This window comes from Trachypithecus francoisi, unplaced genomic scaffold (genome assembly GCF_009764315.1).
Source record: "Trachypithecus francoisi isolate TF-2019V2 unplaced genomic scaffold, Tfra_2.0 Lachesis_group10, whole genome shotgun sequence".
NCBI classification, from domain to species: Eukaryota; Metazoa; Chordata; class Mammalia; order Primates; family Cercopithecidae; genus Trachypithecus; species Trachypithecus francoisi.
Window position 1 is genome coordinate 82715211 of NW_022681455.1, and position 232490 is coordinate 82947700.

At 51.7% G+C, this 232490-nt stretch overlaps 12 protein-coding genes, 3 long non-coding RNA genes and 3 pseudogenes across 30 annotated transcripts; 9 read left to right on the forward strand and 9 right to left on the reverse strand.

Annotated features, from left to right (window-relative positions):
* Window positions 1-3123: 3123 nt before the first annotated feature.
* On the reverse strand, window positions 3124-5007 carry NUPR1 (nuclear protein 1, transcriptional regulator). Of its 2 annotated transcripts, none has more exons than XM_033218004.1 (3): window positions 4587-5007; window positions 3783-3932; window positions 3124-3451 (listed from the first exon to the last, which is right to left on the reverse strand). In XM_033218004.1, exons 1-2 carry the CDS (start codon window positions 4696-4698, stop codon window positions 3796-3798), a joined length of 249 nt encoding a protein of 82 aa, XP_033073895.1. In that variant the 5' UTR covers window positions 4699-5007; the 3' UTR covers window positions 3124-3451; window positions 3783-3795. The 2 variants fall into 2 exon arrangements, with proteins under 2 accessions (XP_033073895.1, XP_033073894.1); XM_033218003.1 differs by having other exon boundaries at window positions 3783-3986; window positions 4587-4847.
* Window positions 5008-22696: 17689 nt separating this feature from the next.
* LOC117087599 (SAGA-associated factor 29-like) lies at window positions 22697-66261 on the forward strand. The gene is given in 12 exon segments (XM_033218011.1): window positions 22697-22794; window positions 53958-54048; window positions 58748-58823; window positions 59484-59556; window positions 62957-63021; window positions 64557-64686; window positions 64757-64788; window positions 64791-64902; window positions 65114-65149; window positions 65256-65418; window positions 66062-66095; window positions 66098-66261. Coding segments are annotated over 11 exon segments (876 nt in total). The 5' UTR covers window positions 22697-22794; window positions 53958-53973; the 3' UTR covers window positions 66178-66261.
* Window positions 66262-66415: 154 nt separating this feature from the next.
* Window positions 66416-71606, reverse strand: LOC117087598 (annotated as a pseudogene). Its single transcript, XR_004438859.1, has 8 exons — window positions 71451-71606; window positions 70235-70386; window positions 70005-70130; window positions 69818-69915; window positions 67912-68038; window positions 67723-67816; window positions 66735-66915; window positions 66416-66613 (listed from the first exon to the last, which is right to left on the reverse strand). The product of XR_004438859.1 is annotated as a sulfotransferase 1A1-like (transcript).
* Window positions 71607-73503: 1897 nt separating this feature from the next.
* On the forward strand, window positions 73504-76934 carry LOC117087603. The gene is made up of 3 exons (XR_004438861.1): window positions 73504-75221; window positions 76659-76788; window positions 76859-76934. It is a non-coding gene; the product is annotated as an uncharacterized LOC117087603 (long non-coding RNA).
* Window positions 76935-80013: 3079 nt separating this feature from the next.
* On the reverse strand, window positions 80014-84120 carry LOC117088571 (annotated as a pseudogene).
* A 6102-nt stretch (window positions 84121-90222) lies between these two features.
* Window positions 90223-91458, forward strand: LOC117088572. Its single transcript, XM_033219836.1, has 4 exons — window positions 90223-90345; window positions 90607-90851; window positions 90922-91068; window positions 91290-91458. The coding sequence occupies exons 1-4, from the start codon at window positions 90223-90225 to the stop codon at window positions 91441-91443; spliced, it is 669 nt and encodes a 222-aa protein (XP_033075727.1). The 3' UTR covers window positions 91444-91458.
* A 3343-nt stretch (window positions 91459-94801) lies between these two features.
* On the reverse strand, window positions 94802-108658 carry LOC117087602 (annotated as a pseudogene). The gene is made up of 8 exons (XR_004438860.1): window positions 108541-108658; window positions 97373-97524; window positions 97143-97268; window positions 96956-97053; window positions 96013-96139; window positions 95823-95917; window positions 95119-95302; window positions 94802-95001 (listed from the first exon to the last, which is right to left on the reverse strand). The product of XR_004438860.1 is annotated as a sulfotransferase 1A1-like (transcript).
* LOC117087597 (sulfotransferase 1A3) lies at window positions 103840-108673 on the reverse strand. Of its 2 annotated transcripts, XM_033218009.1 has the most exons (8): window positions 108541-108673; window positions 107002-107153; window positions 106772-106897; window positions 106585-106682; window positions 105349-105475; window positions 105159-105253; window positions 104478-104658; window positions 103840-104356 (listed from the first exon to the last, which is right to left on the reverse strand). In XM_033218009.1, the coding sequence occupies exons 2-8, from the start codon at window positions 107147-107149 to the stop codon at window positions 104244-104246; spliced, it is 888 nt and encodes a 295-aa protein (XP_033073900.1). In that variant the 5' UTR covers window positions 107150-107153; window positions 108541-108673; the 3' UTR covers window positions 103840-104243. The 2 variants fall into 2 exon arrangements, with proteins under 2 accessions (XP_033073900.1, XP_033073899.1); XM_033218008.1 differs by lacking the exon at window positions 108541-108673 and having other exon boundaries at window positions 107002-107183.
* Window positions 107224-114155, reverse strand: SLX1A (SLX1 homolog A, structure-specific endonuclease subunit). 2 transcript variants are annotated; one of them, XM_033218013.1, is made up of 6 exons: window positions 113726-114119; window positions 113189-113240; window positions 112753-113094; window positions 111014-111141; window positions 110758-110845; window positions 107224-107261 (listed from the first exon to the last, which is right to left on the reverse strand). In XM_033218013.1, exons 1-6 carry the CDS (start codon window positions 113911-113913, stop codon window positions 107253-107255), a joined length of 807 nt encoding a protein of 268 aa, XP_033073904.1. In that variant the 5' UTR covers window positions 113914-114119; the 3' UTR covers window positions 107224-107252. The 2 variants fall into 2 exon arrangements, with proteins under 2 accessions (XP_033073904.1, XP_033073903.1); XM_033218012.1 differs by lacking the exon at window positions 107224-107261 and adding an exon at window positions 110551-110678 and having other exon boundaries at window positions 113726-114155.
* Window positions 113531-115078, forward strand: BOLA2B (bolA family member 2B). Of its 3 annotated transcripts, none has more exons than XM_033218014.1 (3): window positions 113531-114463; window positions 114540-114637; window positions 114936-115078. In XM_033218014.1, the coding sequence occupies exons 1-3, from the start codon at window positions 114203-114205 to the stop codon at window positions 115033-115035; spliced, it is 459 nt and encodes a 152-aa protein (XP_033073905.1). In that variant the 5' UTR covers window positions 113531-114202; the 3' UTR covers window positions 115036-115078. The 3 variants fall into 3 exon arrangements, with proteins under 3 accessions (XP_033073905.1, XP_033073906.1, XP_033073907.1); XM_033218015.1 differs by lacking the exon at window positions 114936-115078 and adding an exon at window positions 114741-114929; XM_033218016.1 differs by having other exon boundaries at window positions 114139-114463; window positions 114578-114637; window positions 114936-114986.
* A 3476-nt stretch (window positions 115079-118554) lies between these two features.
* CORO1A (coronin 1A) lies at window positions 118555-124619 on the reverse strand. Of its 2 annotated transcripts, none has more exons than XM_033218005.1 (11): window positions 124005-124619; window positions 122312-122510; window positions 120906-121028; window positions 120681-120810; window positions 120403-120587; window positions 120128-120247; window positions 119801-119905; window positions 119543-119688; window positions 119388-119445; window positions 119058-119273; window positions 118555-118772 (listed from the first exon to the last, which is right to left on the reverse strand). In XM_033218005.1, exons 2-11 carry the CDS (start codon window positions 122507-122509, stop codon window positions 118668-118670), a joined length of 1386 nt encoding a protein of 461 aa, XP_033073896.1. In that variant the 5' UTR covers window position 122510; window positions 124005-124619; the 3' UTR covers window positions 118555-118667. The 2 variants fall into 2 exon arrangements, with proteins under 2 accessions (XP_033073896.1, XP_033073898.1); XM_033218007.1 differs by lacking the exon at window positions 124005-124619 and adding an exon at window positions 123471-123489.
* LOC117087605 lies at window positions 122510-125251 on the forward strand. The gene is made up of 2 exons (XR_004438862.1): window positions 122510-123581; window positions 123959-125251. It is a non-coding gene; the product is annotated as an uncharacterized LOC117087605 (long non-coding RNA).
* Window positions 125252-178227: 52976 nt separating this feature from the next.
* MAPK3 (mitogen-activated protein kinase 3) lies at window positions 178228-187420 on the forward strand. 2 transcript variants are annotated; one of them, XM_033218017.1, is made up of 9 exons: window positions 178228-178497; window positions 179522-179704; window positions 182973-183162; window positions 183346-183462; window positions 183724-183838; window positions 184222-184353; window positions 184504-184613; window positions 184709-184863; window positions 186819-187420. In XM_033218017.1, exons 1-8 carry the CDS (start codon window positions 178328-178330, stop codon window positions 184829-184831), a joined length of 1140 nt encoding a protein of 379 aa, XP_033073908.1. In that variant the 5' UTR covers window positions 178228-178327; the 3' UTR covers window positions 184832-184863; window positions 186819-187420. The 2 variants fall into 2 exon arrangements, with proteins under 2 accessions (XP_033073908.1, XP_033073909.1); XM_033218018.1 differs by lacking the exon at window positions 184222-184353.
* Window positions 187421-187911: 491 nt separating this feature from the next.
* GDPD3 (glycerophosphodiester phosphodiesterase domain containing 3) lies at window positions 187912-196092 on the forward strand. Of its 2 annotated transcripts, XM_033218019.1 has the most exons (10): window positions 187912-188205; window positions 188481-188523; window positions 188765-188900; window positions 188991-189036; window positions 189137-189255; window positions 189338-189427; window positions 190038-190171; window positions 192528-192587; window positions 192696-192747; window positions 195891-196092. In XM_033218019.1, exons 1-10 carry the CDS (start codon window positions 188067-188069, stop codon window positions 196026-196028), a joined length of 957 nt encoding a protein of 318 aa, XP_033073910.1. In that variant the 5' UTR covers window positions 187912-188066; the 3' UTR covers window positions 196029-196092. The 2 variants fall into 2 exon arrangements, with proteins under 2 accessions (XP_033073910.1, XP_033073911.1); XM_033218020.1 differs by having other exon boundaries at window positions 188048-188616.
* LOC117087608 lies at window positions 192063-196676 on the reverse strand. Of its 2 annotated transcripts, none has more exons than XR_004438865.1 (3): window positions 196396-196676; window positions 194608-194718; window positions 192063-192871 (listed from the first exon to the last, which is right to left on the reverse strand). It is a non-coding gene; the product is annotated as an uncharacterized LOC117087608 (long non-coding RNA). The 2 variants fall into 2 exon arrangements; XR_004438864.1 differs by lacking the exon at window positions 196396-196676 and adding an exon at window positions 195867-195959.
* Window positions 196677-207502: 10826 nt separating this feature from the next.
* On the forward strand, window positions 207503-211487 carry YPEL3 (yippee like 3). 4 transcript variants are annotated; one of them, XM_033218061.1, is made up of 5 exons: window positions 207503-207767; window positions 208329-208511; window positions 208617-208660; window positions 208830-208971; window positions 211003-211487. In XM_033218061.1, the coding sequence occupies exons 2-5, from the start codon at window positions 208395-208397 to the stop codon at window positions 211090-211092; spliced, it is 393 nt and encodes a 130-aa protein (XP_033073952.1). In that variant the 5' UTR covers window positions 207503-207767; window positions 208329-208394; the 3' UTR covers window positions 211093-211487. The 4 variants fall into 4 exon arrangements, with proteins under 4 accessions (XP_033073952.1, XP_033073949.1, XP_033073953.1 ...); XM_033218058.1 differs by having other exon boundaries at window positions 207504-207666; XM_033218062.1 differs by having other exon boundaries at window positions 207506-207666; window positions 208863-208971.
* Window positions 211488-211614: 127 nt separating this feature from the next.
* TBX6 (T-box transcription factor 6) lies at window positions 211615-218380 on the forward strand. Its single transcript, XM_033218063.1, has 8 exons — window positions 211615-212729; window positions 212813-213047; window positions 214584-214851; window positions 214955-215101; window positions 215179-215249; window positions 217323-217396; window positions 217452-217662; window positions 217737-218380. Exons 1-8 carry the CDS (start codon window positions 212612-212614, stop codon window positions 217948-217950), a joined length of 1338 nt encoding a protein of 445 aa, XP_033073954.1. The 5' UTR covers window positions 211615-212611; the 3' UTR covers window positions 217951-218380.
* A 387-nt stretch (window positions 218381-218767) lies between these two features.
* PPP4C (protein phosphatase 4 catalytic subunit) lies at window positions 218768-227838 on the reverse strand. 2 transcript variants are annotated; one of them, XM_033218043.1, is made up of 9 exons: window positions 227708-227838; window positions 227325-227485; window positions 222513-222564; window positions 221552-221602; window positions 221239-221340; window positions 220526-220699; window positions 220312-220438; window positions 219301-219490; window positions 218768-219223 (listed from the first exon to the last, which is right to left on the reverse strand). In XM_033218043.1, the coding sequence occupies exons 2-9, from the start codon at window positions 227420-227422 to the stop codon at window positions 219094-219096; spliced, it is 924 nt and encodes a 307-aa protein (XP_033073934.1). In that variant the 5' UTR covers window positions 227423-227485; window positions 227708-227838; the 3' UTR covers window positions 218768-219093. The 2 variants fall into 2 exon arrangements, with proteins under 2 accessions (XP_033073934.1, XP_033073935.1); XM_033218044.1 differs by having other exon boundaries at window positions 222513-222623; window positions 227708-227799.
* Window positions 227839-232490: the final 4652 nt, after the last annotated feature.

The following is a 232490-nucleotide window of genomic DNA, read 5'->3' on the forward strand; positions in this document are numbered from 1 at the left end:
CTCTGTGAATGTCCTTGGGTCCCCAAGAACCACTGACTCCAAGTTCTGCAGTGTGGGACTTACGTGAAAGGGACAGGCGAAAAGGAAACGGGCTCTGCCCGGGGCCCAGTCTCAGAGTTTTCTCCCCCAACATCTGTTGAGTCTGCGTGTGGGCAATGTTTCTTGCTAGCTTCTTCCTGCATTCACTCTCTCTGGTTTCCTTTCATCATAAAACGCTGCCATTGCCCAAGTTTTGGCTACCACGTGTCTAAGTAGCTAAATGCTACATTTCCCAACCTCTCTTGTAGTTGGGTGTGGCCCTGTAACCACATTCCCAGCAGATGTGATGTGTTCTACTTTTAAGTTATGCCCTAAAATTGAAGAGGTGTGGCCTCCTCTGTCTCTTGCACACTCTGTTTCCACAGGCTGATATGCAAATATGATGGCAGGTCTTGTAGTAGCTATTTTGGGCCTCAAACTGGAAGCCATGTTTTGGGTGTGGCAGAACAATGAGTAAAAACAGCTGGACTCCTCAACACAATGGAGCTTCTATTTGAACCCAGGAGGACTTGGGGCTAAGTAAGAGAGGAGTACCTTTCTATCCTGTTTTGATTCTTCATAACAGCAACCCAAACCTGTATCTCAATCAATAAATCATCTCAGCTCCAACCACACTTCTTGTTTGCCCCATATTTTTCTGCAACTCTGGTCCTGAGACATAGCACTGGATAAGAATCTCCCTCCCCCATCTCACTTCCCAGAACCCTGTCCCACAGCCCCCTTTGGCCTGGGGACCCACCTCACATCTGAAGACAATAAGATCCCTGAATATGAGCCCTGAGTGAGCAAGGGCAAATCCCTCAGTATTTCCTTCCCTCCCTCCCTTCCTTCCTCTTTTTTTCCCTCCTTCTCTCTCTCTGTCTCTCTCTCTCTTTTTTTTTTGAGATGGAGTTTTGCTCTTGTTGCCCAGGCTGGAGTGCAATGCATGATCTCGGCTCACCACAACTTCTGCCTCTTGGGTTCAAGCAATTCTCCTGCCTCAGCCTCCCAAGTAGCTGGGATTACAGGCATGCGCCACCGCGTTCAGCTACTTTTGTATTTTTAGTAGAGACAGGGTTTCTCCATGTTGGTCAGGCTGATCTCAAACTACCGACCTCAGGTGATCTGCCTGCCTGGGCCTCCCAAACCAAAGTGCTGGGATTACAGGTGTGAGCCACCGTGCCCATTCTCTCCTTCCTTCCTTCCTTCCTTCCTTCCTTCCTTCCTTTCCTTTCCTTTCTTCCTTTCTTCCTTTCTTCTTTCCTTCCTTCCTTTCTTCCTTTCTTCCTTCTTTCTCTTTTTTTTTTATCCTTTTTTTTTTTTTGAGACGGAGTCTCGCTCTGTCGCCCAGGCTGGAGTGCAGTGGCGCGATCTTGGCTCACTGCAATCTCTGCCTCCCGGGTTCACGCCATTCTCCTGCCTCAGCCCCCGGAGTAGCTGGGATTACAGGCGCCCACCACCTCGCCCGGCTAGTTTTTTGTATTTTTTTTAGTAGAGACGGGGTTTCACCGTGTTAGCCAGAATGGTCTCGATCTCCTGACCTCGTGATCCGCCCGTCTCGGCCTCCCAAAGTGCTGGGATTACAGGCTTGAGCCACCGCGCCCGGCCTCTTTCTTTCTTTCTCTGTCTCTCTCTCTCTCGCTCTTTTTCAATACACAGTTTCACTCTGTTGCTCACACTGGAGTGCAGTGGCACCATCATGGCTCACTGCCGCCTCCAATTCCTGGGTTCAAGGGATCCTCCACCTTCAGCCTGTGAGCAGCTAGGACTACAGGCATGAGCCACCATGCTTTGCTAATTTTTAAATTTTTGTAGAGACAGAGTCTTGATATGTTGCCCAGACTGGTCTTAAACTCCTGGCCTCAAGCAATCCTCCCTCCTTGGCCTCCCAAAGGCTGGGAGGCTGAGGTTGGCAGATCATTGGAGGTCAGGAGTTAGAGATCAGCCTGGCCAACATGGTGAAACCCCATCTCTACTAAAAATACAAAAATTGCCTGGGCGTGGTGGCTCACACCCGTAATCCCAGCACCTTGGGAGGCTGAGGCGGGTAGATCACAAAGTCAGGAGATTGAGACTATCCTGGCCAACATAGTGAAATCCCGTTTCTACTAAAAATACAAAAATTAGCCTGGCGTGATGGCAGGTGCCTGTAGTCCCAGCTACTCAGGAGGCTGAGGCAGGAGAGTGGCTTGAACCCAGGAGGCAGAGGTTGCAGTGAGCCGAGATCACGCCACTGCACTCTAGCCTGAGCAACAGAGTGAGACTCTGTATCAAAAAAAAAAAAAAAAAAAAAAATGTGTAGAGATGAGGTCTTACTATGATGCTCAGGCTGGTCTCGAACTCCTAGTCTCAGGTGATCCTCCCACCTCAGCCTCCTAAAGTGCTGTGATTACAGGCATGAGCCACTGCTCCTGCACTTTAGTTTTTTTTTTTTTTTTTTTTGGAGACAGAGTCTCCTTCTGTCACCCAGGCTGGGGTGCAATGGCACGATCTCGGCTCACTGCAACTTCTACCTCCCGGGTTCAAGTGATTCTACTGCCTCAGCCTCCTGAGTAGCCGGGATTACAGGCGTGCACCACCATGCTTGGTTAATTTTTGGTATTTTTAGTAGAGACGGGGTTTTGCCATGTTGGTCAGGCTAATCTCAAACTCCTGACCTTGTGATCTGCCTGCCTCAGCCTCCCAAAGTGTTGGGATTACAGACATGAGCCACTGCGCCTGGCCCTGGCCTTTAATATTTTAAATCTCAGTTTTCTCCATCTTTTAGATGGTATCCATAAGTAGCATTCCCGTCTATGAACAGGACATAATCAACAAAAACAGGCGCTGGGGAGGGCCGTGTTTCATGGGTAGTATCGCAAAAAAGCAGAAGAAATTGTTTTCCACTACGTAGGAGCCCACAGAAATGTATGCACTAAAATATATGCAAGCAGAAACAAACGAACCAAAAGCCACATTCACAGCGTAGACCCATGTAAGAGCAGGAATACTCCCTGCCCCAGATACATATACCAAACACTAATACACATCAAAGATGCTCTCCCGGGATCATGCATGTGCAGGCACAGGCAGGCACACACGTGCCCGGACAAAACACAGAAAGAGCAAGGGTGAAAACACACCCAAGCTGTGGCTGCTGTGCGCGTCTATTTATTGTTGCTGCCGCCCTAGAGGAGCCCCAGTTTCTTCTGTAGCTTTCTTTTCTGGGAGTATCTTCCTGGCTCTGCCCCTCCATTCCCTTCCTCTCACTCCCCATCTTGCACTTTTGCTGGGGTTGGAGGTGCTTTCCTTGTAGCCCCTCAGAGACTCAGTCAGCGGGGATAAGTCCTAGGGGTGGGGGCTGTGGCAAGCTGGCCTGGATCCTCTCTTGGTTCTTCCTTCCTCCACAGTCCTGTCTCCATTGCTGGGTGTAGTGTCCATGGCTCGGCCTCATCTGCGGGGCGAGGAAAAGCAGGTGATGAAAGGGACAGAGATCTGGGTTCTAATTCTGCCTCTCCCACTTACTTGATTTGTGACTACAGGGAAGGACCCACCCTCCCCAGCCTCAGTTTCTGTCTCTGTAAGTCAAATTTCCCTCCAATTGGAAAGGTTCTGTGTTCCCCTTTGCTCTGGCCGCTAGAAAACAGTCAAACGTGTGTCTCATTTTATTCTGCATTGAGACAACAGTTGTCTGATCCCTCCTCCCCATCCAACCGCGCACCTTCCGGCTGTCCTTCATGGCAGAGGCGCCACCTTGAGCTCTCTGGGCCCCACCAACTCCTTACCTCCAGCTCTGTCTCAGCGTCGTGCCCCTCGCTTCTTCCTCTCTGAATTCTGCAGCTTGGTCACCAGTTTCCTCTCGTGCCCGCCAGGGCTGGGGCGGTTGGTGTTGGCAGCAGCTTCTCTCTTGGTGCGACCTTTCCGGCCTCCACCTCCTGTAACCAAGGCAGGAGTCAGAGGTGAAGTGGGCAAAGGCACGATGAGAGGCCCTGTCAGAGGAGAGGCAGGGGGTTGGAGCTGCGGGGATGGGAAGAGCAGGGGGAAGCCTGCTGCTTCCCCTCTGTGGAATGTGGGACCCCAAATGTGTGTGAGGTCCCAGGCTGAGTAACACAGCACTCTTGGGATAAGGGACTAGACAGGGGTGACATGAGGGTCCAAGGAACAGGCTGGCTAGAAAAGGGTGAGTGGGCTGGGCAGGGTGGCTCACTCCTGTAATCTCAGTGCTTTGGGAGGCCAAGACAGGAGAACTGCTTGAGCCCAGGAATTCGAGATCAGCCTGGGCAACATAGTGAGACCCCACCTCACCACTACAGGTGGTGCATACCTGAAGTTCCAGCTACTTGGGAGACTGAAGCAGGAGGATCACTCGAGCCCAGGAGTTTGGGGCTGTGGTGAGTTGTGATCACACCACTGCACTCCAGCCTGGGTGACAGAGTGACTCTCTCAAAAAAAAAAAAAAAAAAAAAGGAAGAAAGAAACGAAGAGGAAAGGAAAGGAGAGGAGAGGAAAGGAGAGGGTGGGAAGTCCATGGAGGGGTCCTGATTTCGGGAGAGGAGGAAGGACCGTGGAGATGGCTGAGTGGGCCTTACCCAGGTAGGAATGGGCCAGGCTGTAGAGGTCAGATTCATCCAGGCTGGGGTCCTCGTCCTCTGGGCCTGGGGGCTGCTGGGGGGCACTGGTTGCTGGTGGGAAGGTGGCCATCGTGCCTGGCTTGTCCTCCCTGCCTGTCTTCTTCTCCTAACCTCCCTGCCTGTCTTCTTCTTTGTCTTTCTCTGCTTTCCTGGCCCCCGTACCTCTCCACTCCCAGTCCACTCCCTCAGCTTATAAGGCTGTGTCTCCTCCTCAGACCACAGTCTGGCTCCAGCCCATCGTCTGGCTCCAGCCCATCAGGCCCTGTCTGATGCAATCTGGCCCCTTCTCAAAATCCAGGCCAGTAAACACAGTCATGAGACGGGAAGAGTTGGTCCCTGAGTCTGGCCGCACTCACCTCCTGCCTCCCAGGCTCGCCCAGCTGGATGTTTTCCGTAGAGGAGGTCCCGCTTCTCGGCAGAAAGCAGGGAAGAGGCAGGATCTGGGCTTAAACACTCCTTGGGATCATGGCCTAACCTGATCGAGGGCTTCACCTGGGCCTGGGATGATGGCCACACAGCTAACCCCAGCACGCCAATTCTCGCTGAGATGCAGGACGTGAGGAAGGAGGGGGAGGGGATATCAGCACACCTGTGCCAGGGACAAGTCAGCGGCTTCCACCCAGTCACACTCAATATCTTGTTTCTTTCCTCTTTTTTTTTTTTTTTTTTTGAGATAGAGTCTGTGTCGCCTGTCTGGAGTGCAGTGGTATGATCTCGGCTCACTGCAACCTCCCCCTCCTGGGTTTAAGCAATTCTCCTGGCTCAGCCTCCCGAGTAGCTGGGATTATAGGCACCTGCCACCACACCTGGCTAATTTTTGTATTTTTAGTAGAGATGGGGTTTCACCATGTTGGCCAGGCTGGTCTCGAACTCCTGACCTCAAGTGATCTGCCTGCCTCAGCCTCCCAAAATGCTGGGATTATGGGCATTAGCCATACCCCCCCTTTTTTTTTTCATAAGAAACATCTTGGAAAACCCCTTAATATCCTGAAACAGGGTCCCCAGTAATGTAATCTCCCTCACCTAGGAGGAGGGTGGCAGAGGGTTGGAGAATTCAGGGTCTGGAGCCAGATGCCCTCGGTTCAATCCCCTGACCCACCACTTTCCGTGTGACCTTGGGCGAGTCCCTTCACCTCTCTGTGCCTTGGTTTCCAATTCTGTAAAACAAGGATGATAATAATTGTATCTTCCTCCTAGAGTTGGGGAGAGGATCAATGAGATAACGTTTGAAAGACACTTGCCACAGTGCCTGGTGACAGAGGGAGACCCTGTCTCAAAAACAAATTATTATACAATAACATGTATTTCAAAATATGGATTATACTGAGGCAGAAGACATGAGGTCAAGCGCAGTGGCTCATGCCTGTAGTCCCAGCACTCTGGGAGATCCACAAGGTGGGTGGATCACCTGAAGTTAGGGGTTCAAGACCAGCTTGGCCAACATGGCGAAATCCCATCTCTACTAAAAATAAAAAAATTAGCCGGGCGTGGTGGCAAGTGCCGGTAGTCCCAGCTACTCAGGCGGAGAATCGCTTGAACCTGGGAGGCAGAGGTTGCAGTGAGCCAAGATGGAGCCACTACACTCCAGCCTCAGCGACACAAAGAGACTGTGTCTGAAAACAAAAACAAAAACACAAAAAGCTGAACTTCTGCTTGTGTTTCTCCCTTGCCTGAGCTGGAATTGAATGTAGCCTTTGTTTTCCCAGATTTGGATGATGTATGAGTTCCGTAACACCCAGGAAATGAAAGTGAAGACAGGATACTTGAACGAAAACAAGGTTGGGGCAATAATAACAGACCAGGTGATCAGAGAAAGAGGAAAATAATATTAAATCAAGCAAAGATCGGCCTAGTACGGTAGCTCATGCCTGTAATTCCAGGGCTCTGGGAGGGTAAGCTGGGAAGATTGCTTGAAACTGGGAGTTCAGGCCGGGCGCGGTGGCTCAAGCCTGTAATCCCAGCACTTTGGGAGGCCGAGACGGGCGGATCACGAGGTCAGGAGATCGAGACCATCCTGGCTAACACGGTGAAACCCCGTCTCTACTAAAATATACAAAAAATTAGCCGGGCGAGATGGCAGGCGCCTGTAGTCCCAGCTACTCGGGAGGCTGAGGCGAGAGAATGGCGTAAACCCGGGAGGCGGAGCTTGCAGTGAGCTGAGATCCGGCCACTGCACTCCAGCCTGGGCCACAGAGTGAGACTCCGTCTCAAAAAAAAAAAAAAAGAAACTGGGAGTTCAACGCCAGCTTAGGCAATAGAGCAAGACTCCGTCTTTTTTTGTTTGTTTGGTTGGTTGGTTGGTTTTTTTTTTTTTTTTTTTGAGACGGAGTCTTGCTCTGTCGCCAGGCTGGAGTGCAGTGGTGTGATCTCGGCTCACTGCAACCTCTACCTCCAGGGTTCAAGTGATTCTCCTGCCTCAACCTCCCAAGTAGCTGGAATTACAGGCATGTGCCACCACACCTGGCTAATTTTTATACTTTCAGCAGAGACGGGGTTTTACCATGTTGGCCGGGCTGGTCTTGAACTCGTGACCTCAGGTGATCCGCCCGCCTTGGCCTCCCAAAGTGCTGGAATTACAGGCGTGAGCCACCCGGCCAGTATCTTTTTTATTGTTTACTTCTCCATTGTTTGTCCCCACTGGCATGCAACCGTTGGTTTAGTTTAGTAAATGGTTAAAGGAGTAAGCTCTGGAACAGGGCTTCCCGGGTCTAAAGCTTGGTTCTACCCTCTAGTTAGCTGTGTGCCCTTAGACAAGCCTAGCCTCCATGTTTGTTTACTCATCTATACAATGGAGTTAATGGCACCTAGGCTGGGTAAGGTGAGGCACACCTGCAATCCCACTGTTTTGAGAGGGTGAGGTGGAAGGATCACTTGAGGCCAGGAGTTCAAGGCTGCAGTGAGCTATGATCGTGCCACTGCACTCCAAAAAGAAAAAGAAAAGAAGGCCGGGGCCGGGCACGGTGGCTCACACCTGTAATCCCAGCACTTTGGGAGGCCGAGGTGGGTGGATCATGAGATCAGGAGTTTGAAAGCAGCCTAGCCAAGACGGTGAATCTCTGTCTCTACTAAAAGTACAAAAAGTAGCTAGGCGTGGTGGTGTGTGCCTGTAATCCCAGCTACTCAGGAGGCTGAGGCAGGAGAATCGCTTGAACCCAGGAGGCAGAGGTAGCGGTGAGCCGACATCGCGCCACTGCACTCCAGCCTGGATGACAGAGTGAGACTTGATCTCAAAAAAAAAAAAAAAAAAAAAGGCTTAGTGCAGTGCCTAGAAGATAATCAGTGTGCAATAAATGTTTGCTATTTTAATTATCGTTATTCTTGGGGCAGGAATCTTGCCTGACATATTGTATTCTCAATGCCTGGCACTCAGTCTGAGCTCAGTAAATGTCTAGTTGAATACACAAGGCTTGGCTAAGATCAGTGTTGCTTGTTCAGCTTCCACCTGCTCTGCAATGCAGGAACTGAGAGGCCAATTCTAGCCTCAGAGGGGACCACAGAAACACTGTGATTCTCCCAGATGGAGCCAGGGAAGGAGGTCTCCCTGGCCTTGATCTTGCAGGTGCTGGAAGAAGGAAGCCTACAAGAGAGAAGGAGGCGGTGCATGGTGGCTCACGCCTGTAATCCCAACACTTTGGGAGGCCGACGAAGTTGGGTGGGTCACCTGAGGTCAGGAGTTCGAGACCAGCCTGGCCAACATGGTGAAATCCCATCTCTACGAAAAATACAAAAATTAGGCCAGGCGCGGTAGCTCAAGCCTGTAATCCCAGCACTTTGGGAGGCCGAGACGGGCGGATCACGAGGTCAGGAGATCGAGACCATCCTGGCTAACACGGTGAAACCCCGTCTCTACTAAAATACAAAAAAAAAAAATAACTAGCCGGGCGAGATGGTGGGCGCCTGTAGTCCCAGCTACTCGGGAGGCTGAGGCAGGAGAATGGCGTAAACCTGGGAGGCGGAGCTTGCAGTGAGCTGAGATCCGGCCACTACACTCCAGCCTGGGCGACAGAGCGAGACTCCATCTCAAAAAAAAAAATTAGCCGGGCATGGTGGTGGGCACCTGTAGTCCCAGCTGCTGGGGAGGCTGAGGCCGGAGAATGTTCTGAACCCGGGAGGCGGAGCTTGCAGTGAGTCGAGATCGCGCCACTGCACTCCAGCCTGGGCGACAAAGCGAGAGAGAGAGAGCGAGAGAGAGAGAGCGAGCGAGAGAGCGAGAGAGAGAGAGAGAGAACTGCTGGAATCCATCTGGCATGGACCTGCATGGCTCTAGACATGGCTCCATGGGAAAAATAGAGGTGTGCTTTTTGTTACAGGACCAATAGATTTGTATGCCCGCTTCCCTGTCACAGACCTATTACACTGGACAGCAGGGATGCTGTAGAGAGAGTTTCATGATCACAGGGCACTGTGTGAGGGGATGGGAGGAGACCTGCAAATGCATCTCCCCAGGAAATTCTGGGATGGGGCTTTTAAGGGGATTATGGAGGGTGAGGGGCTTGAAAATTGGGGTCACTGGTAATAGCAAGGGAGATGAAATCATCACGATGTGAAAAAGACATTTTTGGGGAGTCAGCTCCTGGTGGGGTTCTTCAGGTTGGCAGAATCAGTCGCTTCACTGGCACACAGGACCTGAAGGAATTTCTCAAAAGGAACATTTAATGTTCATAATGTTCAAGTTGCTATCTATAGTGCAGTTAAGGGGAACTATGATCTTGTAACCAGGTCTACATGATTCTAGAACAGCAGGCACCAGACAACTAAGAGGAAGCAGATCAGGGGCAGCTGACCTCATGGTCAACGCTGGGTGTGCTGCAAGCCTGGCTTGTTTCCATTTCTCCTCTCTGTTCTCTGATTAATTTCATGAGGTTTACAGGGACGGTCTCATTTTCCCAACCTCAAGCCTCCAGGTACATGTAAAATCTGCCACGAGGAAGTTGATTTTCCTCCTGCTTAGGGTGATACCTTCGTGACGCTGCTAGGCACACCCATGACAATGCAGCGTCATCATCCTGGAGTAAACGCAGAGCTCCCAGGAGGGCGCCTAACCTCTCTGGAGACAGGGAGATGAAGGCACACTTCCTGGAGGAGGTGAAGCTTGTTTTCTAATTCCTTTATTTTTAAATTATTTATTTATTTATTTTTTTAATTTTAATTTTCTTTTCTTTTTTTTTTTGAGACGGAGTCTTGCTCTGTCACGCAGGCTAGAGCGCAGTGGCGCGATCTTGGCTCACTGCAACCTCTGTATCCCGGGTTCAAGTGATTCTCCTGTCTCAGCCTCCTGAGTAGCTGGGATCACAGGCATGCACCACTACACCCAGCTAATTTTTGTATTTTTAGTAGAGACAGGGTTTCATCATGTTGGCCAGACTGATTTCGAACTCCTGACCTCAAGTCATCCGCCCGCCTCGGCTTCCCAAAGTGCTAGGATTACAGGCATGAACCATCGCGCCCGGCCTGTTTGTTTATTTTTGAGACAGGTTCTCACTCTGTTGTCCAGGCTGAATACAGTGAAGCAATCTTGCTCACTGCAGCCTCGACCCCTAGGGCTCAAGGGATCCTCCCACCTCAGCCTCCCAAGTAGCTGGGACTTTAGGCATGCACCGCCATGCCCAGCTAATTTTATTTTTTGTAGAGATGAGGTCTCCCTGTGTTGCCGAGACTGGTCTGGAACTCCTGGGGTAAAGTGATCCTCTTACTTTGGGCTCCCAAATTGCTGGGATTACAGGCATGAGCCACCACGCCAGGCCTGGAGGCAAAGTTTGAATAAGAATGGCTGTTTGTGGGCCAGGTGCAAAGGCCCAGCACTTTGGGAGGCTAAGGCAGGAGGATTGCTTGAGCCCAGGAATTCAAGACCAGCCTGGGCAATGTAGCAAGATCTCATCTTTACAAAAAAAAAAAAAAAATCCAAAAATTAGCCAGGCAGGGTGGTGCATGCCTGTAGCTCCAAGTACTCAGGAGGCTTAGGCAGAAGGATGACTTGAGCCTGGGAGGTTGAAGCTATAGTGAGCCGTGATCACACCACCGCACTCCAGCCTGGGCAACAGAGCGAGACTTCCTCTCTGTTGGATAGCCTGAGGGATGTGCAAAGTCACTAGCTCAAAGGAACAGAAGCTTCCTAGGCTAAAGGCAGGATATGTAATTAAGGCGGATTGGACATTGCTGTGTTCCAAGAGGACACAAGAAATCTAAATGAAATTAAACAAAATATATCCATATGATCTCACAGCCCCATTCCAGATAAAAATGTCAAATCTCGCAGCTGCATTTGGATGTTTTCTTGGCTGTGTGATATCATCGTTTTAAATGTCAATGGATGCTGTCTTATTTTTTTATTTTTTATTTTTTATTTTTTGAGACAGAGTTTCGCTCTTGTTGCCCAGGCTAGAGTGCAATGGCTCAATCTCGGCTCACTGCAACCTCCACTTCCTGTGTTCAAGCGATTCTCTTGCCTCAGTCTCCCTAGTAGCTGGGATTATAGGCAGATGCCATGATGCCTAGCTAATTTTTGTATTTTTGGTAGAGACAGGGTTTCACCATGTTGGTCAGGCTGGTTTCAAACTCCTAACTTCAGGTGATCCGCCCACCTCAGCCTCCCAAAGTGCTGGGATTACGGGCATGAGCCACCACACCTGGCTGGATGCTGTCTTTAATGGGTGGTTTGGCAACATTGATAAGATTTTGAAATGCTCATATCCCCCTCATATTGCAGTTCCACTTTCAGGAGTCTCTCCTACAAATATCCTCCAAGCGGTGAGTAAAGAGGCAGGTACAAGGAAGTTCACTTCTTTGCAGTAGTGAAAAACAGGAAACCCAGCCTGGGCAACATAGCGAGACCCCATCTCTTAAAAAAAAAAAAAAGGCCTGGCATGGTGGTGTGTACCTGTAATCCCAGCTACTCAGGAGGATGAGGCAGGAGGATTGCTTGAGCCATGATGGTGCTATTGCACTCCAGCCTGGGCGACAGAGCAAAACGCTGTCTCTAAAAAAACAAAAAATGGGAAACAACCTAAATGTCCATCAGTAGGTGACTGATCAGTTTCCTTCTGTGAAACACTAGCCATTCAATACTCTTTAGAGAGAGTCTGTATCTCTATCTCTGATGAGGAAGTTGTCCATAATACATTGTTAATGAAAAACACAGGTTGCAGAACATCATGTACACTACAAATTATATTTTTGCATTAAATATATAGATAACTATGAGTAATACACAGTTTTCACCATAATAGAGGTGTGACACTTTTCTCCTGACAACTAAAATAGACAGATAGCCAGATAAAACACAGTAGTAGAAAAATCTAGAATAAGGCCAGATGCGGTGGCTCATGCCTGTAATGCCAGCACTTTGGGAGGCCAAGGCGTGTGGATCACCTGAGGTCAACAGTTCGAGATCAGCTCGACTAACATGGTGAAACCCCATCTCTACTAAAAATACAAAATTAGCTGGGCTTGGTGGCACATGGCTGTAATCCCAGCTACTTGGGAGGCTGAGGGCGGAGAATTGCTTGAGTCCTGGAGGTGGAGGTTACAGTGAGCTGAAATTGCGCCATTGCACTCCAGCCTGGGCAACAAGAGTGAAACTCCGTCTGAAAAAAAAGAAAAGAAGAAGAAGAAGGAAAAGAAAGGAGAGGAAAGGAGGAAAGGAGAGGAAAGGAGGAAAGGGAGAAAGGAAGAAAGGAGAAGGAAGGAAGGAGAGAGAAGGAAAGAAAGAGAAAAGAAGGAAGGAGAAAGGAAGGAAAGGAAGAAAGAGAGAGAATGGAAAAATCTAGAATAATAAATTATATTACTGATGTCTTTTGAGAGATCAGCAAATCCGATCCCATTTAACAGAAGAGGAAAGTAAAGACCAGAGAGGCATGCATTCTCTAGTCTACAAATGTTTAGGGTACTAATGATGTGCCAGGCACTGGCTTGGTGCTGAGGCTATAAAACTAAACATGGGGCTGGGCGCGGTGGCTCATGCCTGTAATCCCAGCACTTTGAGAGGCCGAGGCGGGTGGATCACCTGAGGTCAGGAGTTCGAGACTAGGGTGGCCAACATGGTGAAACCCGGTCTCTACTAAAAATACAAAAAATTAGCCAGCGTGGTAGCAGGCACCTGTAATCCCAGCTACTTAAGAGGCTGAGGCAGAAGAATCACTTGAACTCGGGAGGTGAAGGTTGCAGTAAGCCGAGATGGCGCCATCACACTCCAGCCTGGGCAACAAGAGTGAAACTCCATCTCAAAAAATAAAAATAATAAATATAAACTTGGGCCAGGCGCAGTGGCTCTTTCCTGTAATCCCAGCATTTGGGAGGTCGAGGTGGGAGGACTACTTGAGGCCAGGAGTTTCAGATCAGCCTAGGCAACAAAGCAAGACCTTGTCTCAACAAAAAATGAAAAATAATTTTTTTTTTTTGAGATGGAGTCTCACTCTCACCCAGGCTGGGGAGCAGTGGCAGGATCTCAGCTCACTGCAACCTCTGCCTCCCGGGTTCAAGCAGTTCTCCGACTTCAGCCTCCCAAGTAGCTGGGATTACAGGCGTCCGCCATGGTGCCCAGCTAATTTTTGTATTTTTAGTAGAGACGAGGTTTCACCATATTGGTCAGGCTGGTCTCGAACTCTTGACCTCAGGTGATCCACCTGCCTCAGCCTCCCAAAGTGCTGGGATTACAGGCACAAGCCACTGTGTCCAGCCAAAAAATAAATTATTAATAGCTGGGTGCAGTGGTACGCTCCTAGTCCCAGCTACTTGGGAGGCTAAGGTGGGAAGATGACTTGAGGCCAGGAGTTTGAGCCATGATCACACCACTGCACTCCAGCATGGGCATCAGAGTGAAACTCTATCTCTAAAAAATAAAAATAAAGTAAACAAAACACAGTACCTATTGTCAAGGAGTTCGCAGCAGAGTGGATGACAATGCGCGACGAGCAGGACATTATCATACAGCTTAATGAGTAATGAGAAAAACATGTTCAAGCTGCAATGCGTACCTAATCTAGGCTTGGGATCTCCCAGAGAAGGTCATGTTTGAGCTTTCAGACCTGGAAAGAATAAAAGAAGTCATATTAGGAGGTCAGGGAACAGTGTCCCAGGAAGGCCAAGGTGAGAGAGGACACAGTGCATTTAGTTAACCAAAGGATTTGGAGTACAAGGGAATTTTAGTCCTGAATTTAGGGGACAATAGCTTCCTGACTCCCAGTTCGGTACTGTTTTCAAAATACTTCGTGTCGGCCAGACGTGGTGGCTCACGACTGTAATCCCAGCACTTTGGGAGGCTGTGGCGGGCGGATCACCTGAGATCAGGAGTTTAAGAGCAGCCTGGCCAACATGGTGAAACCCTGTCTCTACTATAATTACAAAAATTAGCCGAATGTGGTGGTGCATGCCTGTAATCCCAGCTGCTCGGGAGGCTGAGGCAGGAGATTGGTCTGAGCCCAGGAGGTGGAGGTTGCAATGAGCCACTGCACTCAAGCGTGAGTGACAGAGCAAGACTCTGTCTCAAAAATAAACAAAAACACAACAACAAAAAAACTTCCTGTCTCTCTAGGTCTATTGACAAGTATGTGATGATTCAGCACATATATCAATACTCTTGCACACAAAAAAAGGAAACAGCTGGACCTAGTGTTGTAATCCCTGCAATTTGTGAGTCAAAGGCAGGTGAATGGCTTGACCCTAGGAGTTCGAGACCAGGCTGGGCAACATGGCGAAATTCCCATCTCTACAGAAAACACAAAAGTTAACCAGGTGTGGTGGCTCATGCCTGTGGTCCCAGCTACTCAGATGGCTGACACCAGAGGATCACCTGAGGCTGGGGAGGTCACAGCTGCAGTGAGCGGTGATTGTGCTTCTGCTCTCCAGCCTGAGCAACAGAGTGAGATCCTGTCTCAAAACAAAATTTAAAAAAAAAATTTTTTTTTAAAAGAAGGAAAGAAAAGGGGAATATGCATGGCTTGTGCTTACCAGGTGTAGACATAAAGATTTTTCCAAACCCTCTTGCTTAAAATATATCTTTAAAGAAACAGTTACTTCATAGTTTAGATTTTCCTTCAAGCTAAAATGTTTATAGCAATTGGGTCATGCCATAAAGCTCTTAAACATCTGGAAAGAATTTTAAGGGAGCATTTTGGGACAGGGCAGTGGGAGCAGTCCCCCACCCTGGTCCAGGCTGTCTGTAAAGAACTTAATCATGGCCGGGCGCAGTGGCTCAAGCCTGTAATCCCAGCACTTTGGGAGGCCGAGACGGGCGGATCACGAGGTCAGGAGATCGAGACCATCCTGGCTAACACGGTGAAACCCCGTCTCTACTAAAAAATACAAAAAACTAGCTGGGCGAGGTGGCGGGCGCCTGTAGTCCCAGCTACTCGGGAGGCTGAGGCAGGAGAATGGCGTAAACCCGGGAGGCAGAGCTTGCAGTGAGCCAAGATCCGGTCACTGCCCTCCAGCCTGGGCGACAGAGCGAGACTCCGTCTCAAAAAGAAAAAAAAAGAACTTAATCATTAAACTCATCCAAATCATTCTGCCTTTTATTATCACTATCAATTCCCAACAATGTCAGTAATAAAATATGCCTCCCTGCCACTGCGAACTGCTCCTAGGGACTCCTCCTTACCTTAGTACTGTTAAAAAAAAAAACGAGGGCAGGCATGGTGGCTCACGCTGTAATCTCAGCACCTTGGGAGGCTGAGGAGGGCAGATTGGTTGAGCCTAGCAGTTTGAGACCAGCCTGGGCCGCATGGCAAGACCTCGTCTACACAAAAAATACAAAAATTAAGACTGGGAGTGGTGGCTCATACCTGTAATCCCCACACTTTGGGAGGCTGAGGCAGGCAGATCACTTGAGGTCAGGAGTTCCAGACCAGTCTGGGCAACATGGTGAAACCCCTGTCTCTACTAAAACTACAAAAACTAGCCCAGCATGGTGGTAGGTGCCTGTAATCTCAGCTACTCAAGAGGCTGAGGAAGGAGAATCACTTGAACCCCAGGAGGCAGAGGTTGCAGTGAGCCGAGATCGTGCCATTGCACTCCATCCTGGGCGACAGAGCAAGCCTCTGTCTAAAAAAAAAAAAGAAAAAGGAAAAAAAAAAAAACCCACCACACACAAAAAGCAAAAATTAGCTAGGCATGGTGGTATGTACCCGTAGTCCCAGCTACTTGGGAGGCTGAGGAGGGAGGATCGCTTGAGCCGGGGAGGCAGAGGTTGCAGCAAGCTGAGATTGTGCTATTGCACTCCAGCCTGGATGACAAAGCAAGACCCTGTCTAAAAAAAAAAAAAAAAAAAGAAAACCCTGAGGTACCCATATTAGCCAATGATTCAGCCCATTCACTTTCTTTCTTTCTTTTTTTTTTTTTTGAGACGGTGTCTCGCTCTGTCACCCAGGCTGCAGTGCAGTGGCGCGAACTCGGCTCACTGCAAGCTTCGCCTCCTGGGTTCAAGCAATTCTCCTGAGTCAGCCTCCCGAGTAGCTGGGACTACAGGTGCCTGCCACCACGCCTGGCTAATTTTTTGTATTTTCAGTAGAGACGGGGTTTCACCGTGTTAGCCAGATGGTCTCGATCTCCTGACCTTGTGATCCGCCCGCCTTGGCCTCCCAAAGTGCTGGGATTACAAGTGTGAGCCACCGCACCTGGACCAATTTCTTTTATAGACAGTTTGATTAGTCAAGATCATACTTATAAAAAAACCCATAAAAATGTCTACCGTCCTAAACTTACGATATTTAAGCTCCAGTGAAAATTCTCAAGTCTCAAATGTGTTTGCAGCTGGGGCCACTGACATCTGATGTCCAATGCTGTAACTTCTGGGTTTTCAGGTTCCTGGTCATCTTCTCCACTGGGTTGTCTGGCCCATGCCCCACAGGGTCAACATGGAGGGGTCTTTAACGCCCAGGTGTATGTCAAAAAAACAGGGAGGGCAACACTGCACTGTAATTTTTGGTGAAGGCTTTTTGATTGGGATAGCAATTCAGGTTTCATCTGCTCTGGCTGACTTTCTGCCTGAGCGCCCCTGGATGGAGGCACGCTCATCGTGCCGCTTGGTGGGTACTGGGCTTCAAAAGTGGAGTTCTGCTGAAGGTCAAGAGGATCCAAGGGCTTGGTTAGGGGGACCTTGGAGCTCTGCTTGGCGGTTTATCTAGCCTGCAGCATCAGTCCATCCTCTTAGGGAAGATGTATTCAATTTCTTGCAGGTCAAGTGCGTCTTCCTGGTGTCCTGTCCCTAACACGATGGGTGGACCTGGGCCGGCTCCACTGGGAAGCGGTGTGGGTGTAGACAGGGTGCCCTACAAACAGTGCGTTGTCCCACCCCACCCACCCCTGGGCCACAGACACCGTCCCCTACTCTCCCCCTCAGGCCAAGGGGCCGTGCTCCCTACCCCATGCCCCATGCCATGTAGAATGAAGCGAACCCAGACATCATTGTTGCCCCTGGCAACGGCACATCTATGCTCCTATTTTTGTAAAAAAAATTATTTTCTTTTTTTTTTTTTTGAGATGGAGTCTCACTCTGTCTCCCAGGCTGGAGTGCAGTGGTGCGATCTCGGCTCACTGCCTCTGCCTCCTGGGTTCAAGCAATTCTCCTGCATCAGCCTCCCAAGTACTGCGTAGCTGAGATTACAGGTGCGGGCCACCACGCCTGGCTATTTTTTGTATTTTTAGTAGAGACGGATTTCACTATGTTGGCCAGGCTGGTCTCAAACTCCCGACCTCAGGTGATCCCCCTGCCTCGGCCTCCCAAAGTGCTGGGATTATAGGCATGAGCCACTGCACTCGGCCAGAAAAATTATTTTCATTATTGAAAATAAAAGTGGAGGGGGGGCAATGAGATGTGAACCAAACTCTCCAAAGTGGTTATATCCTAGACTGGGGTTCTGGATAATTTTTACTTTCTCCATTATAGACTCTAGATCTCTGTAGTATTGGACTTTTGCAGAATGTGTATCTATTTTATGATCAGAAAAAAAGGCAACATTTAAGAGTTAATGTATTTCATCTCCTTTTTCCCTTTGGATTGCAGGCATACTATGCCACCTTCTGGTCATGATATGGCTACATGTGCCTGCAGCAGGGACAAAAACCATTAAATTGTGAATAGTTACAATTTCCTCTTTGCCATGGGAGGTCAGATCCTGAGACAGCTGTGTGTGTGTGTGTGTTGTGTGTGTGTGTGTGTGTGTGTGTGTCTGTGTGTGTCTGTGTTCTGAGAAATGGTCTCACTCTGTTGTCCAGGTTGGAGTGCAGTGCAGTGGCATATTCACAGCTCACTGCAGCCTCAACCTCTTGGGCTCAAGTGATCCTCCCGGCCCACCTCCCTGCCCCCAACCATACTCGACTGATTTTTTTTTTTCTTTGAGACAGAGTCTTGCTCTGTCACCCAGGCTGGAGCGCAGTGGTGCAATCTCAGCTCACTGCAACCTCCACCTCTCGGGTTCAAGCGATCCTCCTGCCTCAGCCTCCCGAGTAGCTGGGACTACCGGCGAGCATCACCGTGCCCAGCTAATTTTTTTTTTTTTTAATGAGGCTGGAGTGCAGTGGCACCATCTCAGCTCACTGCAACCTCCGCCTCTTGGGTTCAAGCGATTCTCCTGCTTCAGCCTCACCAAGTAGCTGGGATTACAGGCATGTGCCAGCACACCCAGCTAATTTTTGTATTTTTAGTACAGACAGGGTTTCACCATGTTGGCCAGGCTGTTCTCGAACTCCTGACCTCAGGTGATCCACCTGCCTTGGCCTCCCAAAGTGTTGGGATTACAGGTATGAGCCACCCTGCCTGGCCTGATTTTTAAATTTTTTGTAGAGATAAGATCTCACTCTGTTACCCAGGCTGGTCTTGAATTCCTGGGCTCAAGTGATCCTCCTGCCTCCATTTAAGTAGTAGTAGCTGGGACTACAGGTGCGTGCCACCATGCCTGGCTAACTAAAAAGAATTTTTTTGTAGAGACAGGATCTTGCTATGTTTTCCAGGCTGGAGTACAGTGGCACAATCATAGCTCACTGTTGCCTTGAACTCTTGGCCTCAGTGATCCTCTAGCCTCAGCCTCCCAAAGCAGTGGGATTGTAGGCATGTGCCACTCTGACCAGAATAGATGAGGGGAGATCATTTAAGACGGCATTGCTCAGTCTCACTAGTGGGCATACATCTCAGAGAAATCTTCACATAGACCACAGGGAATGAGCATGAGGTTGTTCACTGTGGCATTGTTTGTGGTAGCCAGTAATAGCTGGCGGCAACTTACAGGTCCATCATAACTAAAATGTGAGTGCCCACTTTGAAATACTGCATAGTTGCTGTAAGTCATAGGTAAAGTGTGCACACAGTAACAGGTGTTGAAAGCAGAGGGCTGAGGCCTGGCACGGTGGCTCATGCCTGTAATCCCAGCAACTTTGGGAGGCTGAGGTGAGTGCATCACCTGAGGTCAGGAGTTTGAGACCAGTTTAGCCAACATGGTGAAACCCTGTCTCTACTAAAAATACAAAAAATTAGCTGGGCGTGGTGGCGGACGTCTATAATCCCAGCTACTCTGGAGGCTGAGGCAGGAGAATCGCTTGAACCCGGGAGACAGAGGTTGCAGTGAGCTGAGATCGTGTCATTGCACTCCAGCCTGGGTGACAAGATTGAGACTCCATCTCAAAAAAAATTTAAAAAGGGAAAGAAAGCACAAGGCTGAGTAGAAAAAGAAATCAATGAGGTTTATAGCACAATACCATTTAGGTAAATTGAAAATACACACACACACTAAACAACACGTTTTACAAGGACATTCCCACACACTTGGCAAAGGGGTGAGGAGAGGAGGAAAGGGTTAAAACGACATAAATATATAAAACAATGCCTGGCACGGTGGCTCACACCTGTAATCCCAGCACCTTGGGAGGCTAAGGTGGGAGGATCATTTGAGGTCAGGAGTTCAAGACCACCCTGGCCAATATGGTGAAACCCCCATATCTACTAAAAATACAAAAATTAGCTGGGCGTGGCGGTGGGCGCCTGTAATTCCAGCTACTTGGGAGGCTGAGGCACAAGAATCGCTTGAACCTGGGAGGCAGAGGTAGCAGTAAGCTGAGATCGTGCCATTGCACTCCAGCCTGAGTGACAGAGAGAGACTGTCTCAAAATAAATTTAAATATAACAAATAAATAGGCCATGCAGAGCCCAATGACAAAGCATGTCATTAAGTAGAAATAAGTAACTCAACCTTAGTACCAGCGATTAAAAAACAAAAAGCCTTTGGCCAGGCACGGTGGCTCTCATCTGTAATCCCAGCACTTTGGGAGGCCGAGGCGGGTGGATCACAAGGTCAGGAGATCGAGACCATCCTGGCTAACACGGTGAAACCCCATCTCTACTAAAAATACAAAAAATTAGCCAGCATGGTGGCAGGCACCTGTAGTACCAGCTACTCGGGAGGCTGAGGCAGGAGAATGGTGAGAACCCAGGAGGCGGAGCTTGTAGTGAGCCCAGATTGCGCCACTGCAGTCCAGCCTGGGCAACGGAGTGAGACTCCGTCTCAAAAAAACAAAACAAAACAAAACCAGAAAGCCTTTGTAGTTGTTTAGGGAAGGTGTCCCTACCTTGGCCTAAGGTAGATGTGGTAGAGATGAAAAGTAGGTGGATTGTGTTATATGAATGAGTAAGTGTAAAGGATTTTGAACCCGGTGCATAGCAAGTGCCCAACAAATGCGTTTTTATATTGCAGACGTGGTGGATTGAATGAGGAAGGGGAGGCAAAAGGTGATGTCAGGGATAACCCCCAGGTGCTGGCTCAGGACATTGTACTGAGTAGGAGGCGGGACATGAAAACTGAGTATAGATCATTCTTTTGAGAAATGCGGATGTGGAGAAGACAGCAATTCCTTACATGTGGACAACATTCTAAAACACTTTTTAAAAAGTTAATCAATATATGTTTATTGTAGAAAAATCAGAAATTAATACCTTTTTAAAACAGAACAGAAACCAAAATAATTTTAAAAACAACTGTGACCTCCAAATCTCTCCCGATCAGTGACTAGGGTTGATTTTTTAAATTTATTTTATTTTTTATTTTTTGAGACAGTCTTACTCTGTCGCCCAGACTGGAGTGCAGTGGCGCAATCTTGGCTCATTGCAACCTCTGCCTCCTGAGTGATTGCAACCTCTGCCATCCATCGACAGAGATAGGGGAAGGGGAAAGGGAAAGAGACAGACAGAGATTCAGAGAAAGAGAGTAGGGCAGAGAAAGAGACAGAGACAGAGGGAAGGCGACAGAAGTAGTGGGAGGTGCGTGCCACCACACCTGGCTAATTTCTGTATTTTTAGTAGAGACACGGTTTCACCAAATTGGCCAGGCTGGTCTCAAACTCCTGACCTCGTGATCCCCCTGCCTCGGCCTCCCAAAGTGGTAGGATTACAGGGGTGAGTCACCGCGCCTGGCCTTGGGCTGATATTTAACAATCAGGAGAAAGAGCCCCTAAGACCTTTACAAATGCAAAATTTACAAAATCCCTCGAAGCATAACCTTCATAAAAAGAAGTAAGTGAAACTGCTGCTGGGTGGGTGGGCATGTCATTCACTGACCTGCAGCCCACAGAAAAAAATGCAAGTGTGATGGAAAAAAATGACGCATTAATTTTTGGATTAAAATAGTTTCAGTGCTAATGCCTGAGATTCTCTAATAAACAGAAAAATACTGACAGGGCTGAGCATGGTGGTTCATGCCTGTAATTCCATGACTTTGGGAGGCTGAGGCAGGAGGATCGTTTGAGCCCAGGAACTCAAGACCAGCCTAGGCAACATAGCAAGACCCCCATCTCTACCAAAAAAATTTAAAAATCAGCAGAATGTGCTGGTGTGCGTTTGTAGTCCTAGCTACTCAGAAGCCCTGATGGCACCACTGCACTCCAACCTGGACAACAGAGCCAGACCTGGACAACAGAGCAAGACCCTGTCTCAAAGAGAAAAAAAAGAAAAAGAAACGTGATGGCCAGGCACTGTGCTAGGTACTAGGAATACACAGGTGAACACAAGATGATCCTAATCTCATAGGACTTGCAAGTTTATCAAATAATCAACAAATAATTACAGACATTTGTAGGGTTATGTAAGAAATTATAAGATAACAAGATGGATTTCGATAAATACCATTGAGGCTACGCGTCCATTGCACATCCATATCATTAATACTTTCCTAAGAAGACCCCCTAAAAGTGCTATTTCTGGGTCTAAAGGTCGCTTTTTTTTTTTGGTTTTTGGTTTTTTTTTGAGATGGAGTTTCCCTCTTGATACCCAGGCTGGAGTGCAATGGCGCAATCTCCGGTCACTACAACCTCCGCCTCCTGGATTCAAGCGATTCTCCAGCCTCAGCCTCCCAAGTAGCTGGGATTGCAGGCACCCACCACCACGCCCGGCTAATTTCTGCATTTTTTAGTAGAGACGGGGTTTCACGATGTGGGTCAGGCTGGTCTCGAAGTCCTTAACTCAGGTGATCCGCCCGCCTCAGCCTCCCAAAGTGTTGGGATTACAGGCGTGAGCCACCGCGCCCGGCCTGTTTTTAATTAATTTTTTTAACAATAGACTTTATTGACTTTAGTTTTTAGGGCATTTTTAGGTTCACAACAAAATAGCGCAGAAAGTACGGTTTTTATATTACCCCTGCACCCACTCCCCTCCAGCAAGCAGCAATCTGTTCGCTTTCAAGTTGGGTTTTTTTTTTTTTTCATTTTGTTTTAAATACAGTCGGGGGAATGGGAGAAAACGCTGAAAACGCACAAGCACTTTGGTTGGTTAAATTAGGGTTCCGACAAGAGCCGGAGCGGTGTACCAAGTAAAAACTACATTTCCCACCGGGCAGCGGGTCACGTCACAGAGGAACGACTGCGCATGCGTTCAAGGTCCTCCGCGCGCGACTACGCTCATAAAAGGAAAAAAAAAAAAAGCGTGTGCGGTTCTCGACGTGCCGCCAATCTTCGAACGCAGGTCCGTGATCATACGCAGGTCCGTGATCATCCGCAGACTCCGAAAAAGCGTTCAGTGAATGCGCCTGCTTCCCTCGTCGCAGTTTCCAGCCCGAAGAGCTTGTTTTCTGCGAGACTTGGTAGGTGGGGACGGGCCGTGGCCTGAGACCTCCGGCGAAGCGCGGGAGCGAAGGGCTAAACCCTCCCTTAGCGCCGAGGCTCCCGTCCTCCTTGAGGCAGCGCTCTGGGGACGGTGCGTACGCGCTCTGAGCAGGAAGGGGGCGGGAGGGGCGGGACTCGGCGGTGGGGCGGGCCCTGCGCCCAGCTGCTCGAGGTCTGCGCGTGCGCGCTTCCATCCCGGGCTAGGGTGGGAAAGGGCGTCACGCCGGGCTCGGCAGGGACGCAGCCCCGAGGTCGGGTACGCGGCCCGAGTCACGAAGATGCGGACAGAAGATGGGCCCCGAACTCCAGCACTTATTTTATTATTTGCACAAAAATTATAATTTTCATTTTTTGAAGATACACTAAGAGCTCGTAATTTGCCCAGGGTGGTCTCGAACTCGTTGGCTCAACCTCTCGCCTCGGCCTTCCAAAGTGTGGGGAGTATAGGTGTAAGCCCCCGTGCCCAGCCAAAGAATGCCCATCCTAAGAACAACAAAGCAGCCCCCTTCACCCTCCCTGTCCTCCAGTTACCTCCTCCTCGCCTCCGGTTTGCAGCCAGAGGCCTCAGTCTACCCTCACTAGTGCCTTTTCCCTTCAAATCTTGAACCTTGAGCCTCTAGTCAGGCTTTGGTCTCCACCACTCCACTAAAACGGCTTCTTGTCAAAGCCACCAGTGATCTCTAGATGGCCAAATTCGTTGTTAAGTTAGGTCTCAGTCCTGTAGCAGCATCTGGTGCTGTTAATCATTGCCCTTTCTTGAAACACTGTTTTCATTTGGCTTGCTGAATGTTCTCTTCCTTTGCCTCTGCTCTCTCTGGCTTCTCCTCTGCTGATTTTAACCTAGGCATCTCACTTTTTTTTTTTTTTTCTTAGAGACAGGTTCTCTGTTGCTCAGACTGGAGAACAGTGGTGCTATCACAGCTCACTGCAGCCTCTTGCAGCCTTGAATTGCTGGGCTTAAGCAGTCTTCCTAACCAAAGCCTCCCCAAATGCTGGAATTACAGGCATGAGCCACCACAATCCCAGTTTCACATTTTAAATGTAAATACCGGCCAGGCGTGGTGGCTCACACCTGTAATCCTAGCACTTTGGGAGGCTGAGGCAGGTAGATTGCCTGGGCTCAGGGGTTTGAGACCAGCCTGGGCAACGTGGTGAAATCCAGTCTCTTCTAAAAAAGAAAAATTAGCTGGGCATGGTGGTGCGCACCTGTAATCCCAGCTACTTGGGAGGCTGAGGTACAATAATTGCTTAAACCCAGGAGGTGGAGGCTGCAGTGAGCCAAGATCGTGCCACTGCACTCTAGCCTGGGTGACAGAGCAAGACCCTGTTTCAAAAAAGTCCTAAAGGTGGAAGAAAATCCACATATAAGTGGACCTGCACAGTTAAAACCTTTATTGTTCAAGGGTCAACTGTATAGCTATATTGAAAGAGATTTATTGTGATGGATTGGGTCACACAATTATAGAGACTGAGAAGTCCCGAGATTTGCCTTCTGCAAGCTGGAAGCCCGGGAAAGCAAACCCTCCGGAAACTCACAAACACACTCAAAAGTATTTCACCAGCTATCTGGGCATCCTCTAGCCCAATCAGGTTGACATGTGAAGTTAACCATCACATTTCCCTAGCTTTGTTTTTCAGTTGCCTCAGTCATCATTTTACTGGTGATACTTTGAGTGTTGTCATAATAGCCTAGTGGTGGTTTGGCAGCTTCCACTTCCATGATCTCTTTTACTATTGAATATGCTGAAGTCCTGACAAAACTTGGAATTGAGAGGAAGAGCAGAACTTGCAGCTGCAGCCCCAGCTCAACTACCTATTTTTCCTGAGTTACCTAGCATAACCTATCTGAACTTCAGTTTCCTTACTATACGTACCATTCTGTTATCTATTTTATAGGATTGCTGTAAGGTTTAAATGAGAAACACTGGCATAAGTTGTAATACAGAGGCATGAAGGAAAAAAATTGTCTTCTTTTTTTTTTTTTTTTTTTTTTGAGATGGAGTCTCGCTCTGTCGCCCAGGCTGGAGTGCAGTGGCCGGATCTCAGCTCACTGCAAGCTCCGCCTCCCGGGTTTATGCCATTCTCTCGCCTCAGCCTCCCGAGTAGCTGGGACTACAGGCGCCCGCCACATCGCCCGGCTAATTTTTTGTATTTTTTTAGTAGAGACGGGGTTTCACCGTGTTAGCCAGGATGGTCTCGATCTCCTGACCTCGTGATCCACCCGTCTCGGCCTCCCAAAGTGCTGGGATTACAGGCTTGAGCCACCGCGCCCGGCAAAAATTGTCTTCTTAATGTTTCTTTAACCAATTGATGAATATAGATTCTATTTATTTATTTATTTATGAGATGGAGTCTCGCTCTGTCACCCAGGCCGGAGTGTAGTGGTGCAATGTAGTGGTACACTGCAACCTTTGCTTCCCGGGTTCAAGCGATTCTCCTGCCTCAGCCTCCTGAGTAGCTGGGATTACAAGCGTGCACCACCATGCCTGGCTAATTTTTTTTTTTTGAGACAGAGTTTCGCTCTTTGTTGTCCAGGCTGGAGTGCAGTGGCGCAATCTCGGCTCACCACAACCTCCGCCTTCTGGTTTCAAGCAATTCTCTTGCCTCAGCCTTCTGAGTAGCTGTGATTACAGGCATGTGCCACCACACCCGATTAATTTTGTAATTTTAGTAGAGACAGGGTTTCACCATGTTGGCCAGGCTGGTCTTGAACTCCTGACCTTAGTTGATCCACCGGCCTTGGCCTCCCAAAATGCTGGGATTACAGGTGTGAGCCACTGCGCCCAACCTATTTATGTTTTTTTTAGAAACAAGGTCTTACTATGTCACCCAGGCTGTAGCACAGTGGTGCCATTGTAGCTCACTATTCCCAAACTCCTAGGCTCAAGGGATCCTCCTGCCATAGCCTCCTCAGTAGCTAGGACTACACATGTGTACCACCATGCCCAACTAATTATTTTATTTTGTTCTTGTAGAGACAGGGCCTCCGTGTGTTGCCCAGGCTGGTCCTGAACTCCTGACCTCAAGTGATCTTCTCATTTCGGCCTCCCAAAATGCTGGGATTATGGTCGTGAGCCACTGCACCCAGTTTGCAGATTCTCATGGCCAGTGACTGGATTGAGAGTGTGGGATCTGAGTGTGGGGTATTAGGTTCCTCTTTCCCTTTGACCCAGAACGAAGTTACTGTTTTAAGCCCTGTGGAATTAATCTTAGAGTGGCTTAAGTGTAGGATGTTTGGATTTGTTTACTTGGGGCCTTAGATGCTATTATAGTAAAAGGGCCAGCAATTTTAGGCTAGGTATTAGTGGTTAACACACGCTTCAATCCTGCAGCCTTTGCCCCTCAGAATTGGCTGTCTCTTCAGACTGTGCTTAATGAAAGTTCTTCTTATTAGTCAAGCTACTCAGTCGCAGATAACAAAAAGCTACTCTGACTAGCCTAAGCATGAAAGGGGTGTTTGTTGACTCTGTGATATTGTAAAATATATGTCTGGTCTGTATCCCAGTTTGGAGCTTCCTGGAGGGTGGTGTGTCCGGGCAGGGCATGGAAGCTCCTCACTCCTTCACACGTGCTTTGCCCTGTGCAACTCTTCCTTCAGCTGTATCCATTGTGACATCCTTTATAAGCCAGTAAACCTAAGTGTTTCCCTGAGTGCTGAGAGCTGCTCCTGCAAATTAATGGAACCCAAGGAGGGAGTCATGGAAACCCTGATTTATAGTCAGTTGGTCAGAAGCACTAATAAAGCAACTAGGGGCTTGTGACTGGCGTTGAAAGTTGGGGGGACATGCTCGTGGGACTGAGCCCTCAACCTGTGGGGTTTGACACTCTGTCCAGGTGGATAGTGTTGGAAATAAACTGAATTAGAGGACACCCAGCATGTATCCACTGTAGACTCGATGGATTGATTGTTGCTGGAGAGAAATCCCCATGCATTTGGCCACAGAAATCTTCCGTGTTGATTATTGCACATTGTGACAGCAGAGGAGAAAATTTGGTTTTTTTTCCTCAGACTCGAGCTGAAGAGTCTTGGAGTAAATCAGCTTCAGGTGGGACTCTATCCAGAAGCCTAAATTATGTCAGCAGTATTTTGTGTTTTTCTTCTCTCTCTTTTTTTTTTTAAGAGATGGGGGTCTTGCTGTGTTTCCCAGGCTGGTCTTGAACTCCAGGCCTCAAGAGATCCTCCTGCCTCAGCCTCCTGAAAGCTGGGACTACAAGAGTCCACCACTACACCTGGATACTGTTTTTTTTTTTTTTTTGAGACAGAGTCTTGCTTTGTCGCCAGGCTGGAGTGGTGCAGTGGTGCAATCTCTACTCACTGTGACTTCCGCCTCCCAGGTTCAAGTGATTCTCCTGCCTCAGCCTCCCGAGTAGCTGGGACTACAGGCGTGCACCACCATGCCCAGCTAATTTTTGTTTTTGTATTTTTAGTAGAGATGGGGTTTCCCCGTGTTGGCCAGGCTGGTCTCGACCTCTTGACCTTGTGATCCGCCCGCCTCGGTCCCCCCAAAGCGCTGGGATTACAGGCGTGAGCCACCACACCTGGCTGTACACCTAGGTACTTTTTATTTTTGATAGAGCTAGAGCCTGGCTATGTTGACCAGTTTGGTCTTAAACTCTTGGGCTCAAGCAATCCTGTGTACTTGGCCTTCCAAGGTGTTGGGATTACAGGCATGAGCCACTGCGATCTGCCTGTTTATTGTTTTTTGTTTGTTTGTTTTTTGTTTTTTTTGAGATGGAGTCTCACTCTGTCACCCAGGCTGGAGTGCAGTGGCACGATCTCGGCTCACTGCAAGCTCTGCCTCCTGGGTTCACGTCATTCTCCTGCCTCAGCCTACCGAGTAGCTGGGACTACAGGTGGCCGCCACCACGCCCGGCTAATTTTTTTGTATTTTTAGTAGAGACAGGGTTTCATCGTGTTAGCCAGGATGGTCTCGATCTCCTGACCTCATGATCCACCCGCCTCGGCCTCCCCAAGTGCTGGGATTACAGGCGTGAGCCACCGTGCCTGGCCTTATTGGTTTTGTTAAATGCCTTGTCATGAGGCGTTAAAAAGTCCATCATGGAAAGAAAATAGCCCCACAGAAGAGGTTCCAAATTCTTCATATAAAAGTCTTCCCCAACCGCTCAAATGTCCATCAACAGATGAATGGATTAAAAACCAGATCTATCCATACAATGGAATGTTATTTAACCATAAAAAGGAATGTAGTTACTGATACATGCTGTGACATTGATGACCCTTGGAAACATGCTAAGTGAAATAAGCCAGTCACATAAGGTCACAGAGTGTACGATTCTATTTATATGAAATGTCTAGAATAGGCAAATTTACGAACATGAAAGTAGAATAATGGTTGTCAGTGACTGAGAGGAGAAGGGAGTGGGGAGTGACTGCTAATGAGTATAAGGTTTTAAGGAGAGTTGGAGAAAATGTTCTAAAATTAGATAGTGGTGATATTTGCACAACCTTGTGACTAACGTAACACTGAATTGCACACTTTAAAAAAGTGAATTGGGGTGGGTGCGGTGGCTCACATTTGTAATCCCAGCACATTTTGGGAGGCTGAAGCAGGAAGATGGCTGTCTCAGATAGATAGATAGATAGATGATAGATAGATAGATAGATAGATAGAGAATTGTATGGCATGCGAATTATCTCCATTAAGCTGTTTTTGTTGTTGTTATTGTTGTTTTGAGACGGAGTCTCACTCTGTCACCCAGACTGGAGTGCAGTGGTGTGATTTCAGCTCACTTTAACCCCCGCCTCCTGGGTTCAAGCGATTATCGTGACTCAGCCTCTTAAGCAGCTGTGATGACAAGTATGCGCCACCACACCCAGCTAATTTTTGTAATTTTTTAGTAGAGACAGTGTTTCGCCCTGTTGGCCAGGCTGGTCTCAAACTCCTGGCCTCAAGTGATCCGCCCACCTTGGCATCCAAAAGTGCTGGAATTACGGGCATGAGCCACTGCACCCAGTCCATTAAGCTGTTATTTTAAAAAATCTGCCTAAACCTCTGAACGAGACAAACATGGGGCACATTCCAAGCAACTTAGCCAAGTGTAAAAGATGAGTACAGATTTCAGCTGATGCGTGCCTCAGGGAAGCTGGATTTGGAGTTTGAGTTCAGCTGTGATTAACTGCTTGCTAACAGAAACAAAACACCAAACTAACTCTCAAGAACATAACAGAATCCAGAGTCTACAACACATCATCTACAATGTCCAGGATATAATCCAAAATTCTTAGACACAAGAAATGGGCTGGGTGTGGTGGCTTATGCCTGGAATCCCAGCACAGCACTTTGGGAGGCTGAGGCAGGCAGATCACTCGAGGGCAGGAGTTTGAGACCAGCCTGGCCAACATAGCAAAACTCCTTCTCTACTAAAAATACAAAAAAAATAGCTAGGTGTGGTGATACTCAGGAGGCTGAGGCACAAGAATTGTTTGAACCCAGGAAACAGAGGTTGTAGTGAGCTGAGATCATGCCACCACTCCAGCCTGGGCAACAGAGCAAGACTCTGACTCAAAAAAAAAAAAAAAAAAAAAGGCTGGGTGCAGTGGCTCACACCTGTAATCCCAGCACTTTGGGAGGCCGAGGCGGGTGGATCACGAGGTCAGGAGTTTGAGACCTGCCTGACCAACATGGTGAAACCCCCTCTCTACTAAAAATACAAAAATTAGCTGGACGTGGTGGCGCACACCTGTAATCCCAGTTGCTCAGGAAGCTGAGGCAGGAGAATTGCTTGAACCTGTGAGGCAGAGGTTGCAGTGAGCCGAGATTGTGCCACTGCACTTCAGCCTGGGCAACAGAGCGAGACTCTGTCTCAAAAAAAAAGAAAGAAAAAAAAATTTTTAATGTATTTTTACAAAACAGGAAAATATGATCTGTGTTCACAAAAGAAGGCAATCAATGAAGATCAACCCCAAGAGGATACAGATGTTGGTATCAACTGACAAGAATTCTAAAGGAGAATCAAAATAATTAGTTAAAATTTAAAAATTCTTTTTTTAATTTAAAGTAGTTATTAAAACTTTGTCAGGCCAGGTGTGGTGGCTCACACCTATAATTCCAACAATTTGGGAGGCTGAGTTGGGAGGATCGCCTGATCCCAGGAGTTAAAGACCAGCCTGGGCATCATAGTGAGACCCCATCTCTACTAAAAATTAGCTGGAGGACAGACACAGTGGCTCACGCCTGTAATCCCAGCACTTTTTGGGAAGCTTAGGCCAGCAGATCACCTGAGGTCAGGAGTTGGAGACCAGCCTGACCAACATGGTTAAACCCTGTCTCTACTAAAAATATAAAAATTAGCTGGGTGCGGTAGCCGGCCCCTGTAATCCTAGCTACTTGGGAGGCTGAGGCAGGAGAATTGCTTGAATCTAGGAGGTGGAGATTGCAGTGAGCCGAGATCATGCCACTGCTCTCCAGTCTGGGCGATAGAGCCAGACTCCGTCTCAAAAAAGTTAAAAATAAAAATTAGCTGGGCCTGGTGGCATGTACCTGTAGTCCCAACTACTCGGGAGGCTAAACTGAAAGAATTACTTGAGCCTGGGAGGTCGAGGCTAGAATGAGCCATGATTGCACCACTGTTCTCCAGCCCAGGAGACCAGAAACGAGACTGCTTCTAAAAGTAATAAAATAATAATGATCCCAAACTATCACCAAAGTGCCATCAAAAGAGAACTGGCTAATGTGTTCATATGATAGCATGCTACTCAGCAATGAAAAGGAACAAACTACTGATACAAGATGGATGAATTTCAAAAACATGTTCAGTGAAAAACTCCAGGCCCAAAAGAATACATACTGCATGATTATGTTTATATGAAGTTCCTGAACAGGCATAAGTAAAGTAGAGTGTAAAATGTCAGAACAGCATGTGTATCTATGTGTAGAGATAAAAGGCGTGTATCTATGTGTAGAGATAAAAGGCATGGCGGCTCACACCTGTAATCCTAGCACTTTGGGAGGCCGAGGTGGGTGGATTGCCTGAGCTCAGGAGTTCGAGACCAGCCTGGGCAACATGGTGAAACCCTGTCTCTACTAAAGTATAAAAAATTAACCAGGCATGGCAGCGTGCGCCTGTAATCCCAGCTACTCGGGAGGCTGAGGGAGGATAATTGCTAGAACCCAGGAGGCAGAAGTTGCAGTGAGCCGAGATCACACCACTGCACTCCAGCCTGGGTGACAGAGCAAGACTCTCTCTCTAAAAAAAAAAAAAAAAAAAAAAAAAAGAAAAGGTTGGCGGGGGGAGAAAGAAGGAAAAGATGTGGCCTTCTAAGTCAGTGGGAAGACGAGCATGCTAGGAGCCAAAAAATTTAGGGTACTGGGCGTTGCCTCAGCATTCCTAAGAATGCTTGAAACCTTGCTGGAATTCCTGAGCCTCTCATAGTTTGGGACTTTTTGTTTACACGACGGAATTGTGATAAGATTAACTGGCACATAAAACCAGCAGCTTGGCCTGGAAGTGCAGTGTCTGGCCTTCCAATTCATTATAGTTCCAACCCCAGGGCCTCATTCCCACTTGTTTTGCACCAGCAGGCTTGGCATTTGTTCTCAGAAGGTCACAGAAACCTTCGCTTCTACTTAGAACACGTTTCCTGGGGAAGTTTAGATTTATGACTGACCAGATCCAGAGATAGCAGCACTTTGATGTAAAATCATAGGAAGAGCTTGTTCTCTCAGACAACCCACTACCCAGTAGGCAAAGCTCAAACAAGAGAGCCCTTAAACGGTGTGGTCTTTGGCCAGGCCGTCATCGCGGGATTATGCCCAGGTTTGGCAAGCGTCAGCGTTTCTTTTGCTTGTGCAATTGGCTCTTTCACTCAATGTAACAGCAGACCCCTGGCCTCCAGATGAGAAGGGCCACTAGCGTTCACTAAGTGCATGCTCTGGCCAGCCACTGCCTAGGACCTTTCTTAGATATTTGATCATCAAGTAGGTGCTCTTGTTTTAATTTTTTTTTTTTTTTTTTTTTTTTTTTTTTTTTTTTGAGACGGAGTCTTGCTCTGTCGCCCGGTCTGGAGTGCAGTGGCCGGATCTCGGCTCACTGCAAGCTCCGCCTCCCGGTTTACGCCATTCTCCTGCCTCAGCCTCCCGAGTAGCTGGGACCACAGGCGCCCGCCACCTCGCCCGGCTAGTTTTTCGTATTTTTAGTAGAGACGGGGTTTCACCGTGTTAGCCAGGATGGTCTCGATCTCCTGACCTCGTGATCCGCCCGTCTCGGCCTCCCAAAGTGCTGGGATTACAGGCTTGAGCCACCGCGCCCGGCCACTCTTGTTTTAATTTTATTGAGACCAGAAAGGTTAAGTAATTCATCCAAGTGAGTGTGAGGCTTTATGAGAACGTTACAGTTGTTCTCTCCCTTCCCCCTGCTTGGACTATTCCTGAAACATGAAGGTCAGTTCCTTTCCCTGATGGCTGTATGGCAGGTCGTGCTTCATTTCTTTGCGGGACATTGTACTCGTATTGGTGCTGGGCATGCTGCTCACCTCTTCAGTGTTTTCACAAGTAGGGTCTGACAAATGGGGATCCAAGCCCTCCTGTATTTCAAGCTTTATTTTGGGTACCAAGATGCAAAGACAATCCATTAAGACTTAGTTCTTGGCCGCTCACGGTGGCTCATGCCTGTCATCCCAGCACTTTAGGAGGCTGAGGCGGGAGGATTGCCTGTGCCCGGGAGTTTGAGATCATCCTGGGCAACAAGGCAAGACCTCATCTCTACAAAAAAAATTTAAAAATTAGCTGGGTGTGATGGTACATGCCTATAGTCTCAGCTACTTGGGAGGCTGAGGTGGGAGGATGACTTGAGCCTGGGAGGTGCAGGCTACAGTGAGCCGAGATTGGGCCACTGCACTCCAGCTTGGGTGACAGAGTGGGACCCTGTCTCAAAAAAAAAAAAAAAAAAGACTTAGTTCTCCTACTTTTAAGGGGCTGGAAGTCTGAGAAGTAGACTCTTCCGCACATAGAAAGCGATCTTAAAAGTGTGTGTGTGTGCTCTGTTTGTGGTTTATATAACATTTACAGAAGGTGGATACAGAATGAAAAATCACTTGAGGTTGTTGGGATTTGCCTTAAAATATCCTTTATGTTGCATTTTTTTTTCACCTTAATTAGGGGAAAAAGGGAGATAATTGGAAACAGGGGTGACCGGAGTGCTCTGGGGAGGCAGAGATACTGTAATAACTGTTGGTAGCCAAGGAGGCTGCAAAGAAGAGAGGGTGTTTGCGTGGTAAGAGTGTGTTGCCATTCACCAGATACGTGCCAGAGGCAAGGGGCATCAAGGCAGTGGGCACAGTTGGATGGTCTGCTTTGAGAGTTCATGACTGATGGGATCCAGGGATAGCAATAGCTTATTGTGAAATTATAAAATGATGTGGTTCCGCCAGACAAGGCACTACCCAGTAGGCAAAGTGATCCTCCAGACCACGTGGTCAGCTCTCTCCCTGAAAGTTTCAACCTCAGTTTGTGTGTGTGTGTGTGTGTGTGTGTGTGTATCTTTGTCAGCAAAAACTTTTATGAGATATACACCATTTTTTCTTGTTATATGTATATGGGATATCTTTAAAGGAATACCCAAGGAACAACTAGTTGCCTGTAGGGATAGGAGATTTTGTTGTATTTCAAAAAAAATCTGAATTTTTTTACTACGTGCATATATTGTTTACTCAAAGTTTTGTGTTTGTGGTATGTGTGTGTGTTTTTTTCCAGAGAGAAAGAGACTTTTTCTTTTTTTTTTTTTTTTTTTTTGAGGCGGAGTCTCGCTCTGTCGCCGGGACTGGAGTGCAGTGGCCAGATCTCAGCTCACTGCAAGCTCCGCCTCCCGGGTTTATGCCATTCTCCTGCCTCAGCCTCCCGAGTAGCTGGGACTACAGGCGCCCGCCATCTCGCCCGGCTAGTTTTTGTATTTTTAGTAGAGATGGGGTTTCACCATGTTAGCCAGGATGGTCTCGATCTCCTGACCTTGTGATCCGCCCGTCTCGGCCTCCCAAAGTGCTGGGATTACAGGCTTGAGCCACCGCGCCCGGCCGAGACTTTTTCTTTTTTGAGACAGAGTCTCGTTGTGTCACCCAGGCTGGAGTGCAGTTGCGTAATCTCGGCTCACTGCAACCTCTGCCTCCAGGGTTCAAGCGATTCTCCTGCCTCAGCCTCCTGAGTAGCTGGGACTACAGGCACCCGCCACCACACCTGGCTGATTTTTGTATTTTTAGTAGAGACGGGGTTTTGCCATGTTGGCCAGAGCTGGTCTTGAACTCCTGACCTCAGGTAATCACCCGCCTCGGCCTCCCAAAATGCTGGGATTAAAGGCTTAAGCCACCACGCCTGGCCAAGAGAAACAGACTCTATGAACAACCACGTGAGACAGTGATACAGGTGATGAGGGCCTAAACTAAAACAATGACAAGCATGGTGGGAGAGAGGGGGCTGGATTCCCAGCTTGGGAAGCCAGCTGTGCAGCCACGCTGTTAACCAGCATCTAGAAGGCAGAGCAGTGCGAGACTGGAAGTGTGAGCATCTGTGGTGCATCTCGGTGGGATTATCTGGAGGCAGTTGGAAGTCTGAATTGGGAGCCTTGGAAAGAGGTCAGGGTTGATGACACTGATTTGGAAGTTTAGCCTGAAGCTGATGAGAATGCTTAGGGAGTGCTTAGAGAATAAGAAGAGGATCCCAGAGCGATCTTCCACTGGGGTAGAGAAAGAGGCAGCAAAAAACCAGAATGGTGGTTAGAGACACCGGGGAGCATGGAGGCCTGGTGTGTGAGCGTTCTGCAGAGGGACAGAACTGATAGTATATATATAGACACACACAAGTTTATTAGGGAGAACTGCCTCACACGATTATAAGGTGAAATCCCATGATAGGCGATTGGTAAGCTGAGGAAAGAGAGAAGCTGGTAGCATAATTCAGTCCAAGTCCGCCAGCCTTGAAACCGGGGAAGCCAACAGTGCAGCTCTCAGTCTGAGGCCAAAGGCCTGAGAGAGCCCCTGAGAGGTGCAAGTCTCAGAGTCTAAAGGCCAAAGAACCTGGAGTCTGATGTCCAAGGGCAGGGGGAGGGGAGGCCAAGTGTCCAGCATGGCACAGAACAGAGCCAGCACGCGGACTCAGCAAGCTGCTGGTCCCCCTTCTTCCGCCTGCTTTGTGCTAGCCACGCTGGCAGCCAACTGGATGGTGCCCATCCATATGGAGGGTGGGTCTTCCTCTCCTAGTCCACGGACAAATGTCAGCCTCCTCTGGCAACACCCTCACAGGCACACCCAGGAACAGCGCTTCACCAGCCGTCTAGTCATCCCTCAATCCAGACAAGTTGTTACCTAGGATTAACCATCACACCTGGAAATCTAGAGCATGGAGCTTTGAGGTGCAGCACGTAAGCAGGTATGCAGTGCAGCAGAAAGGTCCAGGAGCTCCCTGGGAGCTTGAGGGTGGGCTGAGGCGTGAATGGGAGAAGTGACGATGGTAGGTGTGGTAGTTTTTTGTTTGTTTGTTTGTTTTTTTTTTTTTTTGAGATGGAGTCTCGCTCTGTCACCCAGGCTGGAGTTCAGTGGTGCGATTTTGGCCCACTGTAACCTCCACCTCCCGGGTTCATGCAATTCTCCTGCTTCATCCTCTAGAGTAGCTGGGACTACAGGCACCTGCCACCACACCTGGCTGATTTTTGTATTTTTCGTAGAGATGGGGTTTCACTATGTTGGTCTCAAACTCCTGACCTCGTGATCCACCCGCCTCGGCCTCCAAAAGTGCTGGGATTACAGGTGTGAGCCACCGCACCTGGCCCGGTATGGTAGTTTTATAGTGAAGAAAAGGATAGTGATTCAGTGAGTATTTATTGAGAACCCAGTGTGCCAGGCTCTGTGCTAGGTATGGAGAATAAATTGATCCCTGTCCTCGAAGACTGGACAAACTAGGGGAGGAGACAAGTATATACAAAGAGGATTTGAATGTGATTTGGTAGGTACAGTGCTAGAAAGAGGGTCTTAGGGGGCCGGGTGAAGTGGTTCACTCCTATAGTCCTAGCACTTTGGGAGGCCGAGGCAGGTGGATCACGAGGTTAGGAGATTAAGACCATCCTGGCTAACATGGTGAAACCCCGTCTCTACTAAAAATACAAAAAAATTAGCCGGGCGTGGTGGCGGGCGCCTGTAGTCCCAGCTACTCGGGCGGCTGAGGCAGGAAAACGGTGTGAACCCGGGAGGCAGAGCTTGCAGTGAGCCAAGATCATGCCATTGCACTCCAGCCTGGGCAACAGAGCAAGACTCTAAAAAAAAAGAAAAAAAAAAGAGGGTCTTAGGGGAACAGAAAGGCAACTTAACCCCACCTAGGAGACTGGGAGTTTCAGTTTGTGATCAGTGGAGGAGGTGACTTGGTGCTAAGCTAGATCTTAAAGATTAAGTAGTTAACTGAGAGGATTAGGAGTGATCTGGATGTCCCAGATGGAGGGAACGGTGTGAACATAGGGCAAGCATGGAGATAAGAAATTATGTGGGGCTGGGCGTGGCGGCTCACATCTGTAATCCCAACATTTTTCAGAGCTGAAGCGGGCGAATCACTTTGGGCTCAGGAGTTCAAGACCAGCCTGGTGCAATCTTGGCTCACTGCAACCTCTGCTACCCGGCCTCAAGCAATTCTCTCTCCAGGCTCAGCCTCCTGAGTAGCTGGGACTACAGGTGTGCACCACCACGCCCGGATAATTTTTTTATATTTTTAGTAGAGACGAGGTTTCACCATGTTGGCCAGGCTGGTCTCAAACTCCTGACCTCAAGTGATCCACCCGCCTTGGCCTCCCAAACTGCTGGAATTGCAGGGGTGAGCCACCGTACTACGCCAGTTCATTGGCTTTTTAAGTATATTCAATTATAACAATATTATTAGCATAATCCAATTTTAGAATATTTTCTGGACACTCTGATTTTCTTTTCATTTTCTTGACTTTAAAAAATATTTATTTTTTAAGGCTTTAACTGCAATATGATTTTTAAAATATTTATTATGGAAAATTTCTATCCATAGAGAAGTAGAACTGTATAAGGAATATCCATGTTGAGCATAGTAATTTGAGGTCTTCTCTGGATAGAGATGTTCAACCAGTGAGGGAGTATCTTAGTTCATTTGTGTTGCTGTAACAAGATACCTTAGGCTGGATATTTATAAACAACAGAAACGTATAGCCCATAGTTTTAAAGGTGCCATCTTTGAAGCACAGAGCAAGCGCTCACCAGATGCCAAATCTGCTGGCACCATGATCATGGACTTCCTAGCCTCTACAGCAATGCATTTCTGTTGTTTATACATGACCTAGTCTAAAGTATTTTGTTACAGCAGCCAAATGGATTAAGACAAATTGGTACCAGAAGTGGGGCGCTGCTATAACAAATACCTGAAGATATGGAAGCAGCTTGGGAACTGGGTAGTGGGTAGAGGCTGAAAGAGTTTTGGCATTCATACTAGAAAAAGTCTGCGTTGTCATGAACAGGTCATTAAGCACAGGTGTGGTGAGGGCACAGGAGGAAAGCTGTAGAGAAAGCCTCAATCTTCTGAGAGATGCCCTAAGAGGGCATGAACAGAATGTTGGTAGAAATATGGATGGTAAAGGCCATTCTGATAAGATCTCAGATGGAAATGAGGAACATGTTAGTGGAAACTGGGGGAAAGGTGATCTTTATTATAAAGTGGCAAAGAACTTGGCTGATTTGGGTTTGTGCCTGTTGACCTAAAGGAACAAGCCTAGGCAAAATTAATGTAGAGTTTATTTGGGCCAAGGTTGCAGACTGCAGCCTGGGACACACTTGTAAGTTGCCTTGGTGAGTGCTCTGTTTGGCCTTTGTTAGAAGCAGATTTTTAAAAGCAAAAGAGAATGAGGAGTAGGCTCACACAAAGTTGTTTGACAGGGGCCAGGCGTGGTGGCTTACACCTGTAACCCCACCACTTTGGGAGGCTGAGGCGGGTGGATCACCTGAGATCAGGAGTTCGAGACCAGGCTGACCAACATGGTGAAACCCATCTCTACTAAAAATACAAAAATTAGCTTTGGTGGTGGTGTGCGCCTATAATCCCAGCTACTCAGGAGGCTGAAGCAGGAGAATTGCTTGAATCCGGGAGGTGGAGGTTGCAGTGAGCCGAGATCACGCCATTGCACTCTAGCCTGGGCAACAAGAGCAAAACTCCATCCAAAAAAAAAAAAAAAAGTTGTTTGACAGGAATTCTCATTGGTTTACAGAGATAACATGAATTAGTGACTGGCTATACATTGTTGAACTATAGGATATGAGAAATTATAGAAAATGCCAGTGTAATGCATTGTATGGCTACTTTGCATGAGTTAGTCTAGAGCTCACATAGCAAGTAGCTTCATGAGGTGATTATTTAGCTTAAGTGTGGAATGAGACATGACTGCTGTTGGATCTCATTGCTTCTCTGGGCTTGATAATTAAGGGGTGGGGGGTGGTCACATTCTTCTGATTAAAAGTTTCTTGGCCAGGAGCAGTGGCTCACACCTGTAATCCCAGCACTTTGGGAGGCCGAGGCGGAAGGATCATGAGGTCAACAGATCGAGACCATCCTGGCCAACATGGTGAAACCCCATCTCTATTAAAATACAAAAATTAGTGGGGCATGGTGGCACACACCTGCAATCTCAGCTACTTGGGAGGCTGAGGCAGGAGAATTGCTTGAACCCGGGAGGCGGAGGTTGCAGTGAGCTGAAATCGTGCCACTGCACTCCAGCCTGGTGACTGAGTGAGACTCCATCTCAAAAAAAAAAAAATTGGCCAGGCGTGGTGGTGTGTGCCTGTAATCCCAGCTACTTGGGAGGCTGAGGCAGGAGAATCTCTTGAACCTGGGAGGGGAAGGTTGCAGTGAGCCAAGATTGCGCCATTACACTCCAGCCTGGGCGACAAGAGCAAAACTCTGCCTCAAAATACATAAATAAATAAACTAAAATAAATAAAAATAAAAGCTGCTTTTCTTTCTTATGTCCTAGTGTTTTCTGGGATAATTTAAGAGTGATGAAATAGGATATTTGGTGGATGAAGTCACTAAGCAAAGTGGTGAGGGGGTGGCATGGCTTCTCTTGATGGCTTATAGTAAAATGTGAGAAGAGAGAAACAAATTAAATACAGAATTTAAAACCAAAAGGGAAGCAGAACTTAAGCATTTGGAGGATTCTCAGCATGGCCATGTTGTAAAGAATGAAAAAATAGGCTGGGCATAATGGCTTACGCCTGTAATCCTAGCACTTTGGGAGGTTGAGGCAGGTGGATCACTTGAGCTCAGGAGTTCAAGACCAGCCTGGACAACATGGTGCAACCCTGTCTCTACAAAAAATTAGCCGGGCATTGTGGCATGTGCCTGTGGTCCCAGCTGCTCAAGAGGGTGAGGTGGGAGGATCTCTTGAACCTGGGAGATTGAGGCTACAGTGAGCTGAAATTGCACCAGTGTACTCCAGCTTGGGTGGCAGAGTGAGAGCCTGTCTCAAAAAAAAAAAAAAAAAAAAAAAAGAATAAATGTATTTGGAGAGAATATGAAGGGTGTGGCCAAGCCATCCTTTGATAAGGAGACTAGTATAGATGTGGAAGCCAGGTACTAATCAAGACAATGGAAGAATGACCTTGAAGGCATGTGGGGACTGTCACCCCCATCACAGGCCCAGAAGGCCACGGTGTTGGGGGCAGAACCATTTCAAGGCTCTGTTCCTAGCTTTCTGGGGCAGTGCTCCTTGGCAGCCCCAGGTAGTTTGGCAGCATCCACATGGTGCTGTCTCTGCTGGTGCACAGAATACACAAGCTGTTGGGGCATGGCTACTCCCACCTATATTATAAAGGATGCCCTGAAGAACCTTGGGCCCAGGTAGAGAACTGCCATGGGGTAAGGCCCCTGCAGAGAGTCCCCATAAGGGCATTGCCTAGCAGAGCCATCGGGGTAGGGTTGCCTCTGAGACCCCAGACTGGTAGAGCCACCAGTGTGCAACTCCAACCAGGGAGAGCCACAGGCATGCAACTCCAACAAGTGAGGGCTGTTGCATGGGCTATGCCCAGCAAAACTGTGCGGGCAGGGCGGCCCAGAGCCCAGCAACATGTCCCTGCCAGTATGTCCAGAAGGTAGGAGGACATAGAGTTGAAGACGATTGTTCAGAAACCTTGAGATTGAATGGGGTTTGCTCTGTTGGGTTTTGGATTTACCTGGGACCTATTACCCCTTTCTTCTTTTTTATTTCTCCCTTTTAGAATGTCTGTCCTATGCCCATCCCACCATTGTATTTTGTAAGGACATAACACATTTGATTTCACAGGCTCACAGCTGGTGGGGAATTTGCCCCAGGATGAATTGTACTTTGAGTCTCACCCATACCTGATTGACTGATTTAAAAAAAAATTTTTTTGGGGGGAGGGGCAGAGAGAGAGTCTCACTCTGTTGCCCAGGCTGGAGTACATTGGCGGGATCTCAGCTCACTGCAACCTCCGCCTCCCAGGTTCAAGTGATTCTTCTGCCTCAGCCTCCCGAGTAGGTGAATTTCAGGTGCCTGCCATCATGCCCAGCTAATTTTTGTATTTTTAGTAGAGACAGGGGTTCACCATGTTGACCAGGCTGGTCTTGAACTCCTGACCTCAAGTGATTCACCCACCTTGGCTTCCCAGAGTGCTGGGTTTACAGGTGTGATACACCACACCCGGCCACCCATATCTGATTTAGATAATAATGAGACTCTGGACTTTAGACTTTTGAGTTGATGCTAGAATGAGTTTCTATTTGGGGCCATTGGGGTGGACTGAATGTATTTTGCATGTAAAAAGAACATGACTTTTGGAGGTTCAGGAGCCGAATGCTGTGGTCTGAGTGCTTGTGTTCCCCTAAAATTTGTATGTTGAAACTTGATCCCCAACATGGTGGGGCCTTTGGGAAGTGATTAGGCTGTGAGGGCTCCGCTCTCAAGAATGGGGTTTGCGCCCTTGTAAAAGAGGCCTGAGGGACTTGTGTTGCCCTTTCTGCCATGTTGAGAATGCAGTGAGAAGGCGCCATCTTTGAAGCGGAGAGCAGTGCCAGATCTACTGGGGCCTGGATCTTGTACTTTCCAGTCTCCGGAACTGTGAGCAATAAATTTCTGTTGTTGGCCAGGTGTGGTGGCTCACGCCTGTAATCTCAACACATTGGGAGGCCGAGGCAGGCGGATCACCTGAGGTCATGAGTTCAAGACCAGCCTGGCCAACAAAGCAAAATCCCATCTCTACTAAAAATACAAAATTAGCCGGGCATGGTGGCAGACACCTGTAATTCCACTACCTGGGAGGCTGAGGCAAGAGAATCGCTTGAACCAGGGAGGTAGAGGTTTCAGTGAGGCAAGATCACGCCACTGCACTCCAGCCTGGTGACAGAACTAGACTCCATCTCAAAAAAAAAAAAAAAAATTTCTGAATCTTTGGGAAGCCCTCTGGGCTGCGGATCGATTTGGGAGTCAGTACCATGTAGTTCATAGTTGATGTGGTAGCTTGCAGAAGCCAAGAAAAGCCTACACCTTTTTTTTTTTTTTTTTTTTGAAACGGAGTCTAGCTCTGTCTCCCAGACTGGAGTGCAGTGGCGTGATCTCGGCTCACTACAAGCTCCACCTCCCGGGTTCACGCTATTCTCCTGCCTCAGCCTCCTGAGTAGCTGGGACTACAGGTGCCCACCACCATGCCCAGCTAATTTTTTGTGTTTTTAGTAGAGTTGAGGTTTCACTGTGTTAGCCAGGATGGTCTCCATCTCCTGCTCTAGTGATCCACCCGCCTTGGCCTCCCGAAGTGCTGGGACTACAGTCGTGAGCCACTGCACCCGGCCAAGCCTATGCTTTTTAAAAAAAGTTTGGAAGAATCAATGTAAGGAAATTCAAAGTGGACCTAACTGTGGAGAAGGGGGTCAGGGAAGGAGAGAGTTGGGTTGTGAAGTAGTGAAAATTAGAAAAGTTCCTGCTACGTCCCTGACGCTACTAATGAGTGGTGACTGATGAAAGCAGAGATTTCTGTTCTTGCCTGAGAGCTTCTAGTCTGTTGGGGAAGAAAAGATAAACCAATAGCAGCTGGCTAGAAGGTCGGTTTCTTCTTTTTTTTTATTTTTATTTTATTTTATTTTGAGACGGAGTCTTGCACTGTTGCCCAGGCTGGAGTGCAGTGGCGCGATCTCGGCTCACTGCTGACTCCATCTCCCGGGTTCATACCATTCTCCTGCCTTAGCTTCCCTGGTAGCTGGGACCACAGGCACCCACCACCATGCCTAGCTAATTTTTTGTATTTTCAGTAGAGACGGGGTTTCACCGTGTTAGCCAGGATGGTCTTGATCTCCTGACCTCGTGATCTGCCCGCCTCAGCCTCCCTAAGTGCTGGGATTACAGGTGTGAGACACCGCACCTGGCCTTTTTGTATTTTTTTTTCAGACGGAGCTCTTGTTGCCCAGGCTGGAGTGCAGTGGCACAATCTCGGCTCACTGCAACTTCCACCTGCTGGGTTCATGCAACTCTCCTGCCTCAGCCTCCCGAGTAACTGGGATTACAGGCACCTGCCACTACACCTGGCTAACTTGTGTTTTTAGTACATACAGGATTTCACCATGTTGGCCAGGCTAGTCTCGAGCTCCTGACCTCTGGTGATCCACCTGCCTCGGCTTCCCAAAGTGCTGAGATTATAGGCATGAGCCACTGCGCCTGGTAGAAGGCCAGTTTCTAAAGGTGTGTTGCAGGGTCCACGTCAGTTCTAGGAAGAATCAAGCAAGAGAAAAGTGTGGTTTATTTAGGACTAGTCAGGCAAGCGCAATCTTGAGCCAGAAGGGAAGGGGCTTTACAGGTAGGAGTGGGGAGGCAGCAAGATCATGTGTCTGAGACAGTGTAGAGGGGACAGGCCAGAAGGAATGTCAGCTGAGCCGGGGAGGTGTCGCTGGGTATGATCCAGTGCTAGAGCCTGTCTCTCGCTGAGCCTACCTCCTCTCACACAGCCCCCTCTTCTGTCCCTGGCTTCTCAGCATGAAACTCTCCCCAGCCACATGGTCACGTTCCTCTGTGTCAGTTTCCTCCATTCAGCACCTCCCATACCCCTTCCTGCTCACTGGTCCCCCAGCCCTGCTTCCAGATACAGTAACCTACATTTGCTTCCTGCATTCGCCTCCCCCTCCTGTGTGTTGGCTTCTGTCTCTTCCACCGAAAGTGTTTTCCCCAAGGTCCTCAGTGACTTCCTCAGCTTTGGGAGACCCCTCTGAGTCCTCTTCTGTAGCATTTGGTGCTGTTAATCATCCCTTCTGTGACTTTCCTTTGACGGACATACAGATTGGGAGATGGCACTACACAGCCGGGAAGTGGGGGTGAGGACCTGGCGGGGGTGAGAGATGGCCAGGCTCCAGCCCAGAGGAGGAGCTGGAGGTGGGTGGCCGGCGAACTGCCAGGAGGGAGGCCCTGAAGCCAGAGGAGAAGCGGGTAGCACCATGTCAAGATCAGAAGCCACGTTGGAAGAAGCAGAGAGGGCACTCACGCTTCCCCTGCAGGGGCTGTTGGCTCTCTTGATGAGAGGCTGGTGAGGACAGAGCTAGGGAAGTGGGTTGGAAAGTGAAGTGGGGACAAGGAAGCAGCTGCGGATCCCTGCACAGTTTAGGGAAGAAGTTTTGCCGTGAAGAGGAACACAGGTGGGGGGCCTCTAGAGGGGATCGGAAGCTCTTTTGTGTTTTTTCAAGATGAGTTCTCCTCAAGTATGCTTGTTCACTGGTAGAGGAGAAAGGATCATCTGACAGTCGGAGGGGAGATGAGGGACCGTTTTTCCCTCTTTAGGATGAAGGCAGAGGTGACAGGCATTGCTCTACAGAGCTTGTAGTTTTGATGGTGGGAATAAAGGCTCTGGCTTCCCTTCTGAGTGAAGTAGGAACCTCAGATATCAGCTAATAGGACCCAGGCCTGGGTCTGAGGGCAGCAGCAAGGATATTGAGGAGAGAGAAGGTTTGAAGTGTGCTAAGGGAAGGCTAACCGGACGACCTGGCCGCCTGGTTGCAGCATGTCTTGCTGTTTGTGACGGTGCCGTGTAAAGTAAACCCTGTCCAGTGGTGTGGCTGTTTTTTTTTTTTTTTTTTTTTTTTTATTTTATTTTATTTTTATTTTGAGACGGAGTCTTGCACTGTTGCCCAGGCTGGAGTGCAGTGGCGCGATCTCGGCTCACTGCTGACTCCATCTCCCGGGTTCATACCATTCTCCTGCCTTAGCTTCCCTGGTAGCTGGGACCACAGGCACCCACCACCATGCCTAGCTAATTTTTTGTATTTTCAGTGGAGACGGGGTTTCACTATGTTAGCCAGGATGGTCTTGATCTCCTGACCTCGTGATCTGCCCGCCTCAGCCTCCCTAAGTGCTGGGATTACAGGTGTGAGACACCGCACCTGGCCTTTTTGTATTTTTTTTTCAGACGGAGCTCTTGTTGCCCAGGCTGGAGTGCAGTGGCACAATCTCGGCTCACTGCAACTTCCACCTGCTGGGTTCATGCAACTCTCCTGCCTCAGCCTCCCGAGTAACTGGGATTACAGGCACCTGCCACTACACCTGGCTAACTTGTGTTTTTAGTACATACAGGATTTCACCATGTTGGCCAGGCTAGTCTCGAGCTCCTGACCTCTGGTGATCCACCTGCCTCGGCTTCCCAAAGTGCTGAGATTATAGGCATGAGCCACTGCGCCTGGTAGAAGGCCAGTTTCTAAAGGTGTGTTGCAGGGTCCACGTCAGTTCTAGGAAGAATCAAGCAAGAGAAAAGTGTGGTTTATTTAGGACTAGTCAGGCAAGCGCAATCTTGAGCCAGAAGGGAAGGGGCTTTACAGGTAGGAGTGGGGAGGCAGCAAGATCATGTGTCTGAGACAGTGTAGAGGGGACAGGCCAGAAGGAATGTCAGCTGAGCCGGGGAGGTGTCGCTGGGTATGATCCAGTGCTAGAGCCTGTCTCTCGCTGAGCCTACCTCCTCTCACACAGCCCCCTCTTCTGTCCCTGGCTTCTCAGCATGAAACTCTCCCCAGCCACATGGTCACGTTCCTCTGTGTCAGTTTCCTCCATTCAGCACCTCCCATACCCCTTCCTGCTCACTGGTCCCCCAGCCCTGCTTCCAGATACAGTAACCTACATTTGCTTCCTGCATTCGCCTCCCCTTCCTGTGTGTTGGCTTCTGTCTCTTCCACCGAAAGTGTTTTCCCCAAGGTCCTCAGTGACTTCCTCAGCTTTGGGAGACCCCTCTGAGTCCTCTTCTGTAGCATTTGGTGCTGTTAATCATCCCTTCTGTGACTTTCCTTTGACGGACATACAGATTGGGAGATGGCACTACACAGCCGGGAAGTGGGGGTGAGGACCTGGCGGGGGTGAGAGATGGCCAGGCTCCAGCCCAGAGGAGGAGCTGGAGGTGGGTGGCCGGCGAACTGCCAGGAGGGAGGCCCTGAAGCCAGAGGAGAAGCGGGTAGCACCATGTCAAGATCAGAAGCCACGTTGGAAGAAGCAGAGAGGGCACTCACGCTTCCCCTGCAGGGGCTGTTGGCTCTCTTGATGAGAGGCTGGTGAGGACAGAGCTAGGGAAGTGGGTTGGAAAGTGAAGTGGGGACAAGGAAGCAGCTGCGGATCCCTGCACAGTTAGGGAAGAAGTTTTGCCGTGAAGAGGAACACAGGTGGGGGGCCTCTAGAGGGGATCGGAAGCTCTTTTGTGTTTTTTCAAGATGAGTTCTCCTCAAGTATGCTTGTTCACTGGTAGAGGAGAAAGGATCATCTGACAGTCGGAGGGGAGATGAGGGACCGTTTTTCCCTCTTTAGGATGAAGGCAGAGGTGACAGGCATTGCTCTACAGAGCTTGTAGTTTTGATGGTGGGAATAAAGGCTCTGGCTTCCCTTCTGAGTGAAGTAGGAACCTCAGATATCAGCTAATAGGACCCAGGCCTGGGTCTGAGGGCAGCAGCAAGGATATTGAGGAGAGAGAAGGTTTGAAGTGTGCTAAGGGAAGGCTAACCGGACGACCTGGCCGCCTGGTTGCAGCATGTCTTGCTGTTTGTGACGGTGCCGTGTAAAGTAAACCCTGTCCAGTGGTGTGGCTGTTTTTTTTTTTTTTTTTTTTTTTGAGCCGGAGTCTCGCTCTATCGCCCAGGCTGGAGTGCAGTGCAGTGGCCAGATCTCAGCTCACTGCAAGCTCCGCCTCCCAGGTTTACACCATTCTCCTGCCTCAGCCTCTCGAGTAGCTGGGACTACAGGCGCCCGCCACCTCGCCCGGCTAGTTTTTTGTATTTTTTAGTAGAGACGGGGTTTCACGGTGTTAGCCAGGATGGTCTCGATCTCCTGACCTCGTGATCCACCCGTCTCGGCCTCCCAAAGTGCTGGGATTACAGGCTTGAGCCACCGCGCCTGGCCTGGTGTGGCTGTTAATAGGGCTCAGGTGCGGGCATCTGCAAGGCGGGCCGGTGGTTTGTTCCAGGCGGAAGGTATCTGAGTTACCAGCAGCACATCTGTACGGGTTTGCTCCGGTGCGGGCATGTGCAAGGCGAGCCAGTGGTTTTGTTAGGGGGGAAAGGTATCTGAGTTACCAACAGCACATCTGTACGGGTTTGCAGCAACCTGACTTCCTGCCTGTTAAGAATTCGTTTCGGGCACAAGGCAGGAAAAGAGACCGAGGCAAGTTTCAGAGCAGGAGTGGAAGTTCATTAAGAAGCTTCGGGCCGGGCGCGGTGGCTCAAGCCTGTAATCCCAGCACTTTGGGAGGCCGAGACGGGCGGATCACGAGGTCAGGAGATCGAGACCATCCTGGCTAACACGGTGAAACCCCGTCTCTACTAAAAAATACAAAAAAATTAGCCGGGCGAGGTGGTGGGCGCCTGTAGTCCCAGCTACTCGGGAGGCTGAGGCAGGAGAATGGCGTGAACCCGGGAGGCGGAGCTTGCAGTGAGCTGAGATCGGCCACAGCACTCCAGCCTGGGCGGCAGAGCGAGACTCCGTCTCAAAAAAAAAAAAAATAAAAAATAAAGAAGCTTCGGAACAGGAAAGAAAGGTGAAATACACTTGGAGGAGACCCTTGTGGGCACTGAGATCCAGTGTGCTGTTTAACCTTGTTCCTAGGACGTTCTAGGACCAAGGCTGGCCCCTTTCCCATGATTATTCCCTCACAGTGAGCTGTCTGCATGCACAGTGCACTCCTTACCCTTGGGAGGTGGGCACACACACAGTGTGTAGAAAGTATGGATGCCCCTCTGGGGCTTTCTTCCCTGTTCTGGTGATGTGCCCCCGGGAGGCCATGCTCTGCCATTTGGTTCTTAATGTGCATGCTGGGGAAGGTGTGTCTCTCTGGTGACTGCATTCAATTAACACTTTAGTGCATCAGGTGTGGACCATCAGGAAATGGCCTCTCCCTGGCAGCAGCTGCCAATTCATCACTTTTAGAGAGGCAATGTGATGATTGCCAAACCATCACCCAGTATTCCTAGTGGGTGGGGGAGAGCCCTCTCCTGCCCCGCTTGTGCCTATCTAACTCCCTATAACAGTTTCAGCCAGGATTCCTGCTTTAGCAGGAGAGAATAACCCTTTCTGTGCCAATCCACACCTTCCCTGATCTTGCCACTGAGCTTGCATCTTCTGTCCACACCTTCACTTTCTTTGTTATGGCTCACTGGGGTTCTTTACTTTTTCCTCACTTAGCAGATAATCTCTAGCCTCATCAGTTCCCAAGACTTTAGCAACAGCCTGCATGCTGTTCATGCTCAGATTTATCCACTTTCAATCTGTGATCTAAACTCCAGTTTTATTCTTTTGTGTGGTTTTAGCTAATGTGACTAGTGAGGCTAAAGCAACTTCGTCCTGGATGCTAATTCACCGTGTTCACTTCTGATTAATTCCAGTTCTGGGAAGGACTCCAAGATTTCCAGTTTGTCTATTGTTCCTTGTATAAGAGTACATACTGACCAGAAATCCTGCCCTGGGGTCACACAACCTTGATGCTATCATACTTCAGTTGTCCAGTTGTCTGCACCACCCGTTCCCTATGGTATACAAGCCCTGGGGGTACTGGCACCAGGATCCACCATCTGGCCTCACCGCCACCCGAGACACAGAGGTAGCTTCTGTTCCTAGGTCTCTAAATATTTCTAAGGGGATGTGTTCTCTATATGACAATGCATTGTGTGAAGCTGTGGTGGCAAAAACAGTGTCATACATGTGGGACAACATAGATCAATATCACAAGCAACTAATGAAAAAGAAATTGGTCTTCATCAAAATTAAAAACATGTGCTTCCAAGGACACAACTCAAGACAACTGGCTGGATGCGGTGGTTCACACCTATAAGCCCAGCACTTTGGGAGGCCGAGGCGGGTGGATCACTTGAGGTTGGGAGTTTGAGACTAGCCTGGCCAACATGGTGAAACCCTGTCTCTACTAAAAGAAATACAAAAATTAGCTGGGCGTCGTGGTGCGTGCCTGTAATCCCAGCTACTCAGGAGGCTGAGGCAGGAAAATTGCTTGAAGCCAGGAGGCAGAGGTTGCAGTGAGCTGAGATTAAGTTACTGCACTCCAGCTTGGGCGACAGAGTGAGACTGTCTCAAAACAAACAAACAAACAAAGACAAATACCCAAACTTTAAAATGGTAAGATACACAGATGGCCAACAGCATATGAAAAGATGCTCAATACCATTAACCGTTAGGGGCACACAAATCAAAACCACAATGTGACTCTACTTCAGACTCACTAGAATGGCTGTAATCAAAAAGAGAGAGGCCAGGTGTGGTGGCTCACATGTGTAATCCCAGCACTTTGGGAGGCCAAGGTAGGAGAATTACTTGAGCCCAGGTTCGACACCAGCCTGGGCAACATAGTGTGACCCTGCCTCTGCCAAAAATAAAAAAGACAGAGAGAGACAATAGCACGTGTTGGCACAGATGCAGAGTGGGAATGCACATTGCCGGTGGGAATGTAAGGTTGTCACCCGGTTGGAAACAGCATGCAGCTCCTCAGAAGGCTAAACACAGTTTATGTTTAATGTGCTTATTAAGATAAACATAGTGTAGTACGTTAAAAACACACACACACACACATTACTAATTCTACTCATAGATATGTACCCAGAAATGAAAACATGTCATGAATACAAAGAAGGAAACAACAGACACGGGGAGGGGGCGGGGGGGAAGGGCGGGAGGAGGGAGGAGCAGGAAACATAACTGTCAGGTACTGGGTTTAATACCTGGGTGATGAAATCATCTGTACAGTAGACCCCCATGACACGTATTTACCTGTGCAACAAACTTTCACATGTATCCCCAAAACCTAAAAAATTTTTTTTTGTTTTTTTGTTTTTGTTTTTGAGACGGAGTCTCACTCTGTCACCCAGGCTGGAGAGCAGTGGTGCAATCTCAGTTCACTGCAAGCTCCGCCTCCCGGGTTCACGCCATTCTCCTGCCTCAGCCTCCCGAGTAGCTGGGACTACAGGTGCCCAACACCACACCTGGCTAATTTTTTTTTTTGTATTTTTAGTAAAGACAGGGTTTCACTGTGTTAGCCAGGATGGTCTCGATCTCCCGACCTTGTAATCTGCCCGCCTCGGCCTCCCAAAGTGCTGGGATTATAGGTGTGAGCCACCGTGCCTGACCCAAAGCCTAAAATTAAAGTTAAAAAAGAAAGGCCAGGCGCGGTGGCTCATGCATGTAATCCCAGCACTTTGGGAGGCCGAGGCAGGTGGATCACCTAAGGTCAGGAGTTTGAGACCAGTCTGGCCAAGGTGGTGAAACCCCATCTCTACTAAAAATACAAAAAGTAGCCAGGTTTGGTGGTGGGTGCCTGTAATCCCAGCTACTTGGGAGGCTGAGGCAGGAAAATTGCTTGAATGAGAGAAGCAGAGATTTCAGTGAGCCGAGATCACACCACTGCACTCCAGGCTGGGCAACAGAGCGAGACCCTGTCTCAAGAAAGAAAAACAAAAAGAAAACATGCCCACACAAAAACTTGTACACAACGCTCATAGCAGCATTATTCATAGTAGCCAAAAAAATGGATGTAACCCAGTGTCCATCATCAGCTCATGAATTGACATGTAAAATGTGATATAGCAAAACAATGGAATGTTATTTAGCAATAAAAAGAAAGTGCAGGCCTGGCATGGTGGCTCATGCCTGTAATCCCAGCACTTTGGGAGGCCAAGGCAGGTGGATCACCCAAGGTCAGGTGGATCACCTAAGGTCAGTTGTTCGAGACCAGCCTGGCTAACATGACGAAACCCCGTCTCTACTAAAAATACAGAAATTAGCGAGGCGTGGTGGCGGGTGCTTACAGTCCCAGCTACTTGGGAGGCAGGAGAAACACTTGAACCCGGGAGGTGGAGGTTGCTGTGAGCCAACATCGCGCCATTGCACTCCAGCCTCAGCGACAGAGTGAGACTCCGTCTCATTAAAAAAAAAAAAAAAAAGTGTAGACTACATAAATCTAAAGAGACAAAAAGTAAATTAATATTTGCCTGTGAGTGGGGTGGCCGTGTACCATGTGTTTAAAATGTGCAACTCATTGGTTTTTAGTATATTCAGAGTTGTGCAACCATCAGCACAATTTTAGAACATTTTCATCATCTGACAAAAAAAACAAAACAAAACAAAAACCCATATCCATTAATAGTCACCGTCCTTTCTCTCCCAACCCTTCCCCACCCAGCTTTCTATGGATTTGGCTATTCTGCATATTTCATGTAAATGGAAACACAATATATGGTCTTCCGTGACTATGGCTTCTTTCACTTAGCATAATGTTTTCAAGGTTCATCCATGTCATAGCGTGTCTCAGTACTTCATTTCTTTCTACTGTCAAGTAATATTCCACTGTATGGATAATATCACACTATATGCATTCATACAGTTTCTCTACCTCCTTCCCAACGCTTGTCTCTTTTTTATTGTAGGTGTGAAGTGGTGTCTTCAGTGGTTTTGACTTGCATTTCCCAATGGCTAATGATACGGAGCATCTTGTCATGTGCTTGGTGGTCGTTTATATGTCTTCCTTGGAGAACTATCTATTCAGATCATTTTTGTATGTGGGCTGAGGTAGGGAACCAGATTCACTCTTTTACACATGGATATTCAGTTGTCCCAGTACCATTTGTTGAAAAGATTATTCTTTCCCCACTAATTTGTCTTGATGCCCTTGTTGAAAATTAGTCAGCCATTTCTGGTCTCTCAGTTCTATTCCATTGAACTAGATGTCTTTGCTTATGCCAGTACCACACCATCTTGATTACTGTAGCTTTCTTTTTTTTAAGTTAAAAAATGTATAAAGTGGAGGGGGGCTCAGGCTCGTCTGGACCTCTGGCTGCAAGTGATCTTCCCGCCTTAGCCTCCCAAAGTGCTGGGATTACAGGCGTGAGCCTCTGGGGCCTGGCCACAATTGATTTTTGTTTATTGATCTTGTATCTGCAACTTTGCTATGAGTTCTAACCTTGTTCTTAGTCCTAATAGTTGTTTAGTGGATTTCTTAGGGTTTTCTATATACAAGGTCATGTCATCTGCAAATAGAAATAGTTGACCTTCTTCCTTTCCAATCTGGATGCCTTTTATTTCATCTTATTGCCTCATTGCCCTGGCAAGAGCCTCCAGAACAATGTTGACTAGAAATGACAAGGGCCCATGCCCATCTTGTTCCTGATTGAGGGGAAAGCTTTTAGTCTTTCACCTTTAAGTCTGATGTTCGTTGTGGGTTTTTCATAGATGCCCTTCATCTGTTTGAGGAGGTTCCCCTCTATTCCTAGTTTGTATATTATTATACTTTTAAATAACAGCAACAGAGCCTGTAAGAAGATATGAATAAATACATGGAGAGAGGTTCGCAGTTCATTAAGTGCGGGGAAGAGTTTGCTCCATTCAGTGTGAATCTGATCTCTGAGTAGGAGGATGTGTTAGTTGAACAACTATTTAAAAAAAAAATAAAAATAGAGGTTGAGGCAGGTGGATCAGGAGGTCAGGAGTTCGAGACCAGCCTGGCCGAGATGGTGAAACCCCATCTCTACTAAAAATACAAAAAATTAGCCAGGTGAGGTGGCAGGTACCTGTAATCCCAGGTACTCTGGAGGCTGAGGCAGGAGGATTGCTTGAACCCAGGAGGCAGAGCTTGCAGTGAGCAGAGACTGTGCCACTGCACTCTAGCCTGGGTGACAGAGCAAGACTCCATCTCAAAAAATAAATAAATAAAAAATAAAAATAGAGACAGGGTCTTGCTATATTGTCCAGGCTTATCTCGAGCTCCTGGACTCAAACCATCCTCCTACCTTCACCTCCTAAAGTGCTGGGATTACAGGTGTGAGTCACTGCACCCAGCCTGAACAAACTTTGTAAGATGCAGGCTATTGTACAAAATTTTAGCACCCTAAAAATATCTCCCCTTATTTTATCAAATATACCTTTATCTTTAGGCATATGTCTATTTTCACCTAGTTATAACTTACACTTTTGATTATTTTTGGTTGTCTTTTTACTCTTGTTCTAATTATCTTTTTTTTTTCTTTTTTCTTTTTTTTTTTTTGAGACGGAGTCTTGCTCTGTCTCCAGGCTGGAGTGCAGTGATGTGATCTCGGCCCACTGCAACCGCCACCTCCCAGGTTCAAGTGATTCTCCTGCCTCAGCCTCCTGAGTAGTTGGGACTACAGGCGACCACCACCACGCCTGGCTAATTTTTGTATTTTTAGTAGAGACAGGGTTTCACCATGTTGGCCAGGATGGTCTTGATCTCTTGACCTCGTGATCTGCCTACCTCGGCCTCCCAAAGTGCTAGTATTACAGACATGAGCCACCACACCCGGCCCTAATTATCTTTTATTGTACAGAAGCATTTTATTTTCATCAGAGTACATTAATCTTGATTGAGATATTTTACAGTAGTTAATTTCTCTTCCCATGCTTGCTGGGCATGATGGCTCATGCCTGTAATCCCAGCACTTTGGGACACCCAGGCAGGCGGATCACTTGAGGTCAGGAGTTTGAGGCCAGTCTGGCCAACATGGTGAAACCCCATCTCTACTAAAAATACAAAAATTAGCCAGATGTAGTGGCACATACCTGTAGTCTCAGCTACTCAGGAGGCTGAGGCAGGAGAATTGCTTGAACCTGGGAGGCAGAGATTGCAGTGAGCCAAGATCGCACCACTGTACTCCAGCCTGGGTGACAGGGCAAGACTCCGTCTCAAAAAAAAAAAAATTATCTCCCCACTATAAGAAAGTTAACAGTGTTTTATGACTTGGAAAGTGTCTTCATATAAAATCTTATTTGAATCTCCCAAAATATAGCAGAGATGATTCCCATTTTACAGATTAAAATATGGATACCAGAAATGTTTGAATCATTTGTTAGGATATTGGCAGCAGAGCAGGGGCTAAGAGTATGCTGTCTTTTTTAAGGCACTTAATATTGATTCCTTGACTCTTTGACTTGGTCAAACATATGACATTCAAACATATCATTAGGGTGGAGGAGAATCTGAGGATAGCTTGCCACTGTATTCATTTCTTATGGCTGCCATAACAAGTTACTGCAAACTGGGTGGCTTAAGACAAGAGAAATTTATTCCATCACAGTTCTAGGGGCCGTAATTCCAAAATCAAGATGTCAGGTTGGTTGCAAAGACAAGGGATTGGTTGCTTCTTGGAGGCTCAGAAAGGGCTGTTACTCCCTGCATCTCTGCTGGCTGGTTGGGTGGCTGCTGGCAGTCCTTGGCATTCCTTGGCTTGCAGCTGTCCAAGTTCAGTCTCTGCTTCTATCTGTACCTGGCTGTGTGTCTGGATTAAGGGCACACCCCATTCTACGATGACCTCATCTTAGTGACATCTTAAATACTTCTGCAAAGATCCTATTCCAAACAAGGTTACATTACAGGTCCCACATTAGGACTACAATGTATCTTTTTATTATTATTATCTTTTAAAGAGATAGAGTGTCATGTCCTGTAGGCTGGAGCACAATGGCGCAATCATAGCTCACTGCAGCCTCGACCCCCTAGGCCCTAGCGATCCACTCACCTCAGCTACTCGAATAGCTGGGACTACAGATATGTGCCACTCTGCTGGGGCAAGTTTTTGATTTTTTTTTTTTAAATGGGATCTCACTGTGTTGCCCAGGCTGGTCTCAAACTCCTGGCCTCAAGCAGTCCTCCCACCTTAGCCTCCCAAAGTGCTGGGATTACAATGTTAGCCTCCAGGCCTAATGTATCTTAAGAGGAGGTACAGTTCAGCCCACAGCAGCCACTAACAGAGTTCTCTTCTGTCCTCACTCCCCCACCAGGCACCCCTGTGAGACAATGGCCCTCGTGTCTGCCGATTCCCGCATTGCAGAACTTCTCACGGAGCTCCATCAGCTGATCAAGCAAACCCAGGTAAGAAGTCACCACTCTCTATTTCCAGATGGGAACACAGGCTTTGATGCTGAGCTGTGAAGTGGGGGTGGCGTTTGTGTTCAGAGAGATTGGACACGCAGGAATCAAAATGATGTAACAAAGGTGAGAGGAAGGGAATTTGGGGTATGGCTACTATTCCTGTTGGATTTTCTACATGTACAGGATTTCATGATTCATTTTGTTTGACAGCTATCCTGAGATAGAATTCACATGCCATACAATGGACCCATTGAAAGTGTATAATCCAGTGGTTTTTCGCAACTCACAAAGTTGTGCAACCATTACCACAATCAATTTCAGAACATTTTTAGCACCTAACAAAAATGCCCCATATCTTTCCTTACACCCTATTAATTCAGGCAAACAAAACCACCTTTTTTTTTTTTTTTTTGAGAAGGAGTCTCGCTCTGTCGCCCAGGCTGGAGTGCAGTGGCCGGATCTCAGCTCACTGCAAGCTCTGCCTCCCGGGTTCACACCATTCTCTTGCCTCAGCCTACCGAGTAGCTGGGACTACAGGCGCCCGCCACCTTGCCCGGCTAGTTTTTTGTATTTTTTAGTAGAGACGGAGTTTCACCGTGTTAGGCAGGATGGTCTCGATCTCCTGACCTTGCGATCCACCCGTCTCGGCCTCCCAAAGTGCTGGGATTACAGGCTTGAGCCACCGCGCCCGGCCTTTTTTTTTTTTTTTTTGAAACGGAGCCTCACTGTGTCATCTAGGTTAGAGTGCAGTGGTGTGAGCTCGGCTCACTGCAAGCTCCACCTCCTAGGTTCAAGCGATTCTCCTGCCTCAGTCTCCCTAGTAGCTGGGATTATAGGCACACACCACCATGTCCGGCTAATGGTTTTTGTATTTTCAGTAGAGATGGGGTTTTGCCGTGTTGGCTGTCTCTACTAAAAATACAAAAATTACGTAGACATGGTGGCGGATGCGTATAATTCCAGCTACTCAGAAGGCTGAGGCAGGAGAATCACTTGAACCTGGGAGGTGGAAGTTGCAATAGCACCGCTGCACTCCAGCCTGGTCGACAAAGCGAGACTCTGTCTCAAAAACAAAAAAAAGCCATTTTTCCCCTATTTGATATCCTTTCTTTCACAGATACAAGGGAGATGCATATTGGTGCCTGTAGCTCACTCGGGCTATCGGCATGCCCCACCATATTTTGCCCACGATAATCAGGGTTTATAGCTACACAGGGATCAGCTTGCTGGCAGTTGTGTACCACACAGCCAAGAAGGAGTAGATTCCAGAAATTCCTTCCCAAAAGATACCCTTTTTTAGACGTAACCTGGAGAGTAAAAGTCAGAAGATGCCGGCACTCATTGCTAAGTGAAAGATGCCAGTCTGAAAGGTTACGTGCTGTCTATTCCAACTGTAAACAAAAAGCAAAACTAGAGAGAGTGAAAGGATGAGCGATAGCCAGGGCCTTGGGAGAGACAGGATGAAAGGGATGGATAGGTGGAGCACAGAGGATTTTAGGGGGTGGATCTCTTCTGCATGGTATCATGATGGTAAACAAAAAGCAAAACTAGAGAGAATGAAAGGATGAGTGATAGCTGGGGCCTTGGGAGAGACAGGATGAAAGGGATGGATAGGTGGAGCACAGAGGATTTTAGGGAGTGGAACTCTTCTGCATGGTACCGTGATAGTGGGCACGCAACATGATGCGTTGTCCAAACCCATAGAACTACAGAACACATGGAGTTAACCATCATGGGGATGGATGTAGTTAATTATCTAACAGTATTGGCTCATCAGTTGTAGCAAATGCACCACACTAATGCAAGATGTTAACAATAGGGGAGACTGTACAGGGCAGAGCAGGTATACATACGAGAGCTCTGTGCCATCAGCTCAGCTTTTCTGTAAACCAAAACTGCTCTAAGGAAGAGTTTATTAATCAAATGAATTGTAAAATAAAGGAAAAAAGGGCCGGGCGTGGTAGCTCATGCCTGTAATCCCAGCATGTTGGGAAGCTGAGGCGGGTGGATCACCTGAGGTCAGGAGTTCGAGACCAGCCTAGTGAACATGGCAAAACTCCATCTCTACTAAAAATTAGCCGGATGTGGTGGTACACGCTTGTAATCCCAGCTACTAGGGAGGCTGAGGCAGGAGAATCGCTTGAACGTGGGAGGCGGAGGTTGCAGTGAGCCAAGATCGCACCACTGCACTCCAGTCTGGGCTACAAGAGCGAAATTCCATCTCAAAAAAATAAATAAATAAAGGAAAAAAAAGATACTGGCAGATTGCGCATTCCATTCAGTCATCCACAGTTAGACTAGTTTATCGTCATCCCATACAACCAGGGTGTCCCTCAGCCAGCTGCCGCCGAGTTCCCAGACTCCCATCTCACCCGTCAGCTTCCAAAAGCAGGCGTGGTCCTGACAGACACAGGGCTTTGCCCTTTCAGGCACCCGGTGTAACTGACCTAAGAGGTGGCATTCTCTCTCTCTGAGCCTCTCTTAAGGTTTGAATACAATATTGGATTTCCCTTATCGCATAACCCATTTAATTTGTTCTGTTAACTCGGCTACTATTTCTCCTCTCCATTTGTGATTGGTTTTCACCCAAACTTTTCCACCTTTGGAAGGGATGTTAGCTTTGGCCACTGTACCTGGTCCAGATTGCAGTGGCAGCAGTACTAGTCTAGCATGTGTCCCCGCTGACCCCAATCCATTCCCATTTGTATAGGGTGGGGCCACACAGGTATAGACTATCAGCCGTCTGGAGCACTAGGCAGCTATGTTCACTGTTAACCTCATTTTGCAGGTTGTGGTAAAGGCACAACCCACCCATCAGGCACTTAAAAATTCTCACATGAAGGCTAAAAAGCATAGTCATAATTTCTTGCTTAGGAACCATGTCAGTTTCTAGCATCTTCAGTCACAGCTCTGCTCCCAGGACCACTGATATGGGAGGAATTGCACCAGTGTTCTTCCCCACATCAGTTGATCCTACCTGTATGTGTCAATTTCTGGACTCCGGATTCTGTTCTGTTGATCTATATGCCAGTACCACACCATCGTGATTACCATAGCTTCGTAGTAAATTTTGAAATTAGGAAATGTGAGTTCTCCAACTCTTTTTTTTTTTTCCCCAAGATTGGGGATAATCTGGGTCCCATGAATTTCCATATGAATGTTTGGATGAACTAGTCAGTTTCTGCAAAGAAGTCAGCTAGAATTTTGATGGGGATTGCATTGACTGTATAGATTGATTTTGTCTCTTTGATAAAGGACTATCGTTCAAGATATCACTTATGATTTAACTTTATGCCCTCTTTTTTTTTTTTTTTTTTTAAACAGAGTCTCACTCTGTCGCCCAGGCTGGAGTGCAGTGACACAATCTCAGCTCACTGCAACCTCCACTTCCCAGATTCAAACAATTCTCCCACCTCAACCTCCCGAGTAGCTGGGACTATACGCACATGCTACAATGCCCGGCTAATTTTTTTTTTTTTTTTTTTTTTTTTGAGACGGAGTTTAGCTCCTTTTGCCCAGGTTGGAGTGCAATGGTGCAGTCTCGGCTCACTGCAACCTCCGCCTCCCAGGTTCAAGCGATTCTCCTGCCTCAGCCTCCTGAGTAGCTGGGATTACAGGCATGCGCCACCACCCTGGCGGATTTTGTATTTTTAGTAGAGACGGGGTTTCCCCATGTTGGTCAGGCTGGTCTTGAACTCCGACCTCAGGTAATCCACCTGCCTCGGCCTCCCAAAGTGCTGGGATTACAGGCGTGAGCCACCGCGCCCGGCCTGCCCGGCTAATTTTTGTATTTTTAGTAGACGCGGGGTTTCACCATGTTGGCCAGGCTGGTCTTGAACTCCTGACCTCAAGTGATTCGCCCACCTTGGCCTCCCAAAGTACTGGGATTACAGGCTTGAGCCACTGCACCAGGCCCTTTAATGTCTTTTGTAATGCTTTTGCATTAGTCAAAGGAGAAAATCATCTTGAACTCCTGAATTTGGATTTAGAAAATCAGGTCCATGGCCGGGCACCCTTGCCTGTAATCCCAGCACTTTGGGAAACCGAGGCAGGTGGATCACGAGGTCAGGAGTTCAAGACCAGCTTAGCCAACATGGTGAAACCCTGTCTCTACTAAAAATACAAAAAATTAGGCCGGGTGCTGTGTCTCACGCCTGTAATCCTAGCACTTTGGGAGGCAAGGTGGGCAGATCACAAGGTCAGGAGATCGAGACCATCCTGGCTAACATGGTGAAACCCCTCTCTACTAAAAATACAAAAAATTAGCCAGGCGATGTGGCGGGCGCTTGTAGTCCCAGCTACTCGGGAGGCTGAGGTAGGAGAATGGTGTGAACCTGGGAGGTGGAGCTGGCAGTGAGCCGAGATTGCGCCACTGTACTCCAGCCTGGGCGACAGAGCGAGACTCCGTCTCAAAAAAAAAAAAAAGTTAGCCAGGTGTGGTGCTGCATGCCTGTAATTCCAGCTACTCGGGAGGCTGAGGCAGAGAATTGCTTGAACCTGGGAGGCAGAGGTTGCAGTGAGCCAAGATCACGCCACTGCACTCCAGCCTGGGCAACAGAGCGAGACTCCATCTTAAAAAAAAAAAAAAAGAAAGAAAATGAGGGCCGTGTTTTGGGGATGGGGACTCTGGCCTGGCTCGCAGGGTGCCGCAGCAGCACAAAGGGCCACCGTCATGTCCTGCTGCTCTTTTCCTTAACAGGAAGAGCGTTCGCGGAGCGAACACAACTTAGTGAACATCCAGAAGACCCATGAGCGGATGCAGACAGAGAACAAGAGTGAGTAGCTGGGCTCAGGAGAGAAAGGGGATGAGATGGGGCTAGGGAGGGTATGGCCAAGACTGGGACCGAGGTGGTCATTGTATTCAAAATAGATGTGCATGTATCTGCATATTCCAAAATGCAGCAGTGGGGACAGCTTTCCGTTAATCTGGGTGACCTGAAGAACTAAAATCCCTCCACTCTGAGGATTCGAAAGGCAGTGAAATGAGGCTGTATCTAGGGAACCTTGCCCTTAGAACGCACAAGCACCCCAGTTAGCTGGTGTTTTCTAGAAAGGAGCTTCGTTCCTAGGCGGCCCCTGCATATGCCCTGAGGCCCTCAGGTGGTCAGATCCTGGGGCTGGGGCTTTCTTACTCTGGGTAACTCTGAGAATTGTGTTTTCCTGGGTCCTGACAAATCATTTTCTGTGTGTGTCATGATGGGGAAAAGGTAAGACAGTCCTCTCGCAGATTCAGGGATGGCATTTGTACCATATGGAAATGCGGATTCGTAGAGCCTGGGGACATCCGTCTGGGGAGCACTCCTGAGCGAGCAGAGCTCTGACTGAAGCTATGGCCTCTCTGTGCCTCCGCGAGTGTGATCCCGGTGCATGGAAGCAGTGCCATGCTACTGTGCCGGCCCTGGCCCTGCATCCTGATCCCTATGTTTCCTCTGCAGTTTCTCCCTATTACCGGACAAAGCTGCGTGGCCTCTACACAACCGCCAAGGCCGATGCAGAGGCTGAGTGCAAGTGAGTACTGTGCTCCCGCTCCGCCGCCGCTCCCTCCTTGCCTCGGCGCTAGGCTGCAAGCACATTTGGACCAAGTCCCCAGCCTGCCTTCCTCCCATGGATAAGCTGATTGCTACTCCCAGCCTCTCCCGTGGGTCCCGCATTTCCTGGCCCACTGCTAGGCCCACTCTTCCAGTTACCTCTGCTGCTAACGCCTTTACAGAAGACGGCAAGGCTTGACTCAACACTGCCATTTACTGGTTCTGTGACCTTGGCAGAGTCATTAAAATAGGAATATCGGGGCTGGGTAGCTCAGATTTGTAATCACAGCATTACAGAGGTGATTGGGAGGCCGAGGTTAGAGGATCACTTGAACCCAGGTGTTTGAGACCAGCCTGGGCAACAAAGTGAGACTTTGTCTTTACAAAAAAATGTTTTAATTAGCTGAGCGTGGTGGCATGTGTCTGTAAGCTTGGCTGGGAAGTCATGCTCAGATGACCTAAAGGTTTTATGGTTCTGAGATGGAGAAGTTTCACTTCCAGAAAACTGCTGCTTTTAAAATGATCTTAAGGCCAGGTGGGCACAGTGGCTCATGCCTGCAATCCTGAGGTGGGCGTATCACCTGAGGTTGGGGGTTTGAGACGAACCTGGCCAGCATAGCAAAACCCCATCTTTACTAAAAATACAAAAATTAGCCAGGTGTGGTGGCGCACGCTACTTGGGAGGCTGAGGCAGGAGAATCCCTTGAATCCAAGAGGTGGAGATTGCAGTGAGCTAAGATCGTGCCACTGCACTCCAGCCTGGGCAACAGAGGGAGGCTCTGCCTCAAAAAAAAAAAAAAACTAAAATAAAAAATAAAATGATCTAAAAACATTGTTTCCTTGAATCTCTACAGTGAAACTGCAGTAACTTTAGGAACTTGAACATTATATTCCTCTCCTTTGAGAACACACTGGTTCTCAAGTCTGACTGTGCCCAGAGGCTCTGTTTGTTTGGGGTGGAGCCTCAACATTGGTATTAACTATCTGACATTTCCTCACTAGGAGGATTCAAGCTTTACACTTTTGGCACAGAAGAGATATCTCTGGTGGATCATATTAGACGGCATAGGATGCTGTCTGTCCCATTGGTTAAAGTGGTAACTTCCATGTTTCTCTAGTATCAGATACTGCTGTTTTCCATTGTGTGATTGATTGATTGATTAAGACAGGGTCTCACTCTGTCGTCCAGGCTGGAGTGGAGTGGCATGATCATGGCTCACTGGAGTCTCAAACTGCTGGGCTCAAGTGATCCTCCTGCCTCAGCCTCCTGAGTAGCTTGGACTACAGGCGCATGCCACCACCCTGCCTAATTTTTGTATTTTTTGTAGAGATGGGGTTTCACCATGTTGCCCAGGCTGGTCTTGAACTCCTCAGTTCAAGCATTCCACCCACCTCGGCCTCCCAAAGTGCTGGGATTACAGGTGTGAGCCTTTGCACCTGGCCTCCGTTGCATAATTAGTAAGTGTCTTGTAGGGAGATACGTTGAGACTGTAACTATCCCGTTACAGTTTGATAGACTGTAGCTATCAAACATACTAGTTTTAGCTTGAGATTTTTTAAAGTTCCCCCAGGAGATTCTGATGCCCACCAAGGTTTGAAAGCCACTTCAGTAACACGTCACAGAAGACAATTTAGGACAGGCTGCATAAAACTATGTCCTCCAAACAGGCCTGGAAGCAGTGATGAGACTCTCCGAGTTCCCTTTGGCCCTGTGGCTCTTGCTCCTTCTCTGCTTTCTGGGGTCCCAGTGCTCACAGCCTGAGGTGACACTGGCTGGGCCATCCCTGCATCATACGCAGCAGGCAAGCTGTTTCCTGTCCCTGCGTTTTTTTGGCTGCCCTCGGCCTACCTCCATCTTCTGGCCCTGGCCTGGTGACATCCATGAGTCCCATGCCCTGGGGCACCCCCGGACGCCTTCCGAGATGCCGCATCATGCCCAGTTCATATGCGTCTCCCTCCTGCCACACAAAGGTCTTTAGGACTCCGGGTCATTTCAGAAGCGCTTGCCAGAGGAATGGACCAGAGTTTGCCATGGTATCGGGGGAGAATAAAATGACCCGAAGTGGAGTTTGTGCTGCTGACTGCTGTGGAAATATTCTTATTTTTTTAAATGGAGTTTTGCTCTGTCACCCAGGCTAGAGCGCAGTAGCACGATCTCGGCTCACTGCAAGCTCTGCCCCCCAAGGTTCAAGCGATTCTCCTGCCTCAGCCTCCCAAGTAGCTGGGATTATAGATGCCCGCCACCACGCCGGGCTAATTTTTGTATTTTTAGTAGAGAACGGGTTTTGCTATGTTGGCCAGGCTGGTCTCGAACTCCTGACCTCAAGGGATCCCCCTGCCTCAGCCTCCTAAAGTGCTGGGATTACAGGTGTGAGCCACCGCACCCAGCCCTGCTGTGGAAATACTCTTTGGGAAGATTCCCTGAGATTTAGGATGAAGAAGCCTGACTTCAGCAAAGCTCTGTGTTTGCTTCTGCTGGGTTCCTTGGGTTCCTGCCACCCTGGAATCCCCATAAACTTCACGGAGGCTTCCTGGGGATGCAAGGCCATGCAGGGGTCTGTCTTTGGGTACAACCTTTCAGAAAGGATGAGTTCCTTCCACCCAGTACTGCTCTGAGCCAACACCTCTCCCCAGAGTCTCCCCTCCTTTTGCGTGACCTGGGGCCCCCTCCTCATTTCAGGAGGTTCTGGCAGCCTTTCTGCAGGGTTTGCCGAAGGCCGCTTGCCTGTGTCCTTTCCTCTCTGGGATCCTCTTAGTTTTTGGCCTGCTGCTTTCTACTACCTTATTTTTTATGTTCTTAAGACTAAAAAACACATACTGAAGATTTCTAGTTTTCTTTTTTTTTTTTTTCCTGAGATGGAGTTTCATTCTTTTTTGCCCAGGTTGGAGTGCAATGATGTGATCTCGGCTCACTGTAACCTCTGCCTCCCAGGTTCAAGCAATTCTCCTGCCTCAGCCTCCCAAGTAGGTGGGAATACAGTTACAGATGCTCGCCACCACGCCTGGCTAATTTTTGTATTTTTAGTACAGATGGGTTTTTGCCATGTTGGTCAGGCTGGTCTTGAACTCCTGACCTCAGGTGATCCACCCTCCTCGGCCTCCCAAAGTGCTGAGATTACAGGTGTGAGCCACCACACCCAGGCAGATTTCTAGTTTTCACCAGTGAGGTTGGTCTGAATAACCCAGCCCGCCTTGACCAGAACAGGAAACTGTACACACCTGTCATTCCACCTGTGCAGGAGGGACTGCTGGAGCGAGGGACTGCTGGAGCCTGGGACCAGCCTGGGCAATGTAGGGAGACCCAAAACAGAAAAAATGGAAATGAAGTCTATGCTATGTGTGTCAATCAAACCCTCTTTCTCCCTTCTCCCCGCCCTCAGCATCCTTCGAAAAGCTCTGGACAAGATCGCGGAAATCAAGTCTCTGTTGGAGGAGAGGCGGATTGGTGAGTGGGAGAGGACGTGCTGGGAGGTCCTTTGCTAGGACAAGGGAGGCCCTGCAGGCAGCAGTCACCCTCCCGTGGGGGCCTGCAGCCACCGCCTGCTGGGATCCTCTCACGGAGGCTCTGCCACTGAGCAGGGACAGGAGATCATTCCCAGTGCCCAGAGGCAGGGGTTTCCCGGTTCTCCCTCAGCAGCCAGAGATCATCCCGCCGCAGCCCCTCATCACCTGCCCCTTCTGGGGCCTGGGCCAGTCACCCCCTCCTTCCTGCCATGGCCCATGCCCATCTCTTGTCCTGGCTGGTTTCTGCAGAGCCACACACTGTGTCATAAAGCCAGCCTTCCAGACCCCTTCAGCCTGCATTAGGCTCTCCTACCCATCTGCCCTCCCAGCAGTCTCCCGGTGGGCAGAATCTTGGCACGTCAAGGTCCCCACACAGCTGTGCTGGTTCTGTGTGAAGTCAAGTGGGGTGTCCAGCCGTGCCTGAGGAGGTTGAAGGTGCACATTTAATTGTTGTGGCTTTTTTTTTTTTTTTTTGGAGACAGAGTCTCCCTCTGTCGCCCAGGCTGGAGTGCAGTGGCCGGATCTCAGCTCACTGCAAGCTCCACCTCCCGGGTTTACGCCATTCTCCTGCCTCAGCCTCCTGAGTAGCTGGGATTACAGGCACCCACCACCTCGCCCGGCTAGTTTTTTGTATTTTTTAGTAGAGACGGGGTTTCACCATGTTAACCAGGATGGTCTCGATCTCCTGACCTTGTGATCTGCCCGTCTCGGCCTCCCAAAGTGCTGGGATTACCGGCTCGAGCCACCACGCCCGGCCTGTTGTGGTTTTTGTAACTTTCTTTTTTTTTTTTTTTTTTATTGAGACGGAGTCTCGCTCTGTCACCCAGGCTGGAGTGCAGTGGCCGGATCTCAGCTCACTGCAAGCTCCACCTCCCGGGTTTACGCCATTCTCCTGCCTCAGCCTCCCGAGTAGCTGGGATTACAGGCACCCACCACCTCGCCCGGCTAGTTTTTTGTATTTTTTAGTAGAGACGAAGTTTCACCGTGTTAGCCAGGATGGTCTCGATCGCCTGACCTCGTGATCCGCCCGTCTCGGCCTCCCAAAGTGCTGGGATTACAGGCTTGAGCCACCACGCCTGGCCGTTTATTTTAACTTTCTAATGAATTACAACGTATATTAATAGGAGAAAAGTACACGTAAGTGCAGAGTTCGATGAAATATTCACTAACTGAACACACTTCTGTAACCAGCATTCAGATCAGCAAACACAGCCTGAACAGCACCTCGGAAACCGCTGTCTTCTGCTTCCTCCCCCTGGGTGCGCGCTGTGCTGCCCTCTCACTCAACTGTGGTTCAGCGCAGCAGCCCCTATAGGTGTTGACACATGGCCGATGGGGTCACAGTCCTGCTGGGCCTTCGGGCTCACTCAGGAACTGGGCGCTCCCAGGCGGTCCTCCAACAGCTCAGTGCAGCATGCTGGGGGGTCAGGGCCAGCACCTGTCCCTGGGGCCTCAGGCCTCCCTTCCTTCCCACAGCGGCCAAGATCGCAGGTCTCTACAATGACTCGGAGCCGCCCCGGAAGACCATGCGCAGAGGGGTGCTGATGACCCTGCTGCAGCAGTCGGCCATGACCCTGCCCCTGTGGATCGGGAAGCCCGGTGACAAGTGAGGGCAGCCGCTGTGAGGGAGGGGCTGGTGCCCAGGGGCTGGGACTGACCCTTTGTTCTGCTCACAGGCCCCCACCCCTCTGTGGGGCCATCCCCGCCTCAGGGACTACGTGGCCAGACCTGGAGACAAGGTGGCTGCCCGGGTGAAGGCCGTGGATGGGGACGAGCAGTGGATCCTGGCCGAGGTGGTCAGTTACAGCCACGCCACCAACAAGTGAGTGACACCAGCCCCGGGGCTGCTCTCTGGTCACCGAACTTGCCTGGGCTGTCGCTCTACTCCCTGTCTGCACAGCAGGAGAAAAGCTCCCCAGAGGGTGCTCCCCAGAGGCCAACTGTGCGAAGAGCACCAGGTCCTCCCCCATCCACACTCCCCGACAGGGACTGCACCCCTGGCTGCATCCACGTTTTCCTCCTTTTGTCCACAGGTATGAGGTAGACGACATCGATGAAGAAGGCAAAGAGTGAGTGTCTAGGCCAGGGCAGGGCACGGAGCCTGGGGGCAGCCTAACGGCTGGGAAGGAGCATCCCCACCTGGCCACAGGTTGATATAAGCCCCTCTTCTCCCAGGAGACACACCCTGAGCCGGCGCCGTGTCATCCCGCTGCCCCAGTGGAAGGCCAACCCAGAGACGGACCCCGAGGCCTTGTTCCAGAAGGAGCAGCTCGTGCTGGCCCTGTATCCCCAGACCACCTGCTTCTACCGTGCCCTGATCCACGCACCCCCACAGCGGGTAAACCAGCCTCCATGGGAGAGGCCATGGGTGATGTCAGAACAGGCTGGTCAGACACACGAGGGGTCCTCCCCCCATCCCTCCCCTTGTCCTCATCTCACAGGCTCTAAGCTGACAGCACCCACCAGCTGCCCTCCCTCTTCCACTCCAGCCACAAAGGTCACCATCCCCTTACAAGCCCTGGCAGTCTTGGCAAGCCCTAGTCAGCGACTTCCTTTCTGCAGCCCTAGGAGAACTAGCTCTGAGATGGGAAGCTCCTGCCCTGAGCCCCGGGCTCCTACCCCCTTGAGCTCCTGGTGACATGGGACACAAGCCACCTGAGGCTAGGATCCCTACCTGCCACCATCTGGGTTGCCTGGGTCCCTGAAAGGCAGCAGACCCTCCAGCTATGGCCCCATTAGGAAGGGAGTCAGCGCCCCATCCTCTCCCCCACCCTTTTCACTGCCCTGAGCCTCCTGCCACTGAGAAAAGAGCTCTGTAGCAGCAGGGACTGGGCCAAGACTTCTTGACCCCAGAGTGAAGGATGATGACAGTGGCTGAGCGTTCATGGCCCAAAGGCTCCTGTGGTCTAGGCTGGGGGAAGGGGGTGCCTGTCCTGGCCTGGGGGTCTCTGAGCAGCCCTTCCTGTCTGCCTGCCACACAGCCCCAGGATGACTACTCGGTCCTGTTTGAAGACACTCCTATGCAGACGGCTATTCCCCTCCCCTCAATGTGGCTCAGAGGTACGTGGTGGCTTGTAAGGAGCCCAAGAAAAAGTGACCCTGCCTGGTGGACTCGCCATCCCCCAACGACACAGGGCAGGACAGCAGGGGACATGCTGGGATTAAACAGACATTCCTTCTCCACTCGTCTCCTGAGTTTTACTTCTCCAGACCCTCTCCTCTCTCCAAACAGGGCAAGTTGGGGAGCTGGAGTGGGGAGCTGGCCGTATTTGGCCCCGCTGGGCGATCACTCTTTCAGCTCAGGGTTTCTCTTGGCTTGAAATGGAGACTCTGCATTGAACACAAATCATATTTTATTCTTGAGCCGCTTAGTCAGGCTTGATTCGCACACTTCCTCTGCAGTGACCCTGGGAGGCCCTCTCACAGCTCAGAGCGGAAGCTGAGGCTGCAGCCTGCCATCTTCTCCGCATAGTCCGCATCGAAGCGCTCATTCTGCGCCACGGTGAAGGTGGTCTTCCAGTCCCCAGCCATGCCTGGAAGAGGAAGGCAGGGAGCAAAGCTGGAGTCTCATCCCAGGGGAGGCCCCGAGTGCCTATGGGGAGGCTCCAGCCGCTGCTCCCACCCGCCCCAAACCCCGTGCTGGCCGGCGCCCACCTTTCCTCATGAAGGGGGAGATACTGTGGTCCATGAACTCCTGGGGGACGGTGGTGTAGTTGGTCATAGGGTTCTTCTTCATCTCCTTGAATGACGTGTGTTGAACCATGAGGTCCACGGTTTCCTCTGGCAGGGAGCGCCCCACAAACTCCAGGATCTTCCAAATCTCCCTTTTGGGGTTCTGAGCAGCAGAGGGCTCCTCAGTGGAGGCTAGGTTTGCTGATTCGGGAAAATAAAAGGGGTCCCCTTCTCTAACCTCAGAGGGGAACTGGCCACTTCCACTAGAAAACCCACAGAGCCAGCTCCTCGACCCCCGGGGCCCCGGTCCCTGGGGCAAAATGAATTGCTCTCTGCCCTGTGATCCCATCATGAGCTGGGCTTGGCTCCTATGGGTGAGGACTGGGATGGTCGTCTTCCATGACTGTGGCCCTGGGTGGCATAACCGTTGGCAGGGAGAAGGAATTGGAATAGAGAGCTGATCCGTGGCAAGTGACCATGGTCCAGGCCTGTAATCCCAACACTCTGGGAGGCTGAGGCAGGCGGATCACCTGAGCTCAGGAGATGGAGACCCACCTGGCCAACATGGCAAAACACAAAAATTAGCCAGGTGTGGCAGTGTGCACCTGTAATCCCAGCTACTCAGGAGGCTGAGGCAGGAGAATCACTTGAACCTGGGAGGGGGAGGTTATACTGAGCTGATATCACACCACTGCATGCCATCCTGGACAACAGAGCAAGACTTGGTCTCAAAAAAAGTAGCTGATCCGTGGCCACCCATGCAGCTGACTCAGGCACAGGAGATGAGAGCTGTGTGGGACCCGCTGCCAGGTGGGGCTGTAGCGGGGAGGCCTGGGCCAGGGAGGCAGGATGGGGAATCCGGGCCTGTTGTGGGGGCCACGCAGGGAGGTGGCTGGGTGGCCTTGGCGGGTCCCTGTGAGGTGCCTGCCCCCAGGTGTCACATGAGGGGAAGCATCGCAGGTGGTCTCACCTCCTTCATGTCTTCATAGAAGAGGTAGAGAACAGGGGGGTGTGGCTCAGCTCCCACCACTCCTGCACATGCTGGTACCAGGACCCGTAGCATACTGGAGAAACGGGCAGGGGGCAGGGACACAGGGTTGCTGTGCGTTGTAGCCAGCACACCTTGGCTCCACACCCTCCTTCCTCCCGTCAAACCCACCTTCTCCGGCCATGAACTTCTCCAGGAAGCTGTCCCAGGTCCCAGGGTCAGGGTGCACCTTGGCCATGTGGTAGAAGTGGTAGTAGGAGACCGCCACATCCTTTGCGTTGCGGGCAACATAGACCACCTGCGGGGGCAGAAGACTCGACCCCAGCACCATCACCACACGGCCTTCCCCTGGCCAGCTCATCTCTTGGTTTGGCAGAGGAAGAACCTGAGACTTAGAGGCTGACTTGCTTGAGATCTCATCGCACCGGTAGGCCAAGCTGGGATCTGAACCCTGCTTGGAAGCCAAAATCCTGCCCGGTCCCTGAGACCATCATATTCTAAAGTAATATAATCTGCATCAATGCGTCACACCCCGATCTGGAGCAAGGCATGCTCCGCCAGGCATGTTCCCACCACCACCAAATTTTGTGGGCCCGTAAGGATCCACCCTCTACCTTTCTTAGATCTACACTGAAGTCTCATGTTCTTGGTCATCGGAGCAAAAGGCAGGCAGTCCCTCCGCCGCGGAAGATGAGACAAGGCTGGAGGAAGTGAGGCGACTTTCTCAGAAGAACAGGACCAAAGCTGGGCTGAGCCGGGGCCTCCTTCCCGGATTCACATGCCCCACACCTTACCTGGACCTTTGAGTTTTCTTTTTGTTGTGTGTGTTGTGGGATTTTTTTTTTTTTTTTTTTTTAGACTCCGTTTCAAAAAAAAAGACCTTGGTCTTTCTTTTTTCGTGTCGCCCAGGTTGGAGTGCACTGGAGTGATAGCTCACTGCAACCTTGACCTCCCAGGCTCAAGCAATCCTCCAACCTCGGACTTTTGAGTACCTGGCACTACAGCGCCGTACCACCATGCCCTGCTGTTATTTTGCATTTTTTATAGAGATGGAGTCTCCCCATGTTTCCCGGGCTGGTCTGGAACTCCTGAGCTCAAGTGTTCCACCCACGTTAGCCTCCCAAAGTGCTGGCATTACAGCAGTGAGCCATCACAGGTGGCAAACCTTTTTTAATATTTATTTGTTTGAAAGGAAGTCTCGTTCTGTCTCCCAGGCTGAAGTGTAGTGGCATGATCTCAGCTCACTGCAACCACCGACTCTCAGGTCAAGCGATTCTCACACGTCAGCATCCTGAGTAGCTGGGATTATAGGCGCCTGCCTCAACGCCTGGCTAAGTTTTGTATTTTTAGTAGAGATGAGGTTTCTTGTTGGCCAGGATGATCTCGAACTCCTGACCTCAGGTGATCTGCCCACCTCAGCCTCCCAAACTGCTGGTATTACAGGTGTGAGCCACAACAGGCCCAGCTCCCCGCCCCCTGCTGCCTTTGTTTTTTTTTTTTTTTTTTTGAGACAGTTTTACTCATGTTTCCCAGGCTGCAGTGCAATGGTGAGGTCTCGGTTGACTGCAACCTCTGCTTCCCGTGTTGGAGCAATTCTCCTGCCTCGGCCTCCCGAGGGGCTGGGATTACAGATGTCTGTCACCACACCTGGCTAATTTTTTTGTATTTTTAGTAGAGATGGGGTTTTGCCATGTAGGCCAGGCTGGTCTCGAACTCCTAGTCTAAAGTGATTTGCCTGCCTCAGTTTCTTAAAGTGCTGGGATTACAGACGTCAGCCACCGCGCCTGCCGGCCCCTCTTTTTATTCTTCATCTTTTTTTGAGACAAGGTTTCTCTGTCACCCAGTCTGGAGTGCAGTGGTGTGATCATAGCTTACTTCACTCTTGAACTCCCAGGCTCAGGTGATCCTCCCACCTCAGCCTCCTGAGTAGCTGCTACTACAGGCACACACCACTATGCATACCTGATTTTTTTTTTTGGACGAGACAGGTTTGAAACTTCTGCCTTCAAGGGATCTTCCCACCTCAGCCTCCCAAAGTGCTGGGATTACGGATGTGAAACACTGTGCCCAGCCTCACCTTGACCTTCTGATCCAACAGAGTCTGGGGCAGCAGGGCCAGGGGCAGGTGTGTCTTCAGGAGCCGTGGGGCCGGTGTGTCTTTCAGAGTCTCCAGCCCTGAGCAGTGGGTCAGGGAAGGTCTGGTGAGCTGAAGGCCCAGCCCTGTCTTCCTCCCCTCCCCTTGCACCCAGGACACGGTCACATACCTGAGGGAATCCCTGGGGCCTTGAACTCAAGGAAGGGCACCCGCATCAAGATGGGAACTCGGTGACACTTCTCCAGGTCGCCGCCTTGGTAGATCATGTCCAGTATCTGGCTCACCCAGGTAGTCCCTGGAGAGGGAGGGAGCTGGGAGGTGAGCAGGCTGAAGGCACAACCTCGCTGGCCAAGGTGGGGACTGCCGCCTGGGAGTGGGTGGGTGGCCCTCCTCACCTACCGGACTTGGGGTAGGTGCTGATGAGCAGGTCATCGGGCCGGGCCCGGAAGCTCTGCAGGGGTCCCAGTGCCTCTGCAAAGTACTTGATGAGCGGAACCCCCTTCACGTACTCCAGTGGTGGGCGGGAGGTGTCCTGGATCAGCTCCATGTTCCTGTGTCAGGAGCCAGAGCCAGGCCCGCTTCCTTTAACACCATCACAACAGCAAGAAAGCGGCATTCTTGCTTTCAGGGAAGTCACTGGGGCCTAGGGAGGCTGAGTGACTTGCCTACACTCACAAAGCCAGTCAGTGGCAGGGCTGGGGCTGAAACCAGGTCAGCCTCTAATGCGGTGGTTCCCCAGCCTGGCCACACCTTTCATTCACCTGCAGAGCTGTTCAAAATCCCAGGGCCTGGGCCATGGTGCAGACCAGTGAAAGCACCCTCGCGGCGCGGGGCCCAGATAGCAGGGTGTGTGAAGGTCTCCAGGAGCGTCCAGCTGCACTGAGGAAGCTCTAGGGCCTGCCTGTGCTGTCTCCCTACCAGCCAGTGCCGTCTGTCTCACCATTTCCTGCTGTGACCCCCAGCCTCCACCCAGTGGGCTCCTGTCCCCAATGCTCCCCTCCTTGAGTTCCCTGTGCCCCTCACATGTGGAAACCTCCCAGGCTGACCAGGCCTGTGATCCACTTGCCCGGCCACAGTCCATCTGGGCTCCAGGACAAACAACGGCCCACTGAGCAACTGAGCTGGTACTAGGGGCCAGAGCCTGGCGTGGGAATGAACAAAACTCTGATGACTCAGCAAAAGGACGGGCCCAGGCAGGGTGGCTCCCGCCTGTAATCCCAGACCCTAGGGAGGCCGAGGCCAGGAGTTGGAGACCAATCTGGGCAGCATTGCAAGACACCATCTCTAAAAATCTTTTAAAAATATTTTTAAAAACTATCCAGGCAGAATGGTAGGTCCTAGCTACTCCAGAGGCTGAGGCAGGAGAATCACTTGAGCCCAGGAATTAAAGGCTGCAGTGGCCAGGATCCCACAGCACTCCAGCCTGGGTGACAGCAAGACCTGGCCTCCCCAGAAAAAAAAAGGAAGGGAGGGGGATTCACGCCAGCCGGGGTTGTCTGAAATGGAATATCCATGGGGAAAGGGCAGGGATGGGAGAGGCCTCGGCTTCTGGAATGTTGGAGCCAGAAGCTGAGCAGAGTGAGGGCGCCCTGGGCCATTCCAGTGTGTCACTCACCTGAGCTCTCGGGAACCTGGCCTTGTGCCCTCCTCGCCCGCAGTGGCTGAGTGTGGGTCCAATGTGGGGAATGCAGGGGTGTTGTCTGTGCTGAGGGTTTCCTAGGTCCAGTGTGGGAGGGATCTGGAGCTAGGGCCGGACTTAGATTTGCTTCCACAAGGAAGGGGTGGGGTTGGGGGTGGAGGAACTTCTCCATTGCCCTCCTTAGTATGCCAGCTGGAGACAAGCTTAGCGTGATCTCCAAAGCCATGACTGGGTTTGATGTGTAGAAAACAGAAGAATGAAAGGGGAAAGGGCCCAGTGGTTTGTTTTTGTTTTTTTTTAAGCTGTCATGGGTCACCTGACCTGCTCCTGCCAGGCAGGCCAACAGACAAGCTTTCTCTAATTGACCCAGGCAAGAGAGGGGAGGGATTGGAGGAGAAAGATGGGATAGGTAGGCCCAGGAAAGGTCACCTACCTGCCTGCTCCAGGCCAGTCTTGAAGGTGCCAGGGGTTCTGGCCCAGTGCAGCCCATAGGCCCCAGCAGCCCATGCACTCCAGGCTCTGACCACAAGGCCAGTCTGGAGTGATGTGTGTGGGCAGAGTGAAGGGGCAGCGGGGAACAGAGCATGGATGCATAAACCAAGAAAGAACAAGGACACTGCAGTCCCACTGCCCTGGGAGCCAGCCCCAGCTTCATGGCTCCCGGAGGGAACTCACACAACATTGATAGAAGATCCTAGAAGAACAGCAGCCCATGGCAGGTGCTTTTGTTTCCCTGGGTTTGAAGGAGGCTCCACAGACAAGAGATCAGAGGAAGTGGAGGCTTGGAAGCCACAGGGCCCCGTGGAAGGAGGGCATCCCCCCATCCTCCTCGTTCTTTGTCCTCACTATTTAAAGTCCAAGGTCAAGCTGGGCACGAGATAGCTAACCAACCCTCTGAGTAAAGGTGAGTCTCCCAAGCCTTCCAAGAAATGTGTGAGTTCAGAAGCAAGCGGGCAGGTGGGAGTGTGGGGGAAGCTGAGGCATGGGCTTCCAGGCAGAGGAGAGGCTGCTCCCCTGCTAGGGCCACAGGCCCCTCCACCCTCCTCTGTGCCCCTGAGGAATCCCCGTGACTGGCACGTCCTCAGGCTACTAGCTCCGCCCCTGCCCTAGCAACCTTCAGGAGGCCCCCTTGACTCAGACTTTGCATTGCACTCCAGTAACAACCGGTCAGACCCACACGGGGTGGCACAGAAAAGAGGCAAGAATGTGAGATTAATAGAGTGGTAGCAAGTGAATAGAAAATCCCAGGCAGCAGTTTCACATGACCAGAAGAAGGAAACTTGAAATAGCTGCATATGCTAAGGGTCAATAAGTCCCTGAAAAATAGGATGAGGACCAAGCTGCCTACGACCAACCAGACACAACATGGCGCTGTATTTGATGTAGGTTTCACCTGGGATCTCACTGTACGATCAGTAACATACAAAACCATACACCCGCCAGTGCCAAGACGGCTCCAGGAACACCTGGATTTGGGTGTAAATTGTGGCACCACAGTCTTGAGAAATCTTTACCTTTTCCTGGAATCTTCATGAATATACCCCTCTTTAGTTAAAGAAGTCCATAACAGTCATCCCCAAACCTCGTAGGGCATGAGACACTCTCTCGAGGACCCCCACATTCCCCTTCTTGAGTGAGTCCTTTTGCTCTGCAAGAAATCTCCCTACATTCATGACTTTCTGACTTGTCCTTAAATTCCTTCTGGCTGAGGTGTCAAGAGCCTAGAGAAGGCCAGGCGCAGTGGCTCACTCCTGTAATCCCAGCACTTTGGGAGGCTGAGGCAGGCAGATCACCTGAAGTTGGGAGTTCGAGACCAGCCTGGCCAACATGGAGAAACCCTGTCTGAACTAAAAATAGAATATTAGCCAAGCGTAGTGGCACATGCATGTAATCTCAGCTACTCAGGAGGCTGAGGCAGGAGAATGGCTTGAACCCGGGAGGTGGAGGTTGCGATGAGCCGAAATCGCCCCACTGCACTCCGGCCTGGGCAACAAGGGTCAAACTCTGTCTCAAAAAAAAAAAAAAAAGCCTGGATACTGGCCGAGGTCGATGTCCCACCGGTCTTTGAGGACCTCCCCTAGGCCACCAGTATCCAGTATCTGGAGGGGGTTAGGGACACTGAGGATCAGGTCTCCAGCAGTGCTGTCCAGTGTGCCTGCAGAGGCAAGAAGGTTGTTCACAGGCAGCCCAGGGCAGGGAGTGGGGTAAGGAGGCTGCGGCCAAAGCCCACTCATGTCTTCTAATTCCTGGTCTTCTGCTATTTCCTCCATGCTCATCCAGCACAGCCAGATCCGGTCACCCAAAGCAGTGACATCTCACAGTTACCAAGGCATGGGGCCAGAGACAGATACAGAGTCAGGCATCACAAGCCCCCTCCAGGCTCAGCCCTGAATACCGAGATCAGGACTCGGCTGCGCCAGCCTGGATTGCACAACTGGGCACCCTCTTTCCAGAGCTGGACCAGGCTGGGGCTGGGGGACTGCACTCACCTAGGGCATTGGCCCTCTAGGGGCAGAAGCTGCCCTGGTTCTTCCTGAAGGAACTCCTCTGACAGGCAGATCACATGGGCTCTTAGCCAGCAGCCAGGGTTGGGGCAACACAAGGGCCCCTCTTCATCCCGTCCCAGGCAGCAGGCAGGCAAGAGACAAGGAGGGAGAGGGAGCTGGCAGCAAGCCCCTCCGTGCAACAGGCACTGTTCCGGGCATCACGCAGCTCCATCCCGTGAGGAAGGGGTGACTGTTATTTGCATCTTATGGATGAGGAAATGGACGGGGGGGTTTAAAATCCTTGCCCTCTGGGACTAAGCTAGTGAACGTCCTGTGAGCATCAGCAGTGATTGATTGAGTCACAGCCTCACCACTGCAGCCAGACCTGAACTTCCTCACAGCTCAGCAACACCCAGCAGGTCACTGAATTTCCCCAGGGCAAGTCCTCTACTCACTCACAAGTAGCGGGAGCTCAGTAGAAGGCGCCCATCGTCCATTATTTTATTGACTATTTCTTGGCCATCAGCTTTGCGCTGAGACTTTGTTCTACAGCAGTGACAAGAGCTGTCCTTGGGCAGTTTAGTGCAAAGGTTGGAGTGGGAGAGAGTAATGAGAGCCATAGAACACATCACAAGTAACAAAGTATTCAGGAAAAGGAGTGGTAGGGGAGGTACATAAGAAGTGCAATTTTATTTTATATTTTTAGAGACAGTGTTGCTCTTTTGCCCAGGCTGTAGTGCAGTGGAGCGATCATAGTTCACTGCAGCCTCCAACTCCTGGGCTCAAGCGATCCTCCCACCTCAGCCTCCCCCGTAGCTGGGACTACAGGCATATGCCACCATGCCCGGCTTATCAGAGCTGCAATTTTAAATCGGGAGCCAGGGAAGACCTCCCTGTGGAGGTGGCAGGTTATCAAGACAGAAGGTGTAGGGAAGAACCTTCCAGTCAAAAGGAAAGGCAGGTCCTGCTGTTCTCAGTAATGGCCAGTAGTACATCCCCATCTTAGAGACGGGGAGAGGGTTGCAAAATTGTCAGGGCGTTTCCTGGTTCCTCAACAAACAGCTGGATCCAAAGTTGTCTGGACCGTGGATCATCAATGGAACCTCCGTGCCTGGGGCGGACCTCCCCTGGAGTGCGCGGGAGCTCAGGGCGCACAGGCCTCTAGGTTCCAGGGTCCGGCTTAGGCTCAGGCTGGGCGTCAGCAAAGGGACCTGCGCGGCTCCCTGGGACGGAGGAGGCCCGAAGGCCAGTGGCCAGTAGGGTGCGTCGGGAGGAGGTAGGGGTGCAGTACGAGCGGGAGGCGCGCCCAGGGTGGGGGTGCCAGGCCCACTCCAACCGCGGCAGGATACGGGGGCATCAGGGTGGCTCCTGGCAGGGGTCGCACCCCAAACCCCGACCACTAGCGGCCGCCCGGTCTCCTTCCTTACCCGCGGAAGGGCTGCCACGGCGGACGGGAAGCTGTGCACTATCAGCGCTATTTCCCTGGGGAGGAGAACGGAATGTCCCTGGGAGTCCCGCCGCGCTCCACCTCCGGTCCCCTCCAATCCCACCCGAAAGTGAGGTCCTCATTCCCCACTTCAGCAGAGCCCCAGGCCCCTGCCTGAAGTCACGCCCCATGCACCTGCCCACCTCAGGCCCCTCCTCCAACCCAGGTACCCACCTGTCCCCACTCCTCCCTCCTGTGCTCCATCGGACCCCAGCGTGCCCACCAAGACCCCTATGCTGGACTCCAGCCTGGATCATCACCCCGCCCCAGCCCGCTCCTTCCGGAGTTCCACCGCCGAGATTCCCAGGGCTCCCCCGTCACACTCCTCCTCTGCGACAGGCCTTGTCTCCTCCCCAGACGCCCCACCCTTGTCACAGGACTGGAGGGTCCCTCTCATCAGGCCTGTGCCTCGCGGGGTCCGCCTTCTCCAGGAAGCCTTCTTCCGGCCTCAGAGACCCTCCTGGTCTCACCAGGCGTGCAATGGCGCGATTCAGCTTGCTGCACCACCGTCCCGACCCCGGGCTCAAGGGATTCTCCTGTCTCAGTCTCCCAAGTAGCTGGAATTACAGGTTTGTGCCACCATGCCTGGCTAAGTTTGTATTTTTATCAGAGACAGGGTTTCACCAAGTTGGCCAGGCTGTTCTCGAAGAACAGCTGACCTCAAGTGATCGGACAGCTTCGGCTTCCCAAAGTGCTGAGATTACAGGCCTGAGCGACTGCACCGGCCTGGGCCTTGTCTTTTGTGCGGCCCCCATTGTACTGCTGGACCTGAGAAGCAGGGCTGACAGTGAACCCCACATAGAGGCGGCCCTGGTGAAGGGGGTTCAGGCAGTAGAGCAGGTAGACCCTGAAGAAGTGCCTCCGCCTCTCCGCGACCCCACGGGATTCTTCCAATTTCAGGAAATTCTCATTAAATACACTTCTGGGTCAGCACTGACATCAGGAAGAGAACCTGACCAGCACCTCAGAACCTGCTTTATCTGTCCCTGGTTCCTCCCTCTGGGTGCCCACTGTGCTGCCGTCTCGCCCATCTGTAGTTGAGCGCAGCAGCCGTGTAGGCCACCTGGCCGATCGGGTCACAGTCCTGCTGGGCCCTCAGGCTCACTCAGAAACTAGGGCTCCCAGGGGCTCCTTCCCACAACTCAGTGCAGCATGGGGGGGTCAGGGCCAGCACCTGTCCCTGGGGCCTCGGGCCTCCCTTTCTTCCCACAGCGGCCAAGATCGCAGGTCTCTACAATGACTCAGAGCCGCCCTGGAAGACCATGCGCAGAGGGGTGCTGATGACCCTGCTGCAGCAGTCGGCCATGACCCTGCCCCTGTGGATCGGGAAGCCCGGTGACAAGTGAAGGCAGCCGCTGCGAGGGAGGGGCTGGTGCCCAGGGGCTGGGACTGACCCTTTGTTCTGCTCACAGGCCCCCACCCCTCTGTGGGGCCATCCCCGCCTCAGGGGACTACGTGGCCAGACCTGGAGACAAGGTGGCTGCCCGGTAAAGGCCGTGGATGGGACGAGCAGTGGATCCTGGCCGAGGTGGTCAGTTACAGCCACACCACCAACAAGTGAGTGACACCAGCCCCGGGGCTACTCTCTGGTCGCTGCACCTGCCTGGGCTGCCGCTCTGCTTCCTGTCTGCACAGCTGGAGAAAAGCTCCCGAGGGTGATGTGGGTGGGGCCAGCTGTGCAGGGAGCACCAGGTCCTCGCCCTGCCCCCATCCTCCACACTCCTCAACAGAGACTGTGCCCCTGGCTACACCCAGCGTTTTCCTCCTTTTGTCCACAGGTATGAGGTAGATGACATCGATGAAGAAGGCAAAGAGGGAGTGTCCAGGCCAGGGCTGGACACGGAGCCTGGGGGCAGCCTAACAGCTGGGAAGGAGCATCCCCACCTGGCCACAAGTTGAGACAAGTCCCTCTACAGCCAGGAGACACACCCTGAGCTGACGCTGGATCATCCCCCTGCCCCAGTGGAAGGCCAACCCCGAGATGGACCGGAGGCCTTGTTCCAGAAGGAGCAGCTCATGCTAGCTGTGTATCCCCAGACCACCTGCTTCTACCACGCCCTGATCCACGTGCCCCCACAGCGAGTAAAGCAGCCACCATGGGAGAGGCCATGGATGATGTCAGGAACAGGCTGATCAGACATGCTGGAGGTCCTTGTTTGGACCAAGGCAGGGCATGGAGCCCAGGTGAGGCAGGAGAGGTAGTCAAGAAGACAACCACCTTCTCAGGATGCAACCTTGGTGACCTCACGGCCAACACAGTAAGCCTCAGCATTCACCTGGGCACTGAGCTCAAGCAAAGCTATCCCCAGTAGGGACTTTCCCTTTTGAGAACATGTACATTTTGATTTTACCTGTCCTCAAACTGACCCTTTGCTCATTTTATAGTAAAAACCACACCCCTGGGTGGAGATTTAAAATGCTAATGAGACATGTGTCCTAGGAACAGGCATGTATAGCAAATGCCCATGTGCACGCAGAGGACCACCCAGATCATGCTTGCTGGTGACACCTCTTCCTACCCATTATGAACAATCGTGTAAGATTCCCATCAGGGGTTTTTCCTGCAGTAATCAACACTGCTCCACCCTGACGAGCAGCCCGTTCTGAACTCACTCAAGGTGTATTGTCTTGTCTATTATGCACTTAACTTGGAAAATACAGTTTTCTTTTGCAATATGTTACTCTGTGCTGCACTTCTTTTTTTTTTTTTTTTTTTTTTTTTTTTTTTTTTTTTGAGACGGAGTCTCGCTCTGTCGCCCAGGCTGGAGTGCAGTGGCCGGATCTCAGCTCACTGCAAGCTCCGCCTCCCGGGTTTTTTACGCCATTCTCTCGCCTCAGCCTCCCGAGTAGCTGGGACTACAGGCGCCCGCCATCTCGCCCGGCTAATTTTTTGTATATTTTTAGTAGAGACGGGGTTTCACCGTGTTAGCCAGGATGGTCTCGATCTCCTGACCTCGTGATCCGCCCGTCTCGGCCTCCCAAAGTGCTGGGATTACAGGCTTGAGCCACCGCGCCCGGCCTGTGCTGCACTTCTTTTGCTGTGTGTCTCCTGCTTATTTTATTTTGTTTATTTATTTATTTATTTTTCAAGACAGAGTCTTGCTCTGTCACCCAGGCTGGTGGGCAGTGGCGCGATCTTGGTTCACTACGATTCTCTTGCCTCAGCCTCCGAGTAACTGGGATTACAAGTGCGCGCCAACACTCCTGGTTAATTTTGTGTTTTTAGTAGAGATGGAGTTTCACCATGTTGGCCAGGGGTCTCCAATTCCTGACCTCAAATGACACCAGGCTGAAGTGCTGGGATTAGAGGCATAAGCCACTGAGCCCAGCCCAAATCATAATTTATTTTATTTTATTCATTAATATTATTTTTTCGAGATGGAGTTTCACTTTTATGGCCAGGCTGGAGTGAAGTGGGGCTATCTTGGCTCACTGCAACCTCTGCCCTCTCCCACACAATTCAAGAGATTCTCCTGTCTCAGCCTCCGGAGTAGCTGGGATTACAGGCGTCCACCACCACGCCCCGCTAATTTATGTGTTTTTGTTTGTTTCTTTTCTTTTTTTTTTCCATTTTTTCTTATTAGACTTTAAGTTCTAGGGTACATGTGCACAATGTGCAGGTTAGTTACATATGTATACATGTGCCATGTTGGTGTGCTGCACCCATTAACTCATCATTTACATTAGGTATATCTCCTAATGCTATCACTCCCCCCAACCCCTCCCCACAATAGGACCCAGTGTGTGATGATCCCCTTCCTGTGTTCAAGTGATCTCATTGTTCACTTCCCACCTATGAGTGAGAACATGCGGTATTTGGTTTTCTGTTCTTGCGATATTTATTTGTTTGTTTTCTTTCAGTAGAGTTGGGGTTTCACCATGTTGGCCAGGCTAGTAACAAATCAAATTTATTTCATTAAATTGTTTATTTCTCAGGCAGGGTTCACTCTGTCCCTCAGGCTTGAGTGGATTACCACAGTCACAGCCAACTGCAGCCATAACTTTCCTGGCTCAGGTAATCCTCCTGCCTTCACTTGCCAAGTAGCTGGCACTACAGGTGCCCACCACCACGTGCAGATAATTTTCTCAAATTTTTGTAGGGACGGCATCTTGTAACATTGATCAGGCTGGTCCCAAACTCCTGTCCTCCAGTGATCCTCTGGTCTCAACTTTGCAAATTACTGGGATTACAGGCATGAGCCACCCTGCCTGGCCCACAAATCATATTTTATTCTGTTTTTAAAAGCTGATTTTATTGGCCGGGTGCGGGGCTCATGCCTGTAATCCCAGCACTTTGGGAGGCCAAGGTGGGCAGATCACAAGGTCACGAGATCGAGACCATCCTGGCTAAACGTGAAACCTCGTCTCTACTAAAAATACAAAAAATTAGCCAGGCGTGGTGGCAGGCGCCTGTGGTCCCAGCTACTCGGGAGGCTGAGGCAGGAGAATGGCGTGGGCCCGGGAGGCAGAGCTTGCAGTGAGCCAAGATCGTGCCACTGCACTCCAGCCTGGGCGACAGAGAGAGACTCTGTCTCAAAAAAAAAAAAAAAATTTGATTTTTTATTTGTTATTATTTTTTTTTCAACAGAATCTCACTATGTTGCCCAGGTTGGTCTTGAACTCCTGGGTTCAGATGATCCTCCCACCTCAGCCTCCCAAATTGCTGGGATTACAGACATAACCTACTGTCCCTGGTCCTCAATTCATATTTGATTCTTGAGCCGCTTGGTCAGGCTTGATTCGCACACTCCCTCTGCAGTGACCCCGGGAGCCCCTCTCACAGCTCAGAGCGGAAGCTGAGGCTGCAGCCTGCCATCTTCTCCGCATAGTCGCATCGAAGCGCTCTTCTGCGCCACGGTGAAGGTGGTCTTCCAGTCCCCAGCCATGCCTCAGGGAGGAAGGCAGGGAGCAAAGCTGGAGTCTCATCCCAGGGGAGGCCCCCAGTGCCTATGGGGAGGCTCCAGCCGCTGCTCCCACCCGCCCCAAACCCCGTGCTGGCCGGCGCCCACCTTTCCTCATGAAGGGGGAGATACTGTGGTCCATGAACTCCTGGGGGACGGTGGTGTAGTTGGTCATAGGGTTCTTCTTCATCTCCTTGAATGACGTGTGTTGAACCATGAGGTCCACGGTCTCCTCTGGCAGGGAGCGCCCCACAAACTCCAGGATTTTCCGAATCTCCCTTTGGGGTTCTGAGGAGCAGAGGCTCCTCAGTGGAGGCTAGGTTTGCCGATTTGGGAAAATAAAAGGGGTCCCCTTCTCTAACCACAGAGGGGAACTGGCCACTTCCACTGGAAACCCACAGAGCCAGCTCCTCGACCCCTGGGGCCCCAGTCCTTGGGGCAAAATGAATTGCTCTCTGCCCTGTGATCCCATCATGAGCTGGGCTTGGCTCCTATGGGTGAGGACCGGGATGATCTTCTTCCGTGACTGTGGCCCTGGGTGGCACACCCTTTGGTGGGGATAAGCAATAGGACTAAGTATCTAATCCGTGGCCACCCTGCAGCTGACTCAGGTGCGGGAGATGAGAGCTGTGGGACCCGCTGCCAGGTGGGGCTGTAGCGGGGAGGCCTGGGCCAGGGAGGCAGGATGCGGAATCTGGGCCTACTATGGGGCCACCCAGGAACGGGGCTGGGCAGCCTTGACGGGTCCCTGTGAGGTGCCTGCCCCCAGGTGTCACATGAGGGGAAGCATCGCAGTGGTCTCACCTCCTTCATGTCTTCATAGAAGAGGTAGAGAATAGGGTGGGTGTGGCTCAGCTCCCACCACTCCTGCACATGCTGGTACCAGGACCCGTAGGACACTGGAGAAGCGGGCAGAGGGCGGTGACACAGGGTTGCTGTGCGTTGTAGCCAGCACACCTTGGCTCCACACCCTCCTTCCTCCCGTCAAACCCACCTTCTCCGGCCATGAACTTCTCCAGGAAGCTGTCCCAGGTCCCAGGGTCAGGGTGCACCTTGGCCATGTGGTAGAAGTGGTAGTAGGAGACCGCCACATCCTTTGCGTTGCGGGCAACATAGACCACCTGCGGGGGCAGAAGACTCGACCCCAGCACCATCACCACACAGCCTTCCCCTGGCCAGCTCATCTCTTGGTTTGGCAAAGGAGGAACCTGAGGCTTAGAGGCTGACTTGCTTGACATCCCACGGCACAGGTAGGATCAAGCCGGGGTCTGAACCCTGCTCAGAAGCCAAAGTCCTGCCCGGTCTCTGACACCATCATATTCTAAAGTAATATAATCTGCATCAATGCGTCACACCCCGATCTGGAGCAAGGCATGCTCCGCCAGGCATGTTCCCACCACCACCAAATTTTGTGGGCCCATGAGGATCCACCCACCACACCTCACCTTCAGGTCTACACTGAAGAGTCTCATGTTCTTGGTCATCAGAGCAAGAGGCAGACAGTCCCCCTGCCGTGGAAGATGAGACAAGGCTGGAGGAAGTGAGGCGACTTTCCCAGAAGAACAGGACTAAAGCTGGGCTGAGCGGGGCCTCCTTCCCTGGATTCACATGCCCCACACCTGGACCTTTGCTTTTTCTTTTTGTTGTGACAATATTTTACTTTATTTTATTTTATTATTTATTTATTTATTTATTTATTGAGACAGAGAGTCTCAAAAAAAAAAAAGAAAGAGTGCACTGGAGTGATAATAGCTCACTGCAACCTTGACCTCCCAGGCTCAAGCAATCCTCCAACCTCAGACTGTCAAGTAGCTGGCACTAGAGTGCCATGCCACCATGCCCTGCTGATATTTTGCATTTTCATAAAGATGGAGTCTCCTCGTGTTTCCTGGGCTGGTCTGGAACTCCTGAGCTCAAGCATCAACCTTGGCCTCCCAAAGTGCTGGCATTACAGCAGTGAGCCATCACAGGTGGCACCCTTTTTTTGTGTGTTTTGAGAGGGAGTTTTGCTGTTGTTGCCCAGGCTGGAGTGCAATGGTGTGATCTCAGGAGTGCAATGGTGTGATCTCAGCTCACCGCAACCTCTCCCCGGGTTCAAGTGATTATCTTGCCTCAGGCTCCTGAGCAGCCGGATTACAGGCATGCACCACCCCCCACCCAGCCAATTTTATATTTTTAGTAGAGATGGGGTTTTTCTATGTTGCTCAGGGTGGTCTCAAAGTCCCACCTCAGATGATCTGCCCTGCTCAGCCTCCCAAAGTGCTGGGATTACAGGCGTGAGCCACTGCACTCCGAACTTTTTAAATATCTTTACTTATTTATTTATGCTGTTTGAAACGAAGTCACTTTCTGTCTCCTAGGCTGGAGTGCAGTGGCTCGATCTCGGCTCACTGCAACCACCCGCCTGCCAGGTTCAAGTGATTCTCCTACTCAGCCTCTTGAATAGCTGAGATTACAGGCGCCCGCCCCAACGCCTGGCTATTTTTTATTTTTAGCACAAACAGGGCTTCCTGATGTTGGCCAGGGTGGTGGTCTCCAACTCCTGACCTCAAGTGATCCGCCCACCTGCCTCGACCTCCCAAAGTGCTGAGATTACAGGAGTGAGCCACCACCTGCCTGCCCGCGCCCCCCTCCTTTTTTTTTTGAGACAGAGTTTCACTCTTGTTGCCCAGGCTAGATCTCAGCTCACTGCAACCTCTGCCTGTTGAAGCAATTCTTCTGCCTCAGCCTCCCAAGTAGCTGGGATTACAGGTGCCCGACACCATGCCTGGCTAATTTTTTCGGATTTAGTAATGACGGGTTTGCCATATTGGCCGGGTGGTCTCCAACTCCAGACCTCAGGTGATCTGCTAGCCTCAGCCTGTTAAAGTGCTGGGATTACAGGCATGAGCCACCGCGCCTGCCGGCCCCTCTTTTTTTTTTTTTTGAGACGGAGTCTGGCTCTGTCACCCAGGCTGGAGTGCTGTGGCCGTCTCTCAGCTCACTGCAAGCTCCGCCTCCGGGTTCAGGCCATTCTCCTGCCTCAGCCTCCCAGGTAGCTGGGACTACAGGCGCCGCCACCTTGCCCGGCTAGTTTTTGTAGTTTTTAGTAGAGACGGGGTTTCACCGTGTTAGCCAGGATGGTCTCAATCTCCTGACCTCGCGATCCGCCCGTCTCGGCCTCCCAAAGTGCTGGGATTACAGGCTTGAGCCACCGCGCCCAGCCGGCCCCTCTTTTTATTCTTCATCTTTTTTTGAGACAAGGTTTCTCTGTCACCCAGTCTGGAGTGCAGTGGTGTGATCATAGCTTACTTCACTCTTGAACTCCCAGGCTCAGGTGATCCTCCCACCTCAGCCTCCTGAGTAGCTGCTACTACAGGCACACACCACTATGCATACCTGATTTTCTTTTTTGTTTTTTTGGAAGAGATTGGTCTGGAACTTCTGGCTTCAAGGGATCTTCCCACCTCAGCCTCCCAAAGTGCTGGGATTACGGATGTGAAACACTGTGCCCAGCCTCACCTTGACCTTCTGATCCAACAGAGTCTGGGGCAGCAGGGCCAGGGGCAGGTGTGTCTTCAGGAGCCGTGGGGCCGGTGTGTCTTTCAGAGTCTCCAGCCCTGAGCAGTGGGTCAGGGAAGGTCTGGTGAGCTGAAGGCCCAGCCCTGTCTTCCTCCCCTCCCCTTGCACCCAGGACACGGTCACACACCTGAGGGAATCCCTGGGGCTTTGAACTCAAGGAAGGGCACCCGCATCAAGATAGGAGCTCGGTGACACTTCTCCAGGTCGCCGCTTGGTAGATCATGTCCAGAATCTGGCTCACCCAGGTAGTCCCTGGAGAGGGGGGTGGGAGGTGAGCAGGCTGAAGGCACAACCTCGCTGGCCAAGGTGGGGACTGCCGCCTGGGAGTGGGTGGGTGGCCCTACTCACCTACCGGACTTGGGGTAGGTGCTGATGAGCAGGTCATCGGGCGGGCCGGAAGCTCTGCAGGGGTCCCAGTGCCTCTGCAAAGTACTTGATGAGCGGAACCCCCTTCACGTACTCCAGTGGTGGGCGGGAGGTGTCCTGGATCAGCTCCATGTTCCTGTGTCAGGAGCCAGAGCCAGGCCCGCTTCCTTTAAACCATCACAACAGCAAGAAAGCGGCATTCTTGCTTTCAGGGAAGTCACTGGGGCCTAGGGAGGCTGAGTGACTTGCCTACACTCACAAAGCCAGTGAGTGACAGGGCTGGGGCTGAAACCAGGTCAGCCTCTAATGCGGTGGTTCCCCAGCCTGGCCACACCTTTCATTCACCTGCAGAGCTGTTCAAAATCCCAGGGCCTGGGCCATGGTGCAGACCAGTGAAAGCACCCTCGCGGCGCCGGGCCCAGATAGCAGGGTGTGTGAAGGTCTCCAGGAGAGTCCAGCCGCACTGAGGAAGCTCTAGGGCCTGCCTGTGCTGTCTCCCTACCAGCCAGTGCCCTCTGTCTCACCATTTCCTGCTGTGACCCCCAGCCTCCACCCAATGGGCTCCTGTCCCCAATGCTCCCCTCCTTGAGTTCCCTGTGCCCCTCACATGTGGAAACCTCCCAGGCTGACCAGGCCTGTGATCCACTTGCCCGGCCACAGTCCATCTGGGCTCCAGGACAAACACGGCCATTGAGCAACTGAGCTGGTACTAGGGGCCAGAGCCTGGCGTGGGAATGAACAAAACTCTGATGACTCAGCAAGAGGACAGTACCAGGCAGGGTGGCTCCCGCCTGTAATCCCAGACCCTAGGGAGGCGGAGGCCAGGAGTTGGAGACCAACCTGGGGCAGCATTGCAAGACACCATCTCTAAAAATCTTTTAAAAAATGTTTAAAAAAATAACCAGGCAGGATGGTGAGGGCCTGTAGTCCTAGCTACTCCAGAGGCTGAGGCAGGAGAATCACTTGAGCCCAGGAATTAAAGGCTGCAGTGGCCAGAATCCCACAGCACTCCAGCCTGGGTGACAGCAAGACCCGGCTCCCCGGGAGAAAACAAAAAAAAAAGGAAGGTGGGGGATTCACACCGGCCAGGGTTGTCTGAAATGGAATATCCATGGGGAAAGGGCAGGGATGGGAGAGGCCTCGGCTTCTGGAATGTTGGAGCCAGAAGCTGAGCAGGGTGAGGGCGCCCTGGGCCATCCCAGTGTGTCACTCACCTGAGCTCTCGGGAACCTGGCCTGTGCCCTCCCCGTCCGCAGTGGCTGAGTGTGGGTCCAATGTGGGGAATGCAGGGGTGTTGTCTGTGCTGAGGGTTTCCTAGGTCCAGTGTGGGAGGGATCTGGAGCTAGGGCCGGACTTAGATTTGCTTCCGGAAGGAGGGGTGGGGTGGGGGTGGGGAAGCTTCTCCATTGCCCTCCTTAGTATGCCAGCTGGAGACAAGCTTAGAGTGATCTCCAAAGCTATGACTGGGTTTGGTGGGTAGAAAACAGAAGAACGAAAGGGGAAAGGGCCAATGGTGGATTTGTTTTGTGGGTTTTTTTTTTTTTTTGAGATGTCACAGGCTCCTGACCTGCCCCCGCCAGGCAGGCCAACAGACAAGTTTTCTCTGATTGAACCAGGCAAGAGAGGGGAGGGATTGGAAGAGAAAGATGGGATAGGCAGGCCCAGGAAAGGTCACCTACCTGCCGGCTCCAGGCCAGTCCTGAAAGCGCCAGGGGTTCTGGCCCAGTGCAGCCCGCAGACCCCGCAGCCCATGCACTCCAGGCTCTGACCACAAGGCCAGTCTGGAGTGATGTGTGTGGGCAGAGTGAAGGGGCAGTGGGGAACAGAGCATGAATGCATAAACCAAGAAAGAACAAGGACACTGCAGTCCCACTGCCCTGGGAGCCAGCCCCAGCTTCATGGCTCCCGGAGGGAACTCACACAACATTGATAGAAGATCCTAGAAGAACAGCAGCCCATGGCAGGTGCTTTTGTTTCCCTGGGTTTGAAGGAGGCTCCACAGACAAGAGATCAGAGGAAGTGGAGGCTTGGAAGCCACAGGGCCCCGTGGAAGGAGGGCATCCCCCCATCCTCCTCGTTCTTTGTCCTCACTATTTAAAGTCCAAGGTCAAGCTGGGCACGAGATAGCTAACCAACCCTCTGAGTAAAGGTGAGTCTCCCAAGCCTTCCAAGAAATGTGTGAGTTCAGAAGCAAGCGGGCAGGTGGGAGTGTGGGGGAAGCTGAGGCATGGGCTTCCAGGCAGAGGAGAGGCTGCTCCCCTGCTAGGGCCACAGGCCCCTCCACCCTCCTCTGTGCCCCTGAGGAATCCCCGTGACTGGCACGTCCTCAGGCTACTAGCTCCGCCCCTGCCCTAGCAACCTTCAGGAGGCCCCCTTGACTCAGACTTTGCATTGCACTCCAGTAACAACCGGTCAGACCCACACGGGGTGGCACAGAAAAGAGGCAAGAATGTGAGATTAATAGAGTGGTAGCAAGTGAATAGAAAATCCCAGGCAGCAGTTTCACATGACCAGAAGAAGGAAACTTGAAATAGCTGCATATGCTAAGGGTCAATAAGTCCCTGAAAAATAGGATGAGGACCAAGCTGCCTACGACCAACCAGACACAACATGGCGCTGTATTTGATGTAGGTTTCACCTGGGATCTCACTGTACGATCAGTAACATACAAAACCATACACCGGCCAGTGCCAAGACAGCTCCAGGAACACCTGGATTTGGGTGTAAATTGTGGCACCACAGTCTTGAGAAATCTTTACCTTTTCCTGGAATCTTCATGAATATACCCCTCTTTAGTTAAAGAAGTCCATAACGGTCATCCCCAAACCTCGTAGGGCATGAGACACTCTCTCGAGGACCCCCACATTCCCCTTCTTGAGTGAGTCCTTTTGCTCTGCAAGAAATCTCCCTACATTCATGACTTTCTGACTTGTCCTTAAATTCCTTCTGGCTGAGGTGTCAAGAGCCTAGAGAAGGCCAGGCGCAGTGGCTCACTCCTGTAATCCCAGCACTTGGGAGGCTGAGGCAGGCAGATCACCTGAAGTTGGGAGTTCGAGACCAGCCTGGCCAACATAGAGAAACCCTGTCTGAACTAAAAATAGAATATTAGCCAAGCGTAGTGGCACATGCATGTAATCTCAGCTACTCAGGAGGCTGAGGCAGGAGAATGGCTTGAACCCGGGAGGTGGAGGTTGCGATGAGCCGAAATCGCCCCATTGCACTCCGGCCTGGGCAACAAGGGTCAAACTCTGTCTCAAAAAAAAAAAAAAAAGCCTGGATACTGGCCGAGGTCGATGTCCCACCGGTCTTTGAGGACCTCCCCTAGGCCACCAGTATCCAGTATCTGGAGGGGGTTAGGGACACTGAGGATCAGGTCTCCAGCAGTGCTGTCCAGTGTGCCTGCAGAGGCAAGAAGGTTGTTCACAGGCAGCCCAGGGCAGGGAGTGGGGTAAGGAGGCTGCGGCCAAAGCCCACTCATGTCTTCTAATTCCTGGTCTTCTGCTATTTCCTCCATGCTCATCCAGCACAGCCAGATCCGGTCACCCAAAGCAGTGACATCTCACAGTTACCAAGGCATGGGGCCAGAGACAGATACAGAGTCAGGCATCACAAGCCCCCTCCAGGCTCAGCCCTGAATACCGAGATCAGGCTCGGCTGCGCCAGCCTGGATTGCACAACTGGGCACCCTCTTTCCAGAGCTGGACCAGGCTGGGGCTGGGGGACTGCACTCACCTAGGGCATTGGCCCTCTAGGGGCAGAAGCTGCCCTGGTTCTTCCTGAAGGAACTCCTCTGACAGGCAGATCACATGGGCTCTTAGCCAGCAGCCAGGGTTGGGGCAACACAAGGGCCCCTCTTCATCCCGTCCCAGGCAGCAGGCAGGCAAGAGACAAGGAGGGAGAGGGAGCTGGCAGCAAGCCCCTCCGTGCAACAGGCACTGTTCCGGGCATCACGCAGCTCCATCCCGTGAGGAAGGGGTGACTGTTATTTGCATCTTATGGATGAGGAAATGGACGGGGGGTTAAAATCCTTGCCCTCTGGGACTAAGCTAGTGAACGTCCTGTGAGCATCAGCAGTGATTGATTGAGTCACAGCCTCACCACTGCAGCCAGACCTGAACTTCCTCACAGCTCAGCAACACCCAGCAGGTCACTGAATTCCCCAGGGCAAGTCCTCTACTCACTCACAAGTAGCGGGAGCTCAGTAGAAGGCGCCCATCGTCCATTATTTTATTGACTATTTCTTGGCCATTGTCTCTGTGCTGAACTTTGTTCTACAGCAGGGACAAGAGCTGTCCTCGTGCAGTTTAGTGCAAAGGTTGGGGTGGGAGAGACTAATGAGAGCAATAAAACACCTAGCAGGTCAGATAATAAGTATTCAGAAAAGGAGTGGACGGGGAAGTACACAAGAGGTGCAATTTATTTTCTATTTTTAGAGACAGTTTCTTGCTCTTTTGCCCAGGCTGTAGTGCAGTGGAGCGATCATAGCTCACTGCAGCCTCCAACTCCTGGGCTCAAGCGATCCTCCCACCTCAACCTCCCCCGTAACTGGGACTACAGGCATATGCCACGGTACCCGGGTTCTCAGAGCTGCAATTTTAAATGGGAGCTAGGGATAATCCCACGGAGACAGGGAAGACCTCCGTGTGGAGGTGGCAGGTTATCAAGGCAGAAGGTGTAGAGAAGAACCTTCCAGTCAAAGGAAAAAGGCAGGTCCTGCTGTGCTCAGGAATGGCCATAAATACTATCATCCCCATCTTAGAGACGGGAACAGGGCCGCAAAAGTGTCCTGGCTCCTCAACAGCTGGATCCGAAGTCCTCTGAAGGATGAACCGCCCTGCCTGGGGTGGACCTCTCCTGGAGCGCGCGGGCGCGCAGGGCGCACAGGCCTCTTGGACCCCGTGTCCGGCTCAGGCTCAGGCTTGGTGTCAGCAAAGGGACCTGCGCGGCGCCCTGGGGCGGGGAGGCCAGCGCCCGTGCAGCACGGCGGGCAGAGGTCCTGGCGGAGGTCGGGATGCAGCGGGAGCAGGAGGCGCGCCTAGGACGGGGGTGCCAGGCCCATTCTTAACCGCGGCAGGGTACAGGGGCGTCAGGGCGGCTCCGGCCACGGGGCAGACCCCAAGCCCTCGCCCTCCTGCCGCTGCGCTGTCTCCTTCCTTACCCGAAGGGCGGCCACGGCAGACAGGAAGGCGTGCACGACGAACATCATCTCCCTGGGGAGGAGAACGGGGGTGTCCCTGTGAGCCCTGCCGCGCCCAACCGCGGGTCCCCTCCAATCCCAGCCCAGAGCGGGGTCCTCACTCGGGGCTTCAACTAGCCCAGGCCCCTCCGCTGCCTGAGTCACGCCCCTGCACCTGCCCACTTCAGGCCCCGCCTCCAGACCTGGTACCCACCTGTCCCCCCTTCTCTCCCTCCTGCGCTCCATCCGACCCCAGCGTGCCCACCAAGACCCCTACGCTGGCCTGCATCCTGGATTATCACCTCCGCCCCAGCCCACTCCTCCCCGGAGTTCCACCTCCGAGATTCCCAGGGCGCCAGCTCCCCTTCATGCTCCTCCTCTGCGACAGGCCCCGTCCCTGCCCTGGACGCCCCACCTATGTCACAGGCCTGCCACTCCCTCTCATCAGGCCTGTGCCTTGTGGGGTCCGCCTCCTCCAGGAAGCCTTCCTCCTGGCACAGAGACCCTCCCCATCTCACTAGGAGTGCAATGGCCTGATTTGGCTCACTGCAACCTCCGCCACCGCCCCCTGCCCCACCTTTCAAGCGATTCTCCTGCCTCAGCCTTTCCAGTAGCTGGAATTACAGGCATGTGCCACCATGCCTGGCTAATTTTGTATTTTTAGTACAGACGGGGTTTCACCATGTTGGCCAGGTTGTTCTCCAACTCCTGACCTCAAATGATCCGACCGCTTCAGCCTCCCAATGTGTTGGGATTACAGGAATGAGCCACCATGCCAGGCCTGGGCCCTGCCTGTTGTGCGATCCCCATTGTGCTGCTGGACCTGACGAGCAGGATGGACAATGAACCCCAGGAAAACGTGGGCCTGGTGATGGGGGTTCAGGCCATAGAGCAGGTAGACGCTGAAGAAGTGCCCTGGCCTAGCCGCGACCCCCGTGGAACCCTTTGAATTTTAGGAAATTCTCATTAAACACACTTCTGGGTCAGCACCGACATCAACAGGAGAGCCTCCCCAGCACCTCGGAACCCGCTTTGTCCCTCCCTGCTTCCTTCCCCTGGGTGCCCGCTATGCTGCCGTCTCACCCATATGTAATTCAGTGCAGCAGCCCCTGTAGGACACCTGGCAGATCAGGTCACAGTCCTGCTGGGCCCTCAGGCTCACTCAGGAACTGGGCGCTCCCAGGCGGTCCTCCAACAGCTCAGTGCAGCATGCTGGGGGGTCAGGGCCAGCACCTGTCCCTGGGGCCTCAGGCTTCCCTTCCTTCCCACAGTGGCCAAGATCGCAGGTCTCTACGATGACTCGGAGCCGCCCCGGAAGACCATGCGCAGAGGGGTGCTGATGACCCTGCTGCAGCAGTCGGCCATGACCCTGCCCCTGTGGATCGGGAAGCCCGGTGACAAGAGAGGGCAGCAGCTGCGAGGGAGGGGCTGGTGCCCAGGGGCTGGGACTGACCCTTTGTTCTGCTCACAGGCCCCCACCCCTCTGTGGGGCCATCCCCGCCTCAGGGGACTACGTGGCCAGACCTGGAGACAAGGTGGCTGCCCGGGTGAAGGCCGTGGATGGGGACGAGCAGTGGATCCTGGCCGAGGTGGTCAGTTACAGCCACGCCACCAACAAGTGAGTGACACCAGCCCCGGGGCTACTCTCTGGTCGCTGCACCTGCCTGGGCTGTCGCTCTGCTTCCTGTCTGCACAGCAGGAGAAAAACTCCAGAGGGTGATGTGGGTGGGGCCAGCTGTGCAGGGAGCACCAGGTCCTTGCCCTGCCCCCGTCCTCCACACTCCTCGACAGGGACTGCGCCCCTGGCTACACCCAGCGTTTTCCTCCTTCTGTCCACAGGTATGAGGTAGACGACATCGATGAAGAAGGCAGAGTGAGTGTCCAGGCCAGGGCAGGGCACGGAGCCTGGGGGCAGCCTAACGGCTGGGAAGGAGCATCCCCACCTGGCCACAGGTTGACACAAGTCCCTCTACAGCCAGGAGACACACCCTGAGCTGACGCTGGATCATCCCCCTGCCCCAGTGGAAGGACAACCCCGAGATGGACCGGAGGCCTTATTTGGGCCAGGGCGGGTCATAGAACTTGGGTGAGGCAGGAGAGAGAGTCAAGGAGACAACCATCTTCTCAGGATGCTGCGACCTTGGTGACCTCACGGCCAGCACAGTAAGCCTCAGCATTCGCCTGGCCACTGAGTTCATTCAAGCAAAGCTATCCCCAGTAGGGACTTTCCCTTTTGAGAACATGTGCATTTTGATTTTACCTGTCCTCAAACTGACCCTTTGCTCATTTTAATAGTAAAAACCACACCCCTGGGTGGAGATTTAAAATGCTAATGAGACATGTGTCCTAGGAACAGGCATGTATAGCAAATGCCCATGTGCACGCAGAGGACCACCCAGATCATGCTTGCTAGTGACACCTCTTCCCACCCATTGTGAACAATCGTGTAAGATTCCCATCAGGGGAGTTTTCCTGCAGTAATCAACACTGCTCCACCCTGACGAGCAGCCCGTTCTGAACTCACTCAAGGTGTATTGTCTTGTCTATTATGCACTTAACTTGGAAAATACAGTTTTTCTTTTGCAATATGTTACTCTGTGCTGCACTTCTTTTGCTGTACGTCTCTTGTTTAAATTATTTTATTTATTTATTTATTTATTTATTTATTTATTTATTTATTTATTATTTTAGATGGAGTCTCGCTCTGTGGCCTAGGCTGGAGTGCAGTGGTGCAATCTCGACTCACTGCAACCTCCTCCTCCTGGGTTCAAGCGATTCTCCTTCCTCAGCCTCCCAAGTAGCCGGGATTACAGGGTTCACCACCACATCTGGCTAATTTTGTATTTTTAGTAGAGACGGGGTTTCTTCATGTTGACCAGGCTGGTCTCAAACTCCTTACTTCAGGTGATTCACCCACCTCAACTTCCCAAAGTGCTGGGATTACAGGTGTCAGCCACTGCGCCCTGCCTGCTTAATTGATTTTAAACCAAGAAGAGGAGAACCCAGGTATCACAACAGCTGTCAAGCTGGGAAGGAGTGTCCCCAGCCACAGATTGACACAACCCCGAGGAGACACACCCTGAGCTGGCAGTCACGGCCTCAGTGGAAGGCCAACCCCCAGATGGACCCCAAGGCCTTGTTCCAGAGGGAGCAGCTCATCATGGCCCTGTATCCCCAAACCATCTGCTACTACCACGCCCTGATCCACACGCCCCCACAGCAGGTAAAGCAGCCTCCAGGGGAGACGTCATTGGTGACACCTCCAATGTCACCAATTGATTAGAGAGGCTAGCATCCCCTTCCTTATATAACCCTTTGTCCTCATCTCCCAAGCTAATGGGACCTGCCAGTAGCCCTCCCTCTTCCACTCCAGCCCCAAAGGCCACTGACCCCTTGCCAACCCTGGCAGCCTTGGCAAGCCCCAAGTCAGCGGCATTCCTTCTGCAGCCCCAGGAGAACCAGCTCTGAGATGGGAATCTCCTGCCCTGAGCCCGGGGCTTTTGCCTCCTCGTGCTCCTGGTGACATGGGACACAAGCCACCTGAGGCCAGGATCCTCGCCTGCCACCCTCTGGGCTGCCCTCGGTCTTCTGAACACAGCATCCCTGAAAGGCAGCAGACCCTCCAGCTATGGCCCCACTGGGAGGGAGTCAAGCGCCCCGTCCTCTCCCCACCCTTTTCACTGCCCTGAGCCTCCCGCCACTGAGGAAAGAGCTCTGTAGCAGCAGGGACTGGGCCAAGACTTCTTGACCCCAGAGTGAAGGATGATGAGAGTGGCTGAGAGTCCACCGCCCAGAGGCTCCTGTGGTCTAGGCTGGGGGAAGGGGGTGCCTGTCCTGGCCTGGGGGTCTCTGAGCAGCCCTTCCTGTCTGCCTGCCACACAGCCCCAGGATGACTACTCGGTCCTGTTTGAAGACACCTCCTATGCAGACGGCTATTCCCCTCCCCTCAATGTGGCTCAGAGGTACGTGGTGGCTTGTAAGGAGCCCAAGAAAAAGTGACCCTGCCTGGTGGACTCGCCATCCCCCAACGACACAGGGCAGGACAGCAGAGGATGTGCTGGGATTAAACAGACATTCCTCCTCCACTCATCTCCTGGGTTTTACTTCTCCAGACCCTCTCCTCTCTCCAAACAGGGCAAGTTGGGGAGCTGGAGTGGGGAGCTGGCCGTATTTGGCCCCGTTGGGCGATCACTCTTTCAGCTCAGGGGTTCTCTTGGCTTGAAATAGAGACTCTGCATTGAATACAAGTCATAGTTTTGTTGTTGTTGTTGTTATTGTTGTTTTAAGACTGAGTCTTGCTCTATCGCCCAGCCTGGAGCACAGTGGCATGATCCTGGCTCAGTGAAACCTCCACCTCCTCGGTTCAATCGATTCTCCCACCTCAGCCTCCGGAGTAGGTGAGATTACAGGTGCACACCACCATGCCCAGCTAATTTTTGTAGTTTTAGTAGAGATGGGGTTTCGCCATGATGGCCGGGCTGCTCTTGAACTCCTGACCTCAAGTGATCCGCCAGGCTGAAGTGCTGAGATTAGAGGCATAAGCCACTGAGCCCAGCTCAAATAAAAATAGTATTTAATTTAATTTAATTACTTATTTATTTTCAAGGCAGAGTTTTGCTCTTATGCCCAGGCTGGAGTGAAGTGGCGCGATCTTGGTTGACTGCAACGTCTGTGCCTGGGTTCAAGCGATTCTCCTGCCTCAGCCTCCAGAGTAGCTGAGATTACAGGTGCCTGCCACCATGCTCGGCTCATTTTTGTGTGTTTTTTTTTTTTTTGCTTGTTTGTTTTTATTTTGTTTGTTTGTTTGTTTGTTTTAGTAGAGACGGGGTTTCACCATGCTGGCCAGAATGGTCCTGAATCATAATTTATTTTAATTAAATTTTATTTATTTATTTCTCAAGGCAAGGTTCACTCTGTCCCTCAGGCTTGAGTAGATTAGCCTAGTCACAGCCAACTGCAGCCACAACCTTCCTGACTCAGGTGATCCTCCTGCCTTCTCTTGCCAAGTAGCTGGGACTACAGGTGCCCACCACCACGTGCAGATCATTTTCTCAAATTTTTGTAGGGATGGCGTTTGTAATGCTGACCAGGCTGGTCCCAAACTCCTCTCCTCCAGTGATCCTCTGGCCTCAGCTTCGCAAATTGCTGGGATTATAGACATGAGCCACTCTGCCTGGCCCACAAATCATATTTTATTGTTTTTGTTAAAACTGATATTATTTTGTTCTTATTATTATTTTTTTCAACAGAATCTCACTATGTTGCCCAGGTTGGTCTTGAACTCCTGGGTTCAGATGATCCTCCCACCTCAACCTCCCAAATTGCTGGGATTACAGACATAACCTACTGTCCCTGGCCCTCAATTCATATTTGATTCTTGAGCCGCTTGGTCAGGCTTGATTCGCACACTCCCTCTGCAGTGACCCCGGGAGCCCCTCTCACAGCTCAGAGCGGAAGCTGAGGCTGCAGCCTGCCATCTTCTCCGCATAGTCCGCATCGAAGCGCTCATTCTGCGCCACGGTGAAGGTGGTCTTCCAGTCCCCAGCCATGCCTCGGGGAGGAAGGCAGGGAGCAAAGCTGGAGTCTCATCCCAGGGGAGTCCCCGAGTGCCTATGGGGAGGCTCCAGCCGCTGCTCCCACCCGCCCCAAACCCCGTGCTGGCCGGCGCCCACCTTCCTCATGAAGGGGGAGATACTGTGGTCCATGAACTCCTGGGGGACGGTGGTGTAGTTGGTCATAGGGTTCTTCTTCATCTCCTTGAATGACGTGTGTTGAACCATGAGGTCCACGGTCTCCTCCGGCAGGGAGCGCCCCACAAACTCCAGGATCTTCCGAATCTCCCTTTTGGGGTTCTGAGGAGCAGAGGCTCCTCAGTGGAGGCTAGGTTTGCCGATTTGGGAAAATAAAAGGGGTCCCCTTCTCTAACCTCAGAGGGGAACTGGCCACTTCCACTGGAAAACCCACAGAGCCAGCTCCTCGACCCCCGGGGCCCCGGTCCCTGGGGCAAAATGAATTGCTCTCTGCCCTGTGATCCCATCATGAGCTGGGCTTGGCTCCTATGGGTGAGGACTGGGATGGTTGTCTTCCATGACTGTGGCCCTGGGTGGCACACCCTTTGGTGGGGATAAGCAATAGGACTAAGTATCTAATCTGTGGCCACCCTGCAGCTGACTCACGCACAGGAGATGAGAGCTGTGTGGGGCCCCCTGCCAGATGGGGCTGTAGCGAGGAGGCCTTGACCAGGGAGGCAGGATGGGGAATCCGGACCTGTAGTGGGGGCCGCCCAGGAACGGGGCTGGGCAGCCTTGCGGGTCCCTGTGAGGTGCCTGCCCTCAGGTGTCACATGAGCGGAAGCATCGCACGTGGTCTCACCTCTTTCATGTCTTCATAGAAGAGGTAGAGAACAGGGTGGGTGTGGCTCAGCTCCCACCACTCCTGCATGTACTGGTACCAAGACCCGTAGGACACTGGAGAAACTGGCAGGGGGCAGCGACACAGGGTTGCTGTGTGTTATAGCCAGCACCTCTAGGCTCCACACCCTCCTTCCTCCCGTCAAACCCACCTTCTCTGGCCATAAACTTCTCCAGGAAGCTGTCCCAGGTCCCAGGGTCAGGGCGCACTTTGGCCATGCGATAGAAGTGGTAGTAGGAGACCGCCACATCCTTTGGGTTTCAGGCAACATAGACCACCTGTGGGGGCAGAGGACCCAGCCCCAGTGCCATCACCACACAGCCTTCCCCAGGCCAGCTCATCTCTTGGTTTAGCAAAGGAGGAACCTGAGGCTTAGCAGCTGACCTGCTTGAGATCTTACGGCACAGGTAGGGCCAAGCTGGGATTTGAACCCTGCTCAGATTTCAAAGCCTGGCCTGGTCCCTGGATCCATATTCTACACTAATGTAATCTGCATAAACGCCTTCACACCCCAATTTGGAGCAAGGCATGCCCGATCCCCTCCAGCTCCCTCCTCAATGGGCCCGTGAGCACCCACACGCTGCCTTTCTGAGGCAGACACTGAAGAGTCTTGTGTTTCTGGTCATCAGACCCTTGCCAGAGCAAGAAGCAGATGGTGTCCCCGCTGAAGATGAGACCAGGTTCAAAGAAGTGGAGCGACCTTCCCAGAAGAACAGGACCGAAGCTGGGTTGCGCCAGAGCCTCCTTCCCTGGATTCTCATGCCCCGCATCTGGACGTTTTTGTTCTTTTTGGTTTTTTTCTTTCTTTGAGTCGGGGTCTCTCTCTGTCACACAGGCTGGAATGCAGTGGTGTGATCATGGCTCCACTGCAGCCTCAAACTTCTGGGCTGGGTGATCCTCCCAGATCAGTCTCCCAAGAAGCTGATACCACAGGCACATGCTACCACACCTGGCTTTTTTTTTTTTTTTCTGGAAAGAGACTGCATCCCTATGTTGCCCATGCTGGTTTCTGACTCCTGGCCTCAAGTCAGCCTCCTGCCTTGGACTCCCAAAGTGCTGAGCTGATAGGCATAAGCCACTGTACCCGGCCTCACCTTGACCTTCTGATCCAACAGAGTCTGGGGCAGCAGAGCCAGGGGCAGGTGTGTCTTCAGGAGCCGTGGGGCCGGTGTGTCTTTCAGAGTCTCCAGCCCTGAGCAGTGGGTCAGGGAAGGTCTGGTGAGCTGAAGCCCCAGCCCTGTCTTCCTCCCCTCCCCTTGCACCCAGGACACGGTCACACACCTGAGGGAATCCCTGGGGCTTTGAACTCAAGGAAGGGCACCCGCATCAAGATGGGAGCTCGGTGACACTTCTCCAGGTCGCCGCCTTGGTAGATCATGTCCAGTATCTGGCTCACCCAGGTAGTCCCTGGAGAGGGAGGGAGCTGGGAGGTGAGCAGGCTGAGGGCACAGCCTCGCTGGCCAAGGTGGGGACTGCCGCCTGGGAGTGGGTGGGTGGCCCTCCTCACCTACCGGACTTGGGGTAGGTGCTGATGAGCAGGTCATCGGGCCGGGCCCGGAAGCTCTGCAGGGGTCCCAGTGCCTCTGCAAAGTACTTGATGAGCGGAACCCCCTTCACGTACTCCAGTGGCGAGCGAGAGGTGTCCTGGATCAGCTCCATGTTCCCGCGTCAGGGGCAGAGCCAGGCCCACTTCCTTTAACACCATCACAACAGCAAGAAAGTGGCATTCTTGCTTTCAGGGAAGTCACTGGGGCCTAGGGAGGCCCGAGTGACTTGCCCACACTCACAAAGCCAGTGAGTGACAGGGCTGGGGCTGAAACCAGTTCAGCCTCTAATGCGGTGGTTCCCCAGCTTGGCCACACCTTTCATTCACCTGCAGAGCTGTTCAAAATCCCAGGGCCTGGGCCATGGTGCAGACCAGTGAAATCACCCTCGCGGCGCCGGGCCCAGATAGCAGGTCTCCAGGAGCATCCATCTGCACTGAGGAAGCTCTAGGGCCTGCCTGTGCTGTCTCCCTACCAGCCAATGCCCTTTGTCTCACCATTTCCTGCTGTGACTCCCAGCCTCCACCCAGTGGGCTCCTCTCCCCAGTGCTCCCCTCCTTGAGCCCCTCAGGCCCCTCACATGTGGAAACCTACCAGGCCCACCAGGCCTGTGATCCACTTGCCCGGCCACAGTCCATCTGGGCTCCAGGACAAACATGGCCCATTGAGCAACTGAGCTGGTATTGGGGGCCAGAGCCTGGCGTGGGAATGAACAAAACTCTGATGATTCAGCAGAATGAGGAGGGGACATGGTGGCTCATGCTTGGAATCCCAGAGCTTTGGAAGCCCAATGGGGAAGAATCACTTGAGCCTTAGACTTTGGGACCAACCTGGGCAATATAGCAAGACCCCATCTCTAGAAAAAATATGTTTAAAAATGAGCTGGGCAGCCAGGTGCAGTGGTTCACACCTGTAATCCCAGAATTTTGGGAGGTCGAGGTGGACAGATCACCTGAGGTCGGGAGTTCGAGATCAGCCTGACCAACATGGAGAAACCCCTTCTTTACGAAAAATACAAAATTAGCCAGGCGTGATAGTGCATGCCTGTAATCCCAGCTACTCTGGAGGCTGAGGCAGGAGAGTCACTTGAACCCGGGAGGCAGAGGTTGCAGTGAGCTGTATCATGCCATTGCACTCCAGCCTGGGCAACAAGAGTAAAACTCCATCTCAAAAAAAAAAATTAAGTAATTAATTAATTAAAAATAAGTTTGAAAAATTAGCTGGGCATGGTGGCTCTCTCCTGTACACCCAGCTACCCGGGAGGCTGAGGCGTGATGATCATGCGAGCCCATGATTTTGAGGCTGCAGTGAGCTACGGTTTGGCCACTGCACTCCAGACTGGGTGTCAGAGCCAAGCCCTGTCCCAAAGAAACAAAAATAAAAAAGAAGGAAGGGAAGCCAGGCTGGGGTTCCCCTAGTGAAACTGGATATCCATGGGGAAGCAGCCAGTATGGCAGAGGCCTCGGCTACTGGAATGTTGGCTGCAGAAGCTGAGCAGTGTGAGGGCGTCCTGGGCCATTCCACTCTGGTACTCACCTGAGCTCTCTGGAATCTGGCTCTCTTGTCCTGGTGGCTGAGTGTGGGGAGTGTAGAGCTATGGTCTGCCCTGAGGGTGTGGTAGGTCCAATGTGGGAGGGATCCAGAGTCAGGGCCAGACTTGGGTTTGCTCCGGAAGGGGTGTGATTGAGAGTGAGGAAACTTCTCCATTACCCTCCTTAGCACCACAGCTGCAGCCAAGCTTAGAGTAATCTACAAAGCCAAGATGTGAGTTTAGTGTTTAGTTGTGATTAGAAAACACAAGAATAAAAGGCAAAAGAGCCCAATGTATGCATCTTTTTAAAATTTAGTTTAATTAATTAATTATTTATTTTGAGAAGGAGTCTTGATCTGTCGCCCAGGCTGGAGTGCAGTGGCATGATCTTGGCTCACTGCAACCTCCGTCTCACAGGTTCAAGTGATTCTCCTGATTCCGCCTCCTGAGTAGCGGGGATTACAGGCACCCACCGCCACACCCAGCTAATTTTTGTATCTTTAGTAGAGACGGGGTTTCACCATGTTGGTCAGGCTGGTCTTGAACTCCTAACCTCAGGTGATCTGCCCGCCTTGGCCTCCCAAAGTGCTGGGATTACAGGCATGAGCCACCGTGCCTGGCCCTTTTTTAAATGTTTTGAGCTCTCACCAGGTTCCTGAGCTGCCCTCTGAATTCCACCCTACAGGGCAGGCCAACAGAGGAGCTTTTTCTAATTCACCCAGCCAAGGGAAGTGAGCTGGTGAGTGGGGAAAAATGGGTACTCACTAGACAGAAATGGGGCAAGTCATGTTTCCCAGGGCAGTCTTGAAGGCACCAATGCTTCTAGTCCAGTGCAGCCTGCATGCAAGCCCCCAGCAGCCCAGGCATTCCAGACTCTGACCACAAGGCCAGTCTGGAGTAATATGTGTGGGCAGAGTTGAAGGGGCAGTGGTGGAGCAGAGCGTGGATGCATAGAACAAGAAAGAACAAAGACACTGGAGTCCCATCACCCTGGGAGCCAGCCCCAGTTTCATGGCTCTTGGAGAAACTGTTCTCGGAGGAACAGTTTCGTGGCTCTCGGAGTATCGCTAGAAGATCCTAGAAAAACAGCAGCTTGTGGCACATGCTTTTGTTTCCCTGGGTTTGAAGGAGGCTTCAAGAGGCCAGAGGAGGCTGAGGCTTGGAAGCCACAGGGCCCTGTGGAAGGAGTGTATCCCGCCATCCTCCTCGTTCTTTGTCCTCACTATTTAAAATTCAGGGTCAAGCTGGGCATGAGACAGGTAACCATCTGAGTAAAGGTGAGTCTCCCAAGCTTTCCAAGAATTGCCTGAGTTCAGAGGCAAGCGGGCAGGTGGGAGTGTGGGGGAAGCTGAGGCACGGGGCTTCCAGGCAGAGAAGAGCCTGCTCACATGCTAGGGCCACGGGCCCGTCCTCCCTCCTCTGGAAGCCCCTTGACTGGCAGGACCATGGGCTACTAGCTCTGCCCCCACCCTCAGCAACCAACAGAAGGCACCCTTGACTCAGACTTTGTATTGCATTCCAGAAAAAAACCCCAGACCAGCAGTGGGTGGCACAGAAAAAAGGTGGGAGGGGGGTTACACAGATCAATCCTATGAGGCAGGGGTGACTATTATTCACATCTTAGAGATGAGGAAATGGAGGTGGGGGGGTTAAAATCCTTGCCCCCAGGGACTAAGCTGGCCAGTGTCCTGTGAGCAGTTATTGATTGTGTCACAGCCTCACCACTGCAGCCAGAGCTGCCAGGTCACTGAACCTCTGCAGGGCAAGCCCCCTACTCACTCAGATTTACTGAGAGCTCAGTAGAAGCCAGGACCATCGTCTGTTATTTTATTAACTATTTGTTGGGTCAGCTCTATGTGGGACTTTGTTCTACAGCAGTGACAAGAGCTGCCCTCAGGCAGTTTAGTACACAAGTTCGGATGGGGTTTAATGAGATGCATAACATTTGTAGTATGGCAGACAATAAAAGTGTTCAGGAAAGGGGGGCGGGCAGGGAAGTGCACAAGAAAGAGCCCCAATTTTATCATATTTTATTTTTTTAGAGACAGGGTCTTGGTCTTTCCCCCAGGCTGGAGTGCAATGGAGTGATCATAGCTCACTTCGGCCTCCAACTCCTGGCCTCAAGCCATCCTCCCACCTCAGCCTCCCGTAGCTGGGACTACAAGCATGTGCCACCATGCCTGGCTTCTCAGGGCTGCAATTTTAAATCGGGCGATAGGGAAGACCTCCCTGTGGAGGTGGCAGGTTATCAAGACAGAAGGTGTAGAGAAGAACCTTCCAGTCAAAGGAAAAAGGCAGGTCCTGCTGTTTTCAGGAATGGCCATAAATACTATCATCCCCATCTTAGAGACGGGGACAGGGTCGCAAAATTATCAGGGCGTTTCCTGGCTCCTCAACAGCTGGATCCAAAGTCCTCTGGAGGATAAGCCGCCCTGCCTGGAGCCGACCTCCCCTGGAGCGCGCGGTCGCGCAGGGCGCACAGGCCTCTTGGGCCCCGGGACCGGCTCAGGCTCAGGCTCGGCGTCAGCAAAGAGACCTGCGTGGCGCCCTGGGGCGGAGGAGGCCCGAAGGCCAGTGGTCAGTGCGGTGCGGCGGGCGGAGGTCGGGGAGCAGCGGGACCGGAAGGCGCGCCCAGGGCGGGGATGCCAGGCCCACTCCAACCGCGGCGGAGTATGGGGCGGTCAGGGCGGCTCCAGGCAGGGGTCGGACCCCAAAACGGGCCACACGCCGTCGCCCGGTCTCCTTCCTTACCCGAAGGGCGGCCACCGCAGACAGGAAGCCGTGCAAGACGAGCACAATCTCCCTGGGGAGGAGAACAGCGATGTCCTACGAGCCCCGCCGCGCCCCACTGCGGACGTAGCCCAGCGCCCTCGCCGCGGGTTCCCTCCTATCCCACCCGAGAACGGGGTCCTCACTCCCGGCTTCAGCTGAGCCCCAGGCCCTGCAACTCCTGAAAGCACGCCCCCTGCACCTGCCCATCTCAGGCCCCGCTTCCAGCCCAGGTACCCACCTGTTCCCGCTCCTCTCCCTCCTGCGCTCCACCCGACTCCAGCGTGCCCATCAAGACCCCTGCGCTGGACCCCAGCCTGGATCATCACCCTTGCCTCAGACAGCTTCTCCCCGGATTTCCACCGCCGAGATTCCCAGGGCACAGCCTCCCCGTTATGCTCCTCCCCTGCGACTGGCTCAGTCCTCGCCCTGGACGCCCCGCCCATGTCACAGGCCTGGCGGGTCCCTCTCATCAGGCTTGTGCCCCCCGGTTCCACTTCCTCCAGGAAGCCTTCCTCCGGACACGGAGACTCTTCCCCTCTTATCAGGGACCTCGCCCACTGGTCCGCCAAGCTCCACCTTTTTTGCGGCCCCCATTGTGCTGCTGGACCCAACGAACAGGGTTGACAGTGAACCCCACATAGACAGGGCCCGGGTACCAGGGATTCAGGCAGTAGAGCAGCTGGACGCTGAAGAAGTGCCCGGCCTCACCCCGATTCCCGCGGGACCCTTCGAATTTTAGGAACTTTTCACTAACGAAACACATTTCTGTGTCAGCACCGACATCAAGAAGAGAACCTCACCAGTACCTCAGAACCCGCTTTGTCCCCCCCCCACCTCCCGTTTCTTCCCTTGGGTGCCTGCTGTGCTGCCGTCTCACCCATCTGTAGTTGAGCACAGCAGCCCCTGTAGGCCACCTGGCCGATCGGGTCACAGTCCTGCTGGACCCTCAGGTTCACTCAGGGGCTGGGGGCTCCCAGGAGTTCCTTCAACAGCTCAGTGCAGCATGCTGGGGGGGTCAGGGCCAGCACCTGTCCCTGGGGCCTCAGTCCTCCCTTCCTTCCCACAGCGGCCAAGATCATAGGTCTCTACAATGACTCGGAGCCACCCCGGAAGACCATGCGCAGAGGGGTGCTGATGACCCTGCCCCTGTGGATTGGGAAGCCCAGTGACAAGTGAGGGCAGCAGCTGCGAGAGAGGGACTGGTGCCCAGGGGCTGGACTGACCCTTTGTTCTGCTCACAGGCCCCCACCCCTCTGTGGGGCCATCCCCGCCTTGGGACTACATGACCAGACCTGGAGACGAGGTGGCTGCCTGGGTGAAGGCCGTGGATGGGGATGAGCAGTGGATCCTGGCAAAGGTGGTCAGTTACCGCCACGCCACCGAGTGACACCAGCTCCAGGGCTGCTCTCAGCCCCTCCTGTCCCCCTGCCCCACAGCCCCAGGATAACTACTCTATCCTGTTTGAAGACACCTCCTATGCAGAAGGCTACTCCCCTCACCTCAGTGTGACCCAGAGGTACCTGGTGGCTTCCAAGGAGCCCAAGAAAAAGTGACGCCAGTTGGGCGCGGTGGCTCAAGCCTGTAATCCCAGCACTTTGGGAGGCCGAGACAGGCGGATCACGAGGTCAGGAGATCGAGACCATCCTAGCTAACACAGTGAAACCTCATCTCTACTAAAAAATACAAAAAAACTAGCCGGGTGAGGTGGCGGGCGCCTGTAGTCCCAGCTACTTGGGAGGCTGAGGCAGGAAAATGGCGTAAACCCGGGAGGCGGAGCTTGCAGTGAGCTGAGATCTGGCCACTGCACTCCAGCCTGGGCGACAGAGCGAGACTCCGTCTCAAAAAAAAAAAAAAGAAAATAACAAAAAAAAAAAAGAAAAAGTGATGCCGTCCGGTGGACTCGACGTCCTCCACCATCCTGGGGCAGGACAGCAGAGGATATGCTGGGATTAAACAGACATCCCCTCTCCACACATCTCCTGGGTTTTACTTCTCCAAATCCCTCTCCCCTCCCCAGATATGGTGACCTAGGGAGCTGGAGGCTGGGGGAGAGGTGACCATATCTGGCCCCACTGGGCATTCACTCTTTCAGCTCAGAGTTTCTCTTCCTTTCCAATACAGGCTCTACATGAACACAAATCGTATTTTATTTTAATTGAAATTTATTTTCTTTGGAGGGAGGGTCTTGCTTGTCATCCAGGCTGTAGTGTATGGGCATAATCGTAACTCACAGTATCCATAACCTCCTGGGCTGAAATGATCCTCCAGCCTCTGCTTCCCAAGTAGCTGGGACTACAGGTAAGTGCCAGCACATGTGGCTAATTACATTACATCTTTGTAGAGATGAGGTCTCACTATTTTACCAGGCTGGTCTCAAATGTGTGGCCTATTGCGATCCTCCCAGCTCAGCCTCCCAAATCGCTTGGATTGCAGACGTGAGCCACTGTGCCTGACTCAAAAATCATACTTGATTCTTGAGCCCATTGGTCAGGCTTGATTCGCACACTCCCTCTGCAGTGACCCCAGGAGCCGCTCTCACAGCTCAGAGCGGAAGCTGAGGCTGCAGCCTGCCATCTTCTCCGCATAGTCCGCATCGAAGCGCTCATTCTGCGCCACGGTGAAGGTGGTCTTCCAGTCCCCAGCCATGCCTGGAGGAGGAAGGGAGGGAGCAAAGCTGGAGTCTCATTCCAGGGGAGGCCCCGAGTGCCTATGGGGAGGCTCCAGCCGCTGCTCCCACCCGCCCCAAACCCCGTGCTGGCCGGCGCCCACCTTTCCTCATGAAGGGGGAGATACTGTGGTCCATGAACTCCTGGGGGACGGTGGTGTAGTTGGTCATAGGGTTCTTCTTCATCTCCCTGAATGACGTGTGTTGAATCATGAGGTCCACGGTCTCCTCCGGCAGGGAGCGCCCCACAAACTCCAGGATCTTCCGAATCTCCCTTTTGGGGTTCTGAGGAGCAGAGGCTCCTCAGTGGAGCAAAACAAAACAAGTCCCCTCTCTAACCTCAGAGGGGATCTGGCCACTTCCCCGAGAAACCCCGAAGAGCCTTGATCCCCGGGGCCCCGGTCCCTAGGGTAAAATGAATTGCTCTCTGCCCTGTGATCCCATCATGAGCTGGGCTTGGCTCCTATGGGTGAGAACCAGGATGATCTTCTTCTGTGACTGTGGCCCTGGGTGGCACACCCTTTGGTGGGGATATCTAAGCAATAGTATCTAAGTATCTAATCCGTGGCCACCCATGCAGCTGACTCAGGCACAGGAGATGAGAGCTGTGTGGGACCCGCTGCCAGGTGGGGCTGTAGCCGGGAGGCCTGGGCCAGGGAGGAGGATGGGGAATCCGGGCCTGCTGTGGGGGCCGCCCAGGAACGGGGCTGGGCAGCCTTGACGGGTCCCTGTGAGGTGCCTGCCCCCAGGTGTCACATGAGGGGAAGCATCGCAGGTGGTCTCACCTCCTTCATGTCTTCATAGAAGAGGTAGAGAACAGGGTGGGTGTGGCTCAGCTCCCACCACTCCTGCACATGCTGGTACCAGGACCCGTAAGACACTGGAGAAGCGGGCAGGGGGCAGCGACACAGGGTTGCTGTGCATTGTAGCCACCACCTCTAGGCTCCACACTCTCCTTCCTCCCGTCAAACCCACCTTCTCCCGCCATGAACCTCTCCAGGAAGCTGTCCCAGGTCCCAGGCTCAGGGTGCGTCTTTTCCATACGGTGGAAATGGTAGTAGGAGACCGCCACATCCTTTGGGTTTCGGGCAACATAGACCACCTGCAGGGGCAGAGGACCCAGCCCCAGCACCATCACCACACAGCTCGCCCCAGACCAGCTCACCTCTTGGATTGGCAAAGGAGGAACCTGAGGCTTAGAGGCTGACTTGCTTGAGATCTCACGAGATCTCACGGCACAGGTAGGGCCAAGCTGGGATCTGAACCCTGCTCAGAAGCCAAAGTCCTGCCTGGTCCCTGAGACCATATTCTATACTAATATAATCTGCATCAATGCTGTCACACTCCGATCGGGAGCAAGGCATGCCTGGTCCCCACCAGCCCCCTCCTCTGCTGACCTGTGAGGACCCACACACTGCCTTTCTTAAGTGTACACTGTAGAGACTCACTATCTTGGCATCGGACCTTCATCAGAGCAAGAGATAGACAGTGTCCTCTCTCAAGATGTGATGAAGGCTGGGCACAGTGGCTCACGTCTGTAATCCCGGCACTTTGGGAGGCCAAGGTGGCCAGATCACCTGAGGTCAGGAGTTCAAGACCAGCCTGACCAACATGGCCAAACCCCATCTCTACTAAAAATACAAAATTAGCTGGGCATGGTGGCAGGTGCCTGTAATCCTAGCTCCTTGGGAAGCTAAAGCAGGAGAATCACTTGAACCCAGGAGGCTGAGGTTGCAGTGAGCCGAGATCACACCACTGCACTGCAGCCAAGGTGATAGAGCAAGACTCTGTCTCAAAAAGAGAAAAAAAAAAAAGATGTGGTGATGAGCCTCGCAGAAGTGAGGAGGCCCTTCCAGAAGAATAGGAACATGGCTGGGAGGGCGCCTGAGTTCCCTTCCTGGCTTTCCTTGCCACTCAGCAGGAACTTTTTTTTTTGTAGAGATGGTTTTGCTGTGTTGCCCAGGCTGGAGTGCAGCAGCAGGATCAGGCTTATTGCAGCCTCCAATTTGCATAAACAATCCTCCCCGCTGAGCCTCCTAAGTGGGAACAGTCTGTGCCACCACACCAGGTTTTTAATTTTTTTTGTAGAGACGGGATGTCATCTCTACAGCAATGTTGCTCAGGCTGGTCTCCATCTCTTGCCTTCAAGGGATCCTCCCACCTCAGCCTCAAATTGGGATGACAGGTGTGAACCATTGTGCCAGGCCTCACCTTGACCTTCTGATCCAACAGAGTCTGGGGGAGCAGGGCCAGGGGCAGGTGTGACTTGATGAGCCGTGGGGCCGGTGTGTCTTTCAGAGTCTCCAGCCCTGAGCAGTGGGTCAGGGAAGGTCTGGTGAGCTGAAGCCCCAGCCCTGTCTTCCTCCCCTCCCCTTGCACCCAGGACCCAGCCATGCACCTGAGGGTTCCCCTGGATCATTGGCCTCAAGGAAGGGCACCCGTATGTAGATGGGAGCCCGGTTACACTTCTCCAGGTCGCCGCCCTGGTAAATCATGTCCAGTATCTGGCTCACCCAGGTGGTGCCTGGAGAGGGAGGGAGATGGGAGATGAGCAGGCTGAGGGCACAACCTTGCTAGCCAAGGTGGGGACTGCCGCCTGGGAGAGGGTGGGTGGCCCTCCTCACCTACCGGACTTGGGGTAGGTGCTGATGAGCAGGTCATCAGGCTGGGCTTGGAAGCTCTGCAGGGGTCCCAGTGCCTCTGCAAAGTACTTGATGAGCGGAACCCCCTTCACGTACTCCAGTGGTGAGCGGGAGGTGTCCTGAATCAGCTCCATGTTCCTGCGTCAGGGGCCAGAGCCAGGCCCATTCCCTTAACACCATCACAACAGCACCGTGTGCGGAATTCTTTTTTTTTTTCTCAGATAGAGCCTCACTCTGTCACCCAAGCTGGAGTGTAGTGGCACATTCTCAGCTCACTGCAAACTGTGCCTCTTGGGTTCAAGCAATCCTCCTGCCTTGGCCTCCCAAGTAGCTAGGATTACAAGCGTGTACAACCATGCTCAGCTTTTTTTTTATTTTAAGTAGAGACGGGGTTTCACCATGTTGGCCAGGCTGGTCTCGAACTCCTGGCCTCAAGTGATTCATCTGCCTCGGCCTCCCAAAGTGCTGGGATTACAGGTGTGAGCCAGTGCCCGGCTGCCCCTTGGCAGAGATTTTGCTTTCAGGGATGTCACTGAGGCCTAGGGAGGCTGAGCAACTTGCCCGTGCTCACAAAGCCAGTCAGTGGCGGGTTTGGGACTGAAACCAGGTCAGCCTCTAGTGTGGTGGTTCCCCAGCTTGGCCACACCTTTCATTCACCTGCAGAGCTGTTCAAAATCCCAAGGCCTGGGGCATAGTGCAGACCGGTGAAAGCACCCTCGCGGCGCGGGTGTGCGAAGGCCTTCAGGAAGAGTCCAGCTGCACTGAGGAAGCTCCAGGACCTGCCTGTGCTATCTCCCTACCAGCCAGTGCCCTTTGTCTCACCATTTCCTGCTGTGATCCCCAGCCTCCATCCAGTGGGCTCCTCTTCCCAATGCTCCCCTCCTTGAGCCCCTCAGGCCCCTCACATGTGGAAACCTCCCAGGCCGGCCAGGCCTGTGATCCACTTGCCCGGCCACAGTCCATCTGGGCTCCAGAACAAACACGGCCCATTGAGCAACTAAGCTGGTACTGGGTGCCAGAGCCTGGTGTGGGAATGAACACTCCGATGACTCAGCAAAAGGAGGGGCGCAGGCAGGGTGACTTCCGCCTGTAATCCCAGAGCCTTGGGAGGCCAACAGGAAAGGATCCCTTGAGCCCCGGAGTTTGAGACCAACCTGGACAACAAAGCAACCCCTCTCCTCTACAAAAACATTTTTCAAAATTAGCCGGGTGTGGTGGCTTGCTCTTGTAAGCCCAGCTACTCAGGAGGCTGAGGTGGCAGGATCGCCTTAGCCTAGGAATTTGAGGCTGCAGTGGGCCAGGATCCCACTACACTCCAGACTGGGTGACAGAGCAACACCTTGTCTCAAAAATCTACAAAGGAAAAGCAGGAATGGAGGGGGATTCCGGCCAGACTAGGTTGTCTAATTGAAATGGGATATCCACGGGAAAGGGCAGGGATGACAGAGGCCTCAGCTTCTGGAATGTTGGAGCCACAAGCTGAGCAGGGTGAGGGGGCCCTGAGCCATTCCACTGAGCCACTCACCTGAGCTCTCCGGAACCTGGCCTGTGCTCTCCTTGCCTGCAGGGGCTGAGTGTGGATACAGTGTAGGGAGTGCAGGGCTGCTCTCTGCCCTGAGGGTTTTGAAGATCCAATGTGGGAGGGATCTAGAGTCAGGGCTGGGACTTGACTCAACTCCAGGAAGGAAGGGGTGGGGTTGAGGGTGGGGAAGCTTCTCCATTACCCTCCTTAGCACCACAGCTCCAGCCAAGCTTGGAGTGATCTACAAATCCAAGATGTGAGTTTAGTGTGTAGAAAACATAAGAATGAAAGGCAAAAGCGGCCAACATTGGTATTTGGGTTTTTTTTGTTTTGTTTTGTTTTGTTTTTGAGCTGTCACCAGGCTCCTGACCCTCCCTCTGAACTCCACCCTGCAGGGCAGACCAACAGACAAGCTTTCTTTTTTTTTTTTTTTGTGAGGAGTCTCGCTCTCTCGCCCACGCTGCAGTGCAGTGGCACGATCTCGGTTCACTGTAACCTCCACCTCCTGGGTTCAAGTGATTCTCCTGTCTCAGCCTCCCAAGTAGCTGGGATTACAGGTGTGTGCCACTACACCCGGCTAATTTTTCCTTTTTCAGTAGAGACGGGGTTTCGCCATGTTGGCCAGGCTAGTCTCAAACTCCTGAGCTCAGATGATCCGCCTGCCTCGGCCTCCCAAAGTGCTGAGATTACAGTCCTGGCTGACAAGCTTTCTCTAATTGACCCAGGCAAAGGAGGTGAGTGAATGGAAGGGAAAGGTGGGATAGGCAGGCCCGGGAAAAGTCACCTACCTGCTGGCTACAGGCCAGTCTTGAAGGCGGCAGGGGTTCTGGCCCAGTGCAGTCCATAGGCCCCCAGCAGCCCAGGCATTCTAGGCTCTGACCACAAGGCCAGTCTGGAGTGATGCGTATGGGCAGAGTGAAGGCACAGAAGTGGAGCAGAACATGGACGTATAGAACAAGAAAGAGGCTGAGCGTGGTGGCTCACACCTGTAATCCCAGTACTTTGGGAGGCTGATGTGGCAGGATCACATGAGGTCAGCAGTTCAAGACCAGGCTGGCCAACATGGTAAAACCCTGTCTCTACTAAAAATACAAAAATTAGCTGGGCATGATGGCGGGCACCTGTAATCCTAGCTACTTGGGAGGCTGAGGCAAGAGAATCACTTGAACCCAGGAGGCGGAGGTTTCGGTGAGCCAAGATCATGCCACTGCACTCCAGTCTGGGCAACAGAGTGAACCTCTGTCTGAAAAAAAAAAAAAAGACCTGGTGTAGTGATTCATGCCTGTAATCCCAGCACTCTGGGAGGCTGAGGCGGACAGACTATGAGGTCAGGAGTTCCAGACCAGCCTGGCCAACATAATGAATCCCCGTCTCTACTAAAAATACAAAAATTAGCCAGGCGTGGTGGCACATTACTGTAGTCCCAGCTACCTGGGAGCCAGAGGCAGGAGAATTGCTTGAACCCGGGAGGCGGAGGTTGCAGTGAGCCAAGACTGTGCCATTGCACTCCAGCCTGGGTGACAAAAAAAAAGAAAGAACAAGAAAGGACAAGGACACTGGAGTCCCATCGCCCTGGGAGCCAACCCCAGCTTCATGGCTCCCGGTCAACTTCACAGAGCATCAATAGAATATCCTAGAAGAACAACAACCCTGGCAAGTGCTTTTCTTTCCCTGGGTTTGAAGGAGGCTCCACAGACAAGAGATTAGAGGCTCCACAGACAAGAGACTGGAAGCCACAAGGCCCCGTGGAAGGAGGGCGTCCCCCCATCCTCCGTGGTCTTTGTCCTATTTGCATTCAATTCCAAGGTAAGTCTCCCAGGCTCTCAAGAATTGCATGAGCTCAGAGGCAAGTGGGGGAAAGCTGAGGCATGGGGTTTCCAAGCAGAGTAGAAGCTGTTCACATGCTAGTGCCAGGGGCCCCTCCTGCCTCCTCTGTGCCCCTGAGGAAGCCCCGTGACTGGCAGGACCTTGGGCTGCTAGCTCTGCCCCCACCCTCGGCATCCACCATAAGGCACCCTTGACTCAGACTTTATTGTACTCAAGTAAAAACCCGCCGGACCCGCGGCAGGTGGCACAGAAAAGAGGTAGGAGGTGGGTAGGGACACTGAGGATCAGGTCTCCAGCAGGTCTGTCCAGTGTGCCTGCAGAGGCAAGAAGGCTGGTCACAGGCAGACCAGGGCAGACAGCAGGGTAGGGAGCCCGCCACCAAAGCCCACTTACCTCTTCTAATTCTGAGTCTTCTACTTCTTTCTCAGTGTCCATCTGGCACAGCCAGATCAGGTCTCCCCAAAGCAGTGACTTCTCACAGCTACCAAGGAGAGGGGCAGGTAGGAGATACAGAGTCAGATGCCACAAGCCCCCTCCAGTATGGGCCCTAGATGCTGAGATGAGGACTCAGCTGCCTGGTCCTGGATTGCACAACTGGGCACCCTCTTCCCAGAGCTGGACCAGGCTGGGGCTGGGGGACTGCACTCACCTAGGGCATTGGCCCTCTAGGGGCAGAAGCTGCCCTGGTTCTTCCCGAAGGAACTCCTCTGCCAGGCAGATCATGTGTGCCCTTAGCCAGCAGCCAGGGTGGGGGCAACACAAGGGCCCCTCTTCATCCTGTCCCAGGCAGCCGGCAGTTAAGAGACAAGCAGGGAGAGGGAGCTGGCAGCAAGCCCCCTGTGCAGCAGGCACTGTTCCCGGCATCACACAGCTCCATCCCGTTAGGCAGCAGTAACTCTTATTTGCATCTTACGAATGAAGAAACTGAGGTGCAGAGTTAAAATCCTTGCCCCTGGGACTAAGCTGGTGAATGCCCTGTGAACATCAGCAGTGACTGATTAAGTCACAGCCTCACCACTGCAGCCAGGACTGAACTTCCTCACAGCTCAACAACCCCCGGCAGGTCACTGAATCTCCACAGGGCAAGTCCTCTACTCACTGGCAATTACCAGGAGCTCAGTAGAAGGCACCCATCGTCCATTATTTTATTAAATATTTAGGCTGGGCACAGTGGCTCATGCCTGTAATACCAGCATTTTGGGAGGCTTAGGTGGGCAGGATCACCTGAGGTCAGGAGTTTGAGACCAGCCTGGCCAGCATGGGTGAAACTCCGTCTCTACTAAAAATACAAAAATTAGCCAGGCGCGGTGTCAGGTGCCTGTAATCCCAGCTACTCCAGAGGCTGAGGCAGGAGAATTGCTTGAAACTGGGAGGCAGAGGTTGTGGTGAGCCAAGATCGCACCATTACATTCCAGCCTGAGAAACAGAGTGAGATTCCGTCCCAAAAAAAAAAAAAGAAAAAGAAAAAGAAAATTTCTGGGCCATCGGCTCTGTGCAGAACTTGGTTCTACAGCAGTGGTAAGTGCTGCCCTCTGAGAGTGCAGTATAGCAGTTGGGGTGGGAGTGACTAATGAGATCAAGAAAACATGTAGCATGCCAGACAATATTCAGTGTTAAGGGAAAGGGGGTAGCAGAAAAGTGCACAAGAATGAGCTGCAATTCATTACATTGTTTTAGAGACAGGGTCATGTCCAGGCATGATGGCTCACGCCTATAATCCCAGCACTCTGGGAGGCTGAGGCAGGCAGATCACTTGAGGTCAGGAGTTTGAGACCAGCCTGGCCAACATGGTGAAACCCCATCTCTACTAAAAACACAAAAATTGGGCAGGTGTGGTGGCACACTTGGGAAGTTGAGACAGGAGAATCGCTTGAACCTGGGAGGCGGAGGTTCCAGTGAGCTGAGATCACTGCACTCCAGCCTGGGCAACAGAGCAAGACTCCCTCTAAAAAAAAGAGAGAGACAGACAGGGTCATGCTCTATCGACCACACTGGAGTGCAGCGGGGCGATCGTAGCTTACTGCAGCCTTGAACTCCTGGGCTTAAGCAATCCTCCCACCACAGCCTTCCCAGTAGCTAGGATTACAGTCTCCTGCTTGCCACCATGCTCGACTACTCAGAGCTGCGATTATAAATCAGGAACCAGAGAAGACCTCACTGAGAATGTGGTAGGTTATCAAGACAGATGGCCTAGGGAAGAATCTTTTCATCAAAGGGGAAATGGTGAAGGCCCTGAGCAGGTCCTGCTTTGCTCAGGAATGGTCGTTAAGTACTATAGCATCTGCATCTTAGAGATGGGGATAGGGTGGCCAAAGAGTGTCAGTGGGTTTCCCTCAAGAAAGAGCTGGATCCGAAGTCGTCTGGACCGTGCCTGGGGGGGGACCTCACCTGGATGGTCTGGGCGCACAGGGAGCAGCAAGCCCCTGGATCCCCCTGGTCTGGCTCAGGCTCAGCGTCATCAAAGGGACCTGCGCGGCGCCTTGGGGCCGGGGCCTGGGGCGGTGGAGGCCCGAAGGCCAGGGGCACGTGCGGCGGCGGCGGCAGGCAGAGGTCCTGGCGGAGGTCGGGGCGCAGCCAGCGCAACGTGAGCGGGAGGCGCGCCCAGGGCGGTGCGCGCAGCATGTGCGCCAGCACGCGCAGGTGGAATGCGAAGGCCGTCTCTCCACGCAGGCGAGGCCCCACGTGCGCCAGGCGGCGCGAGGCGTGAGGATGCTGCCAGGCCCACTCAAACTGCGAGCGGGGTACAGGGGCGTCAGGGCGGCTCGGAGCAAGGGGCGGACCCCAAGCCCTCGCCCGGCCGCTGCCGCCCGGTCTCCTTCCTTACCCGAAGGGCAGCCACGGCGGACGGGAAGCCGTGCACGACGAGCACCATCTCCCTGGGGAGGAGAAAGGGGGTGTCGCTGTCGCAGCCCAGCGCCTTAGCCGCGGGTCCCCTCCAATCCCACCCAAGAGCGGGGTCCTCATTCCCGGCCTCAGCCGAGCCCCAAGCCCCGCCCTGAAGGCACGCCCCCTGCACCTGACCACCTCAGGCCCTGCCTCCAGCCCAGGTACATATCTGTCCCCCTCTCCTCTCCCTCCTGCGCTCCACCCGACCTCAGCGTGCCCACCAAGACCCCTACGCTGGAACCCAGCCTGGATCACCGCCCCCGCCCCAGCTAGCTCCTTCCCTGAGTTCCGCCGCGGAGATGCCCCGGGCACCGCCTCCCCGTCACGCTCCTCCCCTGCAACAGGCCCAGTCCCCACCCCGGACGCCCCGCCCATGTCACAGTCCTGGCCGATCTTTCTCATCAGGCCTGTGCCTCGTGGGGTCCGCCTCGTCCGGGAAGCTTTCCTCCCGGCACAGAAGCCCTCCCTGTCTCACCAAGGCCCTCGCCCGCTGGTCCGCCAGGCCCCGCCTTTTTTGCGGCCCCCATTGTGCTGCTGGACCCGACGAGCAGGGTTGACAGTGAACCCCACGTAGACGCGGCCCCGGTACCGGGGGTTCAGGCAGTAGAGCAGGTAGACGCCGAAGAAGCGCCCTGGCCTCGCCGTGACCCCCGCGGGACCCATCGGGCCTTGTGGTTCGGGAACCGCAGCAGGGGGTTGATTGCCGTGACCTAGGGTCCAGGGGAGGGGTGGATCGCTAGGGTTGCAGGGTGCTTGCTTCGGAACAAGCTCTCGGGGACTATCCGGGGGCAGCCTGGAGGCCGCCGTAGCGCGGGTACGTGCCCCTCTCCTCTGGAGGCAGGTGTAGAAGTCCGACAGCGGAAGCCAGACTGCTGTCCTGTCGGCGAGTGCCTACCATTCAGCATTGGCTCCGCCCGAGTCCCACCTTCCTCAGACTGTGACTGGCTGACAGATGGCAAGCGCGAAAAGCCCGGACCGTTGGAAAGCCCGGCTGCTCGAGGGCGGAAGTGCTGCGTTGACGTACGCCTTAGTAAGGGCGGAAGTGAGTTTACCAGCGGAAGTGGCTCCTGTAAGGCTGCAAGGCAGCGTGGCCGGCGTCGGAGCAGGGGTTGTGTCCCCGCTGGGCTGCCGTCCCAGCTGGACTACCGCCATGGAACTCAGCGCCGAATACCTCCGGGAGAAGCTGCAGCGGGACCTGGAGGCGGAGCATGTGGTGAGTTGAGCCGCCGGACGGGAGAAAAGAGCTTGGGAGGCAGGTTCGGCACCATTCATGTTCTTCCGCTCGGTAGGAGGTGGAGGACACGACCCTCAACCGTTGCGCCTGTAGCTTCCGAGTCCTGGTGGTGTCGGCCAAGTTCGAGGGGAAACCGCTGCTTCAGAGACACAGGTGAGGCCCTGGGAGCACCTTGCCCAGCGCGGTCTCAGCTCCTCCACCACAACCCCAGCCACTCCCCGTACCCCAGCAACCTAACTCCCGCACTCCCCCGCAGTGTGGCTCAGGGACCTTGAGGATCCCGCCTTCGTGACCCCTGCTTCGAGTATTTCGATGTAGACCCTCTCCCCACGTACGTGTTCCCACGGCCTGGGGACTACAACCTTGGAGACACTCACAGTCTCTTGGATCACCCTAGTCTCGGGGTGTGCGATCCTCACCTGCCTTTTCCTAACCCCATCTCTCGCCCCAGGCTGGTAAACGCGTGCCTAGCAGAAGAACTCCCGCACATCCATGCCTTTGAACAGAAAACTCTGACCCCAGAGCAGTGGGCACGTGAGCGACAGAAATGAGGGACTGGGATCTGCACAGCCATTAAATTATAAATCTGGACCAGCTTCTGTGTCGGTGTGTGTGTGGGAGGGGTGCTGAGGCCGAGTCTAGGACCTGGCCTCTCCCTGCCCTGCCTCCGTCCATTGTTTTACCTTGGACACGTCCGTCTCTCCATCTAGGCCTCTATCCCTGCTTGTAAAATGAAGTTCTACTGTAAAAGTCCCTTCCAGGGTCTACCGAGAAAGCCTTCTCTCTCTAACTCTGTGTAGACGTCTGGGAGTCTGTACTGCCACCAGCCACCCAGCTCCCAGAGAGCTCAGGGTTCCTGCTCTCTGCCAGCCTTCAATATGCAGAGATGAGAAAGTGATCCGGGTTTCAGGACCCTGACCAGTTGAACAAACCTCTCCCTCTCCCCGACATCACTGCAGTATCAGAGGCACCATATAGAATTCCACATATTCCCTGCAGGTTCCCCCGACCTTCTCAGGCCCAAGAGGGAATGGTGCCCAGGTAGGGGCTCATCAACACCTGGAATGCTGATGTTTTCAGACCCGCTGGAGAAGGTTCCATTGGCCCCATAGCCCTGGGCTTGATGTGTCTACAGCTGCCCCCTGGAGGACCATGGAAGTTTTCGGAATAGTGGGTGTGGGACGGGGATGGGGTGAGATTAGAGCAGGAATATAAGGCTGACCTGAGTCAGAAAATTGGGACAGGTGATGCCCCGGTATCAGTCTTCACCACGGGTTAGTAGGGTTGCTAGGACCTTGTTTTTTTCTAATTGTTTTTTGTTTGTTTGTTTGAGACAGGGCCTTCATCTGTCGCCCAGGCTGCAGTAGAGTGGCACCATCTCAGCTAATTGCAACCTCTGCCTCCCAGGTTCGAAAGATTCTTGTGCTTCAGCCTCCTGAGTAGCTGGGATTACAAGCATGCACCACCATGCCCGGCTAATTTTTGTACTTTTAGTAGAGACAAGGTTTCACCATGTTGGCCAGGCCGGTCTCAAACTCCTGGCCTCAAGTGATCTGCCTGCCTTGGTCTCCCAAAGTGCTGGGATTATAGGCGGGAGCCAGCGTACCTGGTCCAGGTTGCTAGGACTTTGAACAGAGGTCCCTGAGACCTAGGGAGGGAGCCCCAGTTGGGGCCAGGGCTTGTTGAGAGTGAGAAATTGCAAGTTTCAGCCATCACACACTCTGTTCTCCTGCATTTTGTTTGTTTGTTTTTGTTTTTTTTTTTTTAGATGGAGTCTTGCTCTGTTGCCCAGGCTGGAGTGCAGTGGCGTGACCTGGGCTCACTACAACTTCCGCCTCCCGGGTTCAAGCGATTCTCCTCCCTCAGCCTCCCTAGTAGCTGGGATTACAGGCACATGCCACCACGCCCAGCTAACTTTTGTTTTAGTTTGTTTGTTTCTTTTTGAGACGGAGTTTTGCTCTTGTTGCCCAGGCTGGAGTGCAATGGCATGATCTTGGCTCACCGCAACCTCCGCCTCCTGGGTTCAAGTGATTCTCCTGCCTCAGCCTCCCGAGTAGCTGGGATTACAGGTATGCGCCACCACGGCTGTCTAATTTTGTATTTTTAATAGAGATGGGGTTTCTCCATGTTGGTCAGGTTGGTCTTGAACTCCCAACCTCAGGTGATCCGCCTGCCTCGGCCTCCCAAAGTGTTGGGATTACAGGCATGAACCACCACGCCCGGCTTTCTTCTTTGTTTTCTTCCCACACCTCTACTGCCCAGGTAGTTTTCTATGGCATACTGAAGAGGTGGGGCCTGGAAATGAGGCCATGAGTGGTCCCTGCTTGATATGAACCAAACCCCACTATGGCTAAGATGCCCATCCCAGACAGTCCTGTGTCCTCCCATCTCAGGATAACCCGCTAAGTTGGGTATCAAAACCTATTCCCACGCCCATTCCCCACAAGGCATGACAGACCTGTTCCTGCCAGGTCCCTCACGGAGGCCAGGCCTAGGCAGAACCCACAGGAAGGGCTAGCGAGGCAGAAGCGCTCACTACACAGGGGAAGACTCTGAACTCAAAAGGGGAAACATAGGGCCAGGCATGGCCGTAATGACGGCTCACTCCTGTAATTCCAGCACTTTGGGAAGCTGAGGCAGGCAGGTCACTTGAGGCCAGGAGTTTGAGACCAGTCTGGCCAACATGGTGAGACCCCACCTCTACTGAAAACACAAAAGTTAGCCAGACGTGGTGGCTCATGCCTGTAATCCCAGCCACTTGGGAGGCTGAGGCACAAGAATGGCTTGAACCCAGAAGGCAGAGGTTGCAGTGAGCTGAGATTGTGCCATTGTACTCATTTGGGCTACAAGAATGAAACTCCATCTCAGAAAAAATTAAATTAAAAAGTAGGGAGACTTAGACTCTGACTTGGGCTCCACCCTTCAGTGAGCTGGGTTCCTATTCTCAGCCTCAGTTTCTTCTCTGGTAAACTAGGGTCAGCCTGTTGCTTTACTTCTGTCTTTTCCTCACAAAAAGTTCCCTTGTTTTACATATTAAAACATTATATATATATTATATATATATTGTATATATATATATGTTTTTTGGTTTTTTTTGAGATTAAGTCTCACTCTTATCCCCCAGGCTGGAGTGCAATGGCATGATCTTGGCCCACTGCAACCTTTGCCTCAGGTTCAAGCAATTCTCTTGCCTCAACCTCCCGAGTAGCTGAGATTACAGGTGCCTGCCACCACGCCCAGCTAATTTTTGTATCTTTAGTACAGACGGGGTTTCACCAAGTTGGCCAGGCTGGTCTCGAACTTCTGACCTCGCCTGCCTCGGCCTCCTAAAGTGCTGGGATTACAGGCGTGAGCTGCCACACCTGGCCTATTTATATTTTTTAGAGACAGTGTCTTGCTCTGTCACCCAGGCTGCAGTGCAGTGGTGCGATGGCTCATTGCAGCCTCGACCTCCTGGGCTCAAGGGATCCTCCCGCCTCAGCCTCCTGAGTAGCTGGAACTATAGGTGCGCAGCACTATGCCTGGCTAATTTTTTATGTTATTTTTTGTAGAGACGGTATCTCGCCATGTTGCTCAGGCAGGTCTCAAACTCCTGAGCTCAAGGGATCCTCCCGCCTCAGCCTCCCAGAGTGCTGGGATTATAGACGTGAGTCCCCATGCCTGGCCTCCCTCGTTATTTTTATCTTGGGACCTGTAGTTTAGAAGATGCCCACCCTGTAAGTGATGGTTGGTTCATTTCCTCACAAGCAACAGTGCCAGCAGAGTCACGTGCAACCTGATGTTTTGGTTGATTAGGAAAAGCAGATTTTCGGTAAATTTGGGAATTATTGAGGCTAGGGCTTTAAATAGCTCAGCTGCGTCAGCTCTGAGAAGGAGCTCGGAAACAGCGAGCAGCCTCCTGGCCCGCATCAGCATGGCTGGTGTCTACCCACGAAGGCCCCGTAAGTCAGGGGGCATCCCACATCCCCTGCCATGGGTCAGTCCCCTCAGCGTGGTGGAGGGGAAGCTCTAGGGCTGGTCCGTTCAGCAAACCCCACGTCTAGGGAGCCAGTCATCAAGAGTCTGGGAGGTACCAGAAAATAAAGCCATTTTATTATGATTTTTTTTATCTGCCATGTGACTGGGAATGGGGAGTGAGTGGATGGGTGTGAATGGCTGACCCTGCTGAAGGCCCTGCGGGGCTCTACTTGGCCTGGACTGTCTCCTCCAGCCTGTCCAAGCGCTTCTGGAGCTCCTGCACCGTGGCCTGGAGCTTCCGCATCTCCTCCTCCAGCCGGGACACAGCATCCTGAGGACCCGGTGCTGCGTTAGGCCCAGCTCCTCCCTGGCTCCCCTTACCCCAGCATCTGCTGAGCCCCATCCCTAGACCCCTGGCCTTGGGCCCTTTAGTCGCTCAGCTGGTTGCTGCCTAGAGACCTGCAGGCCTATCGATCTGAAACCTGTGTTCTGAGGCCTCAGGATTACCCACTCCCTGCCCCGAAAAGATTCCCAATGTTGTGTGAGTTGGAGCTGCCCCGAATGCCAGCCCCACCCGCCCTCCCAGTTTTATTCCCTGGCTCCCTGGCCCTCTCACCGAGCTGGGAGTGCCACTGGCCTCTGGTGCTGTCCTCCTGCGCCCGGTGTCCAGGCCCCGGTTGACCCTCAGCTCCCGGCTCTTTGGGGGTACGTAGCCATCCTTGAGGGAGATGAGGAGGGGCCCAGCATCCCGACCCCCCAGCCACTCCTCAGCCGTGAGGGCAGGGTCGGGCCCTGCGGTGGGTGGGTACAGGTCCTCCTGGAACAGGTCCGACTGTGGGCAAGGCCAGGGCTAGTGAGGAAAGCGCTTATGCCAGGACACCCCCCCCTGCAAGACTGCAAAGTCGGTGCCCAGCCTGAAGCCCAGGGTGGGGCGGGGGAGCATCACCTTTCGAGGCACTGTCATGGCAATGGGCTCACACCTCCGCTCGTGCAGCTTGTAGAACCTGTGGGAAGGGGAAGGTAAGCGGGGCCCACAGCCTGGTTGGGCGGGCTTGGGACTGCCCAAGGAGCATGCTGCGGTCAGGGTCGGGAGTCAGTCACCTGGCAATCTCACACTTGTTCACCTCCAGGCCACGTTTGGGCATGTAGCCCATGCCCCGCTGGGACTCCTTGGAACTGAACATGGAGAGATAGTGCAGGAACGGGGCCTCGGAAGTGATCTCAAAGTACCGGATCGAGCTGTCACCCTGTAGGTGGCAGGTGCGGAGGGAGGGTCAATACCAGCAGATGCCCACTGCTCTGGCCCTCTCCAGACCCATCCTGCCCACCTCCCACCCCCACCCCATCTGATGAGGCCACCTTGCCACAGAGGTAGACGATGTTGGTGTCAGGGTCAAAGAAGGGCAGCAGGACACCGCTGCTGGTGTCCAGCTCCTGCAGGGACAGCGGCTCCTCCAGGTGTTTCTGTAGACACAGGTGAGAGGTAACATCCCAGGCCCTGGGATGGTGGTCTTCCCTGGGCAGTGACCTGTGAGGGCCCTCCTGACCAACCAGTAGGAACACCCATCTCATGCCTGGGTAAACTGAGGCCCATGGCCATCCTGCCAGGTGAGTGGCAGAGCAGGGACGAAACTTTCAGTCTGGTTCCCAGCCCGGGGGCCCTCGGCTTCCGGCCCCGGCACTCACTGTGTCCCACAGCGCCACCTGCCGCTCACTCATGCGGCTGAAGCCCGTGGTCAGGATCTTCCCCTCTGACACGAACACCGCACGCACGGGCCGGGTCCCCTCATGGGGACGGTCCTTCTCCTGCAAGGAAAGGGAGGTAGTAAGTCAGGCACCCATACACACCCTACGGGGCCAGTCCCACGTGGAGGCGAGGGAGGGTAGCATCCAAGGGCCTGGTTGATGGTGGATAAGGATAAAGTCTGTAGGGTCAAGGGTCAGGGTGGATGGCAACTCACAGCTACGACAGTGCATTTGCGGGGCTCAATGATGCGCACGCGCTTGTCGCGGCAGGAAGTACAAATGAGGCCTCCGTCTCGGCTCCAGTCCACACTGTAGATCGTGTCTGGGTGCACCTCTGGGCCCAGCGTCAGCATGGCTGCCCCAGTGCCCACGTCCCACACCATGATCACGTTGTCACAACCTGCACATTCCCCACAGTGTCAGAAGCCATGAGCCTCCTGCCCTCATCCACTGCAGGCCACCAGCCACCCCCAGGCCCCTCCTCCCGCAGTACCTGCACTGAGCAGCACGTTCTGGGCTGTGGGGTGCCAGGCCACAATGCCCACACGCTTGGTGTGGCCCTCCAGGGTGACGACAGGCTCCCGCAGAGGCAGCATCAGGCCCCCATCCGGGATCTCCCACACCTGCAGAGAAGGGGCCCCTGAGTCTTCAGGACTCCAAATGTCAGATCCCATCCTAGAGCCCCTCTCCCAGCCCATGGGTCCCCACCACCACTCACCATGACTGTGCAGTCCTCGGAGCCACTGGCAATGACGTTGTCATTGTGAGGGCACCAGGCGATGTCTAGCACAGGGGCTGTGTGGCCACAGACTGTGGGCGCATTCTTGTCCACACGTCCAGTCTAAAGGCACAGCAGGGCCTTGAATGGAGGTGCTTTTGCAAACCCAATCCAACCTCCCCACACCTCCTTCAGAGAGGCCCAGAGAGGAAAGAAAGCTGTGGGGTCCCTGGGGGCTGGACCAGGGCGTGGGGTGGGGGGTTGTTCTTCTCTTGTTCCAGTCCCCAAATGGCCTGGGCAAACCCCAGGAGGGCTGGCCACTCATAGCAGAGGATGGGGCCCATGCGAAACCCTGGTGGAGTTCCCGCCAGTGTCTGTCTCAGTCTGTCTCTGCCCTTAGAGTTGGCACCCCCACCCCAGCTTTCCCGAGTGAGGCTTCCATGGGCACAACTGGCCCTGGAGTCAGGACAGGTGTATGAGGGCTGGGGGGGTAGGAGCGGCTCCCCAGAGAGTGAGTGTGAGAGGTGGGGCTGCAGGGTGGGTCCTCCCAAAAGGAGAGGGGCCAGGGAGCCTGTCATAACTGGCCCCAGGCAGGAGCAGAGGTTTGGAAATGGCTTCTTCCGGGGACAGCTGCTTCAGCAGGGCTTCCTGTGTGACAGCCGTGCGGGGCGCGGGCCCATCTCTCAGCCCGACAACCACTTCCTCTTCTCTTTGCTTCCATCGGCCCTTTTAAGGTAACAACTTGGGGCCCATCTCCCCTTCCTGTCTTACCCCTCAAAGAGCACAGGAGTGTGCTGGGGGTGTGGGGCAGCAGATAGCCAGCGGAGAGGGCAGCAGGCTCCAGGGGAGGGCAGGGCTGGGGTTGGGGAGAGTGCCTCTTGCATCATCCCTGCCTGCGAGCTGGGGGCCAGAGTTGCTAGGTCCTAAGACAGGCCCAGAGCCAGAGTCCCTCCCAACCCTGAGAATGCTGCCAGGGCCCCCAGACGCCATCCCAACCCTCTCTGTGTTTCCATGGGGAGAAAGCCCTAGGCTGAGGCTGAGGAGGGCTGGTCCTGCAGGGGTCTGCAAGACTGTCTGCAGTTGGGGGCCCCCAGACCCCATCACAGCCCTCTCTGTGTTTCCAGCCCTAGGCTGAGGCTCAGAAGGGCTGGTCATGGGCCTGCAGGACTGTCTGTAGTCCTGGTCACTGGTGTGACCCATCTTGTGTTGGCTCCTTCTGAGTGTCAGTTTCCACACAGCCACAGCACAGAGGAGCTGGAGGAAGTGTAAGGCTCATGGGGCCCAGCTCATTTTTCCAGATGGCAACACAGGCCCTGAAAGGCCTGGTGACAGTCACCTAATCAGGACCTCCACAGAGCCATGGGTCGGATGGAGGAGCTGCTTCCCCCAGGGCCCCAGGGGCTCACCTTGCCCAGGGGCAACACCAGGAAGGCCCCTCCCCCACTGGCTTCACAGATCAGGGCCACAAACTTAGGGTTGACAGCACAGAAGCCACTGTCCCAGGTGGTCTGTGAGACGCGCACATCTTCATAGCACTGGTCGGCCTTGGCCGGCTGTCCAAACACGTGGCGGAACTTGCTGGAGCGGACCACCTGCCGGCTCATTCTAGGGGCACACAGGATAAGAGCATTTCTCCCTTTGGGTCAACTCTAATCTTCCAGTGGTCCCCATCTCCCCCAGGACACCCCTCAGTCTGGCTTTCGAGGTCCCAGCATCATCTCCAGGGGCTCCCTATCCTTTCCTCTGTGGCTTATGCCTGCTCGCCTTCCCCAGCCTCTCCTTCCATCTAACCTGCAAGCCCCCTTCTCCCTGGCCCCAGGCCACTCAGAGTCACACTCTCAATCTGTACCCTCAGCCTCTGCAACAGAGCCTGGCGTGGTGTTGCCCCCACTGCATGTTTGTTGACTGACTGGCTGATGGATGCAGAGCCCGTCCTTCCTAATGGTTCAGACTCAGGCGTCATCAGCCCAGATGGCTCTGAGGGTGGGTTCTCTCTTAGTTATGGTGTCCAGAGCCCACCTCCCTCACACCCACACAGCCCTTCTAAAGGCAGGGACAGGGGCTGGCCTCCTTCCCCTGCCGGTGTGGGGCTGGACACAGGCTGGACACAGGAGGAAGTGGCGTGGGGGGCTGCCTGAGGGGAGTGAGGCGGCAGGATGGCTTCCCCAGCAGGTCTCTGGCTCAGGTCCCAGTATCTTCTCCTCCCCATACCTCTGCCTCTCGCCTTCGCTCAGAAAAGCAGGTGCCCTTAAGAGCCATCTCCACCCCCATGTGAACTGCACACAGGAAGGGAGAAGCCACTCCAACTGCTCTGATGTCCAGCTAGGATGGTTTCCCCCAGTGTCTGGTGGGGAGCAAGGAACTCCAGGGACGACCTTGTGCCACCGCATCACCCTCCTGCTCAGGGAAGGGGCCTGTGCTGCCGCTCGGAGGGTACCGTGCCCAGAGCCTCTGCCCCTAGCCTCAGCCTCGCCTACTCACTGGGGGCTCCAGCACCCCCCGCCACCCCAGGACTCCCAAAGAGGCTGCTAGGTCGGCCTGCCCAAAGAGCGGTGAGGAGCGTACGTGAAGAGCCCCAGTCTTGAGGAGCAGCCAGGGTCTGGAGAGAGAGGAGCCCCGGACCAGAGGTGGGGGACAGGAAGCCATCGCCCCACCCTGCCTCCTCCCCCGCCGCAGGTACCAGGCCCGGAAACCACGGAAAGGGGAACTTGGTCTTTTCTTGTTTTGCTCTCAACCCCTTCCTGTCTCCAAGCCCAGGGCAGCTGCCCCACTCACCCCACCCTGCCCCCGTCCCCACCCTCCCCGAGACTTAATTCCGGGGGGAGTCGGGCCCTCGACACTGTGCTGACCCCCATCCGCCCACCTCCATCTTGGCCGCGGTGGTCCCTCGCCCTCGCCTCCGCAGAGCGCTCTGGGGCCCCGGCGGCCCCCACTCCAGGCAGCGTCCCCCCACGGGCTGCTGCGCCCGCTCCCTGGCCCCGGTGCTGGCTGGGTCGCGGTGACAGCCGCGCGCCCCCGCAACCCGCGGCTCCCACACGCGCGCCGCACCACAGGTGGCCCTCGTCCCGGCCCACCCGCGCCTCGTGGGCCCAGCCTCACCTGCTGCAGAGAGAGGACAGTGACCCCCCAAAAGCCGGAGGTGGAGGAGGAGGAGGAAGAGGAGGAAGGAGCTGGAGGAGCCGGGGACTCGCCCGCTGAGGATGCTCTTGTCAAGACAATGAATGAGAAGCAGCCGTGCGCCCGCCTCCGGGGTGGCCGCGCCCCTTGGGGCGGAGCTCTTCCAGGCCCGCCCTGCGCTCCCGGGCACCCGCTGCGGCCGCCTGCCTTTCCTGCCCCTGCCCGCGCCCCACGTTGGTTCCCAACCATAGCGCAGGCTGCCAGCCCGGCTCTGGGAAGCGAATCTGCACTTCTTTTTAAAATGTCAAACGGCAAAACACCCCGTTGCTTCTTTTCTCCCTGCGTCCGCCCCTAGCCTCCTCTCCAGCCTTTCCCTGGCAGGCACGAAAGCGCTCCAGGCCCGCCCTCCAGGCCTCGGTGCCCGCCCCGGCCCGGCGGCGCCGCCCCCTCCTCCCGACCCCGCAGACGCGAGCGCGGGGAACGCGGGAGGCGCGGGGGGCACGGGCGAGGAGAAGCCCCGAGCGCGCTCCCGGACCCAAGGGACCTGGCTCTTGCCTCGCTCCGAGATCTACACATGGGTGGCCCCGGGAGTCGCTTCTCCTCCCTAGGTCTCCTGTCTTCATCGGAAACACCCCTGCCCTCCTGCTGAAATAATTCGGCATCACGGGCACCTACTTCGTGCCAGGGGCTACAGGGTCGAGCGAGGCAGGCGAGCTAGGCAGGCTCCCGCCCCTGAAGAGCCCAGCCTGGGGGAAGGAGGAGGAGCCCACGGCCGCTCCAAGCCCCGGCTTTGGCGAAGGCTCGAGGGCAAGGAGGAGTAGTTTCCACCCTTAGATTCAGAGATTCTTCTGGAGACAGCAACAGCGGGCAGGAAAGGCCTGCTCTAGAGTCAGACTATGTCATGAGTGCGACTGCAGCCTGTTACCTGCTGAGTGACGTGTGGCCGCTACTTAGCCTTTCTCAGCCTCAGTTTCTCCCTCTGTAACAGTCATACCCGCCACGTAAGAGGTATGGGTATGATTACCTAAAATAACCCAAGAAAGTCAGTAAGGACCTCATCTAGAAAGTGGCGGGTGCTTAATAAACGTTAGCTCTCGGCCATGCGCGGTGAGTCACGTCTGTAATCCTAGCACTTTGGGAGGCCAAGGCTAGCGGATCACCTGAGGTCAGGAGTTTGAGACCAGCCTGGCCAACATGGTAAAACCACATCTCCACTAAAAATACAAAAATTAGCGTGGTGTAGTGATGCATACCTGTAATCCCAGCTACTCAGGAAGCTAAGGCATGAGAATAGCTTGAACCCGGGAGGCAGAGGCTGCAGTGAGCCAAGACTGAGCCACTGCATCACCCAGTCTTCCCTGGGTGAAAGAGCAAGAAAAAAAAAAAAAGTTAGGTCATTAAAAAAAAAAAAAGTTAGCTCTTGTCATTCTTGTTTACAAAGTATCTGGGCTGGGCCCAAAAGGATGAGGAAGAGCCAATAGGCAAGGCTAGAGGGGTGACCTATAGGCTGAGGGACAGCCCTGTCATGTGGAGAGGTTCAAGGAACAGCAAGGGACAGGTTCAAGTCCCACCTCTGCCACTGACTGGCTGTGCGATCTTGGGCAAGAGGGCTGCTCTCTCTGAACCTCATTTTCTCATTGGTAAATGGGGAATTAGTAAGATTTGTCCTGCCCACCTCACAGAGTTATGAGGCTCTGGCCGGGCGCGGTGGCTCACACCTATAATCCGGGCATTTTGGGAGGCCAAGGTGGGCAGATCACGAGGTCAGGAGATCGAGACCATCCTGGCTAACATGGTGAAACCCCGTCTCTACTAAAAATACAAAAAGTGAGCTGAGTGTGGTGGCAGGAGCCTGTAGTCCCAGCTGCTCCGGAGGCTGAGGCTGGAAAATGGCATGAACCCGGAAGGCGGAGCTTGCAGTGAGCCGAGATGGCGGCACTGCACTCCAGCCTGGGTGACAGAACGAGACTCCATCTCAAAAAAAAAAAAAAAAATTAGCTGGGCATGGTGGTGGGCGCCTGTAGTTCCAGCTACTCGGGAGGCTGAAGCAGAAGAATCGCCTTAACCCAGGAGGCAGAGGTTGCAGTGAGTTAAGATTGCACCACTGCACTCCAGCCTGGGCAACAGAGTAAGACTCCATCTCAACAACAACAAAAAAGTTACTAGACTCAAACAAGACAATAAATCTGTAAATGTTCTATAGATTATGCAATTGTAAAAACCTTAGGGTTGTACTGTACTCAAAGGCCTGCAACTGGACGGGACTAGACCAAGGTGAGGTGGGTACTCTGATGTGCAGTCTCCAACAGAAGTGACAGGAATAATAACTGGCATTTATTGAGTGCCTACTGTGTGCTGGGCACTGTTCTAGAGATTACACTATGTTCATGTAATCCTCATACTACCCCTGGGTAGCAAATACTATCTCAATTTTACAGATGCAGAAACTGAAGCACACGCTGACTTCAGCTCGGGAGGGCCTCATGTCCACACACAGGACGAGTGCATTGGTGAAGGACCTGAAAACCAGGCCCCTGAAGGTGGTGAGCCCGACGGCCCTGGAGAGGGCAAGGTGCAGGCAGATAGTGCTGCTTCCAGAGGCCAAGCAGGCCGCAGCATGGGAAGGGGTGAGCAGGCTTGGGACTGCCACAAAGGACAGGGGCAAGGCCAGTGGGTGGAGGTTCTGGGAAGCAGATGTCCGTGCAGCGTAAGAATTAGTTGCAGCAGTGAGTGGGGAAGGCCCTGGCAAGGCTCTCAATGTTTGAGAGGGGGCCAGCCTTCTCAAAGGGTTTCCTTATAAGGGGTGTCAGAGGGCATTTGCCCAGGAGCAGTGAGAATCACTTGAGCCTAGGAGTTTGAGACCAGTGTGGGCAACATAGCAAGACCCCATCTCTACAAAAAAAAAAAATTGAAATTAGCCAGCTGTGGTGGCATGCGCCTGTGTTCTCAGCTGCTTAGGAGGCTGAAGTGGGAGGATTGCTTGAGCCCAGGAGTTCCAGGCTAAACAGTGAGCAGTGATTGTACCACTGCACGCCTGGGTGAGAGGGAGACCCAGTTTCAATTAAAAGAAAAAAAGGGGGAACTTTGTCTCTGTTGTTCCTGCTGGTCTAGCCTCTTACCATTGCCTCTTTTTTTTTTTTTTTTTTTTGAGACAGGGTCTCACTCTGTTGCTTAGGCTGGGGTGCAATGGCACGATCACAGCTCACTGCAGCCTCAGCCTCCCAGGCTCAAGCGATCCTCCCATCCATCCTCAGAGCCTCTCAAGTACCCGGGACCAGAGACACATGTCCGCCACACCTAGCTAATTTTTTAAATTTTTGGTAGAGACGGGATCTCACTATGTGGCCTAGGTGGGTCTCGACCTCCTGGGCTCAAGCAGTCCTCCTGCCTCAGCCTCCCAAAGTGCTGCAATTACAGGCATGAGCCACCATGCCTGGCCCCGTTGCCTCTTTATTGGGTTTTCTTTTGGGGAACCAACCCTTCCTTACAGGCAGTCCATGAGGTTCAGGAGGGGACCTGGCATAGTCACATGACCTGTGCTTCCCAGCCAAAGCAACTGTATTCATTGGCTCACTTGATTCAACTTGTGCCCAAGACTCATCTTGGAGCTGCTGTGAAAAAGATGTCCTCTCTCCACTGGGAGTTAGGAAGCTGATAGGATGTAAGCCCAGCACTGCTGGTGACATCTTATTGGCATGCAGGAAAAGCTGGTCACAGCAAGGCACCGTGGCTCACGCCTATAATCCCAGCACTTTGGGAGGCCGAGGCAAGCGGATCACCCAAGGCCAGGAGTTTGAGAACAGCCTGGCCAACATGGCAAAACCTGTCTCCACTAAATATATGAAAATTAGCCAGGCATGGTGGCGTGCACCTGTAGTCCCAGTTGCTTGGAAAGCTGAGGCAGGAGAATCGCTCAAACCCGGGAGGTTGAAGTTTTGGTAACCCGAGATCACGCCACTGCACTCCAGCCTGGACGACAGAGCAAGACTTTGTCTGAAAAAAAAAAAAAAAAAAGAACAAAAAAGCTGGCTAGAATGAGTCGTCTATACAGAGGCCTGCAGAGGCGAGATATGAAGAGACATATTCTTGAGATCATTTGAGTATCTGGATCAAGCTGTGCCTGAAACCCTTAACTTTTCTGTTCTATAAGGCAATGCACTTCTTTTTCACATAAGCCAGTAAGTATGAGTTGGATTTTTGGCACTTGCAGCTGAAAAAATTCTGATTATACCTACCCTGCAGGTAGACAGGACCAGAGCCCTTCCTAGGAGCCAGATACCTACATTAGAGGTGGACTGAAGTGTTGGGATCAAGTCCATACTCCTCTTTTTATTTTTATTATTTATTTATTTATTAATTATTTTTTCAAGACAGAGTCTCACTCTGTCACTCAGGCTTGAGTACAGTAGTACGATCTCTACTCACTGTGACCTGCGCCTCCCAGGTTCAAGCGATTCTCCTGACTCAGCCTCCCGACTAGTTAGGATTACGGTGCATGCCACCTTGCCTGGCAAATTTTTGTATTTTTAGTAGAGAGGGGGTTTCACCATGTTGGCCAGGCTGGTCTTGAACTCCTGACCTCAGGTGATCTACCCACCTTGGCCTCCAAAGTGCTGGGATTACAGGCGTAAACCACCGTGCCTGGCCAAAGTCCAGAGTCTTTAGCAAGGTTCACAGAGCTTTCCTGGTCTGTCTTGCCCAAAGGAGGCTGTGGAGCATGGTGGGGTCAGGCACCCCTGAGAACCCTGGTTTCAGCATCTCCTTGCTGTCCCTGGCCAGGTGCGGTTTCCTCATCTAGGACAGCTGCACAGTGGCCCTCACTTTATAGAGGATGAGGACTAATGGAAACTGTCTATAAATGCTGGGCACAGTGCCAGGAACCAGACTGGAGTGTGCTGGCAACTTTCCCCACCCCCTCTGCCTTCTCCATGGAGAAAGTGTGGCCCTAGAAAGACACAGGTAAACATGCTGTCTTTGGGAAGTCACTTCCACTTGGAGTTTCTGCCCTTTGCATGGTAGCATGCTTTGTAAACATATGAAAGGGACTCTTTTTCTCATTTTTCTTTTTCCTTCTTTTTTTTTTTTTTGAGACAGAGTCTTATCTGTCGCCCAGGCTGGAGTGCAGTAACCTGATCTTGTCTCACTACAACCTCCACCTCCCAGGTTCAAGCAATTCTCCTGCCTCAGCCTCCCAAGTAGCAGGGATTACAGGTGCCCACCACCATGCCCAGCTAATTTTTTGAATTTTTAGTAGACACGGGATTTCACCGTGTTGTCCAGGATGGTCTCAAATTCTTGACCTCAGGCGATCTGCCCATCTTGGCCTCCTAAAGAGCTGAAATTACGAGCGTGAGCCACCGTGCCCAGCCCTTTTTCTTATTTTTTATTTAATTTAATTAATTTATTTTTGAGACAGCGTCTCACTCTGTCACCCAGGTTGGAGTGCCGTGGTACAATCACAGCTCACTGCAGCCTCCACCTCCCAGGCTCAAGTGAGTGATTCTCCCGCCTCAGCCTCTCAAGTCACTGGGACTACAGGCACGTGCCATAATACCCAGCTAATTTTTAAATTTTTTGTAGAGATGGGAGTTTTGCTATATTGCCCAGGCTGGTCTTGAACTCCTGAATGCAAGCAATCCTCCTGCTTCAGCTTTTCCCAAAGTGCTGGAACTATAGGTGTGAGCCACCTCACCCAGCCCTTTTCAGAGACATGGTCTCACTGTGTTGCTTATTTTCCATGCTCTTCCTCACCTATCTGTCCATCCATCCACCCACCACCTACTTGTGTCCCAGGCAGGGTGCTTTGTGCGGGGCATTCAGAGGCTAATTAGCACACCCCTGCCATTAGAGAACAGCTGATTAAGAGAGGAGTGATGAGCGCTGGCAACCCAGGCCAGGCCAACAGTGCCCTATGAACTAATTCCAGGCCTTTTTTCTTTCTTTTCTTTTTTTTTTTTTTTTGAGACAGAGTTTCGCTCTTGTTGCCCAGGCTGGAGTGCAATGGCGCAATCTCGCCTCACTGCAACTTCTGCCTCCCAGGTTCAACCGATTCTCCTTGCCTCAGCCTCCTAAGGAGCTGGGATTACAGGCATGCGCCACCACGTCCGGCTACTTCTGTATTTTTTTAGTAGAGACAGGGTTTCACCATGTTGTTCAGGCTGGTTTGGAACTCCTGCCCTCAGGTGATCTGCCCACCTCGGCCTCCCAAAGTGCTAATTCCAGGCCTTTAATTGGAACTTTCTGTTGGATGACTCACATTATAGGATAGAAGTCTAAGAAATGCTGGTAGTCATCTCACCTTCATCTGAAGCAAAACTGCCTGAGAACAGAACCAACCTAGAGGACAGTAGGGTCAAGAAAGGGAGAGAGCAAGACAGACTCCCAGAGCCCTGGGTCCAGCTGCACTTGAAGCTAGATCTTTCCATTATGTAAAGCAACAAATTCTCTCTCTCTCTCTCTTTTTTTTAAAATCAAATTTGAACTAGGTTTCTTTCTTCTTCTTTTTTTTTTTTGAGATGGAGTCTCACTCTGTTGCCCAGGCTGGAGTGCAGAGGCACAATCTCAGCTCACTGCAAGCTCCACCTCCCAGGTTCACGCCATTCTCCTGCCTCCGCCTCCCAAGTAGCTGGGACTGACTACAGGCGCCCGCCACCACACCCGGCTAATTTTTTTGTATTTTTAGTAGAGACATGGTTTCACCATGTTAGCCAGGATAGTCTCGATCTCCTGACCTCGTGATCCACCCACCTTGGCCTCCCAAAATGCTGGGATTACAGGCAGGCATGAGCCACCGTGCCCGGCCCTTCTTTCTTCTTTTTTAACTTTTGATGGTAATAAAGTTTTATTTTAACTCATTATTATTATTATTATTTTGAGATGGAGTTTCACTTTGTTGTTCAGGCAGAAGGGCAATGGTGCAATCTCGATTCACTCCAACTTCTGCCTCCCAGGTGGAGGCGATTCTCCTGCCTCAGCCTCCTGAGTAGCTGGGATTACAGACGTTCACCACCATGCCCGGCTAATTTGTGTGTATTTTTAGTAGAGATGGGGTTTCACCATGTTGGCTAGGCTGATCTCAAACTTCGGACCTCAGGTGATCCGCCTGCCTTGGCCTCCCAAAATGCTAGGATTACAGGCATGAGCCACTGCGCCCAGCCTATTTTATTTCTTTTTAAGAATTTGTGACTGGGCACAGTGGCTCATACCTGTAATCCCAGCACTTTGGGAGGCTGAGGCGGGCGGATCACCTGAGGTTGGGAGTTCGAGGCCAGCCTGACCAACATGGAGAAATCCTGTCTCTACTAAAAATACAAAATTAGCCGGGCATTGTGGCACATGCCCGTAATCCCAGCTACTAGGGAGGCTGAGGCAGGAGAATCACTTGAAACTGGGAGGCAGAGGTTGCAGTGAGCTGAGATCGCGCCATTGCACTCCAGCCTGGGCAACAAGAGCGAAATTCCATCTCAAAAAAAAAAGAATTTGTTAATTTTTTTTTTTAAATCAGGGTCTCACTGTATCACCCAGGCTGGAGTGCAGTGACTCGATTAGCGCTCACTGTGGACTCGACCTCCTAGGCTCAAGCAAACCTCTACCTTGGCCTCCTAAAGTGCTGGGACTACTGGCATGAGCCACCTCATGCAGCCGATTTTTTTGACACAGAGTCTCATTCTGTTGCCCAAGCTGGAGTGCAGTGCTACAATCTCAGTTTACTACAACCTTCACCTCCTGGGTTCAAGCAATTCTCCTGCCTCAGCCTCCTGAGTAGCTGGAATTACAGGCATGCACCACCATGCCCAGCTAATTCTGCATTTGTAGTAGTAACAGGGTTTCACCATGTTGGCCAGGCTGGTCTCCAACTGCTGACCTCAAGTGATCCTCTCGCCTCAGGCTCCCAAAGTGCTGGGATTACAGGCATGAGCCACCACGCCTGGCCTGTAGACATTTTCAGATACAGAAAAGGGGAATAATTATATAATAAACTCTTCATACCCATCTCCAGCTTTAACAATGGCCAACATATATTGGCAATATTTGATTCAAACATGGCAATATTAGCAAACATTGATTCATTTCTTCTTTCACATTATTTTCTTAGAATATATTAAAACAGGCCGGGCGCGGTGGCTCACGCCTGTAATCCCAGCACTTTGGGAGGCCGAGGTGTGCGGATCACGAGGTCAGGAGATCGAGACCATCCTGGCTAACACGGTGAAACCCCGTCTCTACTAAAAATATAAAAATTAGCTGGGTGTGGTAGCGGGCGCCTGTAGTCCCAGCTACTTAGGAGGCTGAGGTAGGAGAATGGCGTGAACCCGGGAGGCGGAGCTTGCAGTGAGCTGAAATTGTGCCACTGCACTCCAGCCTGGGCAGTAGAGTGAGACTTCATCTAAAAAAAAAAAAAAAAAAGAATATATTCAAACAAATCTCAGACATCATAGCATTTCAATTCAACTTAAATACTTCAGTATTAGCCAGGCACGGTGGCTCACGCCTGTAATCCCAGCACTTTGGGAGGCTGAGGTGGGTGGATCACTAGGTCAAGAGATTGAGACCATCCTGGCCAACATGGTGAAACCCTGTCTCTACTAAAAATACAAAAATTACCTGGGCATGGTGGTGCATGCCTGTAGTCCCAGCTACTCATGAGGCTGAGGCAGGAGAATCGCCTGAACCTAGGAGGTGGAGGTTGCAGTGAGCTGAGATCACGCCACTGCACTCCAGCCTGGCGACACGGTGAGACTCCATCTCAAAGATGTGGTGACTCAAACCTATAATCCCAGCACTTTGGGAGGTCAAGGTGGGCAGATCACCTGAGGTCAGAAGTTCGAGACCAGCCTGGCCAACATCACAAAAACCCACCTCTACAAAAATACAAAAATTAGCCTGGCATGGTGGCGTGTGCCTGTAATTCCAGTGTGGTGGCGAGATCTCAGCTCACTGCAACCTCTTCCTCCTGGGTTCAAGCGAGTCTCCTGCCTCAGCCTCCCGAGTAGCTGAGACAGGTATATACCACCACACCTGGCTAATTTTTGCATTTTCTGTAGAGACAGGGTTTCACCATTTTGCCAAGGCTGGTCTTGAATTCCTGGGCTCAAGCGATCTTCCCACCTCAGCCTCCCAAAGTGCTGGGATTACAGGTGTGCACCACCATGCCTGGCGGACTCTTTTTATTCTAGTTGTAACGTTATTTTCCTTCTTTTTAAAACCAACTTTAATTACATACAACAAAACACACTTTAATTTTCTTTTTTTATCTTTTTTTTTTTTGAGATGGAGTCTCACACTATCACCCAGGTTGTAGTGCAGTGGCACAATCTCAGTTCACTGAAACCTCCACCTCCCAGGTTCATGCAATTCTCCTGCCTCAGTCTCCCAGGTAGCTAGAATTACAGGTACACACCACCACACCCGGCTAATTTTTTGTATTTTTAGTTGAGACAGGGTTTCACTATGTTGGCCAGACTGGTCTCGAACTCCCGATCTCGTGATCCACCCACCTCAGGCTCCCAAAGGGCTAGGATTACAGGCATGAGCCACCGCGCCCAGCCCACTTTAATTTTCATACAATAAAGCACATTCATTTTAAGTGCATCATTCAGTTAGTTTTGACAAATATACATACTCATGTAATTACTACCATAATCAAAACATGAAATACTCCCATCACCTGTAAAAGTTCCTTCCACTGGTCAGGCGCAGTGGCTCACGCCTGTAATCCCAACACTTCAGGAGGCGGAGGGGGGTGGATCACGAGGTCAGGAGATGGAGATCATCCTGGCTAACATGGTGAAACCCCATCTCTACTAAAAATACAAAAAATTAGCCAGGCGTGGTGGCACGTGCCTGTGGTTCCAGCTACTCAGGAGGCTGAGGCAGAAGAATCGCTTGAACCCAGGAGACAGAGGTTGCAGTGAGCCGAGATTGCGCCACTGATTCCAGCCTGGGCAACAGAATGAGACTCCATCTCAAAAAAAAAAAAACAAAACAGTTCCACAATCCATCCCCAACCTCAGCCCCAGACAACCACTGATCTGTTTGCTGTCATTATAGATTAATTTTGCCTGTTCTAGAATGTTCCACACAAATGAAATATGCAGTATGGATCTGCTTTTTTTCACTTTTCATGTTTTGAGATTCATCATATTATTGTATGTCAGATAAAGATGATTTTACCTAACCACAGTACCATTACGTAAAACGTAATTACACCTAAAAACTAGCAATAATTTTTTTGGAAATGTACTAAAATTTAATTATCCGTAAAAGCTTTCTTTCTTTTTTTTTTTTTTCCCCAGATGGGCTCTCGCTCTGTTGCCCAGGCTGGAGTGCAGTGGCACAATCTCAGTTCACTACAACCTCCACTTCCTGGGTTCAAGCAATTCTCATGCCTCAGCCTCCCAAGTAGCAGGGACTATAGGAGTGCACCACCCCTCCTGGCTTTTTTTTTTTTTTTTTTTTTTTTTCCGAGATGGAGTCTCGCTCTATCGCCCAGTCTGGAGTACAATGACATGATCTTGGCTAACTGCAACCTCCGCCTTCTGGGTTCAAACAATTCTCCTGCCTCAGCCTCGTGAGTAGCTGGGATTACAGGTGTGCGCCACCACACCCAGCTAATTTTTTGTATTTTAGTAGAGACGGGGTTTCACCATGTTGGCCAGGCTGGTCTTGAACTCCTGACCTCGTGATCCGCCTGCCTCGGCCTCCCAAAGTGCTGGGATTACAGGCATGGGCGACCGTGCCCGGCCAATTTTTGTATTTTTAGTAGAGATGCGGTTTCGCCATGTTGGCCAGGCTGGTCTCGAACTCCTGGCCTCAAGTGATCTACCTGCCTCAGCCTCCCAAAGTGCTGAGATTACAGGCGTGAGCCACTGCACCCAGCCCAGAGATATAATTTAACAGTAAAACAGAATAAGCTATGTTAGAGTTGGTTTAGTGCAAGCTTGTGCAACCCCAGGATGGCCCAGGATGGCTTTGAATGCACACCAACACAAATTTGTAAACTTAAAACATTATGAGATTTTTTTGTGATTTTTTTTTTTTGCCCATCAGCTATCGTTAGTGTATTTTATGTGTGGCCCAAGACAATTCTTCTTCTTCCAATGTGGTCCAGGGAAGCCAAAAGATTGGACACCCTGGTTTAGTATATTATATATTTTATCTTTGAAAGCCATAGAAATCATTTGTCCCAGGCCGAGCGCAGTGCCTCACACCTGTAATCCCAGCACTTTGGGAGGCTGAGGTGGGCGGATCACAAGGTCAGGAGTTCAAGACCAGCTTGGCCAATATAGTGAAACCCCATCTCTACTAAAAATACAAAAATTAGCCGCCCCCGGTGGTGGGCGCCTGTAGTCCTAGCTACTCTGGAGGCTAAAGCAGAGAATTGCTTGAACCCGGGAGTCGGAGGTTGCAGTGAGTTAAGATTGCACCACTGCACTCCAGCCTGGATGACAGAACGAGACTCCATCTCAAAAAAAAAAAAAAAGAAAGAAAGAAAGAAAGAAAGAAATTTGTCCCAGTTTTTTTCTATAAAAGATCCATTTCCCCAAAGCATTTTGCACAGATTTTAATTAGAATGCAATGACAGACGATATTTCATAATTTTTTAAAATATAAAATGAAGTCAATGACTCAAAAAAGTTATCCGCTGCAATGAATTTGAAAGGAAGTTTCATAATCTATATCATTGCAGATATAGAGTATAATGATTCAACTTTTCAGTGCTTGGCAGAGAGGAGTCATGATTAAAAGGTCAATATGAAATCATTTGAGGCTGAGTGTGGTGACTCATGCCTGTAATCCTAGCACTTCGGAAGGCTGAGATGGGAGAATTGCTTGAGTCCAGGAGTTCGAGACCAGCCTGGGCAACATACTAGGACCTTGTCTCTACAAAAAATTTAAAAGGAAAAAATAAATAACTGGGCATGCAAAAAATAAATAACACATGCCTGCAGTCCCAGCTACTCGGGGGGCAGCTGAGGTGGGAGGATTGCTTAAGCCCAGCAGGTTGAGGTTGTAGTAGGCCATGATTGTGTCACTGCACCCCAGCCTCAGTGACAGAGAGACCCTGTCTCAAAAAAAAAGAGAGAGAGAGAGAATGAGAGAAAGAAGGAAAGAAATCGTTTGATAAAAGGCCAGGTGCAGTGGCTCATGCCTGTAATCCTAGCACTTTGGGAAGCCGAGGTGGGCGGATCGCCTGAGGTCAGGAGTTCGAGATGAGCCTGGCCAACATGGCAAAACCCCATCACTACTAAAAATACAAAAATTAGCCAGACATGGTGGCACGCACCTGTAGTCCCAGCTACTCAGGAGGCTGAGGCAAGAGAATCACTTGAACCTGGGAGGTCGAGGCTGCAGTGAGCCAAGATTGTGCCACTGTACTCCAGCCTGGGCGAGAAAGTGAGACTCTGTCTCAAAAAAAAAAAAGAAAAGAAAAGAAAAAGAAATCATTTGATAATACTAGCAACATCTAACATTTGAAATGCATCCATGCTCTTCTGTATAATCATATTAGAGTTGAGTGTACTTATTTTCACATCTGTTATAGCTGCCTTTGCAAAGGAAAAATACTATTGTCTTATTTTCCAAGAGATATACGCAGAGCAATTTTTTTTTTTTTCTGCAGGGAACGTGTGCAAACCAACATAAGATCTAAATTCTCCACATAATATATAAAGCAGGAGAAGCCTCATCAGATTTCTTTTTTGAATTCTCGGATGCTGACACTTTCCAATTAGGCAACCATTCTTCATCCTGCAGTTGGCTCAGAGCTGCAGCCGACTGTGGGCCTGCCATAGCAGACATGATTTCTTTTTTTCTGAGATGGAGTTTTGCTGTTTCGTCCAGGCTGGAGTGCAGTGGCACGATCTCAGCTCACTGCAACCTCTGCCCCCCAGGTTCCAGCAATTCTCCTGCCTCCACCTCTGGAGTAGCTGGGATTATAGGTGCCTGCCACCATGCCCGGCTAATTTTTGTGTTTTTAGTAAAGATGGGGTTTCACCATGTTGGCCAAGCTGGTCTTGAACTCTGTACCTCAGGTGATTCACCTGCCTTGGTCCCCCAAAGTGCTGGGATTCCAGGCACGAGCCACAAAACCTGTCTAATTTTTCTATTTTCTTAGAGATGGGGTCTTGCTATACTGCCCGGGCTGGTCTCAAACTCCTGACCTCAGGTGATCCGCCTGCCTTGGCTCCCAGATTGCTGGGATTACAGGCGTGAGCCACTGCACCCGGCCTGAACTAGGTCTTGAATAGGGGTTTGCCAAGCAAAGAAGAGAGGCAAGACAGAGAAGAGCCATTCAGATGAAGGCAAGAAAAGATCATGATGTTTTAGGGAATGGAGAGCTGTCCCCCAAGGCTGGGGCCTCAGGTGCTTGGGGTGATAGGAAAGGTCAGAAGGCTGGGAAGGTCCAGAGGGGCAGAGCATGGGGGACCTCAAACAGGGCCTTCTCAAGGCGTTTTCTTTGGTGGGTAGCAAGGAGCCCCCACCAGTCTCCAAGTAAAGAAGTAACAGAGTCTCACTGGCAAGTGGTTGCTCTCTTAGCCTGGCACCTCCTCATGTGGCCCTGATCTTCCATCTACCTGCAGGGTCAGCACTGACTCACATTCTGAAAGCACTCCTGCCCAGGCACAGTGGCTCATGCCTGGAATCCCAGCACTTCAGGAGGCCAAGGCAGGAGGATCACTTGAGGCCAGGAGATTGAGAAAAGCCTGAACAACATAGTGACACTCCATTTCTACAAAATATAAAATATGGGCCGGGTGCAGTGGTTCACGCTTGTAATCTCAGCACTTTGGGAGGCCAAGGCAGGCGAATCTCCTGAGGTCAGGAGTTTGAAATCAGCCTGACCAACATGGTGAAACTCCGTCTCTACTAAATACAAAAAATTGGCCAGGTGTGGTGGCACACACCTGTAATCCCAGCTACTTGGAAGACTGGGGCAGGAGAATCGCTTGAACCTGGGAGGCGGAGGTTGCAGTGAGCCGAGATTGTACCATTGCACTCCAGCCTGGGCAACAAGAGCGAAACTCTATCTCAAATGAATAAGTAAGTAAATAAATAAATAAATTAATTAATTAAATTAAATATTAGCCAGGTGTGATGGCGTACGCCTGTAGTCCTAACTACTTGGGAGGCTGAAATAGGAGGATCCCTTGAGCCCAGGAGTTGGAGGCTTCAGTGAGCTATGATCATGCCACTGCATTCCAGCCTGGATGACTGAGGGAGACCCTGTCTCTAAAAAAATGTTTTTAAACTAATGGTTCTCATTGGGCCCAAGACCGATCCCTCTTGGGACACATTCCTCCCATTTCTTCAGTGACCTCACCCCATCGTTTCACCCTTTTCTCCTCTACTGCCAGGCCTCTCTCTGCAGACCCTCTCTTTTCAGTATATAAAACACACCCAGGTTCCTGTGTCAGGGGGAACCTCTCTCAACTCGGCAACCTCAAACCACTTCCCTATTTCACTCCTATGGTTCACACATGAGTTTCTTGAGAGAGCGGTGGACACTCACTGTCTCCACTTCCTCATTTCCTACTTTTCCACCTACTTGAGTCTGGCTTCTACCCTCACCATTCCACATAGATTTTCCCTCGCCAGCCAGGTCCGGTGGCTCATGCCTGTTATCCCAACACTTTGGGAGGCTGAGGCGGGGCAGATCACCTGAGGTCAGGAGTTCAACACCACCCTGGCCAACATGGTGAAACCCCGTCTCTACTAAAAATACAAAAATTAGCTAGGGATGGTAGTGCACACCTGTAATCCCAGCTACTGGGGAGGCTGAGGCAGGAGAATCACCTGAACCCAGGAGACAGAGGTTGCAGTGAGCCGAGGTTATGCCATTGCACTCCAGCTTGGGTGACAGAGCAAGACTCCATCAAAAAAAAAAAAAAAGATTTGCCCTCACCAGGGTCACTAGTAACCTCCTGGTCATCAAATCAGACAAACACTTTTTGGTGATCATCCGATGTTACTGACTATGCCTCCCTCGTGGACATGTTCCTTTCACATCTGCGATGCACCCTCCCCTTGTTCTCATCTTTCCTCTGTAGCTTTCTCTGTCAATCCCTGTGGGGTGTCTCTTCCTCTGCTTTACCCATTATACCCAGAGTCCTCCCAGGACTCCACCTCTTAGTTACTTATTTAGATTCAGGGTCTTGTTCTGTCACCCAGGCTGGAGTGCAGGGGCGTAATTACAGCTCACTGCAGCTTCAAAGTCCTGGGCTCAGGTGATCCTCCTGCCTCAGCCTCCGAAAGTGCTGGGACTAAAGGCATGCAACACCATGCCTGGCTCATATTTGTGGTTTTTGGAGAGGCGGTGGGGGGGTCCCACAATGTTGCTCAGGCTAGTCTTAAACTCCTGGCCCTAAGCAATCCACCCATCTCAGCCTCCCAAAGTGCTGGGATTACAGGCGTGAGTCCCTGCCTCCATCTCTTATTCCGCTCAAACTCCCCACACTATCTTATCCACATAGGCAGCTTCGATGGCAAACTCTGATGACTCCCAGCCTGTCTCTGAGGTACAAACCTGTCTCTGTGTTTCCTGGTTCTGACCTGCATGTTCCATTAGAACCCCAGGAAGGGCCTCCTGGAGCGAGGAGTCTTGACCTTGAATCTCCCTCTTTCTCTCCATCACCACCGACACTACCTGAGTTGAGTTGCTTCTACCATTGCAGGAACCCCCTAAGTAATCTGCGGGCCATCTCACCTTCCTCTGATCCATCTTTTTAAAATTTATTTATTTACTTACTTATTTGAGACAAGAGTCTCGTTCTATCACTCAGGCTGGAGTTCAGTGGCACAATCTCAGCTCACTGCAACCTCCACCTCCTGGGTTCAAGCGATTCTCGTGCCTCAGCCTCCCGAGTAGCTGGGGTTACAGGCATGTGACACCACGCCTGGCTAATTTTTGTATTTGTAGTAGAGACGGGGTTTCACCATGTTGGCCATGCTGGTCTGAAACTCCTGACCTCAGGCGATCTGCCCCCCTCAGCTTCCCAAAGTGCTGGGATTTCAGGCATGAACCACTGTGCCCGGCCTTATCCATCTTTTATTACCTTGCTAGCATCACTTGCCTAAAAGGCAAACATAAGCATAATATGCCTACCTGAAAACACCCACTGGCAACTCTGCACCTCTAGAAAAAGCCATAACTCCCCAGCATGGCATGCAAAGCCTTTCACCATCCTCCCCACACACCTGCCCCGCCTGCTCGTCATTACCCAAGCTCATCCTCATTCCTCTGGTGCAAAGGCTGAGCCCTCAAATGTCCACAAGGGAAGGGGTGGAGGTGGCTGTTCTGCTCTGAGTACTTGTTGTAGAGTAACAAATCATCTCAAAACTGTATGACTTAATTTTTTTTTTTTTTGAGATGGAGTCTCACTTTGTCACCCAGGCTGGAGTGCAATGGTGCGATCTCAGCTCACTGCAAGCTCCACCTCCCAGGTTCACACCATTCTCCTGCCTCAGTCGCCCGAGTAGCTGGGACTACAGGCACCTATCACCACGCCTGGTTAATTTTTTGTATTTTTAGTAGAGACGGGGTTTCACTGTGTTAGCCAGGATGGTCTCGATCTCCTGACCTCATGATCCACCCACCTCGGCCTCCCAAAGTGCTGGGATTACAGGCGTGAGCCACCGCGCCCAGATTTTTTTTTTTTTTTTTTTTTGAGATGAGGTCTTGCTCTGTCGCCCAAGCTAGAGTGCAATGGCGCAATCATAGCTCACTGCAGCCTCTAACTCCTGGCCTCGAGCAATCCTCCCGCCCCAGTCTTCAGAGCTGCTGGGACTACAGGCGTGCACTACCATGCCTGGCTAATTTTCTCTTTTCCTTTTTGTTTTTTTGAGACAGAATTTTGCTCTTGTTGCCCAGGCTGGAGCGCAATGGCGTGATCTCGGCTCACTGCAACCTCCACCTCCCAGGTACAAGCAATTCTCCTGCCTCAGCTTCCCAGGTAGCTGGGACTACAGGCGTGCACCACCATGCCCAGCTAATTTTTGTATTTTTAGTAAAGACAGGGTTTCACCATGTTGGCCAGGATGGCCTCGATCTCTTGACCTCATGATCCACCCGCCTTGGCCTCCCAAAGTGCTGGGATTACAGGCGTGAGCCACTGCATCCGGCCCGCTAATTTTTTATATTATTTGTTGACTTAGGATCTCCCTGTGTTGCCCAGGCTGGTCTTGAACTCCTGGGCTCAAGAAATTCTCCTGCCTTGGCCCCCCAAAGTGCTAGGATTACAGGTGTGAGCCACCACACTGGGGCCATTATTTATTATTATTTTGTTTGTTTTGAAACAGGGTCACACTTGGTTGCCCAGGTTGGAGTGCAGCAGTGTGATATCGGCTCACTGCAACCTCTGCCTCACCGGTTCAAGCAATCCTCCCACCTCAGCCTCCTGAGTAGCCGGGACCACAGGCGCATGCCCAGCTAATTTTTTATATTTTTTGTAGACACAAGGTTGCACCATATTGCCCAGGCAGTTCTTGCACTCCTGAGCTCAAGTGATCCACCTGCCTTGGCCTCCCAAAGTGCTATGATTATAGGTGTGAGCCACTGCACCTGGCCAAGTTGACAACCATTTTGTTATTTCTCATTATTCTAGGATTTTAAGAGGAAGCATCCCGAGAAAGGAAGCAAACGCGTTTAGTCTACTGAAAGGATAGGCCTGGCCGGGCACGGTGGCTCAAGCCTGTAATCCCAGCACTTCGGGAGGCCAAGACGCGCAGATCACGAGGTCAGGAGATCGAGACCTTCCTGGCTATCACGGTAAAACCCCGTCTCTACTAAAAATACAAAACTAGCCAGGCGAGGTGGCGGGCGCCTGTAGTCCCAGCTACTTGGGAGGCTGAGGCAGGAGAATGGCGTGAACCTGGGAGGCGGAGCTTGCAGTGAGCGGAGATCCGGCCACTGCACTCCAACCTGGGCGACAGAGCGAGACTCTGTCTCAAAAAAAAAAAAAAAAAAAAGGTTAGGCCTGTAATTGTCACGGAATAACTTCTACTACATTCTATCGGTTAAGCAGTCATGGAAGCTGGGTGTGGTGGCTCATGCCTGTAATCTCAGCACTTTGGGAGGCCAAGGCAGGAGGATCACTTAGGGCCAGGAGTTCAAGACCAGCCTGGGCCACAAAGTAAGACCCTTGTCTCTAAAAAAAAATTTAAAATTAGCCAGACTATAGGTGGCGTGTGCCTATAGTTCCAGCTGCTTGGGAGGCTGAGGTGGGAGGATCACTTGAGCCCAAGAGGTCAAGTCTGCAGTGAGCCGATATCACACTGCTGCACTCCAACCTGGGCAACCAAATAAATCTGTCTATACACAAATAAATAAACAAACAAACAAACAAACCACTCTTTTTGGTGACAGATGGGGTTTCGCCATGTTGGCCAGGCTGGTCTCAGACCACTGAGCTCACGTGATCCATCTGCCTTTGCCTCCCAAAGTGCTGAGATTACAAGTATGAGCCACCACACCCAGCCAACTCCTTTTGATGTGGAAATTTGCAAAGGATTGGCAACCATTTTTCATCCACTAGAGAGGACTGTGCAGGTAACATGAGCATCTGAGGCAGGGCGGGTGAACCAGAACAGGGAGTGGAGGGGCCATGATGGTGCCAGCCACTTGTCACCATGGAGAAATGCTGGCCCTGTGTAGGCAAACTTGCTTTTCAAGATAAAATGGAAATATGGATTTTTATGTGAAAGCTCTAGATCTTTCAATGTTGGCAACTAATTCAAAAATTTCTAAAAATATTGTGTGAGCAAAACTAAATATGTCTTTGGTTTGGATGTGGTTTTTCTGGCCAGAGTTTTTTTTTTTTTTTTTTAAAGAAATAGAGACAGGGATTTGCTATGTTGCCCAGGCTGGTCTGAAACTCCTGATCTCAAGTGATGCTCCCACCTCAGCCTACCAAAGTGCTAAGATTATAGGCATGAGCCACCGGGCCCTGCCCTGGCCAGCAATTTTTCTTTTTTGACTCTGTTTTTTGCCCTTAACATGGACCTGAAATCTCTTTTTTAAAATTAATTTATTTTTGAGACAGAGTCTTGCTCTATCACCCAGGCTGGAGTGCAGTGGCACCATCTCGGCTCACTGCAACCTCCATCTCCCTTGTTCAAGCGATTCTCCTGCCTCACCCATCCGAGTACCTGGGACTACAGATGTGCACCACCATGCCTGGCTAATTTTTGTATTTTTTGGTAAAGATGGAATTTCATCATGTTGGCCAGGCTCATCTCAACCTCCTGACCTCAAATGATCCACCCGCCTTGGCCTCCCTAAGTGCTGGGATTACAGACGTGAGTCACTGCGCCCAGCCTAATTTTATTTTTAATTTATATATATTTTAGAGACAGGGTCTCGCCATGTTGCCCAGGCTTGTTTCGAGCTCCTGAACTCAAGCTATCTGCCTCAGCCTCCCAAAGAGCTGGGATTACAGGTGTGAGCCACCGTCCCCAGCCTGGACCTGAAATCTTTTAACTCTTTGTTTGCTACCAAATTTTCATGTATCCTACTTATCCCTTAAAACTTGAAGAGGTGTGGTGGCTCGGTGAGCCAAGATCGCACCACTGTACTCCAGCCTGGGTGACAGAGTGAGACTCCATCTCAAAAATATAAAAATTAAAATAAATAAATAAAACTCAAGTCAAGATTTCCTTCTCTGGGAAATGCCTCTCCCCTGACCCACTACCACTGCCCAGTGCTTTCCTTTCTGTTTAGTGTTAGTTGCCCTTGATGTATCCCTCAATCATTGTAACTCATACATTGGATAGTCATTGTTTATATGTCCACCTCTTCCACAGACTGAGTTGTTGTCTGTTTCTTTGAGACAGGATTTTGCTCTATCACCTTGGCTGGGGCGCAGTGGTGTGATTATGGTTCATTGCAGCCTTGACATCCCATGCTTAAGCAATCCTCCTCCTGTCTCAGTCTCCCCAGGAGGTGGGCCCACAGGCATGCACCACCGGAGCTGGCTAATTTTTCATTTTTTGTAGATGAGATCTCACTGTGTCTCCCAGGATGGTCTTAAACTCCTGACCTCAAGTGATCCTCCTGCCTCAGCCTCCCAGAGTGCTAGGGTTACAGGCATGAGCCACCGTGTCTGGCCCTCAAAATGAGTTGTATTTGCCCAGCACAGGGGCCAACACACGGCTGGCATTCAATAGATAAAATCCTCTTTCTTTTGCAACACTGCTAAGCAACCAGCTCTTGCATACTCTGCCTCCACTATGTTATCTCCTGGCTAGTCCATCCTCTGTCCCCACTGCCCACTACCCTGGCCAAGCAGAGCATACCTTACCTCCTCTTCCCCATGGTGATTGGTTTACAGAAGAATTTATGACCCACTGTAGACCAATGAAATTCTTCCCAAGCGCTATTGCAGGAACTTTTGGGGATGAGGTTTCTTTTGACTCTGGTCGACAAAATGGCAGAAGGAAGAGGCTGCCTGAAAATGAAGCTAACAGCTGGGTGTGATGGTTCACATCTGTAATCCCAGCACTTTGGGAGGCCAATGGAGAATCACTTGAGGCCAGGATTTCAAGACCAGCCTGGGCAACATAGCAAGACCCCATCCTTAAAACAAATTTAAAAATTAGCTGGACAGGCTGGGCACAATGGCTCATGCCTGTAATCCCAGCACTTTGGGAGGCCGAGGCAGGTGGATCATGAGGTCAGGAGATCGAGACCATCCTGGCTAACACAGTGAAACCCTGTCTGTAATAAAAATACAAAAAATTGGCCGGGTGCGGTGGCTCAAGTCTGTAATCCCAGCACTTTGGGAGGCCGAGACAGGCGGACCACGAGGTCAAGAGATCGAAACCATCTTGGCTAACACGGTGAAATCCCGTCTCTACTAAAAAAAATATACAAAAAACTAGCTGGGTGAGGTGGCGGGCGCCTGTAGTCCCAGCTACTCCGGAGCCTGAGGCAGGAGAATGGCGTAAACCCGGGAGGCAGAGCTTGCAGTGAGCCAAGATCCGGCCACTGCACTCCAGCCTGGGCGACAGAGAGAGACTCTGTCTCAAAAAAAAAAAAATTAGCTAGACATTGTGGCAAACACCTGTAGTCCCAACTACTTTGGAGGCTGACACAGGAAAATTGCTTGAGCCTGAGAGATTGAGGCTGTAATGAACCATGATTGCACCACTGCATACCACCGTAGACAACAGAAGGAGACCCTGTTTCAAAAAAAAAAAAAATTCACCAGACGTGGTGGTACTTGCCTGCAGTCTCAGTGACTCGGGAGGCTGGGGCAGGAGGAATGCCTGAGTCCAGGACTTTGAGGTTAGAGTGAACTGTGTTGCACCCAGCTCTGGGCATCAGAGTGAAATTCTGTCTCAAAAAAATGTTTTTTGTTTTGGTTTTTTGGTTTTTTTTGAGATGGAGTCTCACTCTTGCTGCCCAGACTGGAGTGCAATGGTGCGATCTTGGCTCACTGCAACCTCTGCCTCCCAGATTCAAGCAATTCTCCTCCCTCGGCTTCCCAAGTAGCTGGGATTACAGGCATGCACCACCATGCCCAGATAATTTTTATATTTTTAGTAGAGACGGGGTTTCACCATGTTGGCCAGGCTGGTTCGAACTCCTGACCTCAGGTGATCCACCCAAAAGTGCTGGGATTACAGGTGTGAGGCACTGCGCCCGGCCCAAAAATATGTTTTTTTAATTGAAGCTAACACAGGTAAGGGATTGGTGAGACAAGTTCCTGATGACATTATTTGAACACCTATTCAGGCTTTCCTGAAGCCAGCCATATGCAGGAATTTTCATTTACATCAATCAATAAATTTATTTCTGGCTTTATCTATGGTTCACGCCTGTAATCCCAGCACTTTGGGAGGCCGAAGCGGGTGGATCACTTGAGGTCAGAAGTTTAAAACCAGCCTGGCCAACATGGTGAAACCCCATCTCTACTAAAAATACAAAGAAAATTATCTGGGCATGGTGGTGCACTCCTATAATCCCAGCTACTTGGGAGGCTGAGGCAGGAGAATCACTTGAACCCAGGAGATGGAGGCTGCAGTAAGCCGAGATCGAGCTACTGCACTCCAGCCTGGGTAACAGACCAAGACTCTGTCTCAAAAAAAGAGAAAAAGAAAAAGAAAAAAAATCAGAAAAAGAAAAAAAAAGAATAGAGGGGAGTTTCACTTCAGTAAGAGAAGACTAGCGATGCCGGGCACAGTGGCTCACACCTGTAATCCCAGCGGTTTGGAAGGCCGAGGCAGGCAGATTACCTGAGGTCAGGAGTTTAAGACCAGCCTGGCCAACACAGGGAAATCCTTTCTCTACTAAAAATACAAAAATTAGCTGGGTGTGGTGGTACACACCTGTAATCCCAGCTACTCAGGAGGCTGAGACAGGAGAATTGCTTGAACCCAGGAGGCGGAGGTTGCAGTTAGCTGAGATCGTGCCACTGCACTCCAGCCTGGGTGACAGAGCAAGACTCTGTCTCAAAAAAAAAAAAGAAGACTAGCGGCACAGATTTCACCAGCAACCTATATATAGCTATTTCAGAATCACAGAATGCAGTCATCTTTCTAAAACACAGCCTTAATGTTACTCTCCTGCTTTGTAAACTGGGAGAGCTTCCTGGCACTCTCCTGTTAAATCCAAACTCTTTCTTATAACCTCTATTCAGAATTAAGTCCCTTCCAACAGAATTGCCTAATTTTAAGAGCTGGGAGCCGGGCGCGGTGGCTCAAGCCTGTAATCCCAGTACTTTGGGAGGCCGAGATGGGCGGATCACGAGGTCAGGAGATCGAGACCATCCTGGCTAACACGGTGAAACCCCGTTTCTACTAAAAAATACAAAAAAAAAAAAAAACTAGCTGGGCGAGGTGGCGGAGGCCTGTAGTCCCAGCTACTCGGGAGGCTGAGGCAGGAGAATGGTGTAAACCCAGGAGGCGGAGCTTGCAGTGAGCTGAGGTCCGGCCACTGCACTCCAGCCTGGGCGACAGAGCGAGACTCTGTCTCAAAAAAAAAAAAAAAAAAAGAGCTGGGAGATATTTCTGTTTATTATTTTACTTTTCTTTTTTTCTTTTTTTTTTTTTTTTTAAGATAGAGTCTTGCTCTGTCACCCAGGCTGGAGTGCAGTGGTGTGATCTCAGTTCACTGCAACCTCTGCCTTCCAAGTTCAAGCAATTCTCCTGCCTCAGCCTCCTGAGTAGCTGGAATTATAGACATGCACCACCATGCCTGGCTAATTTTTGTATTTTTAGTAGAGACAGGGTTTCACCGTGTTAGCCAGGCTGGTCTTGAACTCCTGACCTCGGGTGATCTGCCCACCTTGGCCTCCAAAGTGCTGGTGGATGTGAATTGCTATTTCTTTGTACGTTTTTTTCTTTTCTTTTTTGAGTCTCGCTCTGTCGCCCAGGCTGGAGTTCAGTGGCCTGATCTCGGCTCTTGGCAACCTCTGCCTCCCAGGTTCAAGTGATTCTCCTGCCTCAGCCTCCCGAGAAGCTGGGACAACAGGCACCTGCCACCACACCCAGTTAATTTTTGTATTTTTAGTAGAGATGGGGTTTCACCATATTGACCAGGCTGGTCTCGAACTCCTGACCTTGTGATCCGCCCACCTCAGCTTCCCAAAGTGCTGGAATTACAGGCATGAGCCACCGTGCCCAGCTTCTTTGTACTTTTTATTTGCGTTTACTTAATGACTAAAGATGTTGAGCATCTTTTCTTGTGCTTAATGGCCACTTGGACATTTTTGTAGAACTATCTATTCAGATCCTTTTCCCATTTTTAATTGAGCTGTCTTTATATTATTGAAATGTAAGAGGTCTTTATATATTTTGGATACAAGACTTATATCAGATATATGACTTGCAAATATATGTTTCTTATTCCGTGGGCTGTTTTTTCACTTTTTTTTTTTTTTTTGGGATGGAGTCTCACACTGACACCCAGGCTGGAGTGCAATGGCGCGATCTCGGCTCACTGCAAGTTCCACCTCCCGGGTTCCTGCCATTCTCCTGCCTCAGCCTCCAGGGTAGCTGGGACTACAGGCGCCCGCCACCTTGCCTGGCTAATTTTTCATATTTTTAGTAGAGATGGGGTTTCACCGTGTTAGCCAGGATGGTCTCCATCTCCTGACCTCGTGATCCGCCCGCCTCGGCCTCCCAAAGTGCTGAGATTACAGGCATGAGCCACGTGCCTGGCCTGTTTTTTCACTTTCTTGATGGTGTTGTTTGAATCACAGAAGTCTCACTTTTTCGTTTCAAATTTTTTTTTTTTTTTTTTTGAGGCGGAGTCTTGCTGTGCCCCCCAGGCTGGAGTGCAGTGGCACGATATCGGCTCACTGCAAGCTCTGCCTCTCAGGTTCACGCCATTCTCATGCCTCAGCCTCCCGAATAGCTGGGACTATAGGTGCCTACCACCACGCCCAGCTAACTTTTTCGATGTTTTAGTAGAGACGGGGTTTCACCGTGTTAGCCAAGATGGTCTCGATCTCCTGACCTCGTGATCAGCCTGTCTTGGCCTCCCAAAGTGTTGGGATTACAGGCGTGAGCCACCACGCCCAGCCACTGGCAAGTTTTTAAGTGTACAGTACTTTAAAGTATGATCATAACGTAATGCAGCAGATTCTAAAATTTTTCATTTTGCATAATTGAAACTCAATATTCAATAAACAGCAACTTCTCTGCTCCCCCTTCCCCAGCCTCTGAACACCACCTTTCTAATTTCTGTTTTGGTAAGTTTGACTACTTTAGATACCTCATATGAGTGGAATCATGCAGTTTTTGTCCTTCTATAACTGGTTTATTTCACTTAGCATAATGTCTTTGTGTTAAGCTGTTCTTGCTTTGCTATAAAGAAATGCTGGAGACTGGGTAATTTACAGTGAAAAGAGGTTTAATTGGCTCACGGTTCTGCAGGCTGTACAGGAAGCATGGTGCTGGCATCTGCTTGGCTTCTGGAGAGGCCCCAGGAAACTTAAAATCATGGCAGAAGGCTAATGGGGAGTAGGCATGTCACATGGTGAAAGCAGGAGCAAGACAGCGAGAGGGTGGATGGAGGTGCCACTAACTTTTAAAGAGTCAGATCTCGTGTGAACTCAGAGTGAGAGCTCACTTATTGCTAAGGGGATGGCTCAAGCCATTCATGAGGGATCTGCCCCTGTGATCCAAACACTTCCCCGCAGGCCCCACCTCCAACATTGGGGATTGCATTTCTACAAGAGATCTGGGCAAGGACACACATTGAAACTGTATCAGTCTTCAGGGTTCATCCCTGTTGTAGCATATGACAATATTTCCTCCTTTTTACAGCTGAATAATACTCCATTGTACATCTGTGCCACATTTTCTTTTTCTTTTTGAGGCGGAGTCTCGCTCTGTCGCCCAGGCTGGAGTGCAGTGGCATAATCTCGGCTCACTGCAAGCTCCACCTCCTGGGTTCACACCATTCTCCTGCCTCAGCCTCCTGAGTAGCTAGGACTACAGGCACCCACCACGACGCCGAGCTAATTTTTTTTTTAATGGAGACAGGGTTTCACCATGTTAGCCAGCATAGTCTTGATCTTCTGATCTTGTGGTCCACCCACCTCAGCCTCCCAAAGTGCTGGGATTACAGGCATGAGCCACCATGCCTGGCTTGTGGGAAGTTTTTTATTACTACTTCAATCTATTTACTTGTTATATGCCTATTCAGAATTTCCATTTCTTCCTGAAATTTGGTAGATGTTTTTGTTTTTCTAGGACTTTGTCCATTTTCTAAGTTGTCTAATTAATTGGCATACAACTATTTATTGTATTCCTTTATAATACTTTTTATTTCTTTAAGGCTTGTAGTAATGTCCCCAAGGTGTCTAATAAGAGATCAGCTTTAGTTAAGTGGAGGCTCAAATAAATCATTTGAACCTCAAATCACTTTAGGGGAGGTCAGGTACTATACACACACACACACACACACACACACACACACACACATATATATATATTTTTGAGATGGAGTCTCACTCTGTTGCCCAGGCTGGAATGCAGTAGTGTGATCTCCACTCACTGCAAGCTCTGCCTCCCAGGGTCCAGTGATCCTCCCACCTCAGCCTCCCAAGTAGCTTGGAGCTGAGACCACAGGCACGCACCACTGCACCTGGCTAATTTTTTGTATTTTTTGTAGAGACAGGGTTTTGCCATGTTGCTCAAGCTGGTCTTGAATACCTGAGCTCAAGTGATCCACCTAGCTCAGCCTCCCAAAGTGTTAGGATTACAGGTGTGAGCCACTGCAACCAGCCTAGTGCTATATATTAAATCTTTCATTTTTGCTGACATGAAAAGCTATCTATCTGTAAAAATGGAACCTATAAATTAATCAGATTAAGCAAAAACTTTACCTATGGTCTGTCCAGAACAGGCAAATCCGTGGAGACAATAATTAGATTAGTGGTTGCCAGGGACTTGGGGAGTAGGGAGGGGACAGGGAGTGGCTGCCAATTAGTATAGAGTTTCTTCTTGGGGTAAAAATATTTTGGAATTACATAGTGATGACAGATGAACTTTGTGAATCTACTAAAAACCAAACCCACCAAACTGTACACTTTGAAAGGGTAAACTTGGGGCTGGGCACGGTGGCTCAAGCCTGTAATCCCAGCACTTTGGGAGGCCGAGACAGGCGGATCACGAGGTCAGGAGATCGAGACCATCCTGGCTAACACGGTGAAACCCCGTCTCTACTAAAAAATACAAAAAACTAGCCGGGCGAGGTGGCGGGCGCCTGTAGTCCCAGCTACTCGGGAGGTTGAGGCAGGAGAATGGCGTAAACCCGGGAGGCGGAGCTTGCAGTGAGCTGAGATCCGGCCACTGCACTCCAGCCTGGGGGGCACAGCGAGACTACATCTCAAAAAAAAAAAAAAAAAAAAGAAAGGGTAAACTTAATGGTATATGTTTTATATTCCAATAAAGCTGATTTTTTTTTTTTAATTATATGGGCCAGGTGCAGTGGCTCACATCCGCAATCCTAGCACTTTGAGAGGCTGAGGTGGGTGGATCACTCGAGGTCAGGAGTTCGAGACCAGCCTGGCCAACATGGTGAAACCTCATCTCTACTAAAAATACAAAAATTAGCTGGGTGTGGTGGCGGATGCCTATAATACCAGTTGCTTGGGAGCCTGAGGTGCTCCCCCTCAGGAGGTGGGGGCTACAGTGAGCCAAGATCAAGCCACTGCACTCCAGCCTGGGCAACAGAGCAAGATTCCGTCTCCAAAACAAAAAGGTGGCCGGGCGTTGTAGCTCACGTCCGTAATCCCAGCATTTTGGGAGGCCAAGGCGGGTGGATCCCAAGATCAGGAGATTGAGTCCAGCCTGACCAACATGGTAAAACCCCATCTCTACTAAAAATACAAAAAAAATTTAGCTGGGCGTGGTGGCATATGCCTATAGTCCCAGCTACTCGGGAGGCTGAGGCAGAAGAATCGCTTGAACCTGGGAGGCAGAGGTTGCAGTGAACCAAGATCGTGCCACTGCCCTCCAGCCTGGTGACAAAGCAAGATGGCATCTCAAAAAATAAAAGTTATATGTGAGCTCTGTTCCTAATTTTAAGTTATGCTGTATGTTCCTACCTTTCAATGATGCAAGATGAAAGGAAAACAAAAAAGGAAAAGAAAAGAGATAAGGGCTCTCTTACTGTCAACTTATTGTATTACCCTTCTAAAATATAAACCGGGCCGGGCACAGTGGCTCACACCTGGATTCCCAGCCTTTTGGGAGCCCAAGCCGGGTGGATCACCTGAGACCAGGCCAACATGGTAAAACCCTGTCTCTACTAAAAATATAAAAATTAGCTGGGCGTGGTGTCGCACACCTGTAATCCCAGCTACTCAGGAGGTTGTGGCAGGAGAATCACTTGAACCTAGGAGGCGGAGGTTGCAGTGAACCTAGATTGAGCCACTGCACTCCAGCCTGGTGACAGAGTAAGACTACGTCTCAAAAAAAAAAAAAAGGCCGGGCGTGGTGGCTCACACCTGTAATCCCAGCACTTTGGGAGGCCGAGGCAGGTGGCCTGGCCAAGATGGTGAAACCCTGTCCCTACTAAAAATACAAAAATTAGCTGGGCGTGATGGCAGGCGACTATAATCCCAGCTACTCGGGAGGCTGACGCAGGAGGATCACTTGAACCCCAGAGGCAAAGGTTGCAGTGAGCCGACATCATGCCAAAAAATAATAATAATAATAATAATTAAGTTTGAACTGACAAGTAGTTTGTTTTCTATACTTCTTTTCACTGATCTCCTGCTTTCAATTAATGAGTGCCCAGATAAGCTCTGTCCTCAATCTGTCATGCAGCCTAAGGGTGGCTACACACATTGGTAAACGAGTTTGATATTCCTGTGGCCCACATTGCTCAGCCCTTGATCATGTTTTCCTTTTCCTTCACATCCACCTATGATGCTCAAGCATCAGGTACAATCCTGACATCCCAAACTTCTATTTTTTCACCTGTTAACTGGTGCAATCAATGACATCACTCACACCAACCGGGGATGAGGGAACAGTACAAATTATCACATCCTGTCTATATTTGTAAATGTCTTCATCAACATTCAAATGTGCAAATGTTTTTACTGCAAGGCTCTGAAGCTGAGTAACATGATAAAATGCTCTCATTCCTTCTAGCAGAAACTCCCAGTCTTCTTATCCCAGCCCTCAGGACTTCTTTGCCATCTGCTGCTCCAATTGTTCTCCACACAACTCCTATTTTTTTTAATTGATACATAATATATTCCAGCCCAGGCACAGTGGCTTACACCTGTAATCCCAGCACTTTGAGAGACCAAGGCGGGTGGATCACCTAACGTCAGGGATTCAAAACTAGCCTGACCAATATGGTGAAACCCCATCTCTACTAAAAATACTAAAATTAGCCGGGTGTGGTGGCGGGTGCCTGTAATCCCAGCTACTCAGGAGGCTGAGGCAGGAGACTCGCTTGAAACCAGGAGATTGCAGTGAGCCAAGATTGTGCAATTGCACTCCAGTCTGGGCAACAGAACAAGACGCTGTCTAAAAAAGAAATATATATATAAAATATATATCATCTATATCATATGATATAGATGATATATATTACATCATATATCATATTAATCATATGATATAGATGATATATATATATATTATATATCATATATGATATACCATACTATGGGGTCCATGAGAGTATTTGTTCCATGCACAGAATGTGTAATGATCAAGCCAGGGTATCTGGGGTACTCATCACCTTGAGTATTTCTCCTTGGGGTTGGGAGTAATTCAAGTTCTCTTCTAGTTACTTTGAAATATACAATTCATTGCTGCCAATTATAATCACCCTACTCTGCTATCAGATATTAAAAACTTTTTTTTTTTTTTTTGAGACTGAGTTGCTCTGTGGCCCAGGGTGGAGTGCAGTGATCTCAGCTCCCTGCAACCTCTGCTCCCCAGGTTCAAGCAATTATCTTGCCTCAGCCTCTGAAGTAGCTGGGATTACAGGCACCTGCCACCAAGCCTAGCTAATTTTTTTTTTTTTCCGGTATACATGGGGTTTCGCCATGTTGGCCACGCTGGTCTCAAACTCCTGGGCTGAAGCAATCTACCTGTGTTGGCCTCCCAAAGTGCTGGGATTACAGGTGTGGGCCACCGTGCCCAGCCTAATTCTGTTTTATAGTCAAATAGTATTCCATTCTGTATACATACCATAGTTGATTTATCCACTCCTCCATTGATAGATACTTCAGTTGATTCCATATCTTTGCTTTGTGGATAATGATGTGATAAGAACATGACAGCTCTTTTTTTTCCATCAAGACAGGGTCTTGCTCTGTTACCCAGGCTGGAGTGCAGTGGTGCAGTCACAGCTCACTATGGCCTTGAATTCCTAGGTTCAAGCAATCCTCCTGCCTTGGCCTCCCAAAGCACTGGGACTATAGGCATGTACCACCACACCTGGCTATTTTTTAAAATTTTATATAGACTGCCGGGCGCGGTGGCTCAAGCCTGTAATCCCAGCACTTTGGGAGGCCGAGACGGGCAGATCACGAGGTCAGGAGATGGAGACCATCCTGGCTAACACGGTGAAACCCCGTCTCTACTAAAAAATACAAAAAACTAGCCAGGCGAGGTGGTGGGCGCCTGTAGTCCCAGCTACTCGGGAGGCTGAGGCAGGAGAATCGCTTGAACCCAGGAGGCGGAGATTGCAGTGAGCCAAGATCACACCGTTGCACTTCAGCCTGGGTGACAAGAGCAAAACTCCATCTCAAAAAAAAAAAAAAAGTTAAAAGGCATCAGGCTAAAGATAGTAGACTAAACACATGTATTTACTTCTGTTCTTGCCCCAAACATAATAAAATGGCAGTAAGAGAATCTTTATAATGCCACACACCCACAGGAAGAGTAAGAATGGGAAAGAAGACAATAGGAACAAAACTGTTTAAGCCAGGTACTAATAGACGGACTCACAGTAACCAATTTACTAGAATGAAGGAAGTGGAATCGAGCTGGCATTGGAAAAAATGAGAAATTGCCAGGTTTTCTTTGCAGAAGCCACAAAAGACATAGAAATTGGCATCTTCAGGCAGGAATTGGAAGAATCTTCTGAAGGGACTGTGATCAAGCCAAGAGGTAAGACCTGAAGACAGTGACATTGGGAGGTCCCTGAGAAGCCACCAGCAGGGTCACCCCCTAGCACACAGTGCCACACAGTGGAGAGAGGTTTTTTTTTTTTTGAGATTAGGTCTCACTCTCTCACCCAGGCTGCAGTGCAGTGGCACAATTACAGCTCACTGCGACCTCAAACTCCTGGGCTCAGTCATCCTCCCACCTTAGCCTTCCTGGTATCTGGGACTACAGGTGTGCACCACCATCCCTGATATCCTTGATTTATTTTTTTTCTTTTTTCCTTTTTTTTTTTTTTTTTTGAGACAGAGTCTTGCTCTGTCACCCAGGCTGAAGTACAGAGGCATGATCTCAGCTCACTACAACCTCTGCCTCCCAGTTAAAGTGATTCTCCTGACTCAGCCTCCTGAATAGTTGGGACTACAGGCATCCACCACCACGCCCAGCTAAATTTTGTATATTTAATGGAGACAGGGTTTCACCATGTTGATCAGGCTGGTCTCGAACTCCTGACCTCATGATTCGCCTGCCTTGGCCTCCCAAAGTGCTGGGATTACAGGCATGAGCCACCACAGCCGGCTTTATTTTTTTATTTTTTGTAGCAACGAGGTCTTGTTATGTTACCCAGGCTGGTCTTGAACTCCTGGACTCAAGATATCCGCCTGTCTTGGCCTCCCAATGTGCTGGGACTGCAGGTATGAGCCACTGTGCCCCCAGCCTGGGGAACTTTTAAAAGGCTTTTAATAGCGCCAGCTTTAGTATGCACAGACACCCAAAATTCACCGAATGTTTGAGGAAGGCATCCAATATAGAAGACAGAGGGCTGGGCATGGTGGCTCACACCTGTAATCCCAGCACTTTGGGAGGCCAGGGTGGGCAGATCACTTGAGTTCAGGAGTTCGAGACCAGCCTGGTCAACATGGTGAAACCCTGTCTCTACTAAAAATACAAAACTTAGCCAGGAATGTGGTGACGGGCACCTGTAATTCCAGCTACTCTGGAGGCTAAGGCAGGAGAACCACTTGAACCCTGGAGGCAGAGGTTGCAGTGAGCCACAATAGTGCCACTACACTCCAGTCTGGGCAACAGAGCAAGACTCTGTCTCAAAATAATAATAATAATAATAATAATAATAATGACAGAAGGTAAAAGGATGAATGAATAAACAAATTGTGGTACCTACATACAGTGGAATATTATTCAGGCTTTTTTTTAAAAAGAAGGAAATTTTGATACATGCTACAACATGGATGAACTTTGAGGACATTATACTATGTGAAATGAGCCTGTCCCCAAAAGACAAATACTGCATGATTCCACTTATGTGAGGTACCTGGAGTCAGAGTCACAGAGATAGAAAGTAGAGTGATGTTTGCCAGGGGCTGAGGGGAGAGGAGAGAGGGGAGTGGTTGTTGAATGAGTTCAGAGTTTCAGTTTTGCAGGATGAAGAGTTCTGGAATACATTCACAGTGTGAGTGTGCTCAACACCACTGAACTGAAGGCTAAAAAATGATTCAGATAGTACATTTGGCCGGGTGCAGTGGCTCATACCTGTAATCCCAGCACTTTGGGACGCCAAAGTGGGTGGATCACCTGAGGTCAGGAGTTCAAGACCAGCCTGGCCAACATGGTGAAACCCTGTCTCTACTACAAATACAAAAATTAGCCAGGCGTGTTGGCACACACCTGTAATCCCAGCTCCTCGGGAGGCTGAGGCAGGAGAATTGCTTAAGCCTGGGAGATGAAGGTTGCAGTGAGTGGTGATCACACCACTGCACTCCAGCCTGGCCAACAGAGCGAGACTCTGTTTCAAAAAAAAAAAAAAAAAAAAAAGATGGTACATTTATGTTGTGTGTATTCTACCACAATCACAATTAACTTTTTTTTTTTGAGATGGAGTCACCCAGGCTGGAGTGCAGCAGCCGGTCTCGGCTCACTGCAACCTCTGCCTCCCAGGTTCAAGCGATTCTCCTGCCTCAGCCTCCCAAGTAGCTGTGATTACTTACAAGCGCCTACCACCACGCTGGCCTAATTTTTGTATTTTTAGTAGAGACAGGGTTTCACTATGTTGGCCAGGCTGGTCTCGAACTCCTGACCTCAGGTGATCCAACCACCTCAGCCTCCCAAAGTGCTAGAATTACAGGCGTGAGCCACCGCGCCCAGCTCACAGTTAACGTGTTTTTTGTTGTTGTTTTTGTTTTTCTTGTATTTTTTGTAGACAGGCTTGTAGCCACTGGGCCCAGACCCCAGTAATTTGGAATATAATACTTAGACAATGACAATGACAATGAGTGCATTCTTTTTTTGTTGTTGTTGAGACAGAGTCTCGCTCTGTCGCCCAGGCTGGAGTGCAGTGGCACAATCTCGGCTCACTGCAACCTCCACCTTCTGGGTTCAAGCAATTCTCCTCCCTCAGCCTCCCTAGTAGCTAGGATTACAGGTGCCCACCACCACGCCCAGCTAATTTTTGTTTTTTTGTTTGTTTTTTTGAGATGGAGTTTTGCTCTTGTTGCCCAGACTAGAGTGCAATGGCGCAATCTCTGCTCACCGCAGCCTCCACCTTCTGAGTTCAAGCAATTCTCCTGCCTCAGCCTCCCAAGTAGCTAGGATTACAGCCATGTGCCACCACACCCGGCTAATTTTTTGTATTTTTAGTAGAGACAACGTTTCTCCATGTTGGTCAGGCTGGTCTTGAACTCCTGACCTCAGGTGATCCGCCTGCCTTGGCCTCCCAAAGTGCTGGGATTACAGATGTGCGCCTGGCCAATTTTTGTATTTTTAGTAGAGATGGGATTTTACCATGTTGGCCAGGCTAGTCTCCAACTCCTGATCTCAGGTGATCCACCCGCCTTGACCTCCCGAAGTGCTGGGATTACAGGCGTGCAGGTGTGAACTACCGCACCCAGCCTACAATGAGTGCATTCTTTTTTTTTTTTTTTTTTTTTTTTGAGACAGAGTATAGTTCTGTTGCCCAGGCTGGAGTGCAGTGGCACAATCTCGGCTCACCACAACCTCTGCCTCCCAAGTTCAAGCGATTCTCCTGCTTCAGCTTCCCGAGTAGCTGGGACTACAGGCATGCAACACCATGCCCAGCTAATTTTTGTATTTTTAGTAGAGACAGGGTTTCACTATGTTGTCCAGACTGGTCTCGAACTTCTGACCTCGTGATCCACCCACCTTGGCCTCCAAAAGTGCTGGGATTACAGGCATGAGCCACCACGCCTGGCCATGAGTGCATTCTTATAAAGCCCCAAACAGGCAGAACTAAGGCTGTTTAGAAATGCATATATGGGCCGGGCGCGGTGGCTCAAGCCTGTAATCCCAGCACTTTGGGAGGCCGAGACGGGCGGATCATGAGGTCCGTAGATCGAGACCATCCTGGCTAACACAGTGAAACCCCGTCTCTACTAAAAATACAAAAAACTAGCCGGGCGAGGTGGCGGGCGCCTGTAGTCCCAACTACTCGGGAGGCTGAGGCAGGAGAATGGCGTAAACCCGGGAGGCGGAGCTTGCAGTGAGCTGAGATCCGGCCACTGCACTCCAGTCTGGGCGACAGAGCGAGACTCCGCCTCAAAAAAAAAAAAAAAAAAAGAAATGCATATATGGTGCAGTCGGGCACGGTGGCTCATGCCAGTAATCCCAGCACACTGGGAGGCTGAGGCAGGAGGATCACTTGAGCTCAGGAGTTCAAGACCAGCCTGGACAACATAGCAAGACACTGTCTCTACAAAAAAAATTTAAAGATTAGTCGGCTGTGGTGGCATGCATGTGTAGTCCCAGCTATTCTGGAGGCTGAGGTGGGAGGACTGTGGAGCCCAGGAAGCTGAGGCTGCAGTGAGCTATGATTGCACCACTGCACTCCAGCCTCCAGTACAGAGCAAGACCCTATCTCAAAATAAAATAAAACAAAACAAAATAAAATAAAACCAATAGAAAATGGAATATATTAGAATGTGATAAAGGATTGACATGTGAAGGTAGCATTCAGGATTGAACTAGTATTACATAGCAAGCAAACACAGCAGCTAAAATGCAACATAATGAACTCAGTGTGGTGGAGGGGAAAGAAGGAAGAACAGTGCAGGGAAGAAGTGATTGTGGCAAGGGCATGGTTCAGCTGTGAACAGTGTTTATATAGCTACAGGATATACACTCTGAATATCTGTGTACCCAGAACCAAGGCACAGTGACATGGAAGAATGAAAACAGGAAGTGCACACGTGCATACGTAGGAATAGAGATGTGGGCTGTTGGGGAGAGGTGGAAGAATTGGAAAGCCTCAACCTTCAAAATGATAACAGAGAAATCAGCAAGTGCAATATGAACATGCTGTTTAGAGACATGGAAGTCAGTACCAATGGCTCAGCCAAAGCGGTGGAACGTTCTTGCCTCTGGAGAAGAGGAAATGGGTGATGAAGGAGCCCCGGTTTTTCATAACACGCCTATAGAGCCCAGCCTCGGTGGTTCATGCCTATAATCACAGCACTTTGGGAGGCTGAGGCGGGAGGATCGCTTGAGACCAGGAGTTCAAGACAAGCCTGGGCGACATGATGGGACTCCATCTCTACAAAAAACTGAAAAAGTTAGCTGGATGTGGTAGCATGCACCTGTACTCCTAGCCACTTGAGGGGCTAAAATGAGGATTGCTTCAACCCAGGAGTTCAAGGCTGCGGTGAGCTATGATCACACCACTGCACTCCAACCTGGGAGACAGAGTGAGACTTTGTCTCAAAGAAAAAAAAATGCCAGGAGGCCGTCTGCCGTGACTCTTACCTGTAATCCCAGCACTTTGGGGGCCAAGGCGGGCAGATCACTTGAGGTCAGGAGTTCGAGACCAGCCTGGCCAACATGGTGAAACCCTGTCTCTACTGAAAATACAAAAATTAGCTGGCATAGTGGCGCATGCCTGTAATCCCAGCTACTTGGGAGGCTGAGGCAGGAAAATCGCTTGAACCTAGGAGGCAGAGAGTGAGCTGAGATTGCACCACTGCACTCCAGCCTGGGAGACAGAGTGAGACTCCATCTCAACAAAAAAAGAAAGGAAAGGAAGGAAGGAAAAAGGAAAGAAGGAAGGCCAGCCAGGTGCACTGGCTGACATCTGTAATCCAGAACTTTGGGAGGCATAAGTGGGAGGATGACTTGAGCCCACAAGTTCCAGACCAGCCTGGGCAATGTACTGAGTCTCTACAAAAAATTTGTAAAAAATTAGCCAGGAGGCCGAGGCAGGCGGATCACCTGAGGTCAGAAGTTTGAGACTAGCCTGGCCAATATGGAGAAACCCCATCCCTACTAAAAATACAAAATTAGCCAGGCATGGTGGTGCATGCCTGTAATCCCAGCTACTTGGAAGCTGAGGCAGGAGAATCGCTTGAACCTGGGAGGCAGAGGTTGCAGTGAGCCAAGATTGTGCCATTGCACTCCAACCTAGGCAAGGAAAGCGAAACTCCTTCTAAAAAAAAAAAAAAAAAAAAAGGTTAGAGAGGCATGGTGGCGCACATCTGTAGTTGAGAGGCTGAGATGGGAGGATCGCTTCAGCCCAGGAGGTAGAGGCTGCAGTGAGCTGAGATTGCACCACTGCCCTCCAGCCTGGGTGACAGACTGAGACTCTGCCTCAGAAAGAAAGAGAAGAAAAGAAAAGGCATGGCGTGGTGGCTCACACCTATAATCCCAGCACTTTGGCAGGCGGATCCCCTGAAGGCAGGAGTTCCAGACCATCCTGGCCAACATAGTGAAGCCCCATCTCTACTAAAAAAACAAAAATTAGCCAGGTGTGATGATGGGCGCCTGTAATGCCAGCTACTCGGAGGCTGAGGCAGGAGAATCACTTGAACCCAGGAGGCAGAGGTTGCAGTGAGTCAAGATCACACCACTGCACTCCAGCCTGGGCGACAGAGTGAGACTCTTGTCTCAAAAAAAAAAAAAAAGTCCAACTGCGTTTTCACATACAGGTTGCCTCCTTGCACACAGGCTGTGTGGTTTTCAGTCCCCTCTGGGCCTGAGCCTACTCTCCTGCCACTGCAGCGCAGACGACAGGCATGTGACTAAAGCAGCCATCTGCGAAGCGGATCCCCAGCCCTGGCTGTTCCCTCTCCATCCATTAGAGTTACTGTTGGCTGTTTGGGTCACCCCGTCTGAGGCTGAGGCTCAGCCATCACAGAGCAGAGTATAGTTTTTCCCACTTTGCCCTTCCCAAACTCCACCCACAGAATCAATGAACATTTGAAAAAAAAAATTTAAAGGTGGTTGTTTCATGCCACTAAATTTTAGGATCGTTTACCACACAGTTGTAAATAACTGAAATGAAAGCTAAGGGAAAAAGCAGTATGTAATTGTGTATTAATGTACTTGAGGTGAACAAGACAATGCCTGTGACTATTAGGATGCTAAATTAATCATAGGATGCTAAATTAATGAACAATTATCTCACTGCATGTGCTAAATATTTATCTGTGTTCCAATATTGAACTAATATGTATCATTTTATTTATCATTTCAAGAATATCCAACCTCCTCCCGCCTCCCCAAAAAACCAGCCACTCCTTCATCCCTTTCGGGTCCTGACGAAGAGGCAATCGGAATAGCATTTATAGGAGCCAAAGCGGCTGCATAGAAAGTTCTCTAATAAAAGAAGATGTAAGAAAAGCCACCTAACCCAGGGATAAACACAAAAGCCAGGCATAAACCTATGAGAACAGTGTTCGGATGGCTGTAACTCAGAATGAGCTGAGATTACAAAATATGCTATAGACAACAAAAAGGGCTTTGATAACTATATCTGGAGCAAGAAAAAGGAAGAAATAGGCCCATTGCTTAGGGTAGATGTTGTAATATGAACAGATGACCAAGAGGAAGCAGAAGCTCTCCACTTTCATTTGGTTTCTCTTCTTTCTTTTTTTTTTTTTTTGAGACAGACTCTCTTGCTCTGTTCCCCAGGCTGTAGTGCAGTGGTACAATCATAGCTCACTGCAGCCTCCATCTTCCAGGCTCCAGGGATCCTCCCACTTCAGCCTCCCAAGTAGTTGGGACTACAGGCACGCACTGCCATGCTCAGCTTATTTATTTATTTATAGAGCTGTAGTCTCCCTATGTTGCCCAGGCTAGTTTTGAACTCTTGGCTTGGCCTGGCTCAGTGGCTCAATGCCTGTAATCCCAGCACTTTGGGAGGCTGAAGTGAATGAATCACTTGAGGTCAGGAGTTCAACCAGCCTGGTCAACATGGTGAAACCCTGTCTCTACTAAACATACAAAAATTAGCTGGGCGTGGTGGCACATGCCTATAATCCCAGCTCCTCGGGAGGTTGAAGCACGAGAATTGCTTGAACTTAGGAGATAGAGGCTGCAGTGAGCTGAGTTCCCACCATTACACTCCAGCCTGGGCGACAGAATGAGACTCTGTCAAGAGGAGAGGAGAGGGAAGGAGAGGAGTGGGGAGGGGAGGGGAGGGGAGGGGAGGAGACTTGGCTGGGTGTGGTGGCTCATGCCTGTAATCCCAACACTTTGGGAGGCGGAGGTCGGCGGATCATGAGGTGAGATCAAGACCATCCTGGCTAACACAGTGAAACCCCGTCTCTACTGAAAATACAAAAAGTTAGCTGGGCATGGTGGCATGCGCTTGTAGTCCCAGCTACTTGGGAGGCTGAGGAAGGAGAATCGCTTGAACCTGGGAGGCAGAGGTTGCAGTGAGCCGAGATCATGCCACTGCACTCCAGCCTGGGCGGCAGAGCGAGACTCCGTCTCAAAAAAAGAAAAGAAAAGAAAAGAAAAAACTCCTGATCTCAAGGATTCACCTGTCTCAGCCTCCCAAAGTCCTGGGATTACAGGAATGAGCCACTGTGCCCAGCCTGGTTTGTGTTTTCTCTCTCTCTCTCTTTTTTTTTTTTAGATGGATTTTCGCTCTGTCGCCAGGCTGGAGTGCAGTGGCATGATCTCGGCTCACTGCAACCTCTCTGCCTCCTGGGTTCAAGCAATTCTCCTGCTTCAGCCTCCTGAGTAGCTGGGACGACAGGCATGTGCCACTACGCCCAGCTAATTTTTGTATTTTTAGTAGAGGCAGGGTTTCACCATGTTGTTCAGGACGGTCTCAATCTCTTGACTTCGTGATCCGCCTGCCTCGGCCTCCCAAAGTACTGGGATTACAGGCGTGAGCCACGGCGCCCGGCCTGTGTTTTCTATAAAGAGAATGACACTCAAGATTAAAACGCTTTAGGGTCCATACTTACGTGGAAATTGAAGCCCCAAAGAAGTGAAGAATGATAATAGGACACTAACTCAACTGAAATGTTCAAGACCCCAGATTTGGATGCGGTCCACCCCTCAAAATGCTGAAAGTCTCTATAGAGAAAGTTTTGGAACCACTGAAGACCACCTTTGAGAAATTTTAGAAAATGGAGAAAGTACCGGGGATAGGCAAATCTTGTTGTGGCTTTCAAGAAAGTTTAAAAAGTGGCCGGGCAAGGTGGCTCGAATGCCTGTAATCCCAGCACTCTGGGAGGCCAAAGCAGGTGGATCACTTGAGGTCAGGAGTTCAAAACCAGCCTGGCCAACATGGTGAAACCCCATCTCTACCAAAAAATACAGAAGTTAGCCGAGCGTGGTGGTGTGTACTTATAATCCCAGCTACTTGGGAGGCAGAAGCAGAAGAACCGCTTGAACCCGGGAGGTAGAGGTTGCAGTGAAAAGAGATCGTGCCACTGTACTCCAGCCTGGGTGACAGAGCGAGACCCTGTCTCAAAAAATAAAGTTAACATAAATAAATAAATAAAAATTGCCCTAGTCCCAGCCCGCACCCTCCAGCTCTGTTGCACCTTTGAAAAATAACAGCCCACATTCTCAGTGCAACCTGGCAACCCTCTGAGGGAGTAAAACGGAGCTGGAGTTCTTTCAAAGTTGTATTTCCAAAGAACTGTCATTACTGGAGATGTCTTGAGGTTCCCTAGAAGACTCCACTTACAAGTCCATCTATATTTGACCTCACTGGAGCTGGCCCAGTGCAAAAGACCTTCTCCCCAGGAGGCATTCTTCAGAAACATTTATAGGTAATATTTTTTTTTTTTTCAGGGAGACATCATTGGATAACAGGTAGGATTTTTAACTTTGAGGCTGCCTAAAGTAGTAGACAGGTGTTGGAGCAAACAACACACTAACCCAAAAGCCTGAAAGGAAAAGCTGAGGGATGTGGTTTAGAACTGTGCCCCCACCCATATCTCATGTCGCATTGCAATCCTCAGTGTTGGAGGTGGGGCCTGGTGGGAGGTGATTGGATCATGGGGGTGGGTTTCTCGTGAATGGTTTAGCACCATCTCTTTGGTGCTGTTCTCGTGATAGTAAGTGAGTGCTCATGAGATCTGGTTGTTTAAAAGTGTGTGAAGGGCCGGGCGCGGTGGCTCACGCCTGGAATCCCAGCACTTTCGGAGGCCGAGGCGGGTGGATCACGAGGTCAGGAGATTGAGACCATCCTGGCTGACACAGTGAAACCCCATCTCTACTAAACATATAAAAAATTAGCCAGGCGAGGTGGCGGGCGCCTGTAGTCCCAGCTACTCGGGAGGCTGAGGCAGGAGAATGGCGTGAACCCGGGAGGCGGAGCCTGCAGTGAGCTGAGATCACGCCACTGCACTCCAGCCTGGGCAACAGAGCGAGACTCCGTCTCAAAAAAAAAAAGTGTGTGAAGGCGGGGCACAGTGGCTCACGCCTGTAATCCCAGCACTTTGGGAGGCCGAGGTGGGTGGATCACTTGAGGTCAGGGGTTCAAGACCAGCCTGGACAACATGGTGAAACCCCTGTCTTTACTAAAAATACAAAAATTAGGCCAAGCGCGGTGGCTCACGCCTGTAATCCCAGCACTTTGGGAGGCTGGGGTGGGTGGATCACCTGAGGTCAGGAGTTCGAGACCAGCCTGACCAACATGGAGAAACCCCGTCTCTACTAAAAACACAAAATTAGCCAGGAGAGGTGGCGCACGCCTGTAATCCCAGCTACTCAGGAGGCTGAGGCAGGAGAATTGCTTGAACCCAGGAGGTGGAAGTTCCAGTGAGCTGAGATGGTGCCATTGCACTCCAGCCGGGGCAACAAGAGCGAAACTCCATCTAAAAAAAAAAAAAGAAAAAAAATTGGCCAGGCACAGTGGCTCATGCCTGTAATCCCAGCACTTTGGGAGGCTGAGGTGCATGGATCACCTGAGGTCAGGAGTTCTAGACCAGCCTGACCAACATGGAGAAAGCCCATCTCTACTAAAAATACAAAATTAGCCAGGTGTGGTGGTACATACCTGTAATCCCAGCTACTTGGCAGCTGAGGCGGGAGAATCACTTGAACCTTGAAGGTGGAGGTTGTGGTGAGCCAAGATGGTGCCATTGCACTCCAGCCTGGGCAACAAGAGTGAAACTCCGTCTAAAAAAAAAAAAAAAAGCCTTTCGTGGTGGCTCATGCCTCTAGTCCCAACTACTCAGGAGGCTGAGGCAAGACAATCACTTGAATCCAAGAGATGGAAGTTGCAGTGAGCCGAGATAGTGCCACTGCACTCCAGCCTGGGTGACAAAGTGAGATCGCATCTCAAAATTAATGAATAAAAATAAAATAAATAAAGTGTGTAGCGCCTCTTCCCTCACTCCCTTGCTCCTGCTCTTGCCATGTGACGTGCCTTTTCTCCCTTCACCTTCTGCCGTGATTGTAAGTTTCCTGAGGCCTCCCCAGAAGTCAAGCAGATGCCAGCATCATGTTCCCTGTACAACCTGTGGAACGATCAGCCAATTAAACCTCTTTCCTTTATAAATTATCCAGCCTTAGGTATTTATAGCAATACAAGAATGGATTAATACACTGGGGGACATCAAAGTTCTAAGATGACAGGGCCAGAGCTCTGGGGATCTATTCCCCCAGCAAAACAAGCAAAGCTGGTGAAAACAATTTAAAAATAAATAAATAAATAAATACATACTTAAAGTTTCTGAGAATTATCCTAATGTCATATAACAGATGAATAAACATTTAATTTTATTTTTTATTGAGATGGAGTCTTGCTCTGTCACCCAGGCTGGAGTGCAGTGGCACAATCTTGGCTCACTTTCTTATTCAAGAAAATCTACTAAAACCTAGTAAGAACAGGGAGAATCTGTGGCATTGACCCTTTATTACTTTTCTTATTATTACTTTGTAGAGATGGGGTCTCACTATGTTGCACAGGCTGGTCTCAAATTCCTGGGTTCAAGCGATCCTGCCACCTTGGCCTCCAAGTGCTGGGATTACAAGCATTGTTATCGGCGAAAGGTATCCAAGTAACTGGTGACAAATCTGTATGGGCCTGCAGCAACCTCAATTCTTGCCTCCACAGAAGAAAGAACTGTAGGGCATAAGGCAGAAAAAGAGAATGAGGCAAGTTTCAGAGCAGGAGTGGAAGTTTATTTTAAATGGCTTTAGAACGGGAACGAAAGGTAAGTACATTTGGAAAAGACTCAAGTGGGAATCAAGGTCAAGTGTGGTGTTCAAACTTGATCCTAGGATTTTATAGGCTGGCCCCTTTCCCATGATTCTTCCCTGAGGATGGGCTGCCTGCATGCACAGTGCCCCCCTTACCCTGGGAAGGTGAGCATGCACAGTGTGTGTAGGAAGTTGCATGCATGCCTATCTGAGGTTTTTTGCCCTTTTCCAGTGGTCTTACCCCGGAAGGTCATGCTCCACCATTTTGTCTCCTTCTTTTGTTGTTGTTGTTTGTTTGTTTGTTTTGAGACAGAGTTTCACTCTTATTTCCCAGGCTGGAGTGCAGTGGCCTGATCTCAGCTCACTGCAACCTCCAGCTCCTGGGTTCAAGCAATTCTCCTCCTTCAATCTCCTGAGTGCTGGGATTGCAGGTGCCCAACACCATGCCTGGCTAATTTTGTATTTTTAGTAGAGATGGGGGTTTCACCATGTTGGCCAGACTGGTCTTGAACTCCTGACCTCAGGTGATCCTCCTGCCTCAGCCTCCCAAATTGCTGGGATTACAGGTGTGAGCCACCACGCCTGACCCATTTTGTCTCTTAATGCACATGTCCAGGAAGTTGCTTCTCCCTGGTGTCTGCATTCAATTAACACTCTAACCTAACGGCCGTGGACCGTCAGGAGATTGTCTCTCCCTGGCGCTGGCTGCCAAATTATTAATAACATTTAGAGAGGTAATGTGATCATTGTTGAACCAGCATTTGACATTCCTGGTGGGTGGGGAAGAGCCCTCTCCAGCCCTGCTCATGCCTGTTTAACTACCTGTAACATTATGAGCCACTATGTCAGGCCATCTGTGGCATTTAAGCCAGGAGGACCAACTATCTCCTGACCGCCCTCCCCTCACAGTTCAGCTGGAAGGAAACTGCTCTCTGAGTAGATGTGGACAAGAAGATAGGCTCCCTCTCCCCTCAGCTGCCAATCAAGGCTTACCATATCTCACCAGGAGGAGCACGCTGCCACCATTTTTCATCCCCTCCAACTCCAAATTAAAGAAGCTACATTTCTGGTGAATGTGGTAAAGAAGTAGGGCACTCCTCTCCTCCACCCAGCGCTCGCCCATACCATAGAATGAAGGCTCTACCATGGGCGACAGTCTGAGAATACGGGGACCATACTCACACTCCTCCCAGCTTGCTCATGGAACAGAGATCTCACACCGGGAGGGGCAAGCCAAGAAGACCAGAGGCTACTGCTCCACCAGTGTCCAAAATAGGGGCTCAGAGGCTTTGCCCAGTGGGACAGACAGTTCATAAGAAAAGAGACCTGAGGGCCAGGCATGGTGGCGCACACCTGTAATCCCAGCACTTTGGGAGGCCGAGGCGGGTGGATCACCTGAGGTCAGGAGTTCGTGACCAGCCTGGCCAACATGGTGAAATGCCATCTCTACTAAAAATAAAAAATTAGCCGGGTGTGGTGGCACGCACCTGTAATCCCAGCTACTGAGGCGGGAGAATCACTTGAACCAGGGAGGCAGAGGTTGCAGTGAGCCAAGATTGTGCCACTGTGCTCTAGCCTGAGTGACAGTGAGACTCTGTCTCAAAACAAACAAACAAACAAAAAATACAAATATTAGCTGGGCATGGTGGTGCACACCTGTAGTCCCGGCTACTCAGGAGGTTGAGGCAGGAGAACTGCTTGAACCTGGGAGGCAGAGGCAGTGAGCTGAGATTATGCCATTGCAGTCCAGCCTGGGCAACAAAAGTGAAACTCCATCTCAAAATAAATAAATAAATTAAATAAATAAACAAACAGGACAAAAAGAGACTCTTGGAAGCAGCAAGAGAAAAACAACTCATCACATACAAGGAAACTCCAGTGAGATTGACAGTTGATTTCTCATCAGAAACAACGGAAGCCAGCAGGTGGTGGGATTACACATTTCAAAGTACAGTTGATTCTTGTCTCTGTGGTGGTTGTATTCCACAAAGTCACCACAAACAATGAATTAGAGAATACCGAACACTGTTCCTAGTGGAAATACACGGTGAAGTTCCTGCCAGCCTCTGATCACCACACTTTTGTCAACCAATCAGTCCACAGCTGTGTGTTACATGTGAGTCTGTTTTGAGTTTTGTTTGTTTTTGTAGGCCTTGCTCTATCGCACAGGCTGAAGTGCAGTGGCACCATCAGAGCTCACTGCAGCCTTGAACTCCTAGGCTCAAGCAATCCTCCTGCCTCAGGCTCCCGAGTACTTGGGACTACAGGTGTGCATCACCAGTGCGCCTGGCCCCCAAATCTGTCTTTTCAGACTAGTTTCCCAGCCAGGGGTGGTGGTGTGTGCCTGTAGTCCCAGCTACTCAGGAGGCTGAGGCAGGAGAATCACTTAAGCCCAAGAGTTTGAGGCTGCAGTGAGCTATGATCAGGCCACTGCACTCCAGCCTGGGTGACAGAACAAGATCCTGTCTCTAAAAAAGATAAAATAAAAAATAAGGTCAGGTACAGTGGCTCACAGTGGCTGGCTATAATCCCAGCACTTTGGGTGGCCGAGGCAGGCAGATCACCTGAAGTTGGGGGTTCAAGACCAGCCTGTCCAACATGAAGAAACCCCGTCTCTACTAAAACAAAATACAAAAAATTAGCCAGGCGTGGTGGTGCATACCTGTAATCCCAGCTACTAGGGAGGCTGAAGCAGAAGAATTACTTGAACCTGGGAGCCGGAGGTTGCAGTGAGCCGAGATCGTGCCATTGCACTCCAGCCTGAGCAACAAGAGCGAAACTCTGTCTCAAAAAAAAAGAAAAGAAAAGAAAAGGAAAGGCCGGGCGCGGTGGCTCAAGCCTGTAATCCCAGCACTTTGGGAGGCCGAGACGGGCAGATCACGAGGTCAGGAGATCGAGACCATCCTGGCTAACACGGTGAAACCTCGTCTCTACTAAAAAATACAAAAAAAACTAGCCGGACGACGTGGCGGCGCCTGTAGTCCCAGCTACTCGGAAGGCTGAGACAGGAGAATGGCGTGAACCCGGGAGGCGGAGCTTGCAGTGAGCTGAGATCCAGCCACAGCACTCCAGCCTGGGTGACAGAGCGAGACTCCGTCTCAAAAAAAAAAAGAAAAGAAAAGAAAAGAAATTGTACAATCTAAACTGAACATGGTGGCTTGCATCTATAATCCCAGCTACTTGGGAGGGTGAAACAAGAGGATTGCTTGAGGCCAGGAGTTCAAGACCAGCCTGAGCAACATAGAGAGACTCCTATCTCCTAAATAATTTTTTAAAATTAGCCAGGGGTGGTGGACTTCATGTAGGAGTTAATGGGAGGAATTAGGCGAGGAGCAGTGGCTCACACCTGTAATCCCAGCACTTTGGGAGGCTGAAGGGGAGGACTGGTCTCAAGCCCAGGAGCTTGAGACCAGCCTGGGCAACATGCCAAAACCCCATCTCTACAAAAAAAAAAAAAAAAAAAAAAAAATACACACACACACAAATACAAAAATTAGCTGGACATGGTGTTGTGTGTCTGTAGTTCTAGCTACTTGGGAGGTTGAAGCTGGAGGACTGCCTGAGCCTGGGTGGTCAACGCTGCAGTGAGCCATCATGGTGCCACTGCACTCCAGCCTGGGGGACAAAGCGAGATCTTGCTCAAAAAAAAAAAAAAAAAAAGGTTGGAGGAGGAATTAAAAATATATATATTGTAGTAGACACTGCTGTAACTGTCTGCTCAGCACTTTCTGGGGATGGTGCCCCAATTTTCCTCAGGAAAACCATCCCTTCCCCAGCCTACTTTATGTCATGCCAGTAGAGATAACTAAACCCCCAATTCCACACTGACGCAGGTTGAAGGATTTGCACAGGCTTCAAACAAAACTAGTAACTGGCCAGGCATGGTGGTTCATGCTTGTTATCAGAGCACTTTAGGAGGCTGAGGTGAGTGGATCGCTTGAGGCCAGGAATTTGAGACCAGCATGGCCCACATGGCAAAACCCCATCTCAACTAAAAATACAAAAATTAGCCGGGCATGGTGGTGGGCGCCTGTAATCCCAGCTACTTGGGAGGCTGAGGCAGGAGAATCGCTTGAACCCAGAAGGTGGAGGTTTCAGTGAACTGAGATCGCACCACTGCACTCCAGCCTGGGTGACAGAGGGAGACTCTCTCAAAAAAAATTGTAACCAATAAGAGTCAAATCTGGGCCGGGCGCAGTGGCTCAAGCCTGTAATCCCAGCACTTTGGGAGGCCAAGACAGGCGGATCACGAGGTCAGGAGATCGAGACCATCCTGGCTAACATGGTGAAACCCCGTCTCTACTAAAAAATACAAAAAAAAAAAACTAGCCGGGCGAGGTGGCGGACGCCTGTAGTCCCAGCTACTCGGGAGGCTGAGGCAGGAGAATGGCATAAACCCAGGAGGCAGAGCTTGCAGTGAGCTGAGATCCGGCCACTGCACTCCAGCCTGGGCGACAGAGCACGACTCCGTCTCAAAAAAAAAAAAGAGTCAAATCTGGGCCTTGCATTACAAAGGACAGAGACAGGGAGAAAGAGAGACAGAGAAGAGAGCTTTCCCTTGCTGGAGTTACTGAAAACATCAAACATGAATCTGCAAGTACTAGCTGCCATCTGGCTACTCTGAGAGGAGGGGGTGGCTGAGAATGGAACCAACTCAGAAGAAAGTTGAGCTAAGGGAGGGATCAAAGTCCTAATGATACTGTTTGAGTCCGTGGAGCCAACTGTGTCTTCACAGTCAGTAAGCCAGTGTACCTCCTTTCTTGCTTGAGTCCTTTTGAGTTGGGTCTTTGAAGACTTGTTACTGAAAGATTCCCACTTACTACAACCTCATCGAGGCCGTGTTTTAAGCATATCTGAGGAGGAAGGAGACAGACAGAAAGGAACCCAGTTAAGACCAGCCTGGGGCCAAGCGCAGTGGCTCACGCCTGGAATCCCAGCACTTTGGGAGGCAAAGGCGGGCGGATCCCGATGTCAGGAGTTCGAGACCAGCCTGGCCAACACGGTGAAACCCTGTCTCTACTAAAAATACAAAAATTAGCCAGTCTTGGTGGCGGGCGCCTGTAATCCCAGCTACTTGAGAGGCTGAGGCAAGAGAATTGCTTGAACCCGGGAGGCGGAGGTTGCAGTGAGCTGAGATCGAGCCATTGCTCTCCAGCCTGGGCGACAAGGCAAGACTCCATCTCAGGAAAAAAAAAAAAAAGAACCAGCCTGGGCAACATAGCCAGACTGTCGTGTCTACAAAAAATTAAAAAAATTGGGCCGGGCGCAGTGGCTCACACCTGTAATCCTAGCACTTTGGGAGGCCGAGGCAGCGGGATCACTTGAGGTCAGGAGTTTGACACCAGACTAGCCAACATGGTGAAACCCACCTCTAATAAAAATACAAAAAGAATTAGCTAGGTGTGGTGTTATATACCTGTAGTGCAAGCTACTTGAGAGGCTGAGGTGGGAGGATTTCTTGAACCCGGGAGGCAGAGGTTGCATTGAGCTGTGACTGTGCTACTGCACTCCAGCCTTGCTGACAGAGCAGGACCCTGTCTCAAAAAAAAAAAAAAAAGAAGAAGAAGAAAGAAAGAGAAAGAAGGCAGAAAGGCAGGAGGGAGGGAGGGAGGGAAGGAAGGAAAGGAGGAAGAGAGGAAGGGAGGAAGGGAGGGAGGGAAGGGAGAAAGAGAAAGAAAGACTAGTTAATACAATAGTAATGATACAATACAATAGTAAAGGCAAAGTGACATGAGAATCACAAGGAAATATCAGACAAACCCAAACTGAGGGACATTCTACAAAATAACTGACCTGTAATCTTCAAACGTCCAAGGCCATGAAAGACCAAAATACTACTACTAATAATGAGAAGACTAAATAACTATTTCAGGTCAGGCATGGTGGCTCATGCCTGTAATCCCAGCACTTTGGGAGGCCAAGGTGGGTGGATCACTTGAGACCAGCCTGGGCAACACGGTGAAACCCTGTCTCTACCAAAAATACTAAAATTAGCTGGGCGTGGTGACACACACTTGTGGTCCCAGCTACTCAGGAGGTTGAGGTGGGAGGATCATTTGAGCCTGGGAGACAGAGGTTGCAGTGAGCCATGACCGCACCACTGCACTCCAGCCTGGGCAACACAGCATGACTCTGTTTCAAAAAAAAAAAAAAAAAAAGTGCCAGACCTTGAAAATCACAAAAAGCTAAGAACTGGTTTAAGATTTAATCTGGAGCCAGCCGAAGCGGCTCATGCCTATAATCCTAGCACCCTGAAAGGCCAGGGTGAGAGGCTCACTTGAGCCTAGAAATTTGAGACCAGACTGGGCAACATCGGCTAGACCCCTTCTCTACAAACGTTCTAAAACTTAGCCAAGCCGGGCGCCGTGGCTCACACCTGTAATCCCAGCACTTCGGGAGGCCAAAGCGGGCAGATAACTTGAGGTCAGGAGTTCGAAACCTGTGTGGCCAACATGGTGAAACCCCATCTCTACTAAACATACAAAAATTAGCCAGGCATGGTGGCGTGTGCCAGTAATCCCAGCTACTTGGAAGGCTGAGGCAGGAGAATCGCTTGAACCTGGGAGATAGAGGTCAAGGTGAGCCAAGATTGTGCCACTTCACTCCAGCCTGGGGGACAGAAGGAGACTCCATCTCAAAAAACAAACAAACAAACAAACAAAAAACACTGGGCGCAGTGGTTCACGCCTGTAATCTCAGCACTTTGGGAGACTGAGGTGGGTGGATCATGAGGTCAGGAGATCGAGACCATCCTGGCTAACACGGCGAAACCCCCTCTCTACTAAAAATACAAAAAATCAGCCAAGTGTGGTGGCATGCGCATGTAGTCCCAGCTACTTGGGAGGCTGAGGCAGGAGACCCGGGAGGCAGAGGTTGCAGTGAACCGAGATTGTGCCATTGCACTTCAGCCTGGGCAACAGAGTGAGACTCTGTTTCAAAAAAAAAGAAATTAGCTAGGCGTGGTGTGTGCTAGGGCGTGGTGGCAGGATCAGCTGAGCCTAATAGTTGGAGCCTGCAGTGACCTATGATCTTGCCACTGCACTCCACTCCAGCCTGGGCAACAGAGCAAGACCCTGTGCTAGAAAAATAATTCTTCCAGTCATGGTGGCTCATGCCTGTAATCCCAGCACTTTGGGAGGCTGAGGCAGGTGGATCACAAGGTCAGGAGATGGAGACCATCCTGGCTAACACGGTGAAACCCCGTCTCTACTAAAAATACAAAACATTAGCCAGGTGTGGTGGCGGGTGCCTGTAATCCCAACTACTCGGGAGGCTGAGGCAGGAGAATGGCGTGAACCCAGGAGGCGGAGCTTGCAGTGAGCCGAGATTGTGCCACTGCACTCCAGCCTGGGAGACAGAGAGAGACTCCGTCTCAAAGGAAAAAAAAAGAAAAATAATTATAAGAATGCAGTGAGCTGTGAGATAGGCAATGAGCTACCTGGTGGAACAAATTATTCCTAGACCCTTCCCACCTCTGTAGTTCAGTAAGCTTCCACATAATTTTCTCTCTCCCTTTTTTTTTTTTGGCAGGGTCTCTCACTCTGTCACCCAGGCCTGAATGCAGTGGCACTCACTGATAGCTCACTGCAGCCTCAACCTCCTGGGCTCAATTGATCCTCCCGCCTCAGCCTCCCAAGTAGCTGGGATTATGGACGCATGCCACCACACCCAGCTCATTTTTGTATTTTTGGTAGAGATGGGATCTCACTATGTTGCCCAGGCTGGTCTCCAACTGCTGGGCTCAAGCAATCAGCCTGCCTTAGCCTCCCAAAGTGCTGGAATCACAGAGGTGAGCCACCACGCCCAGACAGCATCATTTTCCAGTTAAATGTTAATAGTATCTACTTCATATGGCTGCTGTGAGGATTAGAGGAGGTAGTGTACATAAAAGTGTCTGGCAAGCCAGGTGCGGTGGCTCATGCCTGTAATTCCAGCACTTTTGGGAGGCCAATGCGGGTGGATCACCTGAGGTCAAGAGTTTGAGACCAGCCTGGCCAACATGGTGAAACCTTGTCTCTACTAAAAATACAAAAATTAGCCGGGCATGGTGGCTGGTGACTATAATCCCAGCTACTTGGGAGGCTGAGGCAGGAGAATCACTTGAACCCAGGAGGTAGGGGTTGCAGTGAGCTTGCACTCCAACCTGGGCGACAGAGCAAGACTCTGTCTCAAAAATAAATAAATAAATAAATAAAAAAGTGTCTGGCACAGAAGAGATGGCAAGTCTACATTAGTTGAATATGCATCTATGAACCAGAACAAATCCCAGTCCAGTCCTCCAAGGAAAGGCCAACCGCAGTCACTAGAGGGGAATCTCAGTCACACTCTAACTGAGCTTCCAGCAGCAGGAGGTGGCAGCTTGCTGCTCTGATACAGCAGCCTTTCCTATGCCGGGAAACTCACTCCCACTCAGCAAACCTGGCTCCATGCTGAACTCTATGGCGTTTTCTCTGAGTCACTATTTCCTCCTGCAGTTGCAAAGTGATATGACAAAAGTCCCTCTAGGGTTTTTGCTGCTTTACTGAGTAACATCCAAACTCCTCGCCAGAATCCAGAGCCTTCCTCAATCTGGCCCCCACCTACATCTCCAGGCTGAAACCCCATCATTTTTTTTTACTGCAGCCACGCTGGACAAGTTATGCTTCTGCCTGTATGCCTCAGCTCACCCCGATCCTTCTCCTTCATGCCTTTCTTCAGTCCCGACCTTCTGCAACCCTCCTTTTTCTCTTCTTTTTGTTTTTTGTTTTTGAGATGGAGTTTTGCTCTGTCGCCCAGGCTGGAGTGAAGTGGTACGATCTCAGCTCACTGCAACCTCTGCCTCTCGGGTTCAAGTGATTCTCCTGCCTCAGCTTCCCAAGTAGCTTGGATTACAGGCACGTGCCACCAAATCCGGCTAATTTTTGTATTTTTAGTAGAGACGGGGTTTCACCATGTTGGTCAGGCTGGTCATGAACTCTTGACCTCAGGTGACCTGCCTGCCTTGGCATCTCAGAGTGCTGGGATTACAAGTGCGAGCCACCAAGCTTGCCCTACTTTTTTTTTTTTTTTAATTTTTTGGCCGGTTGCGGTGGCTCACGCCTGTAATTTCAGCACTTTGAGAGGTCGAGGCGGGCAGATCACGACATCAGGAGTTTGAGACCAGCCTGGCCATGGTGAAACCCCATCTCTACTAAAAATACAAAAAGTAACCGGGTGTGGTGGCGGGTGCCTGTAATCCCAGCTACTTGGGAGGCTGAGGCAGGAGAATCATTTGAACCTGGGAGGCAGAGGTTGCAGGGAGCTGAGGTCGGCACCATTGCACTCGAGCCTGAGCAACAAGAGTGAAACTGTGTAAAAAAAAGAGAAAAAAAAATTTATTGTAGAGACAGTGTCTCCCTCTGTTGCCCAGGCTGGAGTGCCGTGTCACAATCATAGCTCACAGCAGCCTTGACCTCCTGGGGCTCAAGCAACTCCCCCACTTCTGGAGTAGCCAGGACCACAGGCATGCACCACCACGCACAGCTAACTTTTTCTTTTTCTAGAGATGGAGTCTTCCTATGTTGCCCACGGTGGTCTCAAACTCTTGGTCTCAAGGGATCCTCCTGCCTTGGCCTCTCAAAGTGCTAGGATTACCAGTGTGAGCCCCTACACTTGGCCTGTTTATTTATTTATTTATTCTTTTATTTTTTTTGAGTCGGAGTCTCGCTCTGTCACCCAGGCTGGAGTGCAGTGGCCGGATCTCAGCTCACTACAAGCTCTGCCTCCCCGGTTTACGCCATTCTCCTGCCTCAGCCTCCCGAGTAGCTGGGACTACAAGCACCTGCCACCTCGCCCGGATACTTTTTTGTATTTTTTAGTAAAGACAGGGTTTCACCATGTTAGCCAGGATGGTCTCGATCTCCTGACCTCGTGATCCGCCCGTCTCGGCCTCCCAAAGTGCTGGGATTACAAGCTTGAGCCACTGTGCCCAGCCGGCCTGTTTATTTCTTGTTTTAGAGATAGGGTATCAATATTATTAAAAGAGAGAGAGGAAAAAAAAAGAAATAGAGACAGGGTCTCACTCTGTCACCCTGGCTGGAGTGCAGTGGTGCAATCATAGCTCACTGAAGCCTCAAATTCCTGGGCTCAAGTGATCCTCCTGCCTCAGCCTCCCAAACAAAGCACTGGGAGTGAGTCACTGCACTGGGGCCTAAATTGATTTATATATTTTGTCTCTTCAATAGCTTGGAGTGTGTATTTTATCTCTTCAATAGATTGGAGGCCTCCACCAAGAAGCCAGTAGGTAATTTGCCCAAGGTAACACAGGGTAAATAAGTGACAAGGATGGGATTCTTTTTTTCTTCTTTTTCTTATTCTTCATTATTAAACTTGAACAAATATCAGATTCTATCCCAGGCAATCAGGCTCTGGGGAGTTCTTTCTCTTAAGTACAGATTCATACTATATAATAATCCTTTATCAGCCACAGTACCTAGTTCAGAGCTTTGCACACAGTGCCATGCAATGCTTTATCAAATGAATAACTAAAAAAACTCATCGATCTAATTAGCACCTCTTGAACCTTCCCTGACCTATGGGCCACTGGGAATCAGAAACTCAGTCTCATTAATCTGAGTGAGACTGCCTGGCTGTGGATCTAATTATGAGCAATTTCAGAATCATAATTACTGTTCCATTTTGTCTCTTGATCTGTAATGCATCCAAGGACCTACTCCCAGCTTCTCAGGGAAAAAAAAAAAAAAAACCCACTACATGATTACTTACTGAAGGTTGGGAGCTGTGTGTTTTTGTGAAGCTTCCAGCTCACATCTTTGCTGTGAAATGAGGGGGATGGACTGGATGATCTCCGAGGGCCCTTTCTTCAGTTGTAACTGAGATGGACAGGTGTGATCCCAGAGCTTTGGGAGGCCGAGGTGGGAGGATCCTGTGAAGTCGGTACCTTCAGACCAGCCTGGACAACATAGCAAGACCCAGTATCTACCAAAAAAAATTATATTTTCTTTTTTTGAGATGGAGTCTCACTCTGTCACCCAGGCTGGAGTGCAGTGGTGCAATCTTGGCTCACTGCAACCTCCACCTCCCGGGTTCAAGCAATTCTCCTGCCTCAGCCTCCTGAAGAGCTGGGATTACAGGCGCCCACCACCACGCCCAGCTAAGTTTTGTATTTTTAGTAGTGACAGGGCTTCACCATGTTGGTCAGGCTGGTCTCCAACTCGTGTCCTCAAGTGATCCGCCATCCTCAGCCTCCCGAAGTGCTGGGATTACAGGCGTGAGCCACAGTGCCCAGTCCCCCAGTTTTTTTTTTTTTTTTTTGAGACGGAGTCTCTCTCTGTAGCCCGGGCTGGAGTGCAGTGGCCGGATCTCAGCTCACTGCAAGCTCCGCCTCCCAGGTTTACGCCATTCTCCTGCCTCAGCCTCCCGAGTGGCTGGGACTACAGGCTCCCGCCACGTCGCCCGGCTAGTTTTTTGTATTTTTTTTAGTAGAGACGGAGTTTCAGCCTGTTAGCCAGGATGGTCTCGATCTCCTGACCTCGTGATCCACCCGTCTCAGCCTCCCAAAGTGCTGGGATTACAGGCTTGGGCCACCGCGCCCGGCCCAATTTTTTTTTTTTAATTAGCAGGGAGTGGTGGCGCGCAATCATAGTCCCAGCTCTTTGCGAGGCTGAGGTGGGAGGATCACTTGACCCCAAGGAGGTTGAGAATGCAGTAAGTAAATATTGCACCACTGCACTGCAGTCTGGACGACAGAGTGAGACTCTGTCTCTAAAATAAAATAAAAACAGTCTAGGATTCTGAGAGGCATGGAATTAAAAAGAACCTCTGTCAGAAGACATCATTTTGAGTCTCAGCTCTGTCATTACTAGTGACCTTACCCAAGTTAGCCCAACACTCAGATTCCCCATCTGTAAAATCTGATTCATTTATTAGAACAGTTTTTTTAACCTAGGGTGATCTCGGGCCCAGGTTCTGGTGGGCTGCCGCACACATTGGCTGGGTGGCTCTGGTAGGTCACGCCCTAGCCGCTTCGCCTTCGAGAGGAGGGTGAGGACAGTCTCCGAGGCGGCGCTGCCGAGCCTCCCGGTGACTTGGTGACCGCGGAGCCAGCAGAGACCCGGGGCTCCCGCACCTGTGGCGAGAAGGGCGGGCGCGCGCGCGGGGTGGGTCACGTGACGGCTCCAGGCCCGCGCGGGGCCGGGGGCGCGCGGGGCCGGGGCAGGGGCGGGGCCTGGAGCGCGCGGCCCTGCGGGTGACAGGCGGGCGGAAAGGGGCGGGGCCTCGGGCGGGGCCGCCGGGGGGAGGAGGGCGGCGGGAGGGGAGGAGTGGAGATGGCGGCGGCGGCGGCTCAGGGGGGCGGGGGTGGGGAGCCCCGGAGAGCCGAGGGGGTCGGCCCGGGGGTCCCGGGGGAGGTGGAGATGGTGAAAGGGCAGCCGTTCGACGTGGGCCCGCGCTACACGCAGCTGCAGTACATCGGCGAGGGCGCGTACGGCATGGTCAGGTGAGGGGGCGTTCCGGGGGAGGGGGCGCCCTCAGGGGAGGGGGCTTCACAGGAGAGGAGGGGGAGGCGCCGAGCGCTTTCCGGTACGTGGAGACGCGGAGCGTCCCGAGGAGGCAGGGGACTCAGGATGATCGGGAGCGTCCCAGGGAGGGGACCCCTGAGTGCTTTCTAGGGGAGAGGGCGCTGCCTGCGTCCTTAGGGGAGGGGGCTTGGAGGCTTTGAGTCCACCCTTCTGTAATGACGGGAGGGGCATCTGAGTGCATGTCGGGGCCCGCGGGGACCCTAGTGACACGGGGCGAGGCCCAGAGGATGAGTACTCTCGGGGAGGCGACATCCTTAGTGAAGAGGCAGTGGAGGGCCCGTTTTGGGGGAAAGGATGTCTTGGATTCCCCCTGTGAGGCAGTGCCAGGGAGCCTGGGGTAGACGAGCTGAGATCAGGGTGGGGCAGGGCTTTGGCCCCACCACCACCACCACCAGGTGCCCAAAGAGAGATGAGGGGGCCAGGAGTGCCACCTGCATGTTTTGGGAGGGGTCTGTGAGTGCCCCCGGCGCAACCGTGTGCTCTGGGACAGCCCTGCTGCCCGCTTCCCTCACCCTAGGACCCGCCCCTGCCCTGTCCATTCTCTCCTGCCCCTCCCCTGGCTGCCGTTTTCCCAGTATTTGCTCCATCGTGTGCCCCCAGCATCTGCACCCCCGGACCTGTCTTGAGTTAAGGAACCTTTTCTGGCAATGGGGGCGAAGGGTTCAGGGCCAGTAGAATGGAAGGGGATTGAGGAGAGGGGAAGTCAGTGAGCGGTCAGTCTCTTCCTCTGTTTGTAAAGTCACCGAAGGGCCGCCTGGCTGGTCCCCAGCTTTCTCTCTGGAGATCCCAGCCCTACACAGCAGGAAGGAACCAGCATTGTTTATGATTTGACCAGAGCCAGCTCCTGCTCTCTCCCCTCCCTGCCAAGGCCTGGGTGGGGCCACCAGGCCCGGACTCCCCCTTTGTAAGGCCACAGCAGCAGCCTCTCTCCGGTCCCCTCAGCTCGGCCTATGACCACGTGCGCAAGACTCGCGTGGCCATCAAGAAGATCAGCCCCTTCGAGCATCAGACCTACTGCCAGCGCACGCTCCGGGAGATCCAGATCCTGCTGCGCTTCCGCCATGAGAATGTCATCGGCATCCGAGACATTCTGCGGGCGTCCACCCTGGAAGCCATGAGGGATGTGTATCCTTCACCTTGCCCGGTCGGCTGGTCATACACAGCCTCGGAGCTGGGCTGGGGACCCGTTGCTTGCTTTCTGTTTCCATCTTACCCACCACCCTCCAAAACAAACCCAGTAAAATAAACTTTCCTGCAGAGGAGAAGCCACAGTGTAACAGGACTTGGAGGCCTCTGATGAACCCAGGCCCGCGGCAGCGGGGCAATATGGCCTTGAGCAAGTCAGGTCTCTGCTCTGTGCCCCAAGGGGGAGGGCTAGGCAGGATGGTCTCTATGGGAGTGTTGTCTTCTGACATCGGCAGTTCCGAGACATGACCCAGCTTCTGCCCACAGTCACTTCTTGCTAACAAATGGATGATTCTTTCCTCTCTTTCCTCCTTCCCCAGACTGGAAGGGAGACAGGGAGAAAGCAAACTGTCGGCTGGGCTTATGCCTGTAATCCCAGCACTTTGGGAGGCTGAGGTGGGCAGATTACCTGAGGCCAGGAGTTAGAGACCAGCTGGCCAACATGGTTAAACCCTATCTCTACTAAAAGTACAAAAAAATTAGCAGGGTGTGGTGGCACATGCCTGTAATCCCAGCTACTTGGGAGGCAGAGGCAGGAGAATCACTTGAACCCAGGAGGTGGAGGTTGCAGTGAGCCAAGATCGTGCCACTGCCCTCCAGCCTGGGTGACAGAGCGAGACTCTGTCTCAAAACAAAACAAAAACAAAAAAACTGCCTTTCTTGAGGTCCTACTGCGTGTCAGGTACTATACATGCCCAATGCTTTTTTTTCTTTTCTCTATTACACCTCCCAACTACCCTATGAGATGGGCTTTTCAGCTTCATTTCAAAGATGAGGGGAGGGTGCAATGGCTTACGTCTGTAGATCCAACACCTTAGAGGCCAAGACCAGAGGATCAGTGGAGGCTGGGAGTTCAAGAGCAGCCTGGGCAGCATAGTGAGACCCCATCTCTACAAAAAATTTAAAAACTACCCAGCTTTGGTGGTGCATGACTATAGTCCCAGCTACTTGGGATGCTGAGGCAGGAGGATGGCTTGAGCACAGGAGTTCAAGGCTGCAATGAGCTATGATTGTGCTACTGCACTCCAGCCTGGGGGACAGAGCGTGGCCCTGTCTCAAAAAAAAAAAAAAAAAAAAAAAATGAAGAAGCTGTGGCCCAGAAAACCTAAAATCAAGTGTTTCTGTTGCTGTCTCCTCCTCCCCTCCCCCAGATGAGAACTTGTCCTTCTTAGGACTTCTCACTCAGAGCCACACCCTAATCACCTGTGGACTTGCACCTTGCCCAGGGAGGGACAGCCTAGCCTTTGTTGTCCTCCCCTGATACTGCTTTCCTAGTTTGCTGTCCACTTCCTGTCTGGCTCTCCTTAGCAACTTGTGACACCTGTCACCTCTTCCCTGCCCCACCCACCCACTCTTGGTCCCAGCCCTCCACCCAAGAGCGGGGATTTGTACTGCGGTGTCTGCAGCCCCCACCACAAACTGTGGACAGGAAATCTCCGTGCTTACCACCATCTCGCTGTGTGATCTGAAGCAAGTCACTGCATCTCGCTGGGCCTCCCCAGCTCTAAAACAGCAGGGCTGGTCCACATATTCTCTGAAGACCCTTTCAAGGCAGATTCTTGTTTTCTTTTTTTTTTTTGAGATGGAGTCTCCCTCTGTCACCCAGGCTGGAGTGCAGTGGCTGGATCTCAGCTCACGGCAACCTCCACCTCCCAGGTTCAAGCTATTCTCCTGCCTCAGCCTTCCAAGTAGCTGGGACTACAGGCACCCGCCACCACGCCCAGATGATTTTTGTATTTTCAGTAGAGACGGGGTTTCACCCTGTTGGTCAGGCTGGCCTTGAACCCCTGACCTTAGGTCTTCAACCCACCTTGGCCTCCCGAAGTGCTGGGATTACAGGTATGAGCCACCGCACCTGCCTCAAGGCAGATTCTAAAAGACAGCCCTGACTTATTTTTCCAGAGACAAGCCAAACGGCATTTGTGGATTTATTTATTTATTTATGCATAAGCTTTGTTTTATCTTCAAATAGAAAAAGACATTTTACTCCTCCATCTTCTGAGGTATGGCCAAGCACTCTTTGAGTGGGAGTGTGCTATTGGGAGTGTCTCCTCATTTTTCTTGCACAAACTATTCCCATAAGGCAGGCATTTATTTTTAAGCAAACATTTATTGCATGCCAGATGGTGTTCATACATTATCTCATTTAACTCCCTCAACAGCCATGTGACTCAGGCATTGATATTAGTAATAATAGTTCATGTTTGCCTAGCACTCACAACTTGCCTAGCACTGGGCTGACAGTTTTACATGCGCCATCTCATCTAGTCTTCACAACCACCCTCAAAAGAACCATTATTTCATGGCTCGCACCTGTAATTTCCAGCACTTTGGGAGGCCCAGGTGGAAGGAACACTTGAACCCATGAGTTCAAGACCTGCCTAGGCAACATAGCAAGAGCCCATCTCCACAAAAAGAAAACAAACAAACAAACAAAAAAAAACATTATTTCCCCTACATACCAGATGAGAAAGTTGAGGCACAGACAGGTTGAGATCCTAAAGCCAGTAAGTAGTAGAGAGGAGATTTCAGACATCCATGGGTTAAGTCCAGAGTTGCTGCTCTTTTTGTAGTTTTCTTTTTTTAATTAATTAATTTATTTATTTTTGAAATAAAGTCTCACTCTGTCATCCAGGCTGGAGTACAGTGACATGATCTCGGCTCACTACAACATCTGCTTCCTGGGTTCAAGTGATTCTCGTGTCGCAGCCTCCTGAGTAGCTGGGCTTACAGGCACATGCCACCGTGCCCAGTTAATTTTGGTATTACTAGTAGAGACAGGGTTTTGCCATGTTGCCCAGGCTGGTGGTCTCAAACTCCTGGCCTCAAGCGATCCTCCCACCTCAGCCTCCCAAAGTGCTGGGATTACAGGCGTGACCCACCACTCCTGGCCCAAGTTGCTGCTCTTAACTGTGAAGTTCTCCTGCCTCCCACAGTTTATTATTATCCCTGTTTCCCTGGCAGGGAAACTGAGGCCACAGAAGTGAAGCCCCTTGCTCAGGATCAGCAACTGTGACACGACAGAGGTTCAGAGCCTTGCCACTGGGTAACGGCAGCAGCTTGCCCAGGTGGTGGTGCAGGTTGGCAGATCTATTGAGTCCCAGGGCCCTGTCTGGAGGAGATGTGCAGCCTCGCCTTCAGAGCCTGTTTTCCTTAACCGAGTGCCTCCCGCTGCCCCCTCCCTGGGGGTCTCCGGAACCATCCTCAGCTACATTGTGCAGGACCTGATGGAGACTGACCTGTACAAGTTGCTGAAAAGCCAGCAACTGAGCAATGACCACATCTGCTACTTCCTCTACCAGATCCTGCGGGGCCTCAAGTACATCCACTCCGCCAATGTGCTCCACCGGGATCTAAAGCCCTCCAACCTGCTCATCAATACCACCTGCGACCTTAAGGTCAGAGGGTTGGGCACCTGTCCCCTCCTCCCCCAGGGTCTGGGGCTTCCAGGTGACTAGTAGAAGCCTTGGGCAGGAGAACATTGCAAGCAAGGGGAACAGTGGAGGCAAAGACAAGGAGGCGTGACTGCTTAAGCTGCAGAGGCCTTGAGCACCGAGCTTAGCAGCTTGGTCTGATTCCAGATTTGCGATTTCGGCCTGGCCCGGATTGCCGATCCTGAGCATGACCACACTGGCTTCCTGACGGAGTATGTGGCTACACGCTGGTACCGGGCCCCAGAGATCATGCTGAACTCCAAGGTAGGAGGGGCTGCCCACTCCTGAAGGGAAGGGACCAGGTCCCAGGAAGCCCTGGAGCTACCTCTGAGCCAGACACTGACCCCCATGACACAGGAATTCCACCCTCTGGGCCTTGGGCTCTGCAAGGAAGCTGAGCATTGAGCCCTCCAGGCCTCTGCCTTCTGCCTGGTGTTGGATCTAACTTGGAGATGGTGGCTTGGTGTAGAAACAGGACCCTGTTGAGGCTGGCCCAGGAGCCCACCACTTCCTCCTCTCTCCCAGGGCTATACCAAGTCCATCGACATCTGGTCTGTGGGCTGCATTCTGGCTGAGATGCTCTCTAACCGGCCCATCTTCCCTGGCAAGCACTACCTGGATCAGCTCAACCACATTCTGGGTGAGGGAGGCCTGGCTGGCTGAGTGGGGGATGATTAGCTTTTCCAAGGTGAGATTTCTTGAGAGTCCAAGTCAGGGATACCACCACGTGTGGGGCGCCTCCAGCATCTCATGGTATCTCAATGAGGTATAGATATTATCCCCATTGGATAGATGGGAAAAGCAAGTCTAAGTCCCACACCTAAGGAGGCACCAGACCTAGGATTTGAGCCTCGGTCTGCCTGAATCCAGTCCCCTTGCTCTGCACCACCATGCTAATGACTAGGAGGTAACTGAGGGATTGGCATGAGTTCTGGGCTGGGGGGTCTTGTTCTTGCCTTGTTGCCTGTTCTGTTCCCAGAAAGAAGGAGGTGATCATTTACCAAGTCACCTCCTTATCCACAGGCATCCTGGGCTCCCCATCCCAGGAGGACCTGAATTGTATCATCAACATGAAGGCCCGAAACTACCTACAGTCTCTGCCCTCCAAGACCAAGGTGGCTTGGGCCAAGCTTTTCCCCAAGTCAGACTCCAAAGGTTTGAGAGACATGAGGGCGGGTGTGGGATAAACCCTGGGTGCCATGGAGGGTGTGGGAGCCCAGCAGCGGCTGGAGGAGACAGGCAAAGTGATGCTTCTGGGAGCTTCTCCAGTCTTCCCTGTGACCCCTGACTCCTGCCCTTCCATAGCCCTTGACCTGCTGGACCGGATGTTAACCTTTAACCCCAATAAACGGATCACAGTGGAGGAAGCGCTGGCTCACCCCTACCTGGAGCAGTACTATGACCCGACGGATGAGGTGGGCCAGTCCCCAGCAGCAGTAGGGCCGGGGGCAGGGGGGTAAGTAGGCATCCCCCATGCCAGGCCTGAGCCTTGCTGTCTCTGCTACCCCAGCCAGTGGCCGAGGAGCCCTTCACCTTCGCCATGGAGCTGGATGACCTACCTAAGGAGCGGCTGAAGGAGCTCATCTTCCAGGAGACAGCACGCTTCCAGCCCGGAGCGCTAGAAGCCCCCTAACCCAGACAGACATCCCTGCACCCTGGGGCCTGGTGAGTGTCCCCATGGCCCACACATAGATACCAAATACCTATATCTATATCTATCTATATCCATATCTGTATCTCTATCTATATGTATATCGATATCTATATCTATATCTGTACATGCCTCCATACAGCAGCAAGCTTACCCTGCACCCATGCTCGGTGTGTCTGGTGACAACAGAAGTGCCCGGGGGCTGGGTGCAGTGGCTCATGCCTGGAATCCCAGCACTTTGGGAGACTGAGACTGAGATGAGTGGATCACCTGAGGGTCAGGAGTTTGAGACCAGCCTGGCCAGCATGGCGAAATCCCATCTATACTAAAAATACAAAAATTAGCCAGGCACAGTGGGTCACTCCGGTAATCCCAGCACTTTGGGAGGCTGAGGCGAGTGGATCACCTGAAGTCAGGGGTTCGAGACCAGCCTGGCCAACGTGGTGAAACCCTGTCTCTACTAAAAATACTAAAATTAGCCGGGTGTGTAGGCATGTGCTTCTAGTCCCAGCTACTCAGGAGGCTGTGGTGGGAGGATTGCTTGAACCTGGGAGGCGGAGGTTGTACCACTGTACTCCAGCCTGGGCAACAGTGAGACTCTGTCTCAAAAAAAAAAAAAAGGGGGGGGGCCAGGCACAGTGGCTCACATCTGTAATCCCAGCACTTTGGGAGGCCAAGGTCGGTGGATCACGAGGTCAAGAGTTCGAGACCAGCCTGGCCAACATTGTGAAACCCCGTCTGTACTAAGAATACAAAAATTAGCCAGGTGTGGTGGCGTGTGCCTGTAATCTCAGCTACTTGGGAGGCTGAGGCAGGAGAATTGCTTGAACCCAGGAGGCAGAGGTTGCAGTGAGTCGAGATCACACCACTGCACTCCAGCCTGGACTATAGAGCAAGACTCCATCTCAAAAAAAAAAAAAAAAAAAGCCCAAGTGCTGCCCAGACTCATGGCCCACCCAGTCCTCCAGCCCCAAATGTCTCCACCTGTCAACACCCTGCATCCTCCAGCCCCAGCAGCCATTCTAATCTCCTTCTGGGAACAGAACTGGTAAAGAGGCAAGAGGTCACTGAGGGCCCCTGTCACCCAGGTGAGGACCTGAGCCAGGCTTCGGCTCTGGGTGTGGCAGAAGCAGGTGGGGCCATGATTGCTTTGGGAGGGGCCCAGCAGCACCCAGCCTGACCCAGATTGCCAGGCCTCCTCACACCTGCTGCCAGATCAGCAGTTCACATAGCTGTGGGGACCCTGCTGGGCCTGCCCCCACCCACACTGCCTCCTTGCCTCCTCTGGTCTCTTCCTGTCTTCAGCCAGGTGTGGCCTAATAGGAAGAAGGCATGCATACCTGGGCTCAAACTCCAGCTGTGCCACTTAGTAAGTGCTGTGTGATATTGGGCAAGGCACCTCACCTCTCTGCGCCTCAGTTTCCTGGAATCAGTTCTATTTATCTTTTTTTGTTTTCGTTTTTTTGAGACAGTGTCTCACTCTGTCGCCCAGGCTGAGTGCAGTGGCGCAATCATAGCTCACTGCAGCCTCAAACTCCTGGGGCGCAATGGATCCTCCCAGCTGGCTGGACGAGCCATTGCAACTGGCTAATTTTTTTTTTTTTTTTTGTAGAGTTGGGGTCTTGCTGTGTTGCCCAGGCCAGTCTCAAACTCCTGGGCTCAAGTGACCCACCCACTTCGACTTCTCAAAGTGCTGGGATTACAGGTGTGAGCCACTGCGCCTGGCCGAGACAGTTCTAATAATGAAAGCATAAAACCCTAAGCATTGTTCTAAGAGGTTTACATGTCTTAATTCCTTTAATCTTACAGCAGTACCTCCAGCTAGGTACTATTATTATCTCCATTTACAGATAAGGAAACTGAGACCCAGCCTATCCAGTTGTGAGGGTGAGAGACGTTCAGGTCAGGGCTTCCGCGGGTCTGCCTGGGGTATGCTAATGACTCCTTTTCTGTCTGCTTCTCTCTTTAGGACCTGCCTCCTGCCTGCCCCTCTCCGCCAGACTGTTAGAAAATGGACACTGTGCCGAGCCCAGACCTTGGCAACCCAGACCAGGGTGGAGCATGGGCCTGGCCACCTCTCTCCTTTGCTGAGGCCTCCAGCTTTAGGCAGGCCAAGGCCTCCTCCTCCCCAGCTGCCCTTCCTACAGGACCTCGGGGGCTCAGGTGGCCCCAGTTCAATCTCCCACTGCTGCTGCTGCACCCTTACCTTCCCTAGTGTCCCAGTCTCTGGCAGTTCTGGAATGGAGGGGCTCTGGCTGCCCTGACCTGCTGAGGGGCAGGGGTGGAGGGTGGGGGGCGCTGAGTAGGGACTCAGGGCCAGGCCTGCCCCCCTCATCTCATTTAAACCCCACCCTATCTTCCCTGAAGGAACATTCCTTAGTCTCAAGGGCTAGCATCCCCGAGGAGCTGGGCTGGGCTGAATCCCCTCCCCGTCAAAGCTGTCACTTCGAGTGCCCTCGCTGCTTCTGTGTGTGGTGAGCAGAAGTGGAGCTGGGGGGCGTGGAGAGCCCGGCGCCCCGCCACCTCCCTGACCCGTCTAATATATAAATATAGAGATGTGTCTATGGCTGACTCTGGCTCTGTCTATGTTTGCGACGCCTCCGCCCTGCCCCGTGCAGCTCTGAGGATGGACTCCTGCAGCTGCTTGACTTGGGCTTTCTGGGGCCTGGTGCCCTTCACTCCCAACTGCCCAGGGTTGGGGACGGGGCTCTGGAGAGCTCCAGACTCCTAGAAAGAAGGGGGTCAATTTTCCCCTTAGTCACTGTCCTGTCCCCTCGCTAATGGCTTCCTGTAACTGGCTGGGGGTGATTCAGGAGCACCCTACACACCCCTGGATCCTCTGAAACTGCAAGGGGTAGGCATGTTAGATGCGCTGGCTACAAGCACCAGTGGGAGGGAGAGGTCCCAACAGTCCTGGGTGGTGTTTACTCCCCCGATGTGGCCCAGGACAGGGGGCTGCTGGGGTCTGGGAAGGGCTTGGGGATATGAGGGCCAGGGCTGCTTGCCTCATCTGATACTACCCCGGCTTCATCTGATACTACCTCAGCTTCAGCCGAACCCTGCAGCCTGGCTCCAAGCCAGCCCAGTGGCCGGCTCAGCAGGTCCCACGGGCGTGGCAGTGGCCAGTAGTAGAGCCGGCCCACACCGGCTAGGCAGGCAGCACAGTCCCACGGACGGCTGAGTGTGCGGCTGCGGGAGCTTCTGTGGGAGTACAGACATGAGCCTTTCGCTATACTATGCCCTCCCTGCCCTGGGCAGCTATGCCATGCTCTCCATCTTCTTCCTGCGCTGGCCTCACCTGCTGCACACACCCCGGGCTCCCACCTTCCGCGTCCGCCTGGCGGCCCACCGAGGAGGTGAGCTGGGTGGGGGTGAGAACAGGCGCCAAAGTGGACAGCAGAGAAGGGTAGGTCCAAGGGCGCGTGCTAGAAACAGGGCAGGGACCAAGAGAGAAGGAGAGCAAGGTGGCAGGGCAGGGTGTGGACAAGGAAGAAGAGGCTGGTGCAGCCTGGGCTGGCTGGGGAGGTAAGGCCAGAGGGAGGATGGAGCCCAGAGAAGGAATGTGGGTGATGAGGTCGGGCCAGGCCCCTAGACCCCAAGCCCCAGGGGCCCACTCCAGTGTCCCCCACAGGATCTGGAGAGCTGCTGGAAAGCACCATGGAGGCCATGGAGAAGTGAGTGTATCTGCCCCTGCCCAGGCTGCCATGTGAGGGTGTGCAGGTCGTGCACTGCATCACAGCAAGGGACACCATTCACTTCCTAACAGGGTGACTGGCGCCCCCTGGAGGTGGCCTGCACATCCCACTGTAAACTCTGCTCTCACGTTCCACGCCACCTCTCCACCACCATGTCCATCATCCCAGTCCCCTGCTCCCCGACTCCCCGCTGCCCCGCAGCTAACCTTCGCCCCCACAGCTCCATGGCCCAGCGCTCGGACCTCCTGGAGCTCGACTGTCAGCTGACACGGGACAAAGTGGTGGTGGTGTCACATGATGAGAACCTGTACCGCCAGTCGGGCCTGAATAGGGATGTGGGCAGCTTGGACTTCGAGGTGGGCACCGCCCTGACACCCCAACCCCCCACCCTGAGAGTCGCCATGCCCAATGCAGGCCTCTAGTGACATCCTTCCTGTCCTCCATAGGACCTGCCCCTCTACAAGGAGGAGCTGGAGGTTTACTTCTCTCCAGGTGAGAGCAAGGGCTTCAAGCCCTGTCTGGGCCATGCCTGCCTTCCCTGGACCCCCGCTTTGGCTTTCCTCTCTGACCCCTCTTCCCACACCACCCCCAGGCCACTTTGCTCACGGGTCAGACCGGCGCATGGTTCGTCTGGAGGACCTGTTCCAGAGGTTTCCAAGGACACCCATGAGTGTAGAGATCAAAGGGAATAATGAAGAGCTCATCCGTGAGGTGGTGCTGCAGGCAGGGCTAGGGCGGCCACCGGGGGCGGGAGAGAGGCCTGGCTCTCTATCACCTCCTTCTCTCCTCCCAGATAGCAGGCTTGGTGAGACGCTATGACCGTAATGAAATCACCATCTGGGCCTCAGAGAACCGCTCAGTCATGAAGAAATGCAAGGCTGCCGTGAGTTCCCCCGCACCCGATCCCCTTCGTCCTCCAGGGGCCCCTCCTCCTGGGAGCTGGAGCCCACTCAGCATGGGGACCCAAGCTAGAGGGGTCTGGGAGAGTTTCCAGTGGTGTGGCGGTGGCAATGAAAAGGGTGTGAACTCAGGCCTCGAACACAGGGCCAAGATGTGACTTTTGTTTTTTTTCTTTTTTGAGACATAGTCTCTCTCTGTCGCCCAGGCTGCAGTGCAGTGGTACAACCTCGGCTCACTGCAACCTCTGCCTCCCGGGTTCAAGTGATTCTCGTGCCTCAGCCTCCCAAGTAGCTGGGATTACAGGCGCCCACCACCACACCCAGCTAATTTTTGTATTTTTAGTACAGATGGGGTTTCACCATGTTAGCCAGGCTGGTCTTGAACTCCTGATCTAATGTGATCCACCCGCCTCAACCTCCCAAAGTGCTGAGGTTACAGGCATGAGTCACCACACCCAGCCCCAGGATGTGACTTGGATCCTGCAGGTAGTAGGGCTTCTGGAATGCCCACCACAGCTCCTCTGCAGCTCATGCCTCCTCTCTGCTTCCCCAGAGCAGACAGATTCTTTCTCTTATCTCTCCTTGCCTCCCCAGAACCCCGAGATGCCCCTGTCCTTCACGATAAGCCGAGGATTCTGGGTGCTGCTTTCCTACTACCTGGGGCTGCTGCCCTTCATCCCAATCCCTGAGAAGTTCTTCTTCTGCTTCCTGCCCAACATCATCAACAGGTACCACTGGGGGGCGGACCTCAAAAACGCTCCACTGCTTAGGGTCCCCGTGGAGAAGGAGCCTGGATCTTCCCAGCTCCCCAGCTCCCCTCAGAGATAACCCCCCAAGGTCCTTTAAGGACAGTAGTTCTTACCCAGCATTCATGAATACTAAGGGAACTGTGAACACCGTGAAATTCTGTGCAAATGTGGAGTCTTAGGAGGGCTCATTTATCCATCTCAGTCCATCTAGCATATTTTATTGAACGTCTACTCTGTCCCAGATGCAGTTATAATGTGTAAATAAGACCAATGAGGGTGGGAGGAGGTCCTCGATGAGCTTACAGTCTGGCTGGGAAGACATTTGTTCATTAATTAAAGCACGGCTGTCTCAGACCCTCAGCAGGAAAAGGCAAGTCAGTGTTCTGCAGGAAGGCAGTGGTTAACAAAGTAACATCTGGGGAAAGGATCACGAATTTGGATACTTCCCTGGCACTTAAGCCAGGTCCCTCCCTTTGCTTTAATTTTTTTTTTTTTTTTTGAGACAGGCTTGCTCAGGCTGGAATGCAGTGGCTAGATCATGACTCACTGCAGCCTCGATCTCCTGTGCTCAGGAGATCTTCCTGCCTCAGCCTCCTTAGTAGCTGGGAGTATAGGCTTGCATCACTGCACCTGGCTAATTGTTAAATTATTTGTAGAGACAAGGTCTCACTATGTTGCCCAGGCTGCTCTTGAACTCCTCAGCTCAAGCGAGTCTCCGCCTTGGTCTCCCAAAGTGCTGGGATTATAGACCTGAGCCCCCGGGCCCGGTCTCCCTTTGCTTTCTGACAGCTTCTCTGTGGTAGTCCCAGAGCTCTCTGCTCCCCTCTATTGTCCAAAAGGAAGTCCCACTCAGCCCCCACAATCCCTTGCTGCAAAGAGATCATTCAATGGTATTTGTGTACCACCTTTTTATACAGGATTTTTTTTTTTTTTTTTTTTGAGAAGGAGTCTGGCTCTGTCGCCCAGGCTGCAGTGCAGTGGCGCGATCTTGGCTCACTGCAAGCTCCACCTCCCGGGTTCATGCCATTCTCCTGCCTCAGCCTCCAAAGTAGCTGGGATACAGGCACCTGCCACCACACCTGGATAATTTGTTTGTATTTTTAGTAGAGACGGGGTTTCACCATATTAGCCAGGATGGTCTCAATCTCCTGACCTCGTGATCTGCCTGCCTCTGGCTCCCAAAGTGCTGGGATTACAGGCATGAGCCACCGCGCCCGGCCTTATACAAGATTTATAAAGTGTTTTCACATCTTTTGGGTTGACTTTTACCTTGCAGCACCCCCAGGAGGTATAGGAATCATGACTCCCATGGTACCCTGGAGAATCTGAGACCCAGAGAGGTTCTGTGATTTGCCCAAGGACACACAGCTGGAAGTCCAAAGCTTAGGTTTTCCCTGGGTCTGACTCCAAAGCCTGCCCTAGGACACTACAAAGGGCCTCTAAAGTCACCCCTGGAGTGGGATAATTAGGGGCCGTCCCACTAAGTGCTGTCTGGTCTCAAGAAGCTGGCCAGTGGGCACAGTGGCTCACGAGGTTTTGGTTTTTGTTTTTGAGAAGGAGTCTCGCTCTGCGGCCCAGGATGGAGTGCAGTAGTGCGATCTCGGCTCACTGAAACCTCTGCCTCCTGGGTTCAAGCAAATCTCCTGCCTCAGCCTCCCAAGTGGCTGGGATTACAGGCGTGCCACCACACCCGGCTAATTTTTGTATTTTTAGTAGAGATGGGGTTTCGCCATGTTGGCCACGCTGGTCTCCTCTCGCCTCAGCCTCTCAAAGTGCTTGGATTACAGGTGTGAGCCACTACACTTGGCCAGCTCACGCTTATTATCCTGGCACTTTGGGAGGCAAAAGCGGGAGGATTACTTGAGTCCAGGAGTTCAAGACCAGTCTGGGCAACATAGTGAGACATGTCTCTACAAAAAAATTTTATTTACATTTATTTATTATCTTAATAATAAGATAAATAAATAAGAAACTGGCCAGGCCCAACCAGGAGGACCTCCAGCCTGGGTGTCCAGCTTTGGAACCAAACCAGGTCCTGGCCCCAGCCCCACCACTGCTCTGCTTGGGGCCTGACAAGTCCCTTCAGTTCTCTAAGGCCCAGACTCCTTATCTGTTGAATGGTGGCTGGAGGACCACACCTTCAAAGCATGGAAGTCAGAGTAGGCTCTCTGAACAATCGGTGAATTGTTCACTGGGGCAACTACAAAGGTTATTCTGGGGGATTCTGGGGGGTTGGAGGGCAGCACTACCCTGGTTGGGGGGGTACTACCACCCTGCCCCACCTCTGGGACAGGGGAGACCCTAGGGGCTAACCCCCACTTCCTTCTCTCTGCAGGACCTATTTCCCATTTTCCTGCTCTTGCCTGAACCAGCTGTCGGCTGTGGTTTCGAAATGGTGAGGTGGGCAAGACAGCTGGGTGGAGTGTCCGCATAGAGACCTACTGCTGCCTGTCTCCCGGGTCCCCTCTCATCATTACCTCCCATGTCCCCACCCCACCCCCAGGCTGATCATGAGGAAGAGTCTGATCCGACACTTGGAGGAGCGAGGGGTGCAGGTGAGGCCTTGACCGCCACTCCCACTGTACACGGACTTGGCAGCAGGGTTCCGGTCCCACTCTGCTGCCAACTAGCTGCATCGTTCTGGCAGGTGACCTCACCTGAGTCTCAGTTTCTTCATCCCTAAAATGGGAAAATGGTATATTTAACTCTCTGGATACACACACACACACAATTTTCTTTTTCCTTTTTTTTTTTTGTGACAAGAGTCTCACTCTGTCGCCCAGGCTAGAGTGCAGTGACGCAATCTCGGCTCACTGCAACCTCCGCCTCCCAGGTTCAAGAGATACTCCTGCTTCAGCCTCCCAAGTAGCTGGGACTACAGGCGCCTGCCACCACGCTTGGCTAATTTCTGTGTTTTTAGTAGAGATGGGGTTTCACCATGTTGACCAGGCTGGTCTAGAGCTCCTGGCCTCAAGTGAGCCGCCTGCCTCAGCCTCCCAAAGTGCTGGGATTACAGGTGTGAGCCTGTACAGGTGCCACACCTAGCTACACACATATTTTCCTAACCTGACATTGCCAATTTATGGATATGTAACTAGTACTTATTAAGGGCTTGATACATGTTAGCCATTATGATGACAACAATGATGTATCATGATCCCTGATGAGAGGGGCTGGGAAAAGATGAGAGATGGGAGAAACCAGGCCCAGCCCGACCCCTCTCCCCTGAGCATTGGCTTCAACCAGATCATTTAATTAGTAAATGATCCTTGAGAATGTTCCAGGCACTGTGGTACTAGGGGTGGGAGCTTCCCATCAAGGGTACAGGGAAGAAATGCTGTAGGCAGAGGCTGGGCACAGTGGCTCCTGCCTGTAATCCCATCACTTTGAGAGGCCAAGGTGGGAGGATCACTTGAGCCCAGGAGTTTAAGACCAGCCTGGGCAACATACTGAGACCCTCGTCTCTACAAAAAATTTAAAAATTAGCCAAGCACAGTTGTTTGCACCTGTAGTCCCAGCCACTCAGGAGGCTGAGATGGGAGGATCACCTGAGCACAGGGTTTTGAGGCTGCAGTGAGCTGTAATCAGAATCACGCCACTGCACACTCCAGCCTGGGAGAGATAGCCAGACTGTCTCGAAAGACAGAGAGGAGAGAGTGCAAAGAGCTAGAGAGAGGGAGAGAGAGAAGGAGAGGGAGGGAAAAAGGAAAGGAAAAGGGAAATGAAAAAAAATGCAGAGGCCGGGTGCAGTGGCTCATGCCTGCAATCCCAGCACTTTGGGAGGCCGAGGCCAGCGGATCAACTAAGGTCAGGAGTTCGAGACCACCCTGGCCAACATGGTGAACCCTCATCTCTACTAAAAATGTAAATGTTAGCCAGGTATCATGGCGGGAGCCTGTAATCCCAGCTCTACTCGGGAGGCTGAAGCACGAGAATCGCTTGAACCCAGGAGCTGGAGGTTGCAGTGAACCGAGATCATGCCACTGCACTCCAGGCTAGGCAACAGAGCAAAACTGTCTCAAAAATAAATAAATAAATAAAATATTAACTGGGCATGGTGGTACATGCCTGTAGTCCCAACTAGTTAGGAGGCTGAGGTGGGAGGATCGCTTGAGCCCAGGAGGTCAAGGCTGCAGTGGGCTGTGATTATACCGCTGCACTCCAGTGTTGGCAATACAGAGAGACCTCGTCTCGTCTGTATTTTTAATAAAATAAAAAATTCCCATCTCCACCTACCTCAGTGCCTACTAGAACAAGCAGGGAAGTGGCAGAGCTGCAGAAGCTGGGGCAGGTGGCGGTGGAACGGGGGCGCTGGGAGAGGGTGGTGCTGGTAAGTGGTCAACAACCAGCTCTCAGAGAGGAACAAATGAAAGCCCTGATTTGAACATTAATTTTCCTGGTTTAAATACTCCTACCTTGGCCAGTTTCAGGCTGCCGACATGAAGCCACCAAATGCAGAATGGGAAGAGCTGCCTGTTGGCACCCCATCATGTAGTTCCATCTCACAGCCTCAACAGACTTAATCACTTCAAGGACACAGTAATAGGAAATTGATTAGGAAGAAATATGCTTTGAGTATTTATTGCTGGTTTTTTGTTTGTTTTGGGTTTTTTTTTTTTTTTTGAGCAGAATCTTGCTGTGTTGCCCAGGCTAGAGTGCAATGGCGTGATCTCAGCTCACTGCAACCTCCACCTCTTGAGTTCAAGCGATTCTCCTGCCCTGGCCTCCTGAGTAGCTGTGATTACAGGCGCCCACCACCACGCCCAGATAATTTTTGTATTTTTAGTAGAGATGGGGTTTCACCATGTTGGCCAGGCTGGTCTCGAACTCCTGACCTTAGTTGATCCGCCTGCATGAGCCACCATGCCTGGCCGCTGTTGTTTTAATAATTTATTTAGGGCCGGGCACGGTGGCTCACACCTGTAATCCCAGCACTTTGGGAGGCTGAGGCAGGCGGATGACGAGGTCAGGAGATCGAGACCATCCTGGCTAACACAGTGAAACCCCATCTCTACTAAAAATACAAAAATTAGCCGGGCGTGGTGGTGGGCGTCTGTAGTCCCAGCTATTTGGGAGGCTGAGACAGAAGAATGGCGTGAACCCGGGAGGCGGAGCTTGCAGTGAGCAAGTTCAAGCCACTGTACTCCAGCTTGGGTGACAGAGTAAGACTCCTACTCAAAAAAAAAAAAAAAAAAAAAAATTATTAATTGTCAGTTTATATAATTTATTTATTTATGTTTTTGAGACGAGGTCTTGTTCTGTCACCCAGGGTGGAGTACAGTGGCGCAACCATAGCTCACTATAGCGTCAGAGTCCTGGGCTCAAGCAATTCTTTCACCTCAGTCTTCCAAGTAGCTGGTAGCACAGGCGCACACCACCACACCGGGCTAATTTTTAAAAAGTATTTTGTAGCAAGATGAGGTCTCGCTGATCTTAAACACCTGACCTCAACTCCTGCCTCGGCGTCCCAAAGTGTTGAGATTAGAGGCGTGAACCACTGTATCTAGGCTATGATTTAATTTTTAATAATGGCTGGGTTTAATAACCACTTTGCAAAATTCCTGAGAATTTAACAATCAGCCCCAGCCTACTGCTGCTGGGGAGTCTCCATAGAGGAGGAGGTGGGTCCCCACTGTCTGGATGTAAAATTTTTCAGAATCTACAAGCTCCTGACCTTAGTTGATCCCTCCCTGCTCAGGTGGTCTTTTGGTGCCTTAATGAAGAGTCAGATTTTGAAGCAGCCTTCAGTGTGGGAGCCACTGGCGTCATGACAGATTATCCCACAGCCCTGCGGCACTACCTGGACAACCGTGGACCAGCCGCCCAGACCTCCTAAGTCCAGAGGACTCACACTCTCCTGTTTCTCTTCCTGAAAAATAAAGATTTGCCTTTCGATCACATCACATTGTTGTGCTGAGGGTGGGGAGTAGAGGGGTGGGTCCTGAAGATGTGAAGATGGCAGCTTAGGAGGAAACAGGCTAGCCCTGAGACTGGAGCCTGGGGCCCTCAGAAGTCTGACCCACTGGTTCCACTACATTCCTCTCTGTCGTGCCACACCCTGCCCCAGCCTGGCCTCCACTCTCCTCAGGAATGTCCCCTCACGGCCAACCCAGGTGTCCTGGCCCCAGCCACTTGACAGCGACAGATAATGGTTCCATTTTCCTGAGGCCATCAACAGCCCAGGCACAGGGCAGGGGACTTACCTCTTCCATGCCTTGCCCTGTGAGCTTCCTTCTCGGGCTGCAGAGGATGGGCCTGGGTGGGACAGGTGCGTTCACCCAGCCCCTCTGCTGCCTCCGCCATTCCAACCTTCTCCTCCCAGGTCTCCTTCTCCAGAAGCTCCCAGAACACCTCTACCATCTCCAGCCCCAGGGCCATATTCACTGAATGAACCACACATTCACATTTCACAGATACTTACTGAGCGCCTCCTCTAGACCAGGCCAGGCCCACTGCAGTGAGCAACACAAGCTTAAGAACTACAGACACGGCCGGGAGCGGTGGCTCAAGCCTGTAATCCCAGCACTTTGGGAGGCCGAGACGGGCGGATCACAAGGTCAGGAGATCGAGACCATCCTGGCTAACACGGTGAAACCCCGTCTCTACTAAAAATACAAAAAAAAAAAAAAAAAAAAACTAGCCGGGCGAGGTGGCGGGCGCCTGTAGTCCCAGCTACTCGGAGGCTGAGGCAGGAGAATGGCGGGAACCCGGGAGGCGGAGCTTGCAGTGAGCTGAGATCCGGCCACTGCACTCCAGCCTGGGTGACAGAGCGAGACTCCGTCTCAACAAAAAAAAAAAAAAAAAAAAAGAACTACAGACACGTGTTGAAACAGACATGCCCTGAGATCAGACCTAACCCAGCCTGGAGCACAGGGGTGTTAGAAACAAGTGCTCTGTGTAGTCAAGAAAAACCAGCACTGAGACAGAAGATTTCCCAGCAAGGCATCTTTACTTCAGAACGGTGCCGCCTGAGCTGCTTGTAATCCCAAGAGCACCCTAAACAAAAGAGAGAAGCGGTTTTTAACTCTAACGCAGTTCCTGTTTTTCTGTGTCCTTTCCCCCATTGGCCCGGGATGGACCGCACAATCTGAGCTGATCCCGCCTGGCTAAGGTTTAAACTTTCCCAAACAGGGTAGACTGGCGAAAAAGAAGAAAAACGGGGAGAATCTGTTTACAGCTTATGACCAGGAAGTTGAGTCTTTGAAGAGCTTAGCTGTCCCAACAATTTCCTCTCTTCTGTTTAATACTTCTTCCTCTTCAAAAATTTTTAACAGGATTTGGCTTCATTCTTGATTATCCAGGAGAAAGAGCTTGTCTGAGTATGAAGGGAGAGAAGCAAGGGGGGCTTTAGTGAGGGCTGTTTCTATGAGCCTTTGAGTTAACCCACCATACAAGGTATGATGCAACAGCCCACAAGTAACAATTGCAAGAGAGGTAAAGATAGAAGCCAGGAGTCCTTTCCATTTTCCAAACCACTTTTCCATGAGACCCATAAAAGGGTTATCTATTCCAGAATTTTCAGCTAATTCATTTGCCAGGGTGGTAAGGCCTCGTAAAGCTTTTGTGATGGTCCCATAGGCAGCTGTATTATTAGGGATAAAAGTACAACATTAGACTCAGATCATGACACAGACTCTGCCTTTTTCTGCCAGTATCATGTCAAGGGCTAGCCTATTTTCCCAGGCCATCTGGCTGGTGGGGCCTAATTGTTCAGCTATTCCCTTGATGGCATCCCTGGTATAACTGATGAATCACTACTCATGGTAGTATATATCCAGTCTACATTTTTATTTATAGCAGACCACCAGAACAAAACAGACTCTAACCCAGCGGCTATTTGGTTTCGAGCTTTAAATTCACTTGGTAACTCCCGTGGGACCCTGCTACTGTCTACGTAACCATGGGGGTCAAAGGACCCGTGAGGGGTTTCTCTTTTTCTTCGGGTTATTTGCTTCCTGTCTGGTTGATGAAATGCCAAGGTGAAAGGGATGGCCAATTGGATTAGAGCAAAAGTGCCAGTCCAGTTGCTTGGCAGCGCACCCGGTAACAGTCCTCCACAAAACCACCATACATCTGCTCAGGGGTAGACAAGGGCCGACTGGTTAGCTCTTGAAAAGGTTTAGACTCCCATTAGATTTCCAGGGAGTGTCAATTTGTCCCCCTGTCGTGAGAGACACAAGGTAAAATTGGCATTGAGAGCTGAAAGTCGAATGGTCCTTAGGGGCTGACCCACAGGGCTCCTGATCTTTGGGAAATGTAGTGAAAGAGTGGTGCACGTCTTGTTTTCCCAGGCCGTGGTGCTGGAAGAGCGCTACCATACAGTCCATGCCTGGTTGGTTGGCCCATCTGAGTGGAAAGGGGACAATCTGGGTTTCTGGCCTGCCTGCTGCACAAACGTAACAGTCGCTTTTATTCAGGGTGCGAACAGAATATTTAATCCATTCCAGCCAGGCATTTGCATCTTGATACCCGGTCTCAATGGCTAGGGTTTGCTTTAAGTCCTTGACCTCTACTATAGCTACTTTGGTTTTGTCATTGGGTAAGAGGTGAGGAATGGTTTGATTTGGTGGGCTTGGGGAAGGGGAAACGGTAGGAGGTAGAGAAGGGTGAACAAAACATATTTCAAAGAAGCCTGGCCGGGCGCGGTGGCTCAAGCCTGTAGTCCCAGCACTTTGGGAGGCCGAGACGGGCGGATCACGAGGTCAGGAGATCGAGACCATCCTGGCTAACACGGTGAAACCCCGTCTCTACTAAAAATACAAAAAAAAAAAAAAAAAAAAAAAAAGAAGCCTATAGGGTCCCTTCCAGTAACATCAGCTCCTAAGCCATAGAAGCAACCTAGAGTGGAGTTAGGGTCGGCAGAGGTAGGGGTAGTAATAGAGGTAAGTACTGGGTTGCACTGGTTGGATTGGCAATTATAGGGGTGGTTCCCTTGATAAAGTGGAGGCTGTTTCCTTCGGGTTTATTAGTTTTTTGCACACTAGGTAACTATCCGCCACCTGCCTAGTGAGGGTATAGATTCCTATATACCCATAGGCTTTGAGGACTGCGTCACACATAGCTTGGTGACCCCAGTGAGTTCCTTGAAGCTGTGACAATATTTCCCTCATAAGAAGTTTAGACAGCATTTCCCTCCCGTCTGGTAATACCCACCTTCCCTCTGAGCTTTCCTCAGCTCCTATTCTTTTTAACTTTTCTTGGTCTGCGTTGGAGAAGATGGGGATTGCAACTGGAGGGGAAGGCAAGGGGTCAGATGGAAAATGGGTGCCTCTCGGGAAGAGGCAGCTTGCTTGGCTACTTGATCTGCGAGGTTATTTCCCTGACTTTCAAAGGATGGGTTTTTCTGGTGTCCTGGGACATAGACCACCACTATTTCTTCTGGTAGTTGAAGATTTTCTAGTACTTGTATAATCAATCCTTTATGGACAAGGTCCTGGCCTTTACTATTAATGAGGCCTCGTTCAGTCCAGATCTTTCCAAGGGTATGGACTACTACGAAAGCATACTTGGAGTCAGTGTAAATAGTTCCTTCCTGATTTAGAAAAGATTTTCAGGCCTGATTTAATGCAAAGAGTTCACATGTTTGAGTGAACCAGTTATTAGGCTGTCTCCCTGACTCTACCTCCATGAGGGTTTCCCCGTCAACTACAGAATACCCGTTATGCCTTCTTCCTTCAATTACCTGGGAGGAGCCGTCTATAAAGAGGTGACACCCGGTTTGGAATACGGTCTTGCTTAGATCCAGTTTGACTCTAGTTTGATAACTGATCAGATCTAAACATTTATGCTCAGGTTCCTCCCAGTTCGGATTTCCCATTAGGAAAGCATCAGCGTTGAGCGAATTATCAGTGGTCAATGTTAAATCATCCCTCTCTAATAAGACAGCCTCAATTTTTTTTGAGGAGGGGGATGGAGTCTCGTTCTATTGCCCAGGCTGAAGTGCAGTAGCTGATCTCAGCTCACTGCAACCTTTGCCTCCGGGGTTCAAGCAATTCTCCTGCCTCAGCCTCCCAAGTAGCTGGGATTACAGGCATGCGCCACCATACCTGGCTAATTTTTTGTATTTTTAGTAGCGACAGGGTTTCACCATGCTGGGCAGTCTGGTCTCGAACTCCTGACCTTGTGATCTGCCCGCCTCGGCCTCCTAAAATTCTGGGATTACAGGTGTGAGCCACCGCGCCCACCCGACAGCCTCATATTTTAAAATTGTTGAGTCAGTGAGCATTCTTCCTGCCTTCTGATTAAGAATGGTCCTAACTTGATGAGGGGTGCATACAAAGAGGCTTCTCCCAAAGGTCATTTTCCTGCTTTCTTCCGCTAGCAATGCAGTTGCTGCTATGGATTAGGCACACTGGGGCCATCTGCAGGTTACTGGATCAAGAACTTTGGACAGGAAGGCTATGGGCTGCCGCTGGCCTCTGTGTCTTTGGGTGAGTACCCCTAAAGCCACCCCCTTGTTCACACTGACGAAAAGGTGGAATGGCTAAGGAGGGCAAAGCTAGAACGGGGGCAGTTACAAGTAGGTGTTTTAACTCTTCTACTTGTTGGACTTCTGATGGGGTCCAACGAAGGGGGTCTGGTCCTTCTTGGGTGAGTTTTTGATATAGAGGTTTTAATTTTCGGGCATAAGAATCAATCCATAGACAACAGTATCCAACTAATCCCAAGAATTTTCTAAGTTCCTGCTTTGTTTCAGGCAAAGGTAGAGATGTGACACCTTCAATTCGTTCAGGTACTATTTTCCGTTTGCCTTTACTGATGAGGTGTCCTAGATATTTTACCTCAGGTTCTACAAACTGAATTTTACTCCTTGAGACCCGTAACCTTTGTTCCCTTAGGAAATTCAGGAAGTTAATTGAAATTGTGGTTATGTGGTCCTTGCTATTTCCTGAAATGAGCAGGTCATCTGCATATTTGAGTAGGCCTACGGATGAACGAACGGAAAAGATTTCTAGGACTTGTTCTAAAATTTGACTGAATAGATTTGGGGAGTCCGTAAACTCCTGGGGTAGGACTGTCCACTGGTACTGCTGTTTTCGACCTAAGTGAGGGTCCTCCCACTCAAAAGCAAACATGTCCTGGCTGTCTTCTGCTAAAGGGCAAGCCCAAAAAGGTATCTTTCTTTTTTTATTTTTATTTTTTATTTTATTTTATTTTATTTTAATTTTTGAGACGGAGCCTGGCTCTATCACCAGGCTGGAGTGCAGTGGCACAATCCCTGCTCACTGCAACCTCCGCCTCCCAGGCTCAAGCAATTCTCCCGCCTCAGCCTCCTGAGTAGCTGGGATTACAGGCGCATGCTGCCGTGCCTGGCTAATTTTTTTTTTTTTTTTTTTTTTTTTTGCATTTTAGTAGAGACGGGGTTTCACCATGTTGCCCAGGCTGGTCGCAAACTCCTGAGCTCAGACAATCTGCCTGCCTCAGTCTCCCAAAGTGCTAGGATTACAGGTGTGAGCCACCACGCCTGGCCAGCATCTTTCAAATCTATCATTGTGAACCACTGGTGATCGTGTGGGATTTTGCTGATAATGGTGTAAGGGTTGGGAACAGCAGTGGGGGGGATGGGGTAGTTTGAGCTGTTTGATTAATAACCCAGAGGTCTTCTACTAGCCAGTATGACCCATGTGACTTTCTTACAGACAATATTGGAGTGTTATATGGGGACATACAGGGTTCAAGGAGTCCGTCACGGACGAGGCCCTCAATTATAGGTTTTAGAGCCATTGCAGCTTCTAAGGGAATAGGGTATTGTTTTCTCCTTACCATTTCCCTGGGAAATTTTATTTATTTATTTATTTTGAGACAGAGTCTCTCTCTGTCACCCAGGCTGGAATGCAATGCTGTGATCTTAGCTCACTGCAACCTCCGCCTCCAGGGTTCAAGCAATTCTTCTGCCTCAGCCACCTGAGTAGCTGGGACTACAGGTACATGCCACCACACCTGGCTAAGTTTTTAAATACTTTTAGTAGGGATGGAGTTTCACCATGTTGGCCAGGCTGGTCTCAAACTCCTGACCTCAAGTGATCCACCTGCCTCAGCCTCCCAAAGTGCTGGGATTACAGGCGTGAGCCACCACATCCACCCAAGGGAAATTTTATTTTATTTTATTTTATTTTTTTTGAGGCGGAGTCTTGCTCTGTCGCCCGGACTGGAGCGCAGTGGCCGGATCTCAGCTCACTGCAAGCTCCGCCTCTCGGGTTTACGCCATTCTCCTGCCTCAGCCTCCCGAGGAGCTGGGACTACAGGCGCCCGCCACCTCGCCCGCTAGTTTTTGTATTTTTAGTAGAGACGGGGTTTCACCGTGTTAGCCAAGATGGTCTCGATCTCCTGACCTCGTGATCCGCCCGTCTCGGCCTCCCAAAGTGCTGGGATTACAGGCTTGAGCCACCGCGCCCGGCCGGGAAATTTTATTTTGACATGGATTGGACCTGTAGTTTCCCTCAATTTCCTTTCTTTAACCATATGTCAGGATGCATTCGGCTTTCTTCTGGGGCAGTGAGTAGGTTTAAGGAAGTGAGGAGTTTTCCCTGATTAACATATAAGCCTATACCTAATTGTAACATTAAGTCTCTTCCTAACAAATTAGTTCCCACTTTGGGGATTAACAAGAACTTAGTGGTGGCTGGCCTGTTCTCATATTTAACCTATTTCCTCTAAAATTTTTGCCCTGAATCCCTCCCCTTTAATCCCTGAGACAGTAAGCTCTTCTACTGAACATGCTAAACTTGAAGGGAGAAAACATAGGGAGGAGCAAGCCACTCCCTAATTGACTACGAAAATGATGAACCCTGGGCCGGGCGCGGTGGCTCATGCCTGTAATCCCAGCACAGCAGGTGGATCACAAGGTCAGGAGATCGAGACCATCCTGGCTAACACAGTGAAACCTTGTCTCTACTAAAAATACAAAAAAATAGCTGGGCATGGTGGCGGGCGCCTGTAGTCCCACTTACTCGCCAGGCTGAGGCAGGAGAATGGCGTGAACCCAGGAGAGGGAGCTTGCAATGAGCCTTGATCGTGCCATTGCACTCCAGCAAAAAAAAAGAAAGTGATTAACTCTGATTTAGGTTCCACCGTCAGATTTATCAAGGGCTCCTGGTGGGACTCGAGATGAAAGATGCAGAGCCCTTGATCCCCCTATTCTTCTTCAAATGCCATGAGTGGAAGAACTTCCTTTTTCTTCTCCCTTTTGGGCACTCCCTTTTAAAATTTCCTGGCTTTCCACACCTGAAACATCTGTCTTCCCCTCTTCCCTGTCCTGCTCTTTGACTCTCAGGTTTCATCCTTTTACTTCCTGTGTGGGGTCTCATAGCCCGTTGCTTAGAGGGTTCATAAGTTCTATTTTCCTGGGTTTCCTGTTGTAGAGTTCCCTGTTGTAAAGTGGACAGCATAGTTTTTGCCTTTTGTTTCTGCTTTTTTTCATCCATTTCATCCATTCATACATATAATTTTGGGGTCTCTCTCTCTCTCTCTCTCTCTTTTTTTTTTGAGACAGAGTCTCACTCTGTCTCTCAGGCTGGAGTGCAGTGGCGCGATCTTGGCTCACTGCAAGCTCTGCCTGCCAGGTGCACGCCATTCTCCTGCCTCAGCCTACCGAGTAGCTGGGACTACAGGCGCCCACCACCTCACCTGGCTAGTTTTTTGTATTTTTTAGTAGAGACAGGGTTTCATCGTGTTAGCCAGGATGGTCTCGATCTCCTGACCTCGTGATCCGCCCATCTCGGCCTCCCAAAGTGCTGGGATTACAGGCTTGAGCCACCGCGCCCAGCCAATTTTTAAATATTTTTTTAGTAGAGATGGGGTTTCACCATGTTAGCCAGAATGGTCTTGATCTCCTGACCTCGTGATCTGCCCACCTCAGCCTCCCAAAGTCCTGGGATTACAGGAGTGAGCCACCATGCCCGGCCTTTGTGCATCTTTTTTTTTTTTTTTTTTTTTTTTGAGATGGGAGTCTCCCTCTGTTGCCCAGGCTGGAGTGCAGTGGCACAATCTTGGCTCATTGCAAGCTCCGCCTCCCGGGTTCACGCCATTCTCTTGCCTCAGCCTCCCTAGGCGCCCGCCACCAAGCCCAGCTAAATTTTTTTTTTTTTTTTTTTTTTTTTTTTTGAGGCGGAGTCTCGCTCTGTCACCCGGACTGGAGTGCAGTGGCCAGATCTCAGCTCACTGCAAGCTCCGCCTCCCGGGTTTCCGCCATTCTCCTGCCTCAGCCTCCGGAGTAGCTGGGACTACAGGCGTCCGCCACCTCGCCCGGCTAGTTTTTGTATTTTTAGTAGAGACGGGGTTCACCGTATTAGCCAGGATGGTCTCGATCTCCTGACCTCGTGATCCGCCCGTCTCGGCCTCCCAAAGTGCTGGGATTACAGGCTTGAGCCACCGCGCCTGGCCAATTTTTTTGTATTTTTAGTAGAGATGAGGTTTCACCATGTTAGCCAGGATGGTCTCAATCTCCTGACCTCGTGATCTGCCCCCCTCGGCTTCCCAAAGTGCTGGGATTACAGGTGTGAGTCACCACGCCCAGCCTGGGCATCTCTTAATTAAAAGTTCCTCTATGGAACAACCTTGCCAATTTCCTATCTTTTGTAATTTCTTTCTAATGTCCGGCCAACTGTTGGTGATAAAATAGAGCTTTAACATTCCTTGTCCAAGTGGGTCCTCTATGTCTAAGCCTGAACATTTTCTTATTTGCTCCTTAAGTCTGTTTAAAAATTCCATGGGCCCTTCATCTTTCTCTTGGTGTACATTAAATGCTCAGGAAATATTTTGGGTTCCAGGCACCAATTCCCGAATCCCTTAATTATCATATCCCTGAGGTCTTTCATGTTTTCTCAGTGGGCTGCATTGCTCCTGTCCCACTGAGGGTCCCGGGCTGGGAGTTTCTGCTCTGCTGCCGGGATGTTTTGACCAGGAGGGTGTTCACATTCCCAGACTATCATAGCGGCCCTGTGGATCATGGTTCTTTCCTCCTCTGCGAAGAGAATACCTAAGATGGACATTAATTCAGCCCAAGTATACAATTGTGGCCCTAAAAATTGGTCAATTTGATCTGTGACTCCAAAAGGATCATCTGATAATGGTTTGAGTTCCTTTTTCAGATTTCTAACCTCTGAACTAGTTAAGGGGGCATTTACGAAACCAATACCCCCTCCTCCCAGTGCTACTTCTCTTAAGGGAAAAGGGGTTGGGGCAGACTCCTTTGAGGAAGAGGGAAAAGGAAAGTTTTGAATATCCCTCCGGCATTGTTTCCATCTTGTGCTGAAGTTTTCCTGAGGAAAGGACATGTGCCGGTGGCTACTCAATGGGGACGTGGGGCCACAAGGCCCATGGGGCAGGGTTATGTGGAGGAGGGACTGAGTGATTAGCCTGGGGTGGGGTAGGTGGGGGAAGATAGTCTAGGGGATCCTATACATTGGCATCTTTAGATGTAGAATCTGACTTAACTGGGTTGTCCTGGGGGGGTATTGAGTTTGGTTTCTCTTTTACATCATCCTTTAAGGGAAAGGGAAGGACAAGTTCCTGTCTCCAACACAGAGCATAACCTATTTCCTCTTGCGAGCCTGGACTTTTTTCATTAACATACTGGATTAACAGTTGGCATATCCAATCCTCATCTGATCCAAACTTTGGCCAAAAGACCGAGGGTCTGAGGATAGGTTCCTTGGTCCAAATAAAACAGCAATATTTTATCATTCACTGTCTTTCCTTGTGTTTGGTTTTCATTATCTCTCCAGTACTCTAATGTAAGGCCTAGAGGACTGTCAGGGGGAATTTTATTGTCTGCTTGGCCTTTTGTACTCCGTCTTACTTGGGGTATTTCCATTCTGGAGGTTGGTGCCCGTTTCCTAGGGGCTTAACCTCTCCCTTTTCCCACTGGAGGTTTCTTGCACTCGTGTGAATACTTGCTTCATCCTTTTTGGCCGCTTCCCTGGTGGGAATTTTAGGCCCCTCTTAGCAATAGTGGGTCGGTATAATCCCTGACTGGAAAACCGCCCTAAGCCATATGAGGTGACCATGGAACCAAGTCTGGACTCCACACTCGATTTGTGTCCACTGACGTGTCTCAACCACACACTTAAAACCTCCAAGTGACCCCGACCACCAAGGAAATACTTTGTCGCCCCAGTAGCAACTTTTCTTATCTTGGTCTGTGCAGTTACCCACTCGCCTGGGAATTTTAAGGATCCTTCCTGCCCATGTTGCTGAGAGTCCGGATTTATTTGTCACTTCGGGTGGACCCAATCCTCCGCTCCTGGGGCCACAGCAACAAGGCAGTGGGACGCATCTCACGAGGAAAAGTAATCGCTACCCTTCCCAAAGGATAGTGGGATCCTGGAAGACCCCCAAATTTGTTGAAAACAAGCGCTCAGTGTAGTCAAGAAAAACCAGCACTGAGACAAAAGACTTTCCAGCAAGGCATCTTTACTTCTGCAGAAGGGTGCTGCTTGCACTGATTGTAATCTCAAGAGCACCCCCCCACCTCCTGAACAGAGGAGGGAAGTGGTTTTTAATCCTAACGCAGTTCCTGTTTCTGTGTCCTTTCCCCATTGGCTGGGGGTTGGACCGCACAATCTGAGCTGATCCCGATTGACTAAGGTTTAAACTTTCCCAAATAGGGAAACTATTTGCGAAAAAGAAGAAAAAGCGGGGGTAGAATCTGTTTACAGCTTATGACCAGGAAGTTGGGTCTTTGAAGAGGAACTCAGCTGTCCCAACAGAGGCATCCGAGGGGCTGCCTGGAGGAGGTGATGCTGGGCAGTAGGAGTTGCCTGGTCTGACGCCCTGGCTGCCAGGGGCCTGCCAGGAATGCGCACCTTTGGGTCTTCCCTGCTAAGAGGTGAACTGAGAGTGCCCCTAGCGCTCTGGCAAAGGCCATGGAATGGGCCCACAGTGAGAATTCCAGCTTCGCCTCTTACTAGCTGGATAACCTCGGGAGCCGCGAGACCTCCCTGGGCCTCAGCCCCCGGTACAGTGGAGTCAACAGGAGAAACGGCCTCACTGGATTGATGCGGGGATTAAGCGGGACATGGGCGGCGGGCAAACGTGGGTCATTATACTCATCTCCCCAGGGCATGCGTTCCAGCGCCACCCGCTTCCCCGCTCCGCGCCAGGCCTAGACCCTCCGACCCCGCCCCTGCGCGGGCCGCGAGCAGGAATGCGAGCAGGCCGGAGGCGCGCGGGCCGCAGCCGCATTTCCGGGCCGGCGGGAGCGGGCGGCGGGGGAGGGGCGGCCGGGGCCTGCGCCGGCCGCCGTGTGACGCGCCCCCTCATTTGCATGCGGAGCGCCCATTGGCCACGGCGGCCGCCGGGACGGGAGGCGGGTCCCCTCCCCCTCCCGCCGCAGCGGCGGCAGCAGCTGGGCTCGGTGTAAACAAGTCCAGGCGCCTGCGAACCCGGGCCGGGGGGGACGGCGCCCGCCAGGAGCGCCCCCCACTCCCAGGCCAACCCACCCCGGCGGACCGGGCCCCGCGCGCCCAGGCGAGGTGAGGCCCGCGCCGTCAGGGCTGCGTGTCGCCCCGCGCCCCCGCCCAGCCGGCGAGGACTGCCCCCTCCCCCGGCGCCCGCCCCCACTCCCGCGCCCCAGGTGAGCCCCGGGGTCCAGGTAAGGCTCCGCGATGCAGGTAAGAGCCCCTGGGCTTAGGGGAGGCCTCGGCGACCGCAGGTAAGAGCCCCTCCTCTGCTAGGTGACCCTCTACCTTCAAGGCGAGGCCTCCTGCCTCCTCCAGAGGCGGGGGACTCTCTCCCCGATGAACCCCCTAAGCCCCCAGTGAACCCCACTGCTCTCCAGATGAGGTCGCAAGGACCAACCAGCGCCTACCCGTCCATGCTCCCCCGAAACTGGGAACTGACAGCCCAGCCCTCCAAAGCCCCTTCCTCCAGCTTCAGCTGCCAGGTCAGCAAGGGTGAGGCCGGAAGCAGGCGAGTGACTCACCCTGGGCTCCTCTGAGCCTCAGTTTCCCCATTGATGCAACCTGAGGCCTCCTCACTGAGTCAAAACTGAGACGCCTCTGGTCCCCGAGAGGCTGCTGGCTCTGGGGAAAGGAGAGAGCAGCCGAGTGTGACAGAGTGAGTCCCCACGGCTCTGGGAGTGCCTCGCATGTGTATGGCCTAGGTCCTGACAGCCCACCTACTCCCTCCCCGGCAGGCACTGGGCTCCCTCTGCTCCCCGTGGGCCGCTCCCCGCGTGGGGCCACTGCCCCCGGCCCCCGCCATGGTGCGGATTTCAAAGCCCAAGACGTTTCAGGCCTACTTGGATGATTGTCACCGGAGGTATAGCTGTGCCCACTGCCGCGCTCACCTGGCCAACCACGACGACCTCATCTCCAAGGTAACCAACCAGGCCACAGTGGGGCTGGAACCTATAGGGGCTGCCTGGCAGCTCCCCACCGGCAGCCCTGACCCCCTCCTCTCTTCCCACCCTCCCACCCTTTAGTCCTTCCAGGGCAGTCAGGGGCGTGCCTACCTCTTCAACTCTGTGTGAGTATCTGGCCTCCCTTCTTGCTTTCCCTGACATCTGTTGTGACCTGTGACCCTTGGCATCCTGCTGAGACTCCCAGAGTTCCCCGGTGCAGGCAGGAAGCTGTGAGCATCATCTCTTGGATGCGGAGGACAGGCACAGTGCTTGAGGGGGGCCCTGTGATGGCAGGACCCTCCCTGGGACTGCCCCATGTCCCCACAGGGTGAACGTGGGCTGCGGGCCAGCCGAGGAGCGGGTGCTGCTGACCGGCCTCCATGCTGTCGCCGACATCCACTGCGAGAACTGCAAGACCACTTTGGGCTGGAAATATGTGAGTCAGCCACCTCTGACCCTAGGCTAGCCTTTGACCTGACCTTCCAACACCTCCTCCTGACAAGCAGTCATCCTATAGCCTTTCAGATTGCATAGGCCTAGCTCACACAAGTCAGACTGTCTTTTCATTCCTGACCACATTTTCTTCTCTTGCACCCTGCAAGGGCCGTAGAACTTTTCTCTTAACCCATCCCTTCTCCCAGGCACTTGGATCCCCATTTGAGAGTTAGGATATAATTAGAGTCACCATTTATTGAATGCTTATGTGCCTTGCACTGTTGTGTGCCTGGCGTCTGTTATCTCAATCATTGCAGTGATCCTGTAGGTAGAAGCTAGTATTATCTCTACAGAACAAGACAGGGAGGCCCAGAGATGTTGGTAACTTGCCCAAGATCACACAACTGGTAAGTAACAGAATAGGACCACAATCTGAGTTGGTTGATTTTTTTTTCACTGCAAACCCTTGACCACCAGCTTATATTGTCATTCAGAGTATCAGAAAAATTGCCCCAGACTCTGCAACAACATGGAGGTTGAGTTCACCAGCCTCCCTTTCCATAGCCCTCATTGCCACTGCTGCTGTCCAGGGTCTGATTTCACTACCCTGAGTCTCATTTCCTTATCTGTCAGTGGAAGATAAAGCCACTGCCTAGCGCCCAGGATTGTTACAGGGATCAGATTAGATGTGGCAAAGGAAGATGCTCTTGGGACACTGCAAGGGACAGGATTCTTCAGGCGTCGCTTGGAGCTGTGGTTCCTCTGTGAGGTAGATGCCCCAGGCAAAGCCAGCCAGCCAGCCCTGACCTGAGCTCACTGCTGACCCTGCCACAGATTGGCTGTGTGTCTCTGGACAGGTGGCTTGGCCACTCAGCCTCTATCAAAGAGATGGCCAGCCGGGCACGGTGGCTCATGCCTGTATTCCCAGCACTTTGGGAGGCCAAGGTGGGTGGATCACGAAGTCAGGAGATTGAGACCATCCTGGCTAACACGGTGAAACCCCGTCTCTACTAAAAATATTTTAAAAATTAGCTGGGTGTGGTGGCGGGCACCTGTAGTCCCAGCTACCCCTGAGGCTGAGGCAGGAGAGTTGTGTGAACCTGGGAGGCGGAGCTTATAGTGAGCCGAGATTGCACCACTGCACTCTAGCCTGGGAGACAGACTCCATCTCAAAAATAATAATAATAATAATAAATAAATAAAGAGCTGGCCTAGACAAGAGGTCAAAAACTCAAGTGCCAGGCCAGGCGTGGTGGCTCATGCCTGTAATCCTAGCACTTTGGGAGACCGAGCCAGGTGGATCACCTGAGGTCAGGAGTTCAAGAACTGCCTGACTAACATGGTGAAACCCTATCTCTACTAAAAATACAAAAATTAGCTCGGCGTGGTGGCGGGCACCTGTAGTCCCAGCTACTCAGGAGGCTGAGGCAGGAGAATTGCTTGAACCCGGGAGGCAGAGGTTGCAGTGAGCCGAGATCCTGCCGTTGCACTCCACCTTGGGCAACAGAACGAGACTCCCTCTCAAAATAAAACAAGACAAACAAAAAAAAAACCTCAAGTGCCTGTAAGGCCAAGCAGATACTATAGATGTGTAAAGGGTAGCATAGATTGGAGGGGTTGGGAGTTGGGGGCAGGCTGGGCAAACTGGAGTGAGCACGGCCTACTTATATTTTAATACTTTAAAGTTATTTTTATTAAACTCTCTGCTGTCCAAGAGAGAGTTTATATATGTACTTTGCCACATATAATACATGTTGTAGGCCAAAATGGCCATGAAGCCACTAGTTTGCAAACCTGCACTGTGAAATCTTTTAGCCACTTCCCTATCTTCTCTGTTGGAGCCATCATTAATACTTGAAAAGTACCTTTGAGTCAGGGAGTTCTACTCTGTGTTTGTGAGAAACACGGCCCTGCCCCTCTGGACCACAGTTTCCTCATATGTAAAATTGGACCACTCATGTCCACTCCCCAACCCCTGTGCCTTATGGTGAGACTGTTGCTCCGGGGATGATGGTCCCGCCCCTCCTTTCAGGAACAGGCCTTTGAGAGCAGCCAGAAGTACAAAGAGGGGAAGTACATCATTGAACTCAACCACATGATCAAAGACAACGGCTGGGACTGACCCCCGCTCCCCGACGCATGTGGCTCCAGCCCGGCCTGGCCGCCAGGGAGCGCCACCGGCTTCCCTCCGCCCGAAGGGAGCTCTGGACCCTCAGGGCCCCTACAGAGGACGGATCCAGCTCCTGTACATATATTTTATTGCATGCACTGTGACCTTGGGGGGAGAACAGAAGGGGGACGACGCCCCCGCACCTCCTGCGATCTGGCTGGCTTGGATCTCGTTTTTAACCCCCTCCTTCCCCGCCTGCCCTATAGATATGGCCTGTGTTCTGCTCTCCTGGCCCCAGTGCACCGTCTGCTCTGTGAACTCCTCCCACCAGGCCCCTCTTACCCCACGCGTGTCTGTCCCCCTCGTTCTGTAGCGTTTGTACATAATAAAACAATGGAGTGGAGACAGCCCAGGCTCGCGTGTAATCCGGGACGGGGAAGCTCAAGCGCAGATTTCTGCCCCTATAGACCTGTGCGGTTCTGAGCCCCGGGGGGGCATGGGGTAGGCAAGTCGTTCAAGCTGGGTCTCCAAGAACCGAGGCGGTCTCACTGCCGGCGGAGGCCCTGAGCCCACTCTGGCTGCCTACGCGGTGACCTCGCCTGATCTGCGTGTGCTCATCTGCAGCATTTGGCCGCCGCCTGGGGACAGCGCCCCAGGGAGGCAACCGCGTCGCCGGCCTCGCAGCCCCCTCGCGGCCGGACTACAACTTCCAGCGGCCCCCGCGTGGTCCGTCCGGCTCCTTCGGGCGCGCCTCAACTCTGGGCCTGCCGGGAAGTGTAGTTCCGAGGGTTCCCCAGCGTGGGACCTTCTGGGAAACCCAGGCGCGAGGCGTCAGAAGCTGTCGGACTGTGCGCGCCTCCGAACATTGGAGGCTTGGCTCAGGGTGGAGGTTTTTTTTTTAAGTATGGGGACCAGGGAGGACTACGGTGCTCGGGACTGGGCTGCGGCCTCCTCGCGACCCCGAGTGCCCTGTGAAGTCAGCTCAGGCCGCATCCCTCCAGCCTGCACTTTCCCTCTGGTCATGCTGCTTCCCTCCAGGGCCTGGCCTCCAAGTGAAGGGGGGCGGAGGGCGGTCACCTGCCAGAAGGTCGGGGACGCCAAGGTGTGTCCCGGGACTCCAGGCTCCGTCCAGGTTCCAGGCCCCGCCCCCCAGCTTATCCCTAGCCGGGGCTCCCCCCCGTGGGAACGGGGACCAGCTGGCCGGAAGCGCCAAACTGCGTCCCTGTCCGAGCCCCGGGGATCAATCAAGCCGAGGAGTTAATTATGTAATGAGGGGGCAGGGGGTCGAGGCTAATGAAGCCGCCCGGGGTGGGGAGGGAGGGAAGGAGGGGACCGTACCCAGGTATCCGGCCCCTGCTCGGACCCCTTCGAGGCCCCAGGGGTCTCCACCCCAGCCCAAATCCAGGGCCCCAAAGAGGGGAGGGGCTGTGATCCTGGGTCTGGAAGGGGCTGAGCTGTGAGCTATAAAGGGGGCATCTCGCAGCACCGGGGGTTCTAGGCAGCGAGACCTGAGGCCAGACGGAACTACAACATGTACCATCCACGAGAGTTGTACCCGTCCCTGGGGGCCGGCTACCGCCTGGGGCCCGCCCAACCTGGGGCAGACTCCAGCTTCCCACCCGGCCTAGCAGAGGGCTACCGCTACCCCGGTGAGCGTTGGGACCAGCTCCTGGGTAGGAGAATAGGGAGGCTGGGGCCCTCGGCTGGCTCCTCATTCTTCCCCGGCTTCCAGACCTGGACACCCCCAAACTGGATTGCTTCCTCTCCGGGATGGAGGCTGCTCCCCGCACCCTGGCCGCGCACCCACCTCTGCCCCTTCTGCCCCCTGCCATGGGCACTGAGCCGGCCCCATCAGCTCCAGAGGCCCTCCATTCCCTCCCTGGGGTCAGCCTGAGCCTGGAGAACCGGGAGCTATGGAAGGAGTTCAGCTCTGTGGGAACAGAAATGATCATCACCAAAGCTGGGAGGTGAGGGGCTGGTCAGGGTCCGTGTTTCTGGTGGGGGTCTCTTGGGAAAAGCAGAGTCCCTGGGGAGGGGCTAGGTCTGGGAGGTTCCCTAGGGGCTAGAGTTCTGCCTAGGCTTAGAATCTGACTATGGCCTGGGGCAGGGGTTACTCTGTGGCTGGAATCAGGAGTCATTCTGTGACAAGGGTTAAGGGCCAGTCTGCGGAGTCTGTGGCTGAGTTTAGGGACCAATCTATGGCAAGGGTCATGGGTCAGTCTGGGGCAGGGTCAGGAAGTCCCGCTGGGTTATAGGTTAGTGTGTGGCCTAGACCAGCGTCCAGACAAGGACAGGGGGTCAAGGGCCAGCCCAGTGACCAGCATCAGGGAAATCTGGCCAGGCTTGGGGATCAGTGTGCAGCCTGAATAGGAGTCAGTGTATCTAGGTCCAGGGTCACCCTAGAGGCAGGGACGCGGTCAGTGTGTGGTCTGAGACGAGGTCTTTAGGGCAGGAGCTCAAGCCCTAGCATGGAAAGTCCTCAGCCCTACTGCAGGCAGGGTATATTTTTTCTAAAGCAAATTCATCTAAGAGCTGCAGATTCTGGTGCTGGACATCAGGGGAGGAGAGGAGGGTGGGGACAGGAAGCTCCTAGCAAGAAAGTTAGTCACCCCTGCTTCTGCAAATACACTTTGAGGGGTAGGAGTCATGGCTCTGTTCCTAACCTGCTGTGTGACAGATCGCTTAACCTGTCTGTCCTGTTTCCCCAAATGTAAAATGAGACAAGAAAACCTTCCAGATCTAAGATCCTGCCCTCTGGGTTCTTTTTTTTTATTTTTATTTTTCGAGATGGAGTCTCGCTCTGTTGCCCAGGCTGGAGTGCAGTGGCGCTATCTCGTCAGCTCACCACAACCTCTGCTTCCTGGATTCAAGCGATTCTCCTGCCTCAGCCTCCCGAGTAGCTGGGACTACAGGCACACACCACCACACCTGGCTAATTTTTGTATTTTTAGTAGAGACAGTGTTTCACCATATTAGCCAGGCTGGTCTCAAATTTCTGACCTCATGATCTCGCCTCAGCTTCCTAAAGTGCTGAGATTACAGGCGTGAGCCACTGCCCCCTGCCCTTTTTCCTTTTTCAGAGACAGGGTCTTGCCCTGTTGCCCAGGCTGGAGTGCAGTGGTGCAATTGTGGCTCACTGTAGTCTTGACCTCCCAGGCTCAAGTGACCCTCCTGCCTCAGCCTCTGTAGTAACTGGGACTATCAGTGTGCACCACCATGCCTGGCTAACTTTTAAATTTTTTGTAGAGATGGGGTCTTTCTGTGTTGCCCAAGCTGGTCTTGAATTCCTGGACTCAAGAGATCCTCTCACCTTGGCCTCCCAAAGTATTGGAATTAGAGGTGTGAGCCACAGCCTCCGGCCTGCCCTCTGGGTTCTAATTCCACCTCCCTTGATGTTTCTCTGACAGCTCTGGGGAGCCTGCTGCTATGTCCCGTTACTGGTGCTGGGCCCACCCCTGGCCAGTGGGTAGCTCCAGGCCTCTCCTGTCCCCTCCCTTGCACAGGCGCATGTTCCCTGCCTGCCGAGTGTCAGTCACTGGCCTGGACCCCGAGGCCCGTTACTTGTTTCTTCTGGATGTGGTTCCGGTGGACGGGGCTCGCTATCGCTGGCAGGGCCGGCGGTGGGAGCCCAGTGGCAAGGCAGAGCCCCGCCTGCCCGACCGTGTTTACATTCACCCCGACTCTCCTGCCACTGGTGCACACTGGATGCGGCAGCCTGTGTCTTTCCATCGTGTCAAGCTCACCAACAGCACGCTGGACCCCCACGGCCACGTGAGGCCCAGGCTGGGACTCCAGGATAGGGTTGGGGGGTGCTAGAAGGGAGGCCAAGGCTGGGGCACAGGGCAGGGAATCACTCCCATTTCCTCCCTCCCAGCTGATCCTGCACTCCATGCACAAGTACCAACCCCGCATACACCTAGTTCGGGCAGCCCAGCTCTGCAGCCAGCACTGGGGGGGCATGGCTTCCTTCCGCTTCCCGGAGACCACATTCATCTCCGTGACAGCCTACCAGAACCCACGGGTGAGTGCCCCTGCTTGAGGGGGTGGTGGCGCCCTGCCCAGACCACAGTTGCTTTGACCCTGGATGTGTGTCCCCAGATCACACAACTGAAGATTGCAGCCAATCCCTTTGCCAAAGGCTTCCGGGAGAACGGCAGAAACTGTAAGAGGTGGGAGTTGTTCATTCATTCGTTCATGCATTCAACAAATGTTTATTAATCACTCACTGTGTGCCAGGCACCGTGCTGGACATCAGGAATACAGTGGTAAGTAAAAACATTCATTCACTGACTCAGCAAATACTTATATAGTACCTGCTATGTGCCAGGGACAGTTCCAGGCACTGGAGATAAATCAAACAAAGTAAACCAAAGCCCCAGCCCTCATGGAACTGATTTCTAGTGGGGAGAGTAGACAAGCAGACAAGAGAAATAAATAAAATGCCATCTGTTAGGAAGCGATTCTAAAGAGAAGAGAGATCGGGTGCGGTGGCTTGCTTCTGTAATTCCAGCACCCTGGGAGGCTGAGGCGGGCAGATCACCTGAGGTCAGAAGTTTGAGACCAGCCTGCCAACACGGTGAAACCCTGTTTCTACTAAAAATACAAAAATTAGGGCCGGGCGCGGTGGCTCAAGCCTATAATCCCAGCACTTTGGGAGGCCGAGACGGGCGGATCACGAGGTCAGGAGATCGAGACCATCCTGGCTAACCCGGTGAAACCCCGTCTCTACTAAAAAAAAATACAAAAAACTAGCCGGGCGAGGTGGCAGGCGCCTGTAGTCCCAGCTACTCGGGAGGCTGAGGCAGGAGAATGGCGTGAACCCGGGAGGTGGAGCTTGCAGTGAGCCGAGATCCGGCCACTGCACTCCAGCCCAGACGACAGAGCGAGACTCTGTCTCAAAAAAAAAAAAAAAAAAAAAATTAGCCAGGCATGGTGGCACACGCCTGTAATCCCAACTACTCGGGAAGCTGAGGCAGGAGAATCTCTTGAACCCAGGAGGTGGAGGTTGCAGTGAGTCGAGATTGTGCCATTGCATTCCAGCCTAGGCAACAAGAGTAAAACTTCATATCAAAAAAGAAAGAAAGAAAGAAAAAACTGTGTCACACACACACACACACACACACACACACACACACAAAAAAGAAAGAAAGAAAAAAAGGATAAGAGAAATAAACAGGAAAGGACTGGGGTGAGCTATTAGATAAGAGGCCTGAAAAGGCCTCGGCAGGAAGACACTTGAGAAAGAGCTAAAGGAAGTATGGGAGGGAGCCAGGTGGGCATCTGGCAAAGCACACTAGGGAGTGGGAACAGCACGTGCAAAGGCCCTGAGGTGGGGCTGTGCCTGTGGCGTGGCTGCAGTGGAGTGAGTAGGAGTCAGGCAGGGGGAGGGGAAGCCAGGTTATGTTGGACAGTAAAGGTTCCATAAGGCCATGGGAACTGTTCCAAGTGCAGCCCCTCAGAGCTGGCCCTGCCCTCAAGGAGCTTCCAGTTTGTCAGAAGAGACAGACATGAACCAAGGAGTCACTCCATCAAATGCAAAAGCAGAACTGTGACAGATGTTATGAGGGAGGGGTGTGTGCTCTCAGAGGTCAAGGAGGAATTCCTTGAGGAACTTGCATTTGCACTAAGGCAAGGATAGGTTTGGTGGCTCATGCCTGTAGTCACAGCGCTTTAAGAGGCTGAGATGGAAAGATCACTTGAGCCCAGGAGTTGGAGGATGCAGTGAGCTGTGACTGTCACTGCACTCCAGACTGCACTCCAGCCTGGGCAACATAGCAAAACCCCATCTCAAATTTTAAAAATGGAAAGAAAAAGGATGAGTTCAGCAGGTGAAGAGGGGACAGAAGAGGATTCCAGAGAATGGCTGAGAGTGGATATGGGGCAGAAGGATGAGCTAGGTGCGACCGTGCCCTGGCCTTGCCTCTGGGAAGGAGTTTCCGTTGATACTAAACACAATAGGAAAGCATGGACAAGCTTGAGCAGAGACAAAATTCCAGCTCTGCCACTTTCTAGTTATTTAATTTTCTGGCCTTCAGTTTCTTCATGTGTAAAATGGGTATAATGATGGCCCCTACCCGACAGGGTCCCTGGGAGGGTGAAATGCCTGGCACTGGGTAAGGGGAGGGTGAAATGCCTGGCACTGGGTAAGGGGAGGGTGAAATGCCTGGCACTGGGTAAGTACTGTTATTACCATCACCATGGCCATCACCGTCATCATCATCACCACCACCACTGTTCCCCAGGGAGCGAGACGCCCGTGTGAAGAGGAAACTGCGGGGCCCGGAGCCAGCAGCCACGGAGGCCTGTGGGAGCGGAGGTGAGTATAGTTCCGATGGCGACGGGGCCAGGCCTGAGACATGGATCCTCCCTAGCCCAACCTCTCCCTTCCCTCTCCCCGGACACACCAGGTGGTCCCTGCGACTCCACTCTGGGTGGAGACATTCATGAATCAGACCCAGAACAGGCCTCAGCCCCCGGGGAAGTCACCACTGCCCTGGCACCTCCGTGTGGTGGCCCCAGTGCCGAGGCCTACCTCATGCACCCTGCGGCTTTCCACGGGGCCCCCAGTCACCTTCCCACCAGGTGAGTGGGACAGGGGACCAGGCGGGGCTGCGGGACCCTCTGCCTTGCTCTGACATCCTTCTCTCCCATGTCAGGAGCCCCAGCTTCCCGGAAGCTCCAGACTCTGGGCGCTCAGCCCCCTACTCGGCTGCATTTCTGGAGCTGCCACCCGGGCCAGGGGGCTCCGGGTACCCAGCGGCTCCGCCGGCGGCACCCTTCGCCCCGCACTTTCTCCAAGGGGGCCCCTTCCCTTTACCATACCCCGGGCCTGGGGGCTATCTGGATGTGGGCTCCAAACCCATGTACTGAGCCATTGCTGGGCCCCTCTGCCTCCATCACAAACCTCCTGCTCCCTTCCCCCAGCCCTGGAGCCCCCTCACCTCCACTGGCCCCATCCCCCACACCAAATGGCTGCCTTGGGCCTGCCCACCACCCCCCACAACTTCACACCTTGATTTCACTCCCACCCCGCTCTGGCTTCAAAGCCCAACCAAGGCTGCTGGGAGTCCAGCTGGGGCCGGCTTCCCCTTCCCGGCTCTCACCTCCGTGTGAATGGAAGGGGCTCTGCCTGGCCAAATGGGGCTACAGACCAGTATCCCCACCTACCGGGTCCCCCTGTGAGCTCTTGGAGGGGCTCAATCCCCATCCCCACACCACTGGTGCAGGCCACACCAGTCTGTTGTTCTGGGACCAGAGTATTTTTGTTAATAAAACTCAAAAGCCATCCATGCTCAGGAAACATTGAAGCTACTGTGTTTGGCCCTGGGCGGGGCTGGGTGAGCAAAGGCTTTGCTAGGAGACCCAGACCCAGATCTAAACCTGTGTTTCCAGCTGCCTGACCTAGCACGAAATCTACCGGCTCTCTAGGCCCATCTCTTCTTCAGAAAAATGGAGAAATCAGAATCTCGTGATGCTGTTAATAAGGCTGCCGTGAGAACAGAGCCCTCTCCCTAGCACTGGGGAAGCCAGCAGGCAGCGGCCCCTGGAGGCCCTGGGCAAGCTGACTGGCCTGAGCCTGGCCCTCCTGGCAGGTCGGGGCCCTGAGGCAGTCAAGGCCCTGAGGTCCACCCCAGGTCCCAGGCCAGCAACCCTGTGCATTCCCAACCAAGTCTGGCAAAAACTCAAAAACCATTTTTCTTCTTTTATTAGAATTTTTTTTTTCATTTTTTTCTCAAAATTTTTATCTAAAAACAAACAGAAAAAAAAGAAAAAAAGAAAAAAATTATTGGAAACTTCATGGTTCAAGTGGGGAGAGAGAGGAGGAACATGGAGCTGGGTCTCCAGGCCTCTCCAGAGAAGTCCTCACCCTCGAAGCACCCTCTTGGGGGAGAGCAGAGCCGGGACAGCTCCCCCCACAACGCCCAGCCTCTGTCTGAGGAAGAAGGCAGAGTCACAGTGGTCCGAGGGCCAGAAGGGCTGTAGGGGGCAGGGGCAGGGGCTGGGGTGGGGGGGTCACAGGAAGTAGTCAGCCACGGGCTTCTTGGAGGGGATGCCCCGTGTCTCTTGGGGAGCGGCCTCAAAGATGATGAAATCTTTCTGGAGATGCTCGTCCAGCTCCAAGATGGCTGCTACATTTCCACAGCTGGAAGGAGGGGCAGCAGGGTCAGAAGCAGCTCGGCTCAGATGCCCGCCCCTCCCAGCCCGGCCCAGCCGGCTCACCGGTAGCAGTAGTTGGGTGCCGACCACACAGTGAGCACGGTCTCATTGAAGTGCCACTTGTAACCTTCCATCACCAGTTGGTGGGCACGGCAGATCATGTCAATGTCGTTGGCTGCATTGAACTGGGCCACCACATCACTGCCAAATAGGTAGCCAGCCCCTCGGGGGCTCACGCCCCAGCCTGTGGTGTCTGATGGGGCAAGGGAGGGATGGAGAGGGATGTCCTCAGGCTTCTCTGGCTGCCAGCGCTGCCCCTTGAGGGTGAGCAGCCTGGCCCCTCCCCAAGTCCACCAGAGGCACCTGAATATGGTGTGTGGGATGGCGGGGACCAGGACAGCAAATGTAGGGGCAGATGAGCTCTAGAGGAGAAAGAATGCCCAATGGCTGGGACCCCCCTCATAATGACAGTGATCATACAATCCCTGGCCAAACAGCACACAGGAGTGAAAGGGGTGCTCCCAGAGACAGAAGGGCACCCGGTGCTGTCACAGAGCGGTCGGGAGTGGCTGTGGAGCAGTGGCTGCATGTGTGTGTCTGTGTGTGTGTGGCTGTGGAGCAGAGGCCTCGTGTGCGTGTGGCTATGATGGAGCAGACAGAGAGAGTGTGTGTGCGTGTGTGCCTGTGTGTATGTGTGACAACAGGAACTCTGGCTGGTCCTCAGAAGACCTGACTTTAAATCTCAGCTCTGCTCTACACTAGTGGAGAACCCACAAAATGAGGGGTCTCAGGGGGCTATCATTCTGGGGTTCTGACCTCTGAAGAAGCTGCTGTCATGTTCTAAGACCCCTTCACTTCAGGGAGCAATGACTTAGTTGTCCTCCACAGCCCTCTGAGCCATGCCCCAAGCCACTGTGCATTCAAAGCATCTGCCATGCAGGCCTCCCTGCTCAACCTCCAGGGTTCCAGCCATTTGGTAGGTGGAGGACAGATGCCAGTGAAGGCCAGCCCTGCTCCCTCTCTTTCCCAACCCCTCCTGACTGTCCCTGCCTGCCCCTGCCCACATGCCCTCACCTTCTGGGTCAGACCAGAGGAGGTCACACATGGGCCCATCATGAGGCACCTCTTGCTTTCGGTCAATTGTCCGAATCTGATCCAGGGTCTGGATGGAGGGGGAGAGACCCCCGTGCACACAGAAGATCTACAGGGGACAGCAAGGAAAGAGGGCGGGGCTGAGGCCTGGAGCCCCCCTCCTCTCCCCGTCCCATGGAGCCCTGAGCTGGCCTACCTTGCCATCGATGATGGCTGACAGGCTGAGGTAGTCGAAGATCTCGGTGCAGTAGCGCCACACAGTCACCGAGCCATACTTGCGCAGGCACTCATCATAGAATCCGTAGACCTGCGTGATCTGGCGACTCTCATGGTTGCCCCGGATGAGCGTGATGCGGTCAGGATAGCGAACCTGGGGGTGGCCACCAAGCCGGGGCTGGCGCCTAGATGGTCTCTCCACACATTCCCCTCTGACCTCCTCATGCCATCCTCACAACCACTGCCCAGCACACTCCTGGAACCTCTCGCCTGATCGTGTGGCATCAGCCACCTCCCAGGCCTGCAGGACCCCTCCAGAGAATGTAAACCTGACCCATCCCCATCAACTATGAACCTAATGGCTCTTCTTTCACCTGCCAGACAGAGACCGGGTCCCTAGCAAGGCACCCAGGACCTTTGTCATCTGGCCCCACACTGCCTCTCCCACCAGTGGCATCAATGACCTGCCACATTCACAACAGTGAGCCTCTGCCCCTCCCAGAATGCTGCCCCACTGGCCTCACCACCACCACCCCCGAGTCTCTGACCACCCCCAAAAGCAGAATCGGTCCATCATCAGTGACATAGCTCCAAGGTGGGGCTGGTCACGGTAGGAGATGAGGGTGGAACGGACTAAGACAGGCCCAACCCAAGGTGGCCCAGGTTGGGGATGCAGAAGCCGGGGACTACCACCTTAAGTGCCAGCAGCAGGAGGAACGTTTCGACGCTGTAGAAGCCACGGTCCACAAAGTCCCCCATGAAGAGGTAGTTGGTCTCAGGGACATCGCCACCCACCTGTGGGGAAGTAGAAAGTTTTGCCCTGTCCTAAACAGTCCCCTACCCCCTACCTGTTTCTGTCCAGCAGAGGCCCTTCTTCCACAACCGCCCATCTAACTCGGGGCCTCTTGCCCCCACTCCACGCCCCAAATTAAGGCTCCCACCCTTGATTAAAAGGGTCTTCTAGTTATCCCCCGGTTACATTTCGCAGTATTGGCCACACACTTACTCTGAACAGCTCTTTGAGGTCATAGAATTGTCCATGGATGTCACCGCACACCTGGGGAGCAGGAAGAGGGGGGTTGGAACTCGAGCAGTGGGAGTTACCAGGGACGACCCTCCAAACACCCGCTGCTTTAGGGAGCTTTATCGCTCTTGGCTACACCTCTACTTCCTAGGGCCAAAATTCTCCTCTCCCACCTCAAGTCAGTCTGGTCCAGAAACACACCCGTTGTCCCATGCTGAGTACCAACTATTCTGTATGCAAGAGCTAGAACTAAGTCCTTCCAGGTAGATGTCCCGACCCCCTCCTCTCTCTACTCCCCTCAAAGTACCCAGAATCAAGTTACTAACACAGAGCCCTGGAGAAATGTGAGCAGAATCACTCACCAAATAGGAGTCCCTCTGCCCCAGCCAAGAATCTCCACTAACAAATCCAAAGTCCCTTCCCATACCCCTCTTTCTTTCCTTTTTCTTTTTCTCTTTTCTTTTTTTCTTCATTCCTTCCTCTCTCTCTCTCTCTCTTTCTTTCTCTTGAGACACAGTCTCCCTCTGTCACCCAGGCTGGAGGGCAGTGGCCCGATCTCGGCTCACTGCAATCTCCACCTCCCAGGTTCAAGCGATTCTCCTGCCTCAGCCTCCCAAGGAGCTGGGATTACAGGCACTTGCCACCACACGTGGCTAATTTTTGTATTTTTAGTAGAGACGGGGTTTCGCCATGTTGGCCAGGCTGGTCTGGAACTCCTGACCTCAAGTGATGTGCCCATCTTGCCCTCCCAAAGTGCTGGGATTACAGGTGTGAGCCACCGTGCACAGCAACCCCCACTTCTTATAACAGTGCTCCCTTGAAGATGAGGGAAAGGACAGACAAAAGAGGCTTAGGGGTGGGCTTATAGAGCCCCCAAAATGAACAGGAAAGTCCATGTGCCTAAAAGACCAGGCCCGGCTCTGCAGGGACAGCAGGTACTCACTGTGACTGGCGAGTCCACTCTCTGCACGTTGCTCTCCTCTACCAAGATCTCTCTGGAGACAGGAGAAGACCAGGGTCACCACAGCCAGGCCAGCCCAGCCCAATTCCTGACCTTTTTTGGCAGGGAGGGGAGGATATGAGGCGGTTCTTGAACCTCCAGGGGGCAGGAGTGAAGCGTACAGTCTCCCCAGAACAGGCTGGCCACAGCCCTCCAGCATGCAACACCCTTTCGTGGCTCCCTGCTGCCAAAAGGACAAAGTCCAAGCTCTTATTCCAGCGTTCCAGGCCTTCTGAGCAGGCTGGGACTTTTCCAGCCCTGACTCCCCCTGCTGCTCCGTCTTCCGCATCCAGGACTCACTCCTGGGAGGCGGGTCTCCCCATCCTCTCCACAGCACAGCTTAAGTAACTCTTGGCCAGTCACAGAGCCCTTCTCCCAGGCTATCCAGATACAAGGGTAGGCGCCCAGGACAGGCCTACCAGTGGATGCACCTTCAAAGTGACGTGCTCTTGGCCAGGCACGGTGGCTCACACCTGTAATCCTAGCACTTTGGGAGGCCAAGGCGCGCAGATCACGAGGTCACGAGTTCGAGACCAGCCTGACCAACATGGTGAAACCCCATCTCTACTAAAAATACAAAAATTAGCCAGGCGTGGTGGTGCGTGCTTGTAATCCCAGCTACTCAGGGGACTGAGGCAGGAGAATTGCTTGAACCTGGTAGACGGGGGTTGCAGTGAGCCGAGATTAGGCCACTGTATTCCAGTCTGGGCGACAGAGCAAGGCTGTCTCAAAAAAAAAAAAAAAAACAAAAAAGTGAGATGCTCTTGCCATGTGTTCAATATTTCTTTACAACTATGAGGACTTAAATATTTTCTATTTCTCCTTGCGGTGCAGTCTACTTCTACTTAAGTGAGCAGGAGATGAAATCACTTTGCCAGGTAAGACACCCAATTTCTTTCTTTTTTTTTTTTTTGAGACAGAGTCTGGCTCCATTGCCCAGTCTGGAGTGCTGTGGTGCCATCTTTGCTCACTGCAACCTCTGCCTCCTGGGTTCAAGCGATTCTCCTGCTTCAACCTCCCAAGTAGCTGGGATTACAGGCGTGCACCACCACACCTGGCTGATTTTTGTATTTTTAGTGGAGACGGGGTTGCACTATGTTGTCCAGGCTGGTCTCGAACTCCTGACCTCAGGTGATCCACCCACCTCTGCCTCCCAAAGTGCTGGGACTACAGGCGTGAGCCACTGCACCCAGCCTATAGACACCCAATTTAAGCAATACTATATTTGCAAATTTTGCCTGGTAATAGCATCAGTGAACATTTGAGCTCACACTGTGTGCCAGGAATGTTATTAAGGGCTTGGCAGGTAGGTACTATGATTCCCAGTACACAGATGAAGAAATTGAAGCATGGGAGAAGGCTGGCTTGGTGCCAGTAACACAGGTGGGATGTGAACCAGGGAAGCCTGGCTCTAGGGTTTGATTCTTTATCAAGATATTCTGATGTGGGAAGCCCAATTCGCCTGGCCCCCCTCTTTCTGCCAATCTCTTCCCTTAGAATGGGTTTCCTGAGCTCAGTGGACAGGAGGATTCACTTAGGCCCCTTGCTCTGTATGGCAGAGGCAGCACGAAGGAGGTCTCCCTGGCTTTCTGGGAAAAGGAGGCGGCACTGGCGGTGGTCCGGGAGGCCACACCAGCACCTGTACTGTCCCACTGGCACTGCTTCTTGTGCTGAACATCCTTCCCCATCAACTGCTCACAGTGACCTTTCCAACAGACTGGTGAGGTTCTCTTCAGCCTCATGTAACAGTAAAGAAACCGAAGCTAGGTCAGGCACGGTGGCTCATGCCTGTAATCCCAGCACTTTGGGAAGCCAAGGCAGGTGGATCATGAGGTCAAGAGATTGAGACCATCCTGGCCAACATGGTGAAACCCCGTCTCTACTAAAAATACAAAAATTAGCTGGGAACGGTGGTGTGTGCCTGTAATCCCAGCTACTTGGAAGGCTGAGGTAGGAGAATCACTTGAACCTGGGAGGCGGAGGTTGCAGTGAGCTGAGATCGCGCCATCGCACTCCAGCCTGGGCGACAAGAGCAAAACTCTGTCTCAAAAAAAAAAAAGGGAAGAAGAAAAGAAACCGAAGCTTACAGGAAAGCGGCAGGGTCAAGGTTAGCAAGCTGGAGAGTGGCTAAATTGGAACCCAGAAGCCCAACTTCCTAAGAATTTATGCCAGCCCCTTCCATAGACCCTGAGTGAAAACCTGAAACCCAGGGAGGTCACATGCAGGGCCCGTGCTCTTGGAAAAGCACCCCTCAGTGCCAGCACGACCCCATTATGGCCTGGGAATCAGGCCCAGATTCCAGCCCCAGTTCTGTCACTTGCAGTACTTCACCAGCCCTATCATGACCTGCCTGCAGTAACAGCTACCAGCGCAGCAGGCCCTGTGCCCAGATACCCGGACTCTCAACTGCATGTCATTATCATTTCAAAAAATCAGAAAGTGACTTGACAAGGGTCATATTGCTTCTAGGTGACAAGGCAAAGATTCATACTGAAGACCACCTGATTCAAAAGCTCAGCTCTTCTGTGCTAGTATTTCTAGGAGCAGCAATTTCAGCTCAGACACTGCGGACCTCTGTGCTTCCACGGGTTTCACCTGCATGTCTGTGCCCTCTGGGCAAGCTGGTGCTCTTGACACTACCAGCCTCAGCCTGGGTCTCTGGTGGGTCCCCAGGAGGCCATAATCAGGTATCAGAGCTGGCCCCGCTTCAGACTGAGCCTTGGCCTAGTACCTCCCAGTTTCACTCAGTTTCAACTGGGCTGGACCCTCCACCCCTCAGTCTTCCATAGCTCCCTGCTGCCTCACACCTCACATCAAAATCTAAATGCCTCTGCCTGGCTCTCAGTGACCACGGAGCACAGTTAAAAACCTGGATGCAAAACTAACTTCCCCTCCGACTAGCTGCGTGAGTTGGACAAGACATTATCTACTCAGAGGCTCAGTTTCCTCTGCTATGAAATGGGGCTAAGTACTCAGCCCACCCTGCCTATTCCTTAGGCTGGTGCAAGGAGCCATGGAGACTGAATACACAACTTTCTGCTATTCTGCAAACTCCAGCATGCTATCCAAGCTTTGTCTACCAACACCACCACGCTGATTCAGGGCCTGTGAGGGAGATAAGACTTCGGGGTTAAAGAACAGAGCCACGCAATAACAGGTATAAGTTCCTAAAAATGCCAGTCAGGACTGAGGGAGAGGGGAAAACGAAAAACACCATGGGGCTGGTCTGGTCAGGGACATTTTCTTGAGCTGGCAAAAGAGAAAAGCCACAGACAGGTGGCAAAAAAGACGCTGACCCTGCTCATCATCCCCTCACAGGCCCTGTCTGGCTGCAGGGAGTCTATGTGAGGCAGGGCCAAGCAAAGAGCCTGAGGGCCACAGATTCAGGACCCAGCTCTGCCACGTCCTCAGTGGGTGACCTCAGTCAAGTCACCAGACCTCTACGAGTCATGGCTTCCTGTTTGATAAAATGGAACAAATGATTCCAACCTCACAGGATTGCTGGGGGGAAGAGATGGATAAAAGTTTTTTACCAGTACAGGGCCAGGCCAACAGTGGCCCTATAAAGGCCAATGTCTATTGTTCAATAAACATAGGGTAATTCTGCGGGTAGTTCTGCCACAATTCTCCAGCCTGGTAGAAGCCACAATCACAGTGCCCCAGAGGAGGCAGGTAATAATTAAACCCCTGACTGTTCCCCATACATCTCAGGGCCTCCACTGTTACATTTGTCCCTTCCCTCACTGGCCCTGCCTCCATCAGCTAGCCAAATTATCTTCATCCTTCAAGGCCTACCTCCACTCAAAAGCCTTCCCTGATGGTTTTAACCCATCTCATTATTGCCCTCTTCCAAGAGAAATAGAATACCTGGTGATTATCAAGCACGTATGCTGTACCAAGACACTGTGCTAACCTCATCTCAAGCACCAACTCACTGAATCTTCACAACCATCTTATTAAGTACTATTAACTCTGCTTTACAAATAAAGACACCTTAAGATCACTAACACAGCTAGAAAGCGGCAGAGTTCAGATTCAAACCTAGAGCCATCTCACACTGCAAAACCCAGAGCCTTAACCACTGCTTCATCCTACTTCCCACAGAACTCTGAACTGGCCTCCCTCCCTATCATGCTTAATTCTACCCTGGCTTACTTGCTACGATTTCTCAGGCTCCCACCCTGAACGTGAGTGATCCAACTCCACACCTTTTTGCATTATGGCCTGAAAAAGGACAGGACACTAAGAGCTGGCTTCCAATCCCCATTCCCTACTTGTGGGTAACTTTTAACATGAAAGTTCTCACCTGTAAAATGAATACAATACCACCAACCTTTAAGGGTTGTTGTAATTAAAAGACTTTTATAAATCACAGGGTCTTTTAACTTTCCTGTCTTAAAACTTTGGTTTTTTGGCTCTTTTACCACCTCCTTATTCTAGGCCTGTCCCACAGTTCGGCCCCCCTCCAACAAGCTTCCGACCCCCGACAGATGGACTTGTTTCCTTGAGTTTCCTAAGTACTTTATGTAACATTCTTACTCCACTGGAAACACATCGTCTAATACTTTAAGTGTCTTTATCCGCTCTGTCTTCCCCGAGCAGGCTAGCTTTTCCTCGAGGGCAGCGGTTCCATCCTGCTCCTCTCTGGGAAAGCTTCCAGGGCGAGGCAAGCCCAAAGTTCTCAGTTGGGTTTGTCCCAGGACAGAACCCGTGGGCGGCGGCTTGGCCTCCCTTCCCCAGGGCCAACGGGCTCACCTGGCTTTAGCGCACAGGGCCTTGACTTCGCTCTCCTTGATGAGCTCGCAGCGACGCAGCTGCTCGATCTGCCGGTCCAGGTCGCTGATCTCCGCCATGGCCCACCCCCGGCGCGGGTCAGAGTCGGGGCCGCCGCCCCCTCCGCACCGCACAGGGGTCTCCTGGGAAAGGCCAAGACAAGCCCGCGGATCAGAGTGTCCGTGCGGGGCGCGGGGCAGACAACTCGATTCTAGAGCCGGCCTGGCTCCCCCACTCTCGCCTCCCCTCACATCGGCCCCAGGACCCCCCAGCGTCCCACGGCCTGGCCGCAACCCCGCTAACTCCCGTCGAACCCCGCGGTCCCGCGTTAAGGACGGTGACTTAGAGGAGTCTGGCACTATTACCGCCGCTGCGACACCGGTTCCGGCTCTCCGGCTCCCTGCCTCCCTCCTTCACTCCGCTTTGGGCCGCAGCCACCGCCGCCGCCGCTTCTACTTCCGGTCCCGCCGCGGAAGTAAAGGGAGGCCAGTTCCGCCGCGCGCCGGATGTGGCGTCATACACGCTCCTCTCCCTCTTTCGCAGGCCCTGCACCACTTCCCCAACCAGAGATGGGGAAGAAGCTGGAGGAAGCCGGTGGCGGCCACGGGCAGTTTTGTGGGCTCTGTTGCTGGGCCATGTGGAGGCTGTTAGAAACCCTAGATCAGTCCCCTCCCCTTTCATTTTATAAAAATGTTTTAACAACTTTCTTTCTTTCTTTTTGAGACGGAGTTTTGCTCTTGTTGCCCAGGCAGGAGTGCAATGGCAAGATCTCGGCTCACCGCAACCTCCGCCTCCCGGGTTCAAGCAATCCTCCTGCCTCAACCTCCTTAGTAGCTGGGGTTACAGGCATGCGCCACCACGCCGGGCTAATTTTGTAGTTTTAACAGAGACGGGGTTTTTCCATGTTCGTCAGACTGGTCTCGAGCTCCGTACCTCAGGTGATCCGCCCCCGCCCCCCCCTCCCGCCTCCCAAAGTGCTGGGATTACAGGCGTGAGCCCCCGCGCCTGGCCACAACTTTCTTTTTCCTAAATTAGAGACAGGGTCTCGCTCTGTCGCTCAGGCTGGAGTCAGAGGGGCTATCATAACTCATTGTCACCTCGAACCCCTGATCTCAAACCATCCTCCCGCCTCGGGCCTCCCAAAGTGCTGGGATTACAGGCGTGAGCCACCGCGCCCGGCCATCCTCCATTTCAGCTAGGGAAACAAGCAGAGCTGGGGCTAGGCTTTGTAACTTTATTACACTTTTTAAAAATGTTATACATTTTTGTTATTTTGTCAGTCTTCCCCACCACAATCCTTGGAGGATCCAACTTTGTCTTTTTAAATATTGCAGCCCCGGTTAGAATGTGGTTAGAATAAGGCCTGGCACAGTAGGCATATATAAATACTTGTTAATACTTGTTCAATGGATGAGGGAATTCCGGTTCGGATCTCTTCCTTTGCCGTCAGAGAAATATTTGCCATGGACAACTTCAGAAGTTATCATATTGGAATCCACTTTTCCCACGCCAAGCCTGTGCCTCAATCAGCATGACTTCTCTGATTCCAAAATGGTCCCCTTGACATTTCTTAGTTGCTTGCTTTTATCTTCTTCTTTTTTTTTTTTTTTTTTTTTGAGACAGAGTCTCGCTCTCTTGCTCTGTCGCCCAGGCTGGAGTGCAGTGGCGCGATCTCGGCTCACTGCAAGCTCCGCCTCCTGGGTTCACGCCATTCTCCTGCCTCAGCCTCCTGAGTAGCTGGGACTGCAGGCGCCCACCACCACGCTTGGCTAATTTTTTCTGTATTTTTTGTAGAGACGGGGTTTCACCATGTTAGCCAGGATGGTCTCGATCTCCTGACCTCGTGATCCGCCTGCCTTGGCCTCCCAAAGTGCTGGGATTAGCGGCGTGAGCCACCGCACCCGGCCAATTATTTTATTTTTTGTATTTTTAGTAGAGATGGGGTTTCATCATGTTAGCTAGGATGGTCTCAATCTCCTGACCTCATGATCCACCTGACTCGGTCTCCTGAAGTGCTGGGATTACAGGCATGAGCCACCTCTCCCCGCCTCTTCTTCTTTTTATTTATTTTTTTTTTTGAGGCGAAGGCTTGGTTTCTTGCCCAGACTGGAGTGCAGTGGTGCAATCTTGGCTCACCGCAACCTCCACCTTCCAGGTTCAAGCGATTATTCTCCTGCCTCAGCCTCCTGAGTACTGGGCGCCACCATGCCTGGCTAATTTTTGTATTTTCATGTGGTTTTTTTTTTTTTTTTTTTTTTTGAGGCGGAGTCTCGCTTTGTCGCCGGACTGGAGTGCAGTGGCTGGATCTCAGCTCACTGCAAGCTCCGCCTCCCGGGTTTACGCCATTCTCCTGCCTCAGCCTCCCCAGTAGCTGGGACTACAGGCGCCCGCCACCTCGTCCGGCTAGTTTTTTTTTTTTGTATTTTTAGTAGAGACGGGGTTTCACCGTGTTAGCCAGGATGGTCTCGATCTCCTGACCTCGTGATCCGCCCGTCTCGGCCTCCCAAAGTGCTGGGATTACAGGCTTGAGCCACCGCGCCCGGCCTGTGTTTATTTTTTAAGACAGATCTTTGCTCTTGTCGCCCAGGCTGGAGTGCAATGGAGCAATTTTGGCTCACCGCAACCTCTGCCTCCTGGGTTCAAGCAATTCTCCTGCCTCAGCCTCCTGAGTAGCTGGGATTACAAGCACCCGCCACCACGCCCAGCTAATTTTTGCATTTTTTTTTTTTTTTTTTTGAGGCGGAGTCTCGCTCTGTCGCCAGGACTGGAGTGCAGTGGCCAGATCTCAGCTCACTGCAAGCTCTGCCTCCCGGGTTTACGCCATTCTCCTGCCTCAGCCTCCCGAGTAGCTGGGACTACAGGCGCCCGCCACCTCGCCCGGCTAGTTTTTGTATTTTTAGTAGAGACGGGGTTTCACCGTGTTAGCCAGGATGGTCTTGATCTCCTGACCTCGTGATCTGCCCGTCTCGGCCTCCCAAAGTGCTGGGATTACAGGCTTGAGCCACCGCGCCCGGCCATTTTTGCATTTTTAATAGAGACAGGCTTTCACCATGTTGGTCAGGCTGGTCTCAAACTCCTGACCTCGGGTGATCCACCTGCCTCGGCCTCCGAAAGTGCTGGGATTACATGCTTGAGCCACTGTGCCCGGCTTCTTAGTTGCTTTCTATTGAGTGAAAGTTTATGCCTTTTTTAAGAGGAGGAAACTGGCTCAGAGAGGTTAAATAACTCGTTCATTGCTTGTATAACTGTGGATTGGGGGTTTTACACTGAAATTTGAATCCGGGGCCAGGTCTGGTGGCTCAAGCATGTAATCTCAGCACTTTGGGAGGCCGAGGCGAATCACTTGAGCCCAGGAGTTCAAGACCAGGCTGGGCAACAGAGTGAGACCCAGTCTATAAACACAAATAATAAGAAATTTGAACCCGGTTGGGTAATCCCAGCACTTTGGGAGGCCAAGGCAGGTCGATCACCTGAGGTCAGGAATTCGAGATCAGCCTGACCAACATGGTGAAACCCCGTCTCTACTATTAAAAAAAAAAAAAAAAAAAAATGCTGGGCTTGGTGGTGCGCTTGTAGTCCCAGCTACCTGGGAGGCTGAGGCAGGAGAATTGCTTGAACCCGGAGGTGGAAGTTGCAGTGAGCCAAAATTGTGACACTGCACTCCAGCCTGGCCCTTTCAAAAAAAAGAAAAGAAATTTGAACTTAGAAAGTTGTGTCCTCAGGTCTAGTTTTTTTTCTATCAATTACTCTTTTGGGAACTCAGATTATCATAAAATTAAGAGGTCCAGGACGGGCATGGTGGCTCACGCCTGTAATCCTAGCACTTTGGGAGGCCAAGGTGGGCGGATTACCTGAGGTCAGGAGTTCAAGACCAGCCTGGCCAATATGGTGAAACCCCATCTCTACTAAAAAAAATAAAAATAAAAAAAATTACCCAGGTGCAGTGGCGCACGCCTGTAATCCCAGCTACTCTGGAGAGCCTCAGGCAGGACAATCGTTTGAACCTGGGAGGCAGAGGTTGCAGTGAGCCCAGATCACACCACTGCCCTCCAACGTGGGCTACAGAGCGAGACTTTGTCTCAAAAAATATAAAGTCCAAAACTCCCAAACTGGTATACGATGTTCTCTGCTTCTCTAGTCTCTCTTTTTTTTTTTTTTTTTGAGACGGAGTCTCACTCTGTCACCCAGGCTGGAGTGCCGTGGCGCAATCTCAGCTCACTGCAACCTGCACCTCCTGGGTTCAAGCGATTCTTCTACCTCAGTCTCCCGAGTAGCTGGGACTACGCGCATGCACCACCACACCCAGCTAATTTTTATATTATTAGTGGAGACGGGGGGGGGGGGGGGGTTTCACCATATTGGCCAGGCTGGTCTTGAACTCCTGACCTCGCGATCTGCCCGCCTTGGACTCCCAAAGTGCTAGGATTACAGGTGTGAGCCACCGCACCCAGCTGAAACTATTGATCTTTAAACAGTCTCTCCAGTCTCTGAGCCTCTGCACGTTCCCTTTTGGAATGTCCCCTTTGCCGTCTTCTACTGACCTTCAGTTTTTATTTGCTTCACTTCAGTGTGTTTCCCAGAGTTTAAGGAGGCTAGGCAGACAAATAAATCCAAAGTTTGGGGGGATAATAGTGATTGGTTTTGTTTTAGATGTAGGCAATAGAAACAAAATATGCAGAAAAGGGAAGGACCAGGCTTTATTTTAATTTTTATTTTTTGAGACGGAGTCTGGCTCTGTTGCCTAGGCTGGAGTGCAGTGGCACAATATCAGCTCACCATTACCTCCGCCTCCTGGGTTCAAGCAATTCTCCTGCCTCAGCCTCCCGAGTAGTTGGAACTACAGGTGCACACCACTATGCCTGGCTAATTTTTGTATATTTAGTAGAGACGAGGTTTCACTATGTTGGCCAGGCTGTTCTCAAACTCCTGACCTCATGATCTGCCCACCTTGGTCTCCTAAAATGCTGGGATTATAGGCGTGAGCCACTGTGCCCAGCCTAGAACCACGTTTTTATACTCCTAGAAGGTTCTAGGTAAGTCCATTCTACCTGAATCACTGCAAATATTCTCTAGGTCCAGAGAGCTGATGTAGTTACTGTACACCCCAGCCTGGGTCATTGGGGAAGGGCTCAAAGTAATGGCACAGCA

What these genes read in the sequence shown, in the direction of transcription:
- NUPR1 (XM_033218003.1), bottom strand. Translation starts at nt 4,698, where the DNA reads ATGGCCACCTTCCCACCAGCAACCAGTGCCCCCCAGCAGCCCCCAGGC. An exon ending in CCTGGCCCATTCCTACCTGG is followed by an intron (nt 3,987 to 4,586) that starts GTAAGGCCCACT and finishes CTCCTCTGACAG; the next exon opens with GGCCTCTCATCGTGCCTTTG.
- LOC117088572 (XM_033219836.1), top strand. Translation starts at nt 90,223, where the DNA reads ATGCCAGGCCTGGGCCCTGCCTGTTGTGCGATCCCCATTGTGCTGCTG. An exon ending in ATCGGGAAGCCCGGTGACAA is followed by an intron (nt 90,852 to 90,921) that starts GAGAGGGCAGCA and finishes TTCTGCTCACAG; the next exon opens with GCCCCCACCCCTCTGTGGGG. An exon ending in TACAGCCACGCCACCAACAA is followed by an intron (nt 91,069 to 91,289) that starts GTGAGTGACACC and finishes TTCTGTCCACAG; the next exon opens with GTATGAGGTAGACGACATCG.
- LOC117087597 (XM_033218009.1), bottom strand. Translation starts at nt 107,149, where the DNA reads ATGGAGCTGATTCAGGACACCTCCCGCTCACCACTGGAGTACGTGAAG. An exon ending in CAGCACCTACCCCAAGTCCG is followed by an intron (nt 106,898 to 107,001) that starts GTAGGTGAGGAG and finishes CTCCCTCTCCAG; the next exon opens with GCACCACCTGGGTGAGCCAG. An exon ending in TGTTGGATCAGAAGGTCAAG is followed by an intron (nt 105,476 to 106,584) that starts GTGAGGCCTGGC and finishes CTGCCCCTGCAG; the next exon opens with GTGGTCTATGTTGCCCGAAA.
- SLX1A (XM_033218012.1), bottom strand. Translation starts at nt 113,913, where the DNA reads ATGGGTCCCGCGGGGGTCACGGCGAGGCCAGGGCGCTTCTTCGGCGTC. An exon ending in ACCAGCGGGCGAGGGCCTTG is followed by an intron (nt 113,241 to 113,725) that starts GTGAGACAGGGA and finishes TCTCCTCCCCAG; the next exon opens with GGAGATGGTGCTCGTCGTGC. An exon ending in CTAGAGGGCCAATGCCCTAG is followed by an intron (nt 110,846 to 111,013) that starts GTGAGTGCAGTC and finishes TCTCCTTGGTAG; the next exon opens with CTGTGAGAAGTCACTGCTTT.
- BOLA2B (XM_033218014.1), top strand. Translation starts at nt 114,203, where the DNA reads ATGGCAAGCGCGAAAAGCCCGGACCGTTGGAAAGCCCGGCTGCTCGAG. An exon ending in ACCTGGAGGCGGAGCATGTG is followed by an intron (nt 114,464 to 114,539) that starts GTGAGTTGAGCC and finishes TCCGCTCGGTAG; the next exon opens with GAGGTGGAGGACACGACCCT. An exon ending in CCGCTGCTTCAGAGACACAG is followed by an intron (nt 114,638 to 114,935) that starts GTGAGGCCCTGG and finishes CTCTCGCCCCAG; the next exon opens with GCTGGTAAACGCGTGCCTAG.
- CORO1A (XM_033218005.1), bottom strand. Translation starts at nt 122,509, where the DNA reads ATGAGCCGGCAGGTGGTCCGCTCCAGCAAGTTCCGCCACGTGTTTGGA. An exon ending in GAACGTGCTGCTCAGTGCAG is followed by an intron (nt 120,588 to 120,680) that starts GTACTGCGGGAG and finishes GGGAATGTGCAG; the next exon opens with GTTGTGACAACGTGATCATG. An exon ending in AACAAGTGTGAGATTGCCAG is followed by an intron (nt 119,446 to 119,542) that starts GTGACTGACTCC and finishes CCCTTCCCACAG; the next exon opens with GTTCTACAAGCTGCACGAGC.
- MAPK3 (XM_033218017.1), top strand. Translation starts at nt 178,328, where the DNA reads ATGGCGGCGGCGGCGGCTCAGGGGGGCGGGGGTGGGGAGCCCCGGAGA. An exon ending in CCCCAAGTCAGACTCCAAAG is followed by an intron (nt 184,354 to 184,503) that starts GTTTGAGAGACA and finishes GCCCTTCCATAG; the next exon opens with CCCTTGACCTGCTGGACCGG. An exon ending in ACTATGACCCGACGGATGAG is followed by an intron (nt 184,614 to 184,708) that starts GTGGGCCAGTCC and finishes CTGCTACCCCAG; the next exon opens with CCAGTGGCCGAGGAGCCCTT.
- GDPD3 (XM_033218019.1), top strand. Translation starts at nt 188,067, where the DNA reads ATGAGCCTTTCGCTATACTATGCCCTCCCTGCCCTGGGCAGCTATGCC. An exon ending in TGAAGAAATGCAAGGCTGCC is followed by an intron (nt 189,428 to 190,037) that starts GTGAGTTCCCCC and finishes TTGCCTCCCCAG; the next exon opens with AACCCCGAGATGCCCCTGTC. An exon ending in TGGAGGAGCGAGGGGTGCAG is followed by an intron (nt 192,748 to 195,890) that starts GTGAGGCCTTGA and finishes CTCCCTGCTCAG; the next exon opens with GTGGTCTTTTGGTGCCTTAA.
- YPEL3 (XM_033218061.1), top strand. Translation starts at nt 208,395, where the DNA reads ATGGTGCGGATTTCAAAGCCCAAGACGTTTCAGGCCTACTTGGATGAT. An exon ending in GCCTACCTCTTCAACTCTGT is followed by an intron (nt 208,661 to 208,829) that starts GTGAGTATCTGG and finishes CTGTGATGGCAG; the next exon opens with GACCCTCCCTGGGACTGCCC. An exon ending in CCACTTTGGGCTGGAAATAT is followed by an intron (nt 208,972 to 211,002) that starts GTGAGTCAGCCA and finishes CCCTCCTTTCAG; the next exon opens with GAACAGGCCTTTGAGAGCAG.
- TBX6 (XM_033218063.1), top strand. Translation starts at nt 212,612, where the DNA reads ATGTACCATCCACGAGAGTTGTACCCGTCCCTGGGGGCCGGCTACCGC. An exon ending in AGAGGGCTACCGCTACCCCG is followed by an intron (nt 212,730 to 212,812) that starts GTGAGCGTTGGG and finishes CCCGGCTTCCAG; the next exon opens with ACCTGGACACCCCCAAACTG. An exon ending in ATCATCACCAAAGCTGGGAG is followed by an intron (nt 213,048 to 214,583) that starts GTGAGGGGCTGG and finishes TCCCTTGCACAG; the next exon opens with GCGCATGTTCCCTGCCTGCC.
- PPP4C (XM_033218043.1), bottom strand. Translation starts at nt 227,422, where the DNA reads ATGGCGGAGATCAGCGACCTGGACCGGCAGATCGAGCAGCTGCGTCGC. An exon ending in GAGTGGACTCGCCAGTCACA is followed by an intron (nt 221,603 to 222,512) that starts GTGAGTACCTGC and finishes CCTGCTCCCCAG; the next exon opens with GTGTGCGGTGACATCCATGG. An exon ending in GCACCCAACTACTGCTACCG is followed by an intron (nt 219,224 to 219,300) that starts GTGAGCCGGCTG and finishes CCCTCCTTCCAG; the next exon opens with CTGTGGAAATGTAGCAGCCA.